The 211589-nt window shown below is 42.1% G+C and overlaps 2 protein-coding genes and 1 long non-coding RNA gene across 6 annotated transcripts; 1 reads left to right on the top strand and 2 right to left on the bottom strand.

Annotated features, from left to right (window-relative positions):
- Positions 1-81164: 81164 nt before the first annotated feature.
- EMSY (EMSY transcriptional repressor, BRCA2 interacting) lies at positions 81165-120207 on the bottom strand. Its single transcript, XM_042862525.1, is given in 21 exon segments — positions 81165-82791; positions 84251-84520; positions 84522-84636; positions 84638-84753; positions 85624-86187; positions 87445-87599; positions 90411-90566; positions 90813-90977; positions 91867-92065; positions 92981-93154; positions 94651-94787; positions 96423-96596; positions 98149-98298; positions 100407-100721; positions 102949-103225; positions 107830-108089; positions 112551-112726; positions 115009-115083; positions 115645-115744; positions 119153-119255; positions 120118-120207. Coding segments are annotated over 20 exon segments (3843 nt in total). The 5' UTR covers positions 119223-119255; positions 120118-120207; the 3' UTR covers positions 81165-82596.
- A 7498-nt stretch (positions 120208-127705) lies between these two features.
- Positions 127706-130291, bottom strand: LOC122175092. Its single transcript, XR_006177311.1, has 2 exons — positions 130004-130291; positions 127706-129129 (listed from the first exon to the last, which is right to left on the bottom strand). It is a non-coding gene; the product is annotated as an uncharacterized LOC122175092 (long non-coding RNA).
- THAP12 (THAP domain containing 12) lies at positions 129901-182513 on the top strand. 4 transcript variants are annotated; one of them, XR_006177310.1, is made up of 8 exons: positions 129901-130038; positions 136094-136214; positions 137677-137784; positions 138742-138778; positions 139055-140938; positions 142261-142338; positions 144641-144828; positions 147407-147505. XR_006177310.1 is itself a non-coding variant. In XM_042862499.1 (7 exons), the coding sequence occupies exons 1-7, from the start codon at positions 129950-129952 to the stop codon at positions 182496-182498; spliced, it is 2424 nt and encodes an 807-aa protein (XP_042718433.1). In that variant the 5' UTR covers positions 129901-129949; the 3' UTR covers positions 182499-182513. The 4 variants fall into 4 exon arrangements, 3 of the variants coding, with proteins under 3 accessions (XP_042718433.1, XP_042718435.1, XP_042718434.1); XM_042862499.1 differs by lacking the exons at positions 142261-142338; positions 144641-144828; positions 147407-147505 and adding exons at positions 149279-149411; positions 182447-182513; XM_042862501.1 differs by lacking the exons at positions 142261-142338; positions 144641-144828; positions 147407-147505 and adding exons at positions 149279-149411; positions 180142-180175.
- The last annotated feature ends 29076 nt before the right edge of the window (positions 182514-211589 follow it).

Here is a 211589-nt window from a genome sequence, read left to right as displayed (position 1 = left end):
TTTTTTGCCATTGCAAGCAGCACACAACTTCCTCTCCAAGTTTGCCTGTGGAGTAGAACAACAGATCTCTTTCACGTATTTCCTATCACACAATTGCTACACATGAGATTCTAAGTGGTTCCTGTAATTTGTTCCCAAAAACGATTCTCTGCAGGGGGATCAGAAAGATGTAAAACAGTGAGGCAATGGAGAACTTCCAGAGTGGGACACTGAAAGCTCAGCAAGTTCTGACTGGTTTGGTCGTCCATGGAAAGATCACTCTTTCAGAGAAGAAGTTCATTCAATCTAAATTATCAGACTTCATTGAATGTTCTTCTTCAATACAAATAGCTTGCAGTATCAGTGGCTGCATATTTCTGTTTCATGCTTGTCTTTGTGAAGCAGATTGATCAAGATTTTCAGAAGTGACCAATGATTATTTCAGACATTTCAACATTTTCATCTTGCACCTGGCCCATCCTGTAAAAAGCTAAATTATCCAAAAATCTGGGTCCCTCTCATGGCCAGACAGTGTTAGGAAAAGGAGGAATGGTTTTAAACTGAAAGAGGAGATTTAGGTTAGATCTGGAAGAAATTTTTTTATTCAGAGAGTGGTGAAGCCCTGGCATGGGCTGCTCAGTAAAACTGTGGGTGCCCCATCCCTGGAGGTGCTCAAGGCCAGGCTGGCTTAAGCCCTGGGCAGCCTGAGCTGGTGAGTAGCAACTCTATCCATGGCAGGGGTGGTTGGAAACCCTCCAAACTAAGCTATTCTATGATACCAACCCAACCATTATGTGTTTCTGCAATCTCCTCTCAAAACCAGACCTCTCAAGTATGTCTTGCACATTTCCCAATGAGACTTAAACTGCAGAGGTTCGTACACATCTTTATTCACTTGAGAATCTCCTTGCTAATGATAGTTGCCCACCATGTCAGTGTTATGAGTATTTGAAGAGCTGAAATACAGCAAAGCTACTGATGAGTGGCTCCTCTGCCCTGTGGTCTGCTCTCAGAAGGGTGAGTTAAATACCCCATCATTCACAGAGCAGTTATTCACCTAGCTTCACTTGGGTAAAAGATGAGGATTAACCACAGGGAATGAAGAAAAATGAACTCGAGGGTCTGCAGCTTTCTGGCAGCGTCACAACTATCCAGATGGAGCAGATTTTAGTCTCATAGGTCATGGCTTGGTGAGGGGCCAAGCAGAGTTGGCCAAGAAACAGAAGGAAATGGGGATGAGAGGAGCTGAGAGCCATTGAGGAGGAAACAATGGGACAGGGAAACTAAAAAAGTGTTGATGTAATACTCTCCAAAATGAAAAGCATCCTAGAGAGCTGAAAGTGAGTAGTAATTACCCACTGCTCCCCAACTCACCAATGAGGTGAAACTGAAACAGAAAGAAAAGAAACTGCATAAGCAGATAAAAGCTTTCTAGGAAGGCTATCAAATTACACAACTTCTTTCACATGCAAAGGCATTTCATGACCAATGCAACATGATACTAAATAAAATACTGGTAAATATAAGGGGACAGACCTGCAACTTGGAGAGGGAGAATCACTTTTCTCCCATGATATTTTTTCAGTTTTTTTGTCATGCAGGGCCAGGTTAGTTCTACAGATGTTCTCCTCCTGTTCAGTTGTAGCGTTCATTACATCAAAGACATGCACTTTCCAGGTTCAGAAGTGATATCCAGTGTTCCTTTGATACCATGACCATACCCAGGAGAGTGAATGAATTTTGCAACAGCAAACAGCAAAGGTGACATCAAGAAACATACGTTTATGAAGAAACATTCTGGAAGGTGAAAACAGAAGAGATTAATCTCTACTGTTTCTGACTTCTCCATAAAATAGGGTGGTGAGGAGAGTTTGGGGACCTGGCAACAAGAGGAGAGAAGAAGGGAAATCCATTTTCATGCAGGAAAGTCACCAAGGAGAAGGAGTTTTGCAACGGATGACTGAAGAGGATGCACGGGGTGAGGAGAACTGGAGAATAAGCACAGCTAAATCAGGAATTTGGAAGAGGAACAAGGGTGGAATGGTTAGGATGAAATCATGAATAAGAAAGTAGAGTGTGGACGAATAATGGCAGAATGAAAGAAAGGCAAGCTGCATACTGCTTTAGCTAAATTTCTGTATTTAAGTTGTATTTTGTTACTGTGGGGCTGGTACTGGGAGAGTGGCATTGTTTAAGCCCTTCATTTGTGATCTGGGTGGTGGGACAGAGCCTTCACCATGTTTGCAGATGATACCAGGTGAAGCAGTGGTTGACATACTGGGACAAAGCTGCTATTCAAAGGGATATCCCACAGTAAAGGAATGATCCTACAGAAACGTCATGAAGTTCAGCAAAGATCTGCACTTTGGATAGAACAAGCTTGTCTAGTCTGGGAACTACTTGACCATAGCTTTGCCAAAGTGATTTTGCTAAAGAGGACCTGAGGATACTGGTGGACAAGAAGTTGTTCATGAATCAACATCATGACCCAGTGAGAATGAAATCTAGCTGAATATTCAGCTACATTCATAAAATCTGAGTTGAGAAATCAATGCATGCTGTTTTTCCCCTCTGCTTGGCACCTCTAACACCACATCTGGATACTGTGTCCAGCTGTTGGCCTCCCAATGCAGAAGAGATGTGGATGAACTGGAGCATGTTCAGTGGGGCTGGAGTATATAATATCTGAGGAAGAGATGGGAAAAACAAGATTTTTTCATGTCAAAGAAACCATGGGGGAAAATCTTTTGGCAATACTGGAAGGGCAGTTAGAAAGAAGACAGATGGTAGTCAATACCTAACATTGGAGTCGATCCCGTTCTGATCTGGGAGATGGATTGGAGCCCTCCAGAGACCACTTCTAATCTGAATTATTCTATGAGTCTCTACAAAAAATAAAAAAATAAAAAAAAGGAGACCGAGTCATCTTTTTATGAATGGGTAGAGAAAATTCTGAAGACAGCCTCTTCAGCTGTAGAAGGGATTTGGCAGTCCAAGCGTCCTCAGAGCTGGTAAAAGTTGTTGATGTTGATGTCAGAAGTGGGTCTTCTGGGAAGACCACAGTCCAGCTACCTAGTTAGCTGAACCTTTCTTCATCCATCAGCTCTCATGGTGATGCTTACATCTAGACACCCACATTGAAGTGTCTCAAGCCTGAGCTAAAGGCTCAAGTCACTTGCATAAGGATATTGGCAGTAGGTTTAGTCTTTGGCAAGAAACTGGTGCCATTTAGGATGTTTCTGATGTTTGGGCTACAAAAATACAGAATTTTCAGGTGCAAAATAGCATGCAGAGGAAACCTTGTTATTCCAGCTGGCCTACAGCTGGAGGCCAAGTAGCATAACCCAGGGTATCTCAAAGGCTACCAAGTATGTTTCTAGGCATCCAGTCAAGCCCAGTTGGATAGAACAGTCCAAGTCTGTTGCATAAGAAGTCAGAATTACTTTGAAGAAGATATCCCAATTCCTTTGCTTTACCTGGTTGTTATGATAGATCTGGTCTCCGAAATTTAATGTCACTTCACTCTCAAAACCAGAAATTAAGACTGGTTTTCAGCCAGGAAGCCATGCAAAAATTTTCTGTCTGTGCATATTCGATGTCATGTTATGCGTTTTTCTTCTTTTCCCATGGTCTAATTGCTTTTCCAGCTTCCTGCTTCCTTAGGCTGCTGTCAGGGAGGCTTTCTAGAAGATACAATAGAGTGCAACGACATCATGAGTTTGAGTGCTACAGAATGTGACACTTCATTTGATTTGCATCATGCACTTTCTACTGCTATTCAGGAGACCTCTGGGCTCACCCACATGAGATATTCTCAGGTGTCTCCTAGCAGGATACCTTAGTGCTCTACAGTGAAACAAACCACTTACGGTGGTCTATGGAGCAATGCATCAGCTTGTGCAAAGAAGTGTTGGATACCCCATCCGTGAAGACATTCAAGGTCAGGCTGGATGGGGCTCTGAGCACCTTATCGAGTTGTAGGTGTTCCTGTTCATTGCAGGAGATTTGGACCAGATGGCTTTTAAAGGTCCCTTCCAACTCAGACGATTTGTGCCTTGAGGCACAAATGTTTATTGTCTTTTTCTTTCCCCTTCTCATTTCACAACTTGCCTGTTGAGATGTAGGTCTTGTGCAAGAGTTGTTATGGGAATAAAGCCTTATCTGAAAGAAATATCTTCCTTTATTTGGATCAAATAAAAAAGAGTTTATTTCCCCTACTCTCCTTCCACTGCCTTCCAACCTCCCCCTCCCCAAAATAAACCAGTAAGAAAAGTCTAAACATACAACGAAAGATGATAAATTTTGGATAAGAACACTCCAAAGACCCTTTCTTTTCCACTTCAGTGCTTCAGACCCCTCCACAAATTGGAATCAAAGACACAACATGATAGTATCTGAGTTGTGACAGCATGGCAATCATTTTGCTGGTTCAGTCAGTACAGCTTTCAAAGACAACTCAGCCATAACTGAAATAGATCAAGTTACATTCTGATCACCAGCCAGACCCCATTAACTATCTACTCCTCTCCCTGCTTGTGAAGTCATGGAAACCATTTTCATGTTTTGCTTGACAAGTAGGGCAGGTTGAGATGACATCCAGTATCAATTACATCCTGACTAGGGATAATTTATGTGGCCACGAGACCCAACTTATGGCAGCTGCTGCTATCCCCCTTCTGCTCTCTTTGTGTTCCTTGAGATCACTGCTTCTTTCTCTCAGGAATGAGGTTACAAAATGTGGTGAAGTTTTCCAGCCAGACACTGTGAGAGAGTTCAGAGGGGATGCAGCAGCCACTGGGATAGGTGTGAAAAATGGGACCTTTGCAGAAAGGTTATGAGAATGGTTTCGCTGTGGAAGGAGGAGAATTAAAGCACATAAACAGAAAGGGATGTTTTAAACATTCTGAATCAGTAGGGAAGGAGGGGAAAAGAAAAAAAAAAAAAAAAACAACACAGAAAATGTAAGTCAAAAGTTGGGTGGATTTTTTACAGTCTTAGTGGTGGTGTAGATGTAAATGCGCATCAGGATTGATCCTGAACCCCAAAGACTCAGGAAAGACTCCCTCCTGAAAGAGGATGTGTGCAAGGGGAGTGAAGCAGATGCTTTCCCGTCAGTTTAGACCTAGAAATATTGGAATGTGAATTATTCAGGCCTTTTGAGATGACTCCAACTATCAAATCAGTCTGAGTGCTCAAATCCTGCTTGCTTTGTGAATGAAAAATGTGTTTATTTCTATCAGTACGATTTAACTGGAATATCCACGCTCCTGTCTGAAGCAACCCTTAGGTGGCATAGTTTCATTAATACCAGAAAAGGCACTGCTCCTCTAGATGTTCTTTTTTTGCTCTGGAAGTAATACTACCAACACATATGAGACTATTGGTGACATCAGGTGATGCTCATCAGATTCAGTGCAAGAAAAACGGATGTAAACAGTGCTGATTTCAGCAACTTTGGACTGTGCTCAGAGGACAATCAAGGTCAAAACTGGTGGCTCCTTCAAGAATGGGGCTCTGTATACAATATTCTTTTTTTTAATGCATTTCTTTCTTTCCATCCCTAGCTGTTCTGTTTACTCCATCCTGACCACAGCCCTCCTCCCCTCTGCTCTTCAATGGACTCTTCTTGTTTGTTTCAAGCTGTCTGTCCCAAACAGGACATAAACCCAATGAAGCCTGAGCCCAAGCTGAACTTTTGAACTGTACTATATTTGAGTAGACTGGAGATTAGGTCAAAGGAATTTATGACCCATCTTTCATTGAGAGACAAGGTCTCTCTTTCTTGTTTATTATTCCTATAACGTTTACATTTTTAGGAATAATATTGATTAGAAAAAAAAAAAAAAAAAAGGTTGTAATTGGAACTGTCATTTCAATGAAACAAAATATTGTAATATCAGCCAAGTCTGTGCTCTAAGGGATGCAGAAAAGCATGAATTATGGGCTGGCACTGTGTCAAAAATGCAGCTATTGTTCTCAAAAACAGGATGCAGACCAAAGGGAAATGATGTCTAGTCTTGACTGTTCATAGTATAGACATTTAAAAAAAAAAAAAAAAGTAAAAGGTCAAATTTTCATGGGAGAAACTTCATTTTCCTAAGTCTGTTGATTTCCATTATGTAAGGATTTGAATCATTGAGCATAGCTAGAAGTATTTCTTCCATCAATCAGCATGTAGAATGCATTATCCATAGCACATGAAGAAGACTTCAGAGCAACTGATATCTCATACCCTTGGAAAGCAAGATTTTTCACCTGAACCTATATAAAATTCACTTAAAAATCTATATATACTCCTTAGATCTAGGTGGAGGAAGAAGAACAGTTTTCTTTGCATTCCCCAGAGAAGTCCTTGCCCACATTACAAATGAACAAGTCAAATGTCAGGACTGCCTTCTGCTTAGTGTGCATAAAAACACAACAGGAGTTCTTCCAGTGCAACTCAATAAAAAATTGGTCAAAAGAAGTACAACCTGGCTCCTTCCGTAGATGCAGAAGACCTAGAATCATAGAATCGTAGAATCACTGTGGTTGGAAAAGACCTCTAAAATCGCCAAGTCCAACCCCAACTCACCCTCAGCATTCCCAATAACCACGTCCCCAAGTATTACATTGTGTCTTTGATGAATTTGCAAGAGCCATTCTCTGTCTCTCTAGGCCATCAGGGACTGGACCTTAACTTGAGGTTTCCAGTTTAACAAAAAGACTGGCTGACTCCTCTGTCAAGGCTCAACTGTATGGGGCTTACCTGTATTGTCATCATAAAAGGACACTGCCCTCCTCCTTCTGTTCAGCTGCAAAAACCCATGCGTGGTCTCCAAAATGGGGCTGGACTCATTCAGTGTGAGAGACCACCTTTCTGTGGTTTAGCCACAGCAGGGTAGTATTTTAGCACAACTGACATTGCAGTGGAGGGAAGAAGAGAAGGATGATTCTGTGTGGTGAAAAAAGCCCGTGGGGCTCAGCAGTAGATTTTTTGCCTCTCTAGGATGCACTTGGATACAGCAGTAGGGAATAAATCACTCCTTCTCTGGGCCAGGGCTACTCGGTACTACTGTTTTCCTTTCATGCTGTAACATGTGTCACAAATCATGTCCTTTTAACTCAACACTATATCAGGCTACGAGTACATTCCCCCATCAAAGAAACAGCCCCCTGAGGAGGTCTGCTTCAGACAATTCCTATGCTAGAGAAAATGCTTCTGGGGAAAGGCACTGGAAACCACCCCCCAGCAGCTCCATCTTTGTCTTTGACCTCCCCAAGGGTACACCTTCATGGACGGGTGCAGACAGATGGATGTTTACTCCGCCTGAGTGCTGAGCTGGTTGGCCGCAAGCCAGTCCTGGCTCTGATTTGCCTGGCTTCTTGTGCCTGAGCTCACAACATCATGTGCCTTCTAGAGCCACACAGCCCCCAGACATGGTTGGCTCATGCCCTACCAGCTTCCCTTACACTGACAGCCTCAAAGTGAACTCAATGGCTGAAGAGTCAGAAGATAATGTAGTTGTCCAATAGTACTCTCTTCTACTAAATTAAGGAAATGTCTAATGAAAGTGGAACCAGCCAGTTTACTTGATCCAGCAGTGATGATTCAATAGCCAGATGGTTATCGGTGTTTAGTGCTGTTTTTATCCAACTTGAAAAAATCTATTACAGAATGAGTGTGCCAGCATTGTTCATTGTATTAGATTAGAGATTCATTCTCTAGATTAGAGAATGATCCAAGGATCATAGCTAATGTCACAAGACCAAAATATTTGGTCCAATGGGCAACTGGGAAACCTTTGCTATATATGGTTAGTCAACACAAGCACCTTCATTTCATAGAATCAGAAAATCATTAAGGTTGGAAAAGACATATCCATAGATCATCTCCATAAATCATCTAGTTCAATCATCAATCCATCTCCACCATATGCGCTTTCCATGTCCCTCAGTGCTACATCTAACTGCCAAAGCTTTTGCATGATAGCTACACTGTGGAGGGGAAATACATTTGGTGCCTGTGGACAAAGGAGCAAGCAATGAGGGGACAAGTTTTACTATCAAATCACATAAATCAGTGGGTATGCCATCTGAGCAAGGACTGCACTGAGTGTGAACCATTCCTTTCCAATGATGAAGAGTGGTCTGGGTCTTGCCAGGCTTTTTGTTGCCTCTGCAATACAGCAAACCCAAGTGGAGCATGGGACATAACTGAAACTCAAGTACTCCCTGGAAGCAGACCTTAGCCCTTTGCTCACTTTGTGTCCTGGAGAGAGAAGATAGCTTAGGAGGACATAAAGAGGCTGTACAGCAGCTCAGAAGAAGGTCTTTGGCTGATACAGCAACATTACTCATGCAGACTCTTTGGCTCCCTGCTCCTGACTGGGGCTATTAACAGATAAGCAGCTCCCTGATTATCAGGGGTAGTTGATTTAATAAGCCAAACATCACATTTTTCTCACTGTGGGAGGAATGTCCCAATTGGAGAGGCTTGGAAAATGGCCAAAGGGGCATGAGAAATCATCCGAGGTGTGGGCAGAAGTCACACAAAGTAGCAGACACTCTTTTCCTGGGGTATTTTGAGGTCTCATTCTCCACTTGTGAGGTCTCACTTAGCACAAGGACAATCTCACTGGCCTGGGGAAGACACAGATCTGGGGTTCAGGACAGAGGTTTTACTCTTCTTGTCGCTGTATTTTTCTCTACCCAGTTATCAATGGCAATTTAAAAGGAAAATAAACAAACATCCTCTTGGCATGGCTTCCCTTTGGCTGTGTCCTCACTCCCCATACAGGAGATTTAGTGAGATTTGTGTTGTTCAGTTACGGCACAAACTCTTCCTTGAATCACAGCTCACAGGAACTGACTGGCCAGGAGGGCAGAGGTGGAGGTAATATCATCACTAGGTAATAAGGGAAATCACAGTCAATTCATCCTTATTATTCACGATTTACAGTGTTTGAATTAATTACTATATGAACATCTAAGCCCCTGTCAGCTAAGGTGGCCCAAAACACTGCACTCCTATGTAATCGCTGGACTCTTGTTAAGCACTGAAAACAAGCCTTGGAGGAGTTAATTGAGTGTAAATGTGTAGGTGGAAATTGAATGTAGAAGTTGTGACTCACAGTCACTTGCTCGTATCCCGGTATTGTTTGCACTGCTGGTACTGTTTGTAGAGCTCCAATTTCTTAAAATTGGCAGCTTTAACTAGTCCAGTCGAAATAAACAACAATATGGAATTAACATCAGAGAAATAAACACTAGGAAGATTAACCAATACATACAAAAAAACAGTTACCCAGCACCCCGAGAATGAAAGGTTACACATGTTGGAGAGGTTGCTCTTCTCAGTAAGGTTAACTGATGGCATAACCTAAAAAGGGCCACTGGGAGGTTTTAGTTGCATATCTAAACAGAGGGTGGTGAAACTCCCGCCAGGAGTTTCCAGGGCATCGCTGCCAAGTCGGACGGGAAATCTGAGAACCTGCTAAGGAAGCTAAAGGAGCATGAGGGGAACTATAAATTAAAACCAGACGATAGGACACTGTGTGCAGAAAACTTCTGAAAAATTCTTGCATATGCACAATATCTATACAGGATTTCTCAAGCCGTTCATGCTGCTATGGCATGAAAATATCTGGCAAATTTTATGGAGTCCAGGCAGGACAGGTAGATATTTCCAGACCTTTTCATTGGAGAAAGAAAAATCCATTTTCTTGGAATCCATTATCAGACTGATCTTCAATTGCAAAGGGCAATTTGCAGTGGGACACACATCATTACTGCATAGAACATTTTTGAACAAGGTGTCATGTACATTTGACTTACATTTGGTCCTGAAGTATCTTGAATCACAGAATCATTACTGTTAGAAAAGACTACTGAGACCATCCTATCAAAACATCAACCCATCACTCACTATGAACAGCACATGGGTCTCTCATTCACTGGAGAAGAGGTCATGATGCTGCCCGGGTTCTCTGTCCAACTCATCAATGCTGAATGGCTCTTACCACAAACAACAAACCTAAACCTTTGGAGTGGGGCTGCCTCCTCTAGAGGACACTCAGACAGATCTGAATACTTAATTTTTATTTCAAGAATGATCTGTTTTGCCGTAGGGATAATATTGAAGAATTCCTACTCTTCCACTTCATGAAGGGCTTGTAAATCTAGCCTTGATTTCCATTTGTTTCTAATCCAACTATGACACGTTGCATTGCTCAATCTAATTATTTTATTATAATGCTCCAATAGAAAATGGCTTGAATATTACACTTCAAGTTGATCTGACCGATCTGTTCAGTCTCTTTTTTGGTGAGCTGCAACAGAAATATGTCTGAAGAGTTTAACCTTCACAAACCATAGCTCCACCAGCTCTACACAAAGACAGTCATCATTCAGAGCAGTACACACAGCCTTAGCTGGGCCTGAGAACTATTCATTAGCTCATAAGCTGCCACTTACGTGTTTCATTTTCTGAGAAGAAATGTCACAGTGAATTTATAGCTGAAAGCAATTTGCAGTAGTCCTGGTGAAATACGAAACAGATGCCTTCAAGAAGTAGAAACAGACCTGAGCTGACTGATGTCTGCACTGCAAACAACTTTGATCCACGTTTCAAAGACTGAACACTTAGAATGAACACTTCCAAATTTTGTTTTTTCTTCTCTCTTAAAATATTTGTCCACTTAAAAAATAATCATATTTGGTGTTGCTTTTTTTCCTTATAAACAATATAATAAAACCTAGTCATTGTTCCCTATAATCTCTTTCCTGTATTTGGCCTGATGACTGTTTAGAAATGTTTGTTCCCACTTTTGACTCTAAACAGATTTGTCCTCAAGATTGCACTAAATGATTTCAGATTTATTACATTCTAAGCCTGAGATTCCAGTCTTAAGATGTGCCATTTGACACTTGAAATATTTCATTTACTTCTACAGCATTACTTGAGAGATTGGAAGATCGGGGGCCCACATACGTCCAGATTAAGTGTACGTACATCTGGTTGAACACATCAAAAGCACTGAGTCCTAAAAGGATCCAGTGTAAACCATTGCATCATCACTATTGGAAAACTGGGTCTCAGAGTTTTCAGAACGTGGAGATGGTGTTCTGGCATCAAGAGAGATTACAAACACGTGTTGGGGAATCAACAGAAAATGGGAAAGTATTGGAAATATTATTGGGAAGATGAGTGTGATTCCCAAAATTGTACTTCTCATTACAAGCGTTGTCTGTTTCATCGTGCGTTGAGCCGGGAAAGACATCAAAAAGGAAAAAACTACGTGTGTCATTAATGAGTGCAATACCAGCAAGAGTAATGATGCACTGACACTGGTAATTAGAAACACTGCCAAGTGTAACAAAATGGACTAGCATCAAAGGAATTGTATATTAGAAAAACATGCAGATTACAAAGGAAGACTGTTAATGATATACAGAAATCACATAATAATCTAATGATTAACAAACAGTCATATGAAATCCTGCCTTAAACACAAGTAATTCAATTATTTACGTAGCAGTTCTCCTCTTTTTCCTTTCCATAATATTTACTTTCCTACTTTCATATCCACTTTTCCAAGTAAGTGACGAAACTTGAATGTTTTGGACTGACCATCATGTTTCTGTGTACCTCTGTTATTGAAAACTCGTGTAAAAAAGGGTTTGTGTTTTGACCTGGGAACTCTGAAAGCAGAACGAAGCATTTACAGCACTGGCACAGAGCAAACAAGCCCAACAATCTATAGGAAGTGCCACTCACTATTTGATTATTGTGGAAATGTGGGGGTTTTTTTGTTTTGTCTTGGTTTGCCTTTTCCTCATCTTCACTTTTTACCAGAACTCAGCAATGCTGTTTGAAAGCATTCAGCCTACCCAGGTACTCCCCTTAAATGCCCTTTAAAGGCAGAGTTATGACAATAACAGCACTTTCAATCCTTCAGCATCTAGAACATATTCCGATCTCAACTGCAAATGACAGAAACACTCTTATTGCAATCAAAGTGGAGTGCTGAAATCTTGAGATGCACTTTATCCATCAAGCCCTGATGGAAGTATAAAAGCAGCAGATGGAAGAGTAGAGCGATAGCCATTTCCCTCTTCCCATTTGCTTTCAGCTTTGCAGCAGTCTTTGTGTCACCTCTGAATCAAATTCTGTATTCAATGAGGTCAAATTGTCACTTGCAGATATCTATATATAAATATATAAACTCTTCCACCTAAGACTCGCATTTTTCAAAAGCACTTTTAAATGTCTATGAAAGTTTTGTTTTTGTAGAGACATTTGTTTTCTCTTCCTAATATCCTGAGGTAGTGAAGGTAACCAATTAATGAGACACAACCAACTTAGACAGCGGTATAGAGTTTTGCCTTGATCATTGCCTTTGCCTTATGAATAAAGATAGAAGTAAGGAAGTCTCAAAAAAAAAAAAATTTACTCTTGACTGTTAAGTTTATAATGCAGCTTAGATATGGAAAAACAAAACAAACAAAGCAGATGCCCTAAGAATACATCCTATCTGTGCTCCAGATTTGGGAATTAGTTTGTTTTATCAGTCAGCATTGGATTAAGCCACCTGTGTGTTTATTTTCTACTGAAGTCAACAGCATACCTGGTCTTTCCCTTTGACTGGAAATAACCCAGACAAACATTTGCTAAGGAAATGTTTGATCCACCTTAGGAGATTGTGTGTAGATATATTGGTTATATCTACCCAACCCATATCTTTGTAGGGTTGTATAGAATTAATATCAGTTGTTGAACCAGGCTCATTCAAAAAGAATTTCTTCTGTGTGTCTACAACCAGTCTTTCTGTCTGTAAGCTATAAAAGGAGCTCAGATGTAAACATCTACATTACACAGATCTATATTTAATCTGGCAAATCCCATCAGTATGATATCCCATCAGTAGATAGAAAGCATATCTTGAGAAGTTCAGTCTCAAATATTAGTAAAAGTTATAGCCTTGATGATGCAGCTGAATATCTCTTACTGGCAAAGAAGAGATATCTCCAAAACCATTTCAGTGCACGTGATGTTTATTAGAAGTAAAGCATCTATGATATCTGCTATTGAGTGATAATGTGCAAGGTTGAAGAGCATCCTTACAGTTTATAATTCAGATTGCTTTCTGAGCCTCTAAAGACCAGATGTTTTAGCAAGAGGATGATGAACACTGAGTGGGCAGAAGTTTAGAGGACTGGATGATGTAGAGCTAGAAATGGCACATTCTCCAGAATCTTATGTGACAATAAATCATGCTGGGCTCCTTCAAGATGCATCAGGAGCCAAATTCCAATTATGCCCTCCAGCAAAATCAAAATGTATAGCAGTGAGAATAGCTACGGTCTGCCTTTGAACAAGCAGGAGTCAATCAAGAGGTGAGATGAAAGAAAACGTATTTGCATTTCAAGGTAGCATGAATTTTAAAATTAACTAGAGATCAACTTCTGCCATGTTGTTACAATGAAGTTGAATGGATACAGAGTGTAATATCCAATGCAATTCACAGAATTATTCTTTGAAGAGGGCAAAGATTTCTTCCTTTGTATATGAAAAGGAGTTAAACATCTCACTAACCATTCATCAAAATGTCGAATTGGGGATTAATGCAGAGAGTCTCTTCTCTTTCTTTTGCTCCACAATGTTATGCTAAATGGGGCTTTCCAGCCCATCTCTTTAGAAGCTTTATGCCTTTGCCAGTTTCTGGTGGATGATGCCTTGTGGGTTACAAATATCAGCCATTTCTGGGAACAGCACCCAATACTTCAGTGTAGCTCAATGGAAATTTAGCCTCTATTCAACCATACTTTCAAGTATAATGGCTTGCTAAACTTATTCTAGAAGAGAAATTGCTGTCTTGTATATATATATATATGCTTTGTTTGTTTGTTTGTTTTCCAAAATGCCCAAAGCCAATTGCCAGTGGTAAAATTCTGGCATGACCAAGGGCAAGGGATTATTATTTCAATGTGGCAAATGTCTGAATTCTGGACACTTCTCCCTCACTCTGCATGGTTTTTGATCCAGATTTAGAGGCTGTGTCTGGAACTTTACTTAGGACTGTCTGGCTCAAGCCCTCACACATTGTCCTCCAGCAGCATTTGTGTCCCACTGGAGCAATAATAGAGTTGGCTGATAGCAGAATGATGTGACAAGATGAGCTTTTCATAGAGGTTGGATTTACAGACTGCAGACATTTTTTCCTTTAGTGATATGAAAGATATAAGCAGGATCAAAGCTTCCTTCTTGCAAACATTTGCGCACAACCTAATTTATCAGAGTGGACTAATTGATATCAAACTTGAATACATAAAGCTAAATATGTGTATAAATGCTACGAGTGTGAGGGGTCAAAAAGTAAAAGAAAGCTCTAAATATCACTAAGGAGGTGGTTAAGGAGTTATGACTTGTCAGCTCAGCACTGACACTTGGATCATGTACGTCCTTAATGCATTCAGATGCAAGAGCTGAACTCAGCTTGGACACGGATAGTGGAGGAGAGGTGTAAGCACACTGTGCAATATGCACAGCGATGGCAGCGAACAGCATTTTGGTAAAGGTCAGCACAGACATGCAGCCAAACCTCTGAGCCACCCTTCCTTAAAGCCTTTTCACAAAGGTCAGCATCTGCAAGGAGTGGTTGGACAAGGGATGAGGATCATTTCCAATGGAGCTTGGGGTGTATAAATGAAAGGTCCTGCATCCCTCATTAAAAAAATAAATCTTTGCTTTATCTCAATTCATTCTCTTTCAAGAAGGAATAGATTTGCCATCAATGTCACTCTTGACATGGCTCAGAAGCATTTATTCCAAACACAGTGCTCCTTTACCAAGAGGAAAATCTGAAAGCACCATCTTAAGAACTTCTTTATAAATCACTTTTTTGTCGCAGTTCCAAAATTGAGAAATAACAGGAAAAATATCGAATCTGAGTGCAAGGCATGTTACAAAAATATGTCGGCTTGTCTGGGTCTCCTCCATCTCTGAGGATAAAGCCAGCTAGCTTCAAAACCAGAGCAAGACATGCAGATTTTTGTAAGATAGGCTGTCACGTAGAGGAAGGAGAACTGTGTTACTCAGCAATTTGTTGATATGAGAGGTGTACAATGTGAAATAGCAACATTATGTGATTTCCTATAAAAGGCCTGGAAGGGAATAAAACCAATAAGCAATTCTGACAGTGTGCTGAATAAACCTGAGTCACGTGAATTGCAATAACACATTCATCAGAAACATGGGCAGAAGGGAAACAAGAACCGCTTACAGTTCTCGGCACCACTGGGAAGCACAAACCATTGCACGTCAGGATAAATTTAATATCATTTCTGTAGAAGAGCATTGCAAAGGACAGATTTAGGAAGAAAGGTTTCTCCAGAATGCTTGTAGAATCATGGAATCAAAAAATGGCTTAAGCTGGGAGGGTCCTTAAAGAATATTGAGTTCCAAGCCCTTGTAATGGATCTGGGAAAGAATTTACTGGGTCTGGGTTGATCCAGTAAAATAAAATGGTTTACTTCAAATGAGGATGGTCTAATCTTGGATCCAGTCTGGAAGTCTAGATTCCTACTCGAACTTGCTAGAATTGGTTTTCCAATCCGGCTTGCTTCTTCAAGATGTAAAAACATGAATAGCTGAGAATTCTCAAAACACTGCCATATAGAGCTGAGCTGCAGCTGTCTTCAGCAAAACTGGGACAAAGAAGAGATTCTATAGCCCTAAACCAACATCTTAACAAATTACAAAATTGAATTGGGTGCACTTTTTCATTGATCATTCTTAGAAAAAAACTGTGCTTCAAGAACCAAGTGTTTCTGGTAAGGAGGGTAAGAGTATTTGTCAGGAATGAGCTGGGAAGCCTGGTCTAGTGGTTGGTGACCCTACCTGTGGCAGGCGGTTGAAAACTAGATGCTCTTTGAGATCCTTTTCAACCCAGGCCATTCTATGATTCCATGACACTATGATTCTATGAGCTCATCAACACATAATCTCTGGGAGGAGGCTGTTACCTTGCCCTTGAATTGCAGGAAACAAGATTTCCTCTTTCTTGTGCAGTTTCACAGAGATAAAGCTCAAAAGATCTTGGGTCTAATCCTGATTCCTGCTCCTTCCACTGAATAGTTCATTTCACCCTGTGAAACCTCTCAGTTTCTATATTCCCTACTAATGCAGAGCTTTTCAGAAAAAGTCTTTTGTTGTATGCATGAAAATGATGATTTTGCAATAGCATAGGGACAGTAAACCACTTCTTTGTTATTTGTGCAAATTCTGTCTGTTTGTGGCCTTAAGAGTTAAGTTCATAGAGTCATAGAATCATAGAATCATTTGAGTTGGAAGGGATCTCTAAAGCCCATCTGGTCCAACTGTTGCATCCCTGCAATGAACAGGGACACCCACAGCTCCATCAGGTCCTCAGAGCCACATCCAGCCTGACCTTGGGTGTCTCCAGGGATGGGATATCCACCACCTTTCTGTGCAACCTGTGCCAGTCCTTCACTATCTGTAATGTAAAAGAAATACTTATATCCAATTTAAATCTCCCCTCTTTTAGTTTTAAACTATTTCCTCTGTCCTATTACAGCAGACTCTATTAAAAACTCTGTCATCTTTTTTCTTATAGCTTCCCTCACCCCCCTCCCTGTTTAGATACTGAAAGGTCTCCCAGGAGCCTTCTCTTCTCCAGGCTGCACAGCCCCAACTCTCTCAGTCCGTCCAACAGGCTTATTCCAACATCAGGTTTGTTAACTTCTGTGCTCTGGTTCAGAAAAATTACAAGTTTTCCGTAACAGAAAGCTTTATCTCTCATTAAGAAAAGTAGTGCAGCAGCTGTTTACAGACTGAGATGAACAAACAAGGGCTCTATCAGTTCTTCTGTGACTTTGGACCAGTTTGTTGTGGTCAAATATAAAAAAAATGCTTACACTCCTAAGTCTCTATTGATTTCAGAGTGCACCAGACTTCTTTAGTGCATGTAATGCCTCATCGCTTTATACATAAAATAAACTCTCCTCCATAGTTCAGTGCTCTGTTCTGCTGAGAAGTAGAATGGAGACAGTGATTTAGTCAACATGTAGTATATTTAGTATACAGCTATATATTTACAAAACTATACATCCCTCCTCCTTTTTAGCGTTTCATTAACTGGGTATAAATGAATTAGTTTGCAGAAGAATCCAACAGCAAAGCTGGCACTGTGCTCTCCTTTTCACATTGTCCAGATATTACATTTTTAAATCAGAATAAAAGCTGTTGTCCCAGATAAATATTTTTCCTCTTAAAAATAATTTGATCTTCTAAATCAATATATATATTATATATATATATTATTATATATTATATAATACTATACTATAGTATTATATTAATACTCACATTTGAATGTCTGAGGGTGCAGTAGTTATCTTTGGCTGATTTCAAGTGATATTATGAAGGATCTTAATGCTTTAAATGTGACTCAGAAGCCTTGGACACCCAACTTTCAACCTTTGACATAGTTGGTAGGGCCAATGCTATCCCTAGGGCTAGAGCTGCTGAATCAAATGTCACACATTTTCTGTGAAAGGAAGGCTGTGGATGAACAGAGGATCCACACAGATCTTCCAAATCAGAAATTCATTATCTTTCTGCAGAGCACAAAGACCACAGCAAGTCACATCAGACACAGATGCACTGCCTACCCTGTGCACAGTAGTTTCTTGCAGCTCAGTGTCATAACCTTGCTCCATAAGAGTTTAAAAGCTTTGGCAAAAGATCATCCACAGCTCTAAGACTGGAAAAACTCTTCTGGCTCCATGAAAATTTCTACCAAAATAGTGACAAAATACAAAGTGTTCTCAGGGACCTGAATGGGAAAAAGCTCCCACAGGAGCAAAGAGCCTCCACAAATATTGCAGATCTCTGTTCCAAATACAACACACATTTCCACCTCCTTTCTCAAAATTAAGGACAAGGGAACATGTATACTTAAAAACAAAAACAAACAAAAAAAAACCCCACAACCAATTGTTCTTTCAAAACAAAAAGTTGCACTGCATCCCCTTCGCCCCCAGAGAGAATGAGAGAACAAACACCTGACACATTAGTCATAGACTGGAAGACCAGAGGAGACCATGGTGATCATCTTGTCTGACTTCTTGCGTAAGAGGCTATTTGGCTTCTGAAAATTAATTCATGTTTAAAATTAGAGAAAAATGTACTTGGGTGACTTAGAAAATGGAAGGGAAATTGTAATGGAAATTCAACCACAAACCCTCCTCCTAGCTATTCCAATGCCTGTTTTAAATCTGAATATACTTAATTTCAATCTCTCATTCTGCTCATTCTGCTTTTGTCTCTGAGACTGAAAAACTTCCTAAATCAGCATCTGAAATAAGTACTGTAAGGATTTGGTTGAGTCATTTTTTTTCCTGTAGCTTTGACCATGACATAGCCTGAGCACCTTGTGATGTCTGCTATAAGGCAAGCTCTTTAATATCTCAATTTTTCTTGGTTCTGTTCTCTGAAACTTTCTACTTTTGTTTGTTTATTAAACATATTTTAAAATGTATATATTTAAATGTAAATGGGTACCTCATCCTAGTAAAAGTCATTTATAAATGTCAGCTGGTGTAGGGACATCATTAGTGAGCGTGGTGGTGATGGGATTGATGGTTGGACTATATGATCTTAGTGGTTTTTCCAATCTCAATGATTTTATGATTTCATGATTCTATGTACAAGAATTGGTACCTGGAGAGGCTGCGGAACTTCCGTCACTGGAAACATCCAAAAGCCATCTGAACTTCGGAACATCTCCAACGAGCAATTGGCTCTTGGTGGTTCTGTTTGAGCAGAGGCTGGACAAGACGAGCTCCAGACATGCCTTCCATCCTTAGCCAGTCTGTGTGAAAGTGTGTGAGAACACAGAGCAAAGTTCCCCTCACCTTATGCACTCCAAATTGTCATCAGATTGTCATGTTCATCTGAACAGACAACTCCAGGCTTTCTGCTTTCCATAATCTTCCTCATCTTTGTAAACACAACTTTCAATTTTGATCCTTTGAGTATGATTTTATGTTTTCGCATCTTACAAATTATCCCCTTTCATTTTTGCCTATTTCACAGAATCGTAGAATAGCCTGGGTTGAAAAGGACCACAATGACCTGCTGTGTGCAGGTCACCAACCAGCAGACCAGGCTGCCCAGAGCCACATCCAGCCTGACTTTGAATGCCTTCAGGGATGGGGCATCCACAACCTCCTTGGACAACATGTTCCAGTTCATCACTATCCTCTGAGTGAAAAACTTCCTTTTTCACAACCTTTGTGTCATCTGTAAAATACTGATTGTGATTTTTAGGGCTCTGATAAGATTGTCCAACTGTATATTTTCAAGAACATCTCTTCCAAGAACCTGGTGCTCATCAAGAAAGTTGGGATTGGACTAGATGACCTTTCGAGGTCCTTTCCAATCCCTGACATTCTGTGATTCTGTGACATTCTGTGAAAATGAGCACGGAATGAGAACAGAAATAGCAGAATATGGAAAGGCTTGTTTCTACCGTTCATTTACTTCTGAACATTACCTCTGCAAACTGATGATGTTATTCATGTGCAAATAGAGTTTCAACATTTAAATTTGCTTTATGTGGAAGTTGTTTAGTGTCGGTACATTTTCATGTCATTTTTACATCAATAGTATTAATAGTATTAATCCTGAGCGGACAACCACTCAACATAATATACATATATGCCTATATGTATATATAATGTCTATTACATATAATGTATTTCTTTCCCTAAGCAAAATCTTGATGGATTGTTCATAGTTCAATAGTTCCACTCTTTGCACAAGAGACAATCCTTGTGCTAGTCCTACAGGTCTGTTTCCCCTTGGAAAAGGTACTAAGGGCAGCTCCTCATCTGACTGTGCTGAGGTATCAGAGAAGATATAGTGCTGTCCTTCATTCCCTGCTGATTCCCTCCCACAAATGAGCAAGACTTCATAGGCTGAGCATGAGGCCAAGGTTGCTTAACCAGACTTGTCTTCTGGAAAATGAAAGAGGACAACCACAAGGAGTACGCTCCCAGGAGCACAGCCTCAGACAATTGGGAGCATCACTTAAAACCTGCATCTGCAGACACCCAGGCAAAGCCATGGGAGCATAAACCCTCCTTTGGCCCTTTGGCCCACCCTGTCTCATGTGAGGACACAACTTCAGTGAGCCATCATCAATGGGAAGAGGCAGCCTTTCAGATCTGTAATTCTCTCCTATGGTGTCTTGGCCAGGCGATATCAGAATTCAGGCCTTCTCCATGTCTCTGAAGCATTTAGATGGTTACCAAGCTCCCAGATCATCAACAGCCACAGCAGCAGCTGCTAGCTCCACCCAAAGCAAAACAATGATTTCCCCCTTACAGGATCTGACTCAGCTGTTCCAGACACATGGCTTTATCATCCCGCAACCTTATTTAACAGGTTTATCAAGTTCAGCTGGCACAAAGCAATCTATTAACACTTACAACATTGATTAGGAGGAAGCAAAAATGAGGAGAAAGCCAAATACATGAGACTCATACTCATCACAGGCTCGCTTCCAGCAAATGTCCTCAGATCCTTCTCCAAGTTATTACAAGCAACACCATTTTCTTTGATCTCAAACCACTTCAGATCTTGATATGAGGTGGCCTACCACATAGCCCTCTTGCACGCACATAGCTCAGACCTCAAAACCAACCCAGTGGCTTGGTTAGTGGAGAGACAACTAACATTAGCCAGCAATCACATGGGAATGTCCCAAAACAAAGTCTTTCTGGGGTGTGACACAGCAAAGAAGCTGAACAGAACCCAAATTACCGGCCTCCCTGAAATAGACATACATGCAAAGCTTATTTTGGGAACAGTGTCCTAGCTTTCAAAAAGAGGACAAAGTTGGTTAAAAAATTAGCTATGAGTGCAAACGGTGGCATGCTGCTCTGCATTCCTTGGTGGCTATAAACTAGTTAACTGAAGATGTGGTATACATGCATACATGTAAATAACCAAGGCAAATAGCATAATTCTGATAGAAACTGATTGGTGGCTCCTACTTGACAAAAAATAATAATTACAGGGAGCTTGAATTGTGGCCCTGAGGGTCTAGCATACAAATTGCTTCTGTGAGCCAAGGCAGAGGCAATGCTTTCACATTTGGAAACCAGATGGCTGTAGGACTCAATCCAGAATATTTAATTATTCTTGGCTTTAAGTCCTAATTTGCCTCATTACAAGAGAAGACATATCAGAAACATGCAGGTCAAGCTTTACTCCCATTTATACCAGTTCAGCCCCAAAGAGGTCAGCAGAACCCTCCAGAAGCTCTTCCGTGGGCTTGCCAAGAATGGGGGTGTTGAGCACAAACTGACCCCAACAGCCCAGGCGTGTCTGACTCATTTGCCTTTTTAGTTCCCTGAAATCCCAGACACTGCCTACTGCCAAGAGGAAGCCCATTGTGTTGTGCTCTTCTTCAGATCTACTTCTCTTTGCTATCACAGCTTGTTCTCCTCTGTTCCTTATAGGACAGTGCGTTCTTGTGGAAGTTTTACTTGGAAGACACCTACTGTTAGAACATGGACTTCACTGGCAGTGCCAGGAGCTGATGTTTCTATAGAATTTCACCTTCAAATCATTGCCCTACTTTTTGTGAGAGTTTTATTAGCTCTGTTGAACAAAAGTTTAAAGCAATTGGGCCAACTCCACTTTGCCTAGAAGAGCATGTCTCTGCTTGCTCAGCTGGGAGGACTAGAACAGGCTGCAGAAAAAGGACAAATGTCTGCTTATCGTTTGGTGATACTTGCTCCTCACTCCTTTCATAGTCACATCATCAAAATTGAGTTTAATTCACAAATTAATAGTCCAGTATGGACCAGCCTCATTGCCGATATCGTGCAGGGAACAGGCTCATGTGGACAACTTTTTATTTGCATGAAATAGTATTTGCAAAAAAAAACCATTCAGTTTTGATGTAAATGTCCTCCTTGATGGAACAAGCTACATAAAATAAATACATTTTTTCCTGTTTTATTGTTTGTGTTGTTAATAATGGATACTTTAACTAGTGCTACCATTAATTTGAAAAAAAAAAAAGTTTAATAAGGAATGTTTAGATGTAAGATTACAACTTACAGTTTGTTCCTTCTTGGGAAAAGCGCGCTGGTAGTTCATGCCCTGGGCCAAAATGTTTATCCTGTTTGAAACCCTAGAGAACTCAAGAATTTCATAAGCAAGGACACACTGCTCCATCTCATTCTTGAGTTTGTAGTGACCTTCCTCCAAAACCAGCATGAAGATGGGAATGGATTCAGCTTCCCGTCCCTGCTTTATGAATGTTATTCCCAATGCAAGATGTTTGTGCTGTACATTTTTCTCTCCTAGTTATTTCTGCAGGATCAATGTGAGCCAACCAGTGTATTTTGAAGTCCTCAGGATAGAAGAACTGAGAGAGTGATGCACTGGTTTTATTAGTTTCAAACATTTCCTTTGTACTTTGTATCACGTATTTCATATTTGATTCCAAAAGTCATGAAAAATAAAATAAAATCTGGTGCAATTAAATTCACAGGGCATGGGAAGGGCATCCCCTTGATGGGCTGGAGCACCCGGGGACAGCTCTAGCACAAAATGCAATGCATCTTGAGACCCTTGGACAAAGCAAAGAATGCTTCTCCAGTCTCAGATCCCAGTCAAACCACTTCATTTTCACACCTTGTCCAAAGCATCAGACCATCCAATCTTGGCAGGGAGATTGTGCAATTGCATTCTCATCATTGCCTTCATCCTTGCCCCAAGCTTCCTCCTGAAACTAACTATCCAGAAAACTCTCCCAAAATTCAGAATAAGTTGGGAGATTAACAAATAATTTTTTCTTGTGCTTAAAAGTACTGATAATTGTTTAATTTTAATTGGCAGTAACTCATCCTGTGGTTTGCCATCATGAACCAAGCTCAGGACTCAAAGTCCAGTTTCCAGTTTTGGAACAGCTTTCCTACAGGTCAACAAGAACTGCATTTAGCATTGGATGGCCTTTCAGTAGATGATCTACACCCCATTATATTTTGCAATCATCTTATCTCCTCTCACTCCATAATACATGCATTCATTTGTCTAATTGGTATGTTAAATCTTTTGTGCTATTCATGGGAGAAAGACCATCACTGCTTATGTCTGCATCTGGCATAGCAGGACCCAACTTGATTGCATCTCTTTACAATGCAGTGCTCAATATCACTGCAACTCTGCCAGCAGGTTATACATGTGCACAAATCAAAGGAAATATGAACTTTTGTCCTTTCTGCTCTTTGAAGATTGTGAAAAATCAGAAATAACGTGTGGAGGAGAAATTCAGAGCGAGAGATTGCACACAAATTTTATGTTTAAGCCTACAAATGCTGTTTAAAGCAAAATTATAGTGGAGGAAGTTTGTATTTTTGCTTCAAACTGTGGAGCCAATGGTATTTCCCTTTTGTGTTCCATATTCTCCGAGGATTATTGAGATTTTCTGCCAGAATTGAGACTCTCAGCTTCATTTCCCAAAGAGCAAATATTTTCTGTGAATTGCAGTTACCCAATAGTGCTACTCCAAATCCTCCTTGGGAAGGAAAAAGAAAGGAGTCATCTCCTTGCCAAACAAGTTCCTGGCTTATCTCTTGGAGCTCATTAGCTTGGAAACACTTTGCCTTCTTCATCCCTGCCAGGGAATGTCTCAGCAGGTATTTTGGAGGCAGAGTTCACAGCAGAGAAGTGCTGCTGACAGAGGAAGAAAACACTGTCATATTTACTGCAATTAACTCATCCTTCTCTCATTTCAGTTTAAACTAATTTCTAAAATTTCTCAGTTCACCAGGAATTTTCTTTTAATGATGTGCTGTAAGCTCAATACAGATCTCAAAGAGGTAGGAAAAAAAAGCTTTCAGTGTTTACGCACTAAATTCCACATAATGCTTAAGTATCTTATTGTTACATCTGACATTAGTGTAATGCCAAAACCTTCCAATTAGCTCTTCATTAGCACTAAAGATCCTTAAAATGGCATTTATCTGTGATCCCAGTAGTAGCACTCCATAGTGGCTTACAATAGTGGTGTGAAAAATACAGCCTAAGTCTTTGTATCAACCTTTCAACATTCAAATTACTTCAAAAATGGAGTTCCTAAACAATATGTCTCTCCATCTCCTCTTCAGGATCTGGACAGGTAAATACACCCAGATGCTACCCTTCCCCACAGAACAGCAGTAGGGGATGTGGTGTTGGAATGTCCTTTAGTATGCTGTAAGGGCACTCTTGTTTCAGAGAAGGAGCTATGTCTTCAAGTTACCTGAGAGCAAAGAGAGACTTTGATCCATCCTTTTGGTATCTAAATGATGTCTGTGGTCTGTTGTGATAGGACAAAGAGGAATGGTTTCGAACTTAAAGAGGGGAGATTTAGACTGGATATAAGGAAACATGTATTTGTGATAAGGGTGTTAAAGCACTGGGACAGGTTGCCCAGAGATGGTGGTGGATGTCCTGTCACTGGAGACATTCAAGGTCAGGCTGTAGGCGCCCCTGTTAATTGCATGGGAGTTGGATCATGTGGCCTTTAAAGGTCCTTCTCAACTCAAATGATTCTATGACTCTCTGACTCTTTCATGTCTTTCATGAATGCTTTAAGGACATCTTGAGTTAAAAGGGAGAACATTTTCCTTGAGCACATTGTCCTCCCAATACGTTTTTTGTTTGCTAACTGAGGTAGTAGTGTAACCTCTTATCCTTGGAGCAACACCTCACGTCTTCTGAATTCTGCATAAACCACCTAGGAGAGGTTCATTAGCTAAAACAGCATTACACTAAGCAAACCTGACCCATGGTGGAGACTATTTACTAATGTCATTGAAATAGCAGTCTTAAAGCAAGTCCATGTGAATAGGCATTGTAAAATATAAGACAGCTCCCAGAAGTCTCTTTCTGAAGTCATTACAGCTTGATGAGATGAGAAGTGAAAGAGACAAAGACAAGAAGTAGAATTCTTAAGGTTGTCAAACAGAGGAAGATGTCAGAGAGAGGACCGTGGCACCCAGCTGCTAGGCCAGGGCTCTCTTTTATGTTTTGTTGTGATTATCTCACATGATTCAGCATTTTATCTAAAAATAAACTGTTCGTTTAATCCTCACTCTGGGCATCCAAAAAATGCATCCTATTTCCTGAAAGCTAGGCTGACTTTTTATTTTGGGGCTTATCCCATTTGTATTATTTCCTCTTGGCTCAGTAAATGAACCCTTGTTTCCTTCTATGTTCACATCTCAACTGACCCCTATCTTATGAACCTCCTTAATCCTCTCTGTGCCAGTCTTCACATTTCAACCTCTTTAATCACTCCTCTCATATCTCTAGCTAGCCAGGAAAATCTTTCCCATAAATGATTGATATGCTCACATGGAGATATATCAGTGTTGTACAGCACATAGGATCATAGAATCATGGAATCATATAATCATAGAATGGCTTGGATTGGAAAGGACCTCAAGGATCATCAAGCTTCAACCCTCCTACCCCTCCTTCCCACAAGGCAGGGCCACCAACCTCTATATCTAATGCTAGACCAAGCATCTGCAATGGCAACATACCTGCAGCATACCTGCAGCTTGGGAAAGAAGTGCAAGAAAAGTTCTTAAGCCATTTTCATCCAGCCTTCATTACACCACTCCAAGCATGAAGGCTGCCTGGAAATGCCTCTTTCTAACCTTCCCTTAGGAAGGCAGGAACAGATTGAAACTTCCCTTGAAGTTACAGGCAGATTTTAGAGTTGTTTAATAAAATTAGTGGTACCTCTGCCAATAGGCAGGGAGTTGTAATTCAAGATAGCAATTGCAATTTCTTAAAACATAGGAGAAACTTCAGCTAGAGTGGGAAGACAAATGGTGGTAGCTGCTTCTCAGGGAGCAGAGAGGATGTCACTCAATCTCAAAGTAGCTCATTAGAACTTTGAATTTAATTTGAATTTTTCATAGAGGTAGAAAGGGTGAGATCCAGTGCAGATGTCAGTTATCAACTGAGCTAATTATATCAGTATGAAGAAGAATACACAAAGATGATAAGATAAAAACCACCTTCTACTTCAAAAAGATATGGAAAACAAGAAATTGAGTCTTCAAAATGTCTCTTTGTCTCTATGGACAGTAAATTAACTTGGACAACTAGATCTCCTTAGGACATCTCTACTACATATACATTAAAACCAGGTGAGACAAATCTCACCTAAAAAATGTCTCTGCACCATCAAAATGTTAAACAGACAGTGATCTGTTTCTGAAGAGCAACATGATGACCATTGGTAATCAGAGAGCAGAAAACTAATTTAAAACCAGAGTTGTAGATGTGCTTAAATTGAAACTCAGCTTTTGGTTCACTTCAGCTGACAAGATTTTGTCATGATTTTGTTATCGGTTATTGGAAGACAATGAGAGCAAATCTGGGAGTCCTGAAACGAACCATAATATTTATACACTTGAAATTTATCACTGGAATTGTAATTTGGAGCTGTCATCCTCCTAGTCAAATTGTGTACAGCCAAGCATTTAACAGATACCAGATGAGTTACGTGTCAAAAATACACCACCAAACCCAGAAGCAGAGGGTAGAAGGAACCCAAATGAACAATATAAGAACAACGAAGCACACATCAACAGCTTCCAGCTGAGAGGTCACTGAAGTTATAAGCAGGGTTATAAGACTGGTGGAAATTTCATTAGTTTTACACTGAGGATATCAGGCTGATTAAAATGGAGTTGAATTTCAGAACTGGAGCCACAAAAGGAGAAAATGGAAACTGTTACCACAGAATGAAGAATTTTCAGTGAAATTCTTCTCAAAATACTGATGGAGCCTCAAAAATTTTGATTGATTAAGGAACAATATTTCAACCAAAGAAATTTTAATTTCCACCAACTCTATTTGATGTGAGTGAATAGCTCCTACCAGAAATATCTAAACCCTTTTGTTGGCAAAACTTAGATAGAAGCCTCCATATTTTCTGCAATTCTGGATGAGTTAAATTAGTGTCTTCCTAAGAGTCAGACAGTGAACATCTGGTTCGCATCACTGAGATCTGAAGTGTCTGTGTGCATGTGTGCAAAATAACTTCATTACTAACCTCCCCCTCCATCGCTTGTCTTTTCCCTCCGCTTTGAAATCAGGAGGAAAAAAAAAGAAGGAAAAACATCACATGCCCTGTGATCTCAACGCTTTGCAGAGAACTGGACCTCAGTTTCTCACAGGTTCCCTCTAAAAAACATCCTAATAGTATCAGCAAAAGAGAAGAAATGAGATAGTCATGAAGTTAGTCATAGACATAAATCTTCCATCTTCAAAAGATGCCAAGTTTGGAGTGTATTTTCCAGCAGAAGGCTTGTTTCAGAGGGTTAAGGAATGTTATCTAAACTACAGCTGTCCCTTTCTCCTTTACTACCTTCTCCCTTTCTCCTATACTACCCAGCTGTATCCATCTAAGCTGGTCTCAGAGGTCCCCAAGCTAGCTGGGCTGCTTTCTGGTGGATGCCCCTTTGCTTCAGATGATTATCAGCTTTATCTAGAGGACATAAGTCTACGAACTTAGTGCTTGGAAGAAGAAGCTTTTCAGTCACAGAAACTTTGACATAAATGTCTAGGCATGGCTTACATGGGACTGAAATAAACACTGACATGGAGCCACTGCTGTTGGCCTGTATGCTACATATACTTTGCATCTCTGGTTCTGGATTGACTTCAAGTGTATGGAAATTGCTGGACAAATCACAGCTATCCCACTGGAAGTGTCTTTTGGCTGTGGCCTGTCTGGACAAAAAGAAGAGAATCAGCAGTAGGAATAAGCAGGGAGCTCTCCCTGACTCTCCATCACCACCAACAACTTCAGGATGTATCTCAGCTCTGTAGATGGGATGCTTGTGTTGCATGAATGCTCATAACATTTTCTGAAGCCTTGCCCAGGGGCAGGACACTTTCCCCAGCCAGCTGAATTGAAAACACTGTCTTAATAACAGAGGGCTCAACTCAGCCAAGAGTCAACACTTCCCATAAAGAGAGGAATGGGACACCAAATCCAAATGTCCTGACACCACTTATTATCCCATTTATTATGCTCTGAAGAACTAACTGAGGAAAATGGGAGCATTTGTGAAAAAATCACCTGCACGCTGCTCTTCTCTTTGATTTGGCTGCTTCATGTTGGATCAGGTCGTGGCTGAAGGTCCTGACATCAGGAACACTGGGACCTCCTCTAAGTGTGAGCTGATGACTACAGATGCATGTGAAATGTAGCACAATTTCTCATGCAGAACATACAGTCCTTTCTTTAATCATTCCATCTCTATGTGCTACAAATTTTAAATTGGCAATCACGCTGCCTTTGATTTGGAGTGCCAAATCTAAAGCATGATAAACTCTTACTTTATAGATGACAGTTGCACTCTTCTTGTGGCCAGTATCTCTGTCTGGGTGCTTGAAGATTGAGGCATCTCAGATGCATCCTCTCCAGGGAATGTAGTTGTGATTACCTACCAGTACTTTCACATACTGTCTGGCCCATCATGAAGATACATAAACACAGAAATCTCACCATCTACATCCTTGGATGTCCACAACATTGGGATAATTTTATTAGAGAAGAAAGGGTGTTTGTAAGGACAGCCCTGAAGTAGCATTTCTTTTTTTTTCTTTTTTTTTCCAATTGAAATTATTCATCATTTGCCAATAGAAGTACATAAAACCCAAGAGAAACTTTCTTCTTTGGCTTTCAGTTCTGTGGAGATACATATGGTTCCAATTCAACTGTCCAAATATTAGAATATTATTCTGAATATGTGTTCTGGTATGCATAGTTATCAGTCTTGCTTCTTCCTACCACACCCGTGGGGTGATCAGCTAACCCCATGAGAAAATACAGGGGAAGAGCAAAAGGGAAAAAAAATGTAGTTTCTGAACGTGGTAATACCTTTTCCCTAAGGGAGATCCTCTGAAGCCTGGCAAAGTATGGTAATAATCCTTTCACTGGCCTGGAGAACAAAACAAAAAAATAACAGGCCAGAAGTAACATCCTACTTTCTTTCTCTACTTTTTTTTGTCAATGATAAAAGTAAATATATTCAGAGACAAGAATATATTCAGAGATAGATAATTATCTATCTGCCAGTTTCTAGGACTGACTCAAACTAGACCCATTCTGCTTGTTCAGCTCCCAGGACAATGAGGTGTAAAGTAGAACTGGGACTTGAACAACTGAAATTTGTAATGGAATTAACTGGGCAGTAAACTGTCTGATACTGTCCCCCACAACATCCTTATAACAAAGCTGAGGAAGTGTGGGATAGATGAGTGGACAGTGAGGTGGGTTGAGAACTGGCTGACTGGTAGAGCACAGAGGGTCGTTGTTGGTGGTGCAGAGTCCGGTTGGAGGCCTGTAACTAGCGGTGTTCCTCAGGGGTCTGTGCTGGGTCCGGTCTTGTTCAGCATCTTCATCAATGACCTTGATGAGGGGATAATGGCCACCCTCAGCAAGTTTGCTGATGATACGAAGTTGGGAGGATTGGCTGACACGCCTGAAGGCTGTGTTGCCATTCAGCAAGACCTGGATAGGCTGGAGAGCTGGGCAGTAAGAAACCGGATGAGGTTTAACAAAAGCAAGTGTAGAGTCTTGCATCTGGGGAGGAATAATTCCATGCACCAGTACAGGTTGGGGGATGACCTGCTGGAGGGGAGCTCTGCGGAAAGGGACCTGGGTGTCCTGGTGGATGACAGGTTGGCCATGAGCCAGCAGTGTGCCCTTGTGGCCAAAAAGGCCAATGGCTTACTGGGGTGCATTAAAAAGAGCGTGGCCAGCAGGTCAAAGGAGGTCATCCTCCCCCTCTACTCTGCCCTGCTAAGACCTCATCTGGAGTACTGCGTCCAGTTCTGGGCTCCCCAGTACAAAAAAGACAGGGATCTCTTGGAAAGAGTCCAGCGGAGGGCCACGAAGATGGTGAAGGGCCTGGAGCATCTTCCCTATGAAGAAAGGCTGAGTGAACTGGGTCTGTTCAGCCTTGAGAAAAGGAGACTGAGAGGGGACCTGATCCAGGTCTATAAATATCTAAGGTGTGGGAGGCAGAATGGCGAGGCCGGACTCTTTTCAGTGGTGAGTGGAGACAGGACAAGGGGAAACGGCTGGAAACTGCAGCATAGGAAGTTCCGCACAAACATGCGCAAGAACTTCTTTACAGTGAGGTGACGGAGCACTGGAACAGGCTGCCCAGGGAGGTGGTGGAGTCTCCTTCTCTGGAGGTGTTCAAGACCTGCCTGGAACCTGCTTTGGCAGGGGGGTTGGACTCGATGATCTCTGGAGGTCCCTTCCAACCCCTACAATTCTGTGATTCTGTGAAACAGGGGATGACTTGTATCAGACCATCAGACCCACCCAGGTGAGCAACAGAAGTCTCTGATAAGAACAAAACCAGGGTAACAAAACAAATGTAGGACCGTAACATCCTCCCAGCTCAAAAACTAATGTACATTTTCCCTCTGACAAAAAATAAAAATAAAAATCATTCAAAGTGAAGTTTGGAGGAATTGTCCATCCTCATAGATGAACCTACCAAAGATCTGACAGAGTTTTCCTTGGTATTGGTGAGGTCCCATTCCTGGCAGTTTCATTGTGGTCACTGCTGTTTGGTTTTGTTTCATGAAATAAAGCTGGTCTTTCCTCCAGAGCATCGATGGCTGATGGCATTTACCTGTAGTTTCTTATATTACATGTACAGCTCACGCTACATGCCTCTTCAAGACAGAAATGTAGAGGGAGTAAGCTCTGTTCCTAGTTTAAAACTATTTTCAGTTGACCAGTTCTAACCTTTCTAGCTCCATTAACTGAGTATTATTAATTTCTCCTTCAACTCAGCTTGAACCCTCTGAAATTCTAGCACTGAAGTTTGAGACATGTTAGCTAAGAATTACTACATGTTTTCTGTGCCCCTACATAAGGGCAAGATTTCTCAGGGAAATACAGGCAGAGGCTGCAGTTATTTTGAAGTATCTTGATTAGCACTGTGAGCTTTTGGATAATGAATCACTCACCAAAAGATTTATCCAACTCCTACGGTCCACAAACAATTTTCTAAGCATCAAGGACCTATGCGTGGGTTCACAGCTCGACCAGCAGTGATGTAATTTTTGACAGTTACAGTCACAACAAATATCTGGGAGAGTTTTTTGGGATTTTTAACATGCAATTTTTTTTGTCAAGACACAGCTCTTTGTAGTCTGGTGTGGAGGGAAAACTTTGCTTGAGAGTAATCCTTCAGATTCATAAAAATATTACAGGATTGATCAATATGGCATAAATGCGCTGTATGCCAAATCAGGCCTCCTCCTTTCACTTGTGCTAAATATACTGTACTAAAATTAATCTGAGTGCTCTTCTACCTCTAAGAGAAAGCTCTGCTCTTTCCTTGCATCCACAACAGCACAATTTATGTGTATTGTTAAGTCTCAGGTAGAAGGACATCACATTATACAGCAAGTAGCTTCGTCTTCTCAGATTATGCCTGAGCCATCCCTGCTGATACCCAGCTGTCAGATTTGAAAATCTGGATAGAAAAACTCAAGCTGATGAAAAGGAGATATTTGAAATCCATTGGGAATTTTGCAGGACTTCAATGCCAGCATGTGTGGACAGCAACATGGATCATAGCAACCCAGAGGCAAAAATCTTGCTAATCCAAATGTTCCCCCAAAAGGGCTGAATAGGTCTCTAGGAAACAAACACAAAGAAACAAGACAGACCACATCACCTTTTAGTCATTTCTCCCAAGAACTCACCCTGGTGTGTATGTGCTGCAAGAACCCTTTCACTTCTCAGCTGCAGCCAACAAAGCTACCAACATTTTCTCCGTTTTTATCACAGAGATTACATCGTTCATTCCTTGTGATGAACATCTGGGTCCAATCATGAATGCACCCTCCGAGGAGTGCAGATCATGAATCAGCAAACTGCTTGAAAATAAATCCAGGCCATCAAGATTGTCAGGTCTAGAGCATGATCTACTGATACATTATCTTCTTTGATTCTTTGTCTCCAATAAATCTTAATTTCTGTCATCTTAGGTTTTGTCTCTATGGACATGACATTAAAACATAGTTTGTTATTTTCTGCCAAGGATAAGGAATTATTTCCTTTCTTACACCTGGAGAGTCCAACAGGGCATGATAACCATGTCAGGAGATGAGACTATTGAAATTTAATGCAAGAAAACATGTAAGAATTTGGAGTGTTTCAGAATATAGCTTATTGAAATAGGCTCTCATAGTTTGAATACAGCCCTGATTTCCATAAATCTCCCATGTGAGAGCTCCTTTTCTGGGAAATAGCCTTCCTTTGTCATAGTGTCCTGGTGGGACCTCCTCTATAGCCCACTCATGCTGGAAGGATAACCGTGTGGATAATCAGAAGGGGAGGAAATACTATGCTGTTGTGTAGGAAATTCACTACTAAATCATGTGTATATTTTGTGCTGTCATAGCTATGAATGTGTGTAAGTCCCTTTGGACATCAAACCTTATATTATCACCCTGACAAAGTAAGAAAAGACTCCTAAGTAAATATTTACTACATGCTTTAATGAATAAAATCATTTCAGAGATGAGCTTGAAACTTCAGCATTTGCATGTCCACCCTTGTTCAGTGTTCCCAAGCTTGCTCACTCTGTTCAGGCTAGAGCTCAATCCAGAATAAAAACCAGTCATGCAGTCTAGCAAGCATTGCATATCCAAACTCCTCCATATATCCTGATTCACCACTCAGAGCATTCAACATCTTTGTGAGTTCATCCCATCACCACACCATTCTGGTCTATGAGAACTGCCTACATTATCTTGGTGCTTCAGAGTCTAGGCTATGTAGAATCAAAAGATCACAGAATCATTAAGGCTGGAAAGACCACTAAGACCATGTAGTCCAACCATCAAACTATGCCTGTGGCCACACTAGATCATGTCACTCTACCCTTTACTTGAAAACCTCCAGAGATGATGACTCCACCACCTCCCTGGGCAACCTGTTGTAAATTCAACACAAACCTCTGACTCTAGAGAAAGGTAACTGTACGCAGTGAATGTCAGCCTTAGACCAGGTCTTTTGTCATTGTCTTTCTTTGGCTTAGTGACACAGAGAATACACACTTTCTATTAACTACAGAGCGAGCCTAGGGTGATGTCCTTGTCACATGGAAAGCACAGCTCATTGCTTATATTTAGATAGGATGAATCCAGGCCCTTCTGAAATGTTTACAGTGCCTTTTATTTGTGGTTTGAACCGGAAGATAGCAATTATGCATATTCCAGATGGAGAAAGATGTTTAAAGGGATGCTTGGCTATACCAGGAACTGTGCTGATCAGTTTTTTTGTTTGGCTATTTGGTTATTTCTCCTACAGAAGGAGCAGGAACTCTTGAAGGACTGATTTTCTTTCTTCTGCAATTTCCAAGAAACTGCATCTCTTTGAACATTTTCAATTTTGCTAAAGCTGGGCCTGCTCTTGTTCCAATAGAATTGAGTGGAAGACCCACAGGATTAGACTCTTATCTTGGTGTAAATTTGCACAACCTCTGCATTTCAGAGAAAATTTCCTGTTTTACACCTCTTGCAGGCTGTAATCCTCAAGCTCTTCATAGGAGGCGGTACACCATGCTGCCAACCTTGGTTAGTAAGTTACTTAATTAAAAGCAGGCATTAAATAATCTTTAGACTAATGTTTATTTCTCCAGGCTGATCTGTTTACACTGCTTGTTGCTACTCTGCACCCTGTCAGCACAATGGGAAGCCACAGGGAGGCCATTCCTGCAACGTGGCTGATTTCAGTGCCTGTGCTGCAGCTGGAAGACTTGGATGCCTTTGCTCTCTTGAAAAAGCGCAATTTCTTGCTTAGGTGGGGAGAGGGAGGTTTGGGATGAGACAACCCTGTCTCTGTGTACAGACAGGGGAATGAGAAGCTGGAGAGCAGCTGGAAAGGGATCTGTGGGTTCTGGTTGACAGCAATTTGGATCTGAGTCAGCAGCATGTCCTGGAGCTAAAAAGGTCCAAGCATGCCCTGGGGTGCACTGTATAGCCCAGCACTGCCACCAGGCAATGGAAGGGTCCGTCCTGTTCTGCTCTGCTGCTGTGGCCTCACCTCGAGCATTGAGTGCCAGTTTAGGTGCCACAATATTAGAAAGACATAAAGCTGTTAGCATCCAGAGGAGGAAAGATCTGGATGGCAAGTGGTGTGTGAGGAGCAGCTGAAGTCCGTTGGGTTGTTTGGACCAGAGAAGAGGAGGCTGAGGGGAGGTCTCATGGCAGTCTACAGTTTCTCATGGCCTGCTGCTCATCATGACAACCCGCATCTCATCATGGCGGCCTGCAGCTCCCCTGTGGGAGATGATCCTTGCGGGTCCCTTCCAAATCAGTATTCTGAGATTGTGTTTCTGTAAAATAAAGAAAATTATGTGAAATGTCAAATATGACACCTCTGCTGAGCACTCATCTCCTCCGCTCTGCTCCCTCATACCCAGTGAGCAAATTAGACCTTGAGTCTCAGATCCATGACCAAGCAAGCTCCTGGTCTTTTCCAAACTGAAGTTCTGCAGGTGATTCCTGCTGTCAAAGGAGGGCTGACCTCACGCTACAACCCTTCCCTCAGCTACAGTCAAAGAATCATAGAATTATAGGATGGCTTGGGTTGCAAAGGTCCTCAAAGATCATCCAGTTCTAACCCCTGCCATGAGTTGGTTGCCACCCACCAGATCAGGCTGTCCAGGACCCCATCCAGCCTGGCTTTGAACATCTCCAGGTATGAAGCATCCACAGCTTCTCTGAGCCTGTTTCTGTTCTTCACTGCTGTCCGATTAAAGACTTTTTTTTCTAACATCTAATCTAAATTTCCCCTTTTAGTTTTTCCTTTCCCCCTTGTCTTATCACTGTCAATCAGTGTAAAAAGTTGTTCCCTTTCCTGCTTATGAGCACTTTCTAAGTACCAGAAGGATGGTATGAGTTCTCCTCAGGTTCCTACCCTTTTTCTGAGCAGTTCATTTTCATGTCTTGAAGCCTTCTGAATGACATTCATTCACTATTATGCTTATAAAGAAGGGTCTGGCAAATAGACTTCTTACTGCCTGTAGATGCCAACTGACAGAGCCACACTGTCCTAGGAAATAGTCCCAAACCTGGTATTGATCAAGCTACATGGCTCCCTCACAGTGACGGAAGAGCATTCCCACTCCAAAGTTTGGAGGAGCAACACTGTAAGGTTCTTAACAATGTTTTTCAGGGCATCTAGCCTGAATTTTGAAGATTTAGTTTCCTAGAAAACCATTTCTGACTTCTCTGAAAATAATGACATTGCAGAGGATTCTTTCCTATGGTCATTGGCCTTACATGCTCAAAACGGGGGCCAGGTCCCACAGGGTAACTCATGCAAAGCTCATCTCTCTGCTTGTAGTTCACTATTCCAGACACTTCCGCACTGCTCACTGTGCCCTTCTTCACCTCTGAAAGAGGGAATGGCAGAAGATGGTCTCCTTAGCATGTGTCATTTCAGCTTTTTTCTCCCAAACTACAATTATGATGTTAAAACTCAATTCCTCCCACAAAGGCATCCCTCCAGCCAATGTACCAGATGAGAAAGACTTGCATCATTCTTATACAAGGGGGTTGGAACTAAATGGTCTTTGAGGACTCTTCCAACCCAAACCATTCTATGATTCTATGCAAAGACAACTCCTGGTCAATTCATAATAAGGAATGGAATTATTAATACACACAATTTAGATATATTTTAAAAGAGCCACTTAAAAATCAAGCTTGTGGTGCAGTTCTGCCAGGGGTGGGTTCTCAAATGTTGAGTTTATTCTTTTAGGAAAGTCACGCTGTCATAACAAACATCTCACCAAAATAGAAACAATACCCTGGGAATCTGAATGTCACACTGGAAAGTCATCTTCCTGGCAGAAATTTGAAAAGTGCTTTGAAGATGCAAAGAATAACATCGCTAAATAGTATTTATTCTCCTTTTTTTTTGTGCTATTATGATGATGAAATTAATTTTTTGGGTTTTTTTTTGGATAGTGGCGATATCTTCTCCACACTTGGGGATTAAAAAAAAAACATAGAAGAAAGACTCTGTGATATCTCTGCTATCAGTAGAAATGTAAACAGTGCTGATTTATGTATAGATTTTTCCATAGCTCTCACCACTATGGTATCTGAATGACTCTACAAGCATTTAACAGCTATAATCCTTTTGTGAAACAGTGAGGTATTGGTATTTATATTTTGCCCAGAGGGAACTAAAGCACCGAGTAATTCTGTGTTAAGTAACACAAAGTGAAATAGCAAATTAAATTCTGAATGTTCAATTCTTGTGTCCCAGCTTACTGTATAATCTGTTAGATGATATCTGATACCTAAAAAGAAAGAAGATAAGGGCTTTACATGGAAGCGTTTGGTGCAGCTTTCTGGTCTGAGCTGTACAACTCAGATAAGATTATCACAACTTCAGCCTCAATGCCTTGGAAACTGTAACTTTTTCTGATTCCTTTGTTCTTAGGTATAATCCATTTTGTCTCTGTCTAATCCTCCCAAAGCAGCTTTTATTGGGCAATGAGCGGGCTTTTGTGTCTATCCCATGTCTCAGCCACTTTCTGTTCCCATTAACTACATGAAGACTGGCAGATGGGCAAGAGAGAGCCTCTACAAATGCAGGTCTGAGACCCCACACAGGGGGACGAAGAAGAGAAAGAGACCTTGTAAATGACCCCAGAAATATAACTTGGACTCCACAGGCTTTCAGGCACCAAAGGCAATCAGCCAGGAACCACAGCTCAGTAGGACCAGTTTCAAAAAGTTTGAGATGCATCTTCTACACTATAAACCATTTCTCCTCTGGAGAGGAGATTGTCATATCACCATTCACTTTTAGGATCAGTCAAGCGTCATAACAGAATCTGGCCATAGATGAGACACCATTTGATGTTCAGTGTAGAATCAGTACAATTACTCAGTCTGAAGGCAGATTTAGGGCTGGTTCATGTTCTTCACCTCTCATATTGATTCCAGCTAGGCTGGGACATCTGTCCTGCAGCCAAAGCTTTGCCTTACTCGGGTTGTGCGCTGCACACAATCCAAATGCTCGTTGTGCTTTATATCAGCATAGGATATATACGTACCTTGATAGGATGGGTAGATCTATTTTCCCCACATCCTACCACAACCTACCCCATTGCTCTGGGTTGATTTACACCCCACAGGGCTCCCAGAGCAGCCCTCGTGTAGGAAAACATGAATAGACCCTTGATGTGACTTGAATTCTTTGTTTTAATGTGATTTAAGTGAAGGATGAAACAGTTCCTATGATTACGGTGAATTCATTTTGACTTTCCAAAAATAAACTGGGAATGACAAAGAAGTGATAAACCCATGTCATATACACTGAAGAGAGGGGAAAGATAAAATGCACTAAATCCCTGGATACATGGCTCAGGCCAGACCAAAAAAAAAAAAAAAGTGTTTTTCCTTTGTGCCTTTTGCTAGGAAAAGCACAGTAATAAATCATCCTGTCAAGATATCTCCAACAAGCTTTGCCAGCTCCATTTGAGTGACGAGGGTTTCTATGAAGAAAAGAGTGGGGAGCAGCTTTCTTATCCAGTGTTCCCCATGTTATCTATCTATCTGTTTACATGGTGGCTGTCATCAGAAGTGCCCTAATTCTTGTGATGGAGGACAGACTGACCAAAAGCGGATAAGTCAATTGGAGTCTCCTAACAAGCTGCTCCCAGCTGTTCCGCATTGGAGAATGTGCAAGAAGAGACAGGGTTTGGGATGGGTGGTATTTTCGTTTGCTTATTGTTTTGTTGGTGGTTTTTTTTTTTTTTTCTTTTTTTTTTTTTTTTTTTTTTCTTTTTTCCTAAAGCTTTTAAGAAGTTTTTAGGTCTAAAAGAGCTAAAAGGAGATTTTCCTTTTGTTCTAAACCCACCTAGCAGGAAGACAATTTTCTTGGACTGTAAATCAGGATGTGGTGGGAGGTTCTTAACCACTGAAGCAACCCACACAAAGTGTTTGTTTCCACACTTAGGAAACAGTTATAATTGAACTCTTCCCAAAGATGCAATTTAGAAATGATCAGGCTCTCCTGTGTTGGGTAAGCTTTCTTTGTGATTTGGCCGTGGTTTGAAGCAGTCATAAAGGGGATGAGGTTTCTTCTGATGCATGTGTAGAAAAGAAAGATTAAGTCCTGGGCAGGACAGAAAAGCATAACTGAAATATGTTACAATTGTGGAATTGCTCTAGACCCAGTTGCTAGCAGATATGAGTTTGCTGGGGAAGAAATCCCTTGCACTCCCCTTCTCTAAGTGCTCGCTGAAGATCACTGCTAGAGGCAGAAAAATGTAATAGAAGAAATGTCAGGTATCACATAAACTGGGATTTCTACATTTGTGCTTGCAGTTCTCTAAAGGAAACTGCCACAAACCTGAACTTGGTCCATATATCAAATTCACTCCCTTTTCTTTCTTCTAAGTGTGTGCTCTGAGACACTGATGGCTGCAGAGCTATTATGCCCTCTGTACAATGTCTGCAAACCACAGCTCTCAGGAGCCAAGGAAAATCCCTGTACCACTCACAGTTTTCATTCCAGGCAGGATAACTTAATCTAATGCTGCTTTATTTTTACATTTGAAAGCTACAGATCCATTAATGAAAATTATGGGCCTTCAAACATCTTACCTACAAGCCTTGCCTTTGGTATAATATCCATCAATATGCTCCCTAATTTCCTCATATTTGTCTGATGCTGCTTCAAAACTTAGTGTCTCTTGTAGAAAAAAAATGTTACGAGTCATCTTATGGTATGAATTATTCCAATGAATGTTTCAATTTGCATTGCACAGAGATGACTAGAAATAAAAACACTGAAGGGATACCTTGCAGACTGATGAGTAAAGGGGACAGTAAGCTCAAATAGATAAATACAGTGTTTCATGTCTCTCTGTACAAAGGCAGGGCTTGAAATTTTGTCCGTGAGAAATAAAGCTACTTCCACAGTCAAGAATGCATTTTCCTCTTACTCACACAGAGGAGAAAGCTTGAAGTCAGTGGGATACTTCAAAGGCAGATGTCTGGACCTTGGTGAAACATATGCTAAAAAGAAATAAATCGGATGAATAATAAGAACATAGAGAATTGTTAACTATAACAGGAGCAGATACATATTTTGCTGTACTTTGACATACTTTAGATGGGTGGCAGCAGGCAGGGAGGGGATTGTCCCCCCCTCATGAGGCCCCATCTGGAGTATTGCATGACTTCATTGCGATCTTCCAGTATTTGAAGGGAGCTCACAAGCAGGAGAGAGAGCAACATTCAGCACAGTCTGATAGTGATAGAACAAGAGAGAATGGCTTTAAACAAAAAGGGAAGATTAAATGTTAGACAGGATTTTTTTACTCAAAAGGTGGTTGCCCCATCCCTAGCATTCAAGGCTAGCTTGGATGGGGCCCTGGGCAGCCTGATCTGATGGGTGGCAACCTGCCCACGGCAGGGGGCTGGAACAGAACGGGCTTAAAGACCCCTTGCAACCTAAGCCATTATATGATGCTACATACCCCATGTACATAGAGACCTTATTTCTCCTTCCCTAGTTTATACACAAGGAAAGATGCCCATTCCCACAGAAGTATCCCCAGATGCTCCTTAGCTTAACTCTGGTAGGTAGAGAGATACAGCATCATCAAAGCTGAGGCAGTGCCAAGCATAGGCAGGAAGAAGGAGCACAGCCCTATCTCTGCATCCTGCTGAAGAGAACTATGTAAGCAATCTCTTCCCAGCTTTGTAAAAGATAGCAAGACAGAGACATAGCAATGCCTGGAAGAACAGAACAAGATTTGGCCAGCATACTGATGATTCACAAGGGATCACGATAACACTATGGTTTGCTCATACAGAAGCTGTACCATGTCAAAAAATCATTAGTGTTGTCTGGTACTGTATACATGTATACATTTCATGACTAGCCTGGTATCATAGCATCTCTTCCCATCAACAAAAACTTGTCCATGGCAACAGCCAAATACATCTTCATCAAAAAGACCCCTCAGGGGATGTAGGAAGACTCTAAGTTTGTGTTCAACTGAATATTTGCCTAAGCATATCTAAATGATACACAACTCTCATGATGGCTATGTTGAGTCTAATTGAATTTCCTGTATCAAAAACACCTTGAGAATATTTTCTTTCTGCAATTTCTTCTTAAGAGGACAGGAAAAGAGGAAAGAACAGCAAAAAAAGATCTTAATTCATACAAGCCCTTAGTTATGTACACTACTTTCAGAAGACGTTCATGAGATAGAAGGCAAAAATTTCAGAGATTGATACAGCTTGAGGGGTTGAGATATATAACTGGTTTTCTCAGTGGAGGTATATCACAGGATCTGGGATACAGACTGGAACAAGAAGTACATCTATAAATCATCTGGAAATGGAAGAAAGTGAAAAATGAGGTGACATTTATGTGAAGGACATTCAGTTATTAGGAATCCTAAAGAGGAAAGAGGCTGCGAAAAGTCATAGAGAGAGCTCATCTTGCAGAGTGGTTGAGGGATAAAAATCAAAGGCACTAAATGCTACATTAAGCAGCTTGACATAATATCCATTTTTCCTACAGAGGGGATCTTCCTGAACTACCCCTTGTCACTTAGAAAAGAGAGGCAGGTGCCATAAGTGTAAGTTCTATGAAAATACCAGCCGAATGTTCTGTTATGGTTAAAAAACATGTAGGAACAGCTTTGATGAGGAAGCTAATGCTGGAGAAGGGAGAGAAATCTACAGGGAATGTCACTAAAAGAAACACGGAGTACCCGGAGAACACGGATTGTTCATTCCTGTAGTGACAGAATCTGAGCCATTATATGATGTTATCAAGCAGAAGGATGAGAAAAACCTCAAACTTCTGCTTTTCCACAAAGTATGTAGTTCAGTAAAGGAAATCCCTGTCAGCAGACACTATGAATACCAAATATTTACACAGATCCGCAAGACAATTGTATTGCCAGGGGAAGAAGTGCTCATCCGAGGCTCTTCAACACAACCGGTGGCTCAACGTGTCCCTAAGGAACAGCCTTCAAGGCAGAGAAGAGGTATTGGGGCAGTATTACTACCCTCTGGTTTTATTATTATGCTTCCTTGCTAAGTTTCCATCTCAGGAACAATGTGGAAATGTTACAGAGGTGGCCTAGATTAGCACAGCAGTTTTACATTCTTATGTGCTTGTAAAACAGCTTGAAAAATGTTCTGTTCAACTCCAAGCCACCAGCATGGTCTGTACAGTGACCCAAACCTCAGCTTTATTTCATCACTTTCAGCCCTAGCAAACTCAAAGGCTTTCCAGGCCAGTCAGAGTGCTGTAGAAACGCAAGGTACTTTGTCAATGTTGGTATGAAAAACTCAGGCAAACACAGCAGGCTAAGGGAGAATCACAGGGGTTGGGAGGAATCCCTGGGAATCATCTAGTTCAACCCCACTGTGAAAGCAGGTTCCCTAAAGTAGTTACACAAGAAAGCATCCAGATGGGTTTTGAATATCTCCAGAGAAGGAGAATCCACAACCTCTCTGGGCAGCTTGTACCAGTGCTCTGTCACTCTAAGAGTAAAGTTTTTTTCCTCATGTTCACATGGAACTTCTGGTGTTTCAGTTTGTTCTCATTGCCTTTTGTCCTGTTGCTGCACACCACTGACATGAGCCTGGCCCCAACCATTCAACACCCATCCTTTAGTTAAGTGTTGATAAGATCCCCTCTCAGTCTTCTCTAGGCCAAGCAGCCCCAGGTCTCTCAGCCTTTCCTCATCAGGGAGATGTTCCGGGCTCTCAGTCATCTTTGTGGTCCTCCTCTGGACTCTCTCCATCAGTTCCCTAACTTTCTTAAACTGAGGACCCTAGAATTAGACACAGTACTCCAGATGTGGCCTCACCAGGGCAGAGTAGAGGGACCACCCTCACCCTGCTGGCCACATTCTTTATAATGCACCCTGAGGTACCATAGGCCTTCTTGGCCACTGCTGGCTCATGGTCAACTTGTTGTCCAGTTCAGGACACCAATGTCCTGGTTGTACTGGAACAAAATCCTAGGCCCACTTAAGCTGTCTGGTCAAAAATATTTTGAGGTGGGACATGACAGGAAGGAGTTTGGTCTCAGTTTTCCACTTTTTTGTCCCATTTCTTGCTGCCAACAACTCTATGATACATCTATTGTGCAAGTAATAAATGCCAATTATACATTAAACTAAAACCAGGAGTAACTGAACAATGCAGACTTGGCCAGGAAATGCCTATTCATTGACATTCCAACACATTTGCACATAAAACCTACAGCAGACAATGAAATTAACTCTGCTTCAACCTCTCTTGCCCCGTGTCATTGTTGACCATTGTCCTTTTGAAATTTGTCTCTGCAACTCAGGAGACTTCTTGTTTACATACTAAAATATTCTCTCTTTTATCCCTTTTGGTGGCTTAATGTCTCATTCCCTTTTGGCTTCACTGTATTTCTGATTCAAACTTTCTCCATATGGGGCCATTCAAATGTGAAACATCTCTGACCAAGGCAGCTGTTGCACTGTCAGTTTTCAATTATTCAGATGATGACTAACATTCCATCCTTTGATTTTGGTGGATTTTCATACTCGATCCCAGCATTTGGATCACTGGGATGGGATTTGCAGTGTATGAAGTTCTCAACATATTGGTCCCATTAGGATTCCATCTGCATCTGGTACCATCTCTGGAAATGTCTCTTCTCCCAGCCACCCAGTTTAGTTCATTGACTTCTGTTAACATGCCCTTGGTTTACCCTAGAAAATGGCTGGGATCAGCATCACACCCTTCTAGCCCTTCTGTGGGAACAGGCTTCTGTCTGTCCTCTGGGATATCCCCCAACCCCACCCTATCTCCTTTTATATCTTACAGTCATCTCTGGAGCCACATATTTTTATTGTGGTACAGGAATGTAAGTGAAGGTTCCTGAGAAATACTCATCATAGTGTGTGTGAAATCTGCTGTTAGGGTGAAGACCCTCCTCCTAGCACTGGCTTTCCAGACCCTCACATACTGTGGAAGTCTCAAGGCTAAGAGGAAAACCAAATCTTACACTCAGGTTTCTCTCAGGACAGGAATGCTCACTAAAAATTGGAATGGGAGAGATGAGTATGATATGGGGGCCAGACCAAGTTCTTCACAAAACACCTCTGATTGCTCTGCCAGAACTTCCTAAGGGTTTGTGACACTTGTGTACAGACTACTAGCAACATCGTCAACAGCATTTAAAGGATATACAAGATGAGGTTGGATGTTAGGGGGAAGTTCTTTACTAGGAGAGTGGTTAGGCCCTGGAACGGGCTGCCCAGGGAGGTTGTGGATGCCCCGTCCTTGGACGTGTTTAAGGCCAGGTTGGACGGGGTCCTGGGCAACCTGATCTGAATGTGTATGTTTGGTGGCCCTGCTAGGCAGGGGGGTTGGAACTACATGATCCTTGAGGTCCCTTCCAACCCGGGTGATTCTGTGATTCTGTGATTCTGTGATTCTGTGTGATTCTACAACAGTCTGCTTCTAATGCTGAACAAATATCAGTTTGGATATTAGGAAAAAATTGCTTCTCAAAAAGAGTGGTGATGCACTGAAACAGGCTGCCCAGGGAAGTGATGGAGTCACTGTCCCTGGGGGAGTTAAAAAAAATGGTAGATGTTGCAATGAGTTACGTGATTACTGGGCACGGTGGGGATGGGTTGACAGTTGGACTTGGTGAGCCTGTGGTCTCTTGCAAACTGAATGATTCCATGAAATATTTGGTAAGAGATTCCCTGTTCCCCAAAGAGCATCCCATGTACATCAGTGTCAGGAAGGATGTGTCATCACTTTCATTTTATGGGCAAGGGCTGAGAAGATATAATAGGGCAAAAGTACACTAAAATCATAGAATCATAGAATCACAGAATCATAGAATCATCAAGGTAGGAAAAGGCCTCCAAGATCATCCAGTCCAACCATCCACCTACCATCAGTATTTCCCTGCTAAACCATGCCCTTATTACCACATATAAACATTTGTTGAACATTTCAAGGGTTGATGACTCCTCCACCTCTCCAGGCAGCCCATTCCAGAGCCTGACCATTCTTCCAGAGAGGAAATTTTTCCTAAGATCCAATGTCCACTGGTGTAACTTGGGGCCATTTCCTCTAATCCTATTCCTAGTTGCACCGTAGAAGATGCCAACACCAAAATCCTATGAGATCAGTGGTATCTGAGTACAGCGTACTGAGAACTTCCGAATCTACTTTTAGAATAATTTTATGATTGCTGGAGAACATGTTTTTTTTTCCCCACTGACACATGATGAAATTAGGTCTGCAAGGTGTAAGGCACCTAGGGTGTATGTGCAAAGATAACCTGCCAGAGAAAAGATCTCCACAGGAAGATCTCCATTAGTCAGGCTGGAAGAAGGGAACGTGCCTTAACCACCAACATCATCTGCTCCTTCTTCTGCTTCAGCATCAGCATTTGTCTCCTTGATGCTAGATTTAATTGCTTAATATTTCTGCTCAGAGAACGCTTCTTGTCCCATGATAGTAAAGAGCTTGCGAGCTTGAGTCGTAAGGAGGAGCAAGTGGAACCTTGGGCATAAAGGAGATTGGGAGCAAGTCTCTTCTTAATAAGCTTGTGAGCTTGAGTCCTAAGGAGGAGCAAGTGGAACCTTGGGCATGAAGGAGATTGGGAGCAAGTCTCTTCTTAATATCTGGTAATGAGATCCTGGTTCACCTCCATGAAGAAGGACCAGTGCAAAAGTACACATTGTCACCTGGTGTATCTTGGATACATCTAGCAGGATGCATCCATCTGAGATTCAGAGCTTTCCTGTAGGATTTGGTACCACAGGAAACCAACCAACCAACCAAAAGCTCCTTCTTATGTCTCATTGGTGTGAAGTCTGATCAAATTATTGACTGCAGCAGATATTAACATTTTGGTGTCTATCAGCAAAAACGTAGCACCCTCAGGTCTAGACGGTGGCTAAGAAGCAGTTCTGACTGCTATGCCCACTAGACAATTACTAACATACTCAGTTCAGATCTGGCAAAGCATTCTTGGGCAAAATCATAGGTTAGTCTTTGTCAGAGCTGGGAACACAATCTCATCACTTGAGATTCAGTCTGGTTCTTTAACCACATAAATAAACTTATTGTATAATATACACCCCTTTTTCTTGAACTCTACTCATTGTATTTTTCATATCTACTTTGTTTCTGATCACAGGGAAAAAAAACCCACCCCCTTTCAAATTCATATTGCACCAAACGAGAAACAGATTCATGATCTAGGATCCTTAAAGCCTTTCCTGTACTAAACATCTCTGAAATATGTTCTTTGTGTGTCCATTAATTACAAAGATTGTAAGATGGGAATTTTAAGTATAGTAATAAATCTGTTCAGCTAAATCATGGCGCCAAGGATTTCAGCCAAGCAGGGTTTTATGCCATTAGATTACAGTAGAAGTTTTCTGAGACAAGAGGAACAAGACTTCAGTGTCTTCAGTGATAAGGTAGTGAATGTGATGATACCTTTTGCAATGTGTTTCCACTGGCCACAGAACTATAGAATCATAGAATCATTAAGGTTGGAAAAACCATTAAGATGATCTAGTCCAAATATGAGGAGGCAAAGAGGAGGCAAATGGTCTAGAACCACTGCAGTTTGGGCACCAAGGGGCTGCAGGTTGACTGTGAAGTGGTTTTGGCTAGCTAGGGACTAAGAGATCGCCTGAAGTCAGCTGTGAGAAATTAGGAGCTAGAACAGAGATTAAAGAGTGATCTGAAGAAGTGGAAAGCTATGTCCAGTCAAGCCTTAGTGAAGATACAGTTCTGCAGCCTGGACTTTTCATGCTGTTCACTACTCCAGCCTTTGCATAAGGACACACTTTATTATACGTTCTTGCAGCTAAATACCTTCTTATACATCATATAGACACTGATACACATTTTTTGTCACTTCTATGGTGGCTGTCATCATATTCTCTCTTTCATTTTCACCTCTCCATGGGGAATGAGCATCATGATAGCCTTTCCTGTAGCTTCCCCCAGGCCCTCTTTCCTCCAACAGTTTAATTAATTTGCCTACAAAATTCAGCAAGCTACAATAGACAGATGATATTCTTCATCTCTCCCAGTTCTTCATGTCTTTGCAAAAATAGAGGCTCCAGAGCATCAAGTGTGCACATTGCTGTTTCACATTTTACCCTTCTGCTTTCTCTTGGAAGGAAACCTCTCATGAGTGCAGTATTAGATGCCCTCCTTTCTCCCCGTCCTTATTCTCTGACTCTTGGCGTTTTCCATCTGTGCTATTTCAGTCACTCTGCTGTGTGTATTTCCAGTCTGGTGGGGATGAACTATAAAAGGGATCTGACTATCCTCCATCCCTTGGCGCACAGCCTTGAGCTATACACAGCTCAGCTCAATCATTCCACGCATTCCTTTCTCTCTCGCGGAAGAGAGTAATTCATTGCAATGGCTTTTTTCACCATGCCCTCTCAAGACAGAAAATTCTCCACTTCACAGCTGCCTTGACACGTAGGTCTTGGGATGAGCTTATCTTAAGAATCTGGTGTACGGGGAGGTTTCATGGCAGCATCAAATAATAAACAGATCTTGAAAAAGTATGCAGTGAGCACACAGCCAAGAAAATGCTCTGTGTTTCGAAAGAGAAATTTCCACCCTGGTCTTCTCCCTGCTGCCATTAAATATACGGTTTGAACTAACCACACACGGATGCTCAAATATCAGCATTGTTTAAAACCTGCTGCAGTTATCATTCAGTGGACTATGAACCACCATAATACAAGAAAGACATTTAGGCACTGGGGCAGGTCTGGAGAGGGGCAATAAAGCTGGGAAGGGTCTGGTGTAAGTCTGAGGGAACTCAGATGGTTTCAGGGGAGACCTTATTACTCTCTACAACTCTCTGAGAAGAGGTTGTGGCAAAGTGGGGGTGGGCATCTTCTCCCAGGTAGCAGCAATAGCATGAGGGGTGATAGCATCAATTGCACTGGAGGAGGTTCAGGTTGATATTAGGAAACATTTCTTCTCTGAAAGAGTGATAATGCATTGAATAGGCTGCCCAGGGAGGTTGTCCACTATCCCTGGGGGTTTTCAAGAAAAGGATGGATGTCACACCAAGTGACATGGTCTAGAGCTGTCAGTAGCATGGGTTGATGGTTGGAGTAGATGATCCTGATGGTTTTTTACAGCCTCAGTGGTTCTGTGATTCCGTGATTCTATGATGCCTAAGATGCCTTTCCTATCATTGTTTCTGATGAACTTATGTCTTGTTATTCCCAGTCAAATGCATGAGGTCACACTGCATTGAAGCTATCTTCAGTTCCATGGGCGAGGAGTAGCCACAGTCATAGATTTTATCTGCAGAAATTTGTAAGACACAAACTCACAAAAGCATAGTGATGCCAATGGGTTGTCTTGAAATTGGGTCTCAGGCTTAAGAAGGGTATTTGCCTGACTTTTAAAGGCCCAGGCAGGCTTCAAAAGCCACAGTTTTACTGAAGCAAGTCAAGGGGACCAGAGAGGGACTGAGAGCTGCTCCTAGGGGAGCTCCAAAACCACTTAGATGTGGTGTTGGGCATTCTGCTCTGGTTGTTGGGCCAGATAGACTAGAGATGCCTCTAGCCTCAGCCATACAGTGATTCAAGCAAAGGAAGTGATTCAAGTAAAGCATTCCATGAGGAAAGGCTTTAGAGCTGGCTCATTCTTAAGCATAAATTACATTTTCTTTGGTGCAGATGATCAGGGCAGTAGGACTGGAAAAACCTCAAAGAGCTGTTATGGTTCAATACTGACAGCATTTTGAAGTCAGAAACAAAAATATGGACAAAATAGGCCAGAAAAGCCTTCTGAGAGTAACATGTCTCTTTCCTAGAAGATAATCACATATATTTATCCACTCACACACAGTGGTTTTTGTGAGTTTGGAGTGGTAACTGAACGTGTTACGTAGCAAACACACATCATCTCTATGGTCTACAGACTTGGTTTGCTGGGAATTTGGAAAGACCATTAAAGCACTGAGCCTTTATGATCTTCTGTATTTCAAACTACAGATAAATATTTGGCTTATGCTGTGGGCAGCTTCTGGAATGTGGTTGTTAGCCTTGCAAGGATGTGAATACTTGGTTGGGGCGGGATGGCATAGCTTTGCTCCAAAGGATCTTGTAATCAGAAAACTAACTTCTTGAAACAGCCTTTCCATCGTGAATTGACTATGCTGGGTATTCCTGTGAGGATGTCCTGGAAGAAACCGCCTTTCTCTAACACAGAAATATGACCATGCATTCTGAGCTGCTCACTGAACAAAAGATGATGGGATTTTGAACAAGAATCTCAAGCAAGGAAAGAATATTTTGTCTATTTTCTGGTCATCCAGAATTATGGAGGATATCGTGTTGAAGAGTCCAGTATGAGAAAGCAAATATCTTAATTTCCATTTGAAGTGTGGAGGATTTAAAGTGCCCCTTCCTGCTTTGCTAGATTTGCCAGAGGATTGAACATGTACTGAGAATTTTGGTGACTTCAATGAGAAAAAGCTTCTAGGAGTCTGCTCAAGTGATGACTAATTAATCACAGACATACTAATCTAGATGTTTAATGCTGTAGTTTCAAGCCAAATGTGATTGTCATATTTCTTGCTGCTGACTCTATCTCCATTTCTTTTACAAGTTGATCATATGAAGTCTATGAAGTAATAGACTGTTAATTTAAGGTTCCAAGTTTATTGTCTGGAGATAACACCACCACTGATTTATCTCACTGATACTTGAAAATTCTAATATTTAGTATTACACACCAAACTGTTTGGTATCAAGGGAAAAAGAGAGTATCTGGGAAGATCACAAAGTGCCTGGATTTGCAGACCTTGCTCCAGAGACAGTGGCTGTGTTTGAGGGAACTGGATCTCCAGGCAGTGCAGGATCTGTATTTATTGCCGTGTCATTTATTACCATCACATGCTTTGTAGTATGATTTTTATAGACAACATTTAACATGAGTTAAATAAATTCATCAGTGATAGAAGAACACACAGGACTGCTGTAGGGAACCTGCTTTGGCAGGGGGGTTGGACTCGATGATCTCTGGAGGTCCCTTCCAACCCCTGCAATTCTGTGATTCTGTGATTCTGGCCACATAACTGAGCAGTGGGTATCGTGCCTTTCCACAGAAGTGGTTACCAATGTGTCATCTGTTATTCCACTGTGAAAACAAAAGAGGCAGTGAAAGAAGCCGAACTGGGGACTTCTTCCTAATGGCAACACTTACTTAATTGCAGCAGTCCTGTTAAAGGGATTGGTATGAACATTAGGAGAAGCCTAATGCTGAAGAAAAGTCATCTTGTACTCAAGCCCTGGCTTAGAATTTCCCTTTATTCTAGCAACTGGTTTCAGGTTCCTCATCTAAGCAATATCCAATTCATGCATTGGAATATGGCAGATGAGATGTTTCCTCGTAGGCTTTGTGGAGCAGACCACAGTTAGAGCTTTCCTTCACACTTCTTGATTTCAGCCAATGCCACTGCTGACCTACACTTTCAAATAGGCACATTATTCATCATTATATTGGGAATGACTGAGTAAGCATTAGCATGGGACACATGCTAATTTCCATATATTAGGATGCCATTTAGTTTAGATAAGAGAGATGAGACTTGCATAAAAGGCAGTTTAACACATTGCCTGAAAACACTTCTATATGGACAGGACAATACACAGAAGTATGTAAGGCACATTTTGCATCAGTAAATCTCCAAAAGCCTGTAAAAATGTGTCTGAAGGGTACGTAGCAGAGTGCATGGTGATGAGCACAACCCATCCAGCAACGCTGCGCTGCCATTCTGCAAACTAACAGTGCTACCAGTTCAGAACCGTGGCCAAAAGCCAAAAAAGGTTTTTACTCCATTAAAGGAAATAGAGATTTTTAAGGCTGTAAAAAGGCTAAGGTCAAGATGACCCGAAAGCCTGGGAAACATCAGAATTTTCCCATTGCATGGTCTTCAGCTTCAGACTTTCTCTGAACTTTCCACCCAGACTATGCACCATTTTGCAGACTCTCTTGTTACACACACACACATTCTCTTCTTACAGCATCCACACGGGCTCTTCAATTATTACAGCATCCTTTACTCTCACTCTGGCAAATAAACAAAGATTTCTTGCCATTCATTAAATAATTTTAACTTACTACCTTACTTTATATCCCTCCACAGACTTCTACTTTTTAGCTCAAGATCAAGCTGGTTTTCTTACATCAGGGCTCTTCTCAAGTTATGCTTATGTCTTACATCTCTCACCTTTCGGGACTAAATGTTCAGGTACCATCTATACACATTTGTTATGGCCTATGCCTTTCTGCAAATTATTACGTATGGGCTTGGAAGATCCGGTTCAGTTTCTGTTTAGAATCATAGACAATGTCAGAAGAGACCTCCGCACTTCTTGTATGATTTTATTCCACATAACAGTTCCCCAGCAACATAAAGAATATAATCCCCACAATTTCTAACAACTAGTTATGCCTATTTAGTCCGTGTTTGTATAATGTCTCATACAGCAAAGCTTCTCAGTGACCTTAGATGAAGTCTTCAGACCCTTCCAGGTCTATAAATATCTAAGGTGTAGGGGGCAGAATGGCGAGGACAGACTCTTTTCAGTGGGGAGTGGAGACAGGACAAGGGGAAACGGCCGGAAACTGCAGCATAGGAAGTTCTGCACAAATATGCACAAGAACTTCTTTACAGTGAGGTGACGGAGCACTGGAACAGGCTGCCCAGGGAGGTGGTGGAGTCTCCTTCTCTGGAGATGTTCAAGACCTGCCTGGATGCCGACCTGTGCGACCTGCTGTAGGGAACCTGCTTTGGCAGGGGGTTGGACTCGATGATCTCTGGAGGTCCCTTCCAACCCCTACAATTCTGTGATTCTGTGATTCTGTGACCCTCTTGGAACCTAAAAATAATGACATTTTTTGGAAAATCAGTTCTAGATGGCCAATAATATGAGCTATTGTGCTGCTGAAAAGAGTTCAAAAGTACTTTCCTGGGCTGTAGACGATGGTGAATAAACTACAGTCAATAGAGTGTGAAGGCTTATTTCTTGTACAAGGCTGGGGCAGAAAACTTTGGACTCCTGGAGCTTTTTTTTTTTTTTATTTACATAATTTCTTTCCACTCATAATCTGATCATCTCAGTGTTCCGGGAAAAAAAAAAAAACAACCAACTGGTGCAAACAATTACTGCCCCACACAGTCAAGATTGTTTTCATTTACTCCATTACAGCACAGACGAGTCAGAAAATAATTCTTAGTCATGAAACTAATGCAGCATGAAGGGAAATTCCCGGGGAGTGAATGAACACAGCAATATCTCAATGTCTATTTTTTTTTCTTATGAGTGCTCTACAAGAAACTTCTGCTCAACCTTTTTCAATGATTTGTCATCATTTTAATCTGAAGTCACCATTTCACGTCCACGTTCTGCTGTGCAGCCTGTACTCACTTTACCTGTTCAGTGTCAAAAACACTGGGGGTATTTTTGCTGGGAGCAGAAGAAGGTCAAGATTTCCCTCTCCTTCCAGCCCCAATTAGTATTGGAAGGAAATGGTTCAGAATCTCCTGATGTAATGAAAACCTCACTTAACAGGTTCCTGATTCAAGTGTGGGTTGGATTTATTTCTAATTAAACTGAGTTCGTATCTTAACATCACAAAGAAATTTGATCAATATAAATAGCATTATTGAGACTCAGTGTCTGTATCCATAGGAAGAAAGGTTTAAAGTTATTTAAATACATTCCACAAAAACCTACAAAACAATGCAGGATTCAAACTGTCATTAGAGAACTGCAAATGGCCCAGTGCCCAATCTTTGATCTTTGTTTATCTGCCGCTCAACAAGTGCAAAGACAGCAAAAACGCTCTTTCCCATCTCCTCTGGGAAAACCTGAGGACATGTTTATTGAAAGAACCATAAAAAGTGGGGCTTCCTGAATCTTTCTCAACACCTATTTGGAGCGATTAGGGTGGAAATCAATGTGCAAACAGCACTGGAATCTCTTAGATGTGGGCTCCTGTGGTTTCATTTTTCATCCTTCTGGCTTTTTAAACACTACCACAAATTAATGAATACATAACCGTATGTAAACCATTACATCCCACGTTACATTTCATCACTTCTGAACACTTTGAGTCCTTAATAGTGAAAAACAGCAGCTGCCACTTGCAAGTAACTGCTAGCATTCAAAGAGCATGGACATCCGTGGAGTGACCACGTTGACCCAGGACAATTGTAGAGCCATTTTACGGATGGGAAATAGAAACAGACAACCAAAAACAGAATCTAATTAGTGTTTGAGTCATCTTAGAAACAGAGAAACTTGCACTCCTGGGATGCAATTCACCTTCCATGGAAGCAGATATCAGATGAATCAGAACCTTAAGGCACCCATTTCTCTCCACTGACTATGAAGGGATTCATGGGTCTGTATTACATACAGACTGTAGTACAGCACACATCCAATGCTCTGTGTACACACAGAGGTTTGCCCAAGACTTGACAACCAGTTAGCTACTGCAGCAAAATCTGAGGCTCATTTGAAATACATTAATTTAACTAACAGGGTAATAAATAAATAAATAAGGATGAGATAAAAGGAGATGGGATGGGAGGGAAAGGAAAGGGAGGAAATATAGCAGGTACTCTGGTCTGAATTCTGAGTACTTCAACTGAGTCAGACCTTGTTATTCCTCATTTCTAAATCTCTGTAGCAACGGGAAGCCTAAATATTGTGAACTACAGGATATGTAGAAACTTTCTGCTGCAATAAGATTGCCAGCCACAATGAAAACTATGTGAGATCTCTGGGGGATGCACCTCATGCTTTGTGTACCAGGCATGCAGGAGGTGCAAGTGATTTCACATCCCACAATATGTTGCACAAAGAGTGGAAGCCTGAAACACCATGACTGGAAAACTTGACACAAAAATATCCTGGAATTTACCTTTTGTGTTACTTTTCATTCTCACAGTTGCTGCTGCCCTTCTGAGTTGAAAACAGCAATGGAGCAGCTGGATGGCTCTTCACGCTTCCTCCTGGCAGGAGGAATGGAAATCTGACAAATCCCCAAAGGATTCGAGACTTGAGACAAATGGTGTGAGCTCCAGGACCTGAACACAAAACATACCCTACTGTTTGTAGAGGCAAAAGCTGTGGGTTTTAGCAGAAAGTTGGTGGCAGCAAGAGGGTAAGGTCATTTGTATGGTCATCATTTCAGCTTTTCAGCATCTAAAGAGGGTCACTGAGAAAGAAGGGAACAGACTGATTAGTAGGGTCTGTGATGACAGGACAAGGGGAAATTGTTTAAAACTCAAAGAGGAGAGATTTAGACTGGATATAGGGAAAACGCTTTTTACAATAAGGGTAGTGAAGCACTGGAACAAGTTGCCCAGAGAGGTGGTGGATGCCACATACCTCCAAGGTCAGGCTGGATGGGGCTCTGGTAGAGCTATGGTGTCCTTGTGCATTACAGGGGAGATGGATCAGATGGCCTTTAAAGGTCCCTTCCAAGGCAAATGATTCTATGATTCTGTGAGCTGCAGATGATCTGTTGGCTTGGTTGTCTCAGGGCATTTCAGCTATGGTCAGGTGCCTGTGAGAGCAGAGCAATCATCACCCCAGATGATGTTCATCTGGGGCAGTTGTTCTCATATCCTTATCTTGGGAACTGGGTTGGTTTTTTTTTAAACTCTTTGTTGCTTGGATGGCTTCAGCAAGCACAGCATGGAAAGCTGCAGGAGCTGAGGGAATTCCCAATGCCTCTGGAGTGAAAACACCAGAAAGCTTGAAATGGAGTGGTGCATTCAACTGAAATAAGGACTTGGAAAAGACCCCCAAAAAGGCTTTCTCCTCACCCTGCTCTTCTCTGGAAAGTTCCCATCTGGGTTCAAACGAGGAGCAAGAGAAATGCTCCAGTGATGCCTTCTTTCTCTATGATTGGTAAAGAATATACCAATACCTACCTCGCTGGAACACATACAGAATCAATTAATATAATTATCTTTTATTACTGTCAGTTACCTTTCCTGGAGGTTTCTGCTTTGGAAACTCAGTTTTACCATGAAAATTTCAGGCAAATGAGTCAAAATTGGGTGCCAACAGCCCTATTTAGGTATTCTGAGAAATATGATGTCATTCAACGAAGTGTAAAGATTTTTTTCTGTGCCGATAGAAAGCAGAGGTGCTCAGCATCTTTGAAATACTGTCAAATTTCAAGTTTCTAAGTATAGATTTTAAAGACTAATTTAAGAACACAGTTTTAAAGTATCAGGTTAGAAAATTCTGTGGTTTAAGTTTTCTTTCCTTTTCCACAGAATGTGAAAGATCTGGTGCAATGACCTTTGAAATACTGTTGAATATTACATCTCCCAAGCAGTTATATTTCAGTGGGGAATTTGTAGTACAGACATCAGAGGCATTGGTTTGAATTTGTCAAATGTCAGCTAGATGATGTCCCATTTCCCTCAAGAAGAGAGCATGTAAAAAATTAAAAGGAATCACTACTTTAAATATCCACATGTGTAAATTCCTTCAAGATACAAACTGTGTTTTTACTTCTATTGCATAACAAAGCTGGAATAAATAAATACATATAAGAATACACACAGTTCTTTCAATACTATAGAATGTTAGTTTGGGAACATGTCATTTAACCATGAGTTTCACTGTATGATGACAATGGTTTCTTCTGCATTTGAGCAATGCACTGAAAGATGTGGCAATTCTACCAGTTGCTCATTGATTTCCCAGTTGTCATTCGTTTTCATTCAGTTATTCTTCAGGTCTCACTGCTGGTAGGAAGTTAAAAACAAAAAGTGAAAAAAGGTTTATCTCACTCATAAACTTAATTATCTCATTTTAGGATCAGCTATACTTGTTAACAACCATTTTTAAAGATTACCATGGCTTTGATTACAGGTGTGAGTTTTCAACAGATACCTGCTAAGCATCTGTATTATCTTCAGTAAAATGACATGTTTTCCCAGGCTCAGATATTTTAAGATGTACTAAGACTCAATTTACAATTTACATCACTTTTTCCAAACAAGCTGTCCCATGGAAAGTCCCCAGCTGCAAAGGTTTCACACACAAAAGAAGTGATGAACCGATATTTGGCAACAAACCCAACAGACCATTGTAAAAATTAGACTCAAGGGGAAAGGGGTTTCTAGCTTAAAAAACACTGACCAGCTTATGTTGCCCCTCCCTGTAAGCCTACAGTCTTGCTGCACAACCAGTTCCATTCTGAAAAGAAACCTTACTTGGTAACACAGTTGTGTATACAAAAGAATCCTACCATCCTACCACACATCACAGCTGCAATGATGCATCCTGGGCCTGATCCAGCACAAGCCAGTGCTGATGGAAAGACATGCTCCATGTTCTTCTGTGATTGCACATGTCCTTGGGCCAGATGACTTGACCTAAGGCAGCTTCCTGTTCCTTCCCCTCTGAAAGGACACGCACCCAGGTGTTAGGCCAAAGCACTATTCAGATTTCTTACCTACTGCCGAGAAGTGGAGGCATGAGGAGTGTTTCCAGTAGGAATCATAGTATTATTAAGGCAGCAAAAGGCCTCTAAGATCATCCAGTCCAACTGTCCACCCACCACCAATATTGCCCACTAAACCATACTCCTCACTGCCATATTCCCGTGGTTCTTGAACACCTCCAGGGATGGTGACTCTACCCTGGGTAGCCTGTGCCAATGCATCATCACACTTTCAGAGAAGAAATTTTTCCTAATATCCAACCTAAATCTTCCCTAGCACAGCTTGAGGCCATTCCCTCTCATCCTATCAAAGGAAGACAAAGTAGGGATCAAACCAAGTCCTACAGATCCAACTGCCTTTGCACCAACAACCACACAAACAGCTCACACCTCCAAAGATTGTAATGACCTCAGAACAGCAAGCAATGCAATGAGTTCTAAGCAAACAAATCTGAAATATGGGAAGAATCCATGAAAGACAGGGAAAGCATGCATAAATCTAGCTGGAAGTTCTTTGAGTTTGTGCAACTTGTGTATCTGGCTCAGCTTCTGTTAGCCTTTGACAATTTGAGGTAAAAGTGTGAGTCAGTGGTGTGCTTAGGTGGCTTGCTCTCTTCTGGCCGTGCAGCAGGCCAAGGAAGTGTGGTAAGAAGGAGCAATTCTGAGAAAACAAAGACTTTCACAAGATTATTTCTCTCGGCAGCCACAGTTTCGCAGAAAGAAAAGATTGTTCACTGCTGACACATCCCAATCTCCTCACAGTTTGGAGGGTGACAGGAGGACACTGGAGTTCTCAGCAAAGCCTGACACGGATCTATCTCATGCTAGAGGCTGCAAATAATACTTTAGATGTCTTCAGAATGAAGAACTCAAGTGCTCATCTCTTTCAGGCCTTTCCTGTTGCTCTGTGAGCTTCAGAAGTAGTTATTTAGATGTGACAATGATGGCTTGACAGTTAGATTTGAAGAGCTTAGTGATCTTTTGTAGACTTAATGATTCTATGATTCAGTGCTACGCTTCAGCCTCTTTTCTGTAAATGAAGACCTAGGCTCCACCAGACACAGATGTGAGATGACATCAGCTATGGCTTGAAATGAGGTGCTGATAAACACAACTAAATCGAAAGCTCCTCCGCAGCCTCAAAGGTCTCTAGATGAGATTGAAAGCAGAACACGCCGTCACGTAGAGGAAATGAAGAAATGGAAGCAGCCTATGCAATGGGAATCTCACAGCTGAAGGAAACTCCATGTCGTATCTCTGGTTGCTCACCTGAAATTTTGGCACCTGTGTCATTCGTCTCAGAGCACTGCAGTGAGGGCAGCAGCTTTGGGGGATGTTTTCCCCCTCCGCCTCTGCTGACAGGGGATGTACCAACCGCGACTGGCTTGGTGAGACTCACAGTGAGCCTTCAGTGTGTGCGAAGGCGGCAGCGGGTTGGCAAATACGTCTTGACCTTCTCAGAATGAATCTCACACATGTCCCTGGAGGCGTTTGAAGCCAGATTTGCTGGGGCCCTGGACAGCCTGATTGGGTGGGTGGGAACCCTGCCATGGGGGGTAGGTGCTCAGCGATCTTTCAGATCCTTTCCAACCTAAGCCAATCTAAGGTTCTATGATTCTATCAGGGGAAGGCACACTGAAATCCTGCCAAACCTTTGACAGAAGCAAGTCTTCTAGGTTAACTACAATTGGGACCACCCTGAAAACCTCTAGAAAGTCCATGGTGTCCATGGTACTGATCACTTTTGCTTTCAATCCCAGCCTTTGCCCCATTTCAGCCCTCTCCCACCCATCTTGCACACAGTAAAGCACCAAGACATCAACAGCACTGCTGTGATGGGTGAAGTGAAGCCCAAGTATCTTGGATATTTTTAACCAGCTTGGATACTGGATATTTGGATATTTAAAACCAGCTTCGATGCTTGGTTTGGTTGTGTTCATACTTCTCCATCATTCATAGCTCCATTGACCTGCACAAGCTGAGGATGAGATGGAGCTTGCTCCAGCCATGCTTTTGGCTGTGGTACTGCTACCCTTGTGGGTCCCCATCAGACACATGCTTCATGACTTCAGTGTGTGCAAGGTGGGGACATCCCCGGGTTTGCAAGCTCTTTCTGAGCTGATGAACACCCTGGAAAGCACCAGCAGCAGAGAAAACACTGAGGAAGTGCTCAGCTCTGCATCCTGCCAAGGCACAACTCATCTGTGGAGCAGAACAAGGGCAACTCAAAATGCTGACAGAGGCTGAGCATGAAGAGCTGAAAAATGGTTCTGAGTCCTTTTCCTCCACAGCATCCAGAAGCAATATTGTCCTGGTACCCTTTGGGGCAGAAAAATATCAAGCTCCAGTCCCTGTGGACCTCCACTTGAGCCTCCTACTTGTTTCTTAATGGAGTGAGCTCATATGGTGAAAAATTGTTTACACATAGCCTTGGAGCCTGAGGCTACTTTGATAAAGGACAAAAATATCAAGCTGACCAGCAACTCCTCCTACGCATTATTCCCACACAGTAGATAAGATTTGTCTTTCTGATTAAGAGACGGTGACATTTACAAACCTTCATACAGTGCAGGCTTCCTGATACATAATCATTTAATCGCAATTCATCTGCTGTTCCAGGTCAAAAGTAAATGTTCAGACAGAGAAAAAGAGACTCAAGAGGGTTTACTACAGTGAGATAGGGCTAAAGGGCTTCTTCTGAAGCCAATCAGTGCACATACATAGTTGGGCACAAAGACCTCTGTGTCATTTGAGATGCACGCAGCACTTTAGTTAGACAGCCAATGAAACAGTGATAAGGAAAAAGATAGGTAGGTGACGTCAGGATTAAGCCTGTACGCAGTGGTAATCTGTAGCTTAGTTCTGCGTTGTGCAATCAGAGAAAGTGATGCGTGGCATTGAGCAAGACCCCAAAGCACTGTTAATAGTCATAGCGATGCTACGAGCAGTTCCCAGATACATGGAGATTGCTCTGGGAAAGAAAACTCCAGGGGCACTGAGATTTCAGTAAATGTCGATGAGCCTTGTGTGGTGCTGAGTGAAGCAGTGGAAGAAATCAGTCTGCTTAGTCATTAGTGAGGCAGTTGTTTCTATCCACAGATCCACCCTGGTTCATACAAGGGATTAAGCCATAACTACTGCATTTCTTCCATGGAGCAGCTGGGATGAGTATAGTTCTCTCTGATTTTTCACAATTACTCCAATGGAAGCTTTCCTGGTTGTACTGGTGTGAATTTGGGAAGCAGAGGGAAAAATAACAACCTCACTGCAATAAAAGTGCAGAGCGCTGGGATTTGCTGTGTGTTGATAATGGTTCTAATGAATCTTCTAATGAATCTTACTGGTATGCAGGATTGGAGTGATGATACATTACTGTCTGTATCCCTCTGCAAATTAACAAGAACCCTGAAGTAATTTGTACCATTTATGTCACTGAAGCACAGCCCAGTCTTACCAGACTGCCCCAATACTCTGATTAATATAATTAGCCGTCGTATTTTATGATTCTTCCAACCCTTTTCTTTCCAGTCACCCTGAGCCAGAAATCACTTTTCTCTTACAGAAAAGACTATTTATTTTATTATTATTTTGCTTTAGACTCCAAAAGCCCTTCAATTTATATCTGTGAGCCAATCCCCTCTAGTTGTAAACCTCTGGCTGGCAATTTCTCTTGGAAAAAAAAACAGTTTTCATCCTCAGCATCTTTGTGTGAGGGAATGGAAGCCACTGCGCTAAAGGAATTGTCTTTTTGCTATTACTTTTCAGCCCCTCTGAATCTTAACACAGACAAAAGGTTGGATAGTTTCGTGCACTGAAATCCCTGAGTAAGTTCCCTCTGCTGTTGTTGAGAAAGGATGAGAACAAAGCTGGAGGAGCCATGAGGAGAGATCATAGGATCATCATGGAATTAAAGAATGGCTTAGGTTGGAAGGGACCTTAAAGACCATCCAATTTCAACCCTCTATCATGGACAGGGTTGCCATCAGGGTGCCATCATCCTGAAGATATCATGGGGTTTGGGAAAGAAAACCCATTTCTTCCATTGGAGCAGGACAAAAGGATGAAATTTAGTCTAGGGAGGAGCTAGGCTTGGGAAATTAATCCCACAAGATACAAATAGTGGATATTTCATAGGGTCAGAGATGGAGCCTGCGTTTGGTTACATCTGGGCTGGACGGAGAAATAAAAACAGCTTAAATCTATGGAGTCATTGTAACCCAGAGGTCACCCACTCCTGATCCTGAGCCCTCCAGCACCCTGTTTGCTACAGGCCAGAACCATGTAGACATAAGCTTGGCAACAACCGATGGCAGGAGTTTCTGCCCACCCTTTGAAACTCATACAGAGCACCAGTAATAAAGTCACGTAGCCCTCTTCCTCTCCATGTGCAGTCCCTGTTAAATCACTGAGCAATTTACAGATGGGACTATTTTTAAAGCTTTGTTCCTTTATGACTTCTGTTTATCTTTCTGTTCCATGACGGCTGAAGTAATCCCAGCCTTCAGGAATAAACTCACTGCTTCACCTGTGTTTAGTTAAAGACCACGAGGTGCAGCGCTTCCCACAAACGCTGCTTGTCAAAGGGGCCATGCATCATGCATTGTGCTGGAAATTGTCTTACCCAAATTTGGTGTCTGTTTGATGCCCAATGGAACCGGTGGAGATATTTAAAGTGCTGGCAGGAAATAAAGGAAACGAGCCCTTATTTTCCGTTCTGCCGAGATCTCGGCTGAAAATCGAAGAGGTCTCCCAGTCCATCTCCTTTTGTTAATGACAGATTGCTGCAGAAGGGGGATTAACTTGGCTAAAAGCAGCAATATCCCCCTTTGCCCATCCAAAAAGGCCCAACAACAACAACAACAAAACATCTCCATAAATCCCTACTAATAATAAATTAACAAAATAATAAAACATTACATGTGACCAAACTACTGGCGTCAGTTTCTGCTCTGAGATGGATCTTCATCCATCTCCCATTAAAGGCTTTTAGCCAAAGCCTTCATTGGCCAAGTGTAGCTTCTCCAGGAAGTTCAAGCCCTTAACCCTCCAGTCCTTTTTCTGGCAGCCTCGAGCCTGAATGTTTTGTGACAGATGTTCAGGGCCATGGATCATTAAGGGATAAAGATCATTAAGAAATAGGAGTTCGCCTTTTTCAGAGTTAGTCTGGAACATTTCATTCAAAGCCCATTTTGCTGCTTGCTGCATTTTTCATTTTAGTTTTTAGCTGAGAGATCTGTTACCTATTTTCCAGCTGTGCGTGAAATAAACCACAAAGAATTTCTCTTTAAACAAAAAAAAAAAAATCCCAAAACCAAAACTGCCATAGTGGTCTTGTGTGGACCTCTCGGGAAAAGAGCAACTGCAACATGTTCACGGCAAGTAGAGAGATCCGAAATCTTCATCCAGCAGATGCTGAGTGCAGAAATTCCTGTTCACAATTTGGGCTTCCATCCAGTGGTTGCTCTGTGCAGGCTGTAGAGATGCACCAGGGTGTTATTTCTAATAATCGTAGAATCATAGAATTTACTCTAGTAAGCTAAACACAGACAGGGCCTATACTTTGGATTTTGGTGTCAGCCATGCTGAGCTATCCCTGTTATACCTCTGCCCTGGACAGAGCCCATCCATCCCTCCCTTACATGCCATAGTTTGGGACACCATTTGGTAGGAGCAGTTCTTTGCAGCTTAACCCAAAGCAAAGGGAGAGTCCAAATTCATTTTCTGAGCTCAAGAAACAATACCTGCACTTTGGGGAAAGGCAGCTAGTGATAGAAGAGGAGGTAATGACCTTAAGCTGCAGCAGGAGAGGTTCGGGTTGGATATTAGGAAAAATTTATTCTCTGAAAGAGTGGTGAGGCATTGGCACGGGCTGCCCAGGGAGGTGTTGGGTCATCATCTCTGGATGTGTTCAAGAACCATTTAGAGGTGGCACTGAGAGACACGGTTTAGTGGGCATGGTGGTGATGGGTTGAGGTTGCATGACTCCATGACCTTAGAGGTTCTTTCCAACCTTAGTGATTCTACAGTTCTATGACTCACAGAAAATGCCGTGTGTTTAGCTATTTGGGTTGAGCATTGGTGTTACATCAAAAGATGTTGAGTGGCTTGCTGCTTCTTACATCAAACAGAATGGACACCATAAGGTCCATTAACATCCCAATTTTCTCTTGCTGTTGCTCTGCATGCAATCACCACTTTTTGCTCCATCAGAGATTCATCCCGGCTGCATAAAGCCAACAGATAATGATCCAAATGAGGTTTTAAAATAATTTTATTTGGGAAAAAACAAAACCTTGCGTGGGCACAGGTTTATGCAATCCCTCACATTATGAGTGTAACATATTTCCAAGGAACCAATAAGTAACTGGCAAAGCCAGAAAACAGACTTAGAATTTGATTCCTAGACTGGTGCTTCAGTGTGTCCAGCTGAAGAATAAAAGAAAATGAAAGAGATAGGGAAAAAAAAAAAAAAATCAATCAAACAAACCAGAAAAGAATAACTTCTGATAACTTCTACATGGAAATGTGGCTGCAGTGGCTGTGAGTAACTGATAAAAACACAGACATGAAGCAGGCACGCTGTCCCTGTATCTGCTGGCAAGAATCGTCCAGCAACTCCATCCAGACTGCTGAAGGGAGGGTGAGATGGGAAGGGAGCCTGTAAGCACTGCACTGAGGAATTGCTATCAACACGCCGCGCTTTGCTTGTGGTGTTTTTCCCCCACCTACTCACACTGTAGGTTTGTGACTTCAATCTGTTTATTTTTAGTGGGAAACATGAGTAGGTAAATATGTGCTCTGAGCTGATATTTTAGGCAGGAAGGTTTAATTATGTATGTGTGTGCACTGTTGTTGTGTTTCTGAGTATTATTGATTTTGGACTCACTCCTGCACATCCCCACACACCAGAAGGAGAAATAAGTTGTTTGGCTGCTATCACAAACGCTTTGTGCTACTGCTGTACAAACTGATCAGGGTGAAGCTATTTTTCCCCTGGTTCTTTGCTAGAAAAGTCAGAGCTGTTTGAAGCTGCCAAAAAGATTTGGGGAAGGAAGCCTCCCATTTATCTGCAGAGGATAGGCATTGGACATCCACTTTTCCCCACCTTACACCTGCAAAATGCAGCCACTAAGACGTATATATGGCCCACAGATGGACTCAGCCTCTGTTCTTCATCTGTATTTGTTTCTTTTGCTGCAAGAATCACAGAATCATGGAATTATAGGGTTTGGAAAGGACCTCTGGGGGTCACCTAGCCCAACCCCACGAGACCAGTGGTATCAGCACCAACAACAGCTATGAACTTGGCCTACTCTGCCAAATCTGTTGATGCCTTACATCATATCACGTGTAATAGGTCAATGAACCAATGGATGGTTGGACTGGATGATCTTGTAGGTCTTGTCCAACCTTGGTGTTTCTGTGATTCTGTGATTCTGTGAAATTGAGTATTTCTCCCTCTGCTTGCATGGTAAATCTGCAGTCTGTCCAATAGTTGTGTAAGCACTTGCTCCAATCACCCCAAATCCCACAGGCAGCATGAGATCTGTCTAACATGTACAAATGAGTCCTAGAGCATCTTTACATGGGAACTCTTATCTTTATAAAATGGAAAACTAACACTGAAATTGGGATTTTGGGGCAACTTTTATTTGACACCCAATTTTGTTCAGACTCCTTGGGTGAAAATCTCTCAGGGCTAATACTTGTTTTTGCAGAAAAACTACAGTTCAGTCCCAAACCTGATCCACATGCCTTGGATAAGATCAAAAAAATAGGGTCTTAGAATCATGGAATCATTGAGGTTGGAAAAGACCTCTGAGATCATCGCATCCACCTATCCACCCATCACCACCATGCCCACTAAACCACATCCCACAGTGCCACATCTACCCTTTTCTTGAAACAATGCTAAAAATTTTGAAGCAGATAGGCAAATTAAGGCATAAAAGATCGGCAGATAGGCATACAAGATGGCACGATTTTGATTAAAACAGAATAGAAATTTGGACAAGAATTTAGACTGAACGACTCAGATCAACATGGACTATCACCAATTACTGTATCATCCATAGCTTTACCCTACATCATGTTTTTTCCAGTCTATAAATCAAGCAAACTTAATTAATGACCGTCACCCCACGCAGACACCTCTTCTAATCACAGTGTCATGACAATACATATTTGTAGTATTGCAGATGTTCAGGACCATCTTATAAACAGGATGTAAGTGAACATCTATTAAAAAATTAACTAGATTGCTGCAGTTGCTAAATATTATTAGATGTTTCATAATACCAAGTGCTTTATGGCCAACATATAAACCAGCAGCTGCTGTTGGACAAGTTTGTTTTTCCACTCATAATCAAATTTTGGCTTGTGAAATGGTGCTATTTACTAACCTTATTCTTTTTCTGGGAATTTTTGCAACAAGAACAGACAAATAGAAAAAAAAAAAACCAAAAAAAAACCAAAAAACTATCTTAGCTTTTTTTTCATGAGTTTCTTTTTTTTGTGTGTGTGTTTAATCCACTCACCCACTTCCCTGTTGATTGCTGATAGCTCTCCTCTCTTGCTTTTTTGCTGTTGGAAATGGCTCATTGCCTCTGCATCTGCTGCACAGGGGGTATTTTCCAGATCCCACATCTGGGTGGGTGCCCAAGACTCCTTCCTGGATCTTTACCATTGTGAAACTGGGCTGTGCACCAGATTTTCTATGTATTATGATTTCCCTACAAAAGAAAGCCTGGAGCACACTTACACTGCAGCTATAGCAAACAGGTCTGTCATTGCGTGGCTGATAGGTCAATATTTCGGAGAGTCATTGCATTTGTTAAAAGGTATGCACAGAGGATACTTAGAGGTACAAGTATAGAAGAGAAACAATCTCATTTTTCTCAGGTTCTTGAGTAAATTACAACAATGTGAAGATGGAGCATGCCTCTTGGCATAAATTCATCCAAAGGAGACATCACCAGCAGACTGGCCAGGCAAGGGTGACACCTCATCCAGCATCAGCTATAAGAGAGGAACATCTAGCCTAGGACTTTACTTACCCACACCACTGCAGCACCCTGAAGGTCTACAAGGGATCCACCTGGCTCACAGGCAAAGCACAAAGCAATGGGCAGACAGGTGGATGCAGATGGAGGAATACTGGGAACAATCAACAACCATCACTGTTCAGCAGAAGTCATCAAGGTTTCTGCTCTATTGGTGATGGAGGTCTCCCTACGGGGGAATTTTCCCAACAGTGAGGCACGGACTGGAAAAGCACAGGTAGATCTTTGGAATCTTTTAATAGACAGGTAAGTATGGTCACATCCAAGCAGAGGCAGTTGGACTCTTCGCATTGGGTGTGAGAATCATAGAATCATAGAATGGTTTGGGTTGGAAGGCACCTTGAAGATCATCTAGTTCCAACACCCCTGCTATAGGCAGGGACACCTCCCTCTAGATCAGGTTGCTCACAACCCCATCCAGCCTGGCCTTGAGTGCTTCCCGGGAGGAGGCATCCACAACCTCTCTGGGCAACCAGTGCCAGTGTCTCATCACCCTCAGTGAAGAATTTCTTCCTATTACCTAGTCTAAATAGATCCTCTTGCAGTTTAAAGCCATTTCCCCTCATCTTGTCGCTACCTGCCATTATAAAAAGTTCCTTCCCAGCTTTCCTGTAAGCCCCCTTCAGGTCCTGGAGGGGCCACTATAAGGTCTCCTCAGAGCCTTCTCTTCTTCAGACTGAAGAGCCCCAACTCTCTCAGCCTGTCCTGAAAAGAGAAGTGCTCCAGCCCTCTGATCATCTCTGTGGCCCTCCTCTGGACCCCCCTCCAGCTGCTCCATGTCCTTGTGGCAACACAGCCACAGCGCTGCACCTCAGCACTGGGCTCTGACCACTCTGCTCCATGCTGACACTGCTCTGGTTCCCACTCCTTCCCACAGCAACCTCAGAACCTGCATCTAAAACACAGTATTTTTCCCCAGAAAAAGTTCATTTTCCTTCCAGAACCTACCTCTCCATCTTCCATTGACTCCCATTGACTTTTGACTATTCCTCTCTTTGTTTTCTGATCTTTTCTTTGGTTCCTAAGTCCACACTTTCCTCTTTGAGACCAGGACCCCAGAAGGTATGCAGCCATACACTTGAAGTCACCAACCCAGCTATGCTAGGATCTCTCCTTTTCTACCCTCAGTGATGGTGAAAACCTGTGTTTTTCCTGTAAGGCCCAAGATCAAGACTCTCATTCCAAAGCACACTGCCTTATCTATATATTTTCATCTAATTACTCTTTTCTTTTTCCTCACATTCTTTAGCCTTGTGCCTTTGCCCCTTCCCTGTGTCCATGTGTCAAACATTCTCTGTTCTTCAAAGCACTGCTTAAAATGCAGCCCTCCAAGCAGCGCTCCTCTTCTAATCACTGTTAACCCCGGATAATCCTCACCATGGAATATTTTCCCATGTGTTTAACTTTGCTGCTTTAGATCTCAAAGCCTTCTGGACAGGGAGTATGTATTATCTGTAATCTATAAAGTGCCATTCGTGTCTGTGCTTCTTTACAAACCTTATCTAATACCTGGATTTCACTGCAGTGTATTTATGATCAGCCACAAAAGGATGAGGGGGACAAACTGAGATGTGAAGTTAACCATTTAAAGCCTAAAGCAAAGAACCCAACAGCACAGAATTGCTCAGGTTGGAAAAGACCCTCAAGATCATCAAGTCCAGCCTCAATCTAACCATACTACCCTAACTCTTAACAACCTACTGCTAAGTCATGTCCCTGAGCACCACATCCAAACGGTTTTCAGACACGTTCAGGGATAGTGACTCAACCACCTCACTGGGGAGCCTATTCCAGTGCTTATCAACCCTTTCTGTAAAGAAGTTTTTCCTCATACTCAACCTAAACCTTCCCTGGCACAACTTGAGGCCATTTTCCCTCGTCCAGTCACAAAGAGATGGATTTCACAGGAGATTTTGCTTTGTATTGTAAAGAAAGTTTCATTCGCAGCTACACGTGAGCAAAGAGTTGGGTTGGTGATTTTTTGCTTTGTTGCTTCCATCCAGAAGGAATTTCCTTTGTAGCACAGGTCAGTGAATAGGCATCTCATGTTGCTTTATTCTGATGGCAACTGCTAGCAGATATGGCCTGGACAACCAGAGGACCACGCTGAGGACCAGGTTCTGACCCCGTTGGGCTTACTGGGAGAGTTGTAGACAGTGAAACGAGGTATGTGGACTGCCAAAGGTCAAGATAGTATGGAAAAGATAGAAGTGCCTTTTGACAGCTAAGAAGAACACAGGGTGACCTTCAGCTCTGTTGTACTCAGCAAAGCAGTACCTCCTGACCTACATGGTGAGAAGATCTTTTGGGAACAGAGGGAAAGGCAGCTTAGAGTATTAGATCCCTAATAAATCATGCTTGAGCTCTAACATCACTGCAAACAAACTCAGCAGTTGCCCAGCCACCAGCAGTAAAAGGCTTGGCAGAACACACAGCACCAGCTGCTGTATCTTGCACACAAAGTCAACACCTAGATTGCTGTAGCTTTATAAATTTAAGTTACAACGAGTGGCTGTTCCTCATGTTCTTATATTCTACCCTGAGTGAAGTGGCTCAGCGGAACAACAGCCAACAGTGTATATCACTATATATACATACGTATATTTCTATACATATACAATATTTTATATATAATACACATATATGTATATGTACACATAATTTCTATCTATTTTTTTCTAAAAGTACTGCATACCTAGTTTCTGGCAAATGGGCTTGAAGAGTCCAGGTCATCCTATAGAGCATACAAATGCACAATAAAATCTGAGGGTGGCACAAGTAATTTCCTCTTTATTTGAAATATGAATCTCAACATGTAATTGATTGGAACTGAGGTTCGTGAGCAGATCTGTGAGCTATGAGAGTAGCTCTACTACTCTCTGGTGACCTGATTGATGAGCCCTCTGTTTGAACCCAGCCAAGTACCCTTCACCAAGCCCTGCAAACCACTTTAACTCATTTTGGAACCACAAAAACCAAACCAGCCTTGAACATCACTACATATTTATATTTGTACAGAATCATAGAATGGTTTGGGTTGGGTCTGGTTCCCTGGGCAGAGTTGCCACGTGCTAGATCAGGTTGCCACAACTGTAGCTGCAACTTCTAAGGATGTATAAGGCACAGGTTCTTTCTGAGAGAAACAAAACTTTCACTGAACAAGCTGTGCAGTTCTCAAAAGATAACATTTACAGTATGCGGAGCTGCCTTCACTTCTGAAAGCAGCTGTAGAGATGCTGAGGTGAACATTACAGTCCAGAATTTGCCCACATACTTTAGGCAGTTAATTTTGGCAGTGCCGCTGATGGAGGGTGTGTAAATTTCTGCAGTCTAACTCATTATCTTGGCTTGGAATTAGGTAGTAAAGATCTATGGACATAATAGGTAATAAATATGACATACCTATAATAGACTGAAAGGACTGAAAAAAATAAGTCAGAAAATGTGCGCTGCTGTTCCTTGGTGGCATAGGCTTCCTCTGGGGAGAAGATAATGCAGGGAGGACTGTGGATGAGGAAAGCAGGTGTGTTGTGTTGGTCAAACAACACCTGAGGATGTTACAAGGTAGGGAGGAAGCATGCTGGGTGAAGGTAATTTGTCAATTAAAAGTTGCCAGTTAAAGAAAAGAATTTGCAGGAACCTGAGGGAAGTGAGGATACCAGATGAGAAGCAAGATTAGCAGATCAGGATGGCAAACTGGCCCCGAGGAAAGACACAGCAGTTGGTTAATTACATGAGGAGAGGTGGGGACCAGAGGGAAGACTCTGGAAGATGCATTTTTCTCTTTCTTTCTTTTCTTATTTTGCCCTAAGTCCACACAGTATCCAAGCAACCCAGAATCACAAATGGATTTTATCCTCACGCTACCCTGCAAAGCGAGGAGATGGCCAAATGCTTGGGAGCTGAGGCGAAGAGCAGAGCGAGTGATGTATTTGCCTGGGGTCATAGGGACTGTCTAACTCCAGTCTGGCATTTTTACCACAAAGGCATGCTCCCCTTGAAGGGGGGAAGCTGGTCAGCAACTTGCTGGTGTTTATTTGAGAAGAGAGGCCTGAGGGTAAGAAAAGCATTAACCGAGAAGGGACAGAGATTTCTCTCTCACATACACAGATCACCTTGTTGTTATAGAAAGTGAGTTACAGAAGTTGAGTTACAGAAGTTTTCCACTGGAAAAAGAATACATAAGCACTTTTCCCACCTGCGCCCACACACTGGAGCAAAGCTCACCATGCATATTTCTGTTGGGTCAGTTTGTGAAAGAGGGTAGTGAGTTGGGGAATCTTGGTGAAGGCTGATAGAGGTCCTCTAAGGACAACGTCATACTTTTTCCAAAAGTTGCATGAAGACAATTCTTGTATCTTTTCTGACATGGAGGCTTCATGTTTCCTTTTCTGTCAGCTGGACAACCTGGTGATGGTATCAGTATGTATGTATCAGATGGTATACTCATCATGGTATACTCATGGGATCCTTTGAGTTGGAACAGACTTTTAAAGGCCATCTGGTCCAACTCTCCTGCACTGAACAGGGAAACCTACAGCTCCATCAGGTGCTCAGAGCCCCCCAAGCCTTACCTGGGTGTCTCCAAGAATGGGAACATGCACCACATCTCTTGTCAATCCATGCCAGTGCTTCACTACCCCTATTGTAAATAATTTTTCCATATATCTAATCTAAATCTCCCCAAGATTCTCCAGTTTTGCCCTCTCCAGGAGTCTTCTCCCACCTGTCCCTAGAGACCATTACAGCACAACAGAAAATATCAGGAAGCATTATCTTTGCTTAGTTCCATTTCTCAAAGAAATGCTTGCAGCATTCTCCAGGAGAGTTGCCATCCTAAGCAAAGGTGACTTGCATGAAGGCTGTGAAAAGGCAAAACTTAATTACAATTTCAGAGACTAAATTACCACTCACGTTCTCTCCAACCCTCATTTGTTGCTCTTACACTTGTTTTCCACACTGCCAGTGGTTAACATAAGCACTTTATTCCATTACAGAAAACAACTATCCATCCTCTTTCTCATAAAGACAAATAACAGAGGACTTCCCACAAATATTTTAACCCATCACAGTTTCTTCAGTTGTGGGCTTCTGAGAACATTGTGTTCAAGACATTTTCAAATAATGGCTTTTCTATTCCTATGTCACCTATAAAATGTTTCCCCTTTAGAATTGCAGAAAACATATAAAGAACTAAACAGGCCTGCATCTTTTCTTTTTTACTTTTGGGTGTCACTTTGAATGTCAAGGAATGAAGAGCAGAAGAAGAAACTAAATACAAGTTGTTGAATGGCATCATTTCTCTCTTCCAGTTGAGTCTGGAAAAGAAATGAAGAATTCGTGTTTGTAATGTCATGGTACATGGTGTGACGAGTTTAAAGGATTTGGGGTTTTTCTGTTAGTAATTTGTTGTGGATTGTTGAGCTATTTCCTTTGTGAAGTGATCACGAAGGAGACTAGCCTGCTACCAAACTCAAACTGCATCGTAAAACAGTGATTAAGGATTATTGTTCTTCACAGGAAACAACACATCTCACTGTAAACAGTTTGTGATGTTCTGGCTTGAGTTCCCCATGAAACATCTGCATAGGGTTCTTTATGCTCCTGCAAAACAAGAGGGAGTTTGCACCATGGCTGGAGAAATGTGGCTTCAGTCCTACAGGGATTCATGCAGGTGGTACCTGAAAAGACACCTGAGGCTTTGATTTATCCTTTACATCAATAAGCGTATGTTATTGGGACAAAAAAAATAAATCATACATTTAAGACAAAACTCATCTGCCAGCTCAGCCCTCCAGCATCCAAACGTGAGGCCATAAAAGAAGAAAAACCAAACACGCAATGTTACGTGCTTGTGTTTGAGAACTGAAGCACCCAATTAAATACATCAATTTTTTTCCCAAGCAGCAATATTTCTCTTTTTCCATTATAATCAGGATCTATTATTTTGCCAAAACCTTTGTCTAGTGATACAAACTGCCAGAAGCTGATTCTAAAATCAAACAGAATTGAAGAACAGAAAACCACGTAAATCCAAATGACGATGGTCTTTGGTTCCTCAGCTTGACCCACTCACGCTACACATGAGCTCCTCACTGTCACTGGCATCAGAAATCTCACGGATTTCTTGCTTTTGTATTACCACAGGACAGCAGTATCCCACACACTTCAGAAGAGAATGGAAGAATAAAATGGTATGATAATATAATGCAATAGGGAGGAAGTGACAGGAGCAAGTCTCAGACCTTTCTTATCGTATTTCATCATTTACGTTGGATATTAGAAAAAATTTCTTCTCGTGAGGAGTGATTGGGCACTAGAACAAGTTGCCCAGGGAAGTGTTGGGGTCACCAGGCCTGGAGGTGTTCAAGAACTGTGGAGATGTGCACTGAGGGACATAGTGGGCATGGTGGGGGGTGGGTTAGGGTTGGACATGGGGATCTTAGAGGTCTTTTCGAGCCTAAGTGATTCTATATTCTATGATTCTATGATTCTACTTCACCCTTCCACACTGTTTCATTAAGATATGGATGAAAAGAAACTGGAGTACTCTTCAATAAACCTTCAGAAGATGCTGATGCTTCATGTTTTTATGAGCCCCCAAGCAATGAGGCCAACATTCCAAGCACTGTGCTTCCCAAAAACAAACTCTTCTTCCAGAAATATCTTTCAGACATCATCTGAGACCTTTGAAATCTGCTCAGCACGAGTTCTTCCCCAAAATTCCTCATCAAGGCGGTGCTTGCTGCAGCTAATTACACAAAGATGTTTTTTTCCCTGCAACACAGCCTCTGGCCACTTCTTCAGTCACCTTCTTTGACTCTTTGTCAAACTCTGGATGGTTGCATGGACCAGCTCCGTGTCATTCCCTCAGGTCCTGTCACAGAGAGCAGAGATCAGTGCTCCTCCTCTGCTTCCTGTAAGGAGCTGCCAGCCATGATGGACTCCAGGCTACCATGAGGAAGCTGCAGGCTGCCATGAGGCCTCCCCTCAGCCTCCTCTTCTCTGGGCCAAACAACCCAAAGGACTTCAGCTGCTCTTCACACACCTCTTCCCCTCCGGACCGTTCTCCATTTCTATAGGCCTCCTTTGGACACTCCCTAAGAGCGTTATGACCTCTCTGGTTAGGAGGAGATGGATCAGAACCAGGCATGCAGAGATAATTTTCAGAGACTTTTCCAAAATTGATAGTTTGTGGGAGAGCAGGTAGAATTTGTACACACCGTGACAGCAAAGCTCACTGTCACAGTCTCAGAGCAGTAAGGCTGTAGCCAAGCCACCATGCTCAGCACAGATCGTGTTGTGTCAGCACACAGCGAGGCTGGGTTCCTGCCAAGCCAACCAGAAGGTATCCACGCTAAGTCCTCTTGGGTTGGATTATTTACGTTTTGGTGTTAAAATCTGACAAGTAAACCTAGCAATATTTGTGGCAAGGCTCCAACAGCAGCAATAGCAAATGTTATGTTAACACAGGTTACTGCTTGCTGCACTGCGATAACACAACATGTCTGGTCAAGGGAAGCAGAGAAGGCCAACCAGCCAGCACAAACTGCAGGAACAGGAATACCCTGTATCATTTGGCTTTTTTTTTTTTTGCCATATTTTGGTGACAATGAGCGAAAAATGCTGAATGTCAAGTATAGGTAAGAAGGAATGAGTACCGAAGAATCATAGAATCCTTAAGGTTGGAAAATACCACTAAGATCACCTAGTCCAACCATCTGCCTATCACCAAGATTAATTAGCAACATGCTAAGTACCACAACTACACATTTCTTGAACATCTTCAGGGACGGTGACTCAACCACTTCGTTGGGCAGCCTGTTCCAGTTCCTAACCACTTTTTCAGAGAAGAATTTTTTCCTGATGTCCAATCTGAACTTCCCCTAGCACAACTTGAGGCCGTTCCTTCTCATCCTATCCCTGTTACCCAGGAGAGTAGACCATCTCCCACCATGCCACAACCTCCTTTCAGGTTATTGTAGAGAGCCATAATGTCTCTCCTGAGCCTCCTCTTCTCCAGACCGAACAATCCCTGTAAAGCCACTCCCCATAAAACTGGTGCTCCAGACTCCTCACAGATTTGCTACCCTTCTCTGGACGCAATCCAGAGCCTCAGTGTCCTCTCTGTAGTGTTGGGTCCAAAGCTGAACACCAGTGCTAAGAGGGACAATCATCTCCTGCTGACTGCACAGTTTCTGATACAAACCAGGATGCCATCAGTATTCTTTGCCACCTGGAGTGCCAAACAACACCCCCAGATCCTTTTCCTTCAGCTTTCCAGCCATTCTGCCCCAGGCCTGTAGCATTACCTGGGGTTGTTGTGACCAAAGTGATCTGACACTCGGTCTTGCTGAAATTCATCCCATTGGCCTCAACACATTGATCCGTCCTGTCCAGATCGCTCTACAGGGCCTTCCTACACTCAGGAATAATGCTTCCCTCTGATTTGGTGTCATTTGCAAACTTACTGAGGGTACGCTCAATTCCCTCATTCAAATCAAACAAATTATAAGTATCCAGGAGAAACTATCATCATGTTTTGCAAAAATAAAACCCAGGCTGTTCAGATGCATCCCTACATTCCAATTGCTTATCATCTTCTAGGGCTCACAAGTGATCTCAAAAAACAGTGAAGGAGCTGCCATGACTTTAATGAATATTAACATAGAGCACTGTAACAAAAGAGCAGTGAATGTTTTTGCAAGATGGATTCATTCGTTTGCAGGGAACAGTATAGTGTAATCAAAAAGCCACAAAAATGTGAAACAAAACACATTGGAATCCTTGCAGGAGACTCCATAAGATCCTGGGGAATTGTATAATATCTATTGTCACTATTGTACCATGAATCATAGAATGGCTTAAGTTGGAGGAGACCTTAAAGCCCATCAAGTTCCAAGCCCCCTGCCATGGATGATTGCCACCCATCAGATTAGGCTGCCCAAGATCCCATCCAACCTGGTCCTGAATGCCTCCAGACATGGGACAACCTCAGCTTCTCTGAGCAGCAGTGTCAGGGCCTCACCTCCCCCGAGTAAGAAATTTCTTCCTAACATCTAGTCTGAATCTCTCCTCTTCTAGTTTAAAGCCATTCCCCCTTGTTCTATCTTTATCTATCCATGTAAAATGTCAGTCTCCCTCCTGCTTATAAGCTCCCTTCAAGTACTGGAAAGTAATAATGAGACATCCCCAGAGCCTTCTCTTCTCCAGGCTGAACAAAACCAACTTCCCCAGCCTTTCCTGGTAGGAGAGGTGATCCAGCCTCCTGAGCATCTCCACAGCCTCCTCTGAACCTGCTCCAAGAGCTCCACATCCCTGCTGTACTGGGGACCCCCAGACTTGAACACAGTACTCCAGATGGGGCATAAATCTCATCACTTCCAGGAGTCTTCACTCATCCCATTTGACAGGAATCATAATTTCATGGTTGAAGTCACACAGCTTTTGATGGCATGATTGACAAGCTGCAATTTTCACATTGTATTTCTTGGTTCATATCTGACCTGTAGAGCTAACCAGTCCTGGGCTGAAAAAGAGGTCCTTAGATGGCTTGTCTTTCTCCCTTTCTATTTCACACCAGCCCCATAGGCTCCATCTGCCTGTGGGATAGTATCTCAAAGACAACAGGGCATCTCTGATATCTGAAGTATGAGAATCCAGATCTTCTATACTTAGTCACAATGTGGCTTCATGCTTTTCTGCAGTCATCCTAATCATCTGGGAAACTTCATGATTTCCATGGGGAATCTACTCAGATTGGAGCTAATCTCTGTGCTGTAGACATCATTGCAACATGACCATGAAGAGAAGGACAGAGAAAGGAAAAGGTAACCATGAAGCCCCTTGGCAAGCACACAAAGGACATCCTTTCTGCCAGAACCAAGAATGAGGGTGTGATTCATGATGAAAACAAACCTCACCCTCTTAAGAAAGCTGTTGGACAGGAAAAGTGATTTTCAGTGACGCTAAGAACTTTAGAAAAATTATTTTCTAGGGGTGGAAGGTGAGGAGGAATGAGGTAATGGGTCCACCTTGCTCAGGAATTCGATATCTTTGTTTTACTTTGAGAGCCATTGTAAGCTTTGCAAACAAGAGTGCCACCACCAAATCAACCATCTGGGTACAAAATGGGCTAGCCATGTCTCACTGTAATAGGATCTGCAGCTCTTGGGGGGGGGGGGAGGGATTTTGGCCTATTTTATTTCAAGAACAACTGCAAATACTCTTCTATAAAGTGTTCTAACACTTCTGGTAACAGAAGAAACTGAGCGCCACGGTACATACAGAGCACCAGGGAATTGCTCTATGAATCCATACACTACCATCAGTCTAATCTGATAATTATTTGTAATAATGCCCTGTTCTGAGCTCTTTGTAATCAGACAACTCTGGTTTGCAGTTTCTTTGTCCTGAAAAGTTTTTGCAGATCTTTGGTGTTGTTTTGGTCCATTCAGCCCCATCTAATGCAGGAGAACTTGTTCATCCCTGAGGGCAAGTGCAATCTTAGCCATAAAATGAGTTTGTATGTCCTCAAGGCACGTAGATCAAAATCACTGCTTTACAGGGAAATCAGCCTAAAAACTTCCAATATTTAGTAGATATGGGCTAGCAAAAGCCTTAAATCAGAACTAAAACCATGCTGTGGTCACCTATGGATCTGTACATGGAAGATGCATGGTGTTCGCTAACAACTCCAATTGTAGATGAACGCAATTAAGAAAACATTTCTGAGCATCCCAATCCTTCTCCAGACACTATTTTCAATATTAAGAAATACTAGAAAGTGAGAGATCACCACAATGCTTTCTTAGTTCCCAGTGTCACCGTAGTCCAAATGTAGGGATTATATACAAGTAGAGTCCGGAAAGGAAAACAAATATCCCTATTTCTGGGAACCCTGGAGCTACAAAACTTTGTTCTCACTAAACTCATGCTACTTCCTACTTCTTGTGGTTTGTTCTCATGCTGTTTTTAACCTCTTCTCAATCCAATACAGTATTTCCATTTCATGTCCAAAACAAACCAAGGAAAAAACAGAAGACACAGTGCATATGAAAAACAATTGAACAGAAACCTTTTCATTCCCAGAAGGATTTTAGCCACAATTTAGGTCAGTTCTACTTTTCCTTCTCTTCTCTCCTAATGAGTTCACATGTTACTATTTTAGCTCATTACAAAAGCAGCACTGAAGTGTCTCTAAATGAAACATAGGCTCTGTTTTCCCATTGAATAACAAAAGGTGTAGGTTTGGGAAAAAAAAAATAAAAAAATCCAGCTAGACCATTTGGTTTAAAGGTGATTTTTCCTATCTTATTACTACATCCTCTTATTAAGAAAAATAACTGGGTGGAATGAGAAGGAAATATCATGGAATCACAGAATTGTTTGAGTTGGAAAGGACTCTTCAAGGTCACCTGGTTCACCTCCCCTACAGGGAATAGGGACATCTACAGCTAGATATACTCTACATGCTTTGAGAACTTGGGAAACCAAGGCATGCAGAAACCAAAGTCTTCTTTAAGAGTTATTGAAGAGCCTTTTCTTGACTTTGAGCACAATCAACCCCAATTAGAACACTGAGCACTCGTATCATCCACAGTCAGATCACCATCCATGCTCCGAAAACCCTGTAGTGTTCAGTCCTTTCTAGGTTGGGATGCCCTTTCATGACCTCTCATTTTCGAAAGCACATTGCTTGCAGGAGGCAAAAGGGTTGGGTAAATAGCAGAGTAGGGATGGCAATGCAGGGTGGTACATCCTATCGTGGTGGCAACTGCTGGGCATTTCCACCCAAAAGCAACACAATGAACTGAGCATCCATCAGTCATATTCCCAGCTGCAAGAGTAAGACATGTCCATGTCTTTGCTGGGATGGTAGAGGGAAAAAAAAAAGGCTTTGTTTTTTTGTTTCTCAGCAGATATGGACACAAGAAAGGCTTACAATTGATAAAAAGGGAGGAGGTCCCAAACGTGGAACTGCAGAAGGAAGAACGCTTCTTCATTCACCTGCCAGGACAAATTGAAGTGCAATTACAAGAGAAAAGCTTCAATTTTGGCTCAGGATTAGTGCTACTTTACGCAGTCCCGCTGTCCCAAAAGGCACTCCCTCACAGTACCCCAAAGGAGCTGTTTACAATAAGGGCTCTGCTTTTATTTCTTATTTCAAAACAAACCTTTGCCATTTCCTGACCAGAAAAGCTGTGCTTTTAATTCTGTGCTAGAGACTTTGAAAGTCGAGAGACTGCTGCTTTCCACTATAAATAGCCTGGGCTCGCTATGACATCTCACTGTGACATTTAGTTCAAACAAAGAAAGAAACCTTGACAGGAAACAAACAAACAAAAAGATAGAAGGGGAAAAAAAAAAAAAAAAAAAAACAACAAAAAAAGCAAACCAAAAACAAAACACACACAAGAAAAGAAAAGGAGTTCTTCCATCTCTGGGAGAAATTCGTTTCTGGATAATGTCATAACCTTGAACAAAGTCCTTGTTTCCAATCCTTGAGACACATCCCCACCCCATAGAAGATGCTTGATCCTCGTTCTGGAGGAGGCAAATCTTCTCCACATGACACACAGTAGGAAAATTCTCTTCCAGCATCTCTCAAATTAGTCTCAAAGAATTTGCTGGTATCATTTTCACACTCCAGAAAGTCCATGGTCACCATAGCTTCAAATTACTGCCTTTATTTCCCAGAGCCCTGAAAGCAGTGGCTGTTGCATCACATGTGTTTGAAACCCTCCCATCAACACGCACATCAACAAGCAAGAAGACATAAGTCCCAAGATGTGCACCTTGCCATAGGCCAGGTAATTGAAAACTTGAAACAGAAGTGATTTCTCCAAGTATTTTACATTGCTAGTTTGGCTTCCATTTAGGTTTCTTGGAGTACAGATGGAAGGTGATATTCTCCATGTGTATAAATACCCAATGTGTGTGTGGAGTGGTTGTAGGGTCCCCACCTCGGAGATCTCCAAAAGCTGTTTGGAGGTGATGCTGGGCACTCTGCTCTGGGTGTCCCAGCTGGGGCAGAGGTACCCATGTAGAGGTCACAAACTCAAGACCAGAAAATTCCATATGAGGGTGGTTGAACACTAGAACAGATTGTCAAACTTTCACCCTTGTGTATTTTCAAAACTCATCTGGACATTGTCCAAAGCATCCCCATTTTCCACCTGGAAAGTGGGTTAAGTTTATCTTCTTGTAAAGCAGATAGATCAGATAACAGGTCTGAAATAAACTGATGGGGAAAGCTGATATCCAGGAACAAAGAGAACTGGGAGAACAGAGACCTGAAGAGGTATTGAGCAAAATCTATCTTGCTTGCCTTTCTTTTCAAAAGGTCTGCTGCATCAAACAGCACTTCAACATTTAAGGATTAGTTCATCTGCTGGAAAAGCCCAGCCTGATCCAACATCCATTTCAAAGCGTTTACACTTATGGAGACAGTGGCCAGAACGATGAGAACAGTGGGGCAAGGACTCTCATAACTCACTGTTACAGAGACAACCAGTCTGTTATGTTCTGCATAGGCATTTGAAACAAACAACAATAAAAAACATTCTTAGCAGCAATCAAAGACTTTGCAAAGAAGCCTTCAGAGCCTTCAGTTGATTTCTGGTAGAGAATGATGTGAAAGAAGTCCCAAAGTCCTGGAGTCCTACAAGCCTCCAGGACAGTTCTGGCCAGCAGCTACGGAAAGCAGTTTGTTAAAATAAATGACATGGAATTGACTGTAACGAGCAATAAATTAGACATGTTCTCACACTAAGAGTTGTCATAATTTTAGCAAAACCTCCATCAGAGAGGATGCTATATGTATTTTGGGCACTTGACTGACAAAACCTCTTTGGATTCTCATACATCGTTCATGAGAGACATTCCTGCTCCCTCTACGGGTTCCCTGATAACCCAAGAGGCTTAAGTTCCTCAATCCCACCCAAGTTGGGCAACATAAGGTTAAAGAGCCACTGATGTCACATTCCTTCTTGCTTCAGAATCCACACATTTAAAAACAATTTTTTCCTCACTTTCTCTTTGTTAAACTCATCATGGTGACCTCTAAACTTACCCTAAGCTACATTTTACACTGCTGCAGGAGGAGATCAGATTCACAAATTGCAGAATGGCTTCAGGACAGACTTTGGATGGGGGAAAAATTCTTCAGTCCCATAGCATTGAAGGAAACTTCACACGAGTTGTTTGTTACCATTCTTAATGGCTTAAGGGAGTAAGTCCTGAGCCCAGCGTAGCCATAAAGGCATTGAATGGGCTGTATGGCCAACAGAGGAGAGCCTCTAAGCAGTGTGATTTTTCTTGCTCAGTATCTTAATTACGATCAGCCCTTTCTGGATTGAACTTTTGCAGTGTGCCCATGGGGGTTTCATAACCACCTTTGTCTGCAAAACACTTCTTAGTTCTCAGGAAATGTTGATATACCAGGGGAAAAAGCACGCATAGAGTCTCACATTTCCCTGACTTTGATTTTTCGGAGGTCTTAGACTTTCTCTTTTAATCCTATTTAGGCATGTGATCTGTTCAAAGGGTTCTCCACATGTAAGATGACGTTTGTAACTCCAAGCAGTTTCATGCTTTGTATTTTGTCCTCGATTTTCAAAAGCCCATTTTGTCACAGGTAGAAAGACAGAGACTAAGAATGAATTTCTCCTAAGGGTTAAAACTCTCCAGGAAATGTGCTGCCCTCTGAGACTGCAAGCATCCTTAAGAGTATTCCTGACTTCTCCTTTATTTCAGTACTTTCTCCTGACTTTGTATCAGATTTTGAAAATCCATATACACACCAGATGCACTACCAGACTGAAACGTTGAATTCAAAGCAACTCAAGTCCTTTTTTACTTGCTCTCCAATTCCTCCACATCTTCTCGCTACGTTACAACCCAATTAGCTGCCAACTCCTAAGAGCGTAGATTATCATCATCGTAGCTCACCTTTATTCTGTTCCAAGGGGAATCATCACATTAATTTCAGGAAGGACGATGCAGCTTATGAGTGATAAGGGATATGCAAATGTTAATGTACACGCTGATGGTTTATTTTTAGGAGCCGAGAGATATTTATAAGGCTGCAAGGAATGGGTGCAGGGCTACAGCAGGATTCTCTTCTGTAGGGAAGAAAAAGGAGAGAGGGCCAAATAGGTTATCTCATCTTGCACATTTCTTATTGCTAAAGGTATTTATGAGGTTTAAGTGCTAGAACAATTAATTAAGTAAGGGAATCTGAAGCAGCTCATTTGGGAAAGAATGGGAAGACAAGGAGCTTCAAGTTAACCTGACCACATTGATTTCAGCAGTCCTTTTCTTTTTCTAAATGTCTTATGTGACCCCAGGTAGCTCCCCATGCGCTCCCATTTGCCAGCACATAAAACAGCTGCTTCTTAGAGTAGCTCTAAAAGCTTTCATGTTTCTCAAGACACTGCTATCTTCAAGTGACTGTCAAATATGTCACTGCAGATCTGCTCATACCTTTGCTGCAAAGTCATCACTAATGGTGCAGACAAAGCTCTAATATAAAACACCAGATCTAACCAGGACTTAACAACATATATGATACGTTAGCAGCAGTGAATTCACCTTATGCAGCTTCTTAGTATTCCCTTTTTGATCGCAAAAAGCATAGGATCATAGAATCCAATGCTAGGATCCTAATCATAGGATCATTAAGGCTGGAGAAGACCAGTGAGATCCCCAAGTTCAACCCCAACTCACCCTCCTATGCCAATGCCAATGTCTCTCAATGCCACATCTTCATGGTTCTTGAACACCTCCAGGGATGGTGACTCCACCACCCCACTGGGTGAACCTAAATGTGAAACTAGAACTTATGGCAACATTTTTGCACAAATGTGCTGAAGAAAAACCTCGCTCTGCTTTTTCTTTTTATGGCCTTTCAGATCTTGATTATGGCAGGAATGCTGTGAACACAACAAGATTCCAGGAGACAGCAAAAACGTGATCCAAGCCAGAGGAAAATTTGAGGCCTGAGATCATAACTCAAGACACTCTTGCTGGTCAGAATTATTCCTCAAGAGTGACAGCTCCCAGACAACTAGTCAACCTGAACAGCTTAGAATGGCACGCTGGTAAGGTTTTTCTTTTAACTTGACAAATGCTATGTTTCACCTCACATAAATTCTTATCCATTCTGAACATTAAGCAGAACAGAAATCTATTCCAACATAAAGGTAACGCAAGAAAGAAATGAAATTAAGCTTTTGCATATTGATAAATTCATCTCTCGACCATAATAAAAATGTGATTCAGAATCAATGGCAATGGAAGAGAACAGAGAAGAAAACGCCTTATGAAAATCGTAAGGACTTCCTTTAAAATATAACTGAGGTTAGATGAAGAAGCAACAGCACCATCTAGGGGATTCTGCACGTTCTGACATACATGGATATTCAGGACAAGGAAAAGCAACGTTTTAGGTTTTGTATTTTCTGTTTGAGTCACTCTAGTTTGAATTTAATCGTAACTACAATATCAACAGTAAAATCACAGCTTAAAAAAAAGACTGACGCAAAAAACTGTATTAGACTTTGGATGAAATCTACTTACAGTAGTACTCCAGCACCAAAAAGTGGGCAGTTAGGCTGATAGATGTATATACAATTAAATGATATGTCAAAGTCTTAAAATGCTTAGTTATTTATAATGAAATCTATACAAAACAGTTAAAAACGTGTTTTTTTTATATACATTTCAAAACAAAAAAGTATTGTCTTCATTAGCAGAACGTATTAAAACTGGTTCTCATATCCCATCCGAACCCACACCCCCCTCTCTGTGGCTTGTAACTATCACAGAAACCCAATGTATTGCTTCAACAAGCCAAGTCATAAGGCTGATTTCAGAGACCCACCACTGTTTACTGATCTCAGCATCGAAACTCCCCAAGTGGTCGCTTTAAAAACAGCATGTCAGAGTAAAATACAGATTTTTTAAAAGCCTTCGCTCACTTCTAAGCTCCGAGGTTCAGCTTTTAAAGACGTGGAACCACTTATCCCCCAGTTTTGAAAAATGGATATATAGCAAAATACATCCCCCACAACCCTTTTGTACTAGAATTTACACACCTGCCTGTTTAACAGGAACTTTTTAAACAACTTGGACTCACTTTAAGTTTTAAATAAATAATCAGAGATCAACTAGAGCCGATGAGCATTTCATGTGCTTATGGCACGAAGAAACAGCTCGTACACCGTTACCCTAATTCCTGTAAAGCATGAAAACAAAAACCCACGAGCAAATCCACACTGCTACCAGTTAGTGATTTTGCTTATTTCCAAACATTCAACAACAAGAATTTTAAAAAAATAAACTATATTTTTCGGCTTATGAAAAAATCTTAACTCTAAGTGAGCACAAGTGCAAGAAAGCTAACCAATTCCAAAACTCCTGGGGCTTCTCCAGCACTGTCAGAGACAGTTTCTCTCACATGCTATTTAAAAATACAAATATTTATTACACATTCTCTTCTTTGATGGTGTTTTGCTCAGCAGCTAACAAAAAGACGCAGCAAATTAAAGATCCCTTTTCAATGAAAGCTCTTTCAGTATCTGGGCAAGGGCTTCAATAGCACGGGCTGTAGAATTCGCTGCAGATTTGCTTGTTATCAGGAGTACATTCCACTGTCACGGGATTACTATATCTCAGTAACTATACCTCTTTTTCTTTTGGAAACAATTTCTAAGATGCAGCTTTTGCAATACTGTCTTGTTAAAACACACTGATGCTTCAAGGGTCCAATGAACAACTCTAATAGGCAAAGTGCTCTAAGACATCACAAAACAAGGGCATCTGGGATACACAAATCCCCAGATAGGTTAAAGTGCACTCCAGCGTCCCCATTCCTTAGGACTGTTCAGCAGAACTCTGAGAGGGGCTGGGCTCAGTGCCATCCTCGGCGCTACTGTCCACGTCTTGCTCCACTGCAGTCTCCTCATCATCGAGACGCTGACTGGTGAAGTTGTTGAGCTCCAGGAGCCCGCTGGGTTCCACTACCACGTTGGAGCTGGAGTGACAAGGGATGGAATATCGAGGGATAGTCTGAAAAAAAGGAGAAAGATTTAAGTTCTAACATGCACAGCTTTGGCAGGCAAAGGCATCTCAGCAGGCGCAGGAACTCATGGAAAAGGGCTATTCAGTTTTCCAAGAGTAATTTTTCCTAGCTAACGCCTGTTGCAAACATTTGTCAGAGCTTCAAAGGACCCTTTCACAAGATGAGGTTGTGAAAGATGACGTTTGAGTGCTTCGTTAGGGCACTGATCGTGGGCTTGGACCTTCACTAAAGGTCTGAGACAGAATTGCAGCAAAACCACTGATTGCCACCACTCATCACTCTCCAAATGCAAAGCAAGAGAGAATACTCTTCAACATCTTATATTTTTCTCAGCTGAGCATTCAGATCTATGGAATAGCTCTATTTCTTGTATGTGATACAAGCTCTGACCCTGTTCAGTGCTGCAGTAGCACTGCACTATAGAAACAAAACAGATCTAGGCTGTTCTACTTTTTCTGGTCCTGGAAATTCAGTCTACATCTTTACACAATTCAAGACCTGGGCAGTGTTCTGACTTTGAAAAAGTCTGTAGCATGCCATGAAGATAATCAACATCTCAAGGTATAGAAAATAGAAATTTCCTTTGGTCTATTTAAGGAAGTAAGGACTAGGGATTGCACAAAAGCCAAGTTAGCTGCAATGAAGAGTTTACAAAGTGACAAGAAAAATTTGAATGCTCTGTACACAGTTTTCCCCATCAAAAGTATTTCACTGTAACACGATACACAATAAAACCAATTCAATCCACACTTCATTTCTGTAAACAGATACACTGCCAACTTGTCTGCAACAATTCATATATAACACTAGGAGACCTCAGATGACTGCAATACCTCACCAGTTGACTCTCTGACCACGTGCTACATCACAAAACATCATATTTAAGATAGCAAAATCAATTAAAATATCAATCATCAAATAGGCAACGATTCCAAGCATTTAAAGGTTTAAAGTCATTTTATCTTAAAAGTGAAAAGACTGTTTATACACAGTTTACAAACTTGTGAATCCAGACTTCATTTACTGAACTTTCCCATCCAGTCAGCAGAACCCCTCTACTTCATTTTCTGCCCAAACTCATTTTATACTCATTAAATGGCATAAAAAAATCTAGATCATGGATCCATTGTAGGCAGTGATGGTCATGTTTGAAACGTTTCAAAGTAAAGCACTTTGGAATAGATGAACTTGCTTTGTTTTCTTAACAGAAAAGCAAAGGAAGACACTGAGAACACCATGAATGACAATGCTGAAGAAACCTGAGCTCATTTTAACAAGAGCTACATACTGTGGAGCAGTAACCCATTGCAAGCCTAAGAGTAGAAAAAGCAAAAACTGAAGAAAAAACAAAAAGTACTTGAACATTGTTCAGCTGCTATCACGACATTAGACAAAGCAAGTTTGCTCTGCTAAATCTTTGCCTTATTTGCTTTGGTCTTCTCTTACCTGGATAACAATTTCTGATGAACTCTCTTCAGCTTTCTTTTGTGATACATTCTGAATGTGTATAAACTGGTTTGTTGTAGGCATTCCTTGTGCATCGAGTTTCCTCTCTGTTATAGTAGGACCAACAGCAGGAGGACTTGAACTGGATTCTTTACATGTCTGTTGCTGGGGGATGGAAGTTGCCGTCATCCCTACTGCAGCCACCCTCGGCACCTGGGTACAAGGTGACGACTCTGCTTCGCTAGCAGGTTTACTACTGGACATGGCCTTGATTTTGCGGATCCACTATCACAGTTTCTACATTTGTATCAATCTGAGCTTCCACCACCATAGACATTCTCAAAATGTCTGCTACTGCTCTCTTCATGGATGCCTGCATGGGAAACTGTAACTGGCAATGCCAGTTTGGGCACACAACTGCCACCTGCTACCTTTGAAACAGGAGGTTGATGCCCCTCAAAAGTTATCTTTGTAACAGTGGATCCTTGAGTTATAATTGGATGCTTGCTGCACCTGAAAATCAAATTTTTGTTGTTCACATTACAGCTAGATTTTTTTTTAATTATTGAAAATCTAATCAATATTTCCAAGGACAGTATTGGCACAAACAACATACTTGCTATTAAGAAGACAGTTGAAACTCAGTGTTTTAACAAAGGAATTAGCAAGGAGATGGCAACAGGTAATTGAAGCCTGGGGAAACGCAGCTCTTTGGGCTGCTAGATAAGGATTGTAGCAGTGTAATACCACAGCAGCCTCGTTTTCCTTTGGGATTTACATCCCCAAGTGACATTTGTTAACTCTCTTGTTTTCACATGTACTCCTGAAAGGGACAAAGAATTTGTACTTTTCTGGAGTTAAAATATATATGTTTTTCCATGTTCCTTAGTTGTTTCATTTTCCCCTCCCAAGGAAAATGAATTTACTCTTGTACATGAAAGCCACTGAACTTCAGGAAGATGTAAACTACAAAGGAAGATGTACAATGGAGAGCCTTAGGAGACTGCAGTGTATTCATCTTTATTTCCACAGAAATAAAAAGTGCTACGGGAACGGAAATTAATCATGTGTCATATCTAAAAAAAAAAAAAAAAAAGGAAGAAAATAATTAGGGACAAATTCCATGCACCGGTGGTGGCAGAAATTCATAAAAACTGTCCAACAAAACACGTTTGTGAGCTCTACGGATTTTTCCCCTATAACACATGTGCTTCTCTTTCCTAGTGTCAACCTTCTGATGGGGTAATTAAGATCAGCGGAATGAGGAGTTCTCTCTTGCCAGGACAAAACACTGCTACAGCGACAGGGTTGGTGTTTAGATTTTTTTCCTTGAACAGCGACGTGTATTTTGCATGCTATCAATATTCCGTTACCTGGCTTGCTGGCTGTTTCTCTGAAGAGGCAGGTAGCTGCATTTGACTCTGGGGGGGTTGGGGTTGCATGTAGATTTTTTGTGCCGTTGGTGCCTGTTGCAGTTTGGGCAGCTGCTGCGTGGTTTTTACTGCAAGCACCTGTACTACAGTTTGCTGTGGCTGCGCCACTAAGGTAGGAAGCTGCCTTTCTTTGGCCATCATGTGGTGGGGGGGATGCTGTGCATCTGGTTTGGTCTGTGCTTGCTCTTGCTGCAGGGGGGTTAGCTTTTGATGCCTTATAGAAAGCTGGGGCATTTGTGGGAGTTTGTGCTGGATTTGATCGGCCTGCAGGTGGATTGTCTGCTTCTGCTTAGTCTGGAAACATTGCAGAGTTTTCACTTGCAGTTGAGTCTGTTCCAGCTGCGGCTGACTCAGTTTTTGCTGTTTTTGTGCCTGCGATTGTGTCAGGGCAGATCTGTAGAATAGGCCAGTCTGAGGATCTAAGGTGTCCATCTCTTCTACTTCTCCCTCCTCGGTTCCAAGCTGTTCACTCTGTTTGGTGAACGCAGTGTGACTGCTTAAGGCCTTAGGAAGAAGAAGTTGGAGCAAGTTAGTAAGGAGCAATCTAATATATTATGCTCTATAAGAAAGCATAATCTAAACATAATTTTTGATGCTTCAATCTTTCTACAGCTGATTTTACTACTGCTGACTCCCATCTCACGTATACACTTACACAAAATTCATGATACCTATGTAATTAATATTACTGTTTCCATGTTGAAAGGTAGCAAGCCCCCACACGAGAATATTAACTGCGTTAGCTGCTCTTCAGCGGAAAATACACAGCCCTGGCTCACATCACACTAGGGTTCAAACCCATTAAATCAGCATGGCAGATAGATATGAGAGAGTAGCGACAAAGAGGTGGTTCAATCACTAACTTCTCATTAAAACCCACAGAGCCTATCTACACAACTTCTTACTGTGCCTCTTGAAAATCTAGTCATCCCTTCCATCTTTTCTGCTGCAGCTCCCAAAGATGCCCAGAGAGGTGGTGGTACCCTGTCCCCTGGTGATGCTCAAGGTCAGGCTGGATGAGGCTCTGAACACCTGACGGAGCTGTTAGGTGTCCCTGTTCAGTGCAGGGGATTTGGACTAGATGGCCTTTAATGATCCCTTCCAACTCAAGCAATTCCAAGATTTCTATAATTCTCTATACCTACTACCCATCCCATTTCAGCACAGATTCTCTTTTCCTTCTCAAAATTTTACTACAGCTTTTCTCATGCATTTCATGGAAGTTGATTGGATTTTTTTGAGGGAGCAAGAGACCTATGTTACTATACTTTCTGTACCATTGCATAAGCATACTATTAAGTGACTTCAGCAGGATGAAGCAGCTTACTCAAACACCAGTGAAAATCTGTTCTTTGAAGAGGATTTATAACCCTAACACAACATTGTCCTGTTCCACAGCTGAGGTTGCTGATTTTTCTACTCTAATGCCAATATAATCTGGAATGCTGACCCCTACAACACAACAATATGGAAAAAAGCACCTGGTTGCTCTCAAGAAGATGACATAGACGGCAAAAACTAATCTGGGAAAGACTTCTCCACAGTGACTGTGAATATCTCTTTTAACACTCTCAAGTCTTCCTTTTTAGCCCACCATCCTCCCCCATCAAAGCAGGCAACGCTGAACTCAGTTACTCGTTTGCCCTCACACTTAGCATTTCCAATGACAGCAACACACTCATTCAGAAGAAACCCTGCTCCTGCATCATTCACATAACCTACTGCTGTTTTACAGACTGTTTGCAAAAGAAAGGGTACAACCTGCTGCATGATATGGGTAATTGCGCCTGTGGAGGATGCGGGGATAGATTTCACCACAACAGAAGTCTGCGTTGCTGTCTGTGACTGAGCCACGTGCTGCAGCAGAGTCCTCTGGGGCTGGGATGACTGCTGGTGGGGTTGGGACCGATGACTAACTGAAAGTAAAGAGGTCAGTGGCACTTCTCCAGAACTAACTGCAGTAACTTCAACTATTTGCTTTGTATTTATCCTTCAGCTGAAAGCATGAGTGAAAAAGAGCCGAGTACAAAATATATTTGATTGTATGACAGCTTCAACTTTTAAGTGCAGATCTATTCCGAGAAGCCTCTTAAAATAGCATCTCAGGGACTTTGCTTTTGACTCTGTTTCCTAAGTCATCACAGTTGGTCCAAATCTCCTCTGGACTCATTTTCCCAACACACCAACTTTGCAAACGGAATTTGTACTGTTTTCAGCTGGGTTCTTCTTATATAACCCACACTACACAACACCACAGAGCACAAATTATTCTGTCACCTTAACAGGTGCCAAAAGCACCTGCACAACTGACTGCAATTAAGAACAGCAACCCCTGCTCACTGAATTTCTATCACGGTTAAATCACAACAAATACTCTCTCAAGTACAAGCTAAATTTGCAAGATTAGCCATTAGAAAATGCTCAGGTATTATTAAGAAAACAAACAAGTCTGATCAGAAATCACAGACTAAAATTAGAGACCTTGTCAAGGGTCTGTTAGAACAGACACAACCATAAGTTACAGAGCAATGGTTATAGCTCCATAATTAAAGAGTGGATTGACAGAGAAATGATTCCCTTGGCAATTCAAAAAAATAAAACATCAATCATTCCATATTGCAGTCACTGATAAGACGTAAACCCAAATTCCATGCCTATCCATATCAACACGTAAATACTTGCTCTCATTAACGTTTTGGTCATGCAATACTGAATAACTGGAGGAGAAAAAGCAAAGTTTATATTCAGTTATACTATAACTGAAAATTAAAAGACACCAGCGACCTTGCTGAAAGTTAGAAGGAAAGTCAAATTTTGAATTATTATGACAATTTTACTTTCCCATTCCAGGAAAGGAGTTGGATGATATCGATACCAGCTTGCATGCTGTGCTAGATCCATTATGGATATCCCCCAACAGTTCCTGCCCAATTCAAAGCTTCATTTAAAAGTAAAGTTTCTAACCTATGTGGTTGTGTAGATATTCTTCCGAATGTGAACCAAGACAGTGTTGTCTTCCTGAGTCTGCAGACAGACAGAAAACGGTGACACTAAGATGCATGAACTGCTCCCTTGTCCTCACCAGGAAGTACGCTTTGAATCCCAGCTCCCATACAGATAAAAGTGCACCTAAATCCTTTGGTCAAAGCGCATGCAGGAGATTCCACAGTCAATTACATCTTGCAGACTATCTTACTACTGAATTTTCTAGCAGAAAATACAACTGTATGGATTATGGTGAATCCTGAGAAGCAGAAATTAAAACAGAAGGAAACTCTGAATTACCTGCATTCCCTGTTTGTGTGCAGTTAAACTGGGTGAAGGGAAAGGGACAAAAATGTAAGAGCAAAGTAACTGGTTTTGTGCCGTAGCAGAGACTGCTGACAGTCAGCCCATTGTGGCCTGCATTTCCCTGGCAGATTCCTGTAAATCATCTCAAGCTTTACCAAAAAACACTACTTTAAGCATTAATTGTTCAGGGAAGCTTTCAGCTTTTGTACTCCATATGACGAAGTCTCTACAGAGATACTGACTTTCTCTCCTCCCAGCCCCCAAAGGGTCCTAGTTTACATCAGCTCTTGCAGTAAGACCCAGTAACAAACAGAACTTTGAATACAAACACAATGCATGGCATCTATGTCAGTGAGCATGACTGACTTGGTGACTGGAGAGCAGCTGAACATTATTTATTGTACTTCAGAGCTCGATTGAAAACGGATCCAAGGGAGAATGAGTCAAACATTCAAAACCAAAGCCAGACACATCAAGTATTATTTTAGAGTAACAATAAGCCCCTCCATCCCCAATTTCACATAACTTAAATTTAGAATACAGAAGGGACGGAAGCAAGGAAAGGAATGTCGGACAGGAAAATGAAAAATGAAAAGAAATCAGATTGGACATTTAACAGTACAGAAGTTACAGACACATACTTATTTCACTCCCTCAATGCATATTTTCACGTTTTCGTTTTCCAAATACAGTAAGTAGACCAACAATGTGGACTTAAGAAATTCAATCAAGTAATTTGATCCTCATGTGTGAAGCTGGCTCATAAGGAGGATTCTTAAGGTAGCAGAGAGCATCCAGAGAGACATGACATAATTAGAGTTGACCAATGGAAGGGAGTCATGGGCTAAGACAAAAATGACATCCAGATAGGAGGATTCAAGTGTTAAAAAAATAAAATACAGAAGGTAAGAGTTGTCTCCCAAATATAATTTCAGTTTAAACCATTTCTGTAAGAAGTGCAAATTTAGCAGTTCAAATCATTCCGGCAAATGAAGAAGCTGGGAACTGCGTTAGGAAGCCAAAAGCACACCTGGCCAAAACAACATACTTTGTGCTTGTAAGCAAGTAGGATTTTGCCAGTATGGATGAAGTAAAAAATAAGTGTAGTTCCTGTAACTTCATTTTCTACTTCTTTGTTACTAGACGTTTTCCTTAAAGACAAGAAGGGCAGTGTTTCCTCACCATCTAATCAGAGGACAGAATGTCTCTTTAATTATAATGCCTTGAAGCAAGAACCATTTGTTTCAACTAAAAGCATGTTCCAGAAAAGCAGATGCATTTTCTGCCCCTCTCTGCATAGAGTCTTAGTAGTGGAAGAAAACACTCGTTTCTTCACACAAAATACAAGTGGAAGAAAACTCCACTGTAAGAAAACTCCAAAATAAAGTCCCAAGACTTCAATTACAAAATCACAATCAACTGTCTGAGTCACTTACCAGTTGTGATATATTCAGCAACTAATTCTGATTCTACTACAGCAATTGAAGGGCTTTCTGGAGAGTGTCTCTTTTCTTGGGTCATCTGTATTGGGACAGCCATTTGGCTCAAGTCAATCGTAGGCTGCCTTGGCTTTGATTCTAACTTCTCCTTCACTGCTTTCAAAGAAAAGCAAAGCAGGATGCATTAAAACAGATCTCCAGTATAAAAGCAATAGTTTTAATACATTATGCATGTTACATAATTGTTTCAAAAGAGCTTTTATAGTGTAGAAATGAAACAAAACTAGTTGATTTAAGGTAGGTACTTTTCAATTACAAAATTTATAACAAACTGCTGCTTAAGCAAATAGCAGCTCAGTGCTCTGAAGTAATCCTAACCAACCACATGCATTTCCACACCTGTTGTCTGCTGAAGTTCTAGCAAAGCTTTTATCGTGGAAGTAGCCGACTGAGATTCACTGGATACATCCTGGTAAATTATTGTAGGGCTGGTGTCCACAGCTATTTCATGTTCTGACCAATCTTGACTTCTGGAAGCAATCACATGGACTACAGGCTGAGAATCTGTTGACAAAAAAAACCCATAAGACACATGAAGTCATCATGGAACCAAGTGGGTTGGAGGTCTCTTGTCCAACATCTTGCTTGAAAGAACAGTTGGGCTCAAAATTAAACTACATTAACCATTATTCTTTCGTTCTGAACTTTTAATAGGATGCAAAGTCTCATACTGCAATGCTTTTGTTTAGCTTTAATTACAAGTGACCCAAAGTAAAACACAATTGATGTTATCAAGTTACTAAGATCTTAGTTCTTCACCAAAGCTTTGATAAATCAAAGTTCAGCATCTCTCTTTGCATGCTGAATTCACCTTGAAGGTTTTCATAGTTCAGTTTATCAACGTGCATTCAGCATTTTGAATTTGCACTGCCTATCTTTTAAGTTTCAGTCTTTTTTTAAAAAAAAAACTTTATTGAAAATGACAGTATAAACCAAAAGTTACAGTACTATACACAAAAGGTTACTGATTGATAAATAAGTGCGTTTTACTGAGAGATATTTCTTTTTATTTAGTGTAATGATACACTCTACGGTCACTTCAGACAAAAAGTTGAGTGTTAGTTACTTTATAAATACATTTATTATTTATCCTATTCTTTCACATGAGAAGCTGCATCTGTATCAGAGCTTGAAGGAGGGTGGCTACACTGTCTTCACAACCAAGTATAAGAGCCCAGCAAGTAAATATTATTTCTATTTTTCACAAAGGATAATTATGTATCTATTAAATAGCTCATACAAGAGGAATATATCCATAAGGGAAGTGACAACGACACTCAGCGACAGCAGACTAGATGAAGAACTTTGCTGAAGAGATGCACAGAGTTATGTGAAACTAATCAGCATGCTTGGGAGAAACTCCACTCCTATTTTAGGGAACACTGATGCATACCTTGGGAGCTCTGTGAGGACTCTGTAGAAGAAGAGCTGCTATCAGTGTAGCTTTGTGGTTCTTCTTTCACTTCTGGAAGAGATGAATTTCCTGTCTCCGCTACCCTTGACGCCTGCTGTAATGTTTCAGTTACCAACTGCCTAGTTTGTTCACTCACAACTGTTGCTTGAAATGTCACTGGCTTTGGTTTTATGAGAACCTGGTTAGAAAGACAGATTGCATACAGTAAGAGCACTCATGAAAACAGATCTGAGCAATTAGAGAACAGTGTGCCACTAAAAGAGATCTACGTACAAGACTTAGACAATATTGATAGCTTGCTAAAAGCAGTCTACCTGCAAATTCAGCAACTCTGATTGTTAAACCATGAAGTCCCAGTAAATGGCACTGCACAAGAATGTACTTCTCAGTAATTTTGAGCACTTAATAAAGCACTAAGCAGTCATTCTTCACAGCTGGACACAGTGATGTGGACAAGAGAAAGCTAGGTAAGTGAGCTGGAACATGCACTGCATTGGTAAGGACAAACACCTCTCTTCCTTAGCCCACGATAGCCTAGAATGCTCAAGACACACAAAATATTACACCTGCTTTTAGCACTTTCATATACAAAAAGCAACCAGAGAAAAAAGTTGAAACTGGGAGCATCCAGACAAAAGCCAGATTCTCTGTCTACAGCCCTGCCAACAATACAAGACTGTAGGGGAAATGTGAAAATACATCAATGATAGAACAGCTTCAATAAAATTCTCTCATTTGACACATGACCTATGTTCTGTCTCCACATCTTTACTTTTAATGATCTAGTCATTAGCTTTAAGACTTAAAAGAGGCCTCCAGAGCCATGACCAGACATCTTAAATTTCAGCTATGTAACAGGCTTAATAATTCTTTTCAACTTATTCTATGCCTCCAAGAATAGCTAACAAATGCCAACACTGTGCTCAAGAAGCCAGAATCAAGGCCACCTCATAACTTCCTTAAGTCTCATTCCCCATAGACACATTCCGCATATATTAATCTCGCAATAGTTGTGGCAACACAGTGAAAAATGATCTATTTCCCATTAAAATTTAGGGGTACATTTCAAAACAGAAATGGGTCCTCACTGTACCTGCGTTTTCCCTTGCTGACCATAAACAATTTTAGTTGGGATGATTTTGGTGGCTGGCTGGACCGTGGACCCTATTCCTTTTGGCTGTGTAACAATCATTTTTGTGATGGGTCTCGTGGCAGTGATGATAGCAGGTTTTGCTCCTGCTGGCACTGCCTGAACAGTTTTCTCCCCCTGTAGAGAAGTCAAAGTTTACAGGTTAACTGAGTGAAGTTCTTCAGAGAGACCCGCTTCTCTAAAAAAATACACAGTTATTGGTGAGTGTGTATACCACAGAATCAACCTACTGCTGTTAGAACTAGATGTATTTAATACAAAGTACATCCAAGACTTCAAAAACCCTACGGCTTTGAATGGAAAAAATACCAAAATCCTCTTTTCCATTACTTTATCTTTAGAACTGCTCTGAAGGGTTGAGCAAAGAGTAACTAAATGACACTGACAAATTTCTTGAAGTTGCTCCAAAGAATTCACCTAAGCTGGAACTTTCCTCAGATCATTTGCAAATGTTTATTTAAAGCCTCTTATTTCTACCAACACTAATTTTGGCACAACATCTATGAAATTCGAATTGGAAAACTATAAATAAATGACATAAATATAAATCTGCGTTATCCTCCTGCCCAAGATATTAATTATATCTGGGTGGGTTTTTTTTTGGTTTGTTTGTTTTTAAACTAAAAGTTCCTTTATTTTAAAGATGCATTTTCACAGCTGTTCCATGGGAAACATTTGATTTTGAGATATTGCTGACATGTAACTAAACTCCTGATAGCTTAAGAACAGCAAGGAAATTGAACATGCTTTTTTAGTTCTGCACAGTAAGAAACTACATGAGGAACCATGTTAGTTGCCAGTTCTCTCAGTACTTCTACACATTCCCACCAAGTAGATGGAAACTCCAACAACCATACTTTTTGTTTTTTTTTTCTGAAATACCACAGTCTGGTGTCTCCTATTGTGTAACATCATGAGATTCCTATCTGCATGAAAACATAGCTTTGTTCTTGTTTAAGAACATAGGTTTTGTTCTTGTTTAAGCCAGAAAAGTTGAAATTTTCAAAAAACATGTCCTGAAAAGTTTCAAAAAGATTCCTGCTCAGCTAGCCAAGTAAACTTTAAAAGATAATGCGATTAAAGCATTCAATCTCACAGTTCTAGCTATGAATGAAAAGCAGGTTCATAATATATGAAGGAAAATCCAGCTGCATCTGGAAACTTGATTCTGTTTTTACTACACATCATGTTATTCAAGAACTAATAGTACTCAGGAACAGGAAATCAAATGTGGTACCTTTACTGTAAAGGAACAGCTTATTTCTGCCCAAAAGAGACACAGAAATGAAAGCTTGTAACACGTCTAAGGCTCTCATTAGAGCATTAACAGATTGAGAGTCTACTTCTGCTTAATTCTTCAGGGTTACAAAACAAGTGGAAAAAAGGGTGAATCATTACTTAACTTTGGGAACAATCCCAGCTTGTTTTAAATATCTTTAATAACCTGCAAAACATATTTTTTTCTTCTAACATCCTTGAAATTAAGGCATGCTGTATCTGCTACGAAGCTCATGCAAAACTGGCTTTTAATTGGGACTTTAGCAGAAAGAGCACAGCAGCTAGCACAATCTGTCATTTGGCCATAGATCTTTTAACTCTAAAGTCTTACTTACCCCAGCATTTAACAACGTTGTGACAACATTTTTTCCAGGAAGCCCTTGAATTGTGGTTCCTTTTCCAGTAGTCTTTTGCACAACAATCACATTGGGTTTGGATGTCATTGGAATTGTAGTGATTTTGGTTGTAGTTCCTACATTTTAATGAGAAAAGAAGGAACGTGAAGTTTATCCCACATATATTTCCTTTTGGTTTAGAAGTTGGCTGCATAGAAATAACTGTATTTAAATCTTACAGCACAACAAAGAAAGCATCTGGAATGGGAATTTATGCCTCCCAATTCCACATATAAAGATCAACTGCTTGCTCTATGAATCTTTCATCTATAGGCAAAACAGGCATGTGCTGAACAAGAGCAGTTCATTCTGCATTAGAACAGATAGCTTCTTCTCATGAATTACAGAAAAGACTAATGCAAGTTTCTCAGGATAATACATCTAACTTCTCAAAAGCTAGAGTTAGCGGAGATAAGGGCAATACTGATACTCAAGTCAAGGTCCTACATGCACAGATAAGAGTTGACTTAGATGACTTCAGAACTCAAACAGATAACTTAGGCAGAAGAACCCGTGTGTTTCAATAATAGCCATCTCTTTCTAGAACTGAGCTGCTGCAATGTAAGTGACTAATAGTAGATTGAAGGAAAAATGAAAATTAAGAAAAGTATGCTATTGTTTTAAAACTGGTTCTTGAAAGTTGAGCTCCTAACCATTTTTATTTATTTCCAAGAGCTGTGTTGGTTATTTCTCTCCCTCTCCCTGTATGTACTAAGATCCATTCCCTGCATCAACCTGCACAGCAGGCAATGCTGGACCACCCTCCACAATCTACAATGGTACACACACTGATACTTATGTCATTAATGTTATCAGACTGCCATTTCAAATCTACTCAGACAGCCTTTTTTTGTTTTTAACCACCCCTACCATTTTCCCTCTGCAGAAAATACTGCTCAGTCATCACAGCTGCAATCCCAAGAATTCCTCTCATTACCTTCTACCCACTCGTCATGCCTGCAGATGCCTCACTATATAGTTCAGATCAATAATTGTACTAATTCGGAGATAGGGAAGATTTGCTGAGACACAACCATTATTTTCTTAGCTTAGGAAGGCTCTAGCTGGCTGCTCCATTAGCAGAAAAGGAAAAGAACATGAAATAAAAAAGTATATATAAAAAGGCAGATATAGTTTTTAAACTTGTGTAACATCAGGACAAACTGGTATAATCCTCACCAAGATCAAGTAAGGGCTTCCCTGCATAGTCTGCTGCTCTGGAGAACAATAATATTCTCTTTTGTTTATGAACTCGTTAGTCTATCTAGAAATCTCCTTAAGAACCCATCATACCTGCAACAGGATAAAGAAGTTACCGTATTAGCCCTAAATAAGATTTTGCAGAAATTAGGATTAAAAAAAAATTGAGGCATGTCTACCAGACTACACTCCAGCATGGCTTTACCCCAGCCTCTGCTGTGCCTTTCAGTGCCAGGATCTGGCTGGTGGTACTTTGGGTTTCTGCTAAGAACCAGCAGCATGAGCTGTTGAGTAACCTAGGTACAAAAGAATCCATACCTTCTACCTGCTATTTATATCTTCACTTCCAGCTACTTTTCTTCTGAGTTAACCCCCCCAATAAAAGCCCTATACATTATTTAAGCATGCAATCCACAGAAAAGCCATGAACAATCTGAGCAAATATGAACTTGCTTGTGAATTCAGTCCTAATATACTGAAAAAAAACAAACAAAACCAACTCAGATGCCTACCAGAAACAATATTACTGCTGATAATCTTGCCTCCCAGAGTAGCCAGTGATTTTGGTACTACTGTAATGATGCTACCACTCGTGGTTTTCACATAAGTTGCAGCCCCTGGAGTTCCAGCCATCCGAGCCCCTATAGAGGGGCTGACCGTCGGCCGTGTGTACGTTGCTTGAGTTCCTGTGTTAAAGAACAAAAGACAAAAACAGCAGAAGTTCTCTGTTAAAACATAATTCCCTATTAATTGTAAGGTGAGGGGGGAAAAAAAAAAAGTTATATTAAAAGAAAAGCACTAGACTGTATTCAGAGAGACCCTGGACTGCAATTTATTGCAACTCCTTGTGAACCTATAGGTAGTTTCTAAACATGCAAAGCGACATATTGGCAATATACATGCCATCTTTAAATCAGCATAAAGAGTTTTGTGAAATACTGCACTACATGCTCTACGACTGACACATTTTGACTTGTGTCCTTGTTCCCAAAATTTTACTTTTCAATACGTGCACAGGTTCTACCTGAATTTTGCCATTTACTCTGCTAGAGCCCCAAGAATTAGTTCTTTGATAAAACCATGAGAACTGATTCCTGTTCCTCCTGAAGGAGGCCTGAACTCCCATTTTGCCCAAGAGACAAATCATTTAAGAACATGAGTAATTACTTCTCTCAGAGATATATTTAGACCCAAGTGTAATTTACAGTGATAATACAATTGCATAGATATAGTGTTTAGCTAAATCCTATTTTCCTCCACCTACTCAGAACAGAATGAGGTGAGAGTGCACAGAAGAACATGCTCAAAATAATAACAGGAGTCAATAGCTAGACTATGAACACAACTCCGTTCTGCTTGTGCTGCTGCCAATAATTTGCTACAGACATTAATTGCTAAACATCATAGAGAAAACCAACTTGCTTTACCAAGAAAGCCATATGTTCAAATCTAAGAGAGCAGAACAAGGTTATACAAATTAAAAGAACTGCAAAACTGTTAATTCTTTTTTATATGCTTGGAAATGTTTGTGTGAAGCAGGAGTTATAGGCTTTTGTTTCTTCTTGAGGTATCATTAACTATCAGCATAAGCTAATAATCCCAGCTCATGCTAAAGATTCAGAAAACTGGGATAGAGCTCCTTTGCACATTTTCCTCATACAAGATTGTAACTTGCACCATCTGCATTATTGCTGATCTTCCATGAATAAGAAAACACAAATACAATTAGATCTCTAGAAAAAAAAATAAATAAATGGGATTTTAAAATTCAGTTTTTTGGCAAGACTATGAGCAAGATATCTGTCTTTTAAACGCCATGTGTCTAAAACAGAAATGATGATGACCTACCTACTTGAGACACCTAAAAAAAAAAGAAACACACTAATGTAAATTGTCTAATGTAAGGTGCTACAGAAGTGCAAAGTATCAGCATATTGCAAAAAAAAAAAAAACAAACAAAACCAAAACAACATATATATACATATAGAAATATATATATATATTTAAATCAACTCAATGAGGATGGAATTTTCATTGTTTTCTGCATTAATGCAAAGAGATCACAAGAGGAATGAAAGAGCTAAAATCCTTATCTAGCATAATGATCCAGGTCTGTGAATGTGATGTTGTGCTCACTGTTTACAAGAGAGAAGTGACCTTTTTCCCCCTAGCAAGCCATGTTTTGCTGCCTGCATGCCTGGGTTTACCCTCCCTTCCCTTCTCAAAATCATAACTTACCAGAGGGAGTAGTGACCAGTTTAGTTGTCATGACAGTCCCATTACTGCTAACCACCATAATAGGTGAATTGCTACTGCTGGGCAATGCCGCTGTAACTGGTTTGGGAAGGATTTTACTGAGCTGCACCTGTTGAGTGATTATTTTAACACCTAGGAAAGGAGAAAGGTTACTGTTAAAATACAGGCACGAAAAGTTACTTCCTGAAAATGCTTTCTCAGACTGAGCCCTAGTGGGCAGGTAGCCTCACAAGGCTTCTATTCTGAGCCCATTTATTCTTGATTGTGAAAATACTTTTCTTTTTTTGTTGGGCTGTTTTCTTTAATTGTTTGCTTATTGTTTTGTGATTTTTTTTTTGTTGGGTTTGGTTGTTATTATTATTATTTTTAGATTTCTTTGCAAATAAGATATTCATCACCTTTGCTTTCATGTGCCTGTTTCAATTCCTAGCGACTCCCATTGAGTCACAGGATTACATTCTATCACTGATTTATTTCATTGATTTTTAATCTTTTCAAGTTCATGACTCAAAAACTAGAACACATTTCCCAGGCCAACAGGTTACAACCAATACCAAATTGTTTCATGTACCGTTAAGCATCTAAATAGGAAGTAGCAATCCATAAATTTAATCTGTTAAGTTTTAATGTCTTAAACAGCCCAGCTGAATTCCATCCTTGTGAACACATAAAAAAGCTTCCTGCACAATCAGTTCAGCTGGGTGTAAGGAACTAATGTAACATTGGCTATAGAAGGTTGCTTTAAGTAAAGTATCATCTCTCGAGTTATTGGTTATCTTGACATTAAAAGGAATTGGGCTGAAACAAACTCTGAGTAGAAGTAGCAAGGATGGGGACACCTCATTATGGCAATAATTTTGCTCACTTTCACTAAGTTATCGAAGAGGAATGGGAGATGTGTGAGATTCACTTCTCAGTTGCAAACCAAAAGGTCCCTGCTGTCTGCTCAAAAGTTATCCAGGCTGCACGTTTCTCAGGTGGTCAAGTTCTGTGTTGAGATTCCACTGTGTTGGTTAAGTGCTACAAAACACCCAGCCTAAATTAATCCCACCCAAATGTAGGCATTTCTATTTGTACACAAAGGTTTGTAGGTGAGCAATTTTCAGGCCATGAAACATCCTCCAGAGATGTTTGCTTCTTCTGCATCGACTATAAGTACAGTACAGAGTATGTAAGCTCCAAATCAGGAAGGAAAAACTGAAGCCTTTGAATCATCCAGACACAACACTGGATAAAAAGCCAAGCCCTCACGAAAATCAGCTCACATCTGCCAGAGAAAATAGGTTGAGAATCAAATGGCATTTCCAAAGAAATTTAAACTAAAAAGCACTCTGAGCCCAAAGCCACAGTAAAAGGCACAGAGTGAAGCTCTTATTGATGAAGCGCTGTTTAGTAATTGGAGGATGGAGGTGTCGTATTTGTCTTCATTACAGGGCATTTTTTCCTAGGCAGAGGTGGTGTAATCCAAGAAGTTTATTAAAGGACAGGGGTAGGTTTGTTTGTTTCTTCATTCCATAGCCTGTTTTAATTTTTTTTTTTTTTTTTTAACTAAACAGTACAAACAAAATAATAATTTTACCAATCACATTATTAATATAAAACATGGATTTAAAAATACTTTGCACTTTTATAGCACTTTTTGTTTTAGAATTTGGTAACTTTGCAAGCATTACTTCTTATTTTACAGTAAAGTGAAGCCAAGGAAGAAAGATTATGCAACTTGCCCAAAGTCAACTGAACGAGTCAACATTACAAAAAGAATTAAGATCAATTCCCAGACTCAGATCTAATTGTATTTTTGCTGTGACAAGTACCTCAAAAATAGATCTCAATTTCTGGACCACAAAAAAGAATTGAAACAAGGATTAATTTTTTTTTCCTTCAGTTGATACAGCTGAACAGCTCCTGGATCTTCAGAAAATCGGTGTCTTCGTGTTTCAACTAAGTTACTTTTCAAGATATTTACATACCTTTCAATGTCTAATGATAAAATACTTACTCCTAAAGTATGGTCTGCAATACCTGAACCAAACAAGAATGGCAGAACCAAATTCTTCAATTATTGTTAGCTGACAACATAATATCATTCTTCTCTATTATTTAATTTTGAAACACTGTCCTTAAGCAGCTACGCCTTCACAGCTCCCTCTCTACGTTTGGGATAGAATCTGGCCCCTGCTTTCTTGAGGTTTGGGGGTAGATCACAGTTGGCAATATAACTCAAGATTAACTCCAACTACCTGATTCCTGTTTGATCTGAATGGTGGGCTTGATGCCAGGTGGAAACTGAGATTGCTGGGGCTGCTGTTGAGCTACAGAAGACTGTGCCACCTGTTGTTGCTGTGGCTGCTGCTGTTGTTGCTGCTGTGGCTGCTGCTGCTGTTGCTGCTGCTGTGGCTGCTGCTGCTGGGCCTGTTGCATTTGGTGCAGTTGCTGCTTGGGGGACTGCTGATGCTGCTTGGGGAACTGTGCTAAGATCTGCGTTGGATTCCCAACCAAACCTTTTGGGGATGGAAGTCTGGTAGAGGCTACTTTGATCGCCGATGTGGATACACCTGCAAAAGAGTAGATGGTTTGGGATTTAACAGGGCAACGTGAAAGAAAAGTATGATTTCTTTATACATATACGCTTTCATTCAAACTGCCTTTACTACTGAAGAATGCAAATAAATACAGAATGGTTAAAAAAAAAAATAGTACTTGTGCCAGAAATGCCCTGTTCAGTGTCAAGGGAGCTTTATACAGGCTTCCAATGTGACAGTAGGATATCTTCAGGCAACTGACACGAAGACCACAATTCTAGCCTATTTCCTGCACCTTCTGTAGTACAAATAACTTCATGAATCTTTTCAAAGCCAGATCTTCAATCTTCAATAAAGCAAAATGTTTATAGTGAATAAAAATCAAGACTGCAACAAGCTAGAACGCAGGAATGACAAATGTCAAATCCATTATTATAAGGAAGTATCCATTAGTGAACAAAAAATTGCCTTACAAAAATGAATCAAGTAATGGTATGAGATTTAGAAAAGTATGGAACATACTTTTTTTTCTGATGAAAGGTTAAACAATCTTACAAGTAATAAAGTGGTGCAGTCAGATGAAAAAAATCTCCTGAATGCATAAGCATTTAGGTTATTTCCTTGCACAGCTGGCAGAGCTGTCAGAACATTTCCAGCAAACTTGGGCTTTACCTCAAATTCTGCTCTGTACATCCGCAAGCCCCAAAAAAGAATCACAGAATGGCCAGGGTTGGAAGGGACCTCAAAGATCATGAAATCTCCAACTTCCCCACCACAGGCAGGGCCACCAACCTCCACATTTCATACCAGACCAGGCTGCCCAGGGCCCCATCCAACCTGGCCTTGAACACCTCCAAGGATGGACGGAGTATCCACAACCCCAGCACCTCACCACTCTCTATAATCCAACATCCAACCTCTGACATCCAACCTAAATCTTCCCTCCTTCAACTTCAAACCATTTCCCCTTGTCCTGCTGTTATCCACCCTTCAAAAAGAGTTGAGAAAGACAAAGTTCATGTCTTACACTGGCACTTTTCAATCAAGCCCGTGCTAAAGCAGAAGGCTTTAATCTCCTCTCTTACTTTTTCTCTACAGTTATAGACAGCTATAACACTAACAGAGCAACCTAGAATTCTGACAATCTAAATAAGCAACCCTTTTCTCACTGCATGACCTATCAGCTTCTCCCTTTCTCGGTCAGTCGATCTTGTTTACTGATTTCATTTCTCCATGGTGGGAGCCATTATCAGTTTGTCACAACGTTTCATCAACGTTTTATCTTTCGTAATTACATTGAATCTTTAACCTGCATCAGTCACTTCTGAATTGTAGCTGCCGCTTCCAAGATCAAATCCAATTAAAAATTCACGGTTCAATACGAAACGCTGCTGTAAGCTCTTGTGTGCTGTAGATTACTGACACACCTTAAGGATTTGATTAACGCATGCAATATGGACTGCAGAATACCTCCTGAGCCTTGATTTGGCTCAGCAACATTTTGTGGACTGAAAAATGGAATGGAAAATATAGACCAAGAGAAACGCTACGCAACAATTGTCACTGTCAGGCACAGCAAGTGGTGGTCACTCACACCTCCCCACCCAAAGAGACAGCCAACAGGCACAGAGTTGAATCAATCATGCTAGCAGGCATAGATGGAAAGAGAAACCAACAACTCAGGTGTGTTAAATTCAGGCTCACTCAGATCTTAAGATTAAGGACCTGGAAGTCAATAAAATATGAAGATAAAATGTATAAGCCTTTTTTAGAATATTTTTATTCTAAAATACTTCATGAGTATTACAATACTGAGTATGTCAAGCATAAGCTTAATTTACTTGGTGTGAACTTTACATGTTTCTGTGAAGGCATTAAGAGAAGCAATCAACACGGTATTCAAATGATACTGGAAATACCCATTCTTTGTGGATCAGACAGAGCTCTCTGAAAACACTCATTCTGGGGCAATGTTTTAATGCCCAAAGAAATTTTTTTTTACCTCAGAACTAAAAGCTTTGCCACACTGCCTCATCAGATTCTCTTTAATAACTGAATTTACACATCAGTGGTTGAAGAAGGAAAAGAGCTGTGTCCAGCAAGAATTCCTCTGTAGTACCTTGGATTAATTTCATCAGTGGAGTGTTTGTTTTTTAACAACTCCTCTTTCGAACTCCGCATATGTAAACATAAACCTCATCTCTATGCTGTTCTCAAAGCAATCAGCAAAAAAGCTCTTAAACATACGTTTTCATCATACCTTGTGCTACCGTTGACATGACCACAGATGGCGTTGATGATACCACAGCAGTCACGGCAATTGTACTTGCAGTACAGGAAGGAGTGGAACAGCTACTGCTGCTGGTGCTACTGCTGACCAGAGAGGACTGAGAAGCAGTGATAACCACCGGTTGTTTCTGAGTAGTTGAGGCGATGACTGATGTTGGAACAAGTTTTGTAACTGCTGCATAGTTGTGAGACTTGGAAAGGATGTTGGGTACAAAAGTAGAGCTTGGAGATGTGGTTACTATAATCACCTGAAAGGAGGGGAAAAAAAAAAAAAAAAAAAGAAGAAATTCATGTGTTCTTTGCACTTACAAAAAGCATAAAACTTCAGTAACATATTGGTGTATGAGCATTTAGTTCTGGGATACACGTTTATCAAGACCATTTAAAAGTGTGAATCATGTTTGCTGGCAATTAAAAATTTCCCTTAGTTTGAAAAGACAGTTATAAACATTTCCTTAGAAGGTTTTTGTTTTGTTTTATTTTTTAGAGATAATTCTATTTTAATTAGATAGCAATTGCTTGTTTGAAGGCAAACAGACAGGAGGAATTAAGAACTCAGTACTGTTAACCAAGCCAGGAAGCCTGAAGCCCATTTTGAACAAAACAGCAGGGAGTTCAAGAAGCCCATTTTGAACAAAACAGCAGGGAGTTCAAGTAAGTTTTAAACACCATTCTCTCTAATCTAGCACAAATATCAAGAAATGGCAATAAAGAGAATAAAGAAATGTCTTTTTCTCTTCAACAACTAACAGCTGCTGAGTCAGTAATGGGAAATTACTGGGCATAAATAGGGAAGTATTTTTGATCCACAAGGATGTAAGCAATCAATATTTCATCAGTGAAAAATCTGTTGTAGGTTCAGAAACAATTTGTTTTAATTAGAGTCCTCAGTAACAATAAATTCGCTCATATCTGCCTGAAAACCATTTGTCTGAAGACAATAAGCATTACTCCTAGTATGATCTTCACTTACAAGGCCATGCTCTGGTTTGACATTGACATACACAGAAAGAGGTCTGTCCTTATGCAACTGACCTAGAAAACTGCCCATCTCTTACGTTTTTAAGATGGGAACTACTTATGTAAGGAGGTTTGTGTTATTCTGTTTACTCCTACCTCCTTGCATTTACAAACACACCGTTGAAATAGAAACACACAGGACAGAAATACAATGCAGTTTGCCATGCAGGAACTTCAAGAAACGGTTTCAATAATCCAATCACCCCCACATCATTTATTACAAATCTATAAATTTAAAACTTAGTCATGATTTCACAGAACAAAATCAAATAGAAAAGAGGTACATAAGGAGGAAATCAAATCTTGGCCAGAATAATTTGAAGGTCTTATACTACTTCCCAACGCTACTGATATCTTGCTCTGAATTGATGGAATGGATGGAATCAAGACAGCAATTTTCACCACTGTGGTTGCCTCTGCCTCTCCTTTCTCCCCACTACTTTTATGATCCCTGCTACTTAACTGAGTTTTGAAACATTTTGACATGAGGAAAAACAAAACTTTACTACCTCCACCAATGACAGCACATTTACCACACCTCACCATCACCCAAAGCATAAATTTTCCATATCCACTACATCACCTCCTTATTTCTTACTCCAGGAAGAATGTTTTTGCTGTGCCACCCTTATTTTCACCTTCTGTCTAACCGCAATTTAATCAAAATACTCTTCTGAAACTGCTCCTGGGCTGTGGCCAAATACACATGCTGAACACTGCATAAGCTCAATTTTGGTACTAATCTTGTATGTGGAAAAGACCCTAAGGTGTGATCAGAGTTTAATTTTGTTTCTTCAATAGTCAGATGGCACTAGAAATAATAGTTTTTGAATATTAGGGCCAGCTCCATTCCATATAGGATAACTAATTTAGGAGCACCACGACCAGTCGCAGGTTATGAAGGAAGATTACTCATATTAATCTTCCTAAGTAATTCCTAGTGCAACAGGGCATTAAACATCTCAGCTAAGTACGAACATGCAGGATGCATCTGGATATAATCACAACTCCTGAACAGTGTTGTTCTTCAATCAGAGCAAGAGATAAAACCATCAGTTAGAGGTTATTACATAATATGACTTTGTTTAATCATGCAAGGGGAAAAGTCTTGTCACGCATTACAGCTCAAAATCAACTGCTGTCCTGTGACTAAGCAGATTTGGATCTCTATGTTCTGCTGTGTTAATTCTGGGAGAAGAAATGCAATGATGATTAATGATCTTCCCGCATGAAATATAACAAGCAGAATCTTCTGATCTAAAAAAAAAAAATTTCAAATTTTGAAACTTAAATCACAACGATTATGTCTTTGAAATATTATATTTTAACATGTCCAAACATTCAATGGCATGGAGATGTGCCAGGGAAGGATCAGGCTGAGTGTGGGGAAAAAGTTCTGCACCAGAGGGTGGTAGGCATGGAACAGGCTGCCCAGGACAGTGGCCATGGCCTCGAGCTGCCAGAGCTCAGGGACACAGGATTTGGGTTTTGGGTGGAGCGAGGAGCTGGACTCAGTGATCCTCAGTCTCTTCCAACTCAGGATATCCTGTGATTACATGTTAACTTGTCACCAGAACTGCATATCTTTCCACAGCACAAAGACTGACTAGTGAACAAGAGCAAGTTGCTTTTTTTTTTTTTGCTTTTGTTATAGTAAGATATAAATTCCTTACATTTACTGTATTTAGTCCTATCAGCCCTATTTTGAGAAACATCAAAACCCAGCTCCTGAAGAAATAAATGAACCAAACCGCCAGAAGCTGAAGCTAGATTCCTTCTGTGTCCTACACAGAGGATTTTATTTACAGGAAGAGAAGCCAGAAATCGGAGCTGTGACATTATTAGTTGTTACGGCAAGTCTTTCTCCAACCCACTGAGATGTCAAAACAATTCTGAAAACTGGCGTGTAGAAACTAAAAATTTCATTCATACCCAACAACTTCACTCATAACCAGCTGCACTTGTTTAAAATGGTGCAGTTCCAATTTGAGTCTAACAAGTCTGTCATTTAATTTAAAACTGCACAGTGGGATTTCTCCCACCAAATTTATCCAGTGATGTATCTTAGTATACCTAAATCCAACGAAAGAGGGCAGTGTGACAAGCTCAGACACAAACACTACTATGGCTCTCTGATGAAACAAATGATTTTCCCATAGCTGCAGACTAGCAAAAGTCACAGTGTGCAAACTAAGACCTAAAATTTCCAAATCTGAATGAAGCCAAAGCACATCTGCAGAAAAGATTCTGCTGACAGTCCTTTCTCTTCCTTTTGCAGGTTTAGTACACTTCAGTTTTAACTACCAAGCATATGTAACACCATAGGTAGTTAGGGCGAAGAAAAATCTTCCTGCACAAAAGGTGAGCCTAAAAAGAGCAGCAGGCTAGGTAGGTTAGTCAGGCTCTAAACAAGTTGTGTGTTTGCTGCAGTGAATGCAGGATGTTCTGTTTAATGATGTATGCTCGCTCACAGATTTCTATGCATGTCTTTCCGAGGTGGAGACTGATTAAGAACACTGTCAAAGAACAGTAAATCAAATGAAAACAAAGACCTTGGAAATGGAAAAAGGCCAGAAAGCAAGTTCTTTATTGCATGTTACTTCAGTTATATTGTCCTTGTTATTAAAGTTTCCAAACCCAGGACATGGGAACTCTGCTAACCCAGAGTAATAAAACAATTAACAAGACTATCCCATGTGAAGGTTTGAGTTCAAGTGTCAAACTCTCATAGTCGGAAAAAAACAAATGCTTGTCAGTAGCCAGCCTACAACCAGCCTGTCAGTATCAAGGCCAAATTCTTTTTTCTTTTTGCCTCTCTCACAAGTCTGCCTTAATTAATAACTGCGCCAAGAGTTAACTTGGTCTGAAGCATTAATCTTTTTTCAACCTTAAGGACAAAAAAGCAGACAGATCTGAAATGCATTGTTAAGCATGGGAAAGTAGTCATGCAGTAGAACAGCCACATAAAATCTGAGTCCAATAAAAAGTTTCAAAATGGGTAAGCCTCCACATGCTGCATTCTCACAGAACCCAGGCATACTCAGCTGAGATGATGAAACTGATCTGATCACCACAATGCTGTTCATGTAGAATGAGAAACTGCACGCTAGAACTAAAAGGAAAACAAAGCCCTCCCCAGTCTTCCATCAGCTCCAGTGGCAAGCCTTATAGACCCCCGGAATGTAGTCTCTAGACAAAAGGCATGCCAAGGGAAAGTCCATGCCACCTCTCCTGGAAATCTACTACTGCAAAGAATAATTATAAGTAAGGAAAATAGAAATAAGAAAGATTACCTTTGACCAATAGTTGTTACCATCTGAAGGCTGTTCAGTGGCCTATGTGATCAAGTTCTCAGTGGATCAGTGTCCATATCACAAAACCCAACACCACAAATGGTACTAACTGGCAACCTTGTTGGCAGTCTCACCAGAGAGGCCAAGAATTGAATGAGCATGGAGACTGAATCCCCTCTCATCCCTAGAAGTGGTCCCTTCAGGTCAGGGTTGAGGCACATTGGTGGGGCAGTCTGGGGGAAGCTTGCACTCCCGCTGCCTGTGCTGTACCTGTTCTGTGGATAAAAAGAGGGCTTCAGTCTCCACAGCCGTCAATCCAGGTCCTTTCACACACAGGTGAACTAAATTCATACACGAGTTTGGTTTTCTTTTTGTTTTAAAGAGGGATTACCTTATCCCAAGCATAATCCTTAAAAAAAAAAAAAACAAAAAAAACAACCAAACAGCTAGACAGTTCACAGAAAGGAAGAGTCAAACATCACATCTTATTCACTGATAAAACCAAAATAAAGTAACATTTGGCAGCTTCCCCCACATACCTTCTGTGTTGTTGTGTTTGTTGTCTGTGTTGAGGGCTTAGTGAAGGTTATTTTCACTGGCGACATGTGTGGCGGTAAGGAGTTGGCAATGCTCTGCATTATATTACTCATCTTGGGGCTGCCACTTACAGGCACTGTGATAGTTTTAGTGACAGGAGTCACTGCCTTCGGGACTTCTTTCAGGAGAACAGGGGAAGAACTGGAAGAATTAGTTCGCCGTCTTTTGCGAGGCTTTTCATCATCATCTGAGCAGCTGACACCTGGAAGAGAAGTGCTTTTCTAAATTTATGTTTTCCCCTACTTGTGGCTCTCAGTGCTTTCCAGAACACTTCAAACTTACTGAGTCTTGCACACATTTCCAAATAAAAGAAAAAGAAACAGAATAAATTATATCTTATGGTCACAACCAACCCACAACACATTACAGATGTGTTATGTCCTTAATGAAGACCCCACTTACAGTGCCAGAAAACAAAAGAAACATAACCCCCAAAACCTTGCTTGGCTGCTTCACTCCATTTAAAAGACAGAAAGAATGCAGAGCCAGTGCTGGAGTTTCATTCTAGCTCTAGAAGTTTGTCCAATGTGACTGCACATACACGGGAGTTAGGATAGCGTCAGTTTAAAACTTCATACTACACTGCTGTTGTTGGTTGTTTACTGGAAAGCTGAAGTTTATCCTCCTGTAGTCTTTCCTGATTTCAACCTCTGCACATTCTTTTTGTTACAACATGCTTTTTGTTACAGTACCTTTCTCCTTTTCACATCAATATATCATCTCATGTTCCACTTTCATTCATAACATACTTAAACCTCACTTTGCAAGTTTAGTCTGGTGCATTTTGTGCAATAGCAAGGCATCACCTTGCATGCAATTACAGAAAACAAGTCTAGCCTCAAAGAATTTCATTCATCCCCACAACTGCCGACTGCACAAGTAGAAACAAATTACTGCAACATTCAACTGAGCAAGAAATATTTCATTCTACAGCATGATCAAGGGACCATAAATACATATGAAACTTTCCTAAGTAGGCAAAAGGTGCATAAACTGATATGCATTGCAGAAAGACACAGTTTAACTACCTCGTAAATTCTTAGTTACTAGGTAACGTGCATGTTTACCAAAATAGCCAGGGATAAACACATTCAGTAAAAATATACACAGGGAGGACTTGATGCTCCTCTACAGAATAAGATTGAAGATCTCGTATTATATGCCTGTGGCTTACAGACAGCAAACAGTGCCATAGCAAAAAGCATTCTTGCTGGTAACACAAAGAAACATGGTTGGCAGACAATCTCTAATTAGGATCAGGATCTAACTACACTCAATCTAACAACTAAACATTCAGGCATTCAAAAAGTAAAGATGCAGGAATTAACATGGACAAGTGGCATAGCAAATGGTGTCCAAAAGATGGCATTCTGTATTAGCCCATAACCAATTCATTGGCAGGTACACATCAGAGTCATGCAGAAGGCTGATGGTTGCCCCCACACACAGATGGGAAACTGACCAAGAGAAAAGCTTGCAGCTTCAAAGATTAGTCTTAGCACACTGAAACACCATGATTAAGCACAGATCTACAGGCTCAAAACAATTTCCTTTATGGACCGGAACAAGCCTAAAGGTGAACTCCATCCCTAGAATACCATGAATATCTTTTAGCAACAGGCTTTAAGTACTGCACAAAGTACACTTCGTAAACTTGCAATGAATGCAAAGCCATCGATCACAATGAAAGTAGGCAGGAGTTTCAGAAGGAGATGAGAGAAGTATTCATCTCAATTAAAAAATAAAACACACGCAGCCTGCACGTTAGGACACAGTTGTTACCTTTGTGCATTACAAAGAAATACTGAAGATAAAAATGTATTTTTATCCACCCTCTTTCGCAAAACAATAACAAAAGACTAAACAGATTGAACCAGCTGAATATTATCTCCTCTTCTTATGTACAGCTCATTTCATTTCTCATTTTCACTGCTGGAGTTTTGTAAGAATGTTATTCCTGTAATTTCATGCTAGAAGCTATACCTCTGCCAAGTGCTCCAGAAGCACTTAACTCAGAAGTAATGCAATTCGACTGTAACTCACACATGACAAGCAAGGCAGCAGAGAACAGAGGAGTTAATGGCTCAATCAGGCTGTGACTTGGGTGAGGTCACAACAGATCGGCGACAAAGGCAGGACTATAACTCAGCCCGTCCAAGTTTACTCTTATTCAGGTTTGTTAAAACTGCTGTGACTGATGCAACACATTCTGAAAGATGGACAATTCTTTTAAACGACAGAAGAAAATAAAGCAAGTGGCAAGGGAGGAAAAAAAAAAACAACTAAGAATGGCTGGAATAAAAATGAGAACCTATCATCTCTCTATTGTGTGTCTAGACTGGTTTTATACTCATTACCATGTGATAATTCAGTAAGTCTAAACTACATTTTCAAGAGGTTAAAAACATTTTCCCCTTCAATCATTAAACTAAAACTAAGTGATGAGCACAATGAATCAGAAAAATTGAAAAAAAAAAACCTTAACGGGTTTTGTAGGTTGATACAATCAATACAGATGATTGTTTGCAGGTAACATTGCAGTCATGTACAGTTTGTTGCTTTTGGCTAGCAGATGTTACACAAACACGTACACACTGCATTAAGATCAATTTTCAAAATGTTAGTTATCCATAACAACAATACAAATAGCAAACAGCACTTCTGAACTATTTCTTTATTAATCTCGATTTGTCATCAGCCTTTTGATAGGCATCAAAATTCAAATAAAAATCAGAATAAAGCACTTTTAATTTCACATAGAAACCAGCTCGGATGATTTGGACGTATTTATGAGGACTTACTCTGCTTTTGGAACTAGCTCATTTATTAAACAAAAACAAAAAAACCACACCAAAACAACATGAAGAATGACTGCTTCTATTCATCATGTGCTGCATTTCCAATCTAAACACATGAAGATGGATATTTGTTGAGGTCTCATATCCAATCGGATTTCCAAAGTTGCTTAGGTACTTCACAAAAAATTTGCTACCAAATGAATCACAGAATTACTAGACATAGTAAACACTGTAATTTGTTCAACCATCGAGTTACACCTTAGAAATCCCTGCATTCTCTCAAGCTGCTACTATTTGAACATAGTATGCCAAAAGCCACATTCTTAAGCAATGCAAGGCTAGTTTAGAGCAAGTGGGGACAAGCACAACAGCTCTCTAACTGAAACCATAGAATCACAGAATGGTTTGGGTTGGAAAAGACCTTTAAGATCATCTAGCTCCAAACCCCAAGCAGGGACACCTCTCACTAGATCAGGCTGTTCACAGCCCTGTCCTGCCTGGTTTTGAAATAAGGGCACAAAAGTACTTCCAAAATAATGCATAGATCAGCTGTGGAAGTGGGAAGGAGAGATCTTCCTAACTCAAATAAGAGACTATTTGCAATGCTTAAGCAGGACAAGGAAGAGGGAAGTCCTCTGCCGAAGCAACCTGCAGGGCCACCTTAAAGATAACTGCTGAATAAGCTGGATTAGAAATCCACTGATATAAAGCAGTGCCTATACTTCACTTTCAAAACATTTTACAGTGTTGTTGTTACTGCTCCCTGCAGTAATTACCTTGGAAAAGGGAAGCAATATGCTCATTCTTTAGACTAAACTAAGGCATAAAGGCATTAAATGACTTGCCCAAGGCTAGAGTGCCTATTTCAGTCCACACTTCAGCCACAAGATAGGCCTTTTTTTTGCCTTTTGTTAATCAGTTACTATCATCACTTACTTTTGATATAAACAGTACTTCCACTAGGCAAGAATATACTGGAAACTGATCAGGTGGGTCTAAGGGACTTCACTGTTGCTACATTGCAACTTGGAACAAGGGTAGATGTTGAGGTTGAAGAGGTACTTGTGCAGGAATAGCAAACCACCACTGAAGAGGAGAAAAGACACCTTCCATACAAGTGAAGCACAGAAAATCTATTATTCTACCACTATCTCAGCAATTGAAATGCAAGCTAAAGACTTATTGTGGGGCATATACTTGCTTCTGCAATCCTGTTATTGTTGAATATTCACAAGTTTGATTTCAGCATGGCCATGGAATGAACTGCCTTCAGAGGAGAAATCTAACCTCCCCTTCCCTCCTCCCATACCCAGAAACTTGTGCTGCCATTTCTAGGGTTTGTCTTTTCATCCTCCTTTACAATAATCAGATGTTTTACATTACAGTCCGTTCATTTATCTTTAATTTTAATGTTCATTCAGTATAATGATCTCTTTCATTTCTGTAAATTTTTATCTAGATAGGTAAGTGACAGAAGACAGTTTCTGCCTCCCCTCAAATGTACATCACTTGAAGAAATTAAAACATTCCTTGAGTAATGAGCAAACATTTTTGGTAATGGCTATTTTCAACTTTACTTTCAAGTCACAAAACAATGCTCCAACAGTTCTTAGAAAACCAGAAAAAAAAAAAAAAAGCCTCTTTGAAGAAGTGCTACACATCCTGTAGTTGTATGAAGCATAACTGAAGGTCATCCAGCCAAGTTACACAGAATATGTGATAGCACTGTTTAAAAGAAAAGTAGAAATCAATCTTATAACTTGGTACATTTTCAAAAAAGAAAGATTTGGATTTTTAAGGCATCTAGCACTAAGAAAACAATTTAAACCATGAATAGCTTGTGTAGAACCTCAGCATTCTCTCACCTTCCTTGTTTCCAGTTTCTGCAGGGACTGGAAGAGACGCGTTGTGCTGAACAGCTGCGTTGGCAACTGCATTAGCTGTAACAGTGAAAGCTGTTTGTGGAACAAGCCGTGGCATCAGCGGCACCAGCCGACGACCTTCTATAGACCATTCCGAAGAGCTGTTTGGCCCAGACATACTAAACAGAAAGGAAAACCTTTTAACTTCTCTGCTGACTTTCCTACACACTCAGCATTCTTACTTAAGTTCCTCTTTTCAACAGTGAAAATTTAAGTCTGTTTCTAAAGACACACTAGAGAAATATCTCCAGTCTTCTTCCTTTCATGACAGCTGATGCAGAAATCCTCCCATAACATATCTAAGAGTCGCTGCTTCTTTTAACGTGATTTTTTATAAAGCCCTTACAGGGCTGGGGATGTCATGTTCAACTCCCCCATATTAGATTATCTACTACTCAGGTAGAGTTAGTTTACCCTCCATTTCTGGATGACAAAAATACCTAGAGATCACATAGATTTCATGAAAGATTACCAAAACTGATTATCTTGCAAGAGAAAAATCTCAGCTTCTAATGCAACTCTTGTTTTACCTCAGCAGAAATTTCTCAGACTGATTGAAGTAGTCCCAAACAAAGTAATAGCACGTGAAAAGATTCAAGCACATCTTTCTCTACAGAATCCAGCCTGCTCCTCCCTGATCTGCTGTAGGGAGCCTGCTTTGCAGGAGGCTTGGACTCAATGATCTCTAAAGGTCCCTTTCAATCCCTACAATCCTGTGATTCCTCTCATTTTCTCTCAACCTTAGTACTTACACACAAACCAGAATGCTTCAAAAAATGCTTGCCTAGATAGAAAGCTGTTCCTGCTTATAACTGTTTTACAGCACTCATTTGAGAAATCAGTAAAATCAGAATGACAGATTATTTTTCAATGCTGTTATGTTGTTCTTAAACAAACCAACCCATTTAATGTATTAATATATTCCGAAAAACAACTTCCCACATGAACTACTGCAAGCAAGTTGCAGCAAAAGCTACAACAAATTAGTTCATAAAATGCAGAGGATCTGCTCTGCTGTTAAATCTTGATATGCTTCAGCATTCTTCATACATATTCACATAGTACAAGCAGAGCTGCACCAGCTGAGGTAAAAACACATTTTTAAAATCAAATATAAGACTACAAATGTTGCGCAAAGCAAAGCTAGCAAAGTCTGCTTTCCTAATGAGTTAGATTATTCAAGTCAAATACTACATTACCAACCATCACTTACAAAGAATTTACCAGAGGGAAAAAAAATAAAGAGGTGCAGCACTTCACAGTTGCACCTTGCCTGGATTATAATATCTCGTCCGTTTGAAGTTCGCTACTTCGGGACAAACTGTACTCTTGCTCTGGAAAACGCTAAAAACAGAACTACTGCTTAAAAAGGATACTTAATTCAAGGAAATAAGCCAGACTTGACAATACAATGCTTATTTTTCTTTTATTATCTGTTCTCTTTCTCTAAAGAAGTGCGAAGAAGTTCGTGGGTTTTTGTTTGGTAAACAGCACATTTCTAATTCTTTAAACATGAGCATTAAACCACTAAAATGTTAAATATCCTGCAGCACTAGCACAGTATGCTAATCTTGGCAAGTCCATGTTCAGACAACAGCTAACTCCAAGCAGCTTGTTAGTTGCACGATTTCCATTCTTTTTTCCTCATTATAACACCTAGGTTACATGAGGCAAACTAAAAATCAGTGGTTATAATACAAAAGAAAATAGGGAACCATCACAGTGCATCCCTCTTTCAGCACACTTCTTAAGACTATTAACTATCAGAGACGCGTAAGCGCTTGTCCTCTTGCTCCTCTCTACCTCTCAAAGTCACATGGAGCCTGGGAAAGCAAATGCAAGGAGAAACCAGCCCAACTGATGCCAGCATAGCAGCTGCATCAAGCAGGGAACAGTGGACACTGATGTCATCAGACAGCTTGCTGCAGTTCTTTTTTTTCCACCTCGCTGCTGATGCATTGTTTTCCACTAGTGTCTCTCATCTCTTTCCTTCCTTTTGTATTTCTAGTTGGACAAGTATCTCTTAATATGACCTTCGCAAATGCATTTAAACACAATTCAACTCAAAAACAATTATAAAACAAAGATGAAAAACTGTGCAAGCTGTTCATCAAGTTTACATTTTATCTCTTTTCTCTATTTTGTTTCTTCTGGTCTATTTTACAGAAAGCTCCTCTTGACTCTTCCCTGTGTTGTGCCATATTGTGAACAGGATGCCCTGAGATCCAAAAGGTTAAAACCGTTCTGGCACCCTGACCTAAATCTGATACGGTAATTCTTTCAGTCAAACACTGCTCTTTAAATCACCATCAATCTTGAAAGTTCTATCGTTCAGTTAAGGCATAATGGATTTTCCAAAAGGCACCTTTGGAAATCGTGGAGGAAATGACCAATAACTTACTTGTGTGCAATAGTCGTTAGCCGTTCATCATTTACTGCTCTTCGAACTTCAGCACGATGTCTCTCTGTTGAAATACTATTAAAAAAATACCAATATATTTTAGTCAAAGGGAGACATGAACATTTATCTACAATTTTCAGCTAAAACGAAACTTATGAATAATCCACTCAGGAGACAAAGGGGGACAGGTATTTAGGTTTCAGAGACTGTCACTTAATTTTTGCTATCACAGTGAGAAAGTATGAACATATCATTGCACAACAAGTGCTACTGAAGAACGAGGAGAACATTACTGTTCGCTGGGTACCACTGCACAACAGCTGATTTCCAAATCAATTATACAGAACATACAGCGTTCTTCTTTGCTGTAATGTGGTCCCTAAGACCTCAAAATCCTACCCTGACAGAACTTGGAACTAGCAAGCATTCATGAGATAGCTGCAATCACTAGATAACTCAAAAGCCACCAGCAAAACAGTAAATCTCCACCCACAGAAACTCAAAACAAACCAGAATCAAGCGTCCGTAAGATGGAGAATCAAGATTTGTTTTACAATGGTTAGTGATAGAAAAAACACGTTAGGTTCTTAAAAGAAAAAAGGCCGCCAGCTCTTAGTTTATAAAGGTCAGGGTTACCTAAGCACTTTAGAGAGTTCTCCAAGAAGATCCTTCTTCTCTTTCGTAAGATCTCCCTGTGCACGTAAGGCACTGATGACACCTGCATATGCCTCCAGTTCTGAGGAATTAGAGCAAACAGTAGTTCTATTTAATGCTCACAGCAAAAGGAAAAAATGTTATTTTCAGTATTACTGACAGTACTCTATTAATTTCCAAAATCATTACAAGGAACGTGTCTTTCAATTATTTAGCGCTTTTCAGGAGAGATTGATGGTTTAGAACTCTCTCAGTCAATTATTCTGCAGCCTACAGCTTTTCTATGAAACAACTGTATCATCACAGAGGATTATCTAGTTGTATAAACCCAAGCACTCCCCGAGCTGACAGTTCAACATAGAAACCTTGAAAAAAAGAGTCCAGAAATTTGAGTAGTAGCTTAGAACTCTCTAGAAGCAGAAGAAAATATTTAATACGTATCACTATTAAAAGTTGCAAGGCTTGGAGAAGAAATACTGTCAAAAGAGTAATGGACTTGTTTTCCTAACACTGCTCTTTAATTAGCATGGAGAGCATGAGCTCCATTTTGTTAAACACGATCATCATTATCTTTTCATGCCCATTCACCTGATATATACAACTGCTCGAACCTGAAAACAATGCACTGCAGTGAATTAAAGCCATACAGTACACCAAACAATCCAGCCAGTCTTAAATGTAGGGCCATCATGAAGATTAGCATGCAAAAATGTAACTCTGATGTAACATAAACATGTAATACCAGGTGACTCATAAGAACACCATCAGTGCTTTCAAAATAACATAATAGCTAAAGGCTACTGAAATATTGGATGCTGTCCTACTAAACAGGGTAAAAAACACCTAATGCATGTACACTTGGAGTCTGCTAGCTTGCTATTCTAAGCATAGCACTACGTGTTAAAGAAAACATTACTAAGGGCCATGCTTTGAACCAACAATACCAATTATTTTGCTATTTCTGCAGATTACTTTCATTCAGAGCTCCATTTCAACAACCAGTTATCCCACCCCCACAACAGATCCCAGTTAGTCAGAAGCATAAATAAAAGGGGCAGGCCAAAACTTAACAAGAGCCCCAAAACACATCTGAATTTTCCTGCAATTAAAGAAGACTGATGCTGCTCAGACTGGGATTCCAAAAAGCCAATTAACAAATCAAATCAAGGAGTTGTGCTGAAAAGAAGCCCTGCTCTGCTGCCCTGATTAAGTAGGAAAGACACAAAGCAGAATCGCCTTGGTTAACTCCACAGCCTGCACAGGGATGCTGGGAGACCTACAGAAGCATTTGCAGCTTCGGTTATAAAACATTTGCTAATTAATGCAATGGTGATTATTAATATCAGCATTTACTTAGACAACCATGTTACAATATTTAAGATACTAATTATTTTCCTCTGTTAACAACATAAAATAATCCTCAGATACAATTGTATAATTACTTAGCAAAGAGATTCTTCTTTTCATTTTCAATACAGATGCTCTATACTAAGACTAACAAATGCACACCCTGGCTTTTTGAGAGTTAGAAAAGATTACATGTAAGCTGTAACTAGCTTCCTCACCTTCCTGTCTACACAGCATTACTAACTGACGTGCTCTCTTTTCAAGTTGAAACCACCAAGCAAGTCAATAAATGCTTCAAAAACTGGGTTTCACAAATAAATACCGTTATTTCAAGTGCAAGGTGATTCAGTTATAAGCCACGAAGGCTGCAGGGCAACACAAGGCATTGTACACCTCAGGATACATTTCAGCTTTCCCTGCACCACTGTATTTTGCCTTGAATGAGCAACCACATGAGATGTTGGGCTGAGAGCTCAACTGATCTTCTTTGTGGCTGGCAGACTAGCTGTGCCCCTTCTCCCTCCAGCCTTCTGGTGTGTCTGTATAAATGGAGAGCTCCTCTACTCTAGAAGAGACGCGGCAGCTACAAGCTCTTATCTCTGTTATGCTGGCAGGGCCCTCTGGCGGGGACACAGCTCATGCCAGCAAAAAAGATTTTTATTTCTTCTGTTTTTTTCCTGTCGGCCTAGGTTATGTCACTGGAGGAGGTGTAGCTGCAGTTCTGTTTGGCTCAGCTACACCAGCAGGGTTCTGCCAGCACACCGCCGTCGGCTGGAAGTTTTTTTTTCCACCCTTCCAGCCAGCAAGAGCTACGTTAGCATAATGTAGTAGCAGAGATCCGGTCCATATTTTTTGGCATTCTGCACTTTCTCCTAGTTTTGTGCCCCTTGAGACTCTCTTCAGACCTAGAGCTATCACTTTAATGGATGCACGGCTTCGTTTTGATGCTGTGTGTAACAACTGCGTCACCGCTCCAACAGAATGCAAATCCCAGATTCTCAAGAAGCAAAGTGAAAAAAAGAGCAAGGTAAAACAAATTCACATCTCTCAGAAAACAGTGGCGATGGCTTCACAGTATATGAGAACGTTCACATAACTAAGGAATACAACACACAGTCTTTCAGCTTTCAAAACGTGAACAAGAAAAGCTGAGTGATTAACATGACTGTCACAGGAAGTTTGTGGCAGGCTCAGCTTTCCTCCTGACATCACCTCCTAGAAAAAGCTCCTCAGAGGACAGCCTGAAAAGAAATCTACTTCTCTTTTCCTCTAATGCTATGCATCATTTAATTCAGAAAAAGCCCTTAACTTAAAACAAAACAAGTTTCTTAGGAACGCAAGAACCACAGCATAGGATCAGATGAAAGGATTCTCTCTCTCCCCTATGGTAGCCAAAAGCTTGCATGAGAGGAAAGAATAAATATTTTTATTTGCTTCCAAAACACAATGTCTCCTTACACATCTGCAATTACAGAGCACGAAAAATCTCAATACACACACATTTGTTGGGCAAGGTACACAGACATTAAGCTAGAATTGAAACAGCACAAAAAGCTCCTGCTGTAAAATTAGGACTTTCCACATCTCTCTGACAACTCACATAAGTGAAGGCAGAAAGTTACAAGATATCATAGATTATTTTTTGTTACATCTCAAGACTGTGCAGTGCTAGAAGTAGAACTCCATGATTCTCACAGGTCCCTTCCAGCTTGGTATATTCTATGAATCTGTAAGTCTTTACTACAGAAACACCACAGTATCCATCAAATCAAAATTCTATGCATTTTTGGTACAAATAGGTGCCTTAGCACAGAACTGAAGAACAAATAAAGATTCTCTTCTTGCCCAGATATGATATCGCACGTTCATAGCCATAAACACTGCCACATCAAAGCAAAGATGGACAAGGATATCTATGAGAGATTTAATCAAACGAAAACAATTCTGTTCTACCTCTATTGCTCAGGCAGAGCATCTGCCCAACATCATTTTAAGCCACAGCTGTCAGCCTAATGACACACGGAAGAAGCAGGAAATCACTTGTAAGTTGCCTGTAGACGTAATAAAGTATTTCATGGAAGCAGCAGGCAGTCAAGTCTTAAAAGGGCAAACATACAGACCCACAAATTGCATCTTACTGTACCCAGTTTGCGAAGGATCCTCTTGCACTCATCTCTGCTGAGATCCAGAAGCGTTGGCCACACCACAGGCATCTTCTCCCTGTGCTCCCGCAGAGCTCAGCCTCCCTGCAAAGGAACACAGCCGCAGTAAGCGTGAGCCCACCATCTATCCACTTCCCAATGCAAAGTCCCCAGGCTGCTCTCAACACCACATTCCCTCCCATCCCTGCCCCAACCTAATGGCATGGATTACCATGCAGGAATTTAGCAGTTTCACAAAGGCGTGGGGCTTCCTATGCTCTCTGCCACCAGTCAAAGCCTTTCTCCTGAGTTTCCCACCTCCTGCCTCAGTCTTTTCTTTTTCATGCTGAAACACTCTCCGAACAGATGCTCGAGTCTCCTCCTTCTCTTTATGCACAGAGCACCTATTATAAGAACTCTTCCAGCAAGCCACACGGCCCCCCCCCACACAACGCATTTAGCACCGATCTATAACAGAACGGCAGCAAAACAAAAAATAACGCAGAAATCTGCTTTCCGCGTCCCCTAAAATAAAAAGAATAAAGTAAAAATTAAAAAAAAAATTCAAATATGGGGAAAAAGCCTTACGAGGAGAAGATATGGGGGATGGGAGGGGAGGGATGGAGCATCTCCCCCGAGGAGGAGAAGGAAGAAGGGCCTGAGGGGAGCACAGGGAACAAAAGCCCCAGCCCCATCCCCAGGCTCGGAGCTTCCCGGGAGGGAGCCTTCAGACTACAGCCACCCGGGGCTCACGCCCGCCCTTCGCGGGGTTCCTCCGGTACCTCAAGCGAGGGAGAAAGGCCCTGAAGGCAGAAGGGAGGTGAAGGCCGCGCAGACAGGGAGCAGGCGCCGGGCCCGTGAGGGGGCGGCGGGTCCCCGGCGCCCCGGGGAAGGAGAGCAGCCCCGTTCCTCATAGGGAAGAGCCTCGGAGAAGGCAGGGAGGTGCTACTTTGGGAGCGAGACTCACCTGGCCGGCCGTGCCCGGCACATCGAAAGACTCCTCGGCAACTCGACCCCTCCTCCCCCCGCGGTGCCGCTCTCGGGTTTGTTTGGCGGCGGTGGCGGCAGCGCTTCCCCGGCCAAGATGGCGGCGGGGCGCACTGCCCATGCGCCAGCTCCGCAAGGCACGACGGGAGTTGTAGTCCGCGCGCCCTCATCCCTTCATTCAGCCACTCAGTGAGCGAGGAGATGGAAGAAGTGGGAGCCAAGATGGCGCGGGGAAAGTGCGCCGCGCATGCGCAGCGCCGCGGGGCACTCCTAGGAGATGTAGTCCGCTGTGCGTTTGTCTACGAGGTGGGAAGTGGCGCCGACTGTCCCGCCATAGCCCTGCAGGCGGATACGGGAAGCGAGAGGGGACAAAAAGCCGCGCGCGTTGCTCTCTAAGGCTGGGGTAGTAGAGGGGTGCGTAGCACCCCATAGCTACACCGTGAAACAGCCATTAGCGTAACGATGCGATTTTTACGCCCGTCACACTTCTCAAAGTTTGGTCGTTAACCGTCGAGCGCAGTTTCTGAAAGGAAATCCGGGGCGTTATTTGCCCGTTTCCAGCTTTCTGACTCAAAATCGTGTGCGGTGACGGCAGCCAGCCCTCCTCAGAGCAGACAATGCGGTGGTTCAACCTGCAGCCGGCAACCGCACCGGGACGGCTACATCCTGCGAGCCCAGCGGCTGCCTCAGATCTAATAGCCGTATTGGCTTTTTTTTTTTTTTTTTTTTGGTATGTGTGTGTGCGTGTATTTCGTGGTTTTCGTAGCAGTGCAGTCGATCATAGCCTCTAGAAAGTCCTCAGATGGGATTAGAAGTGAAAAAAGAAACCATCTTTGGCGTGCAGCTGAAGCCCGAAAGAGACACGGTGGTTTGTGGCTGTGGTGTGACAAAGGAGAGCAAAAAGAAAAAGAAAAAAAAATCAAAACAAGCAACAACAACAACAACAAAGACAGAAAACTGTAGATACAGGATGAGCTCTGGGCAGTAGGCCTTCGTGGGGCTTTTTTTGCCTCATGACTTTTTTTTTCTGCGCTTCATTGTGTGTATTTCCCAATTTTGCAAATATATATATATGTGTATATATATATATCTATATTAGTGCCTGAGAGCTGAGGACGAGGATGAGAGGTGTCCCCTCTATCATAGTTGTCCCCCGTCATCCTGCAGATCATAGAATCATTAAGACTGGAAAAGACCATTAAGGTCCCCAAGTCCAACCCCAACCCATTCCATCATAACCACTGGCCACATCACCGAGGGCTACTTCTCCACGGTTCTTGAACACGTCCAGGGATGCTGTCTCCACCAGCAGCCTGTGCCTATGCATCACCACTCTTCCTGAGAAGAGTTCCTCATATCCAACCTGAACCTCCCCTGGCGCAATTTAAGGTGATTCCCTCTTGTCCTGTAATGAGTGTTTCAGGTTGTGAGGAACTGGTGGTTTAGGGCCCACACCTGTGCTAGAGAAACCCATTTTTTGCAGAAATTTGTTACTGTCTGCAACCCACAGCACGTCTTTTCACAGAAAATCATATATAATGAAAAGAATTGAGACTTTTTTTTTTTTTTTTTTTTTTTCCTCCCTACATAATTTAAAAGCTCCAGCCTGCAGAGGCTTTTGCTGGAAATGCTGGCAGGAAAAACTCCCTCTGTTCCTGTCTAGACGTTTTACTGGGAAGTGTGTGGTGCGATCCTGGGAAAGGTGGTGGCTTGCTTGTGTGCAAGGAGCAGTTCTCCTTGTCAGCGGCCAAAAGGAAAAGGCTGGTTTGGTTACCTTCAATAGTTCTCTAGGAAACAATAAAATCTTAGAAATGAGCAATCTCTCTGCTGAGCCCAAATTTCTATTCTGCCTGCATTTTTTTTTACCAAGAAAATCATAAATTCAGAGAATATCCCAAGCTGGAAGGGACCCACAAGGGTCACCGAGTCCCAACTCCTTAAAATCTTATCTTATAGCTTGCTTGCAGAGGAGCAGATGCAGCTGGAAGGTTTTTGAGGTGAAGACAAGGTTGATGGTACTCTTTGAAAGGCAGTGCCTATTTCTAGATCTGCAAGTGCTTTTGTTTCCACCTAACTACAGAAAAATGTTTATTCCTTGTGATTGCTGATGAACATTTTCTCACATGCAATTTCCTATTGTTCTCCACAGCAGTATAAATCTCCAGCACTTGAAAACGATTATGCTGAACGGTACAGGAGAGCTCAAACAATTCTCCTTTTTTTTAATGCCTTCTTAAACAAGAACCAGCTGAAGGAAAATAGCATCATCTTTGCATAACATGCCCTAACAAAACCAAATGCCCTAAGCTTTGCAGAAAGCTAAGGAAGATGTAGACAAGGATGGTGCTAAAAGTTGCAGCTTTTCTTTGTAGCTCAGAGGTTCCATTGCAAACCCAGCTTGAAATGTGACTTTTAGTTCAGTTAGGCAGCTCAGTAGGAATGCCACTTACCAGAATAATACAGCCCTTTTGAGATTTATTCATCAACAGCAACTGTGATGCTCTAGGAGAGAATCATTTTTATTGCATGAGGTAAGTAAATCATGCCCTGAGCATGAAACTACTCCATTTTTTAAAAACATATTTTATCTAATAAGGTGTAGATGTTAGCTGAACATTTTCTTGAAGTTTTTTTTGTGCTTATTTATGTATGCTCTCCATCCTCATGCAGTGAATTCTCTGCTACTTGCTAACAATGCAGCTCATGCTGGTACCTCTTCTCAGAGAAAGCATGAATAATATGTTTTCTCAGCCTGGCTCAGCAGGCTCAGTAAACTTAATGAGACTGGTTAGTTTTTTTTATTTGTTTGTTTGTTTGAAGATCTTTAATTTTCTTCCAAAATCGACAACAGGGTCAAGTTATTACAAGCAAAGCAGACAGACACACACTAACTCTCATGAGCACATATGTATGTGCTCAAGTAAATCATATACACTGCATTTCTTTCTGCACACAGAATGAAAAAAGAGATGTAAGACATGAAGCAGTTATGTATGAACTGTCTGAAGCTGCGACTTTCTGCAGATGTCCTAAGTTGTTTTCCAAGAATACTTCTTATTTTCATTAAGGATGAAAACCCAGACTTGGAAGTATGTGGGAGAAGGTCCAGAAGCCCTGAAGGCCAAATTCTGCCTGTAGTTACAACAGCACAGTTGTTCAGAGCCACCTACTTAGCTACAATCAATTCTCTATTACCCGTACCAATGGGATGGCTGAGATACTGCAGACAAAGAAGAAAAAAAGACACAACAAAATCACACAAAAAGAATGAATCCTGAAAAGCATAAGTTATCTGGACTCAGAATGATTGCATGGAGCCTGCTTAGATAATTTAGGGTAATCCTGGCAGGCCACCCAAGGGAGACCAAGACTTGACAACATTTCTTATGTGTGATGAAGAGAATGTCAGGAGCATTCCTGTTATATGCTAAAAAAATGAAAAGAAGAGCAGGGTGGTTTAGACTTCATTAATAAGGAATCATAGCTAAACAGCCCATGGGTGACATTTTCTCAGTGCAGTCGTATAAGATAGACTGATTCATTGTGGGTTCCAGAAGAAAATGCAGAATGTGAAAATGCCAGCTTTTTCTTTTATATATTCTTAGTTGCCTTCAACCTTCTTAGTTCTCATTACCTACATCCTCAGTTTCTGACTGAGTCATCAGTTACAGAGGCCCAAAATTACAGAGCACTCTGACTATTCTAAAAGTAAAACCATAAAGAAAATTGTTGAGAGTGGCTTGGTTTCAGGATTCCTAAGGATGCAAGGCTCATGCCACCATGCTGTCAGCCAGTTCTGTCTCATGATAACCAGTAAATCTATTGAACATTCAACTGATGTCAACAAGTGATTCACAAATTGGTCTTATAAGACTGTAACCTTAGGTCTAAAAGTGTTAGCAATGCATTACAGCCAGCAGACACAGATGAAATGAGATCTCATTAGTCCTGCAGTATTCTTCATCTGCTGATAACCCAGTGAGCAGCCCTGGGCAAGTTGTTTCACTTTTCTTGTACCTCCATCTCCATTTTTTAATAAAGAATTTAGGAAATGAATGGCAGATTGATATACAAAAGCCATGCGTAATCATTTATAACAGCATATTGGAAGGCTTATAAAGAAATGGCTCAATTACATGCATTTAAGCAAAATACATTCCCACTTACATTAAGAAATACAGTGACCATCAAGGACTCAAATACTGTTTCACGTTCTCTAGGACCGGATGTAATAATTCAATTCGCATCAATTACAGGCACTGGATTAATTAACTACAAGTTTTCTGGGAGCGTATAGAATAATATGTGTCTCACTGCACCTCCCTGTACCGCATGAGCCAATGGAAGGGAGAAGACAACACGCTGTAGTTTTGAGGCACCAGCAGTGAGATGGCACAGCACAGGGGAGAAGTGATTTTCACTTGGAAAAAGTGATTTGTATGCAGCCCAGCTCACCAGCAACAAAGCCATTCCTTGCAGCTCTTTAGGGGCTCATACAAAACGAGCACAGCAAGCTCTCTGCTCTTCTTGCTGGATTATTAAGTGCATCTCCACTCACGCCGCTACAAACTCCATTCTCATTGTGGCACACAGCTGACAGACCTGCATTCATCCAAGCTACAGTTGGATTGATACAAACTCTGAAATGCCCTTTTCCTTCAGAGCAGCCTTTTGAAGGTAGAATTGAGGCACATCAACTTGGCACTACATGAGAAACATGCACAACTACTTCCTCTCTGTAAACGGTGAATTTTCAGTATTCAGAGTTTTGTGCTGATAATTTGAAAAGTAGAATTGGAAAATCAAGAAAATATTTTATCAGCAGTCAAGAAAGCCACGACACTCTTATACTAAGACAAATGAAACTTTGTAGATAATGTAAAATTTTTTTGAATTTAAAGATGCTTTAAAATACGTTCCATGTTTTGCACAGGGAAGAGATAGCTGAGATTCTAACACAAATTAAATCCTTTCTTGGTCTTTTTTATTGTTGTTGTTTCCATGTTAAATGGCCTAACCAACAGTTTCCACTTCTCTTTAGAGATCATTCAGTGACTCGCTACATTTTCCTGACATAAGCATCTCCGTTTTGATTTTATTCCATCACCCTCAGACGACTCCTAAACTTTCCCCCTCCTCAAACCCTTTCCCATCACATTTTCCTCGCGGCTGAGATAGGAACAGAAGCCTCAGCAACATTCAGGCAATGGCAGCTTGCCAGGGGAGCCTTTTATGCACAGCCTTGTCAGAAGCAGGGATTGTCACAGTGGGCTCAGAACTATTTGTACTCGAATCCACAACAATATTTCAACTTATTTCACCGGAGCGAGCTTTGCATTGCCAATTATTTTTTCCACCCGTTTTAAGTAATACGTGTATATTTAAAACCTCTATCTATTTTGCAAATGGAAAGAAATTCAGTGCTGAAAGTAGCTAAATTCAGCGAAACCTAATGCTTGGAAACACCGCTGGAGTCAAGCATCTATTTAAACACTACAGGGAGGCAAAAGCTTGATTATATAACCTGAAACAATATTTAAAAAAAACCCACTCCATTGTGTCATTCTGAGGCATGTCAAAGAGCAGCTTAAAGTCAGAGGCTTCTGTGATTCAGGGAGACAGATGCATACCTCTGTTCTCTTTGTTATGTATAATACTGGTTAACAATGCACTGAGAAGGAAGCAAAGGCATTTCCCAAAACAGAAAGCATGGGAAAAGGATCAAAGATGTCATTACACTTTAACTTGCTAAAAGTGCTAAAAATGCATGCTGGGGCAGCAATGGATTGCATAGCTGTGATCACTATACAGGGACCAGACAACAAAAGCAGCTAAGGTGATAATAGGAAAAATAATTAAAGATTTTAACACCTAGGTGGCCAATGAAAGCAGGCATTTCCTCATCTTATTTTTCTGAACACTTACCGTATTTTTGCAGGATAAAAGTGTGCCAATGGAAAAGCAAGCTGGTGCTGTGTCTGCAAACTGGAGTAATGAGTAACATCTCTGTCACTGTGCAGTCGTCCCTGAAATTTTGGGAAAAGCATGTACTTTTCAAGAGGATTCTCTTAACATGACCAGATACCATGCACACAGACTGCCTGCTGCTCCTGGGTTGAGGCACGCACACAGGAAGAATAAAAGATGTCTTGTGTTCTCCAGCTCTATGCTGGTATAAATGACGATCGTATAAGTGAAAAAAAAATGTATACAGAAAGTCTTTTATGGTGATATTGAAAAAAAAGAACATGATGAAATGGGAATATAGCTTACTGTACACATATTAAATATTTGACTGGCAGTGCCTGATTAGCTAACGTCTGTATTTTGAAAGGCTTTTCTCTCTGAATGCTCATATCAATATATTGTATAACCAAGGCAATGGATTGAGGAAACAAGGACTGTAAATTAAGGTTAGCATCACCAACTATAAATGAATGCCTCCAAATGGGCAGATGGACAGGAATTTGTTAGGTTGCTGCTTTGTGAATTTGTGCCAGAGCTAGAGATGGCTCTGCTAGCATGTGCTGCCCACAGAGCAGCACAGGAGGTAATCGTCTGCTTTGGCTGGAGGAACTTCTCAGAAACTGCAACAACTGCTTATAATTAAGAAAGCTGCTTCCCATGAAGGGAGGAATAGCAGTAATCCAGAAGGCAGACAGTTTTTAACTTAGGATAGGTCATTTGGAAAGCTATGCCAGTGCATAAATAACATTGTTTGGGCCGACCTTGACTGACACAGATTGTACCCCTGCATAAAAGCTGAGTGGCACAAAGCCAATCGTCCTGCTTTCTCTCAGTGCAGACTTGATACAAAACCTGCAAGAACCAGCATTCTTTGAATCAGCCATGATTTCTGTGAAATAAAAGATCCCAGTAAAACGGGGACAACACAATGGGAGTTCGCCTGATGATCCTCAAAGGTTTTCACTAACTTTCATTTGCAAAAAGTTAACCACCAGGATGGAGCCAGAATGCAGCATTACTTAGAGTCACAATTCAGCTGCACATTGGTCACCAGCACTGCATACTTCAAAATGCATTTGCAGAGGTCCTCTCATGTACTGTACAACGTTATTCCCCACCTTTGCCTTTCAATCCTCCAGAACTATAGGCAAGTTCTTAACATGAGCACTGCTTTTTTCATCCTGTCATTGCAAATTTCATCACGTTTCAGCAGGGACGCAGATACAAACATATACAGACATCCATGGGATTAAACTGACATTTTTAGTTCTGACAGTTATCCCAACAACAATATATTGCAAGCCATATGACTTGCAACAGACCACGTAACAGAAATTCATTAAAGGATATTAGACTTTAAATACTGTCTTGCAAATAAAATTTTGGTAACAGGAAACCTACAGAACACCACAATCGTATTTGAATGCTATTAGAAAATAAAGGCATACTAAGATGCAGCCTGTGAAAGAGACATCCCATTCATTCCAGGAGCACATTAAAGAGATTATTTTGCAACCACTACAATGCTACGTAAAGTGCTAGAGTTCATCTGACCTCAGCAGTGGTGAAATAAAGCAATTAAAAATCCACATGAACACATATGAACAGACAGAATTCCTTTAATAATTTATCTGGATGATACAGATTACCTGCATAACACTTTTAACACAGCACATGATCTCTATTCAGTTATACAAATAAGGTTGGAAATACGTTGTGAACAACATTTGAATAACCCAGAGGATAGTTTAAAAAAAAAACAAAATACAATAACAGCTATAACATTCTTGTATGGTGATACTTCAATCAGACGTTGTCATTGGGAAATATATACCACAGTTAATTTATTTTTAATATCACTGTAGTCTTCTGGTTTGGCTTTTCGGAGTCTTAATTTCTGCACGCAATTCCCTTTTCTGATGGATCAGTATTGAAGGGAAAAAGGGCCCTTCAATCCTTGGCAAAATATATGAGCACTGCCATTACTAGTTAAGGGAAAAGAGGCATTTTTTTCATACTGAAACAGGTTTTAAAAGTGTTTTAAATTAGGAAGCTTCAAGCTAATATAACACAGTCATGCTGCTAAACCACTACTGTGATTGAAAATGATCCTGCTCTCTTGTGTATTTCCCTACATCAGCATGAGCATTCATGCAATCTGCAAAGCAAATCAAACAAATTAACCTGAATTAAAACTAATCTATCTGAGATAAATTTGTGTATTTAAGAATCAAAAAAAGCTATTTCTGATCTGATTAATTCCCTTACACAGTTCACTGGATATAAATGTTGATGATTGTCTAGACAATGAGAGCAATTAGGTACAGCTAAACACATCTTCAGCCTCAGCTGAAACTACTCAAAAAGTATGAATAGAGCTAAATGGCATAGCCAAAATTCTGGTAAGGAATTAACATCACATAAACTCATGCTATTTTATCAGTCCAAATGAGATGTACTTTGAGATTCGCAGTTTGAAGGGCACTTGTTAATAAGGCTTCCTTATTTAACAGACAATTCTTCTCACACCAAATAAAAAAAAAGCTGGATAAAAAATAAAAAAGCTTTAAGGCCACCCAAAAGGAACCAAACGAGTTTTTTTAAAAAACTTAATAAACTGGTTTGAAATACTTTGCTTATTTCTTTAGCTTACGCTTCCAAAATCCCATCACATTTATCTGTCAGAATGCTGTGTGTCTTCAAAACTCTATAAGAGATGTCCATAGCAAAGGAGAACTACTGCATTTTAACAACTCTTGCTGGACGTCATATATGCTTTTCAGAATGGCTGTGCTTTCTCTCGCTATGAGCAGAACACATTTCATGTCTGAACCTTTCCTCTATCCTCTTAACTTTTCAAATTTTTACTCTGTTGTTGTTTTTTTTTTCCAAACTCAATTCTGTTTTTGCCAATGAGAGATGAAGTCTTCAGAGCAGGTACGCTCCTTGTTTCGATTACTTTCCAACACTCAATGCCCAGCTCTTGGTTTGTCTTAATATCCATTCAGTCCGTGCTACTGCCTTCCTGAAGAGCCAAACAGAATACACAAAAGAAAAAGGTTATGGCTTTATTCTGTAACTGAGGCTTGTTTTCAGGTTAAATATACTGAGTATCACACAGATGTTATTTAAATGGGCTGTACAATTCATACGATCACTTTAGTGATCTTAATAAGATCTTAAAGTTGTGTCTATGAGGTAAATGCTTCTCCTCAATGCACAACTCTTTCTACCATGAAATAAAGGATCTTAGCCCTTTGTTCTTCTGCTTCACGTACTTTCTCCTTTGCTCACGCACTCTCACAACGGAAACTGGGGAGATTCGGGTTCCTGGCACTACTAATTTGAACACTAATGAACAATTTATTAATGGCTTATTTCCTCCCTGCATACTGCCAACCTCACATACCCTCAGGAGAAAAGGCGGGAAACACCATGCCCCCTCACCCCACTCCCAGCTCTGCGCATGCGCCACGCTCCCTGCGGCTGCCTCACTACGCAGGCGCGCCGCCCTCCCGCGCTCTCCCTACGACGGGAAGCCAGAAGGGCCCGCCAGCAGCCCGCATGCGCACCTCTCATCCGGGCTCCACATGGCGCATGCACACTGCGAGCGGCCGGGCCCGGTGCACTGTGGGAAGGAGGCGGCCCTTGCTCCCGGCGGAGGGTGGCGGTGAATCCTCCCGGCCGCTCACAGCAGTGTGGAGCCGCTTCCCCCCCCCTACCCCTCCTCCCTCCCTCCCCCCCGGCCGCCTCCTCCTCCTCCTCCTCCTCCTCCCCACATCCCCCCCTCCCCCCCCCCGCGGCTCGGCGGATTTAAAGGGGCAGCCCCACCGATCCGGGGGGCCATGCCGAACTTCTGCGCGGCCCCCAACTGCACCCGCAAGAGCACGCAGTCTGACCTGGCCTTCTTCCGCTTTCCCCGGGACCCGGTCAGGTGAGAGCCCAGATCGGGAAAGACAACCGGGGAGCGGCGGGGAGGAGGGAGCGGGCACCGGGCCTCGCTTCTCCCCTCGCATCCCGGCCTGACATCCCGGCTGGGAGGCGGCTCACTCCCTCCCTCCTCCTTTTTTCCGTGCTCCTCCTCACCTAGGCGGGAAGGCTTCACTGTCAGGAGCCGCCCGCTTCTCCTCCTGGCGGCGGCCGCCCGCTCTGTGGTGCCCGAGGGGCGGGGCTCTGCGGGACCCTCCGGCCCGCGGCGGGAGGCGGGAGCGCTGCTGCGCATGCGTCGAGGCGGCCGTTCGCTGCTCCCGCTGCACCCCTGCATGTGGGGGTTGTGTTTGTGAGGAGTGGGGGGAGGTTGGATGTAAGAGGAATGTGAGGGAGGGCGTTCCTGCCTCTGAACGGCACTGTGAGAGGGTGCTAGGGTGTGAGGGAGTGAAGGGTTGCTTGACTCTGAGGATGCCTTGCTTTGACAGGTGTCCCGTGCTCATCAATAGCCCATTCCATGCCAAGTGGTGCTTAGAGAGGTTTTGAAGTGCCCTCCCTCAAAACCCCTCTGGATGCTATGCTGTAGGGGGCTCTGCTGGGGCAGGGTTGGGTTCGGAGGACCCTGGAGTGTCTCCAGTCTCAGTCATTTCATAAATGGCAGAATGGCTCAATGCCCAGACAATTGAATGGATAAAGAATTGGTTGGATGGTCGCAATCAGCCCTGCAGAGAAATACCTGGGGGTCCTGATGGATGAAAAACATAACATGAGCTAGCAGTGTGCTCTTGCACATTGGAAAGCAAATGGAACCCTGAGCTCCATCAGAAGAGGGGTGGCCAGCAGGGACAGGGAGGTGATTGTCCCCCTCTACTCTGCTTTTGTGGAGCCCCATTTGCTGTACTGTGTCCAAGTCTGGAGCTCCCAGTACAAGAAAGACAGGGAGCTGTTGGAGAGGGTCCAGAGGAGAGCCACAAATACGATCAGGGGACTGGAGCATCTCCCCTATGAAGACAGGCTGAGGGAGCTGGGCTCGTTCAGTCTGGAGAAAAGAAGGTTAAGTAGTGACCTCATTGCAGCCTTTCAGTACCTAAAGAGAGACTACAAACAGGAGGGGAATCAATTCTTTGAAAGGGTTGATAACTGCAGGACAAGGGGAAATGTTTTGAAGATGAGGGAGGGAGGATTTAGGTTGGATGTCAGGGCAAAATTCTTTACAGAGAGAGTGGTGAGGTGCTGGAACAGCTGCCCAGAGAGGCTGTGATACCCCGTCCATCCCTGGAGATGTTCAAGGCCGGATTGGATGGGGCCCTGGGCAGCTTGGTCTAGTATTAAATGGGGAGGTTGGTGGCAGGCGGGTTGCAGCTTCATGATCCTTGAGGTCCCTTCCAACTCTGGCCATTCTGTGATTCTGTGAAGTGAAAGGTTGTGAATGGCTCTATGTCCCAATTGAAGTTGGTCATGGAGTGGTGTCCTCCAAGGGTCTGACTTGGGACCAGTGACGTTCAACATCTTTGTCAGTGACATAGGTGATGGGTTTGAGTGCACCCTCAGAATGTTTGCTGATGACACCAAGCTGAGTGGTGCAGTTGACACAACAGAAAGAAAGGACTTGGATGGACGTAAAAAGTAGGCCCACATGAACCAAGCAAGGTTCAACAATGCGAACTGCAAGGTGTTGCACTTGAGTCTGGGCAGTCCTGTATAGGCATACAGGCTAGGAGAAGAACTCATTGAGAGTAGCCCTGCAGAGAACATAGGAATCCTGGTGGATGACAGGTCGTCCATGAGCCAGCGGTGTACTCTTGTGGCCAAGAGGGCTAACAGTACCCCGGGTCACATTAAACTGAGTGTGATTTGCAGCCTTGGAGGCCAACCATACCCAGGGCTGAATCAAAAGAGGGCTGGCAGCAGAGCAAGGGAGGTCATTGTCTCTCTTGACTTTGCACTCGTGAGGCCCCATCTGGAGTACTGCATCCAGAGACTTGCAACCTTTGTGACAAGCAGCTGTCAGTGAGTTGGTGATCAATGGTAGAGCATCCTAAGCAACAAAAGTGGTGAGGTATTCAAGTTCCAAATTCCAAGCAGAATCTGTGCGCTGGTAAAGCAATAGTTGCATGAGTTGATTTAGGCCATGGAAAGTGCAGTGAGAAGTAAGACGTATTTAGATGTAGAAATCAACCTGTCAGTTTCACTTCTGTCCCACTGTAGATCATGGTGCAGATTCTCCTGGAAGCTGTGCTAAGGCACGTGGAAGGCTGGGAGGTGATACAGGATAACTGGCTTGGCTTCTCTAAGGGCAGATCCTGCCTGACCAACTTTGTGGCCTTCTATGATGGCCTAGCTGTGACAATGGACAAGGGAAGAGCCACCGATGTCATCTATCTGGACTTCAGTAAGGCCTTTGACACAGTCCCCCATAACATCCTTCTCTCCAAGTTGGAAAGATATGGATCTGATACATGGACTGTTTGATGGACAAGGAACTGGTTGCAAGATCAGTGGTGGTCAGTGGCTTAAAATGGTGGTGAGAACCAGTGCTTTTTAACATTTCCATCACTGACATCAACAGTGGGATCGAGTGCACCCTCAGCAGTTGGCGGGCGACACCAAGCTGTGTGGTGCAGTCAACGTGTCCAAGGGATGGGATGCCATCCAGAGAGATCTCGACAGGCTAAGCAGTGAGCCCAGGAGAACCTCATGAGGTTCAATAAGTCCAATTGCAAATCTGCACGTGGTTCGTGGCAACTCTTGCTATCTGTACAAGCTGGGAAATGTAAGGATGGAGCACAGCCCTGCTGAAAAGACCTAGGAATACTGGTGGATGGCAGCTGGACGTGAGCCAGTGTGTCCTCACAACCCAGAAAGCCTACTGTATCCTGGGTTGCATCTAATGCAGTGTCAGCAGGGCAAGGGGGTGGTCCTGTGCCTTTGCTCTGTGCTGTAAGACCTCACCTGGAGTACTGTGACCTGATGTGGAGTCCTCAGTACAGGAGAGACATGGAGCTGGTAGAGCATATCCAGAGGAGGGCCACAAAAATGATCCAAGGGATGGAACACCTCTCCCATGAGGACAGGCTGAGAGAGCTGGGGCTGTGCAGCCTGGAGGCTCCAGGGAGAGCAGCCTGTCAGAATCTAAAACGGGGCTGTAAGAAAGAAGGGAACAGGCTCTTTCACGGGAATAGGACAAAGGGAGATGATTTCGTATTAAAGAAGGGCAGATTAAGGTTGGATATAAGGAAGAAGTGTTTTCTGCAAAATTGGGTTTTGGTGCTGTCTGAGCTTCAGGCATAATTTGTAAGGAATCCTTGCTGGAAAATCTGAATGTTGTCAAGTTACTCAAAGCTGGTCAATACATGATAGTTTAATACATGATAGAGCTACGAGATATGGTTTAGTAGCTTGTGGTACTAATAGGAATGAGAGGGTGGTTGGACTAGATGATCTTGCAGGTCGTTTCCAACCTTTTGATTCTGTGATTCTGTGTGATTCTGTTTATTGTGTAAAGAAAATACCTTTCTCGGTTCATAAGTTCTGTATTGAAAGGAGCTTTGGTTTAACATTTGCCGTTGTAGCATGTCAGAAAGAAGTCCAGAAATGTGCAGTTACTGGAATTATAAACTAAAACTGAAATACTTAAAACTTCTTAATGTATTTACTATCAGCCATCGTTTGTGGAAGCGTAAAGGTCTTTTGGAAAAAATGTGTGTCAGCTACAGTGAGTTGAACAGCATAAATTAATGTTTGCAAAAAGAGGTGCCCATGGAATTGAATCTCAGTTATGGTTGTAGGAATGGCTTACTTGTGAGTCACTAACTGATGACAGTCAGTTATTACTCTTAACATTTACCATCTCCCTTTAGTTGTGTGGCCACCTGACAAAATACCAACACTCCAGTCTTTGCCACTGAAGTTCCATAGATGCCTAGGGCTCCAGTTACAGATCTTATGCTCCAGTGGGTGAAGAGCTTGGTGCCACAAACTCAGGCTCTTTGTGCCAAGATCATTTACTCAGGAGCTGATTTCAGCACAGAAGGTGGCAGCCACAGCTGACTTTATGTAACCAGGGGAGAAAACAAGAAAGGAGAGGAGCTTTTGGTAATTTTATCTTTGTGCAACTCTTTTTCCCAGTATGGCTCTTCTGAGAAGCTTGTGGTGCCTTTTGATGTTGCTGAAGAGTCTGATATGGTGCCTACCTTCTACTAGTATGTACTTAACTTGTTTTCTGGATGGCAGCAATGTTGGAGATAGAGGGGTTTGGGCTGACTGCTTTGACAACTGTATGCCAGCTCTGATGTATGTGCTGTATATGTGCCATTGCTGCCACCAGTTTGTTCCTGTGTTTGCTAGGAGGTGATTCAGAAGAGCTATCATAAAGCAGGAGGCTTTGACTTTGCTCTGTGGTGGTCTTCCTCAGCCACCCTGAGTCAGTGGAGAAAAGCATGTAAGGTCAGGCTCTTGTTCTGACCACCCGTCTGGACTGAAGCATTCTCCATTCACTATCAGGAGTCTCATCAGCCTTTGCGACAGCCGATATGATTGCCCTTAATTGTTTGGTAATTGGAACACCTGCTTAGGAAGTATTAGAGCTGGACTGAATATGGCCTGCATCTTAAAGTTCTCCAATGTAAAAAAGCCTCTTTATGCTGTGTGGTTAAAGGAAGAGCGTTCTGCTATGCTGCCAAAAGGCTGAGCAAGAGAAGTGTTTTTATTTTAATAAAAGATGTTATCTGTGAATCTATGAGAATAATCTATTAGAAATGATTCCTGTTTTATGGTTCTTGTTGCTGCTGTTACTTTTTTGTTCCAAGTGCCAATTAAAAAAACAAGGAGAGAGAGAAATCTAAGTTGAAAAGCTGAGAAGTATGTAGCAAAGTGATGTGTTGTAAAAGAAGTCATTGAGAATGAAAGTTCCTTCTCATTTTTACTGTAGGATTACTGAGATAGCATTGTGATTCTTGGTAATGTAGCTATTTCTGGCTTTCTTCAGTTAGTTTGGGGAGGGTTTTGGCCTAGGAGAAGTAGGAGCTTGTGTAACCTCATTACACAGATAGAATTATCAATAATAAACCTTCTATCAGATTACAGTAACGTTTGTTACTGTATGTGGTGAGTCTGTGGTGCCTCAAGGTGCACGTCCATTACAACGCTGTTCCTTCAGAGAATTGTCTTTGTGGGACTTGTTCTTATTTTGAACTTCTAAATACTGAGATATTAATGATTGCTGGAATCTTCTTAACTTACACATATAATTTACTGAGCAAATGAAATAGTAGATGAGTTTTACTGGATCACAGAATCATAGAATCACCAAGGTTGGAAAAGACCTAAAAGCTCATCCAGTCCAACCGTTCCCCCATTCCCAACAGCTCCCACTAAACCACGTCCCTCAACACAACATCCAGCCTTTGCTTGAACACCCCCAGGCTTGGTGACTCCACCACCTCCCTGGGCATCCATTGCAGTGCCTGACCACCCTTTCTGAACAGTAATACTTCCTCATGTCCAGCCTGAATCTCCCCTGCCGTAGCTTGAAACCATTCCCTCTGGTCCTATCACTAATGACACGAGAGAAGAGGCCGACCCCCAGCTCACTGCAACCTCCCTTCAGGAAGTTATAGAGAGCAATGAGGTCTCCCCTGAGCCTCCTCTTCTCCAGGCTGAACATTCCCAGCTCCTTCAGCCTCTCCTCATATGGTCTGTGTTCCAGACCCCTCACCAGCTTTGTTGCCCTCCTTTGAACACGTTCCAGGCCCTCAATATCCTTCTTGCAGTGAGGGGCCAAACATGGAGAGTGGATGCTCTATGCTGCTCAAATGCGGTTGCATCGACCCCATTGGGGGAAGTACAAGCTGACTAAGTTACATCCGTTATTGGTAGTAGTGACTGCCTGGGTGATACTGAATGGTAAGCAAATGGATAAAAGATTTTTGAAAGATCTTTTGATTCTTTACGGCCTTTCATGAAGGGCAGGGCTCACTGCAAACTGATTATGAGCCAAGCTTGAAACTGTAGGGCATTTGGTTTAAACTTAAAACTAGCTAACATTTTCTGCTTACATGCAGGTGTCAAAGATGGGTAGAGAACTGTCGAAGGGCAGATTTAGAAGATAAAACTCCAGATCAACTCAACAAGCACTACAGACTGTGCGCTAAGCATTTTGAGACCTCGATGATATGTAGAAGTGTGAGTAAAACCAAGCATTTGTTTATTGCACCTTGCAGAACGTGATTAAGATTCTTTTTAATCAGATTGCTGCATTTAATCTTTGATCTCCTGGGTCTCTGGGAAAATAAATCTTAGTTCTAACTGACCTTGTTGTTGTGGCCCAGGGTACTGTACAGACTTGCAGATGTCTGTACTGGCAAAGGATGAGGTGGAAGCAAGCAGTTTGGGATAAGAAATGCAGAACTGCTTCTGCTGGCTTAATGATTGTCTAGCTCTGGTCTTCACTGCAGTTCTTTCCTCGTGCAAAACTGTTCATTTTGTTTACTGTCACTGTGTATTACAACATTATTTACGTTTACTGGGTGTAAGAATATATGTTTGCATACCTCTAATTATTGAAGATCATTAGTGTGCTGTTAGTGAAGTGTGTACATCGTGCAGTTCAGTTCAGTTGCCCTCAGCTGTGGCCAAGAGGTTTAAACATTCTGTGTATCCGTCAGGCTTTTGGTTCCTGCTATTTTTTATCCAGCGAAAATCATGGTACTGTTTCCTGTTAGCATGAAGAATTGAAGGCTATTACTTCATTAAGATGATGCTGATTTTTTTTAACAGCTTACTTAGCAGTAGGAAATGATAGATTTGTGGCTTTGTACCAAATTTTGATTTCTAGACTGAAATAGTCGGAATTGATCTTCTCATTATATAGAATAATTAAAACATGTAGGTCAGACTGAGTTCCTAGTGGTAGTACACAGGACAGGGTCTTTGTTTAGGCAGCATCCCAGAAACAAAACAGAAAATGCCCACTGGAAGTAATTCTGGATCTGCAATGAAGCTTCATGAAACTGTTTGAAATCTTCTGTCCAGTGACATGTCTAAACATGGTCAGTTAAAGGTCTGTTCTTGATGGAAACAGTTCAATTTAGACAATGTATATTTGCATATACTGTGAACTTAAATTTCTATTTAAAACATTTTAACTGCTGGAAACATTTATATGATCATCTAGAAGCCTTCCTCTTCTTCATCTGACAGATGTGCTTTCCTTCAGGATGATCAAAGTGTTTTCTTTCTGATGCATCAGTGTCTGTAACATCCAGAAAATTTATTAAAAAATAATCATAATATTCAAATAACTTTAAATTGCTGCACCAGGGATCTGTGATATGAAGATAAAGGGGTGGAAAAAGTGGTTATACTTATTTTCTTAAACATCTCTTCTCGTTTTCAGTCTTCTTGAAAATGGGTGTTGCATAGTAGAACTATATGTCTGTTTTGATGCATCAGAAAATGAACATAATTAACTGGAAAAAAAATCTTTCTACAAAACCAACAGAAATTCATAGGTGATGCTCACTGTACACACAACACAAAACCCACAACATTTCAGAGGCTGTGCTTTTTTTCCTCCCCAAAAACACAGAATTTCAGAGACTATGCTTGCTTCCCAGAGACAACACTAATCTGGATGTCTTTACAGAGCCCTTACAGAACAGTTTTAAGAGATAATGCTGTGCCAACTATATTTGATCTTACAAGTCATCTGAACAATCCCCACAGCAGACATAGAAAACGGATAAAAGAGCTGGTAAGTTTGTAAAGTAAGTTTGATTTGGCTTTGCTTTAATGTTAGAGCTATGAAAACAAGTAAGTTCATGTGAAATTTTATATGAAATGTCTAATGATTAGCACTTTGGTGTTTTCAGTTTCTATACTGCTATTTGAGTATAATGTTATTGATTGTAAGTTAAAATCTAAATGTTACACTGAAGTTTTATCTACCAGAAGTTTAATGGGATAATCTGGAAAACAAGAGCTGCTTGTGTCTTGCAGGGGAAGTGTATTGCTTCCTCTTACTTGTCATTGCAGTGCTAACTGGAAAACACCTTACAGCTGCAACCCTGCAAATCTTGCTCTGTGTTGACTGTTTCTGTTTATCTGAGTCACTTCTGCAGTTCAGACATCCTTCAGAGCTCTGCAAATACAATCTAGGTGTAAAAGCAAGGTCAGGCAATTTCTTGTGGAACTGTAACTTGTCAATGGCTGTTTTGGGACACTTTGTGTCTTTAGGTCCCTGTGGATTTCAGTATACTGAAAATTAAGATGAATTGAACTCTTAAACTGTGTTTATACATCAGAACCACAGACAGATGCATTTGATAAGTGTTTATTAACTGAAACGTAGAAAATAATTGAAGGCTACTGCTATCAGTACGTGTTTGTAGTAAAATGGAATTCTTTGATGTAATTGATTTACTCATAATTGTAAAATGCAGATTGAACAATCTCCTGATATATGTATGGGAACCTTAGCAGTAGTAGCAAACCATTCTTCTGCACTTAATAGATATGTGTTGTGACAGCAATAAACTACCTGAAGAACCTCCTTCTCTTAGACCTTCTAGCATGTCTTTGGTAGGTATTAACACTCTAAAAATGGTCTCATCTGCAATATTTGCATCTGACCTTGATATATTTCAGTATTTTAAAGGGATCATGTGGTAGACAATAACATCAGTATATCATTTTTTATTTTTTTTTTAAGAGTGAAGATGAAATAAGAACACTGAAGCAGCAAAAGAGTAAGTGGACAAAATAATGAGTTCATTAAAACTTTGTTTACTAAGGCTGATAAGGAACTGTAGGGCACATAAGTGTAAATTTATTTATTTGTTCAGGAGGGTAATTTAGTTGCTGCTTGATTCAGATAGTTCAGCTCATTGCAGTGTAGTCAGTCACTTTAAAACTGGAAAGATTCTTCTCTGGATTCCAGTAACTTAAAGGTAATACGGATAGTAGGGGAAAGCAAACGTTATGTTTTAGTTGTCTTAACACTTACAATATTTTGTATTTTGTAGTTAATGAAGCTTTTGAACGAGAACAGGCAACTCAAGAACTGAATGAAAGCAATGCACAAAACGCTGTCTCAGAGGAAGGTGGGGAGCAGCAAGAGGAAAAATCTGTTCCTCTAACTCTAGAAGAAAGGGAAAACAAGGATTACCTTAAGTCATTGTTTGAAATTCTGATCCTCATGGGTAAACAAAATATTCCCTTGGATAGCCATAATGCGGATGAGCTTCCAGAAGGTATTTTTACTTCAGATAACTTTCAGGCTCTGCTGGAATATAGAATCAATGCTGGAGATGAAGTTCTGAGGAAACGATTTGAGATGACTGCAGTCAATCTTGAGTATTGTTCGAAAACGCAGCAGAAACAAATGCTTGAGATCTGTGAGAGCTGCATTAGGGAAGAAACATTGAGGGAAGTAAGAGACTCGCATTTCTTTTCTATTGTCACTGATGAAGTAGTAGACATAGCAGGAGAGGAACATTTGCCAGTCTTGGTGAGATTTGTTGATGATTCTCATAATCTGAGAGAAGAATTCATAGGATTTTTACCTTATGAGGCTGACCCTGAAATATTAGCTGTTAAGTTCCATACGACTATTACTGAAAAATGGGGTCTGAACATGGAATACTGTCGGGGTCAAGCCTACATCGTCTCCAGTGGATTTGCTTCTAAAATGAAAGTTGTGGCTACAAGACTCTTGGAGAAGTATCCACAAGCTGTGTATACTCTGTGTTCCTCTTGTGCCTTAAATGTGTGGTTGGCAAAGTCGGTTCCTGTTGTTGGTGTTTCCACGGCCCTAGGAACAATCGAAGAAGTTCGCTGTCTTTTTAGTCGATGTCCACAGTTACTGGTGGAACTGGACAATACAATTTCTGCTCTTTTTCAGAACAACGAGGAGAAGGGTAATGAGCTGAAGGAGATCTGCCGTTCTCAGTGGACAGGCAGGCATGATACTTTTGAGGTTTTGGTGGATCTCATGCAAGCTTTGGTGCTGTGTTTGGACGCAGTAAGCAATGATTCCACTGTCAGGTGGAACAACTTCATTGCTGGTCGAGCATTTGTACTTTCAAGTGCATTAACAGATTTTGACTTCATTGTCACTATTGTAATTCTGAAAAACGTTCTGTCTTTTACGAGAGCATTTGGAAAAAACCTCCAGGGACAAACATCAGATGTATTCTTTGCAGCTAGCAGCTTAACGGCGGTGTTGCATTCTCTGAACGAAGTGATGGAGAATATTGAAGTTTATCATGAATTTTGGTTTGAGGAAGCAACAAACTTGGCTGCAAAACTGGATGTACAAATTAAACTCCCTGGAAAATTCCGCAGGTCTCAACAGGGTAACTTGGATGCTGAGTTAACGTCGGAAAATTACTACAAGGAAATTCTTAGTGTCCCTACAGTGGAACATATAATTCAAGAATTAAAAGATATATTCTCAGAACAGCATTTAAAAGCTCTGAAGTGTTTATCTTTAGTGCCCTCAGTCATGGGTCAGCTCAAATTCAATACGTCTGAGGAGCATCATGCTGACATGTACAAAAATGACTTACCTAATCCGGACACGCTTTCTGCTGAGCTTCATTGTTGGAGAATCAAGTGGAAGCACAGAGGAAAGGATATTGAACTTCCAGCTACTATTTATGAAGCACTTCACTTGCCAGACATAAAGTATTTCCCTAATGTATATGCATTGCTTAAAGTCTTGTGCATTCTTCCAGTGATGAAAGTGGAGAATGAAAAATACGAAATAGGACGAAAGCGCTTAAAGGCATACCTGAAAAACACCGTGACAGAGCAAAGGTCAAGCAACCTAGCTTTGCTGAACATAAACATTGATATAAAACATGACTTAGACTTAATGGTGGACACCTACATTAAACTCTATCCAGGTAAAGTGGAATTTCAAGCAGACTTTCTTCCCTCGAACAACTCTGAAGTAACAGAGAGCGCTTAATTTTTTTTTTTTTAAGACTGATTAAACAGCTTTTTGCTATTTAACTTGTAATGAGGAGGGGGGGAAAAAGACTTGGAAATCTGAAATAAATAATCACCGCAATTGTATTTCCATTTTTAGGTCTCAGATTTAAGAAGCTGTGGTCAATAATAACCCACGTTATGTTTTGTTAGTCTGTATTAAATGTACTATGTGAACAAAGTCTGAAAATAAGCCCATGTTCTTTGCAGAGGTGCTTTCTGTATCTGATTGACTTAACTGGGTGCTTGCTTGCTGCATCTTGAAAAAAGTACGTTGTGATGATTGTAGATCTGATGGGGCTGTTACAATATTTGCTCATGAAATAGGTTAAGACAAAACTGAAAGTGTTAAAAAGGGTATAATCTATTTCTGTTCTGTTACTTAGAATTTGACTTCATGCTTTTTGAATTTGTCTTTGGCTGATGCCCACTCAGTTGGCATTTTGGAGAATGAATTCAACAGTTGCACAGGCCTCATGGTGTGGACTGTTCTTGGTGTGAAGTGAATGCTGGTGGTACAGAGATACGTTTAAGGTTTCACTGGAAGAGTCAACCTCTTTAATCTCCTGACTGTTTACATTCCTTTGTGTGAGACACACAACTTTAGGCTTTTAACAAGCATGGTAGGAGTACTGAAATTCCCTAAGGACTCTAAAAAAATTAACATTTATTCCAGTACAATGTAAGTCTGTTTGACAAAAAAAAAGAAAAAAAAAAAGTGAGTCTTATTGTCTGTTTACTTGTGAACTCACCCAGGAAGAATTAAAATAAGAGTTCGTTGTTTGTCTAGAAGTAAGATTGAAAATATTGCTGTTATTTTTGGCAAGAATGAAACATTTTTGTACAGTTTATTGCAATTTAAAATAAAATGTGAATTGCTTTTTACACAGTATTGAATTTATTGGTAAAGCGGTGCCTCTTTGAGAACGTGTATACTTTTGTAAGGTACCTTTTAGTTTGGTCGTGTTTGTTTTGTTTTGTGATCCTAGTGAGTAACCTTGTCTTAAGACACAGAAAGAACTCTGTAGTAACGTGTGATCTGTATGTTCTGCTGGAGCTTTTCTAAAGCGTTTTGAAACAGTGTTAACACAGCGTTCTTAATTGTGGAAGTTCTGTCTAACTGAAGCAGTGGCAGGTGGAAATAGCTTTAACTTGAATGACTGAAAAGTTTTGTAGCTATCCCGATGCATGCCAGTTGTTTAACTTGCAATTGTGCTTCTATGTATTTTCTTTCCAGTGGGAGGAAAACCCCCAGCAACAGAAAATTGAATGACTGTAGAGACAGTGATAAATACAACTCCCAGTGTGACCACAGGCAAGCAACAAATTTGGAAAAAAACAAACCCTACAACACTTTAGTTCTAGTAAACCTAGTTATTAAAATGGTTATGTATATCTTCAGTGTTTCAGGAGCTTTTATTTACATTCGTGTAGCTAAGAATTGCTTTTAAAAGTGTTATCATTTCTTTTGCTGCTATTTCTATCTGATATCTGGCATGCTTTCCTGTTCATGCAGTTGTCTCAGCCAGAAAATGGAATAACCAGTAATAGCTTGTTCTTTTTCTGAAAAGGATATATATATAAAAAAAAAAAGTTAGGATTAGACAGAAAATCTTTGTTTAAGAGCATCTGAATTACAATCTTAATAATGGGGGCGGAAGAAAGGACGAGGGTTAGGGGGAAAATGCTTTTCTATCCTGGGAATGTTTGTCTCTTCTAGTAAACAAGGTGATGTGAGGTGAGCCTTGTACCAGTCCTCTATCAGGAATGCTTTCAGAAGGAATAAAAAAAGATGCAGCAAAGTGACTTACTCCAATTGTTGGAATCCTCACTGCACAGCAGACTGGTTGAGCTTCCTGAGTCTTTTGACAGCAGGCAAGGTTTAATGCCTTGTGAAGCAAATTGGTTCCACCTAACTTCTGTTTCTGAGCTGTAATAACAACTGCAGGCTCATTTGCTGTCTAAAGAAGCTGTCTAGGTACATCAGAGGGCTGCTACTGTTTGTCTTCTTTTTGTTTCTGATGAGACAGAGACCACAAAAATTGCACTTCAGCTGGTAAGATCTGTTGCTTGAGTATAGGCATATGTGCATAGTTAGCCACGGAAAACTGATCCCTAGTTCCATGTGATTGACCAAAAGTGCCAGAGATTCTTTCTGGCTATGTAAATAGGATCTTTTTGACTGATGTACAGAGACAAATGGAAGAAGAGAAATGCAGTAAAACACCCGTTAGCTACTGAAATGTCTTCTGGAGCCAAACTGTGATTAGCTTTGCTAATTAGTTGGCTCCAAGTGCTTTGATTGGTTGCTGTGCTTGATCATCACACTGCCTTTCACAGCAATGCCTGGATTGTAATCAATCAAAAGCTCCCTACTAAGGCTATTTGAATTGTTTCTTTGCTGCAGAATACCTTGCTTCTTTTTGATGTCATCACTTGAGAACCTATAGCAGGAAGTCTGAACAGTGGCTTTGCAATATCTGTAGGAGCAGAGAAATAGCAGGTGGCAATGGTAGGTAGCCCTCTGATGTAAGAGGACTGTGTGGAAGAAACCATTTTCTGAAAATACAGTGGCTTCCATCTGCTGGAGGTGCAGATTGGAGACAGCTGAAGGAGAATCCAATGATACAATATCAAAGAGAATATTACTGCTAGAGCAGGCCAGAGATTGATAGAGAAGTAACTGAAACTGAGAGAAATACTGAGGATAAGCTTTGGTTCCATTTTTTAACAGACTTTTGAGACAGAGGGAATTGTCATCTTAAATAACCTATCAGTACAGGACAGTATGTGTTTCCAAGGTGCAACTGAGGTATTTGCCTGGCTTTGACCTGCCTTTTTGGAATACTCTATGTAACAAAGCAATATGTTTTCCTCAATTGATGGTATTTTGTGTAAATAGTGCTTGTCTTAAGCATATACAAACTCTTTCCTTTTCCCATGCACAAAGTTTTTGTTAGAATGTTCTGTTGCTCCTTTCAAAAGTAGCATGTAGCTTCCTATCTCCTGTAGTGCTTTTTCTGTCTGGCTATAGAAATGTTTTAACGGCTTGTCTGGCTGCCAAAGTTCTGCTGTAAAGAAGGAAAGGACCAGAACCACTTAATGATTCTGGGTGCAGCTATCATGTTCCCCATGCACTCCGTTTATGTGAAACACTGCAAATCTCGGAGTTGCCAGAAACATCCAAATTAATCTGAAAGGATGAAAATAAATCTCTTTACTGGATCTGTTCCAGGCAGCAGTTCCTAATATAGAATAACAATAGGTGTTATCCCAAAGTAGGCTTAATATTCAATAATTTCCAGACCTCTAATGCTCTCCTGTTTCCCTAAGGGAAAAAAAAAAAAGTCTTACGAAGAATCATTTCTATGTATGTGTAAGCAGTGAGGCATCAGCAAAAAATAGAATTGGGAATTGTAGATAGTTCTACAGCAGTTTCAAAATATGTGTGTGCTTATTATACACTGCCCTTACTTTGTGAAATTTTGTTAATTTTGTTCCATAACACTGTAATTGTACACTTTGTTATTGCCATAGGTTTTTGTTTTTCCTATTTATTTTCATGTAGCAAAGCGATCTTTTCATAAAACCTTAGTTCTGCATCTTTTCTGTTTTAGCTTGCATTATAGTTACCCCTGGGAGTGTCTTTGAAGGCAAGGCAGGTACTTGTACAATTTATTCAGTGATACTGAGGATCAGGAGCAGTGCCCTGGTGACAGAACAGGACCTTTGCAGTTCCCTACTCCTTTTTTGCAGTGTCCTAAAGTTAGACATCATCAAGCAAACAGTCTTTGTGACTACCCAGGTAATCTTACTATAAATGTTGATGCTTTTGTGTTGCAATTTTGGCTGAAATTTTGCTTAAGATTCCCAGCTGCTCTGTGTGTTAACTGGCATCAAAATCTGAGGAAAAACAACTTAGTTTCCCAATTGTAGATCTTGAGGTACAGACAAAAGATGGTTTTTACCAGGTCATCATGTCCTCCAGCTTCACCTGCACACTGTCTACTTCAAGCATTCATGACCACACCTTCCACCAGCAGGAACTCTGTAACAAAGCATCTGTAGGCACAACAAAGGTTCCTTATTTCATGTTGTGAGCCTGCAAGCATCCCTTACAGGCAATGGTTAGGAAGTAGAGGCATATGACAACTCTAGCTCTACTAAAAGATAATGAGCAACAGTAATTTACATTTTAAAATTTGAGATCCCCATGAACGCCCAGAATCTGCTAATAGTTGCATGTGTTCTGTGGCATTTTTCACTGTGAGGTGGCTACTGAGTCTCCAGTCATCTGTGACAATTGACAGCTGAAGCTTGAACTGGAAAAGTGCCTTTATTTTCTTACTGTTGGAAGAGCATCTAGAAGGTCTACTCAGCAAGATGATAACTGACATGGCTCAAGAACTGCAGTGGGATTTTCTTGTAGGTGAATTCTGGCAACTAAAAGACTTCAGTTTTCTACCGTCAACAGGATGTGGTGTTTGAGGGGAAGAACTGAATGCCAGAGCCTTGCTGTTTTGTCTCCTTTTATCCCTTTCATTTCTAGCACTGAGGAATTTCAAGCTTTGTGGCTGGTTCCTAGTGAAGCAGCAAGATGCTTCTGTACAATGTATAGAAATATCTGGTATTTATTGTACCAATTCTGAAGAAGCAGGTGGAAATTTCTTGACCATTCCTTCATTCACGCCTCAGATTCACTAAAGCAGAGGGCATCCTTAGCGTCCACCACCACAGGAAATGCCTGGTCCTCCTGAATGCAGTGCTGCCAGGTGTGGAAAAAGCTGTGAATAACCTGCAGCAGTGATGCTGGTCATCCCAACAAAAGCTGATGAAGACTCCTAAGCTCTTTCCTGAAGTTTGCGAGATGGAGATTGGCTGCTTCTTGTTGTATAGTTGAACAAGAACAATTTACCAGTAATGTAGATGGAGAACTTGTTTTGCTCATGTCTTAAGGATCCTTGGAACAGTTGCTTACCACCTGCTTGATATCAGCCTTTGGATTTGAAGTATTTAGTGATTTCATGGCAGGTCCAGCAAGCACTGGATAAGTGAGAGTAGATAGTAATGATGAGTGTATCATACCTGTGTTCCTATGAAAGTACTACAAAGTGAAAATAAGTGGATGTCATACACAAGCTGCACTGCAGAGTAGCTGGGACTCCACCCGCCATCTCAGGTCCTCAGTCCACCTCCAAGGGAATGTAATCATTGTCCTTAGAGCAGGCTACGAAGGGATGGTACATGCAAGTGCATGGTGCTTCTCACAGAAGCAGGCCAGTTCCTTACTCTTGGCTTGTGCATACTGCACTTTTTGTGTGTGTGGTTTTTGTTTTTTTTACGGATAAGAAGGGGTGGCACCAATACAAGGTCAGCTGTATTTCACTGTGAGTCTTAATCTCCGCTTTTCCACAGCACAACTTCATTGCCTGGTGTAGACATGTTTGGTAGAATATGCTCCTTGTAATGCATGACTCAGTGTAAATTTTTATACTGCATCTCTCAATTCTAGCATCCAGATGCTTGTAGGTTAGGTTGTGTCCAGGAACTATCAGCACCTCTTTAGATCAATTGTCTGAAGGTATATTTATTGTGCTTACCTTCTGTTGTGTTGGCTGTATCTCTTTGGGAAGGGCTGGTTCCCATTTACGGGTCTCATCAATCGCTAGAGCTCTTCTCCAAGTGATCAGCATTGACCAATGGACTAGCCTACGTGGTAGGATGCTGAATTTAGCAATGGGGAGTGAGAAGGAAGCCAGGTTTGGGGAACAGGACAGTATGCAACTTGCCTTAAGGTTCCAGGCAGAACTGATTCATTAGCTTTTCTTTCACAGTCACATCTGGTGGAAAAAGGCTGGCTTTGGCTGCTTGGAGCCTGTTTGCAGTGCTCACCAGATCCTGAAGCAGATGATTGCCTAGCAAAGCTCTATTGAGAAGAATTAAGGAAGAGCTCTTGGATGAAGTGGGCAGGCCTGTAGGACTTCCTTAGGGAGACCTGGGAATAGAAAAGAATGGAGTATGAGTTGGCTGAACCTCTTCTTTGGTGGTTATTTGGTCAAACTTCCAATCTTGAGCCTCTCAGACAGCAACTTAGGCAATGATTAACATAGTGATGGATGGGAACACATCACAACGATGAAAAGAGAGAAGCCACATTTGCAAGATCCTCTTGCATCCTGCCAGTTTTGGTACATCCTTAGTGCTTTCATTTTTCTTTATGCCATCTTTACATTTATCACATTTGGAAGACAGAGATGGCAAATAGTTAACTACTTGCTGAGAGCTCTGTTTTGTGTCTTCAAAGATTTGGTTGTTTGTTTTTTGTTTGTTTGTTTGTTTTATGGTTTTTACAGCTTTCTCTCTTCTCTCCCTATACCTGGAAGAACAGCAAGGCACAATTTCCCCCTAACCCAGGATGCCTGAAGAGCAGTAGCACGAGCAACCACATAAGACTGTGTCTGCAGGGAATAAAGAATGAGAAAGGGGCCACAGCTAAACAGGCAGCACCTTCAGGAAAGAGAAGCTGCTTAGGAAACAATCTGCAGTCCTTATAGAAAGAAAATTCCCTAGCATAAAGGGAGATGGACTGGTGATGCTGATGATGGAGGAAGGATGTTGGTGAGCTACTGGGAAGGAGGGAGAATTGGTTTGGAGAGTGTGGAGAACACAAGAAGGTTTGTGAAGTTCTTGAGAGAGGGCACGGGTTGTTTGGTGTGCGTTGCTGTGAGCCTGTGTGCATCTTAGAAGTAAGCACAGATAGTTTCTTGGACCTCTCCATCCCCTTCCGCCAGCCTGCAGATCAGAGCTGTGCTGGAGAGCTTTGTACTGCTGACACAAAGTGTGTTGGAGGCAGGATGATGCTTCTGGAGAAGTTAAACCCATGTCTGTCCCTGTGGACCCACCATTGCCAGCTGAAGTTACCTTTGACCTAAACTGAGAGACTTAACAAATAGAAGGTGAATCATCTGTTTCATTAAATCAGAGGCCACTTCAAGCACTGCAGCCCAATTATGCCACACGTTGCACATAGCCTGAAAATTATTGGTGCAGAAATAGGATCCATATGGGCAGATCCTTAATGGGGAACACGTCTTGCTGAAGAATGGCCTCAGGTATCTGCCTGCACAGATCAGGTTAGCAGGATTCAAGCCTCAACTCTTAATTTATAGTGTTGAGCAGCCCTCAAGAGGGGGGAACAATCTGTAGGAGGTACAGTATGAAGTGGACAGTACAGTGACAAGCATTTCCCCTCCAACAAGCAAGGCTTGCTGCCTTTGCTTTGGTGTAAGGCTGTGTGCACCAGGAATAAGCAAGAATATCAAGGTCTGGCCTGGATTCCTCTCTTGAGGAAAGAGACAGATGATATCATTGTTGGAGTTGTTTGGACATCACAAAGGTACTTACTGAAATGAGAAAAATATGGTTTCAATTCATTTTGTAATAATAAAAACATAACAGAATGCTATGAGTGCCAGGAACCTCACTGAGAAAAGAACCTTTGCATCCTGAAGAACTTTGCCAAATGAATAAGCATTTCTAAGTCACTTTTTAATTCATTTTTTGTATGTATACATATGTATATAACATACGCAAAGCCAAATGTAAAGAAGTTCCTTGCTTGTCTTGCTGACATCAGCCTTCTTGTCCAGCTATGATGAAGAAGCAATCCCATGGTGAAGTGCACACAGCTCATTCCTGCAAGACTTTGCACTGCTCACAGCTCCTCCTGAACCCTGCACCCTAAGATCCAAGCAGAAAATAACGAGCAAAATATTAGCAAAATCCATGAGTCTGAATGACCAGTTTAGTCTTCATTCTGACTGAAGAGATGAAGTGAACATTGGCTTTAAATTTTCAAGTACAGCCAGCTAAGCTACACCTTCCAAAGATTGTGCATAAGGCAGGGGGTATCCTGTTCAATGTCAGAAGAGATGAGATGGCAGAAAGCTTGGAGGAATTACTGCTTGGCAGGTGAGCTAAGCTCTCTGCATTTTGCTGTTATAAACTTTAACCCCCTAAGTGTCTCATCATTGCAGAAGATGTGTTTATTGAGAAACCTGTGGCTTCAATGTGGTTTGTTAGCCTATGTAAAAGCACCCTTCTGCATTACTATAAAAGCTGGATTTGGAAAGTGCTAGTTATATATATATACAAATTGAGTTCAGGTATTCCTGTATTTTCTAGACTTTCTCATTGTAACAGAGGGACAAATGAACAGATTCACAACTCTAATCCTGTGTCTTTGCACATTTCAGGCAAGACAAAAGAACGAGAGCCCAAATGCAGCCGGCCATCTGGGAGCACACTGCTGCTCCTGCAAAGTTCTTCAAGGAGAAATGCTGACACAGCCATTTCCAGCACTATTTGCTGCTGCAAGGAATACTTAAGGTACTGCATGCCTTGCTGCTTCGTGGTTCTTCACGTTTCACTGCTGCTCTTTTCTCCCAGCACAGATCTCTGAATAATTGTAAAGGGGACAGGTCTCTCTAGGGCCAGGTGCAAATTTCTACCCTGGTATGATGTGTGGTTTTACACCTAAAGGCTTTCTTTTAAAAGTGAGTGTTGCTGCATGCCTCTACTCAAGATTTCTCAACTGGATATGCATTGAAAGGCTACTGTTTTTAGACAGCGTTCAACACCCTCTGTGGAAAGGAGCTTGAAAACAGTGTCAGGGTGGGCATTCACAGTTCAAGGCACTGAAAAGCAAAGGTTTCAGAAATCTTAGTCTAGGAAGAAAGTTCAGCATCTGGGTAGATTGCTGGGTCTGTGTTTGTTTTGCTACCTTGGTATTGTAATGCATTCCCCAGGTGGCTTTCAGGAGATGCTGTAACAAAATCTTTCCAACCAATTCTAAAGTCTGCATTTTTTTATATGTCCTCCTACCTTTTTAATTATGGTTTTGAGAACCCCACTGGATTCCATTCCATGAACTAGTACATATAAATATTACTTTTCTACTTTACTCCATTTATTTTCCCCTTCCCAAATGTAGCCCAACAGTCCTTCATACTTTTTGTCTGCAAAGTTGCATGCTTCTTCCAGTTTGTGCTGGTCATCGCTTCTATCTTTACTGAATTCTTTTATTCTAACTATGATATATTTGCAAGCGATATGTAAATTTTGGTGCAAAGGTATTTTCCTTCATAGAAGATCTATTTATTATTTCTTTATGGTCAGTAGATGCAATGTTAAGAACTGATGATACATAGACACACTTCTTGGATCTACTGGGATGTGGCTTGTTAGTAGGAACAGAGATGTAAAAGCAGCTGAGTCTCCAACAAACAGTATCCTAAGAAAAAAAAAAAAAAAAGGATTTGGGACATTGATAGGAAGTGAACCAAAAACTGCAACAAAACTCCCTTGTTCAGGTGCTGTTATGTCTCTCTCCACAGCAACAACATTCAGCCCTGTCAGAGCAAGTCTGGCAGTTGACTGTAGTTGTTGTGTAGCTGGGAATTGTGCTGCTGTTGAAAACTGTGTATTCTAGTGTTGGCTTTCAGTGTGTGCTATTAACTCCTTTCACCTTGGCTCTGTGAGATGCTATAAGCTTCCTGAAAGAGGCAGACATTGAATTCTGCTCGTTTTCCGCACTTGGATGTACTCTCATCGCTTCCCAGTTCCTGCAAATTCCAGTTAGATTTACCCTCTGCTGTGAATACAGAAATCAGCCCTTTCTATAGGATTATCAATACAATCCTAAATAGCATAAACCCCCAAGGGATGCTTTACACACTGACTATAGCAACTTGTACATTCCAGATTCACTTGGAACAGTTAATTAGCTTGCTCTGCTTTTTCTTGTGTTGACCACTTTGTTGTTTGTAACAGTAACTAACTGCTGTTTAAATTGAAGACTTACCAAGCCTTCGCAAACAACCAAAACATTGCTACATTTCTCTGCTTCTTTGCTCAAAGATCAAGAACACCTGAAGATTTTGCGGAGTATTGACCACTGTAGTCAAATGAAGAGCACGCTTAGAGGAGGGTGTTCCAGCAATGAGGGTTAGTAATTGGATCACGTGGATCCACACACTTTGCTGCTTGCACTTCTTTATTTTCTCCACACTGACTCTCAACTTTGAAAGTATTGATTTGTGTCATGTTCCACTGTGCCTAAATCACAACTTGCACTACATGTGTCCTGCTGTGCTGTGCAGGTCTCTGGTTGCTGCGGGCACACTTTGCGCTGTTCTCTGCCCTGCTGCAAGCATGGGAAGCAGGAAGCTGCAAGTGGTGCCAGCGCTGCTGATTAGCTGGGGACTCAGGTGAACTCATTATGTATACAAAAAGCCACGTAGATATATCCATGGGTAGTCATATGACTTCAATGCCTAGAATATTTTCTGTGTCATTCACCTAATTTAGAATCCCTGTTATATAAGGCCCAATCATCAGATATGTTGTTATGACCTGCATCTAGCTACACAAAATATTTTCAGTGAATTCCCCAAAGCTCTGACAACAAAGGCTCTTGTCCAGTAGACTTATAGTTATGGCACAATGAGAGACAGTGGAAAGAAGACAAATGAAGCATCAACAGGACAAGAGGTAGTGGCCTCAAGTTGTGCCAGGAGAGGGTGAGGTTGGATATTAGAAAAATTTCTTTTCTGAGAGAGAGGTAATGCATTGGCACAGGCTGCCCAGAGAGGTGGTGAAGTCACCTTCCATGAAAGTGTTCAAGAAAAGGGCTGATATCACACTGGGTGACATGGTCTAGAGCAATCACAGGCATTGACTGATGGTTGGGACTTGATGTTCATATTGGTTTTTCCAACTGTAATGATTCTATGATTCTAAATAGAAAGCACAGCAGTGGTGAGTTAGTTTGGGATAAATGAACATGCAGTTGATGGTGTTCGTGAAAGCTAAATGACAACTCCTCCTAATAACAGCATCATTTTAAATTCACTCTCAGCACTGGACGAGAAAGGATCACCAATAGAGGAAGAATCCTAGAAGCTCACGCCCTGTGGTTTTAGTTGTAGGCATCTTCATCTCCTTTTACAGCAGTGACAGCAGTTTGCAAATGGTCCCACTTCTCCTCTTCCTCATTCCATTGGCATTTGCACTGTAAGACAGAGTATCTCTGCAAAAAAGGTTAGAGATAGGAGCACAGAAAGAGCAAGGGTTGTTAACATCCACTTGAAATATCAAATATCCACAGCTGACTCAGAAACCTACCTCCTGTGTTTATCTAATTACAAAAAAATTAGTATAGACATTTCTTCATTTTCAACAAATTGGCATTTCCTGAAGTATTGTGATACTTTCCCTGAGCTAAGTATGGCTCCACTAGGATTTTCATTTCCATTCTGGTAATATCTTATTACTTGTAACAATGGTGCTAGGTCAGATAAAAACATGTCTTGCATTCTTTGTCGTCCCAGAGCTGCTGCACAGTAGATGTTTCAATGTGCTAAATGCACAAAGAGTTACAAGTATGCAAGTCTTTTCCCTTCCCCTCTTTGTCTTTCTTTTCATCTGACTATCTCATAGCCAATACAGAGTAAGAACTTCTGGACTGGGAGGGAGTTCAGGAACAGAGCCATAAAATAATTGGTGTTTTATATTCAACAATAATCTTGAATAATTTTAAAAGTTGTTTTTTAAATAGATGAATCTGGTGGGAAGCATCATTTTATATATGACTAAAGTCATAGTAGAACAAGCTTGTGTGTGGTTGGACATATTCAAAATGATTCAGCTTAAAAAACATTGAGTTTCATTTATACACAAACCATTCAGGAAGACAGCACAGTTCACAGATAGTTTTCCAAGTTTACAGAAGGCTGAAAACTTTGGATGAATGCTGTTTAAACCACACAGCTGTGCTGACCAAATCCACCTCATTTCCATCATATGCACTGACAGAAACAGCCTTCTTTCTGCGTTGTTTTGTTTTTCAGTTTATTGGATGGCTCATCTCATTACAGTGCTGAGCATCACAGCCGAGCAGCGAGCAAACCCTTTGTCTTAGGCTGGGTTTTTATTTTGGGGCAGTTTACCTATAAATAAGTTGCAAGTGTTGCCACAGAAAGGGAAGGGGAAGAATATTTTTGGTATTAGGACAGCTTGGCATTGCTTTTCCAATTGGAATAAAAGTATACATTGTGCTACAGAGAGTCTCCTTAGATCTTAACATTCTTAAGGTTTTCTTCTGTATTAGAGAAGCAAAGAGCAAGAAGAAAAATGATATATTAAGGATTAAGGTGGCAGTAAAAGCTTCTCAGTAGGAATGCATTGGGCACGTTAGTTTTGCTTCCCACACAGGTGAGATCCAAGGTAGACATGAAAAGTGACTGTGTGTGCAGATCTCCTGGAGTCTTTGAAATGAGTGCACTTCAGAGCAGGCTTTCCAGATGCTGCAATTAAATCTTGAAAGGTTCTCTAAAGCACTGATGAATCTTTACAAGGAAATGCAGATCAGCACAGCTAAGTGGGAAAGTGGAACTTTTTTAATGCTCTCAGCACTTTGCTGTGCTCGTTTCTAATACATAAGAGCAATGTTCACGTTGATCGTGTGATATTATTTCACTGCCACTTCTTAATACATGATACATGATTCAGCTCAAACATTTGTCTGTTTCTGACCACACAAACTCATGTTGCAGTGGAGGGAGTTATTAAAATGAAGCCCTCACTGTGTTACATAGGACACTTTAACCATTGCTTCTACAAATTTCTCAGAAGGACACCTCTTTTGCAGTAAGCTTAAAAGTACTTCCAAGTATTGAAGGCAAAGGAGGCAGTGCTGTGTTCAGCAGGCACCCTTCTGGCTCTATATTGGATATGTTTGCAGACCTTATGGAATGAATTATGCCCATCTTTCATCATGGATGAAGAGCTACTGGTGCATCCAGTGTGTCATTCCATTACTGTCAACACACCAGATCAGGACAAGAAATGGGAGCAGAGGCACAGGACTGCTGATGTGGCATCATTAACTTCCTAGAGCTGCTGTAGCTTGCAGAGCTTGGCTCCTGCTCCCTGGTCGCTTTAGCAGAGCCCTTCCCTGTTGTTTTTTTTTTGTTTGTTTGTTTGTTTGTTTAACCCCCAGGATCCCTTTTTATGGGATGTGTGACTTTTTCCATAACGCACTCCAACAGAGCTGCTTTGATCCTGCCTACCAGAAAGATGACCCACAGATCTTAAAAGCTGTTTGCTCAGGTGTGTCCCCTTTTGATTCCATAAAACGCTTCATTTCTCAGTCTTTCTTCTTTATTTAAGGAGAGAGGTTATTCAAGTGAATTTCCACAATGGGTTTTATTTGGCTCCAAGTCCTTTACTGACTTGATTGCGGTGCTGCTGATACTCTTCCTTCAACGGGGCAGTTGTGACAGGTTGGAGCACCTAATTTGTGCTAACAGACTGCCCAGAAAATGAGGAAAATGAAACAGCTGGAGAAATCCAGCTCCTTCCAGGCTGAATGGTTTCCTTCTGCAGATTTCTCCAAGTCACAGCCCCTTCTTCTGGGACACAGCTCGCTGAGAAAATGTGTGCCCTGTAAAATAAAAGGATTAGGAAACCACTTTATGGCTTGTGTGATTTATGGGTTCAGAACAAATGCCTGTCATTCACTTGGCCTGCAGCTCTTTTGGAGGCCAAAACAAACCACTTTAAAGATTTGATTCAGAAGGAAGACTCTGATCTCCCCTTAGGAGGATCTTTGTAAATGATGAAAACTCTGGAAAAAAGTCTGGTGTGTCCTGCAGCAGCTCTAGGCTTCCACTTCATGTTGTCAGAATGCAGCAATATTGAAAGGTAAGGTTTGTTCCAAATGTCCTAACACAGTGATAATGTCAACCCGGAAAGCCAGTGATGATGCAAATTTAAATGTAAATATACCAGGGGAGAGAACAAAGAGAAAATGTGTTATGTGAGCTTTATTTTCTCTCTTAGAAACATCAGCACAAGCCATGGCATTGCTTTGCTCAGCTGAAAAGATGAATTGAAGTTCTTCTGGGATTAGCAGAGCCAAAGAAGTTTCACCTTAACTTGTGGAACCTAAGTGGATCCACAAGTGATCTGATCACAAGTGATCTCTGATGTCTGATAAAGGATGAGGTCCTATTCAGCTGTTTCCTATAACAAAGGGATCTTGAGGGCCCCTGTGCTATTTCGTGGCTTTGTAGGGCCTGTCTTCCACCTTTCTATGTGAAATTGGCCATTTTTTACAATAAGCAGCTCAATTTCTAAAGGATTTGCTCTTCCAACCCACTTGCATGAGGACAGGTATAGCAATGTGATGGGGCTGTAGGTGTCCCTGTTCACTGCAGGTGAGTTGGACCGGATGGCCTTTAAAGGTCTCTTCTAACTCAGGCAATGCTGTGATTCCGTATTGTGCTCTAGGCTGTAGTTGTCCTGGTACAGGGTTGTTCTCCCTGCTTGCTTCAACTTCATTCTTGGTCTGGGAGCCCAGAAGGACTCCTGAGCTGCTGGCATCATTTATCCAGCCCAGCTGCCAAGGAAGGACGCTGATTGTAGGCAGCTCATAGCATGTCATGGGGAAAACATTTCTTTCTTTTCCACTTTCCGAGTCACTGAGGGCTTTCTGTGCAAACAGGGACAACTCTGAATTCCTCCTTGGCAGCCTTCAGCATGGCTCCATGGAGCTGTCTGCCTACCACAGAGAGCCACCTGCATTTAAATGTACTCACCTTCTTTGCATTAATCAAAATGCACTTAGGAGCAGTAGGGATGCATTGGGAAAGCCAGGCAGGGTAGCATCTGTCATGGGCAAAAGCATCCAGGTTTTCTAATGAGGCTGGTGATCACAGGATTACACAGAATCACACAGAATCACAGAATCACCCGGGTTGGAAGGGACCCCAAGGATCATGTAGTTCCAACCCCCCTGCCTAGCAGGGCCACCAAACATACACATTCAGATCAGGTTGCCCAGGACCCCGTCCAACCTGGCCTTAAACACGTCCAAGGACAGGGCATCCACAACCTCCCTGGGCAGCCCGATCCAGGGCCTAACCACTCTCCTAGTAAAGAACTTCCCCCTAACATCCAACCTCAATCTTCCCTCCTTCAACTTGGATCCATTTCCCCTCGTCCTGCTGTTATCAGCCCTTTTGAAGAGTTTACTCCCCTCCTGGGTGTAATTAAGATTGTGTCTTATCTGATCTGATTATCTTATCTGATCCTGGGTGTGATTAAGCTGGTTATGTTGCAGTCCCTGCTGAAACTTTCAGTCAGATGTTCGTGGCCAGTGCATTTGAAATTAGATGTTATCAAAATGCTTCCTTTTATGTATTTTCAGATTTCTGAGTACTTCATCCATTCTGAGAAACTGTGGCTTTGGGAGACCACCAAAGGGGACTTAGAGATTGTAATAGTGGGATTTAGTGTAGAAACTAAAATAAAAATCATACCTGCTCACCTTTTGGTGAGTGTTTGTACGTTCTGGTACTCATATCTAAATAGAAAAATGACCTGATGTAAGAATGCTCACAGAGCCTGTCAGCTCTCCCTCTGCCTGTCTTTTTGGATCAAGTGTTAAAACTTGTTCCAGATTTATTGAATTTCCCTAAATTTGTACTTGAATGGTAATTTTACTGCTCAGCCTGAGTTTAAGCATTAGGAAGTATTGTGACATCAGTTCCTTATTTACGTTTTGGGTAAATGCCTAACCCAAAGGTAGCATAGAAAAAAGAAAAGCAAAATAACAACCTTTGGCTTTGCTTTATGCTTATAAAAATACATCAAGCTGCGTTTAAGTTCTTTTTTTGCCTCAGTCTTCTCTGATAACTGCTCATCACACAGCCCTCAAACATTTGGTTTGGTAGGAGGGCAGCTGGGGAAGCAACATCCCTCTTACTGCAAGCGGATCAGGTTTGTGACCACATGAGAAACCTGAACATCCACAAGTCTGTGGGTCCCAATGAAATGCATACCAGAGTGCTGAGTGGGGAGGTGATATGAGAGAACCAGCATGGCTTCAGCAAGAACAAATCCTGCTTGACCAACCTAGTGGCCTTTTATGACTGTGTCACTGCATCAGTGGACAGGGAAGGAGCCACTGGTGTCATCTCTCTCTACTTCAGAAGGGCCTTTAACATGGGACCCCGCAAAATCCTTCTCTTCGAATTGCATAGGTATGGATTTGATGGGTGGAGTGTTTGATGGATGAGAAATTGGCTTCTGGATCCAGTCCAGAGAGTGGTGGTCAATGGCTCCATGTCTGGATGGAGATTGGTGATGACTGGTGTCCTCCAGGGGTCCGTGCTGGAGCTGATACTCTTCAATATCTTCATCAGTGACATCAATAGTGGAATCATGTGCAATCTCGTCAAGTTTAGATAACTATCCTTAAGTAAAAACATCAGTATTCATGTTGGAAAAAGGATATTTGCAGTGGATGAGTAATTACAATACAGTGAATCACTACAAGGCAGACTCATTTCAGAGAATGTCCCCTTGTCTCTCACGGGGACACAATCCTCTTCTGCTGGTACGGCAATTGTGGTGTTTTTTTTTTATGTGTCTCCTCTTCCACAGCTGTGCTTGAAGGTGGAAGAGACTTTCTCTGCTGTGTGACGTGACAAGTCAGAGGGATAGGATTAACAGGAAGGGACTGGAATGTTTGGTAGAGTACCTATGAGCACAGCTGAAAGGCTTCAAATGGTTTAAGAATTGCCTTCATCACTTGCTTAGTGTATTAGATGTGGATTCTACTCGTAAAACTGGTGCTTTTCTTTGCAACTTAATGTGTCCAGGAATCATTGCCAAGAAGAAAAACCAACCCTACAAAAAGTTGTCACCAAAGTTGAAATGGTAACTCAAAAAACCCCCTCATTTTTGCTTTCATTTTCCACTGATTTTCCACTGAATTAGCTTCTTAAAATTTTAATGTGCCACAGCTGCTATGGAATCAAATCAAATATCTGATCACAACTGCTTTGGAGATCCCTCACTTTCTCTTTGGCCCAACCAACAAGTGATTAGGTGTTTCACTGTTTGACTTTGCAATGCCTAACGGACTTCAGAGCCCAAGTTTGGTTTTCAACATTCATTTGCTCGCTTAAGAGCCTGTGGTTTACTGGCATTCCTTGAGTTAAAATATGTGATTCTGTGTGTGGTAGAGGTAGGACCACATGTGTTGCTGTGTGCTGCAGCCCAGGTGATGGACACTGATTAAGCTCTTGATTGCTTATTATCAATCCTCACTCCTTGACGTTCCTAAGTCCTTTTGGCACTGTAGTACAGAAAGGATTTCCCATCATTACCCAAATGTTTTTCAGGAGATGTACATGAAATATGCAAATTCATGATAAAAGTTAAAATTTATACCTAGACTGCCAGGCTGGGTTCACAACTTTTATCTTTATTTGCAGCCTTCTTTTAATCCGCTGTCCATGACCATGGAATAAATCCAGAATCACAGAATCACTAAGGTTGGAAAAGACCTCTTCGAGTCCAACCCCAACTCATCTCTACCACTAAACCATGTCTCTCAGTGCCACATCCCCACAGTTCTTGAACACCTCCAGGGACAGTTATTCCACCACTTCCCTGGGCAGCCTGTGCCACTGTATTACCACTCTAATAGAGTAGAAATTTCTCCTAATATCCAACCTGAACCTCCTCTAGCATAACTTGAGGCTCTCACTCTCATCCTAACCCAGGAGAAGAGGCCAACCCCAACAATGGAGTTGGATAGAATAAGGATTAGAATACAGGCTTAGACCAGATTTTCCCTGCAGGTAAACTGGCTCTATTGCCTGCTCCACTAAGAAATTTAATTTTGCCATTGCTTTGTTATGTACTTAATGGATTTTTTTAAAACAGTTGCCAGAGCTGGATAGTGGCTGGTTTGTGTCCAGTGAAGTCTGGGAGTAAATGGAACAGCTGCACAAAGATGTCCAACGTAATAGGTAATGCAGGTCTTCAAATAAAATCCAGTGCCATCAAAGCCAAAATCTGTAAAGCTCTTAACAAAAAACATATTTGTGAAGAACAGATGGGAAAAAAATTGTTCTGAGCTGTATAACAAGAGCACATCAATCAGCCCAGCAGCGATGGCATACAGAAACCTTCACACAAGACCAAAGAACATAACCAGAACCAGACACAATTCCAACACCTCCACACTCCTCAGAAAGCAAGAACGAGGGTGAACCATGTCCTAGGGGACTGAGGATAGACAGGAAGCACAGTAGTTTGGGGAGGTATTTTATCTCCATAAAGTTGGGGCTTGGGAGAATTAGGAAAGCATCATTCCAATACATGTTTCAACAGATCAGTTAAAAATACAGCCTTGAGCTCTCAACCGGTCTTTTTTATCTGTGCTAGAAAGCCAGTGATGGTCGAGCTGTCTGTAAGAAGCAGCAAGCACTCCAGTGTGTATATATTCCCCTGCGTATTTTTACCACTAGGTGTCTCTGCTGACTTCACAGTGCATTGCATGAGCTGCTTTACCTGGTGAACAGGAGATACGAAGGTAGAAACCAAGCTGTGACAAAACCTGCTTCTCACTGTATTTACTAGTGTTTTGTTTCTCATTAATTAATATCATCTGTTGGAGATGGCCCTTGAGTTATGAGTCTGTGCGAATTTCTCAGCTTCCTCCCTTTCTTTCAACTGGGAAGGGAAAAAAGCAGTTGCTTTCATCCATCATTACTCCTATTTTGGAACACTTGTTGCCTCCTCTGCCACTTTGATTCTCATCCTCTTCCTATCTCCCTGGTAATCTCTTTGCTTATGATGGGCATTGCAGGGATCTGTATGCTGTTATGAGTGAATCATTGAAAATCCTGAGTTGGAAGGAACCCACAAGGATCATCAAGTCCAACTCCTGGCTCTGCAGAGGACAACCTGAACCCTACTAAGAGCATCCTAAACCATGCCAAAACTAAGAGCATCAATTCCTTTAAATCATCCTGTGAACAGCACAAAGAGGTCTATGGGATGTCATGTAGAGCTCAAGGTGTTTGAGGAAGGCATGGTTTCAATAGGTGCTAACATGGGAACAAGAAATCATAGACCAGCCTGCATGATCAGGTGCAGATGCTGACTCTAAGCTCCTATGCTCAAAATGTGAAGTGGCTTGAGGCTGGAATCTAGATGGTTCTGAGCTTTGCTTTTGGCCAGGAATGGATGAAATTATGACAGCACTGGCTGTGTGTCCTCTAAAAGAGATCAGGTTGCCTAGTGCTAGCTCACAGCAAGGTGTGCAGGCTTAATTCATAGAATCATGAAATGGCCAGGGTTGGAAGAGACCTTAAAGATCATCTATTTCCAACCTCCCTGCAGTGGGCTGATTGCCACCCACCAGCTCAGGCTGCCCAGGACTCCATCCAGCCTGGCCTTGGGCACCTCCAGAATTGGGGTATCCACAGCTTCCCTGGGCAGCTGTGCCAGGGCCTTACTTACTGTACCCTTACAAACAGGGACCCATCAGTTATGGTGAAAGTTGGGGAAAAGTCACAAAGTGCTTTTGAGGTGCTGCTGACTATAGAAACTTTGGTAATGTAGAGTTGCAGTTGGTAAATGTCATTTGCCTGAGGTTTAAAACCTGACTCAGAATGGCTTTATTCCATTGATATCACTTCTAGCCCCTACCCTAAGGGACCTTGAGGACAGGCGTGAGCTTGCCCCAGAAGGGCTTTGTAGGAGAACTTGAAGTCTCAGGGTTATAATTTCTTCACCAGTACCCTAAGCTCCACAAAGAACTTCAGAAAATATATATATATATATTTTTAATATATATATATATTTGTGTGTGTGTGTGTTGCAGCTCAGTGCTCTGTGCTTCCATTAGAACCAAACTGGGAAGATTTCAACACCAAATGACACCTACCCAGCTCCACTGTCTTCCCACGACAGTCGAGGGCAGTGGCCAAGTGTAAGGAAATTCCAGGACTGCTCAGAGGCGTATCTCAGAGAGCTCATGTTTTAACAGCCTGCCCTTGAGATAATGGTGAGAATTAGCAAGTTTTGTCCTCTCTCCTTTATTTTGCTCTGTATATCTGTAGCAATTATCAGAAAGGAAGCACTGCATGGGATAGGTGGGACTTTGAGAAACAACTGTGTGATATACGTTCTGGGACTGGCAAATGTGGTCAATGTATCTCTGAACTCACATGACAGCACTTTCAGTCTGTGTTTAAAACCAGTAACTGCAGGAAGAGAAGGTGGAAACCAGAGCTTGGGCTGGTCCCTGGGTCTGACATCACATCTTCAAACAATGACCTGAATGCAGGAGGTTTTATAGATTTCCCATCTCTTTACCTATTTTCATTAACAGAAAAGTTGCATCTAAAGCAAACGTGTTGAAGTGGAAATTCTCTTCTTTCCCCTTTTATTCTGTTTGCTTTCCTTGTTAGAATGACAGAATGGTTTGAGTTGGAAGGGACCGTCAAAGGTCACCTGGTCCAATTCCCATGCAGTGAAACATCCACAGCTCCATCAGGAGCTCAGAGCCCCATCCAATCTGCTCTTGAATGTCTTTAAGGATGGAGTATCCACCACCACTGTGGGCAACCTGTGCCAGTGCCTTAGCACCCTTATTGTACTATTTAGCATAGTACTGAGTGTTCTGAAGTGCAAAGGGATTCACTCCCCTTCTGTCATGTGATGCAGAGATCCCATTTATAGCATCCCTGTTCCTCGGTCTGACCACCTGAAACAGGGAAAAGCAATATGGACTGAAAGGAATATAAATGCTTGAGAAGCCCTGGGATCAGGATACTGAGACATGTGAGCTCCTGTGACACAGTGAAAAAGAAGAAAATGAATGAGTTGATGGTTGGACTGGATGATCTTCGTGGTTGCTTCCAACCTTAATGATTATTTGATTCTGTGAATGAAGTTATAGGTGTAAACCATGCTCTGGCACGGAGACCATTGCCAGGAATTACATAGTCAATCCCAGATTCCATAGGGGGAAATTAAAAAAAAAAGCTAACTTAAGCTTGTGGTTACATTAACTGGGATTTACCAGACAGAGCTGATAAAGACCATAGCAATTAAAAGGTGTTACATGGGGACTTATTTCCTTTGAAGACTGGATGAGCCTCACTTAATTATCTAATCTGATCTAATTAATCATGCAGATCGCTGACTTTTGTTCTGTGGATTTTAGAACATGCTCCAAAACTGCAGTGCCTGGCTGCTTGGGTCATGGATGGATCCATAGTGTTACAGCCACAGGTTTGAAGAAGCCTAGTTGGCCAATTACTTCATTAGATTAGAGCAGAGAGAAGTTCAAAATGGTTGAATTTGGAAGGGAAAGGATTTTTGTGTCCATCTGGCTATGCTCTAGCAGAAACACCCAGAGTAGGGTACCCATGTCTAGGCCACAAAGAATCATGTCCAGATAACCTTCCTAGAGACCAGAATGGGTACGACCAGCCAGTTCTGGAAAGCAATGGAAATCAATGATGAAGCTGCAGACTTATCCCTCTCATCTAGCCACTGAGCCAGAACAGGCTTTGTCCTTTATAGGACAGTAGGTAATGGCTTTAAGTTGTGCCAGGGGAGAGTCAGGTTGGATATTAGGAAAAAAAGTATTCTCCAAAAGAGTGGTAATGCATTGGAACAGGCTGCCCACAGAGGTGGTGAATTCACCATCCCTGGAGATGTTCAAGAAAAGGGTAGATGTCCCATTGAGTGACATAGTTTAGTGGGATGGTGGTAATGCGTTGGGGTTGGACTTGGTGATCTTTCTTGGTGTTCTTTCTTACCTTAATGATTCTATAAACCTTCGCTTTGCTGGCATAGAGACAACTGAGATACTGAAGTATCTGCTTTAGGAGGTGTTCAGGTAAGTTGAGTCACATAGGTCGCAAAATTTCAGCTTTCTATGGATTTGTTCAGCTCTGACCATTGCCACATATAAAGAGCATTTGGGAGCTTAATGCTAGAGCCAGCAGGGGAAGAGATGAGGAGGGAACAGAGCAGGTCTTATTGATCACTTTCACCTCCAGGCTGCTGTTTCCAGCTTTTTGAGGACACCTTGCAGCTCACAGCTCTGCTGAAGCACCAAGTTAAGCAGCTTGGCAGCAGCAATCACTCACTCCTATGCTTTAAAACCTTCCCTAATGCTTTGTTTCAATAAGAACCACTGAACTCAAAGTGGGAGATCGTATCCAAGGTGGATGCTGAAGGTTCAGTGATGGGCAGCTACTCAAAAAATAAACAGCCATCTTTATTGTCTTGCTGCCAATGAAGACTGGTACAGGGTCGGTTGGGCAAATGGAAATCATTGATGGAAATACAGTCTGAAGGGCAGAAGGTGGGTAAGTGAGAGACAACAGGAGTGGTGGACAGGACTGACTGTGCATCACCAATTCGATCCAAGGGGAAGAAACCACTGAGTTTTTCAGGCAGTCTCCCCTTGTAAAGTTAAAATAATGTTACACCCAATGACCTGCCCACCCAGGTTGGTTGCAGAAGCACCAGGAAAAAATGAAGAGCAAGTTGGAAAAGGTGCAGGTACTCATTGCTGAGGACACCAGGGTGTAAACAGGTCACCTGAAGGCTTGGATTCAAGTCAAGTTTAGGAGCCTAAGAGTTTCAGATAGGCATGGTGGCCTGGACCCTCACCATCGTGCTAGAACAGGCAATCTGGAGAAGTTGTGATTGCCCAAGGGGTTCAAGGCCAGGAACTCTAGGCAGCCTGATCTGGAGCCTAATCTAGTGATTGGCAACCCTGCCTGTGACAGGGGGATTGGAACTTGTAATTCTTGAGGTCCATTCCAACCCAAGTCATTCTGTGATGCCGTAGTGCATGGAAAAGTGAACTGATGGGGTGAACTTGCTTTGCCTCACTAATTCCCTGCTCTCTCTTTTCATTGCTTGACAGCACTAGCTGACTATCTTGTGCTTGGCTTAACTCACTGAAAAAAAACCAACCCTCATCAGAGGAAAAAAAAAACAGGAAAATCTAGGCATGAATGCCCAAGTGACATTTTGTGAGACACGGCCCACAATCAGCTGTGAGAAGGGTGAGAACAGGAGGCTGAAAGGAGGGCTTCCTTGGGTGCCGAGCAAGAGAGATTACTTGGAGTGGATCAAAGGAAAGGGAAGCAGGAGGTGATAATGTGGGACAGCCCTTCCCCAGGGTAGGATCTGCAGGGAAGCAGCAGGAGCCCCAGAGACCAGGGCTCTTACAGCAGGAACAGGGAAGAAGCAATGCATAACCTCTAAGGAACAGTCCCAGAGCAAGCAGGGGTTTGAATGACACCTCTAGCTCTTATTTCTTGTCATTGCTTTAGAAAGAATAGTGGTTCATTTGGAGACTGTAGGGATTATTGTCAAAATATTTGACTCCAACACAAGAAGGATGTGGAGCTGTCGGGGAGGGTCCAGAGAAGGCCACAAAGATGCTCAGCACCTCTTGTATGGAATGGCCTTCCAGTGCCTAAAGAGTGTGCAGGAGAGCTGGAAAGGGGTTCTTTATCAGGGGGTGTAGAACAGGGAAAGGTGTAATGACTTTAAACTAAAAGAGACAATATTTAGATGGGATATAATGAGGAAATTCTTAACCATGAGGGGTTGAAATTGTATGGCTTTTAAGGTCCCTTCCAAGCCATTCTGATTGTAGTCTATGATTCTATGACTCTGGGGACCATGAGATGGCGCAGTTCCCCCGGACATCATGTCCACCCCAGGCATCCTCCCCAAAACCATTTCCCCAGCTGAGTGTTGCGTTAAGGAGCTGCTGCTTTATACACTACAAAACTACATCACCTAACCCCCTTCCTCTTTTCCATTCCTACGGAATAAGTGAGGTTCTGTGGGACAAGAAAGAGCAATCCAGCACAGTGTGCTCTGCTATTAGCAAGTGCAAGCCTTGCAGAGATCCCTTTCCTAAATGGGGCTTTAAAAAAGGGTAAACTGATGGCAAATGCATTTAATTTTTTTTTTCCCCTGGAAAGCACTACAAGGACATTTTACTAGCTGATAAAGAATGGATGCAGAACATATGGTAGAGGGTGTTGGACTTCTGTGTCACATACTCTTATCTGCAGGAGTGGGAAGAAAAGGTCTGAGGGCATTAGGTCCTGGTTGCAGATAGTGTCCAGTGCTGTTTTAGGGTCTTTTTTGGGCTGGTGGAGGGGTAGCAGCCCCAGTGTCCTGGCTGATTTCCAGGTAGGGCTGTGTTGACCCTCCCTTATGTTCTCCATCCATTTGAACAGGATCCGGGTATTTTTTTTTTCTCCTGCTTCCCTTTCCAAGCAGCTGGGTTATCTTGCTGTGTGTTCAGGTTGCTCCCCAAATGGTTGAGTGGTTGTGTTTTGGTGAAAAATCTGTGTTGGCTCATGAATTGAAATATTTATCTCCATTGCAGAGACGACCTGTGTCCTGTGGGCTCCATCCCATGGATAAATGTGATTTGGGATATGAAGAAGATTTCATCCCTTGGAGATTGTATTTCATAGGATCATAGAATCATTTGAGTTGGAAGGGACCTTTAAATGCCACTTGATCCCACTCCCCTGCAATGAACAGAGACACTCACAGCTCCATCAGGTGGTCAGAGCTCCATCCATCCTGATCAACTGGTCACACAGTGGTTGCAGCTAGCCTAGAGCTTGCCTTCCTTGGACATAATTTGCACATGGAGTCACACGCATAGGCTCATTATGGTGCTGCCTCTGGCAGTGTATGGGAACACTCCCTGTCAGGAGGGTTTGGTATTCATTCCCTTGAGCATCACTGATTCCCAGTGTGATACAGTCTGAGTTCACCCTCCTGTTGCACCAGCACATTTCTCTGTCCTGAAATATGTCTATAAATGTCCTCCGGCGCATCAGGCCCTGATCCTTATCACCCATACACTTGAGAGATCAAAACAGCTACTGGAAGCCTTCTCCAGGCTGTGCTGCAAGTGCCCCCTCAGCCACATTCCTGTGCAGGATTGGAGGTTTGTGTTGCTTTGTGCCAACACCAGCTCCTGCCTTGGCCATGTGTGCAGGCATCTGGGGATGCTTGAAGAGCCTGATGGGTGAAGGTGCTGCCACTGCCCCCAAGGAGAGAGGGGATAAGTGTTCCTGCAAGGCACGTCCACCCTTTCTGGAATGGTTTTGTCGTTTTCCAAGTTCAGCACAGCTCCTGCCACATCCCATCAATATCCCTGGAAGTGTCCAAGAACAGTGAAGTTGTGGCACTGAAGGACATGGTCAGTGGGCATGGTAGGGGAGGGTTGGAGTTGGACGTGGAGATCTTAGTGATCTTTTCCAAACTTAATGATTGTATGATCCTACCTCCAACCGGACAAACATTTCATCAAGGAAAGCAGCACAGCTTCACATGCAAACACAGTGCTGAAGTCTAAGCCAGGAGCCTGGCTTTTCTCATTAGTTGCCTGCCTAAGCCTCCATGAGATCCAATTCTCCCCTCAGGGGTGCCCTTCTCCATCTACCAGGTGCCCAGGACACCTGACCAAACACACTTTAGTGTGTAATTCCTTATATTTAATGTCTTCAGCACCCTATGTTGCCATCCAGCTTCCCCTACCAGTTTTCACAATGCTAATTCCCAGTCCATGTAACATAAATCTGCTGGGTGCTGAGACCAGGAAACAAATGGGATCCTCCATTGGGATACAGGATAGGACAAGTGCAGTAGGAAGGATGTGGCTACCCTTGGCATCTCCTGTTGGATTACTCATGAGTTTCTCCCTGCGCTTTTTCTCCACTGCCCAATGAAGCTTCCTGATTCCTGGTTGTGAGCTGAACTCTGCAAACCTCTAAATTCCTCCTTGCAGTCTTTATTTGTTTAATCAAAGGGGCCCCTGATAATTATTAACATATTTAATTATTTTTATTCTGAGTCACTCTGCTTGGGCGTGGAGTGATCACATAGATCTCCACTACAAAGCCCAGAGCCTGGAGCATTTGCAACACCAAAGAATCAACCCGTCACACATGGAGCTCCCATTTTATTTCTCTGGGAAGTCCTGACTCCCAAGACAGCAAAATAAGGCACATTCAGACAAACGGTTTCAAACTAGAGCAAGAGATTTAGATTGGATATAAGATAAAGGGTTTTTACAGTAAAGGTAGTGAAGCACTGGCGCAAGTTGCCCAGAGAAGTGGTGGGTGCCCTGTCCTTGCAGACATCCAAAGTCAGCCTGGACAGGGCTCTGAGCACCCGATGGAGCTATGGCTCTCCCTGTTTACCTCCCTGCAGGGGAGGTGAACTAGATGGCCTTTCAAGATCCCTTCCAAAGCAAATGATTCTATGGTTCTATGATTCAACAGCCAAAGTAGGGAGGAGCTGACCTCGGAGCAGAGCTGGCAGTGATGCTCATCTGAGTTGTGCTCTGTTCATTCCAGCTCCTAGCTGTCTGTCCCCACTAATATCACACCCCTCCACCCCCAGCCCTAGCTTGGCAGAGGCAATCAGAGCATGCTGCAATTAGCACTGTTTGATGAGGATACTCCAAATTCTGCACTTCGACATGATTTATGAGCTTCCCAGGCTGCAGTCATTCCTATTTCTGTCAGTTCATGGTGAGGCTGCCTGGATTTTCCTTCCCTGCTATCCATCAGAGCTTTGCAGGGAATCACTGCTCTTATTGAACACCCCTTTGAGACACCAGGGTCACTTTGTGCTCTCCACCCCATCACTGCAATGTCCTTGTGCACCCCAAACCTGGGGAGAAAAAGCAGAGAGAAGCATCCTTGTTGGGCTTGGTCCATCCTGGCACCAACCTGGGTGGGCTTGGCTCCTCCTCTGGGCTCTCTTCTCTGTGCCCAGAAGGGTTCCCCAAAATTGGAGAGCAGGATTGTGATTCCTATAGGACTGTCTTGTCCTGAGCCTTCAACATCCAAAGAATCATCATCACTGGCAAACAGAAATTATTTTAACTCCCTGTCCTGACAATGGAGCAAGGTTGCATTAGGCAGATCTATGGAGCTGAGGATGAGAATTGCAAGGATAAAAAAAAAAAATAAGGGGAACTGAGCGAAAAATCACATTAAGAAAATTTAGGTGCTTGTCGAAATCTTTATTTGAGAATAAGGTTTTGGTTAAATGCATCTATAAATGTTTATGCAGAAAGAGAGTGAAAGAGGCAGAAAGAAAGAAGTTTCACACAAATAAATAAATAAATAAATAAATAAATAAATAAATAAAGCAAATCTTTTAGTAAAAGCCAGAACACTGATGCTACTTAAAAAAGAACATAAGATAAAGGCTGGCCTCTCCTTTCCTGGAGGGAAAATGTTGGAAAATAGCGATCAGGCTCTTCCTTCCAAGATCGGGCTCTTGCTCAGAAAGCCTTCTTTTTTGTTTCATTTGCTCTGAAGCATTTTATCAGCATTTTCACTCATTCTAATAATATCAGCACTTCTTTTGTCTTGGCTGTTTTCACTGCAGACTCCAGGAAGCACAAGTGGTGTTCTGGAAAGGCTTCTCTCCAGCAAAACCTGTTTGCAGTCCCACTGTGGACCCCAGAGGCCTTGCAGTGTTGGTGTTGCCTTATCCCTCTGAAGTCCAGAGAAGCTTTGGGTGCCCCATCCCTGGAGGTGTTCAAGGCAGACTGATCTAGTCACTGATTTAGTGGTTGGCATCCCTGTCAATGGCAGGAGATTGGAAATACGTTATCTTTGAGATCCTTACCAATCCAAGCCATTTGATGATCCTTTGAAGTCTTTGTGTGTGTCCATGCAACCACAAGGACAGGGGAGAGTGTGGGTTTTGGGAACAAAATAACGACTCCTCTTGCTTAGAGATACTGAGATTAATGCTGAAAGAGAGAGTGGTGCCAAGCCCTGTATGCAGACTGTCCCAAAGCCAGACCCTATAACTTGCCATAGGATGCTACAGAAACCTTTGGGATTAGTGGCCAGGGGACAGAAGTGCAGGAGGTGGGATGGAGCATTGCTTCTGCTTGCTCCATCAGACAAACTCCCATTGGAATATAAATGTTTGGAAAGTCTCAGCAGCTGAGCATCTTCTCAGGGCATCTCAGGATCTTGAAACCTCTGTGTTATTTGAGCCTGGGCTATTTTTGATCCACTTGGGCTGTCTGAGTTAATTCCTAGCTTGCACAAGCAGCTGTACTGGGAAAACAGGGAGGTTGAGATGAAAGACTTGAGGCTGTGGCTGCCTCATTGCTGGGAACAGCTCTGTGCCATCGCAGCCTCCTCTGCTCCCACCACTCCCAGCCCCTCCGCAAGCCTCCAGACAAAGCTCCTTTATTGCAAGGCCAGAGCAGGGAGGGGAAACACAGGACCATGAAAGCTGCGGCTATATTAAGCCATGGAAAACCACAAGAATAAGTGCCTGCAATCCCAGCCACACTGAACCTGTCTGCTGACTTCCTCTCCAAAGCCAATCTCAAACCTGACCCAGGTGGGAAAATGCCTGTGGTCGTGACCATCCCCCTCCGAAAACACAAAGCCAGGCATTTATCTGAGCAGTTGATTGCAAAGCTCTGCACTGCCATTTGCTCCACTCTGCAAAATAACAAAGCCAAGACACTGCAGGTAACAGCCAGGCCAAGAAGTCTGCGAGTTTCATTCCCTACAAGTGAGTTTTGGCACAGTAGCTACTTCACACCCAATTAATTACTTCAGCACCAGATTATACTTGCAGGCTCCAATAGGAGTGATAATAGGAACCAATTAAATTAATTTATATTTACTTTGTAAGCATATTTTCCTTTGGTAAATCTTTGCTTTAATTTGACAGATTGGACTCCAGTATTTTGTTTTTGTTATGAGATATGGTCCTAAATCCAGAGGAACAAATCCAAACCTGTAAAGCCAAGAAGTCTTTCCCTTTCAGGTTTAAAAACATGTAGGACAGGGATTTAAAAAATAAAAATAAAAAATGTATACACGTGCCCAGACTAATAAAACATACTGTGAAATGTATGGGGAGGTACTGGCACAAGTGTCTTCCTAGAAGAACAAAATCATCATTAAATCAGTGCAGATGAGGGATGAGGAGCCTGGGTGATGCAAAGTACCCAGGATGCACCAGGTTGGTCCTTGTGCTGTCACCTTACTCAAAAGTGAACAATTTACAAAGCATTGCAATCTCTCATCCACGTCTCAGGCTACAACCCTAAAAAAGCATGTTCTTTCCTTCCTTTTCCAGTGTGTGGTTCCTTTTCCTTCAGTGGTTCATAAAGTGAAGTTCTTTTCACCCTGTGAAACCTCTCCTGTAATTAAGGCACCATCTATCCTTGGATGGTATCTCAGCTGTAATTCCTCCTCCTTCTCCTCTCCTCTCCTCTCCTCTCCCAGCCCCCATGAAAGCTAGAAACAGCCAAGCCAAGAGCATGATCCTGTGGCTAAGAAATGAGGAGATAAACCTCTGAATAAGGGGAAGATCTGGGCTGAAGCCTCTTCCCTCTTCTGTGCTTGCAGCAATAGGGACGTAGTGGGGAAAACCTGAAGGACAAAAGTCAGGTGGCTCACCAAATTGTCCAAAGAGGCTTTGGGGACACTTTAATGCCTTTGGAAAGCAATTGAGCTCCTCTGGGGCTCTGGAAATTTGCTACCTACAATGTTGCTGCTTCCTCAGCCTAGCATAGCACATAGATTTTATAGCCATAGAGTTGCTACTCATTTTTCACCTTCTGGATGGTGATTTATGGCTTCTGGAACAAAGGTTAAACCCTCTTCCTCTCCTTGTTAGTGCTATTTCACACACTTCACACAGCTGAGGGCTGTTGTACTCAGAAGTGTTCCTTGGCTGAAATCCCATAAAATCCAATTTACTCTTCATTTTGGATCTCTCATGCTTTAATTCTGGGAGATGAGTGGGTAGCTCATCTCAGCAGACCCTTCACCACTAGGTCTCATGTGCAGTGCAGTGGAGAAAGATCCAAAAAATAACAGCATCTACTGGACAACACAAGTACTCCTACCTCCTCCGGCATGTGCTAGTGAGGCAATATCACCAAGCTGCCACAGAGTGCTGAACAGATCCCTGCTTTCTCTGCACATGCAAAGGTCCAGGTCCCATCCACTGCAACCCATGAAGATGGGCAGCTGGGGGTGGTCAGTGTCCTGAGCCCACAGGAAGGTACAATTCTCCATCCACAGTGAGACACTTCACTGCATTACCACCACACCCCATGAGCTGTTGTTATACTTGGCTTGCTCTTTTGCCAGATGCAGGTTTTCTGTTTTACAGGAAAACTCAAAAATGAAAGCTATGTAAGCAGAGATCTGTGGGCTGAGTTACCATTGGGCTAGGCAGCGATAGCGATGAGAGCTGAAATAAGTCTGCACAAACATGCAGGTTCTGCATTTCATCCTCCCTGAACTCCGTTAGATTGACTGAGGACATCTTCCATGGTCATAGAATCACAGAATCACCAAGATTGGAAAAGACCTCTAAGACCTTCCAGTCCAACTGTCCACCTATCACCAATATTTCCCACTAAACTGTGTACCTCAGTACAACATCTAAACATCTCTTGAACACCTCCAGGGTTGGTGACCCCACCACCTCCCTTGGCAGCCTGTTCCAGTGCCTGACCACTCTCTTGGAGAAGAAGGTTTTCCTAATAATGAACCTGAATCTCCCCTGGAGCAATTTGAGGTCATTCCCACTCATCCTATTGCTAGTTACATGTGAAAAGAGGCCAACCCCTACTTCATCACAGCCTCCCTTCAGGTAGACACTCATCTGGTTACTGCAGTTGTATTTGGATATGCTTTAACACAAGAGATGAGAACTAGCCAGATTGTGGCAGAACCTTTCAGTATCTAAAGAGGAACTGAAAGGAGGTTTGCCTCTTTTTTCAGGTAGTAGTTATAGGGTGAGACGTGGTGGCCTCAAGCTGCACCAGGGGAGGCTCGGGTAGATATTAGGAAAAAATTTTCTCTGAAAGAGTGGTGATGCATTGGCACAGGCTGCCCAGGGAGGTGGTGAATTCACCATCCATGGAGGTGTTCAAGAAATGGTAAACATCACGCTGAGTGACATGGTCTATTACAGTCACAAACATAGCTTGATGGTTGGACTAGATGATCTTAGTGGTCTTTCCAGCCTTCATGATTCTATGATCCCGTTGATGATCCTCCTCTCCCCAACCCCATCCATGACCTCGTAAGAGAAATGTTCACACTCCCAAGACCCGAAAGCTAGTCCAGCACTGAAGTCTTGTTGCCTGCTTGTTCTTTGCAGTGTCACTTATGAGGTGGCTCTGGAAATGCACAGCAAGCAGTGAGGATATCGGCTTTCTTCGCTCTACATCTTCACCAGCCTTTCCCCCTCCTCTTAGGAAGCCTCTTATGAGCCCTGAATGTGTCCCTGTTTTTTCCTCTTAGTTCATTTGCAAAGCTGGTTTCTGCCTTAACAGTTCTGGGAGATGAGACACATCTCACACAGGGACACAAGGGTCCACATCAGCCTGAGAAACAAGGCCGTTGTTTCAAGGGTTGTTTGAATTCTTGCCTCTTCACCTTTCACCCCTCTCCCTGCTTAGATCCCCTTTACGTGCATTAACTGTACCAATAAAAATCTGTTTTGTCTGTTGCCCATGCTATTGCTATGTCACCATTATTTTGAAAAGCTCCCTCCCAAGAAAGGTGAAAAGTCACCAAAAAAGTGTAAAAGGCTCAGAAAAACATGTCTTGTTCTAGATCTCCACTTGCTTGCCCTACCAGGGGAAGGTCAAAGGGAAGCTCAAGAGGGATAGAAGTTCGTCCTCAGGAGAAAACACCCAGAGGCAACAGAGCCTTGTAGTCTACCAGAGGTCCAAGGCTGGAACCAAAAAGCAGACATATTTCATTTCAAAATGGGGCCCAGAGCTTTAACAATGGGAATGATTAACTGTTGAGACAAAATACCAATGAAAGTAGTAGATTCTTCCTCTTCAGATATTTTCAAATTGTGAGCAGATGCTTGCTGGAACTGAGGTTTTAGCCAAGCACAAGTTATTGGGTTCCTTATTGGAGTATGCAATTTTATGGTCCATATTATATGGAGCTCAGAATAGACGATCTTACGGCCCTCTGTGAATTTTAAAATCTATGAAACAGGTAGTTCTGGATTGAAAGGAGCCAGATTTCCTCTGGATTTGTGTCTTGAGGCTAACTGACTTGTGTGCCTAAGAAGACACACAAAATACGTTTGAAGCTTTTCTCCTTTAACAGACGTGCTGTTAAAAATGCAGACTTCCAAGTTGAATTTGTCTGGCCTCAGTGTGATTATTTATGAGTCTGCCTCTCTTTGCTTGACTGGCTAGCAAGTCTTGCTCTCAGAAGGATCCCAAGCAAAGGCTCTTTGGCTTCTGCTTTCTATCCAATGTGGTTGAACTGGGACAACGCAGTCAGGTGCTGTAATGGAGGGGACAGACAGATATGAGCATACAGACACACCTACGGTCTGGCAGAGAGGAGGCTGCAATAGCTTCATTTCTTCAGGCTGAAAATAGAGGATAATAGAAGTTAAAATTAGATGAAATGAAAATTTATTTCTTAAAACAGAAATGGATAAGTTGGAGAACATCCTTAGTCAAAGCCATTGCCTCTGGTAGTGGGGAATGACTCTAAAGATCTTGTCATGTCTTTTGGTCTTACAGAACAAATATTTCTGTCAGTCTGACTTTATGTATTCTTGGGTTTGTAAAAATGTGAGAGCCATTCAGTGCAGAAATCTGGTCCCTACTCAGTTTTCATGAGGGACTGGCAGCTCACCTTCTAAAAATAAAAGCTCAGTAGGTATTCACTGTCCACACTGTCTGAGCCAGTTAGGATTCAATTAAGAGCATTTCTAAGCTGTATTTTAGGAGTCAGTTTGTCAAGACTTTACCTTGGGGTTCTTGGGTTAAACCTTCCTGTCTCGGTGTCGTGCTGGGTGGAATAGCTTTGCTCTCTGAAGGGATCCATCTCCCTGTCTTCTTGCCCCCACCCTCCCACAGGCACAAGGACTAGCTGATTTTTGGTATGTAGCAATAACAATTTGTCAGGATGCCAAGTTCAAAGCCTCTAACCTGCTGCCAGCAAGGAGCCCAAGAGTGAGGTCACAGCTCATCTCAGACTTCTGACCTCCCAGTCATACCCACCATTACTGGATCAGAGGAGAGAAGTGGAAGGGCTTATTTTGAAAGGTTTTAGGTTTCAGGTGAGGTCAAGAAAAGATTTGCCCAGATGGAAGAAATCAAGGTGACAATATGGAGCATATTAGGGAAGATGAAAGGCATTGTGTAAAGCAATCTTCTCCTTAGCCTAGAAAAGAAAGTCTAACTACCAGTTTAACCTTCCTGTAACGACAAAGAAGTCTGAGCCATCAGAAAATGTAGGAGAAACCAGGCATTGTCCTGCAGAAGGTACAGAATCATAGCATATCCTGAGTTGGAAGGGGCCCATAAGGATCACTGAGTCCAACTCAAGCATAGAGAACCAGAGCGATGTTGCTGAGATTTTCAAAGGCTCCTAGAGTACTCCCCACCCTCTTAAGCCAATGGGATTTGCACTTTTGCATGAGGATCTTTACACTTTGAGGATGGTGAACTCATGCTGTGGGCTCAATGTCTACTACTCTGTACTCAAAATTTTTGTAAAATGTGAGCCACTTGGAAATGAAACGTTTGCAGGAGGTGGGGAATCCTAACAGAGATAGAAATGTGCTCCTAGGATATGAGCAGAGTCCTCCTCTCCCCCAGGCTTTTCCTTCTGCTCTTTACCTCCATATGCTTTTCTGCAGCTTGCTTACACCTGAATTTGCCTTAATCCTCATGTCCTAGCAGTGCTGGAGTGTTGGTGAATCCAGCACTGGGGACATGCCACTTGTATTAGAAGCAAATTATGTTGGTGGTCATATCTACGTATCATCTGCTAACAAGGTTACACTAATAGATGATTACTTCCTGGGCTAATAAGATAAATTGCATGGGGGGAAAAAAAAAAGCAAGAACACATTAATGCTTTTGGAGGTCGTGGAGTCTCCTTCTATGGAGATGAAGATCTGTTTGGAATCCTATCTGTGCAACTTGTTGTAGGGTATCTGCTTTAACAGGGGGTGTTGGGCTCTATGATCTCTTGAGGTCCCTTCCATTCCCTACAATTCTGTGATTCTGCAATTATAAGAATGAGACAGAAATTTTATTAATTTAAGATAGGTAAGATGTGAGTACTGGTCAACATACAGATCTCAGGGCCATTGGAAGGGACACCAGCCCTGAACTTCATTTGCTGCTATGTATGCAACATGCTCTGAAAGGACATGTACCATAGGTCCACTTTCCCTGGCCTCTGTGCACCTGATCAAACTGTAGGTGTCCCTGTTCATTGCAGGGGAGTTGAACTAGAAGACCTTTCAGAGTCCCCCCCAACTCAATTCTATGATTCTATGACTACGACAATTTTGATAGTGTTCTGGACATAGGCAAAAAAGGGGGGATGTGCTGTCATGTTCTCTGAACATGGTCTTTTCTGAGGTTTTCTAGGCCATTTTCAGTGTAGAGGCAGTAACTGCTCTTTATGGGACTCTCATATATGTGTTGCCTTTATCAGTATAAATGCAAACATTGTTACAGGCATAAATCAAATTAAAGTTTTGACTTTTCCAAGCAAGTTCAAACGTGTATCACAGCCAGCCTCATAGCTAGTTCTGCTGTATCTTGGAGTTTTCACAGGTCTGGACAAGAAAATAAATCAAATCTTGTAACAGACAAAATATGATATGCATGAAAACAATCCTTCATCTGCAAGGAGCATCGCAAGTGGTTTGTGCTCAACTCCTACACTGAAAAATGCCTCCCCCAATCCCACCACATCTCAGGCAGACGACCACTGGACTTACACCAGCAAGATAAGCATGTTTGCTATTGCAATCCAAAGAACCTTCAAGCTGCTGTACAAATAAGACTATAAATTATCACAATGACGAGTTTCAGCAGGAAATGTGGGTTGCCCTATCCAACAATAACAGCAATAGCACAGTGAAAACAGAGCATAGGAGGGGAATATTATTCGAGATGTGGATTTTTTAATCCCTTTTTACTCATTTTATTGGATTTCAGGGGGAATATTAGCAGCATGAGGCACAGTTTTTCTTCAGGAGCTGTCTGAAGAGCCATCTGAATCTCAAAGATTTTCCCAGCCAGCGGCATGCTGCTGTCTTTCTTACATATCTTGCATTAGCAATGAGAAAGGCACATATTTTTATATTTGATTATATTTGATTATTTGATTTCAAGTGCTTTATCTGAGTGTCCAGTGCATTTCTCAGGAAGGAATCGTGTCCTGCTCCTTCCATGAATGCAACAAAAGGAAAGTCCCTTCTGTCACTAACTCATGGCATTCTGTTGCACTTGAATTCACTTCTTCCTTAAGGCAACAAAAGCTGTTCTTCACTCTCTCCCCATTGCCAAACAGCTGTTTACTAAAACACTGACGACCACTGCAATGGTGATTGTGATATAAGAGATGGTGGAATAAATCCAATCACAGACCATGATTCAGCTGAAATCCCAGAGCAGAGAAAGAAAAAGAGTGGCAGCTGATATTCCCCCGAAATTGTAGCCCTGGAGGTGTTCAAGAACCGTGGAGAAGAGGCACTGAAGGACACGGGCAGTGGGCATGGTGTGGTTAGGTTGGGTTGGGCTTGGGGATTTTAGAGGTCTTTTCCAACCTTAATGATTCTATGATTGTATGACTCTAAATCTTCATCGATCCTTCTCCCTCCCCTACTGCAATGATCTATGAAACTATTCACAATATTGATATTTCTCATTTTTCTTCATATCTCTTAAGATGAAGAGGTAAAAATGGGGTTTTCTCCATTCCAGCTGTGTATTCCTGTGTTGGTTTTGCTCAGGAAATAATTTTCACTTTTTAAAGAATGGCAAGCAGGGAAAGATTTGTGTTTCCCCATTAAGAAGATACAGACAAGTTACTGAGTTTTTCTGAATCAGCCTAATTTGAGTTTTAAGAAAAACAAAGCAGAAATTAGGAACTCACAATTTTCTTCTCGATCAGGTTTGATGGAAGATGGTAATGACAAAATAAAAAAGAGATCCAATATGATATAATAGCAATACTGACAAAACTCATCTTTATCATGCTGGTTACTTTGCAAACATCTTTTTTTTTTTTTTTTTCCTAACTCATTTTTCAAGTTCCACAATGTTAATTAAAAAAAAAAAAAGTAAACCATAAATGCCATTCCTCAACCAGTTTATCTCCATGGGAAACCTTGAGCGATTCAATTGATTGTCAATTGCCAATGTGACTCCCATTTATAAGAAAGGTCGTAAGGAGGATCTGGGGAACTACAGGCCTGTCAGCCTGACCTCGGTGCCAGGGAAGGTTATGGAGCAGATCGTCTTGAGGGAGATCATGCGGCATGTGCAGGGTGACCGGGGGATCAGGCCTAGCCAGCATGGGTTCATGAAGGGCAGGTCCTGTTTGACCAACCTGATCTCCTTCTATGATCTAGTGACCCATCTGGTGGATGAAGGAAAGGCTGTTGATGTGGTCTACCTAGACTTCAGCAAAGCCTTTGACACTGTCTCCCACAGCATTCTCCTGCAGAAGCTGGCAGCCAGAGGCTTGGATGGGTGCACTCTTGGCTGGGTAAGGAGCTGGCTGGAGGGCCGGGCACAGAGAGTGGTGGTGAATGGAGTCAAATCCAGCTGGCGACTGGTCGTGAGTGGTGTTCCGCAGGGGTCGGTGCTGGGGCCTGTCCTCTTCAATATCTTTATTGATGACCTCGATGAGGGCATCGAGTGCACCCTCAGTAAATTCGCAGATGGCACCAAATTGGCTGGAAGTGTGGATCTGCCTGGGGGTAGCGAGGCCCTACAGAGGGATCTGGACAGGCTGGAGAGCTGGGCTGGAGCCAATGGGATGAGTTTCAACAAGGCCAAATGCCGGGTCCTGCACTTCGGCCACAACAACCCCAGGCGACGCTACAGGCTTGGGGCGGTGTGGCTGGAGGACTGCGTAGAGGAAATGGACCTGGGGGTATTGATTGATGCTGGGCTGAACATGAGCCGACAGTGTGCCCACGTGGCCAAGAAGGCCAATGGCATCCTGGCTTGCATCAGAAACAGTGTTGCAAGCAGGAGCAGAGAGGTGATTGTTCCCCTGTATTCAGCACTCGTGAGGCCGCACCTCGAGTACTGTGTCCAGTTTTGGGCCCCTCACTGCAAGAAAGATATTGAGGCCCTGGAACGTGTTCAAAGAAGGGCAACAAAGCTCGTGAGGGGTCTGGAACACAGACCATATGAGGAGAGGCTGAAGGAGCTGGGAATGTTCAGCCTGGAGAAGAGGAGGCTCAGGGGAGACCTTATTGCTCTCTATAACTTCCTGAAGGGAGGTTGTAGTGAGCTGGGGGTCGGCCTCTGCTCTCGTGTCATCAGTGATAGGACCAGGGGGAATGGTTTCAAGCTACGGCAGGGGAGATTCAGGCTGGACGTGAGGAAGTATTACTTTTCAGAAAGGGTGGTCAGGCACTGCAATGGATGCCCAGGGAGGTGGTGGAATCACCGAGCCTGGGGGTGTTCAAGGAAAGACTGGATGTTGTGTTGAGGGACATGGTTTAGTAGGAGCTATTGGGAATGGGGGAACGGTTGGACTGGGTGATCTTTTAGGTCTTTTCCAACCTTAGTGATTCTATGATTCTATGATTTTGTTGGGCGCAGCTTTTGAGTCTTGTAAAATCACATTTCTCCTCCTCAGAGCAAAGAGTTGGGCTTAAAAAAAGCCCCACCCCTACCTCAGAAAAACACAGTTTGGGGGTAATTTGGAATCCAAGTACGTGTTTAAAATTAAAGTGTTTTTTAGCAATATTACTGAACACAGATGGCTCTAAAGATACCGCAGTGGGAAGAACGGTGAGAAGTGTGCTCAGTTCTGCGTTACCATCTGTCTGCCCCCACTGACAGCTCAATTTATAAAGGTAAAATTACTCATCCAGTAGCAATATGTTTGGCACGAACAAGAGAAACTCACGCTTCTGTAACCAAACGCCCTGGCAGGCAGCAAAGGCATTGGGAAGGCTCAGCTGAGTGATTTTTGCTTGGCTTCACTTTGGCACCCATCTCCAGCTCACGCTGAGCCCGCATTAAATGGAGCAAAAAATCCAACTGTTTTGTACCCGGAGCGTGTTTCAAAGGAGGCAAGTGTTCACACTCCCGGGTCATTTCCAACAAGCTGCGCTTACAGTTAGGTCCCTTCTGATTCTGGCACAATTGCCTGTCAGCTCCTCCACCAAAAACCAGTAGCCCATGACTGATGGTGTATAAAAAGAAAGGTTGCTCGCCCTTTTTCTTCGTGTTCCTTGCTGAGCGCAAGGCCAGCTGTAGGTCCTTTTGTTCTGGGCAAGAATGGGGATTAATCATTTCCAAAAATGAAAGGCAGAGTTTGGAAGTCATCCTTGGAGATAGCGAAGGTGGTTGTGGGATGGGCTGCAGGAGCAGCGGGCAAGCAGTTAGATTTTTTTCTTTTTGTCATAGCTCTTTGCTTTTACTGTACAAAGCAGACACTAGGGACTGTATGTGGCAAATCACAGCCAGGCTAAAATAAAAGTGTTTTCACGAACAGAATATCAAGTTGTGTCTCCTGAGGATGAGTGCTTAGCAGTGCCACCGTGCATTTCAAGGCACAGCAATTAATCCAGAGATCTAATCAATACATCCCTCTGTCCTGGCAGTGCTGCAGTACCACTCTGCCCATCTGAACCTGAACTTTCCAGAATGAACTACACAATGCTTTAGCTCCTTGCATCATGCCAGGCTTTCCAGCAGGTGCTTGTGCTTCAACAAATGCAGCAATTCATTCTGGATAGTAGGAAAAATTTATTCTCCAGGAGAGTGGTGATGCAGTGGCACAGATTGCCCAGGGAGGTGGTGGAGTCACCATCCCTGGAGGTGTTCAAGAACCATGGGGATGTGGCACTGAGGGATGTGGTCACTGGGGATGGTGGGGATGGGTTGAGGTTGGATTTGGTGAACTTAGTGGTCTTTTCCCACCTTAGTTATTCTATCATTCCATGAATTTGATTTACTGCCAGTCTTCACACCTGCTGTTGCCTGCATGGCCATAACTGCAACCCTTGGATAGAGCATCCAGCAGTGTGTCCCTAAGTGGTGGAAGATATTACCTGTCCCCTCTGTGCATCTATATTACCTCGGGTTAATACCACAAGATTAAATCCTTCCTTTCTTTTTGCTTTATCCTAACAGGGAGCTGATGGACTGATGTGGGTCAACCACCTAGTGATATTACCATCACAATCTTGTTATTTTTTCTTGGCCTGCAGTTTGTGGGAGGAAAAAGCTCCAATAAACAAAATTTGATTCTCCTCCTGCTCATCTTTGGGATTTTTCATGCATTGGGTTCCTTCCCTTGCTGGGATGGGACCAATTCGTGGGAAGATTTGGACTTCACCCCAAAAAGTGATTCAGCCTTTCCAGTCCCAGACCAAGCAGCTGCAACCTTCTGTGCCAGTAGTGTTAGCTCACCTAAACCAACCTCCCACCCCCAATAACCAGCAAATGCAAAGCAGTGGAAGTTCCTGATTAAAAAAATAGCATTGAAACACATCTCAAAACTATGAAGCACTGCATTATCGTCCTTTAATTGCAGTAACAGGAGTTCCAAATGTTTTAAACACTTTCCCATCCACAAAGTCAAAATCTTTCACAGACTACAGCTACTGCAAAAGCCAAATATTGGAAAGGCAAGCTGTACAAATTGTGTCATTTAAATCATAGTTTAAGATGCTCCTAGACTTCAGTATTGTGGTGGTGATGTCAAGGCATCCATATTGTCCATGGCTGCATTTGTACCAACCATGGGTGTTCTTTCCATGGTGAGCTCAGAGGTTGATGACACAGAGACAAGGCACAGAGTTCTGTGGGAATACAGCGAAATTTGAAAGCTATTCCACATATTTGGGCTCTACATCTTGTTTGGCCACACACAGGCCTATTTAATGCCTTTGTGGGCCAGAATCTGCAGTGGGGACAGCTCTACTGAGACAGCCAGTGACTCAGGGTTTGCAGTTGCACAACCAAGATTCAAGGCTGAAGGCAGAGATCTAATCTTTCACATTTTGGGTGTAAAATCCTTGAGAAATGCAAAATAATGGCTAATAGTGGATACTGGAAATTTTTATGTTAAAATGTAGGGGAAAAAAAAAAAAAGGTATGCAAAGAGTAAAGTTATTGCTCCAATATGGACTACCTCAAGTATTGGCTGATCATAAGCATCCATACTCTGCAGTGACAACTCCATCTCTTCATGCAGGTGCTTTTCCCTTTGGCCTTGTTCCCCAGTGTAAATCAGACCACAGTTTGGCTCAGCTGTGGTGTCAGGTATCTGCCCAGTACTTGGTTTCATCCCAGCTCCTGGAAGTTAACCATAAATAAAGATAGACTGTCATGAGAAGCAGCAGGTAGACTGTATTTTTCCCCCAGACCCTTGTGGCTTGTGTCATAAGTCCGTCAAATACAAATGTTTGAAAAAATCCCTTCTGACTACATTGATTTTAATTAAGTATCAAGCTGGGAGACTATCAGAAGACAAAGAACTCAGATAGCAATGCATAAAGACAATTTAAAACCCAATTAAAATGCATTTAAGTTTCTGTGTTCTGACTGTTGTTTTGATCTGCACCAGTGTGAGGTGGGTTGGGAGGCTTCTTTCAGAGAGGGAATTTTTGACTCAGATCAGGGAGGATGAGTTTCTCTTCTCTGACATCTCTTTTTCACTGTGTTTTTTCAGTAAGAGACATAGAATTGCTTGAGGAACCACAGAATCACAGAACTGTAGTGGCTGGAAAGGACCTCTAGAGATCATCTAGTCCAAATCCTATACTAAAGCATGTTCCTCACAATAGGTTGCAGGTTCCCTAGTGTAGGTTGCAGACCTATAACCACAGCTCTCTTCCTTTCCCAACAAACCATCACACTCTTTGTGCCCCATAGGTAATGAACTTGCTCTATCTTCCCCATAGGAAATATCATTTGATCAGCCCTTCCTTTCCTTACTAAACAGCTAGCAATTTTTTTTCCCCCTTTCAGATAATTAACACATCTAGTTCAACCCCAAACACTTGCTAGTGAAGTGTAACCATCACATGGTTATCTTCTACTAGACCAGGGGCAGTCTGGTTGAAGGTTCATGATCCTTGGGGTCCCTTCCAACCCAGGCCATTCTATGATTCTGTGATTCTATGTTTTCAGAAGACCTGCTTTCATGGAAACGTTTTCTACTGCCATCTGCTTTGATGATAGCCAACGTTTGGGTGCCATGCTTATGCTGTCACATCACACTGTGTGCCCTGTCTAATGCAAGATGTGTAACCTTGCCAGCTCTGCAGTTGCAATTCAATAGCCCATAAGCACACTCGCAGAAGGATTTGTATAGAGCTGGAAGCGAATCTATAAGGGGTCTACTACACAAAGGGAGTTGAGGCTTGGGCAGTACCACCCAAAAAATACCTTAAATTGGGCTTTCTGGATCTGGGATCTTTGATCTTCACAGAGTGAAGAGGAAAACCTACTGCACTGAGAAGGTAGGATTCTGGAAAAGATGACCAAAACCAGTGCCAAACTTATCTGGGATCGAAGGTACTAATCCACATTTGAGATATCATCTTTAACAATGGTCACCATTGACTACTCCCAAGGAATTTGTGAGAAACTCCACAGTCGTGGGAATCGCTCACTTGACAAAGATACAAGTCTGAGATGGTTTGTAGCTCCTAGGCAAGAAGAGCTCTATCTGATCCAAAACTTTGATGATCTCTTTGAGGAGACACTCACTCACCTCTAAACTTTGCTGAGATCTTGGAATTAAATGATTGGAATGGGAAAAAAATGTGGAATTTAAACGTTTGAAATATCTTTGCAAATTCCTGCCCCCAGGCTGGTGCTCAGAGACAGGTCTCTGTTTCTACTTGTCAATTAGATTCTTACTTGAATTATTTACTATATCATTACTGAAGATCAATTCCTAAGGCTAAATCCTCTCAAGGCTATTAGTGACTAGAGAAGATAGGAGAAAGGAAAATGGTTTCAAACTAAAAGAGGGAAGATATAGATTGTATATAAGGAAAAGTGTTTTATGATAAGGGTGGTGAGGCACTGGCACAGTTGCCCAGAGAGATGGTGGTGTCCCATCCCTGTAGACACCCAAGGTCAGGGTGGATGGGGCTCTGAGCACCGATGGAGCTGTGGGTGTCCCTGTGCACTGCAGGGGTGTTGGACCAGATGACCTTTAAAGAGTCTCTTTCAACTCAAACAATTCTACAATTCCATGAAAATGGAGTCCCATTCAAACAGCCTAAGCTGGTAAGGAAGAGAATGAGGCTGCAAGCAAAGAGGAAGTGACAATCAGGACTGATGTGAGGAAAGCAGAAAAGGAGAAGGAGCAGATGTCTTGAACTGGAACAGGTTGAGACACTGAGGTTTCATAAATAACCTGTCTGAGTTTGTTAAAAGAGTCCCAAGTCCCTTCAGGGAGGTACTGAGAAAGCCTAGGGCTGTGTTGTTTGCTGTGACTGGTGGACATTTAATAAGAGAAACTGGACACTGCAGGAGTTGGGGTCAGGAGCTGCTTCCTCATAGGGGTTTCCTGGGATCCAAGTCCTGTGTCACCTAAACCTGCACCCAGTGCAGAGGCCACAGCAGCAGAGCAGGAATGGTGGGAGAAGATGGCACAACACCTGCATGGTGCCGAGAGCAAGTGGTAGATGCAGGAAAGTTAAATACCAGGCAACACTCATTTCCTAGCAGTAGCCCAGGGATAGAACTGAATAGCCGTGAGATAGATGATGGCTTTGCCAGCCACCACTTTGCACTGCTGTAATGTTTTTGCAGTTGAACCATCTGGTATTACGGGTAGTTGTCACAGATGTAAAAGTTATTGGTTGAAACCTCCTCATGGCCTCTCTCTCTCTCTTTCAGTCTCATCCTTGTTGCCCTGCAATAGAATCACAGAATGGCCAGGGTTGGAAGTGACCTCAAGGATCATCAAGCTTCAACTCCCCTGCCACATGCAGGGCCACCAACCTCCACATTTAATATCAGACCAGGCTGCTCAGGGTGTCATCCAGCCTGGCCTTGAACACCAAGGATGGACGGGGTATCCACAGCCTCTCTGGGCAGCTGTTCCAGCACCTCACCACTCTCATAGCAAAGAACTTCCCCCTGACATCCAACCTCAATCTGCCCTCCTTCAACTTCAAACCATTTCCCCTTGTCCTGCAGTTATCTACTCTTTCAAAGAGTTGATTCCCCTCCTGCTCATAGGCTTCCTTTATGTACTGAAAGACTCAGGAAGAATACTTATTGGCCTCATGAAGAAATAAAACACGTTGTAATCATGGCCATGGCTCTGGTGCATTCTTAGAATGGCAGTAAATATTTATGTAGATAGTGAAAGCATCAAGAATTGAAATAATTGTTTTCACGTAACAAAGAAAATAAGAATTTCTTATAAGGGAGGTAAATCTTCTTTCTCTGGTACAAATCTGATGTAAAACTCCAATTGTGCTTCTGCAGGGGATGTTGATTTCCTTTTAATAATTCATGGTGTTTTTGTCTTAGAGGGCAGTGATAGTATTTCTGAACACATAGTCCAAAAAAAATTAAAATACTTGAGTTTTCTTTTCAGAAGAAGAAGGGGAAAAAAAAAGCAGAACATTCAAAAAGAAAACCAAACAAAAACAGATTTATTTATTTTTTTTCCATTGAAAGGACACTTTTAATGTCCCCAGAAGGATTGATGAGACAATATTTGTCCACATCTGCACGGGGGCTTTAAATCAATATTTGCTGGATGTTAGAAAGAGATTCCTGCTATTCCTGCTATCCTGCTATTAAGCCACATTTGCTTATTCTGGATTTTCTTGCAATTCTTCTGACACATTTATTCCTTGCCAGAACCTGAGATGGGACATGAGATTGCTCAGGGGTCTGTTCCCAACTGGCAGTCTCCCTTTCTTAAGCGCATTTTGCACAGCCAGGAGGCCAAAACAGGGTTCTGCTAGGGTGAGGTGGATAGAAATTTGGAAAACTGTGGTTCAGCTGAGAGTAGAGCTCAGTTCATACTGCTTGTGGGGGAATTGCAAAGCATTATTCCATTTGCTTCATGCCAGACCACCTGGCTGGTCCCAATGGCTGGACTGGGCACTGCCCCACTCCACCTGCATACTCTCAAGTCTACAAACCATAACATTGAGGCAATAATTTATAGATGGTTGCCAGGAAGGAGTTCCACATTTCTTAACATCCTTGCCCGTGGACTATTGCTTTCACCTGCCACATGTTTCAGCAGCATCCTCTTCCATCGTGTTGGTGGTTAGAGCCTCCCGAGAAGAAACGTGTAATTGCAAGAGTTGGAAGAGAATTGGACTGGACACAATAAGAGCTCACTGCAAAGGATGTACTTGAGAAACCCACCCTGAAAATCTTCTAAGAAAAATATCTACTGCCTATGCCCCATGCTTAATGTTCTTCATCTGGAGAAAGTTAAAGAAATCCCAGACCTCTCTTAATAATTTTGCAAAAGGTCAACATTGATTTATTTGTGAGAAAATAGCATGTCCCTCACATAGGACTGATTTTCTTCCCATCATTTGAATGCTGGTTGGACTGTGCTTAGCTGTGAGCTGCAGCTTGTTCCCATGTTTATGCACAGCAAATATGGACAGACACATGCTAGACATATTCATGGAGCTGATCTGTTTCCCCTGACCAAGACATGAGAAAAGTCTCAGCTCCCCAAACCAAGAAGAAAGTTAATTTGTATAGAGCAGCTGTGGGAGGTGGAATGCAGCCTTGGTGTGGAGAGATGAACATACACCAAATTTTGAGTCCATATGTATACAAGACAGTGTATCCCCTACACTGAAATATGGGGTTTTAGTTAGGGTCATACAGTTAGTCAAACAACTGTAACTTTTAGCATCCCTGCGCCCTGCAGTAACAAAATACACAGTTTAACCTGGTGACCCAGAGAAAACTGGTTTTGAGGACCTTGATAAGAAATGAATGCTCCACCTGGCATGGGTAGGGGCAGGCAAGAGTAGTTCAGATGTCACAGAACTCCTTGAGGTGGGGTCTCAGACTACACTGTGGTATCTCAAACAAAAGTGTCAGCACATGGTGAGTCCCTTCCCCTTCTTTGGCTGCATTCAGGATAGCTCCGTGCCATTCAAATCTGACCAAATGCTCTCTTTGATACAATCACCATAAATTTTTGATTGATTTGGACTGTCAAGTTTGATCTGTGCCTCGGAAGACCCAGCTAATAATCTTCATCCCTGTGTCTCTCAACAATCCCAGTATAAAGCAAGCTGGAGCACCTTGTCTGTGGATGTACCTCTGGAATACTTCCATTAGACAAGCATGAGAGAACCTCCTTTGTTGCTGTCACTGTCTTGAAGAAAGTCTTCAGTCTTGGTTCAGTGACTGCATCAGGAGGTAACACTTAGGGTTTGTCAATGAAATCCCCACTGAAGGTGACTGCATAACATGCAATATCCTTGCTGCTTCTGTGTGTTGTGGTGCTGGTATATGCATCATCAACATATTGCAAGAAGCAAATAGAACTCAGATTTTACTGAGGACTGTAAGTGTCTGGTGGAGATGGACATAGGCTGCCTTTGATCCCTGACTGTGCTCTGCTCACAAGTTGTGAGCTGCTTTAGGAAAGGAAACATAAGCTGAATGGGCCTGAAACAATTCTCTCTTATGAGGCACATCAAAATTAGCTCAGGCTCAGCTTCATATTTGTACAGAAGCTAATTAGATGAAGAGAGACACAAGTCTGCAGTGTTATTTTTGAATCAAGATGCTCCTTGATCCCAAGCTGAACTGGAGCTGAGGGCAGTGGAAGTCATCCAGGACACGATCCATAAAGGTCAAGGTACAGGTTTGTTGGCTTTTGGCTCCATACCTCATGTGCTATTTACTCTCCTCCTGGTTCACGTGAGTGAAACACAGGAGCAATGAGTTCACACTAAACTCCACACAAATAAATGCAATAAGTTGTCTGCAAGGAGCTGCCTTTGCTCTTCTCCAGCTCCAGCTGGAGGCCCAAGTCTTCAGCCAAGGCAGATCAATGCGACTCCATGGCATGGAAGGCATTGAGAGCTATAAAGCATCTGTGGTCTAGGCTTAAGTTTCTCAGCAGTGAGGGCTGAAAAGGACTTATAAGAATTTCAATCCATTTATCTTGATGAGGCAGGATTGTTCTTTACAATATATTTTTTCTTTCCCTGCCTTGTCTTCTTTTAAAAACAATGGGACATTCCCCAAGGTGCTTTTGGGGGATTTTTTTTCAGCTTCTGAAACCGATGAACGCAGCAGTGTCAGTGGCTGGGAAACCAATCAGGTGGTGTGGAAAGAAACACGAAGTTTCTGATCCCATCCAAACCCATCAGAAATACCAAGCCTTCCTCGTTGAGATAGGCTAGGATAGATATTGGGAACAGTCTCTCAGTGTGCAATGTGGTGGTGAGGCTGCCAGCTGATGTTTGTGCAAGATGCTTCCTAAAGTGGTGAAATGGCAGTGCTCTGCAGGAGACAGCATCCCACGAGTGACTGAGACATTTTAGGGAGCAGTGCTTTACCACAGGAGAAAATTGTATTCTCTCCCTGCTGCTGGGTTGATTTTCCTCAGTGTTTTGGGCATAGTCCAGCTGTCCCACATCCCCTGCCTGTTTCCTCCTGTTATATGGTTTGGTGTTGAGTGCCTCAGGGTCAAGGCTGCTATAGGAAAGACAGATTTTATTATTTTTTTAGCATTAACAAGATCAGTATGGGCACTACTGCTGCTAACCCTGGATTAAGCGGTGACCATGAAAAGCCTTTATAGTCAATGGAGAAAGAAGCCTTCTTTCTTCTCTGTATAAAAATCTATGGCACAGATCTATGGATTCTTGTAAAAATCTGTGCCAAGCTCTGTTAGCTTTGGGGTGATGGGGATTTAAGCCCTCACTCTTTCTTGTTTGTGCTTTTTGTACCCAGACAACTGGATACAGCTCTCATTTGGGAAGAGGATGGTGAACGTGTGTTGTTCGCATTGATAGAAAAAGCATTGAGCCAGAAAAGATTTGGGGAATATGGGGAAAAAAAGGGAAATGAATTTATCTTAGAAGGTCTGTAAGCTAAAGTATGATGAGGGGGAACAATGGCTATCCAGAGGTCTATAATAAACCAAGAAAGGAAAACAAGAAGGATATGAAAAGACCATGGGTATGCTCCATCATATTCATCAATAGCTGATTTTGCCATCCTGCAGCCTCCTTGACTCTGCAACATCCCACATTTCTTTCTCATGCTCAAACGCCACTTTGTTCATCAGTCAAAGGCAACTTTCTGGTGACCCTGTTGTATGCTGCCCAGCAAATCTGGAGGGCAGGATGAAATATGAAACAAAGAAAACGTGACAGCAGGAAATGGAGGAGGAAAAAATCTACCCGCCTTGAAATGGGCTGAAGGACAAGTCTTAGAGTGACTTTTCAAAGGGCCACATGAGATGACAGCTTGCAATGGGGCTGCTTTTCAAACATTACAAGAGAATGTTCCAAAACTATCAGAGGGTAAGTACTGCATGGGAAATTATGGCACAACTCTTGCTGAAATACCCTATTTTTTAATATTTTTTTTTTCCCAGACCAACTAGGTTGAATCATTTGGAGAGGCAGATGCATTTTTGGATACTTGTCAGCTCTTGAAAGACTTCTTATGGTTCTCTGCAGTCCAGATTTCTTTCAAAGGCTTGCATGGAAAAGTTATAACAGAAGGCAAAATTTCAGATCAGTGAATTTCTGCTGCTCATGTGAATATATAACTTTGTGTATCCTCTAACAGTGTGGATATACAATGCTTTTTTATGTTGCTTTGGAACCGGTTTGTGCTGAAATTGTCTGAAATGATTTTTGGGGACCAGAGTATCTTGGGTTAAAATCCCTCCCTGCAGGAACAACAAGTGGCTGTGCTGGTGATTGACTGCGTAGCACATGGGGATGCTTATTTCTAGCCTGGAGTCTTCACTGCATCAGCTAAATGCTGTCCCATTGACGTGATTCAAAGTCTTGGCTCCCAACAGCCACAGCAGGGCCCTGGTGAAACACAAAACTGGGTAATGAGAATGCTGCTAGTCACAAAATATGATTCCTGCAGACCCAGCTGAGTCTGGGCCATTGCAGGAAGCACTGTGACCGCACTGCGCAGGAGCAACTGGTGCTTTCTGAGCACTGGTGTGCAGGTACATGTCACCACTGTGGGGCGCAATCCTCTGCACCATGCAGGTGTGCATTAGGTCCCAGCTCAGCATCCCACTGGCAGGACAAAAAACTCTGGCTGTGATTACAATGGTACACCACTGTACCATGATAAAAGTGCAATTGCAATTAGGTCTCCTGCTCAGTTCCTGATTTGTGCAAGAATTCAGAAAGGGTATTTATCCCATCCTTTTCTATGCTCTCCAACTCAGCTCCTCTTCAATTCTCTGGTCCCTTGGGTTCTTTGCCCCACTCCCTCCACATAAGTCTTTACTTATGTCTCCATGAGCCCAGGGAGGCATCACCACCCAGGTGAGCACATGATGTGTCCCTAGGGTATAACTGGCACCTTCTGATGGTAAAAATTTTCCTTCATTCCCTTTGTTTCCAGCTGAGAGATTAACTTGATTTCAGGACATGGTTTTAATGTGGTGCATGAAGTAGCCGGAGGTCAGTGTTTGTGGCTTGCATGTTTTAGCAATTTTATTCAGTGATCAAAGCACAAGGAGCCAGGAATGCTGGGATTTATATACAGTGTGTTCGTTGCTGGGTTCTCCAAACTATACCATATACACACTCAGCTATATCATGCCTCTAGTAGCCTTCCCTTCCCCTTCCCCTTTCCCTTCCCCTTTCCCTTCCCCTTCCCCTTCCCCTTTCCCTTCCCCTTCCCCTTCCCCTTCCCCTTCCCTTCCCCTTCCCCTTCCCCTTCCCCTTCCCCTTCCCCTTCCCCTTCCCCTTCCCCTTCCCCTTCCCCTTCCCTTCCCCTTCCCCTTCCCCTACCCTTCCCTTCCCCTTCCCTTGCCTTTCTCCTGCCCTTTCCTTTCCTGCCCTTTCTCTGCCCTTTTCCTGCTCTTCTTTCCTTTCTTCCTTTTTCCCTTTTCCCTTTTCCTTTTCCTTTTACCTCTCCTCCCCTCCCCTTCTTTCCTTTTCCCCTTTCCTTTCCCCCTTTCCCCATTTATAAGAAAAGGTAGTTAAACAAATAGCAAACCTAGACAACTGGACAGAAATGCTCTGCTTAAACTCAGTCCTGAGTGCAAGTATTGTTTTGGATGGAGGCAGCCCAATTGGGCACTCCTCATTTTTACTAGCACAAGAAAACAGATCCTGGGCTGAGTATGCTCTAGCCCCATTATGAGCGAAATTAAGCTAAATTAGTTCATGACAAAGCCTTGAAGTATGGATAGTCTGGTGCTGGGAAGGAGAGGAAGTGTGTCAGGCTCCATCCATCCATGTTTTTTGTGTGTTCCTTAGAGCTCCTTCAGCTTTATAAAATCTGTTACTCTGGATGGGTGTTGTGTTGGGAGGAGAGATTTCTGGCTTATGTGGCTCTTCAAGTGGAAGAGGATGACTTGTCAAATACTTCAAGACATGATGGCTGATTTTGTGCCTGAGGTGGAAGGAAAAGGGCAGGAAAATGTGGATCGTCAACCTTCACAACCTCTCCATCCATTTCTTTGCTTTCTTATCAGAAAACATGGATCGGCTCTGAATTAAGAGAACCAAAGGGTGTTGGGGCCGGTTTTAAAATTAGAGCTTTAAGGAGTCCTTATCTCTAGCTAGGCCTTATCAGACGGGTAGGCAAGCCTTATCCCATCCCGTAATCCCCTCTTCTGGAGGCCCTTGAACCCCAGTGACAACAAAACTATGCTGTGTTGAAATCGCCGCCTGAAGAAACGTGAAATACCACATGAGGAGGGACGGGTGGAAAATGTGGCAGTGCACTCATCCCCCGTCCTCAGCTGTGGTCATATTTCAACAGCAGAAAGTTGCTGCGAGATTGGAGTGACTTGCTTTGCTGTAGCTGTGTTGGGGGAAACCAAAGCATCTTCCCACTCTGGCTGCCTTTGCTGTCTGCAATGCGTGTAGGGATTATCTTGCTGGTTGCCCCCTTCAAAAAGCTCATTAATATCACCAGGGACTTTGTTCTTTTTGTTTGTTTGTTTGTTTGTTTGTTTGTTTGTTTTGGCTATAACTGGTGTTGTTTCAAGCCCAGTTGTATCTGATTCTTAGTGTTTTACTTCAAATCAGGTGCTGGAAGTGTTTGATGTGGTGCTAGCCACAAACCAAAATGTTTTCTGCAGAGGAACGCCTGGAAGGGATAAATCCTACCTTCAGACAAAGATCCTGCATGGAAACCTCAAACACAAATGGTCTGGAAAAAAGGTGTATTTAAATCTTATGCATAGCCCTGAGGCCACAAACCCTGAAAGCAAATCCCATACCCAGGATCACAATATGGGTTAGATTGGAAGGGACCTCTGGGTCCATTTGGCCCAACCCTGCTGGAGAAGGGTGCACCATGCACCTTTGCAGTAACAGCAAAGGGACAAGAGGGCTGTGACTCCTATCTCAGGAGCATGATGAGGACCACAGCCCTTCCTGCTTATAGCAAGGCCATCTTCTGCCCTTTCCTGCTTGAGTCACAGGAGGCTGATCTTTGGAGATGGCCCTGGTGTCCTTCCAGGATTTATCCTAGCTGAGGTAACATATATACCCTCCAGGTTTTCTCCAGCTTGAAGCTGGTGACTGAAGACGAAAATCAACCAGTTGATGAGCTCAGCTGAGGTTTTGGAGCTTAACTATCTCTTACAAGCTTTCTCCTCTTTCAGATAGGTCACCTCAACTTCTCAGAGCTGACAGACTTGATGACGGGAAGGTTTCCTCCTCTCTCCACTGAAACATGGGTTATGAAGCAGTTGTTTGCTTACAGAGCAGCTCTTGGATTCAGTAATTCGAACTAAAGTGCTTTCTACAGGCTGTTTGCATTCACACTCCCTCAGCTTCTATATTTTTAATGAGCTCTTGACATTTTTACTCTTTCCCTCTTTGCTGCAGGGATGAGTCTGTGATCTGCAGCCCACACACTCTGCATCTAATGGGACCAATTTCCAGGTGTCCCACAGATAAAGTAGTGTAAGAGCAGTAGGACACACATCCATACACCTCCCCCCCAGCCCAGAGCCTTCAACACATGTATCTTGTAAAGCATGCTGTACATTTCTAGGGCTTCATAAACAGCAGCCATTGACTGCCAGAGAAGCCAAGCTGAGTAATCTCTCTCCCCTTCCGCTGTCTTCCCCCTCCATGTTGTGATCTGATTGATAAACCAGCAATGTACAAGGATAAGCATTTACTCTGTAATTTCTCTTTATCAACTCAGGTAAAGGATGGTGTTGGCTTGGGTTTTTTTTTGTTTTTTTTTTTGTTTTTTCCTGAAGAAGATGTTATTCTGTTTACTCTGTTCTACTTCTCCCCCACTGTTTACAGCATGGCTTTTGCCAAGAAGAGTCAGAAATGCTTCTTCCAGGCTCCGTGAGTAATCATCTTATCAAAACCTCAAGGAGATGAGGGAGAAGGGAAAGGGAACTATCCCACTTTGGCTACTGTACATAGTTCCATCAGCATCCATCATTCAAGGACCTACTGTGGTCTCATCCAGACTTTGAAGACCTAATGTGGCCTTCTCAAGCTCCCTCTGCAGTCAGCAGATTCCTCCAGCAGCTGAAACTTTTAGGAGGAAGTTTTTCACCCAGAGGGTGGTGAGGCACTGGAACAGGTTGCCCAAGAACATTGTGGATGCCCCATCCCTGGAGGCTTTCAAGACCAGGCTGGATGTGGCTCTGGGCAGCCTTGTCTGGTGGTTGGTGACCCTGCACATAGCAGGGGGGTTGAAATGAGATGATCACTGTGGTCCTTTTCAACTCAGGCCATTCCATCTCAGTGTTGCACGTATACACCTTTGTCAGCAGATGGTATTTTGGGACATTCTGCCAAACATGGGCCAAATAGCTCCATCTGTGGTACTGCCAAGGAAGTCAGTCCTTGGGACTCTGCTTGATCATCCATTAACACAGATTGAAACCTCTCTGCACCCTCTGTGCCAGTCCCAAAGCGAAAGTGTAGTGGGAAGGATGTCAGAGAAATATTTTATGTGTAATTTCAGCAGTATGGATTTAATGAGGACATGAAAAGGGCTCCTGCACTTGTACAGGTTTCCCAGAAAGTTTGTGGAGTCTCCATCCTTGGAGATCTCCAAAAGACACCTGGACATAGTGCTGGATACCCTGCTCTGTGTGGCCCTGCTCAAGCAGATGACATACAGATGCCTCCAACTTCAGCCATTCTGTGATCCTATGATTCTGATTTCCTATAGGCACAGATCTGGTTGAGGTAGGAGGTCTGCTGCCAGCTCCTGAGAGCCTTCCACCTCCACCTCTGGAGGATAGACAAGGATGCTGGTGGATGCAGGCTGAAAGGAGAGTTTAGACCATTCACAGAGGCTTTTGGGGCCTTCTACTGGAAGAAAGACCAGCAAATACCTTCAAAGACAAAATGCCAGGCTTTTCTAAATATACTCAAAATGGATGAGACCTAAACTGAGGTTCAGTGGTAGCAGGGAGAGAAGGAGGGTTTTCCTGTGCTCAGAGATGCAATGGGAATGTGCCTTGATTGATCCAGCCACAGACTGGGGACGGTAATCTGTGCCCACCACCTGTTTTATCTGAATATCTGTATTAGCTCTGATGCCAGCTGCAATGTTTATGTGGCAGGGATGAATGCCTGTTAGTCTGAATTGCTCTAGCAGTGGGAAGCCACTTGGCACCGCGGGCACATACTTGCAGCAAAGAGGTCACCGCAGAGATTGGAGAGAAACACAATTTGAATGCCAGTTCCTTGCAGTAGATGAGGCTTTGTTTTCCTCCTAGAATCTGTATGAAAGATCCCCTTGAGCACGCAGGAGGAGTCTGGCTCACCCCACTCAATAGGAGCCGTAAGATGGAGGTCTTTGTGGGAGCCTGTTTGCAGAGGGGCACAACATTGGCATCTCCTTCAAACAGATTCCACTACTCCAGCCTCCTTTTTAATGCCCACTTTGAGCTGTAAAGAAGTTAAAAACCTTTGTCACTGTTTCTGGAAGGGCACACTGAGCAGAGTGGGCTTCCACTTCCCTCCAAGAATGAAGGGACCCACAGACAGTATGGGTTTGTTTTGTTTCAAGGTTATGTGCCTGGATCAAACCCAAGCAAGACAAAGACAAATATGCAAAGTGCACCAGGACAGAAATGAAAGCAGCAGTGGGTCATGGCCTTCCCCACTCTGGCTGATGTAAAGCATCCCTCAGATTAGTTTGCAAGGAGCACCACAGTCCATGAAACAAACTCCAGCCTGAGTATTTGTTGACACTGACTGTCTTAAGCTATCTCATTCACACATTGCCAGCTAGTTTGGACAAATGACTCCATGAATTTTCAAAAGAACAAAAGATCTGCAGTCCTTGTGCTTTCTAACCAGAGTCTTTAAAATCTCAAGAGTGACAGTCAGGGTTAGGTCCACTTGTCATGTCTCTTGAGAAGGAGATGAGAGGGACAGGGTGTCAGGGGTAACAGGGTGAACAAGGAAGAGTAGTAGATGTTGTCCAGCACCTGAAATAGGCTGTTCTTTTTGCTTTGCTTTCAATATCCTATTAGCTCTTTAGCAAGAAGGAGTGTGTGAAAGGCATTGCACAAGGCAGGAATCTTTCTAATATCACCAAGTCTTGCTCCCCTTCACTCTCTGCTAGAAAGAGTAACCTAAATGTGATGCAGGTGGAACCTGGATTTAGAATGTGCTAATGATTTTGTGGTGTCCTATACAAGTTCAGAAGCATCAGATTTCATATATAGAAATCTGCATGGGCTGTAAATGGAAATTTGCTGAAAATGTTAGCTAGAAGGGAAAGACTGCCTGCAAAGCTGATAAATATACCACCTGAAAGGGTGTAAATTGTGCCTCCAAGGCATAACTCTGTAGAAAGCTCATAACACTTTTAAATGCATGTACCAGTTGTCTTTTCCTAAAAGTATACTGGTTAATCATAGAATCACAGAACAGCTTAGGTTAGAAGGGACCTTAAAGCTAATCCAGTTTCAACCTCTGCTATGGACAGGGTCACCTCCCATAGATGAGGTGCCCAAACCTCTATAGCACCAGAGGACTGTCTGAGAATGGAACAGAGGGGACAGTCCTCACCCTGACCTGGTCCTGGGATGGAGAATCAACTTCATTTCTGATGAGACTTCCCCAGATTTTATCCTATTCCTTTAATCCTTTGGATATGATCATCAGTGGAACTTGTGTGTGAGGAGAGGAGGAGAGAGTTCCTGTGTAGTACAGAAAAAAAGGGTTGATTGCTTTTCTATGTTGCTGAGCTTTGATGTTGGACCTGGGCAACCAGAGGCTGTCTCATATTTGGAACCACCAGGTATGATGACCACATTGATGGGATGCTTCAGGGGCAAAGACAAGCTACACAACTGGAGGCACATGTATACTGAGAGTGGCTGCTCTTGTCAAAGACTACAGTAGATATTCGCCTTCCAGTTGTGGATGGAACATTTCAAACCTTAGACAGAATCCCATCCCCTCATCACCCCTGCACAAAATCTCATCTTCCCATGAGAAGCATGCAAGATGTCCTGGCAGCTCCTGGATGCTTCCTCATGGCAGCCAACTCGTAGCCTAAGCCATAGCCTGAACCCTTTCATTTCTTGTTAGCCAGCCATATTAATCCTTAAAACAACTCCCCTCCACTCGCTCACCTTGAACTACAAGAACTCATTTCTCATTCATGCACACAGCATCATAAACAGAGCCACAGTGGCATGAGGGAACAGCAGTATGGTGGAAAATGGCTCTCTTTAATGAAAGACAGGATGCATCCCTCTCTTGCATCCCCTCCATGTGCCCCACTGCCTCCCTCACCCTCTGCTAGGTCTGGATTAGAAGCAGAGCACGTCTCCCCATTCCTTTCCAAGAGACGGACCCCTGCAGAGGCAAGGAGATTAACACTGCTGGGCTGTGCCAAACGGCAGGCTGATTCCTCAATGTGGGTCATATCCCATGGGACTGGAGCCAAAAGCAAACCAGTCTGTCATTGCAGAGTATTTATAGGAGGGCTGAACCCACCCCGCAGCCCATGCGTGGCTTCCCCACCCTTCTCATCCGCTTGCTGAATGCTTAAATTTGAAACAGTTGTTGCATGTTGTTTTATGGCTGCAGGGGTATGGCTGGCTGTCTCCCTTATCGGTGTAAAACGGGGAGCTGTCAAGTGGGAGGGAATGCATGAGTGGTTTGGTTGAAGTTTTTCTTTTCTTCCGTGCTTCTGATTCCCCCCAAGCTGGCTTGGTTTGCAAGTGGAGACACCAGGAATGGGTTGTAGCGGGATGCTATCGGCGTTGATCCAGGGAGGACTTTCTGGTCCGGTGAGCCTGGTAAGCAATGACATCATTCCCATTAATGTTGGCTCTGTGGAGCTGCAATTCATCAGGCACCTCACTGGAAAGGTTTTGGGGTCCTTTACAAAATAGAGCCAAAGGAAATGTCTGAGCTTTAACTGTAAACAATATAAATTACTGCGAGTGTATCCTTATCATCTATATCTAATGCAAATGCTGTCTCCAAGGCAGTAAAACATGACCCCCAGAGGAAACAGTAACAGTTACCTTATATTACCTGCAGCCAATGTTTCTGTTAAGGTTTAATGTTTAAGATACTACATAAAATAGGTGTGCATTTTTAAACCAGAATTTTAGCACCTATTGAAAATAGCTCTAAGCACAAACCAGTCAATCCTCCATACTCCAAAAATGTTTTAACTGAATGGAAAATATGGAGAATTATGTTCATACCTCTGATAATGTCGACAGAGGTACTGATTATTGTTGGCAAAGGAGTTGGAATTTGGGGCTCAATGCTCTCGTCTTGAAATATCAACACACAGTCCTGGGCTCAGCAGGTGTAGGTGGATATATATGCACCTATGTTTAGTGTAAGGAAGGTACTAATGGAGGGAAACTATGATGTGCAGATATAGATCTGAGGTGAAGAAGCAACGAAAGTTTCAACAAATTGATGATCTCCAGACATGCATATGTGTTCACATCTGTATGCTGATGGTAAGAAATTGGAGATAACCCTTATTTTCCACGTCCCTTTAGGGGAGCCTGAAATGACTCTTCATAAACAGGTCTGTAAAATTCAGGAGAAAAATGGACTTTCCCCTGCATCAGAAGCTTGGATGTAAGGTCAGAGCCATGACTGCAATGAAGATGCAAAAATGAACCTGACTCAGGAAAAGAAGTAAATGTAACTGATTTGGAGTCCTTGAATCAGGTTAATTTGATGTGCAATTCTCTTGAAAATAACCAATAACTCACAGCTGTTGTGCTTGTAACAGATGTTGGGATCTCTATCAGTAGCACCACCAGCATCAAATCTCTCTGATCTGAGTGTACCTAACCCACTGGTTTTGTGCCATGGCTCACGGTCTTCTGTCATTCATGGCTGAGGAAAGGGAAAAGCAACTGAGATCAGGGATGGTCTGGAAACAAAGCCTGCTGTCACTCTATGTTACTTTTCTTTTTAATGGGTTTTACTTTTTTTTAAAGGACATTTAAATCCTCTGACAAAGAGGCAGAGATACTTCAGGAGAAGAGAGGAGTTATCTGAAGAAGGGAAGGCTCAGGAGAGACCTTATCACTCTTTACAACTGCCTGAAAGGAGGCTGTGGTGAGGTGGGGGTTGGCCTCTTATAACTAGTGATAGGATGAGGGGAAATGGCCTCAAGTTGCACCAGGGGAGGTTCAGGTTGGGTGTTAGGAAACATTTCTTCTCTAAAAGAATGGTCAGGCACTGAAACGGGCTGCCCAGCTTAAGGAGGGCTGCCCAAGGAGGTGGTTGAGTTGCCATCCCAAGAGGTGTTCAAGAAACATCTAGATGTTGTACTAAGAGACATGGTTTAGTGGGGAAATAATGGTGGTGTGTTGAACTAGATGATCTCAGAGGTCTTTTCCAACGTTGGTGATTCTATGATTCTGCTTTGCTCTGAGGTGTTCTGTCAGCAGAGCCTTCTTGCCTCTCCTCCAATGAGTCTGGAGAGGGAGAAGTATTTAGACACTTCTGGAAAAGAAAACTGGAGAGAGAAGTCTGATGGGGATAGTCAGGTGGAGACAGACCAAAGCCGGCTTGAGCACAGCCAGATTTTGGCTTTTGAAGGCAAAAGACCCCAGAGTTCAACATTCTCCATTCTGCATCCAAAGAGGAAAAGAAATCCATCTTCATGTGCAGGAGAACATGAACACCGCATCAGTGGGCTGGAATAAATACCAACATAATCTCTGTGGTGATCTCAAAGCTCACATGGTCTCTTTTTCTCTTATTCCACCAACTCACTACAAATGCTCAATACAAATGCTTATTAAGGTCATAGTTTCAACCTGGGAGGAAGTATCTAGGGTCTGAAACCTACTGGGAGATGTAGAGGATCAATGTTGGTAAGTTCATCCTTGTCTGCAGAGAGGGAGAAATGTCTAAACTGAGACAGGTAAGAACTGGAAATTGATGGAGGATAGGGAAGAGAGGAGAACAAGAAAACTGGAAAAAGGAGAGAACTTCTACCCTATAATCACGTTGTCCATGCTGGTTGAAATCCAGATATAAACACCCATTTCCCTACATTTTACTTTTCAGAACATGTTTTGAAGACAGAAACAGGGGTTAGAAGAGCAGATTTTACTCTTATGATTAAGATTTGCACAATCTGACTTTGGGTTAAAAAGAAAAAGAGCTAAAAGTAAAACAAGGGGAAAAAAAGAGAGTAATTCTTTACTAATTAAAGCAAAATTGAAAATGATTGATGTGCACTGGCAAGCTGCTTCTCTCAGGAAGAACTGGACTGACATCTCTACAATCACTCAATGAGTAAGCACTGCGAAAACACTGTTTGGCCTGGAAGGAGCTAATAAGTGCATAGATAAAATCTTATTTTGAGAGCAACAACAAAGGGCATGTGATTTATATCTTAGTTGGTGACTTCATATGTTTTGCAGAGTTTCTCCAAAATATATCGGAATTCATAATTCATTTTTATAACGCATTACATTAAAATAATAAATGTCAGGAAGTTTTTCGGGAGACTGAAAATTCTGTAAGCAGTGCTGAGTGATCAAAGGAGAATTTTGACAGGGAGAGACTCCCGTTGACTTGGGGCTTTGAATCAGACCTGACACAGGCAACAAAATGGACAACAGTTAATAGAAGTGAGCCTGTTAGAATTTGGGTAAGTTGGAGCAGCTAATTGCAGCATCTCAACACAAGCTGGGGAAGATGCACTCTGTCTGGATCCTCACCACTGCACGTGATGGGATGCTGTTGCTCATCTACATGGCAGCAACCACAGATGAGCCAAGACAAAGGGAGTGATAGAGGAGGAGGAGAGAGCAGGGATTAGAAGACTGGAGGAAAAACAACTTTCAGGGGGAGAAACCATTCCAAAACATACATTTCTGCAAGGAAGAAGACTGCTGAGTTAAAAGTAGTATGTCATTTCTGGACTTTTTCATTTCCTACATGTTGGAGGAGTTATCTGTGTGTGTTTCCATTCTTTTTCTTAATGGAGGCATATATGACGTGTCTCTCACGCATTGTAGTATTTCATGTTTTCATGAGTGTTAACAAAAGCATGGGACAAAGTCAAAGAGGTAACTACCCACCATACCCGAGTGCAGCTGCTTCATATGTTTGTAAAACTCACGTATCGCCATGCAGAATTGATCAATGTTTTGCCTGTCTGTACCTGCAGGGATGTATTTTGCTGCAACATGCTGGTCAGGTTTGTGAACCATTAATGCTTCTGTCACACCAGTGCTGGTGGGCACTTGCATTATCAAGCAATCAATGAACTTCCCTTCTTTGCAGTCTAACCTCTATGAGGTGCCACCTGTCCTACAGAAGTTCCGTCTGTTTTGCTTTATAACCAAGAAGTAAAGCCTGTATTTTGGTGCTATTTAGGCAAAATAAAGTCTACAGGTTGCCTTGGAAAGGGTTTGTGGCTGGATCCTAGTTTGTACAGCATGAAAATCAAAATTCAGGTTTGAGGAGTCACAGAACAGGTTGAAGGGAAGATCTTGGAGGGGATCTCTCATCCAAGCCCTTCTCAAAGCAGATCCAGAACGGTTGGTTGCTTAGGGCTATCTCCAGAGAACATCAGAATATAAATGGAGATGGAGATCCCACAGCTTCAGCTGTAGAGCAACCAAAACTCATTCTCTCCTCACACATCTAGAGCTTCACTCCCAACTATGCTGGTGGCCTTGCTGGGCTTTTTCCTAGCTCCTGGTGCTAGGGAGCTCAAGTCCAGCGCCCAGATGTGATCTCAGTTTTGAGTAGAGGGGAAGAATTATATCCCTCAGCTTGCAGCTGCCCCTTTGCAAATCTTCCTCTGGATGCGATCATCCTGTGCTGCAAGTGTGGAGACATTGTAGTGAGGACCTCACAGTCCACCAGGATGCCCCTGGTCTATCCAGATGGTCCTGGCTTGTGCTGCCACATGGGTTATTCCTCCTTATATACTGAACTCTACATTTCTCTGTGGTGAACTTCTTGAGATTCCTGCTAATCCTTTTCTCCACCTCATTTCTTTGAATAGCATCGTTCTTCTGCACTGCATCAACCACCCCTTGTTTGTGTGTCCTCTGCAGGCTTGCTGAAAGGGCAGCCTGTTCACTGCCTGAGAGCTGCTTGAACTGCCAGGTAGCTCCATAATGACATCCTTTGGAAATGTTCACCACCTCCTACTTGATCAGCTGGGCTGCACAACATTAATGGTATAGAAGATTCCACGCAGTTTCAAGTCGTCATCCAACCTTTAGATGCAAGATCTAAAGGCCCATGTGGTACTTTAATATCTTGATGATTTACAGCTGGGATTGAGACTTTGTCCAAACTTTTACTCTATTTGTATAAACCTTTCATGCTGATTGAGAACTCTGCAAATGAAGTCTCTGACTTTTATTTACACTTTATGAAAATTGAGTTGTTCTCAAGTGACCCTACATCTCACCTCAGAGTGGTGAAAATTCACAGCCATGGAGTGTGGATTCATGCAGACTGAAGGCTCAGTTTGTAGATCTGTATCTACAGATATTCAAAGAGATTTTTCCCAGGGGAAAACAGTCAAATGTGGATGATAAAAGTGAGTGAGTAATGTACTGAGAGCATATCTTCTTACTGCATTTGCCCAGAGTGTCTGTTTATGATGAATGTAAAGCAGACCCAACAGCAGAGTTCAGTTAGGGGTGTGCGTTTATGTGCTGGATTTTATGTCTAACATGGCCTGTTAGGCTTTTGAAAAGGAAAAACATAAAACCTTGCCTGTTTTTTTCAAAAATGCATTACTGCAGTGCTCTTCATGTTTTAAAGTACTAAAAAAAAAAAAAGAAAGAGGAAATTGTTTATATTATTTGTATTATCTTAAGCCCTAGGAAGAACAGATCTATGCTGACTGCTTTGCAAGCAAATACAGCTTGTGTTGGACTGAATAGCCCAAGAAGGTGTCATTATTTGTTTCTCAAAATGCGTCAGCTAAACATCTTGCTGAGGTTCACATACAAACCCTACAGCAAAGCTGGAGCTGTGAGCAGAACTGCTCCTGCCAAGAAAACGAAGACTGTATCAGGTGGATGGTAGGTGCCTGTGATGTGTGAGGGATAAGCAGAGAGCTGTGAAAAGATTTCTGAGAAGAAACCACATCAGTGTGTTGGGCCAACATCCCTTGGTGCCTGAAACCTCCAGCTGCTGATGTTCTGGAGTGAGAAAATGGGCAGAGACATTATTTTTGAATTTTTGAGGGCTGGCTTTGCATCTTGGCCCATCTTTTTCTGGAAACGGTTGGTATTGTAACTGACTCCCAGATGTATGGCTAAAATAATTTGCTTTTATTAATATTCAGATATAAGAATCCAGAAATAAACTGGGGAAAGATGTTAAGGGCAGACTATTGCAAGCTTTCTTGCCTTTTCCCTTGAAAATACTTGTGCAGGTCCTACCTGCAGGTAGGAGGCAGGTTCCAGGTGATAGAATCACAGAATCAATAAGACTGCAAAAGACATCTAAGATCACCAAGCCCAAATGTCAACCCACCCCCACCATGCTCACTAAATCAGCCCCTCAAAACATCTCCATGGTTCTTGAGCACCTCCAGGGACTGTAACTGCACCACTTCCCTGAGCTTCCAGTTCCAAAGCATTGCCACGAACGCCATTTTGGGTTGGGATGGTTCTTCTTAACTTTGCCTGGGCTAAAGCCTGCACTACTGGCCTGTGAACATCTCATCAGCTTTAGCACATCCCTCCACTGCCTTGCAAGACTGGACAGTGCCATATATCCTTTTGACTTGGTCTAGAGGGAGGTGTTCCTGCCTATAGCAGGAAGGTTAGAAATAGATGGTCTTAAAGATCCCTTCTGAACCAACCCATTATATGATTCTGATCCTGTGACAGGAGACAGAGAGGCTACAGTCACACTGAAGTGACCAACTCACAGTGATGATTTAGAGAAATTGGTAGAGCTCCCGAATTGGAGATTGATTTTATGAAAGCTTGCCAAAGTTTGCATTTCATGCCTCATGGAAGCACTCCAAAGAGTGCAGAATGAGAGCTCCAGATGAGCTCATGTGTCCTGGGCAGCATGAAAGGACAACATTCTCCCTGGTGGGCTGCACTACAGGATATGATTCCTTCCAGATGAGGCAAAATTTCCTTTGCAACATGGCAGAAAGAGACAGCACCACAGAGGGCATGGAGGAAGCTTCAGGGCATACAGATGTGAGATGGCAGAGCCAAATACATCCTTCAAGGTAGCAGGAAGCCAAAGGGGAGCCTTTCTCAGCTCAGCCCCTCCATGTGTTCTCATTCAAACTGCTAAGCTTTGCTAGGGGAGTTTATATTTCACCAGTAGAAGGGGTGTTTTCTCTATGTCATTTCACTTGCTGAAGACTCTTCTGTCTTAGGTCTGTGATCTGGTATTATTAATAACAATTTATTGCATAGTTCCCTCTTATTTTAAACAAGGCCTTTTACTATCTCTTTCACCTTTTCAGCCCATGGAGCAATTTGCCATTTGTCAGGAAGAAATAAGAGATGAAGCTGCTCTTCCTCACATTGCAATTGCTGGGGAATTCCAGAGATGGATGGAAACAGGACAGGAACTGAAATAAATCTCTTCCATCCAAAGCTCTGAATCCTGCTCTCTCCTTAATAATGAAGAGATTTACTTCAAGCCTTTCCCAATAAAACTCTGAGTGTGTATTTGTACTGTTGGTTGAAGGAAAACATATTTGAAACCTAAAAGCAGAGTGAGAAGTAAAACCTTGTAAATTTGCCTCAGATAATTTGTAATCTCATCCTCAGCTGTCTTACCTCACTAATTTATTATGTCTTGCACTAGTCACTTTTGGGATTGGGGGTATATTTTCTTCCAAGCCAAAGCAAAAGGTTTTCACTGTGCTTGTGTGAAGAGATGACCCCACGTAGATCAGGTCCATGTTTATATATTAAGGACAATAGCCTGGGCGTAATCTCAAGATGAGAAAGCAGGCAAGTACTGCTAGGAGAAGGACCTCTGATTTCTAATACCCTTTTCCTCAGCATGGGCCAATGTCAGAGGTGAATTATGGAAACAGATGGTCCGTTTTATCTATCCTAGTAAGGTCATTTCTAAATTTGCATTCTCATCTGTGTTCATTGCAAATTATACCACATCCTGGGTGCTTCACAGTTGTAAAGTTAGGATCTGGGAAGTGCCACTCTAACAAATGTTCATTTTATAATTTAGTTTCTCTTGAAGAAGCTTTAGATGATATAATAGCCAGGGGCTCAACTTCCACACAGACAGTTTTAACCAGATTAAATAAAGATGAAATTGTGGAATCATAGAATATTATGAGTTGGACCCATAATGATCGTCAAGTCCAACTCCTAATGAACTTTGTTAGAAAACGTTTTTAGGAATATACAGCAGCAGAATAGAAATGAAGTGCAGCAGTAATGAGCATGCTCTGGACTTAATTTTTAACCTGATTTCCAAAGGAAACAACATTTACTGATCCCACAGTGTGTGGGTGTAGTTATTCCAACTGCAGAGTTTTGATAACTCTTGTCATTTTATCCAGCAGAGCAAAAGAGGGCTCAGGGGCGTACAGTTTGTGCAAATTCTACAGCAACTGATGAAAAAAGGGATAATCCACCAATTCCTACAGAGAGAGAAAGACAAATTCAACTGTATCTCTAAACACCAGAGAATCCACATTTAAAATACCATTTTGGATATGCCTTTGAAGGGTATACCTTCAACCAGAGCTTGGAGCTTATGAGATGCAAAATAACACCAGCTTCCATGTGTGCTACAAATTGTGGAATGGCTTCTTTTATGAAGGCAGCAGCTCCAACAAACAAGATTTCCACCATGCCCCTCTGCAGCTGCATTTGGGTGAACGTGGGCCAGACCCAGCTTCCCAGCCATGGGAGTGATTTGCAGTAGCAGCTGTTGGAAATTGCACTGTCTGCCAGCATTCCTTTATCCATTGAGCCTCCCATGTGGAGAGGTTTGGGAGGACTCAGTGAGCCCCTTGCTTCTGCCCGCTCTCTCCACCAATGGGTATGGATGCAGTTGTGGTATTGAGAGCTTGGTTCCTCTTCCCTTTTGGGATCACATGGCTTTTGATCTCATACCCAAGCATCCATTGCAGCAGCATCTGAGTGAGCAGCATCATTGTGAGCTGGGGGTCGGCCTCTTCTCTCGTGTCATTAGTGATAGGACCAGAGGGAATGGCTTCAAGCTACGGCAGGGGAGATTCAGGCTGGACATGAGGAAGTATTACTGTTCAGAAAGGGTGGTCAGGCACTGCAATGGATGCCCAGGGAGGTGGTGGAGTCACCGAGCCTGGGGGTGTTCAAGCAAAGGCTGGATGTTGTGTTGAGGGACATGGTTTAGTGGGAGCTACTGGGAATAGGTGAACAGTTGAACTGGATGATCTTTTAGGTCTTTTCCAACCTTGGTGATTCTATGATTCTATGATTCTATGATCTATCTCATGCTCCAGTTTCTTATTTACACACATCATAATCACAGGAGTGAGCTGAAGATCAGATATCCAGTGAACTCAGCAGGACTCTGCAGGTAGCATTTGGCCCATTCTTCTACTGAAACTTCTCTTTCCCCAAAAATATCCTTCAGGGTGCCATGATGAAGAGTCATCCTCTGTGGCAAGCCTGCAAGGGCTGAGCTCTTTACAGGAACAGCCAGAGAGTGGATGAGCAAAAAGAATATCTCAGCATCACAGCCCTCATGGCACTGAGACTAGAAAGCTCTGGGAGAAAAAGGAACACAAGAGAAGAAGGAGTCTGGCACCAGCCTGCTCTCAATTTACTCTTGAGGAGTCCTCTAATAACATCAGTGGAGGCCATGCATGCTTTACTGGGAGCTTCAAAGGTGTTTATGGGATGATCTTTGTGGAATGATTATACTGGAAGCAGTTAAGTTTATGCTGTTATAGAAGGATGGGTTTTTTTTTTTTCAGCTCCATTTGGACACTTCTTATCATTACATATCAGCAAGGAATGAGGCACAGCAGCTGTTTGCTATTTATTGAAGTCTATGGCAGAGTAATGAGGAGGAGTAGGCAGCAGTAGGGGTTCAGCAGGTTGGAGTGGCAGGCCAAATCTTGCCTTCTTCCTTCTCGTTTTCCATGGGTGTTCCACAGGGCTCTGCTGAATACTAATCACTTTTCACCCTATAGATGAAGAACAAAGTCCTGGAGAGCACCCATGGATTCAATACCCACATGTGAGCTGGTGTGCCTCAAACCCAATGCCTCAGGCTACTTGCAAACTCAAGAAGACTTCTTTGTATTCTCATGCTTATCTTCCCTTATGAGGGAAGCCTTGAATTCTTTGTTATTGGAGTTTTCAGTATTTCCATCTGCGACACCAGATTTATTTCTGGGTTGATATCATGGAGATAATATCTATCAGCTCCCTTGCTTGGATTATCTGGCAGCATATAAGGAGGAAGATGACACCCCAACTGTTGTCCTTTTTTGACCAGAAAGCAGTGAGTGGAAACATTGGAGGAGCTTGAACAAATTCCAGCGTTAAACTCATCACCTGTGCCTCATTTTCCCATTCAAAATGGGAAAATATAAGGACTCACATCTTGCTCCAGCAATAATAATAATAATAATAATAATAATAATAAAATGGCCCAGTTGAAGTAGCCAGTGAATGAATTCTGAGATTTTTCACGTCAGCTAGATGTGCCTGTAGCCCTTCCAAAACTTTTCTCCTGTCAGCACTGAGGAGGAGGGCCCAGAGGCTCAAATACACATCAGGAAACAGGCTGCAGACTTCGAGTGGGTAAGACATGTAAATGTGGAGCACTGCCGTTACTTTGCTCTTTTCAGAGAGATGGAGGTACCTTAGGGAAGTGGATCTTCTGGAGATTTTTTTCTGAGCAAAAGGACATTTGCTTGGTGCAGTCCAGCTAGGATAGGGGAAGTCTGACCAATGGGTCTGGGTGTTTTAGGGATCTCAGAATCCTGGATGAAGATTTGGAGTCCTCCTGATCAAGTGGACAATCTTTCCAGAGGGAAGATGAATGAAATTCCTGGAAAACTCCGTCTGCCTGGAAAACTCCATCTGCCTGGTCCTCCTTTGTGGACCTGGAGCATCTCATGTTCTCCCTTTGCCCCAGGAGCAACTTTTCTCAGTGAACTGCCAAGTTCAAACACTGCATGAGCACACAACTGGGATGAGGGAAAGCCTTAAAAGTGAGATCTACTTTGTTGCTTCCAGGAAAGCTGTGACCTTTTTATCTCAGTCAGTCCCAGTGCCATAATTTCACTTCCAGACTGCTAGAAGCAATAATTATGAGAAAATCCCAGCTTTCTTTCTTTTATTTACTTACCTCAAACTAAGTTTCTATCCCTCCTGAAAATATAAAGTGGCCATACTCTAAAACTCTTAAAAACCCAACATGCAGGTTCTATCTTAAATCTCCTGAATTTTTAAGCCAGACACATTATTTTTAATCTCAGCTTTCTGCAGAAACCTTTCTAGTCCCTCATGTTTCATGAGGCAGTGAAAGTTTCTGCTGAGGTTTGAGTGGGCAGAAGAGGTTAATATCACCTTACTTGAAGACAAATCAAGCTGCAAAACCTAACATCTCCCTTGTTTCTTTTATTTGTTGAGTACATCTCAACATCAGGCACACTTGGAGGTAGGTTCTCCCCTGATGGGATGTTCTGGAAAACTTCATCCTTTAGCCATTGGAGGGATATCCTTGGTGATTTTTCACGTCAGCTTTTTTCCTTGTGAAATTGGGTAAGTCTGAGCCATCTCCTATATGGGAAATGGAGAAATCAGAAAGATTTATGCCAATTAGAGGCAGTCATTTCATATAATCACAGCATGGTTTAGGTTGGAAGTGACCTTAAATCTCATCCAGTTCCAACACTGCCATGGACAAGGACATCTCCCATCAGACCAGGCTGCCCAAAGCCCTCTGCACCACTCAGACTCAATCTGATTCCCAAAAAACCCCCTTTCTTCTGCTCCATGTGCATCTCCATGCAGAGCTTTCCAAGCACATCTATGAGCCTAACTCTGGCCATGCCTTGTGTTCAAATCACAGGGTGTAAAATTACATGGTCAAGAGCTGGAATGGGCTACCCAGGGAGGTGGTTGAGTCACCAGTCCTGGAGATGTTCAACAAATGTGTGGATGGGTACTATAGGACATGGTTTAGTGGGGAAATATTGGTTGTAGGAGGACAGATGGACTGGATGATCTTGGAGGTGTTTTTCCAACATTGGTTATTCCTATGACTGGCAAGACTAGTAAGACAAGAGGTTTCATCAGTGGAGGATCTTTTGAGTTCTTGAGCTGCTGCTATGTGCCCTGTGAAACAAAACTGAGGAAAGTGAATCCATCATCAGTTAAATGCAATTTGCTGCAGGGGGACCCACACATGAGCTGGGTCCATTTTCAGTGCAGGGAGAAAGCAGGGTTGGGAAGGTCAACCTTGGAGTCTGCTACGTCGCAGCAGTCCTGCAAAGCCTCACTCAGCAGAGGCAGCTTGTAAAATCCCTCCTCCTTTCTGATGAAAGATTCTGCAGTGCCTCTCAATGAAGCATTTGAAATCTCACTCATCTCTCTCTTGTTTTCTCCCTTGATGATCCCTCACTCGAACCCTCACGGTTTTCCTGCCCTGTGCTGCTACGTTATCAACATGTACAGTAATTCGCGGGCAACCTTTGCCCTTTCTAACACTGTAGAACCAGGAAAGCTGCAGGGAAAAGGAACAGGATCTTGTTCTGGTTCATGCATCAGCCACAAAACCATCTGCTGAGCGTGGAGCATGGGAGTTTTATTAGCCGTGTGATATAGCAAGCAGAAAAGGATCTGCTACGTTGCCACATGCCTGGGAACAGGAAAAACTCTTTCCTTCCCTTGGAGGAATTCAAGCAAGCCCCATCAAACTCCCTGTACTGAATTCCATTCCTCTTCTTCCTTGTGCTGCAGGACCACTGACAAGCTCTTTCACCCCCGCAGATCTGAATGCCAAGGGAAATCAGTGGGAACCATATGCTAAACCTCAATGAAAAGCATTAGGCAATGTCCTGGCCCCACCAAAGGCAACAAGATTTTCACCACTGCTTCCTGCGGAGCCGTGATTTCCCTTTTTTGCTGCAGTATGCCCTGCTGCTTTAGTGCTCAAGCAGGGCTTTTATTTTCCCTGGAGCCTTTATCCTCCATGCAGATGGAGAACAGAGCTGCAGAAGGACTGCCAAGCTGAGAAGCAGGTATTCTGTGGTTTCAAATCCCCAATGCTGCGTATTTCATAAATCCCCTTACCTTATTTTTATTACTAAGGAGGCTGATTGCAGTGCCAGCTAGGGCACAAATGAGTGTGAAGAGCAGTGTTGTTGGACCAAATAAAACCCCTCCCAGGAGGATTCACATCGGGATAGCCAACAGACAAGTAGAAGAAAGGGAGAGCACTTGAATAGCAGGAATAATTATGAGTTGACCTCCCATATGTTTTGCTCCCACACTTGTAGTTCTTGATGATGTTTTCAGGGACTTCATTTTGTGACTGGCTCCTTCCTCTGCTCCTTCCTCTGTTGCCAGGCCATATTTCTGGTGGCACATTGGTACAGACTCATCTCCTGAAGCACTGGAGTGGGCCTTGTGCTGAGATGCCCAAGCACTGATTGGGACTGGCAGAAACAAGAAAAGGTGAATAAATGACAAGCATCATTTTGAAGGAGCCTAATCCAGAAAGAAAGGTAGGCATAAAACTATGAGCTTGTGGTAAGGGTGGTGAGAAATTCTCCCCCTACACGCAAAGAATCTTTTAAATCTAAAGCAATTGAGGCTTTATCACCACATTTTCCAATTTTTATCACAGAATCATAGAATTATTTGAATTGGAAGGGACCTTCATCAGCTCCAACTCCCTGCAATGAACAGGGACGCCCATAGCACCATCAGAGTGCTCAGAGCTGCACCCAGCCTGGCCTTGAGTGTCTCCAGGGACGGGGCATCCACCACCTTTAAGGACATTCATTTATCCTTCTATTAAACCTTAGCAGATCTGCAACCCCTGCTTTGACTACTTCCACCATTTATCCACTTCTAATTGTAATTCAAGGCTTACAGAATGACTAAGATTTGCACTCTAAACCGATATCCGCCATCACCTCCCAGTCCCTGCTGAAACTACTGCCTTCCAGAGAGTGCAATCATGTCCCCCAACCCCATGTGGTAGATCAGGTCCATATGTACAATTTCTAAGCACATAATCTTATATTTCACCATGTGGAAATATAGCAGTTTCTGTATGCTTAGCTTGCCAATCCCAGAATCTGCAATCTGTCTTCATGTTTATCTTTCTTGCTTGTCCCAGTGTCATTTACAATGTAGAGTTGGATTTGGACTCTGTGGTCCTTCTGGGTCCTTTCTAACTTGGGATATTCTATGATTATGTGTTTATCCATAGCAATTTCCATGTTTTTTTCATTGCCATTGGTACACATATTAAACAAAGTAAGTCTACAGACAAATCCATATAGAGTACAGCTATGAAATGTATTGGGTCAAAAATGTACATAAACATTTATAGAACCATTTTCCTCCTATCTGGCATTTCTATCACTTTCAATGTATATCGTGTTGATTAGCCAGAGGTACCAATTCCATAAGAGAAACTTTGTGCTGTAATTCACAGGATTCCTGTGGAAATATTCAACAACAGTGCTGTCATTTTTTTGCCTATCAAAACTCGTGTGAGATCGGCTTGATGAGAATTATTTCCTATGCTGATAGGTGTTAATGTTTTTCAGTGGAGTCCCATGTGGGTGACTCCATTCTTCTGTCTGTGACTGTGTCAGGCTGAGAGCCCAGAGCCGCCCAATTTATTTTGTTGGTTTGTTCTAGGACTGTTTCCATTCCCAGGATGCAAATTATAGCTCAGCTCAACATCACTTACTGATCTTTGGTTTTGTAACTCTGTTATACCAGTTATACAGACATCTAAACCCCTGATTTTACAATTATTTTACATGACTTCTACTGTAATGGAAAGTCATCACCATGTACCCTCTCTGTAATCTGTATTTCTCCCCAGGCTGTAATGCAATTGTTTCCTGAAGATACTTACTACTGCTGAATTATTATTTACAGGTCTGTCTCGTCCTTTCCCATTCATCAATATCCATCTAGAAACCAAAATAGTATTATTCTTCATCATGCTAGTGCATCAAACATTCCTACTTATTGTCCCAGCTTTGCCATCCTCCTGTTCCCCTGCAGTGTCTTTCTCTCCCCCAGCAATCTCTACAGTTGCTAGTTTGTAATTTTTGCCTTTAAACTTCCTTACTTTCTACATATTGGAGTTTTATTATTCTTTTCATAGCTGCATTCACTTCCTTTGTAAAGCAGCTTTTAAAAAACCTGATTTAGTCTTTCACTCTTTCAGCTGTGGGCTTATGTTTTTCTGGATGAATAGTAAGATATTTTTTAACAGTTTCCAATTTTCATCTACGTTTTTAAATTCTCCTTACCAGCCAGTTTTTCATCTGCTTTTTGAATCAAAAGAATATACCTACAAGAAGTTTTCAAACCTCCTTTCCTTCCCTTTATTAAAAGAAAAAACAAAGAAGAGAAACCTAAGATTTGTATCTAATCCCATGACTCCAAAGTCTGAGGTTTTGAAAACATGTAATAAAGGTCCAGATAAAATCACAAGGATTGGCAACACTCTCGTATTGTATTTGTCTGACTGCATTCCCTGGCCGGTACCTAATAACACATTATCATAATTTTTTTAATAGATGAAAATAATGATTTCACCACAATTTTGAAATGTGAAATCCGGAAAAAGCAGGTATCTGTTATTTGAGCACTTAGAGTCATAGTGAGGATGATTTCCTAGCTTGCAGTGATGTCTCTAGGAGCCAGTGCTGACACTCATCACCTGTGAAAACCAAGCAGCTTACACTCAGGACAAATTAAA

Source organism: Lagopus leucura, unplaced genomic scaffold, assembly GCF_019238085.1.
Source record: "Lagopus leucura isolate 7727_CA_CO unplaced genomic scaffold, USGS_WTPT01 Super-Scaffold_702, whole genome shotgun sequence".
NCBI lineage: Eukaryota > Metazoa > Chordata > Aves > Galliformes > Phasianidae > Lagopus > Lagopus leucura.
This window is presented reverse-complemented; position numbering and strand designations above follow the sequence as displayed.

What these genes read in the sequence shown, in the direction of transcription:
- THAP12 (XM_042862499.1), top strand. Translation starts at nt 129,950, where the DNA reads ATGCCGAACTTCTGCGCGGCCCCCAACTGCACCCGCAAGAGCACGCAG. An exon ending in TTTCCCCGGGACCCGGTCAG is followed by an intron (nt 130,039 to 136,093) that starts GTGAGAGCCCAG and finishes GCTTACATGCAG; the next exon opens with GTGTCAAAGATGGGTAGAGA. An exon ending in CCTCGATGATATGTAGAAGT is followed by an intron (nt 136,215 to 137,676) that starts GTGAGTAAAACC and finishes ATGTCTTTACAG; the next exon opens with AGCCCTTACAGAACAGTTTT.